The sequence below is a fragment of the Myotis daubentonii genome, chromosome 11, assembly GCF_963259705.1.
Source record: "Myotis daubentonii chromosome 11, mMyoDau2.1, whole genome shotgun sequence".
NCBI classification, from domain to species: domain Eukaryota; kingdom Metazoa; phylum Chordata; class Mammalia; order Chiroptera; family Vespertilionidae; genus Myotis; species Myotis daubentonii.
Genome location: NC_081850.1, coordinates 65,139,621 through 65,393,670, shown reverse-complemented (window position 1 = coordinate 65,393,670; position 254,050 = coordinate 65,139,621). Strand labels below are relative to the sequence as shown.

General features: G+C 45.7%; 8 protein-coding genes and 1 pseudogene across 30 annotated transcripts; 4 read left to right on the top strand and 5 right to left on the bottom strand.

The window, feature by feature from the left end:
* Positions 1–5,196: 5,196 nt before the first annotated feature.
* On the top strand, positions 5,197–23,509 carry WDR31 (WD repeat domain 31). 8 transcript variants are annotated; one of them, XM_059657679.1, is made up of 12 exons: positions 5,412–5,504; positions 5,730–5,837; positions 8,038–8,131; positions 11,377–11,520; positions 12,160–12,292; positions 14,030–14,104; positions 15,192–15,336; positions 15,434–15,534; positions 16,925–16,992; positions 18,166–18,307; positions 20,351–20,513; positions 22,162–22,497. In XM_059657679.1, the coding sequence occupies exons 4-12, from the start codon at positions 11,405–11,407 to the stop codon at positions 22,320–22,322; spliced, it is 1,104 nt and encodes a 367-aa protein (XP_059513662.1). In that variant the 5' UTR covers positions 5,412–5,504; positions 5,730–5,837; positions 8,038–8,131; positions 11,377–11,404; the 3' UTR covers positions 22,323–22,497. The 8 variants fall into 8 exon arrangements, with proteins under 8 accessions (XP_059513661.1, XP_059513664.1, XP_059513663.1 ...); XM_059657677.1 differs by having other exon boundaries at positions 5,730–5,847; XM_059657678.1 differs by lacking the exons at positions 5,412–5,504; positions 5,730–5,837 and adding an exon at positions 5,197–5,257.
* A 6,450-nt stretch (positions 23,510–29,959) lies between these two features.
* Positions 29,960–30,428, bottom strand: RNF183 (ring finger protein 183). Its single transcript, XM_059658690.1, is given in 2 exon segments — positions 29,960–30,243; positions 30,246–30,428. Coding segments are annotated over 2 exon segments (447 nt in total). The 5' UTR covers positions 30,409–30,428.
* Positions 30,429–38,794: 8,366 nt separating this feature from the next.
* On the bottom strand, positions 38,795–53,639 carry PRPF4 (pre-mRNA processing factor 4). 2 transcript variants are annotated; one of them, XM_059657709.1, is made up of 14 exons: positions 53,491–53,639; positions 52,390–52,567; positions 49,946–50,132; positions 47,597–47,684; positions 47,112–47,191; positions 46,852–46,945; positions 46,273–46,367; positions 45,219–45,277; positions 44,843–44,966; positions 43,205–43,294; positions 40,620–40,742; positions 40,401–40,508; positions 40,189–40,307; positions 38,795–39,682 (listed from the first exon to the last, which is right to left on the bottom strand). In XM_059657709.1, exons 1-14 carry the CDS (start codon positions 53,515–53,517, stop codon positions 39,489–39,491), a joined length of 1,566 nt encoding a protein of 521 aa, XP_059513692.1. In that variant the 5' UTR covers positions 53,518–53,639; the 3' UTR covers positions 38,795–39,488. The 2 variants fall into 2 exon arrangements, with proteins under 2 accessions (XP_059513692.1, XP_059513691.1); XM_059657708.1 differs by having other exon boundaries at positions 52,390–52,570; positions 53,491–53,590.
* Positions 53,640–53,666: 27 nt separating this feature from the next.
* Positions 53,667–63,278, top strand: CDC26 (cell division cycle 26). 4 transcript variants are annotated; one of them, XM_059657721.1, is made up of 5 exons: positions 53,667–54,013; positions 56,292–56,380; positions 57,236–57,329; positions 59,786–59,860; positions 62,865–63,278. In XM_059657721.1, the coding sequence occupies exons 3-5, from the start codon at positions 57,249–57,251 to the stop codon at positions 63,039–63,041; spliced, it is 333 nt and encodes a 110-aa protein (XP_059513704.1). In that variant the 5' UTR covers positions 53,667–54,013; positions 56,292–56,380; positions 57,236–57,248; the 3' UTR covers positions 63,042–63,278. The 4 variants fall into 4 exon arrangements, with proteins under 4 accessions (XP_059513704.1, XP_059513705.1, XP_059513703.1 ...); XM_059657720.1 differs by having other exon boundaries at positions 53,669–54,013; positions 57,208–57,329; XM_059657722.1 differs by lacking the exon at positions 56,292–56,380 and having other exon boundaries at positions 57,208–57,329.
* A 1,963-nt stretch (positions 63,279–65,241) lies between these two features.
* On the bottom strand, positions 65,242–99,369 carry SLC31A1 (solute carrier family 31 member 1). Of its 2 annotated transcripts, none has more exons than XM_059657713.1 (5): positions 99,219–99,369; positions 71,470–71,635; positions 70,899–70,971; positions 69,799–69,967; positions 65,242–68,704 (listed from the first exon to the last, which is right to left on the bottom strand). In XM_059657713.1, exons 2-5 carry the CDS (start codon positions 71,599–71,601, stop codon positions 68,503–68,505), a joined length of 576 nt encoding a protein of 191 aa, XP_059513696.1. In that variant the 5' UTR covers positions 71,602–71,635; positions 99,219–99,369; the 3' UTR covers positions 65,242–68,502. The 2 variants fall into 2 exon arrangements, with proteins under 2 accessions (XP_059513696.1, XP_059513697.1); XM_059657714.1 differs by lacking the exon at positions 99,219–99,369 and adding an exon at positions 98,621–98,839.
* Positions 99,370–99,495: 126 nt separating this feature from the next.
* On the top strand, positions 99,496–155,645 carry FKBP15 (FKBP prolyl isomerase family member 15). Of its 8 annotated transcripts, none has more exons than XM_059657704.1 (28): positions 99,496–99,699; positions 112,580–112,695; positions 119,527–119,611; positions 120,102–120,171; positions 124,350–124,424; positions 125,142–125,240; positions 126,482–126,631; positions 127,517–127,585; positions 128,169–128,315; positions 130,755–130,897; positions 131,373–131,430; positions 134,780–134,887; positions 136,804–136,906; positions 137,597–137,706; positions 139,460–139,574; positions 140,915–141,024; positions 141,314–141,421; positions 141,833–141,927; positions 142,747–142,849; positions 144,132–144,303; positions 145,899–146,035; positions 147,704–147,859; positions 148,549–148,701; positions 149,682–149,789; positions 150,364–150,471; positions 151,046–151,734; positions 152,548–152,644; positions 155,013–155,645. In XM_059657704.1, the coding sequence occupies exons 1-28, from the start codon at positions 99,647–99,649 to the stop codon at positions 155,088–155,090; spliced, it is 3,615 nt and encodes a 1,204-aa protein (XP_059513687.1). In that variant the 5' UTR covers positions 99,496–99,646; the 3' UTR covers positions 155,091–155,645. The 8 variants fall into 8 exon arrangements, with proteins under 8 accessions (XP_059513687.1, XP_059513689.1, XP_059513684.1 ...); XM_059657701.1 differs by lacking the exon at positions 99,496–99,699 and adding an exon at positions 99,743–99,933 and having other exon boundaries at positions 130,755–130,891; XM_059657702.1 differs by lacking the exon at positions 99,496–99,699 and adding an exon at positions 99,743–99,933 and having other exon boundaries at positions 142,747–142,819.
* SLC31A2 (solute carrier family 31 member 2) lies at positions 145,918–165,464 on the bottom strand. 4 transcript variants are annotated; one of them, XM_059657718.1, is made up of 5 exons: positions 165,144–165,464; positions 161,058–161,124; positions 159,348–159,537; positions 152,475–152,552; positions 145,918–146,026 (listed from the first exon to the last, which is right to left on the bottom strand). In XM_059657718.1, the coding sequence occupies exons 1-4, from the start codon at positions 165,183–165,185 to the stop codon at positions 152,498–152,500; spliced, it is 354 nt and encodes a 117-aa protein (XP_059513701.1). In that variant the 5' UTR covers positions 165,186–165,464; the 3' UTR covers positions 145,918–146,026; positions 152,475–152,497. The 4 variants fall into 4 exon arrangements, with proteins under 4 accessions (XP_059513701.1, XP_059513698.1, XP_059513699.1 ...); XM_059657715.1 differs by lacking the exons at positions 145,918–146,026; positions 152,475–152,552 and adding an exon at positions 157,180–158,507 and having other exon boundaries at positions 165,144–165,433; XM_059657716.1 differs by lacking the exons at positions 145,918–146,026; positions 152,475–152,552 and adding an exon at positions 157,180–158,507 and having other exon boundaries at positions 165,180–165,415.
* A 1,000-nt stretch (positions 165,465–166,464) lies between these two features.
* On the top strand, positions 166,465–167,623 carry LOC132211722 (selenide, water dikinase 2-like; annotated as a pseudogene).
* A 34,481-nt stretch (positions 167,624–202,104) lies between these two features.
* On the bottom strand, positions 202,105–205,080 carry LOC132211720 (lipocalin Can f 6.0101-like). The gene is made up of 6 exons (XM_059656220.1): positions 204,985–205,080; positions 204,491–204,627; positions 203,660–203,733; positions 202,836–202,946; positions 202,390–202,491; positions 202,105–202,211 (listed from the first exon to the last, which is right to left on the bottom strand). Exons 1-6 carry the CDS (start codon positions 205,078–205,080, stop codon positions 202,105–202,107), a joined length of 627 nt encoding a protein of 208 aa, XP_059512203.1.
* Positions 205,081–254,050: the final 48,970 nt, after the last annotated feature.

Below are 254,050 nucleotides of genomic sequence, written 5' to 3'. Positions count from 1 at the left end.
TCCAACGGTATCTGGAGCCCAGGCAGAGGCTGCAACTGCTAAGCACCTGCCATCGGTACCAGGAAAGTGTGAGGATCCCCATTTTTATGGAGGTTGCTTAACTCGCCAGGGGTCACAGTCACTAACTGGTAGCAGTGAGACTGGGACCCAGGCAGTTCGACTTATGGGTAACATGTTTAAGAATTTTAATTTCGTATTAAGATCCAATGAGGAACATCTTTGTTAAGCTGATTTTCCCAACGTATTTATATCTAAATTTTCTTAATTTGAAAACTAGTATTGAAAAAAATCAATGCATGTTTATTAAAGAAAATATACTATGCAAATAAGCACGTGGATGAAGACCCCATCCCATGGACCTGAGCTGTCTTGCGGCTTTTTTCTTAGGATCTGATAAAAATCATTCTAAGCCCAAATTAAACCCTCTGTGGGCACGCAAGAAGAGCACTGCTCCCCAGCCCCCAAACTTCATTTTAGGAGGTCTTGGCAGAGGGCTGAGGAGAGAACTCAGCCAACAGGCGGAGGGGCCAGGCCTTGGGTGCCAGAGGACATTCTCAGTTCATCAGAACTGGACACTGAGAGCAAAGTCGGAAAGAGAAACATCACTACATCCTGCAGCATGTTGGGATGCAGGCACCTACCTCTACTCGGAGGCACCTCTAACAGCTACTGCACAAATGGAAGAGAACCCTTCCTGCTCTCAGCCCCTGGGGGTAAGGCAGCTCCCAGCTCCAGAGCTATGCCTCTTACGGGACCTTGGTCAGATTATTTAATCCGGCTGTGCCTAGTTTCCTCGTTGCTAAAATGGGGGTGAGAATCGGCTCTATCTCTGAGGGCTGCTTTCAGAATTAAATGAGATCATGTCTGCACAGAACTGCTAACTGGGGTATATGGCATACACTTAGGGGCTAATAAATGTTTTATTGTAGGTGTGGGGATCAATAAATATACTTGTGCCCTGGCCAAGTAGCTCAGTTGGTTAGAGCATCGTCCCAATATGCCAAGGTTGTGGGTTTGATCCATGGTCAGGGCACATGTTTCTCTCTCTCTCTCTCTCTCTCTCTCTCTCTCTCTCTCTCTCTCTCTCTCATCAATAAGTGAAAAAAATACTTGTAGCAGGTTTTCATAATGTAAATTCTGTGACATTCTTTGGTGGGAGGGTGCAACGTTCTTGGCATCAAAAGAAGTTTCTAATGCAATCCCAATGGGTGGGTGAAGACATAACAGCGTTTACCCTCTTCCAAGAGTGGGGAAGGAAATGGGCCACCATCATTTGAGACTGTGGTTAGAATTTTTTTGTTCTAAGAGCTGAGGTGGGGAGGGCTGTTAACCCTTATAGTAAAGAGAAAAAAAAGCAGAAGGTGATTTTGTGTGACGGGGAAAAGAGACTGTGGAGAGCAAGGAGAGGAAGAAGGGGTTAAGGTTCTGGGGGAAAGTGGGGCCTCTTCATTGGGTGTGGCCCTGGGAGGGCTGGAGTTGGGAAAACAGCCAAATCACCAGAAATTCTTCCAGGCAGAGGGATTAGAGAGTGCAGGGGTTTCTGTGGGAATATATTTACTTTTATAACATGGGAATCATCCGTCCCCCCCTTCAGGGGCTGAGTTGGACCAGAACTGGAAAATCAGCCCCTTCCCTTAAAGTGCATCAGGCCCTGCCCAACACATGTCCCCACAAGAGACCGCGGGACACTCATAAACTCCTAAATGACCCTCACGCTTTATCAGGCTTCAGAATCAACTGGGGTGGTTGGGGAGAGGGGTTGTGAAGCACGTAGACTTTCCAGTAAGACTCTCATTCACTAAGTCTGGGGTGGACCAGGAATCTGCATTTGTAGCAGTTACACTGAAACTAGGGCACCAATGAGACCTCTGACTATTCCCACAGACACTGGCATTGGCCACCCATTAGCAGGTGGCAAACTCAATTCAAGGGTTAGAGACCAGTGTCATAAAAACTAGAAAAGAAATAAAAAAAAGAAAATGTTGTTTGTAGTAAGAGTTTTTTGTTTGTTGCAGTTAAATATAGTACATACAAGACTGGGGATTGAATGTATTTCTTCCTGAGGGTCATGGTCATAAAAAGGTTCGAAAACTGATGCTCTAAGGTGACCTCTGGAGCACTGGTGGGAGTGGGGAGAGCTGTCCTTGAACTTTAGGGTTTGCCTAGGCAAGGCACCCTGATCTGGGAACAGAGAAGAATGGACACCTTTGTTACATTTTAGTCATTCAGTTGATTTAATCAGCACCTGCCTATGTCCCAGGTCATATTTAAGAAATGAGAATACAACCATAAGGAAGAACAAAGTCTACTCTCCTGGATAAATAAAACAAATGGAAATGTAACAGAATGTTGGTAGTGGGAAGAGCTAGGAAAAAGGCAGGCAGGATAGGAAAAGAAGCTGGACGGGGGTGCTGATCAGCAGCAGCTGATCTAGGAGGTCTCTCGCAGGCGTGGGACTGGGACTGTGCCCTGGATAAACAGCAAGCATACCTGCAGAGTAGCTGGGGGAGGAGTTTTCCAGACCGAGGGACCAGCAAGGGCAAAAATCTCTTTTTATGCCCTGAACTCTGCTCCCTGTTCCCCCCTCACCAAAGAACAGGGCACAATTTACACAGTTCTTTCTGCAAAAGGTGCCACAGGTATATTTATACACTCTCACATAATAAAATATTCATTAGTCCCTTACCGTATGACACAGGTGGTAATATACTTATTTTTATAAAATTGGAATTATCTGTAAATTCTGCTCTGAAACCTGCCTTGTCACTTGCTCATTTATGACATTTGGTTTTGGACTTTTTAAAGTTGTTTTGATAGTGAGTATTTGGGAAAGTCTATTGGAAAGAACTGTTATTTCTGGCCTTTACTGTCTCTCAGGCCTGCTCTTCAACCCTGACCTAGCCCTTGTCTGCCTGCCTGGCCTGGGCCCAGGTCTATTGCTGGCCCCCCCTCGCCTTATCGGGTTCCCCATGCCTCCTTCCTCTTCAGACCCTGATCCAACCAACGTCTCTGAAGTCAGGGATGGAAGTCATCTGACTGGGGTTTGCACAGTTTCCAGGAGTGGCAAGAAGACTGTCAATGCGCTGGCTTCTTTTCTCCTGTGATGTTTTCACAGCACAACCAGTATCAACTGCCACCATTGAGAAAAACTTGGCAGCCTGCCCGTGCAGACAAACTTGTGGTATACCACATGGGTCCCTGTGCAGTCCAGGACCCCGAGGAGAGAGAGTCCTTCCTGTTCTTGCCAGACAAGACCAAACTGGATGAGACCAGATCTCATCTCCAGAGGACTCTTAGGACCCATACACTTCAGAGGATGGACTCTATCAAACTAGGCAAGTCCAGAGGAGAAAAATCAGTTCAGGCAGCAAAGAGCCATGAACTAGGATTATATTTCTATAAGACAGAATTGGAGGCATTGGTAGTGTTAGGTTGAGGGGATGAAAGGGAAAGGGAAAGAAGAGGGCACAAAAAGTATGTGGACTGCATCCATAGCATTCTACCTGGTGTCCTAATTGGCTGTTCATGACCGCCTTCCCCTTTCATTCTTTATTCAAAACTACTTATTGAGGATCAATTACAGTTTGTGCTAGACCTGTGCTGTCTAATGCCACAGCCATTAGCCACCTGTGGCTCCTTAAATTTAAAGTTAAATACAATTTAAAATTCAGTTCTTCAGTTGCAAACTAGCCACATTTCGGGTGTTCAATAGCCACAGGTGGCCTGGGGCTAGCATATTGGACAGAGGAAATATAGAACAGTTCCATCAGAGTAGAATGTTCTAGACACTATGTTGGACACCAGCAATAAATACAGGTGTAAATAAGACTCAGTCACTGTCCACATGGAGCTCACAGGCAAGCGAGAGAGCGACAAGTAAAAGAAAAATCACGCTGTGTTGCAGAAAGTATGAGGGGCTTTGGAAGCACACGGGAAGGATAACTAATTCAGTCCGGAGGAGGAAGAGAGGGTGAAGTCACAAATGACTCCTAGAGCCCTGCCATGGTTGATTGGTGAATGGCAATGCCCCTGCACTTAGAAAGAAAAGAGGAAGAACAGGTTTGGGGGGAAGATAATGTTTCCAGTGTGATTCATGTCAAGGACTGATGTTTTTTACATAGTCAAGTGTGGATGGGCAGGAAGCAGGTGGATACACAGGTCTAGGAGAAGTCTGGCTAGAGAGACCAGTTTTGAAGTTTCAGGTGCCTTGAACCAAAGGGGCGGGGGGAGAGGTTTATATCCCCAGAACTGATGCATCTGGAGGGCAGGGATCTGGTAAGTCAACTGTTGCTACACCAAGCCTAGCCCAGGGCCCCAGGCGCAAAGCCATCACTCTCTCCTTAGTCTCCTGGGAAGAGGGACTAAGTTTGTAGGGAGAGCCCTCAGCCCTGAACTACAATCAGTGTTGCAAGTGACATGGGGTAGATCCCAGCTCCTGACAGGAGGAAGTCTAACAACAAGCCACTGACTCAGAAAGTAATGAATGCGTCATCAAGGGAGTGTCAACAGGGCTAGAGGAACCCCATCAGGGATACTGGAGAGGGGACGCCCTCTCTGGGGAAGACAGACCCAATCACCAGCTTGATATTCTGTAAAGGAACATTTCCCTCACCATCCCCATCCCCATTTCCACAGGCACCCAACTTTCAGAAACCTCACAAATCTTCATTGAAGGCAGTTCTGCTGGGAGATCAACACTACAGGAGGCAGCTACTATGGCGTAAAAGAAATGTTGGCTAGGACCTCTGCATTCATTCATTCATTCATTCATTTATTTATTCATTCAACAAATGTTCAACAAGCCACTACTGTACACCAAGCCCTGTGCTATGTGCTAGGAGTACAGACAGGAATGGACTCTAGTCTGAAAGCAATGGATTGGAGCTGTGAAAACTTAGCCTAGAAGCTGCTGTTGTTTTCCGAACTGTCTTACCATTCATTGGCTCTCTAGATTTGAGTCTAGATTGAGGGGTCTCTTTGCTATGGTGGTGGGCCATAAATGTTTGATGAAAGGAATAGGGGAATGAGGAACCTGGGGAAGTGTCCAAAGGAGGGCTCTCTGCCTGGGTGGAATCAGGGAAAACTCCAAAGAAATAAAGCAACACCTCTATCTAGACGAGTAGCAATTTAAAAGGTGACATTTTTAAGGGTTTCCTCCGTTACTCTTATGGTAATACCAGCTTTCCTTGCATTATATAGATTCTCTGGTCTGGCACATCGGTCCTCCTCTCAGGAACCTCAGCAACGCATTGTTACGGTAAGAAAGCAGGGCGGGGTGCTGTCGGCTGGGCTCCTGGGCGACGTCAGGAGAACGGAACCACGGTTTAGTAGCCGGCGAGGCTGTCCGGAGGCTTTTCGGCCGAACTCCCACCCTAGCGACGCGCGCCTCGTTGCTAGGGGCGGCGGCATGGGCCTTGGAGCGCGGAGGTTGCAGACGCTCTCGGGCTCGGCTCGGCTCGGCACCCCAGCCAGCCTCACCTCCCTGCTGGGCAGCCGGCCGATGGGTATGGAGGCCGAGGGGGCGCGGACGGGATAGGAAGGGGCTCAGCGGGTGCGCGGGAAAGTGGGAGCCCTCGTGTTTTCCCGACTGCTGGCCCACCTGGCCGAAGCGAGGAGAGAATTCCGAGGGCCGGGCTTGGGTTGGGTGGCGCTGGATTCCCATCTTGGGCGTCCCCAGGCCCCTTCCCCCACAAGCACACATCAAAAATAAGCTTTGGCCGTCCGCATAGATTGGATGAGGGCCTTTGTGAACTGAAGAACCAGAAAGGAAAAACTGCACACAGTGTCCTTAAAGCTTGAGGCAACCTTGGGATTCTGGCCTAGTGCTGACTTCTTGTGTGAGTCTGGGTAAGACCCTCCTATTCTCTGGGCCTCGGTTTCCTCTGTTTGTACTATTAGAGGGTTGAATCAGACCACCTCCCACATGCTTCTACCGTGATTTTGTGTTTGAGCTTCGGTTTCCATGTCTTGGTCTCCCAAGGTTAGATGTGTACAGCGGGAGATATGAAATCACCATTTATGTAAACAGTGGACCAAGAGTCTAGAAAAAATGAGGTCCTGTTCCCCAGCTCTGCTCCTGCAAGACACAATCCTCTGTGTCCCAGTTTCTTCATGAAAAACAATAGTTGGATATATGCTGCATTATATCAAGGAATATGGCACTAGAAAGCTAAAAGAGGGTTCTCTGAGTTATGTTTAGGGTGACCGTTGGGTATCTCAGGGTCTTTGGAAGGCAAATTGGAGCAGAAATGGATGCTGGGATTCAGATTTAGTCCATCAGGAGCCAACAAGGACATCCAGAGCCATGTTGAGTGTATGGCTTTCCCAAGTTCTGCCATCTTTTCTGGGCCTGCAGTTGAATTAAGCAGAGTAACTGCTTCCTGAAGGATTTGCTGTTGGCAATTTTAAAGAACCCTTAGATTGTTGGATCTTTAAAAAGCTTTTTGCCAAACAGACTCTTCACCTTAGTATTTCATTCATTCATTCATTCATTCATCCATTTATTCAACAGATAGTTGCCTTGCATCCATTCTTCCATGCTATGCTTAAAGCACAGATACAAAAATGAACAAGGCACCGTCCCTTCTCTCAAGTATATTACATGTTCACAGTATAAACAGGAAGATAACTGAATAGTATTTTAATTTCTTAGGTTAGTCAACTCAGTAAATTACAACATGGACATTGTCTAAGTACATATACTTTGTTTTTGAGATTTTTAAGTTGCCTTGGTATATCATGCAATAAATTCTTAGCCTTAGTGTGATCAATCACTCTGGTCAGAGGACAAAGTTGGCTTCAGTTTAAAATCCTCCAGGCTCATATATCCATTTGTATCTGTTCTCTGAGTATATTTATGTATGTTTAATATATGTGTATTAAGGGCAGTAGTAACAAGGGTGAAATTGCTACTTTCAGCAATGCTATCAATCATGTTAGTAGCCATCCTTTACTCTCAACCATTTGCCTGGTTGAACTGAGGGCTTTATATGCACTACCTTTATAGAGATGCAGTAGAGTATGCTGGTCAAGAGCAAGGCCTCTGGAGCAAGACTGCCAGATTCAAATTGCAGCTCTGCTACTTATTTGAAATGTATTTGTAAACTTGGGCAAGTTATTTAACATCTTTGTGCTTTACTTTTCTCATCTGCAAAATGAGGAAGGTAACTATTCCAGAGGCTTGTGGAGTAGACTAAATGAGCTAGTAAGTATAAGCACTTAAAATAGTCCTTGGCACATCCTGAGTGCTAGTTTTAATCTTCACGAAAGCCCAATTGTAGAGTTATCCCATTTTACACATAGGAAACTGAGACTTCGGCTCAACAGGTTGCCCAGACCTAGTCCTAAAACTGATGCCAGTGCACTCAGTCAAATGTTGTTCTGACTATTCTGTGCTGCTCTTCATTATTAGACACTGTCAATTGATAATTTGAATTTGTTTATTTGAATCCTTACAATGGATTGTTAAAATGCAATGAAACTGGTTTCTTCTTGGTAGACTTTTATAATGGAAATTCTGGACTAGAGTAAATGATAGCTACTAACATGGCTACTGGACTAGAAGTCAATTATACCTAGTTATAATTTTGAGTAAATAATTCTCCAGATCTTTAAATAAATAAAGGGTTTTATGTGATTTTGAAAAGCTCTTTCATCTAAACGTCTATGACCGACCCATACTTATTAAAGTATTATTTTAAACAGGAGAAATTGCCTTTCTCACAAAAACACTAAGCTCTGAAGTAAGCAGTCACCTCTGAAGATTTTTTATGAACTATGAGTAAAATAAAAATGTTTAATGGTGCATTTAAGTAGATGCTATTTTGCATATTTAAACAGATATATTATTAATATTATGGTATGCTTTCCCCCAAAATATTGGAATTTTGTAATATCTTTTTCTTTGTGAGGGAAAACTACACTTAACAATCTCTTTAGTTAACAAAGTCCTTAATTTACCTTGTAAATATCCTTTCGGTACAAACATATGCTTAGACGGAGAAGGGATTAATTTAAGCATCTTTTCACTACTTACAGAGATTAGGAAGTGGCTGCCTGAAGTATTTTCCAAAGAATAAACATTACAAAGCATTGAATACCGAAGTTCACAAGAAGATCCTATTGATTTGGGGTAATGTAAAAGTTATTTTTTTCCTTAGAATGATCCATGAATATTCTTCAGGTGGGAAGTATAAGAAGATACCAGCTACGAATCTAATCAGTTTAAGCAGAGCCAGTCCATTTATAGCACCTGCAGTTTCCAGTGACCTAGATCTCTGAATGGCATCTGTCCTTAGTTTGATGACAATGTTGAAAAATGGGTTAGGCTGGCAGTTAGGATGCCTTGCAGCCTCTACCAATCTACAAGCGACACAACATCCCAAGCTTTTTGCAAGCTATCCTGGGATATTTCCTGTCAGCACATCTTGTGCTTATTAGAGAGAACTCTAGAAGGTCTGAACTGGAAGGGACCTTAGATTCGCTAATTCACCAATGTTTTATCACACGGAGCAAGCCACTTAAGGTACAAAGATGAATATGACAGAGTCCCTCCTCTTAGGGAGCAGATAGTCTAAAAAGCGTTTGATCTGAAGTCCCATTTTATAGATGGGGAGGCTGAGGCGTAGAGCGGGGAATGGAGGAACTTAGCCAAGGACACACCGTGAGATGAGGTAGGGCTGGGGCTGGAGCTCAGGGCTCTTGATGCCACAAACACTGTTCTCTGCACTGTTGTGCTTCTATACTGGTTACCAACTCTTTTCTGGAGGCCAATTCTGGCAGCTTCTCAAAATGTTGGCTTAAATTCTTCTGGAAAACTCTATTTGTTAATGGTAATGAGATGATTGAGAATACTTGGTGAGTTTTAGCTGCTATCTCCTTGTACACTCTTCTTCCTAGAACTAGGCTTACTGTGCCCATAAGAAACTCGTCTAGAACTTCTTTTAGCAGAAACCCAGAAGAGAAGAGGACACCTTCCCAATTACTTCCTTTACCCTTCAGTGTCTCAGGGAGCAGCTAGCTGCAGAGGACAACAGAGCAGCTGAGATTAGCCCCTAGTCACATACCTTTAGTCCCAGCCCATGTCCACAGTGGCCACATCTGCTTGCTTTCTCTTCGTTCTCCAGTATAGGATCTGCACAAATTAGGTGCTTAAGAGGTATTTCCTGAATGAGTGTATGGGTGAGCATCTGTCTCTCTCTTTAAATCTAGCCTTGTTAGTTACTGGGGACAATACAAGTACATCTGGAAAACATTTAGTAATTTTTTATTCTAACATAGTATATCATCTATTATTGGCATTAATTAAGTTCTAGGTCAGTGGCTCTCAAACTTTTTGGCCTCAGGACTCCCTTTCACTCTTAAAAATCATTGGGGACTTCAAAGAGCTTTTGTATTAGTTTTGTTTGGTTTTTATCTGCTAGTGTTTTATTTTATTTTTTTTAATTAAATCTTTATTGTTCAGATTATTACATTTGTTCCTCTTTTTCCCCCCCATAACTCCCCTCCTCCCAGTTCCCGCCCCACCCTCCGCCCTCACTCCCCACCCACTGTCCTCATCCATAGGTGCACGATTTTTGTCCAGTCTCTTCCCGCATCTCCCACACCCCTTTCCCCCCCCAAGAATAGTCAGTCCATTCCCTTTCTATGTCCCTGATTCTATTATGATCACCAGATTATTTGTTCAATTGATTCTTAGATTCACTTGTTGATAGATGCATGTTTGTTGTTCATAATTTGTATCTTTACCTTTTTCTTCCTCTTCCTCTTCTTAAAGGATACCTTTCAGCATTTCATATAATACTGGTTTGGTGGTGATGAACTCCTTTAGCTTTTCCTTATCTGTGAAGCTCTTTATCTGACCTTCTGTTCTGAATGATAGCTTTGCTGGATAAAGTAATCTTGGTTGTAGGTTCTTGGTATTCATCACTTTGAATATTTCTTGCCATTCCCTTCTGGCCTGCAAAGTTTGTGTTGAGAAATCAGCTGACAGTCGGATGGGTATTCCCTTGTAGGTAACTGAGTTTCTTTCTCTTGCTGCTTTTAAGATTCTCTCTTTGTCTTTTGCTCTTGGCATTTTAATTATGATGTGTCTTGGTGTGGTCCTCTTTGGATTCCTTTTGTTTGGGGTTCTCTGCACTTCCTGGACCTGTAAGTCTATTTCTTTCACCAGGTGGGGGAAGTTTTCTGTCATTATTTCTTCAAATAGGTTTTCAATATCTTGCTGTCTCTCATCTTCTGGCACCCCTATAATTCTGACGTTGGTATGCTTGAAGCTGTCCCAGAGGCTCCTTACACTATCTTCGTATTTTCGGATTCTTTTTTCATTTTGCTTTTCCAGTTGGGTGTTTTTTGCTTCTTCGCATTTCAAATCTTTGACTTGATTCTTGCGCTCCTCTGGTCTGCTGTTGGGAGTCTGTATAGTATTCTTTATTTCAGTCAGTGTATGCTTAATTTCTAGTTGGTTCTTTATCATAACATCGAGGGTCTCATTAGATTTCTTGTAGATCTCATTAAGTTTATCGGCAGCTTCTAGACAGTTCTTGAGAGACCTTAAAAGTGTGGTTCTGAACTCTATATCTTCCATTGACAATTTTGTCCTGTTTCTTTGTCTCCGCATTTTTTTTTTATGCTTTCTTGGTGCACCCCCTAGTGGTCTTTGTGCGCAGTCTTGTTGTAGTTAAGCCTTGATTGTTGTAGTTAATACTGGGGGTATTTTCTGCTAGTGTTTTATTGTAGGGTGTGTTCCCAGGGCCATAAGAGTGAGTCAGGGAAAGGAGGAAAAGCAGAAGCATACAATTAATTAGTCCTTTTCAAAAAAAAAAAAAAAAAAAAAGGATATGTCTTTACATGACCATTATGGGGGAGGAACAAATTTCCCTCTACTCTCAAGGTTCTTTGACTGGTCTCATAATCAAAAGACATCATGCATATTAGAAAGAGAAAATAGCCAAATTTAATACATATGTATGGGAACCCCACATACATGAGAGAGTCAGAGACTCCACATGCACCAGAGGTTCAGAGATAGAGGGGGGTCAGGGGTATAAGACATCCTGAGCTAGGGTGAGGTAGTACACCGTGGGGACTTCACAGGGTCATTGAAAGATGATAAGAAGAGCAGATGTTTAGTAAATAAGAGTTTGCCTGACATATAGGTGGGTCAAAAAGGTTATTGCTGATAATACCTTATCATGGCAAGGCCTCTAATTCAAGTTCTAGGTAGTTAAGGGGAGCCATATAGAAGTTTTCCCTTAGCTCAAAACAGTCCGCATACCACAGAAGCACACCTTGGGGTGCTCGCTCTGAATCCCTATACCATGCTACCATCACTGTGCCTAACAAAATTAACTGTGTATTGTTCTTTTTACTGAACAGGGAACACAACGTCCAGCAGCCACAAGGGATGCTGCCCCTCAGGTGCCATCTGAAACGAACTCCTCCTCAGAAGCTTTTGTGTAGGTTCTGTGCCATGATGGGGAAACTGCAAAGCAAACTCAAACACAGCACTTATAAATACAGGTATGGCAGCCCTAGCTGGGGTCCCAGGTTTTGTCATGCCCGTTACAGTTCTCCACTGAAGAAAGAGAAGGCCCAGAGCAAGTATTGATGACCTTCTCTGACCTGTCCGTTTGCTCGGTTTTCTTTTGGATAAGAAACAGTCTAGCTTGGTAGCTAGTGTCTTCGGCCACACAGAGGGGGCTCTACAGCTTTGGAATAATCTCTAGAGCAGCGGTTCTCAACCTGTGGGTCACGACCCCTTTGGCGGTCAAACGACCCTTTCACAGGGGTCGCCTAAGACCATCCTGCATGTCAGATATTACATTATGATTCATAACAGTAGCAACATTACAGTTATGAAGTAGCAACGAAAATAATTTTGTGGTTGGGTCACAACATGAGGAACTGTATTTAAAGGGCCAGAAGGTTGAGAACCACTGCTCTAGAGTGAGAAAGACCCCTGGCTTCTTGGCTTCAGGATTCCCCTTTGTCAGATTCAGTCATTCTGAGCATCTACGAACTGGCAATGTCAGTGGGTCTCCTTTCCCACCTTCCTCCTCCATCGGGCCTGAGTTGCTGCTTTCGCTCACACTCTTATTCCCCTTGCTCCTCTGTGCACTCGCATGCCATTGGGTCTCTCATTCTCCATCCTCTCTCTAGCAGGCCCGATGCAATTATAGAAGAGAGAATAAAAACTACAGCTTTTCATGAGTATAGCCCCGCTCACGTGGACACCGTCTCTGTTGTTGCTGCTCTGAACTCAGACCTCTGTGTCTCCGGAGGAAAAGATAAGGTGGGATTTGCAGTGCTTCCCAGGGAACCAACTTATCACAGAGAAGGGAAGGTGTTTGGGAAGCAAACACTGGTTTTTTCATTTCTGGGAGCAGTGTTGGGTAGTGTAAAATACGGTTTTAGAATTAGAAAGACTGGGTTTAAATCCCTTCTCTGCTACTTCCTCTTACTTTGAGCAAGTCTTTTAATTTTCTTGAGCTTTAGTCTATTATCTATTAAATGGGAATAATAATGCCAACCTCACAGCACCATTGTGAGGAGTAAATGGTAAGATCTTTAGCACTATGCCTTCCATGTGCTTTTTATAAATGACAAATATTATTATTCCAACCAATCCATTTTTACACCTACACACAGACACAGGAGTTATTTGTCAGCAAAAGGAGGCTTCTAGTCTCTTAACTGCTCTTTTGCCAAAATCTCTACATTGGTGTTGTGATTCCTCCCTTCTCTGGTTTTGTGCTTCCTCCCACTGTCACTTTGAATCTGGTTGCTTTCTCTCCCTCAGATGTGGCTCTCTCATAGCACTTACAGCCAGGATATTGGTAGCAAAAATGTTGATTCGTTTATGGTAAATGCCTCTCATTTTCAATAGCCTTTTAGAATCTTCAAATTCCATTTTCACACTGTATTTTACTGACTTTCAGATCCACATGCTTTCACATTTTAACATCTCTGAAATCAGTATGCATTTGAAAATTGATAGCATAATTTAATTGACAGCATTTGTCTTAATATCTGTATTATCTTAGACGTGAAATTTTTTTTTTAAATATATTTTATTGATTTTTTACAGAGAGGAAGGGAGAGAGATAGAGAGTTAGAAACATCGATGAGAGAGAAACATCGATCAGCTGCCTCCTGCACATCTCCTACTGGGGATATGCCTGCAACCCAGGTACATGCCCCTGACCGGAATCGAACCTGGGACCCTTCAGTCCGCAGGCCGACGCTCTATCCACTGAGCCAAACCGGTTTCGGCTAGACGTGAAATTTTTATTGATATGAGCCTCACCTGTGAGGAATAGATGGGCAAGGATTAACATCCCATTATGCAGATTACAAAACTGAGATTTAGGTCAAGTGCTAACATGCTCTTTACTCTCTAGCAATGAACTACAGAGACTGGGCCAGGGAATGCTTTTGAAAACCTATTTTTTTTTTTTGGGGGGGGGGGGGGAGGGATTGCTTACAAAAAAATATTTTATACCTGGGGAAAAAAAATGGAAAGAGATTGTTAACAATGATTCTCTCTGGCAGGCAGGATACGAATGAGGTTTTCTGAAATTTAAAAAAGTGCAGTCTGTTTTGCAATAAATGGGAATATACTTAACACTAGTGAACTGTACACCTACAAATCATTAAGAAGATGATAAATTTAAAAAACTAAAATAAAAATACAGTACAGTTAGGGGGGAAAATCTAGTCCTATGTAGAATTCTCCTTCAGTATCTACAACCAGAACCTCAATCCGAATCCGTTTCCCTTAGGGAGTGTTATCCCCAACCCATCAGTAAGGCTCAGAGGAGTGGCCCAGGAGCTGGGGAGAGACAGGACGATCAGGAGGAAAGATAGACACTCAAAGTAGGGGCCCTGAGGAGGGACACAATAGAACCCTAATGCTTGTCCAAGTCCCTGGACAGAGAGGAAGAAGTCAGGTAGAGGATGAAGTAAAGGCTTGTTGTTTCAGTTAAACACACATTCAGTTAAACTAAACTGTGCGAATGACTCTCTGCAGACAGTTGTGGCCTATAACTGGAAAACCGGAAATGTGGTGAAAAGGTTCAGAGGACATGAACATGACATCACCAAGGTAAGATTGTCAAGTGGTTATTATCATGGAGGGAATTTGGAACTGAATAAAGGAACACCTAATCGCTCTAGATCAGTGGTTCTCAACCTTCCTAATGCCGCGACCCTTTAATACAGTTCCTCATGTTGTGGTGACCCCCAACCATAAAATTATTTTCGTTGCTACTTCATAACTGTAATTTTGCTACTGTTATGAATCGTAATGTAAATATCTGATATGCAGGATGTATTTTCATTGTTACAAATTGAACATAACTAAAGCATAGTGATTAATCACAAAAACAATATGTAATTATATATGTGTTTTCCGATGGTCTTAGGCGACCCCTGTGAAAGGGTCGTTCTACCCCCAAAGGGGTCGCGACCCACAGGTTGAGAACCGCTGCTCTAGATGGTAAGAGTGATTGAATATTCTTAAAGGAACATGCAAGGGCTTTGTATCTGGTGCTGTGAAGTCCTACTCCGGGAAAAGCAGAGCAAACCATTCACTTAGCTATTGGTACAGGGATATTTGACATAATTTTTCTTTTGTTATTAAGCCCTTAATAGTTCAGGTGGTAAAAAGAGAGTAGCTCTCTCTGGCTGATCCTCACTCAACAGGGACATGCACTGAAGGCTTCCTGTGTGCTTGCTATAGTTAGAAAAATGACATAACCTCGACTTAGTTGGAGAAATTTTTAAAAAGCCAACAATAGTTAAATAAAAATTAATTTGTTTAATAGCTTTACAGAGTAGAGTGCGTTTCCAGCAAAAATGACAGAGAATGCCAACTTATATAACTCCCCTCTCTGAAGTTCACCTGAATGGGCCAAAATTGGGATGCTAACTGTCATAATGAACCTCAGCATCAGCCACAATCCCGTAGCATGGAACAGGGTATTTTCCTGTCAGATACAGAACCAGACTGAGAGAGAAGATCAGGCTGTAACCTTCTTATCCCCAGGTCTTTTCTACTTTAACACGTTAAGCGCCCTGTCAGTCACCAGTGACTGATACTATACTTTCCGTCCCGAAGACAAAACAGGCTGGGCGCTTAACGTATTAAAATCCAATCAAACAAGCACACCAAAGCTTGCTTTCTCGAGCAGATAGCCTGTCTTCACAAATCAAACCAGTTCTTCAGCGCCTCTCGGGACAGGATGGTCATGATGTGGGACTTGCACGGCTCCTCACAACCCAGGCAGCAGTTCTCGGGCCATGCCATGGTGGTCACTGGATTAGCTGTGAGTCCTGGTAAGTAAAGCAGAGCCCTTCCCAGAGCCTTTGTACTTTCTGAAAAGCCTGTTCCAAGTCTGTCTCATGGACCACCTTCTTGCCATTGTTTCCAAAGACTCAGCACAGCTGTGCACTGGCTCTCGGGACAACACCCTAGTCCTGTGGGATGTGGGGACCGGACAGTGTGTGGAGAGAGCTTCGGTCTCCAGGAACCTGGTACGAACTCTAACTTGCTGTGCAGCAGGGCAGCAGAAGGGAGGATGGGGGGAGGGAAAGGGCCTGGGCGAGGGATCAGGAGATTCACGACCGGGCGTGAGAGGCTTGGTCCTCATTGCTCCCCACCCCTACCTCTCTGTCAAACCCCAGCCTCTCAGGGTTATCGGATTAGATGATCTCTTAAGGTCTTTTGCTCCAGAAAACAATTCCACTAGTTTATATTGGAATCTTAAATGGTGTCCTCACTAACTCCTTCAAAACACAGTTATTTTATTTCTTCTGTGGGCCAGACACTGAGCTTAGAGCAGGGTTAGTGACTAAGGGCACAGTCTGTGTCCTCCAGGAGCTCACAGTCATGCTCTGTGTTCTGTATCTATAACATTATGCAGAGAAATAAGAATGACATTGCTTTCTGTATAATTTGCTCTGTCTATGAAGACCAGCGTTTCCTGGTAGCAGACTAGTATATAAACTCACAGCCTTGGGGGTCAGTCATACCTGAGTTCAAACCATCAATCCACCACTTTTTAGCTGTGTTACCCTAAGAAACTTACTTAGAGTCTCAGTGTCTTCATTTATAAAATGGGGAGAATTATATCACCCGACATGGTAGATGTTCCTTTAGTGGTCATCAAATGTCAATCATAGTTATCTTTTCCAATTTTGAAGACAACTGTCAATGGCAAGATGTGCTTGCCCTATGCCAGGCGTCCTCAAACTACGGCCCGCGGGCCACATGCGGCCCGCCGAAAACTTTGTCCTTTCCGCCGGGTGTTTTTGCCGCCGCTGCCTGTCCTGCTTAGCAGCCGACTCGTCCCGGGCCCGCAGTGCGCATGTGTGGAATGTCTGAGGGACAGTGAACTGGCCCCCTGTTTAAAAAGTTTGAGGACCTCTGCCCTATGCCTTGTGTATTTGTGGAGGTTTCTGGGGAAAAAGAAAATCCTGTTACCTTGGGTTGTTTTGAAAAGCCCTTCATGCCTACCCACCAGAGGGCTAAGAGATAAAGTGCAAGAAGGGCCCTTCGTCAACCCTCTGTGGCCTACACTGTGGTTTCAGTGGCCCCACTTTACAGCAGGGACTGCTCCCCTGGCTGCCACAGACCAGCAGCTCTTTGCCAGGTGTTTGGGTCCAGGCATTCTAAGAGCGCCTGCATGCATGTGGGTACTCACAACTGGCCCAGCTGCGACTGTTGATGCTGATAGCCAAGGAGATGCAAGGAGAACATGACTGATGGGTGTCTGCAAAACATGAAACCCCTTCCTCCAAGTCAAATTCCCTCATTCAGCGTCCTTGAGAAGTGGTACAGAGATGCTATTTAGCACTGTTTACAGGAATTCCAGCAGAGGAATGACTTGGTCTGGAGACATTTTGAAAATTGTGCTTCTTCCAGGTCACTCACCTGTGTTGGGTCCCCAGAGAACCATATGTACTACAGGCTTCTGAAGATAAAACCATCAGGTGGGCTCACTGAGCAGCAGTGACAGTGTTTCTGGTGCAGATTTGTGGCCCCCGCGCTTACACAACTCCATTCCCACTCTGCTTCTCTGCATTGTGTGCCCTTGCGAGGGCATTCTGCCCCTTTGCCCCTCCCTGGTCCTGGGGCCTCTCTGATCTGGCCCCGTGGAATCCTCTGTATAGAGGCTGAATGCTAGTCAGGCCAGGGAAAACCCAAAGCGGCTGATTCCACCGCCCTGGCTGTGTAGCTGGTGAACAGTCAGGTTAACCTCAGGATCAGTCACTTGCTCCTCCCCCCCCTTCGAACGGCCTGGCTTTGTTTGCTGGCCCTGCTCAGGCCCTCACCTTCCCAGTCACCAGCCCTCAGGCAAGGCCCTCGCTGAGAAAGCAGGGGAGTCGCCATCAGGGGAATCAAATGAAGTCAACTGTTCTCAGACTAGAGAGCGTGACTAGAAACTGGCTGTCAGAAGAGATTCTACTTAGAAAATGGTAGGAACGAGACAAGAGCTAAATAAAATACTCCCCAGTGAACCCCATAGCCAAGGTTGACCAACTCTAAATCTTTTGTTTATGAATCTGGAAAGATGATTGCTCCTCTGTACTATCATAAGTAACTTTTTAAAAAAATTATAGCCCAGCCGGTGTGGTTCAGTGATTCACTGTCGACCTATGAACCAGGAGGTCATGGTTCGATTCCGGGTCAGGGCACATACCCAGGTTGCAGGCTCAATCCCCAGTGTGGGGCGTGCAGGAGGCAGCCGGTCAATGATTCTCTCTCATCATTGATGTTTCTATCTCTTCCTCTCTCTCCCTTCCTCTCTGAAATCAATAAAAATATATGTTTAAGAATTATAAATCACAGGCACAGAAATATCTTCTTTCCATGAAGGCAGCACTCCAAAAGACCAAATTAGCTTATATAATTAAGTTACTTGGTCTAAATTTCTATTAACTAGATCTCAAAATAGAAAGAACTCAGATGTCATTTTGTTATTTCCTGCCAGCTTGGAGTCCCCGAGATTGATCTGGTTCAAGCTGCTATTTTTAGGTATATTATGACTCCCTTCTGACTGGCCGAAGCAGCAAAGAGCCAAGACTTTTATGATTGCAGGTGATTATGGTATATTTCAGACTCATTTACTTTAAACTCATTTTTTTTGCTGTAATTTCTTTCAGATTATGGGACAGTCGGGGGCTCCAGGTGGCTCATATATTTCCTGCAAAGCAACACATTCAGACCTACTGCGAGGTCAGTGAGGACGGACACAGGTGTCTCTCCTGCAGCAGTGGCTTTGGAGGAGAAGGCTGTGAAGCCACGGTGAGGGTCATGGCCAGGCCAGGTGTCTGGTTGTTGATGAGCAAATAACTTGTACTGGGCTGCACAGCAGGTCTGCTAATGGCTCAGGCCTATTCCGAGTGCAGGCTGTAAGTGAGCCTTTGCATTCCAAATACTTCTTTCAAGAAAGGCCCATCAGCCGAGGGCTTTCTGAGTTGGTTTGGGAAAGAGGGATGGGATGAGAGCCAAGAAGGCTGTGTCCTAGAACTCGCCTGCTGATGTCCGTCCTCCCAGCAGAGCTTAGAAAGGAGAAGGACTGTGTGCAGAACTAAGTGTTTTCATTGTACTTGTGGTCACAGTAAAGGAGGTTCAAGCTCTTTAGGAAGTCGGAGTTTCAGTGTTGATCAAGGGCCCACCCCATCCCTTAACCATTTAGCTTTCCTTTCAATTAATTTCAGGATAGGCTCCTCCAAAGTACGTTGGATTCCTAATAGTAGAATACGAGTTAAAGGGGTCATCTAGTATCTAAATAGAATAATTATAGCTCCCATTTTATCAAACATTTCTTTCTAAAAGAAATATATTTTATTGATTTTTTACAGAGAGGAAGGGAGAGGGATAGAGAGTAAGAAACATTGATGAGACAGAAACATCGATCAGCTGCCTCCTGCACACCTCCCGCTGGGGATGTGCCCGCAACCAAGGTACATGCCCTTGACCAGAATCGAAACCAGGACCCTTCAGTCCCCAGGCTGAGGCTCTATCCACTGAGCCAAACCGGTCAGGACTATCAAACATTTCTTACAGCCTAGGCCAGTGATGGCGAACCTATGACATGCGTGTCAGAGGTGACACGCGAACTCACCTTTTTGGTCGATTTTTCTTTGTTAAATAGCATTTAAATATATAAAATAAATATCAAAAATATAAGTCTTTGTTTTACTATGGTTGCAAATATCAAAAAATTTCTACATGTGACATGGCGCCAGAGTTAAGTTAGGGTTTTTCAAAATGCTGACATGCCGAGCTCAAAAGGTTCGCCATCACTGGACTAGGCATTGGGCTGAGCACATTACATGTATTATCTCATTTAATCCTTAAAACAACCACGCGAGCCCTAGCCGGTTTGGTTCAGTGGATAGAGCGCCGGCCTGTGGACTGAAGGATCCCATGTTTAATTCTAATCAAGAACACATGCCCGGGTTGCGGGCTCGATCCCCAGTTGGGGGCATGCAGGAGGCAGCCAATCAGTGATTCCCTCTCATCATTGATGTTTCTATCTTTCTCTCCCTCTCCCTTCCTCTCTGAAATCAATAGAAATATATTTTAAAAAAACAGCCACCACATGAGTCAAGTAGTATAATCCCATTTTACAGATGAGGAAATAGAGACACGGCAAGTTGTACAAGACACACCTCTGGAAAGTGTTGGGTCAAGATTTTCCATCCCAGGCTGCTGATGTGGCATCTTTTCTTCAAGCTACGCGTTTCCAGCCCCTACACTGTCCCTCAGAGAACATGGTGTCCAGTGATTTCATTGTTTTTTGGACACAATTCAGTTTGCTCTCTTACCTGAACATTATTCTCCAGGTGTGGTCTGATCTGTATCAGCAAAGAATGGGACGGCAGGACTGGCGCCTCATTGTAGTCAAGCTTTAGTGACTGCCTTAAATCAGCTCTGTGTCTGCATGTACTTATGAGAAGGTGCTCCTGACTGTGGGGCCCCCACAAGACCCGCAGATACCAAGAGGCTGGTATAAGGTAGCTCTTGAGTTGTCATAGAAAGTCAGTAACCTCATACTCTCTCATGCTGTAGGACTTGGAGCTTCGCTTTCCTAACCAGTATGTTAATGAGGAAGGCAACAGCCCTTCAGGCACATTCTTAACCAGGGTTGTTTGAGACATAGTTGGTGCTTAAAATAATCACTGGGTGGATGGAGCGGATGGGGTGGATGAAGGTAAGGGGAGCTAAGAAGTAGGTAAGTGGAGGGAACAGGTGGGCCATGAGATGGAGAGGTGATAGATATCAATGACTGAAGCTGGGGGAATGTATACATCTGAGGTAGCCTATGTCATTACTTTGCAGTTGTGGGACCTAAGACAGACGCGGAACAGAATCTGTGAGTATAAGGGCCATTTCCAGACTGTGGCATCCTGTGTCTTTCTACCAAGAGCGTTGGCCTTGATGCCTGTAATCGCTACCTCATCACATGACTGCAAGGTGAAGATTTGGAACCAAGATACTGGCGGTAAGGACCCTACTATTAGTGCTTCTTAAAGATATGTGAAGTCTCAAAGGCTTCCTTAAAGCTTCCTTTCCATTTCTCAGCACACCACGCATGTCCTGCCACTGTTCAGCCCCCTGGTGGTTAAGACCTGACACCAGATACCAGAATATCTGTTCAGCCTCTGTTAGAGGCTGCATAGCTGTTTCTATCATATTGTACAGACTCGTCCCTAAGAGCTCAAATATATTTGGCTTTTATATTCTTTCTATTTAAAATTCCTCGTCAGGTTTTAACTTGTGTTGCTCAAAATGTCTGGAAAAGAGAACAGAAATTGCCATTTTAAAATTTATTTTTCAAGGACTAAAATGAGCCTCAGCTCTTGGTGGGGTGAGGTGGAGTAAAGATAGTTTCAGAAAGACTGTGCCCCGTTTTGACTCTGCAGCTAAGGTTTTTGAAATTGTCGTGACACTTTAAAGCACCAGAGAAAATAGTGTCTTAGGGAACCCAGCTCCCGGGAGTTGTCGATGCAGGGGTGTGCCGATCCAGCTCCCCATGGCTGATGGCTAAGCATTCAGGGATATTTAATACGGTCATAGTGGGAGTATTTTTGCCACAAGATTTGGCAAATGCTATGAATAAAGCTTGTGTTTCCTTCCACCCTGCTGCCTCCATGCTATTCTGTCCTGGACACAGTTCTGCTAAACACAAGAATAGCATTACTTTAGAGAACCTCAAACCAAGTCCCTCCTACAGTAACCTTCCAGAAATCCGGGTCCCGTCAAAGGAGGGTAGGGTAGCTCCCTCAGAGAAAGAGGTGAGATCGCCTCAAGGGGCACACAAGCTAAACTTACGCAGTAAGGACAGCCCTCTGTGCCCGCCCCGGAGTTGCCTTCTCCGTCACCTCGGTCACCTCCATGTGGGAAGTGGGAGAAACATCTTTTTAGCTTCATTAGCATAAACCTGAGACCAGGGGGAAGGAGACCTGAAGTGCTGCCCTGCCCACCCGATGTGTGAGAAGGCTTTGAAGTGCAGGTGGAGGGAGACTGGCTCCCTGGAAGCCCCTGACTGCCCTTCCGGTTCCCCGTTATCTGTTGTCTTGAAGGGCGGAGAGCCTGGGAAGCCTAACTGAAAACCAGGGTCCCTGTCTGTTTCCCTTCGTCCTGACCCTGCTTTGTTCTCAGGGCAGGTAACTGAGGCCAACTTTTTTTTTTTTTTCCGGACAGAGAGAGAGGAAGGGAGAGAAAGAGAAGCATTGATTTGTGGTTGCACTTGTTTATATATTCATTGGTTGCTTCTCATATGTGCTCTGATTGGGGCTCGAACCCGCAACCTTGGCATATCGGGACAACACTCTAACCAGATGAGCTACCGGGCCAGGGCTGAGGGCAACTTTTTATCATGTCCTTGCCAGGGAGGCCCCACGTGCCTGAACACACTTCTCAGTGGCAGAGAGCCATCCCGTTTGGTTTGTGTGCCATTCTCGATAGTTGAAGTCTTGGGGTTGACCGACTTCCCTGCTAGTGCACGTTCCTCTAAAGCATGGGGTGCCTCTGTTGTGTGGGTTGGAGACATAGCACTTGCTTTCATTACGTGGAATTCTTACAGACACAGCATTTCGTGATATTGCACTCTTGGCCTAACTGGCTGGTTTCCCACTTCCTCCCCCCAGCCTGCCTGTTCACCTTGTCTTTGGATGGATCAGGACCTTTGACCTCCCTGGCCGTTGGCGACACCATCTCCTTATTATGTGCAAGTTTCCGCAGAGGAATTCACTTGCTCAGAGTGGACCACAGCTCAGGGCTGGAACTGCGGGAAGTGGCAGTATTCTGAGGCCAAGAGACGTTTGCTGGACAAAATCAAGCCGCGGCCTCTCCTTTCCCAGTGTGGCTTTGTTTCCCATGTTATCTTCAGGGGACGGCAGTGTGCGGTCGGTGTTCTTTGTTTAGCTTCACTTGTCTTAGAAGGTATATCAGTGTTAGAAGTCAGTGTGAAGCCAGTGGTTCAGAATCAGGTGCAGGGTTTAGAGACATGGGTTAACCATAAGGTTCTCAATCTACGTTAAATCCAAAGGCAAGTTTTAGCGAGCTCTTGGACTGCTCTTCAGAAAAAATATTTATGGCTCAAATGGTGACCTGTTAGGCCTCTGTCATAGGCCTCTGTGAGATTCAAGACTCACGTTCTGAGTCTGTTGAACTGACCTGTTCCATGTCTCCACAAAAGAAAGAAAAGCAAGGGGGAGAGACACTCTGCTTTGCTTGCCTCCAAATTATCCACACGGGAAAGAACAGTGCAGCTCCATAGAGGAAGGAGACTGCAGACATGAGACTCAGCTTCAGGCACTGCTCCTCGGCAATGTGAAGAAGCAAAGTGAGGGCAAGAAAGCAAAAACCTTGGCTTCTACTCAAAATAGTAGAAGAGAGGGTGGCAGACCCTGCCAGATCAGCGCGGAGGTTACATGAAAATCAGACCCGAGATGGCTTGAAGAGGCCGACAACCCCAAGGACCTTGTCAGAATTGTAGGAGTTATCAAACTGCGTCTGTGGATAAGAAAATGGAGAGGTTGCGAGATTAATGCTGAAAAATTTTTATTTGTACACTTTAATATCTTTATTGTTTTATGTAAACTCTTTCCAGGGAATGGCCAGAATGAGGCAAAGGGAATATCTGCAATGACAATAGGACATATAGGAAAAAGTAGAGACATGGACTCAATCGTGTGCTCCCACTGAGCCCCGCAGCGAGGAGGGGCAGGGTGCTCAGATCTGCCTGTGTGCCCCCAGGAGATCAGCCCCACCTGGTACTCACAAGCCCACTTTCCTCCAGGGAAAATAGAGTCCCTCCTGCCTTCAGGTAAGCCCACGCCTGAGGCACCTGCCACCGGGGGATTCCCTTTCTGACCAAAGAAAGATTGTGCATTTGTCTCTGTGGCCCCTGCCAGCCCCTGATTCCCATGGCTGACAGCCATCTTCCTGTCTCCCTCCTGCTCCTCTGTAAGTCCAGCTCCCTCAAGCTGTCTCCACTGCAAAGCGTCAAACCTGAGTTTGACTCTCCAGTTCTCCATTTAGCTGGATCTTGGGCAAGTTATGAAATCTTCACTTGTTGTATGGGGCCATGATCATGGGTTCCTCACGGGGCTGTTCTGAGGACTGAATAGAACTATATTAATGCCAAGCAAGGTACCAGGTGCTTGTAAATGGTAGCCATTGGTATTTATTGCCCTCTGTCCAGACCAAATGCTCTTTTCCACACATTTACCAGTCATCTATCCTCCATAGATCTTATTTCTAAGACTTTAGTCATTGTTCAGCTTCCCCTTTGATTCCTTAAGTTATGGCCCTTGGCACTCTGGAAACACAAAGGGATAGTGAACACCTAAAGATTTATTCTCACTCTGATTCTTATTGTTATCCCATTTCACAGATGAGGACGCTTAGGAAGGGGAAGAACTTAAATTTGAACCTGGGTCAGCCTGACTCAAAGCCAGATTACTTCCCTCTCCCTTTCCCTTTCCCTTTGCCTTTGCCTTTGCATGATGTCATAAAGTTCGCTTTAGAAATGCACAGACCATGACATTGTGTATTTTCTAGACCAGTTATTAACTTTTTGGCTCCAAAGAGATCTTCCTGGCCAGAAGCCTAGGAGCAATAGACAGATGTCTCAGGGAAAGTTCTAGAGCACCTGCCAGTGCTACAGTTGACCCTTTCTTCTAGAAGGAAGACAAGCAGTAAATCAGAAAACCCAAGGGAGTGGATTGGGAGGGGGTCCCAGGGCTGCTGTGAGAGGGAGCATACCTGTGAGGAAATAGGCCCCTGATGGACTAGCAGGGCTCTGTTACCGATAAAATCGTTTCCCTACTCTACACATGTGCTTGATGTATAAATTCCTTATCTGTGCATTTTAAGTAGGAAATAGATTAATAAATGTAAATGTTTTTATAAAAAAATTCAGTGTTATATGCGCTAAACAGGTTCTCTCAGCACCTGTTATACAGGCTGCTGAAATGTATTCATTCATTCACTGGACTCTTCATTTCAGAGGCTGCCCCTCTGAAATCATAGTAAGGAATTTTCCAAAGACAATTGACCTTTTTCCACCAGGAAAGTATATAGGCTCTTGGTATCTGACCAGTTCTATAGTCAGTATTTAAATACATCTGTGTCTTTGCTTAATATGTATCATTTAAGTGTATTTATATATCGAAGGAAAGGAGTGGTGATTATTATTGGCCTTCATTTTGACACAGGAAATACAAGAATAAAACTCAGGGCACTTGGTGTTTTTAACCTTTTAACACTGAGAAAAAGGAAGCTTAGCTATTTCTGAGTAACCTTTGAAACATAATTATTAAAGAACAGCTTCATCATAAAAAATAAACAGACTACTAGTTGTTTCCTTAAATTGGCACTTCTGGGTACAGGCTGTTAAGCTCAGACTACATTCCTAGCTAGGTGTGGCCATGAGAATAAGTTCTTGTCAGTGGGTGGTGAGTGGAAGTGATGTGTATAATTTCCACCTTATAGCTTGAAAGAAACACGTTTGTCCACTAGCTAGAAGCAGACTGCCAGTAACAGCTCCACTATTCGGGCGAGGACAAGATGATGAACCAGCAAAAAAGAAGGAACCTGGGTCCCCAAATCACCTCAAGGAGCTGAGCTGCTCCAACAACCTGACCAGCCGGACTGTGACTTGGAAGAGAAACGAACTTTATTCTTTTTAAGCCGTTACATATATATTTTTAACTTTTAATTCAAATATACAATCATAAACCATTTCAGACATCTTAAGTTTTTATAAACGTAACACACTAGTAACCAGTACCTAGATGAAGAAGCATAATATATCCAGGAACCTCGATGGCCTCCCTCATACCACCCTCCGGGCACATCTGATAAGGGATTTATAACAACAAACTGGTTCTACTTTATAGAAATGGCATCAGACTGTTTTGTAGTAGATGGCAAGTGTGGCCACAGATTTCTCCCCTCCCTGTGTGTCTGACCCTTTCAATGTGAGTTGCTCTCCTCAGTGGGTAGGACCTATTTGCCCACCCCTGGAACCTGCACTGGTCTCTTCACTTGGGCTGACTGACAGGAAAACGAACGCTGTGCAGCTTGTGCGGCTGTGGCTCCAGAGGCCTCGCAGCTTCACTTCCACCCTCTCGGAATGCTGCCCTGAGGCCTGTCAGGAAGGTGGCCGAGGCCCCGTGGAGAAGAACCAAGCACCACCAGATACGGGAATGAGGCCGCCTCGGACCTTCCAACCTCACCAAATCTGCAGCCACGTTCAGATGACATCAGAAAAACCACAGCTATTCCACACAATCATGAAAAATAGTAAAACATTGTTTTGAGACACTAAGTGTGTTACGCAGCAATAGATTCAAGTGAAACAGGCATATGACCTTACTTTGGTCAGGCTTCTTTTGCGCCACGTGTTTGTGAGATTGATGCATACCTTTGCGTGTAGGGGAATATTATTCCTTCCCATTGCTGTATAGCATTCTAATGTGGGGCAATATTGTAATTTATCCGTTTCACTACTGATGGGCTAGCTTCTGGTTTAGGGCTCTTACAAACAGTGCTGCTATGAACAGTCTAATAACATGTCATTTGGTGGACATGCATGCATTTGTGTTCATTATTTAATTAGCGGAGGCCTTTCTGGGCTATCGTGTAACTTGCTTTATTAGCGTTAGTAGATACCACCTCTTTTCCAAAAAGGTTGTTCTAGTTCATATTCCACCCACTGTGCAGGAGAGCTAGCAGAGTTTCAGTTGTTCCTTGCCAGCACTCTGGGCTCTTAAACTTTGCGACCCTCAGTTTTAAAGATGAGCGCATTGCCCAGCCCGGTGTGGCTCAGCGGTTGAGCGTTGACCCAGGAACCAGGTGACCAGTTAGATTCCCGGTCAGGCCATGTGCCTGGGTGCGGGCTTGATCCCTAGTGTGGGGTGTGCGGGAAGCAGCCAATCAATGATTCTCTCTCATCATTGATGCTTCTGTCTCTCTCTTCCTCTCCCTTCCTCTCTGAAATCAATAAAAATATATTTTTTAAAAAAAGATGAGCGCATAGAAGTTGAAGATGACGAGGGAAGAGTTAGCTTTAGGAGCCGAAGTTAGAAAGAAGCTGGACCCACTGGTTTTGGTGTCTACCTTTCCTTCTGACACTTCAGGTTAAATGGGCAGAATTTAACAATACAAACTCATATGTACACAGTGTACTATATTTTAATACTACTTTCACAACCATAATTTCATCTGAGTCAATAAAATAACACTGTGAAATAGGCAGCCTGGGGAATATCACTTCTACAGAGAGGGAAGTGACTTGCCAAGGATCACACAGCACGTGGCAGAGCCCAGATGGGAGCCCCGGTCTTTGGACATGCGGACTGGTTCTTCCCACCAAACCCTCTACTTCCAATGGCATTGTCTTGGTGGTGGTGAATGGAAAGCTGAGGAGAGGGGGCAGCTAGGAGGTATTGGTAGCTATGGAATAAGTGACATAGGTTAAACATCACGGACAGGAGGAAAGTTTAATCCATTCCCAGACGTGTTCTCCCCAGGGTCTGGAATGCAGCATCCTGCTTGGTCAAGGTCTTTATGCAATAAATTAAAAAGCCCTGATTTGCCCTGGTCGAGTGTCTCAGTTGGTTGGAGCATCGTCCCCATACACCAAAAAGTTGCCGGTTCAATTCCTGGTGAGGGCACATTCCTAGGTTGTGGGTTCGATCCCTAGTTGGGGCATGTACTGGAGGCAACCACTCAATGTTTCTTTCTCATAGTGATGTTTCTCTCTCATACTGATGTTTCTTTCTCTCCCTTCCTCTCTCTCTAAAATCAATAAAAACATATCCTCCCATGAGGATTAAAAAAAATAATAAAAGTTAAAAATTACATTCAATTAAAAGCCCAGATTTGGGGTGGTTGGAGATTGGTGTCAGCTAGCACTGCATGTCCCACATGCTGGACACTCTCAGTCCATCCAGAAATAGCCTTTGCAAACTGGCCAACTTCACAGACTGTAACCCTACAGCATGAGGCTGCACAGAATGTTGTCCTTAATTCACCCCAAGTGAAAAACACAGGTAACAAAACAGCACCATGCAGCATCGTTCCATTTTGGTAAAAATATGTCTGTGCATATATCTATGCATTCATAGGTAAAGATCTGGAAGAAATAGAGCAAAAATGTTAACAGTGTTATCTCTGATATTAACTTTAAAGATCAATTTCTCTATTCATTTCTGTATTTTTTTGCAATGAAGATTAATGTTTCATTTTTTAAAACTTACATATTTTTGAAATAGATAATGCATTCACATAGTCACAATCAAAAGTACAAAAGGTTATACCATCAAGTCTCCCTCTTATCCATGTCTGCCTTTCATCTGGCTCCCTCCAGCGGTAACTAGTGTTACCAGCACCTAGTGTATCCTTTCCAAGATGTTTTACAAGCAAATGCATACATTTGTTTCCTTTATCACTTTTACAATAAAAAGGCAAGACTTTCATTTAAAAAGCATTTTAGAAATGTCAGTTATAGTTGACATTCAATATTATATTCAGGTATACAGCATAGAAAACTTTCATTTTGAAGAAAAGGTTGTAGAAGACTATTTTATGATGTAGAAAGGTAAGTGGAAAAAGGCTACAAAACAGCACAGAGTATGACACCCCATATAATAAAAGTCTAATATGCATATCGACCAAACAGCAGAAACACCGGTGGAACAACTGGTTGCTATGATGCACACTGACCACCAAGGGGCAGACGCTCAATGCAGGTACTGCCCCCAGCCCACAGGCTGGCCAAGGCTGGTGTCAGCAGGGGCCCCTGATCCCCCGCCAGTCCCCCCACAGATTGGCCCTGATCAGTGGCCAGACCTAGGGACCCTACCCATGCATGAATCTTGTGCATTGGCCTCTAGTGTTTAATAATTTATGAAAAAAAATATACTTAAAATACTACACTTATAAGTAAAAGACTGAACAGCTGTTTCCCAAATGTGTCAATGGTTCTCTCTCAATGTAGGGTTTTCTCTGGCACCAGGCTGCCTGATTCAAATCCCAGGCTGCTACTTCCTAGCCCTGTGATCTTGGGCAAGTGACTTAATCTTTCTGTGTCTTAGTGTCCTTATCTGTAAAATGGAGATGAAGTCCTAGCCAGTTTGGCTCAATGGATAGAGCATCGGCCTGCAGGCCGAAGGGTCCTGAGTTTGATTCCGGTCCAGGGCACATAGCTCTGTGGCAGACTCCTCCCAGCTGGGCGCTGGTCAGGGCTTGTGCAGGAGGCAACCAATCTATGTGCTTCTCTCACATCGATACTTCTCTCTGTCTTTCCCTCTCTCTTCCACTCTCTCTAAAAATCAATGGAAAGATATCCTTGGGTGAGGATTAAAAAACAAAATAAAATGGAGATGATGATGATGATGGTGTCTACCCATACAGTGGAGTTGTCATCAGGGATAAGTTATGAAATTCAAGTAGAGCCCTTAGAAGGGTGTGTCAGCAGTTATTATATACATCTGAGTCTCCTAATTTTTCTATACTGGACATGTATTACAATAAAAGTTAAATAACAAACTCCCACAAGAGAAGGGCAACTATACAGATACAGAGAGGAGCACAGAAGGGAGAGAGTGGCCATAGAGAAGAGAAGAGTGAGAGACCCCGAGGCCCCAGGAGGAGCAGAAATGAGACCTTGCAGACCCAGAGAGGAGGGAGCTCTCTGGCTTCCTGGCTTTAACCCTCTAGGAGCCCCGGGAAAGGGCCCTTTGCCAGTGTTGCCCACTGAGCATTACAAGAGCACAGATGGACCCTGGCCCAGGAGCTTTCTCTCCTGGCATTTGGAGATGACCATTGGGATCTTCCAAGAAACGCCCTGGACCTCCCTTGTACAAACAGCCTTCAGGCAGCACTCTGCCACTCTTCCTGGCAGAGCTCATGTGGAGAAAGGCTTCAGAATAAGAGCGAGGACTCCCCTGGTTGTGCCTGAACCAACTCACACCAAGGACCTTCTGAGGGTCAATTCCTGCCACCTTGACGAGGTTGAAAGTCTAGCAGTGGTTGGCAAACTGCGGCCCCTTGAGTGTGGCTCTTCCACAAAATACCACATGCGGGTGCGCACGAACAGTGTGATTGAAACTTTGTGGCCACACTCAAGGGGCCAAAGAGCCGCATGTGGCTCTTTGGCCTCTTGAGTGTGGCTCTTCCTAAGCCTTAGGAATACCCTAATTAAGTTAATAACAATGTACCTACCTATATAGTTTAAGTTTAAAAAATTTGGCTCTCAAAAGAAATTTCAATCGTTGTGCTGTTGGTATTTGGCTCTGTTGACTGAGTTTGCTTACTACAGGTCTAGGGGGTTGAAAGATGAGACGCTTCATTCACAGCCCATCTGGAGAAGGAGATGTCCGATTGTAGGATCATGTTTCTAAACCACACGGCATGTGCAGGAAGCAGCCACACTCAAGCGGCCAAATCCATCCTCCCAATACTTGGCCTCCCCTTTAACATCTTTAACATCATTCTAAACTCTGTATCAGGTAAGTTACTTATCTCTTCCGGGCCTACGTCCAGCGTGTAGACCTGGAGCTGGCGCAGGAAGTAGCAGCTCTTGGGCTGGTCCTGGAGACAGAGCTGATGGCCTTCCAGGATGACGTGGTGGGGCTCCAGGCGGAGCAGGGTGAGCATGGCAGTATCTGTGGGCAAGTCAGTGACAGGCTGCCCGAAGGCCAGCACAGTGGACTGAGTGGGCACAGCAACTGGCGCTGGGCTGGAGTCACCAGGCTGAGGCGGGCCAGGCATTCCACGCAGAAGGAGTGGCCGCAGTCCAGCACTTTGGGGGTGTGGAACGTGTTGCTGAAGGGGTTACAGCAGACAGGGCACTCAGGCTCCCCGCCCTGCTGCTCAGCCATCCTCAGACCAGATGCCAGGAGGCCTGGCAAGAGACATCCGGGCAGAAAGAGAAAAGAAGCAAAGGAACACACATTAAGCTTTGCCCCTGTGCTCGGTCCTAGGGTAAAAGTGGTCTGTGGGTTGTTAAAAAGTATTATCACCCACATTTCACAGATGAAAACACTTCGGTTCAGAGAGAGGAAGCGATCTGTTCGAGATCACCCAGTCCTAACCCGTAGTTAAGTCTGGTGCTTCTGTAGTGTCCCCTCTATCGGGGTGAAGGCCTGAGCCACCCCATTATTAATGAGCTGCCACCAGAGGAGACTGCACCCCAGCTTTGGAAATGGATAAAAATGCCCCTATGCTCCATGTGATTGCCCTTGGCTTCTGGGACTCCAGGGAGAAGGAGGGGAGCCGCAGTCAGGGGTTGATGCTAGAGAGCAACTACATCCTTCCCTGCGGCCTCAACTCCCTGACTAGAGCAGCCTGGCCCTCCTCTGGGAACAAATCCCAGGCCTCTTTCCCTCCTCCCACCTTGGGGTACAGGGCCAACCCCCGCTCTTTTGTGCAGGGGTCTGGCAAGGCTTTTCCCCTGGACCAGGAGGCTTGGAGGCTCCCCCCGCACAGGCCCCTAGATCAGCCCTTGCAGAGCCTCCTCCCAATACTTGGCCTCCCCTGGCTCCTGCTCCCTCCCTTTGTCCTGGAGAAAACCCCAGGGCACCCACCCGGGCTTCAGTTGGCACTAGAGTGGTCAGCAGACGACCCTGAAGGGCCTGCGGCTCCAGTCTCTCTTCTCCTGAACCCACAAAGCTTTGGGAGCCCGGAAGCCAGACTGAGGACCCCCAGGCCATGGCCCCCTCCACCACGCCTCAGGCCAACCCCATCCCCACCTTCGACTCCCTGAGGGAGTGTTTACAGGACCCTGAGCTCCCGGAGGCCTACCTGAAGGCGGCCATCCTCAGTGTCACTCTGTTGTTCATCTTCTGCATCGTGTGGGTCATACAGTTCTGTGGAGCATGAGGTGAGCATCGGCTCCAGACAAGGTACAGGCCTATCTCAGCTGCTGCGGATGTGGGGACTGCAGAACCTCGCGTCTTCCTGGGTCATATTGTTCATTTTTACAGCCCACATGGATCAGGTGGGCCATGTGTTTGCTTCTGGAACAGAGTCCTACTATACTGAGAATCTCTGAAAGCTCAAGGACTGGGAAAAGATGCGAGGAGACCTCCTCTGGGTGTGAGCCACGGGGTCTTGAAAGGGCAGAGAGGCAGGTCTGTGATTACAGAGCGACAGCTGTCTCCAGGAGCCCGACTCGCCCAAAGAGTAAGCTGCATCTCTCACTGGAGCTGCTTTGAACTCATCCACTTTTTTTTTTAAATTGAATTGTTCTCTTTATTGTGTTGCTAAAAAATTAGGAAAGTGAGCTTCAGTTCTGTGAGCAAATGTGTGTCTCAGTTTTCTCTTTATCTTGCCACCAGTCCCAGTAAAAAATGGTCTGCGTTCATTCATTTATTCACTTATTTCGCTGATGCTATGTCCGAACTAGAGAAAGAGAAAGGCAGGGCTATGCAGGGTGGCAGAGAGCCCTCTCCAGCAGGGAGGATGTGCTCATTACCGGCCTCTGGCGCAATGCAACCTCCTGTGGGTATGTGGTTTATGGAATGTTAGGAGTCTGAAAGTTTAAAGGTGAAAGCAGGTTCAAAAGAAATCTGGGATTTGGAGGAGTTTTTATTCCTCTTGGTAGGTGCAGAGATCCTGACTGGGTGCAAGATGGAACTGACCCCCTCCACCACGCCCTGAAATTCTGGCCTCAAGAGGTAAGGCAGAAACCCTGGATAGAGCGAAAACCTTAGCGCCCATCCCAGGCTGTGAGGCCGAGCACCCTAGTTTTCATTTTACATGACAGAATCTAGGAACCAAAGAAAACAAGGTAGAATTCATTTGGAGAATAGCACCCTAGTAGGAAATTAGGCTCATAGCGTCCTCTTGAGGGCATTCTGAGAACATCACTCTAGTAAGAGGCTAGGGGTCATTAGCGCCCTCTTCTGGGCATTCTAGAGAAGAGCACCCTTTTAAGGTTTGGGGCCTAATAGCGCCCTCTTGAGCGCATTCTGACAGCAGCACTCTAGTAGGGGATTAGTCTCAGTGCACTCTTACGGGCATTCTAAGAACAGCAACCTGGTTAGCGATTAGACTCTGTAGCGCTATCTTGTGGGCATTCTTAGAACAGCACCCTAGTTAGGGATTAGGCTCCATAGCGCCCTGTTGTGGGCAATTAGAGGACAGCACCCTGGTAAGGAATTTTTGTACATTAAGGAGTCCTTTTTTTATTTTTTTATTTATTTTTTTTTCTTTTCTTTTTTCTTTATTTATTTAAAAAATATATTTTTTATTTTATTTTTTTTTTAATTTTTTTTAATTAAATCTTTATTGTTCAGATTATTACATTTGTTCCTTTTTTTTTTCCCCCCATAACTCCCCTCCTCCCAGTTCCCGCCCCACCCTCCGCCCTCACTCCCCACCCACTGTCCTCATCCATAGGTGCACAATTTTTGTCCAGTCTCTTCCCGCATCTCCCACACCCCTTTCCCCCCCAAGAATAGTCAGTCCATTCCCTTTCTATGTCCCTGATTCTATTATAATCAACAGTTCATTCTGTTCATCAGATTATTTATTCACTTGATTCTTAGATTCACTTGTTGATAGATGCATATTTGTTGTTCATAATTTGTATCTTTACCTTTTTCTTCCTCTTCCTCTTCTTAAAGGATACCTTTCAGCATTTCATATAATCCTGGTTTGGTGGTGATGAACTCCTTTAGCTTTTCCTTATCTGTGAAGCTCTTTATCTGACCTTCAATTCTGAATGATAGCTTTGCTGGATAAAGTAATCTTGGTTGTAATTTCTTGGTATTCATCACTTTGAATATTTCTTGCCACTCCCTTCTGGCCTGCAAAGTTTCTGTTGAGAAATCAGCTGACAGTCGTATGGGTATTCCCTTGTAGGTAACTGAGTTTCTTTCTCTTGCTGTTTTTAAGATTCTCTCTTTATCTTTTGCTCTTGGCATTTTAATTATGATGTGTCTTGGTGTGGTCCTCTTTGGATTCCTTTTGTTTGGGGTTCTCTGTGCTTCCTGGACCTGTAAGTCCATTTCTTTCACCAGGTGGGGGAAGTTTTCTGTCATTATTTCTTCAAATAGGTTTTCAATATCTTGGTCTCTCTCATCTTCTGGCACCCCTATAATTCTGATGTTGGTACGCTTGAAGCTGTCCCAGAGGCTCCTGACACTATCCTCGCAATTTTGGATTCTTTTTTCATTTTGCTTTTCCCGTTGGATGTTTTTTGCTTCCTCGCAATTCAAATCATTGACTTGATTCTTGCGCTCCTCTGGTCTGCTGTCGGGCGTCTGTTTAATATTCTTTATTTCAGACCGTGTGTGCTTAATTTCTAGTTGGTTCCCCAATATAAGATCGAGGGTCTTATTAGTTTTCGTGTAGATCTCATTAAGTCTATCGGCAGCTTCTAAACAGTTCTTGAGAGACCTTAAAAGTGTGGTTCTGAACTCTATTTCTTCCATTGACAATTTTGTCCTGTTTCTTTGTCTCCGCATTTTGTTATGCTTCTTTGGTGCACCCCCTAGTGGTCTTTGTTCGCAGTCTTATAGATAAATCTTGATTGTTGTAGCTAATTCCAGGGAGGGTTTGACCTCCAGGCCAAGTGGCTATGAGAATCAGCTGTGTCAGCAGTGAGAGAACTTCTGTCCTCTAGGGAGGTGCTAATCTAGCCTTTGCCTGAGGCTATCCGGTAAATGCCTCTGTGCAGGGCTTGGGCGGGGCGGGTCGAACAGGATCAACAGGGTGGGCCGGAGAGAGCAGTTATGGCGGCTCTCAGTCCTGTCCCCAGGGGCTCTGCCTCTCTGAGTCCCAGCACCCGCTGCAAGGCTCGGAGAGAAAGCTGCACTCGCTCTGACCGAAGCCAGACAGTCCGCTTCTCCCGTTTGAGCCTGGGTCCCTAAAGACTCGCCTGTATCTGGAGCTCAGAGTCTGCGACTCCCTCCCGATTGAAAACAACAAACGCGCCCTCCGCCGCCAGCCCGCTCTACGCACTCCGCACCTCAGAATTTGACTTAAGCACTGCGCCTCCTCTGAGTGTCAGTATGCGTTTCTCTTTCCTCCTAGTTGTAGGACTTCCACTCAGCCAGCGTTCCTGTGGTTCTGGGTGATGTCCCTTCCGTTTTTTGGTTTCACTTTTGAAGTAGTTGTTCAAAGCAGCAAACTCCGGCGTTAACCTATGCCGCCATCTTGGTTCTCCCCAGTCCTTTTTAAAAAAAAAAAAAAAAATTTTGGTTTTCTCATTGAGTGATTTTTTCCCACCCTTTCTTCTAATACACTGATCCAATCCTCAGCTTTTCTTAATCTGCTGGTGTATTCCTTCCAGTGTGTTCTTTATTAGTGCTACATCAGTCTATGTTTCCGACTGTATTCATAGTTACTATATTTTTTCTCATGCTGTTGAGCATCTTTAACATCATTCTAAACTCTGTATCAGGTAAGTTACTTATTCCCATTTCATTTATCTATTCTTCTGAAGAATTCTTTTGTTCTTTAATTGTGGGTTTGGTTTTTTTTTTTGCCCATTTTGGCTGCCTGTTTGGGTTTGTGGCTATGTGTTAGGTAGATCTGCTACACCTTTCAATCTCCACAGGACAGTGTCAAACGCTGTTTCTGACTAATGAGATCAGGCAGATACTCAAAGCCTCCAGAGACCAGCCTCTGCTTGTAGACCAGTGGTTCTCAACCTGTGGGTCACGACCCCTTTGGGAGTCGAACGACCCTTTCACAAGGGTCGCCTAAGACCATCGGAAAACTCATAATTACGTATTTTTGTGATTAATCACTATGCTTTAATTATGTTCAATTTGTAACAATGAAAATACATCCTGCATATCAGATATTTACATTATGATTCATAACAGTAGCAAAATTACAGTTATGAAGTAACAACGAAAATAATTTTATGGTTGGGGGGTCACCACAACATGAGGAACTGTATTAAAAGGTCACGGCATTAGGAAGGTTGAGAACCACTGCTGTAGACTGATTGAATTAGCTCTTAAGAAGCCCTCAGGCAATCATCCTCAGGTGTGGCGAGGTTTTCCAGTAGGGTAGGACAACTGTCTTCCCCGCGGACAAAAACTGCCTGCAGAGCAAAGGTCTGACTGAGAAAGATGCCTCCTCAGTGTGAGGAAACCGAGGTGTCTGCCTTCTGAGCACTAACTTTAGGATGATTTTTTTTGTAATTTAGTTGAAATTCCAGTTTGGTCCTGGCACCTTGCCTGTGTAGCATCCACTTACCCTGTGGCCATTTTTAATCTCCCTTCTTTTTGACATTCTGAGAACAGCACGCTGGTAAGGGATTATGCTCAATCGCACCAGGGCTGCTGCTTGACTGCACATTGCCGCTTCTGCAGTGTCTAGAACCTGATTTCTGCTTCCCCAGTTTTTATATTGCCTGGTGGCCCATGGCTCTAAAACAACTTCAAAATGGTTAAAACACCATCACAATTATGAAGAAAAAAAAAACATTTTGAAATCTTTTTAAAAATTTGTAAAATAAGCTTTCAGAAGCCTGAAATTGAGTTGGTTTAACATTTTTGAGTTTAATGGAATTAGCTTCTACAAATTCTTGGGGGCTTAATGTACAAGATATTACAAAATAGCCAAGACATATATTTCACATTTAATAAAACCAAACAGTCTTAAGATGTGAAGAAAAAGTGGGGTAAAAAATTTTCCATTACAAAATTGGAAAGTCACCAATGCATCCTGCCAGGGGACTAGTACCTACCTCTCCATTTGTGCCATCGAAGATAATTACACCGAAGCCGGGACGCAAGCTCTCCCCACTGACTTCATTTCTTTACACGTCCTTGCTCCTTAACCTTGTGGCAGGCAATGAGCTCAGCATGTCCTCAGAGCCAAGAGGAACAGGAGAGGAGCTGGGGGAAGTTCAGGAAGCATCACTTGCCTCTGCACTACAGCCTACTGCTCTAAAGTTAAGTAAACTTCATCCCCATTCATAGGTCAAACTAAGGCTCCACAAGTTTAGCTACCTTGTTCAAGGTCACCCAGCCAGTAAATTGTGGAGGACTTTCAGTCAAAGTAAGAATTATACTCTTGTAGTGCAATAAGACATTGGTTTACATTTTTGGGGAGACAGGGAAACATTACAATATCTCCTATTCCCACACTTAGTTCTAACCTTGAGGCAATGCCTTCCTCCTAGGGGGCCTCTGTTAATGTCTGGGACTATCTTTGATGTACCAATAAAGTGGCTGGGTTGTGCTTCTGGCTTTTAGTACTCTAGAGGTCAGACATGCTACAATGCTGCAGATAGTTCTGCACAACAAAATATCATCAATCTCAAAATGCAGTTTCCTGTTGGATAACACCATAGGCTCCTCATAGGTTCAGGAGGTAGAAGTGGTGAAAGTATTAACTCCCTCTGGCATGAAGTCAGAGGAGGAGACGCAGTGACTTGTCAAAGGGCAGTATAAAAGGAGTGACTAAAGCTATGCACAGGTCATGCTGGCTGGGCTGGTCTTTGGCCAGTGTTGCCAACATAGTCGATACAATCCTATGAAATCTCTTCATAAGGTCATACCGAGACCCAGCAGGATCCACCACTCACAAGTGGGTAACCTTGAGCAAGTCACTTAACTTCTTTGAGCTTCGTTTGTAAAAAGAGAACTCCTAAGATTTTGAGGATTAAATGAGATGTCCGAATGTGCCTGGCGCAATGTCTAGCCAGGGAGTATCTTGTTAAGTGGTGGCTATATTTATCTCACCATTATCATAAAATGCCACACTCGGTTTATGTTCCTCAGCTAACCCCTTTCTTACAATATTTCCAGTGAAGAAATGTGTATTCCACAAGACACTTGTTTTGCCAAAGACTTAGATAGAATGTTTTCACTCAGTTGCCACCTCGAAATCCCTTGGACTCCCCACTCCCAAAGACAAGGTTAATGGGATAGAATTTAAACTTGAAAAAACTCAAAATTTTAACACATTATACCCAAATTACACGCTAATACACTAATGTTCATTATTAGTTTACACGTACTACAAAGGTAGTATTGAAAATAATTTTTTTCATGACCAACTATGGAGGAAATAGTGTCCCTTTATACTTAAACAATAGTGCAGTACCCAACAGAGAGCAGGGTTGAGAACTCAGAAGCTTAACAAGTACACAGGATATGCAACAATTTGGTTATAACTGAAACCAGATTAAATAGAATATTTAGCTATATATCACACAATCATAGCTTGAAAAATAGAGCTAGACAAGCTACACTCAGCCCCTCTGGACTAGCAAGTGAAGTGTGTTCAACACTTCAAGGAGAAGCCATCATACAAGCCCTCCTTGAATGCTCTATATACAATCTTTTCTTCTAAATTTCTACATTTTTTTAAAAATATATTTTATTGATTTTTTACAGAGAGGAAGGGAGAGAGAGAGTTAGAAACAGCGATGAGAGAGAAACATCCATCAGCTGCCTCCTGCACATCTCCCACTGGGGATGTGCCCACAACCCAGGTACATGCCCTTGACCGGAATCGAACCTGGGACCTTTCAGTCCGCAGGCCAACGCTCTATCCACTGAGCCAAACCGGTTTCGGCCTAAATTTCTACATTTTTGTATGAATTTACTTTGTACTTTGAGTTCAGTGACTGTATATTTGGGGTGGAAAAAGGTGAAGGCAACAGCTGGATAGCCAATGAGTAAAAGTTAAGTCCAGATCCTGTATAGTTCACTGGTAGTGGGGCCCACAATGCAATAGCACTCTATTTTTTTAAATGATTAACAGAGTGCTTATTAAGGGAACAGAAATTGGAGTAATCATATTTGAGATCACATGTTGTATCTCAACCCAAAAAACAGGGACTTTGATGAACCAAAGGCTGAGATTCAGAAAAGACTTACCTATGCAAAATAATTATTTGAAGTATAGCTTTCAAAACAGGATTTTACTCTGTAGCAAATATGTAATAAAAAAAAAGTCACAGCCAAACCGGTTTGGCTCAGTGGATAGAGCGTCGGCCTGCGGACTGAAAGGTCCCAGGTTCGATTCTGGTCAGGGGCATGTACCTTGGTTGCGGGCACATCCCCGGTGGGGGATGTGCAGGAGGCAGCTGATCGATGTTCCTCTCTCATCGATGTTTCTGGCTCTCTATCCCTCTCTCTTCCTCTCTGTAAAAAACCAATAAAATATATTTTTAAAAAAGTCACAGTTGATGTTTAATAATACCCTTTAGGGATTTTTTCCAGTTACCTTGACATGAAGGGTATATCCTCTAAATAACCAATAAAAAGGAATTTGCACAATAGAGACATCATGTTAGCTTTCTAAAAATTTCATTGAATCTTGACACACTGGTCTAGCTTTGGGGTAACACGAAGGATGCCAAACACCAAAGAAAAATGGAAGACATTTTCCAACGAGGCAGATGTTCAGTTCTGAGCTTCCTGAAGCTCCCTGATGCAGGTACATTCCAAGTGAAGTCAACAGGAAGAGGTAAAATCTTTACTGCATGACTCTGAGCATCGCTGTGGGTCTATCTCTTCACCTCCCATTCTCAGGGCAGAGGAAAGGTTCTTGCTCTGTCAGGCGTTAACCAGTATGTGGTGAGATGTGCCTCTTGACTCGAGGGCTCTTAGACTGCAGTCCAGCTAGCTACCTTGCTCTCTGGGCCACATGTAGTCCTGAAGCATGTACCATGAAATAGAAAGCCAAGTTTCTAGAATTAAAAATGGAGCTAGCCACAATCCTGAGTGCTATGAGGAAGGCAACAGGGTATTCAAACAAAAGATTAATATAAACAATTGTCTACATAGTTACTTGGCAGGGCTTGAAGATGACATTAAAATTCAAGCATGAAAAGGGTTCACCAGCTCCCAGGAACTGGGCTGTCTGCTTGGAGTAGGGGCTGACATAGAATCCAATCTACTGAGGTAACTGGCAACAAACATGATACAACAAAATGGCTCTTAAGGGAGAGCTTGAGGTTGGAGTCCTTTTTCTAGGGTTGTGCCTATTCAGCCATCCAGAGCTTGAAGGTCCTGTCATATGAGCAAGTGGCGATAAGCTGCCCATCAGAAGAAATGTCTAGGCCCATCACTTTGCCTTCATGGCCAGCCAAAGTCTTCAGTGGGGACCAGCCTGGATGGGTCCAGATCTTGGCTGTGTTATCATAGGCACCAGTGAGCAAGAAATTCCCGTGGATAGCTGCAAGAGAAAAGTGGAGTTGCTTAAGGAATTTAAGTATTCAAAAGAGCTTAAGAAAAGCACAAAATTCTTCCAGAACATACTATTTCAAAAAAGAAGGTATTTCTACATTCAGAAAAACCCAACACTGATCTATATTCCTAACAGGTCTCCAGGAAAAAGGGACAACTGCAGGGAAAATTAGGGAAACAAATAATATTATTAAGGTTTTTTTTTGGCTTTTTCAAGAACCTGTTCAGAATAATATTAAGGATTTGGTGAGTATGATTTCCATGGAGAAAAAGATGCAGCAAAGCACTCACGAAGTCTTTTTTACTTCCTAGCGACAAGCACGCTGTGCCACAGTTCTGTCTGAAGGCAGGGCAGGGGGAAGGAAATGATAATCTGCTTCTCTGACAGAGTCCAAATTCTCTCCTGTCCCCTCCAAGTTAAGCTACAGCCTGACCTGAACTCCATGAAAGTGCAACCTGTCTTTCTCATTATTCGAAAACAGGAGGAAAGCTTACGCTCAAATTTGACACCAGTCACTAAGTTCTGATGGGCGGGGATGGTATAGATGCAGCGCCGCTGTCGAAGGTCCCATACTTTGCAGGTGTTGTCACCACTGCCGGTTGCAATGTGGTAGCTGTGGATCAGATGGTAGTATCCAAGTTAGAAACAAAGAGTACTTCCTGACCAAGAACCCTCTCCACCCCATCATTCAGTGAGCTTATTTTACCCATTGGGGGAGAAATTTATTCCATAGATTTCCTTCAGGTGCCCTTCTAGGAACATGATACAACGTCCTGTACGCAGGTCCCAAACTCGACCAAATGCATCCAGTCCCCTGATAAAATAATTTACAAATGAACATTTTTAATCCAGTTCTCTGTGGAAGCAGCTATACATAAGAGGTGAGACTACCGAGCTGCCCCTGGCTATGTGGAAAAAGCCTTACCCAGTGCCAGCCAAAGAGCCATCTTGATGGAAGGCAATGTCATACACGCCCATGCTGTGGCCTTCCTGATGCAGGATCTCCTCTTGAGCTTCCAAATCCCATAAGCGCCATGAGCGGTCATAGCTAAGAAACACACAAATAATCAGCCAGCATATATTTATTCAGTTTCTATAATGTGCAAGGTATTATTATTAGTTATAGCTTCAGTTATGCTTCTGCAACTACGTAGAAAACAAGTTATTTTCTGGCATAAGCAATCTATGATAATAAAAGCATAATATGCTAATTAGACCAGACATCCTTCCGGATGTCCTTCCAGACAAAGCCATGGGGGGCAGGGTCTGAGGCAGAGGTGGCAGAGATCCCTGGCCGTGGCAGCGGGTGGGTACCAAAGCAGAGGCAGCCGGTGCGACAGTAGGGCCAAGGTCCTTGCACGAATTTCGTGCATCGGGCCTCCAGTGTCTCAATAACTAAGCACATCTGTCTTGGGTGCTAACTGGAAAAACCATGACTTCCAATAAACCTATTTTAAGAACAGAATCCCCTAAGAATGGCCCAGCAAAGACTCTGTTGCCTTCTTTCTTCCTCAATTCCACTTTTATGTTCTTTCATTCATCAAGCGTTGATATATTTACTGGGCCCTAAATTCATGTTGGGGATACAAAAATCAAAAGAAAGAGAAGAAATAGACCCACTCATATATGCTCAAATGATTTTCAATGAGGGTGTCAAGCAATTTCAACAGGGAAAGGAAAGTGGTAGAACTGTCTATGTACGTGGAAATAAAGATAGGAAAGAAAAAGTCAAACATTTTAAAAAAGGAATAAAGCATCTGAAAACTACACAAAAGAGAATATACAAATGGTAGTAAGCATATAACGAAGTACTCAACACTAATAGTCATTAAAGTAACAAAAATGAAAACCATGAGGTTTCACTACACATTTGCTAGATTGGGCAGAATGACAGGACTGACAAAACTAACTGTTGGCAAGGAGGTGAAGCAATCAGAATTCTGGGAATGTAAAATGGTGCAACCATTTTAGAAAACCCCTTGGAAGTTTTTCAAAAGTTAAATACACATGCACCCTATGACCTACCATTTGCGTTTGTAGGTATTTATTTAAGAGAAAGGAAAGAAAAACATGTCTACAAAGAGTCTTGTCCAAGGATATTTATGGCGGTTTTATTCTGATGAGCCAAAACCTGGAAACAGCCCAACTGTCCATCAGTAGGAAAATGGATAAACTGTCGCACAGTAATACAACTGATTACTTCTCAGCAAGAAAAAGGAACTACTCACACATACAAACAACGTGAACGAGTCTTTCATTAAACTTATAGAACCAGAAAGGGAGACCAATTTGAAGCAGAGATTATAATGCAAAAAACCCCACAATGCGCCCCCCTCAAAACAACACCCCAAAACAACAAACACAAAGAAAACAAAACACACACACCTCTAGTGTTGGTCAAGAGTGAAAATTTCAGTTTTCTGGACAACTAGTGACTATGAAATTTACTGCCCAGCAACAAGGAGCAGGCTGCAATTTAAGAGCAAATACACGCAACAGCGGGGCCTTGACTTACGAGTTTAATTCGTTCCGTGACGGAGCTCGTAACTCAAATTACTCGTATGTCAAATCAAAAAGTGAACGAGTGAGACACGTGATGCCGGGCTGATGTTGTGGCGTTCACTGTGATGTTCGCTGCGCCAACTAGTGGTGGGGTACCTGAAGCTGGCTCGTAACCCGAATTTTAGCTTGCAACTCAAAGCAAAAAATCGGCCGAGAGACGGCTCGTATCTCGAAAAACTCGTTAGCTGGGACACTCGTAACGAGGAATCAAATACATGTGAGTAAACTGTTCTATATGCATGTAAATAAATATTCATTGAATTTATTAACTGCTGCATACAGATGCACCAATTTTGTATTATTTGAGAAGCCAAATTATAAACACACTTGTAATTTATTAAAACTTTAGGTCTAACAAGAATTTGTCACTTCTCAAGGTTTTAAAAGACTTGGGACTTCATGTGCTCACAGGGCAAAACTGCCTATAGCATTAAGAAACACTCCTTCTACCTGAATTCACTATGTTGTTAAACTCTCAAGGCCCCACTGTACCTCTAACTACATAATATACTCTCTTCTGATTCACTGACAATAAAATCCTTGAAGATCTCTGTTCTAAAAATTTACTTGGCAGTTAACCATAAAGGGTTAATAAGATGTCATAAGCCCATCTAAATATATAAAAGCCTAAGTGACCGTCTGGTATCTATGATGCACACTAACCACCAGGGGGCAGATACTCAATGCAGGAGCAAAAACCACAGGCATGGAAACATGGAACAGACTGATGAATCTCAGAGGGAAGGGGGGAGGGAGGGAAGAGATTAACCATAGATCTTATATGCATACTAGAGGTCCAGTGCATGGATTGGTGCACCGGTGGGGTCCCTCAGTCTGGCCTGTGGGGATCGGGCCAAAACTAGCTCTCTGATATGCCCTAGGGGGTCCCGGATTGCGAGAGGGCGCAGGCCAGGCCTTTAGTACAGATAGAACAATAGGAAGGCTTACCAGGTGGTACCCAAGAAACGTCCTGATGGATGCCACATTACACGGGCCACCCGTACTGTATGGCCTTCAATATCTGCCACTGGTTCATCACTGAAAAGGAATCAAATACATGTGAGTAAACTGTTCTATATGCATGTAAATAAATATTCATTGAATTTATTAACTGCTGCATACAGATGCACCAATTTTGTATTATTTGAGAAGCCAAATTATAAACACACTTGTAATTTATTAAAACTTTAGGTCTAACAAGAATTTGTCACTTCTCAAGGTTTTAAAAGACTTGGGACTTCATGTGCTCACAGGGCAAAACTGCCTATAGCATTAAGAAACACTCCTTCTACCTGAATTCACTATGTTGTTAAACTCTGAAGGCTATACCACTTAGAATTAAGAGAAAATAAAAGATAAGCAAAATAGTTTCTCTGCACCAAGGTAGTACTGAGATTCTAGAAAGAAAACATACTTTAACAGAGATGTGAGGCTACAAAAATCAAGCAGTTTTGGTGCAAGTTGGATTGCATATAAATCTCGAACTTTAGCTTGAGGATCCACACAGAAAAAGGAACTCCTAAATACACAGAGGCTTAGTTTCCTTTGGGTGACCCTTAAATTTTATTACCCAGTAACTACAGAAGGAAGATCTGAAACACCAGTGAAAGAAAATAAACAAGAACCCTAAAGAGGGCAATGAAAAAGAGAACTTTATCAATGTGCATACATAGAAGTAATCAAAGTCCTAGGGCCGTGGTCGGCAAACTGCGGCTCGCGAGCCACATGCAGCTCTTTGGCCCCTTGAGTGTGGCTCTTCCTAAGCCTTAGGAGTGCCCTAATTAAGTTAATAACAATGTACCTACCTATATAGTTTAAAAAATTTGGCTCTCAAACGAAATTTCAATCATCGTACTGTTGATATTTGGCTCTGTTGACTAACGAGTTTGCCAACCACTGGTCTAGGTAAAGGATGATGCTACTGGAAGGAAGACATCCCTTCCTTAGCAATACTGCCAGACAGAACCTCACTTTCCCCTCCCCTGTGGCTGTTTGCTAAGAACCAACATGCTGTCAGAATGTTATCTTTAGTCAATCTACCAAACACTGCCTTTCTTCAATGTCAATATATTGCACAGGAAGTAAAATGGATCTTTCCAGAGTAATGGAGCCAGGAAAAAGTGGCCACTATGTTAGAGGCAAAAAATCAAGTTCTAAAGTTGAGAAGAAAAAGCCTGACACAACTCTGATGAGAAAAGGTGTGAAAAACAACAACAACAAAAAAAACCTCTATTTTTTTTTTTAAGTATGTATTTTTTTATTTCAGAGAGGAAGGGAGAGGAAAAGATAGAAACATCAATGATGAGAGAGAATCACTGATAAGCTGTCTCCTGCACGCCCCACACTGGGGACCGAGCATGCAACCCAGGCATGTGCCCTATCTGGGAACTGAGCTGTGACCTCCTGGTTCATAGGTCGGTGCTCAACCAATGAGCCACACCAGCTGGGCTCTATTCTATTTCCACAACAAGTTTCCTTGACTCTTAGAGTACTCTGGGGTTAAACATCAGATTTTGGGGTCCTAAGAGCCAACCAATCAACTATTTATTTCAGTGATTTGAGTATAGAAAGAACAGTGATATTCACCTGTCAAGGCTCCAAAGTTTCACAGAACCATCAGCAGCACAAGAGGCCAAATTGACATCTTTTTGGTCCAAGGAAACAGTGGATTTCGGATGGAATACAATTGCTCCTACATTTGTGTTATGGCCTGAAGGAGGGTAAGAGATGAAAGTTAAAGGGTTCCTACCCTCTTATAACTTATGTGCAAATACAGACTATGATGAGTAACACAGGTATATATTAGGGAAATAAAGACATATAGAGTATTAAAATAACAATTAAAATATTTTAAAAATAAACTTAATTTAAACTAATATTTAAAGCACATTAATAAAAGCAAAACACAAGAAAGACTTAAGAATGTGAAAAGCACACAGATTTAAACAACATTCTAACTCACCTCGAAGAGTGTGAAGGAGGTTGCAATCAGGAACAGACCAGAGCTTGCAAAGCCCACTCCTATCAAATACAAAGGAAAGCACCTCAGCCAGGGTTGGTCTGGGAAGGAAAAGGTACCTTGGTAACATTACAATCTCTTTTCACCCCCATTAAACTTTACAGTGGCAGACAGAAAGAGAATAGAAGGCTTATTATTTGAAGTGTTATAGAAGAAAGCTAGATTTAGTTCTCATGCAACTAGAAGCCTCTACTGGACTATAATTAATACATACAAGTTGCTATTCTCCTTAACTTTTGGGTCAATTTGTGAGGGAAAGTAGGACAAATTAAATTATCTAATAATAATAGCATTAATAAAGATACTATCTCCTTAAACATGAATGGCATTTTGCTGCTTACAAAATACGTAACTTTCTTTAGACTTCTTTTTAAAAAATTTTTTGAAAAGACTTTTTTCAGGAAATTTCCCACCAATTTCTCAAATGATCCTTATTAACAGACCTGTGAGGTATGTAAAATAGGAATGATAACTTCTGCTTTATAATGAAGGTAACTGAGGCTTGGAGAGGTGGAGGTATCTGTGTAGGTCCTCGGCTTTCTCCTGAACCACGGTCTCAACTGCTGCCTAGTCAAGTAGTTCCTGTGCATACAATGTAAGGAAGTTTCCCCTCTTATATCTAGTGGGCCATGTCCCACAAAAATAACTAAATAGAACAAAATAAGTTATCACATCCTAAGAGTTTTATGCAAACATGGTGGTAAGTAGAAAATAAAATAAAGATAGCTCACTCCATGACATGCTCCAAAATACTAGTGTCAAGAACATACTGCTACATGTCATGATCTCTGGGGTCCCTTGTGAATGCTAAGGACTGTTCACAAAGACTTTTCTGTATAACACATTGGTAGAGCAGTAGCAGCTCTTGTCTGGTGTGATCAAGAGAAGCAGAGCAAGAGGGTAACATAGAAATAGACATCTAAGACATACTAACTTTTTTCCTGAACCTATTCCTTATTTAGGAAGAAAAAAAAAGTCACTGTAAAACGTAACTTACCAACAAGCTGTAGCCAGCATTTTGGAATTGGGACTAAAGTGACAGTAGGAGATAGGCCGATCATCCCCAATCTGACTGCAGAAATTATTCAAAGACTTAAAAAAACAGACAACATACAACAATCATTAATAGGCTAACCCAGGAGTTGGCTTTTCCACTATAACAAAGCAACTTCACAGTTTTAATACAACCCAAGATTCTTTTATACTTTTTTTTTTTTTTGGCTAGGAGATACTTATATGGATGAATGAATGGGTCAAGGAATATCTGAAACTGCAGCACACGGTCTTCTACAGTCTTAGTATCACTAGCCCTAATGTCAGCTAAATATAAAGAAGAAAACCACGGAGAGATCTACAGTACAGCTGTGACATCCTAAAGGGAAGATTCAAGAGCAGAACCACAGGCCTCTGCTGAGCACAAAGTACAGTAGGTTCCTGCCATCTAAACAGACGGCAACAGTGTAGGCAGGGAGGAATGAATCTAGCTGCCTTACCCTCCTAGAGGGGGCCAAAGGGGGAAATCTAATAAACATATAAGAACCTTTAGGATATTGAACAACTGCCGACAGCATCTTACCCGGAGAGATTTGTGCAGCTCTTGCATCTGGGAAGTCCTAGTTGTTTCAGGAATCTCTTTATGGAGACGGGCCTCTTCCAAGCGTTTCATTGCCCTATGATATGCAAACGTTACCATCATGAGAGTAAATGGGTTTTAGATGGGGGGTTTACACAGTATCTGACACTCAATTTCATTTAACAACCAGTCATTATAAAGCAGGTCCTCCGTCCCTGAGAGGAAACAAGAATATGCCTCTTTCTCCTGGAGGCTCTCCTCACCTGGGCAGCGAATAATTAGCAATCCATAGTCTAGCAACCTTCAGGGTGTTTGGTCCTTCATGGTACCAGGTTTGCTGATACTGGAAGTTAAATTAAGAAAAGAAATATTAAGCCTGAGCACTCCTGCCCCCATTTGTAGCTGTCAATTCCCTATTTTAACTGCCCAGAGGAAAGGTGAATTAGCTCAGTGACAGGAAGAAATCAGGCATGTGCTTCTACTGTTTCTTTCTGTGAGGTCTTGTTAGATGGCTTCTGGCTCCCTGTTAAGTTACATGAGGAATGCTACAGTTCTTTCCTGAATGGGAATCTCACTAATCTCCACTTATATCTACACAGAAACCACATATTATTGCCAACGATTCCTGCATGGTAGCGTCTTCAACCCTCCTACCCCCAATCCTAGCAAAGCAAACCACTGGAAACATGAGAAAACTATCCCCTCATCTCCTTCATATTTACATTACGAAGGTAAAGACATAGTCTACCTCTTCTTTGGACTTCTTAGATTTCTCATCATCTTTTTTAGTTTTTTTTAAGGCATCAGTACCGACCACTGAGAGGATATTTCTTAACCTGTAATCAAAAAGAATGAAATTTAAACAGAACTGAGATAAAAATTTAAAATGTACATCTAAGAAGGGAGCGAGCTCCCCCTATTCTCTCACCATTCAAACTCCAAGCAACTGCTTTGAGATCCAAGAGGTCATGCCTAAACTTCCAGTATGATTTCCTTCCCTCAATCTTCAAAATACTCTGATGAGCCATAAGTAATTACCCTAATCAATTCAGAGTTAACTAGCTCCAGCACAGCTACCATCTGGTCTGTGCAAACAGCCAACCCTCACTCAATGTCACATGTGCCAGATACTGACTGAAGTGCTAAGTATACAACAAAGACTAAGAAAAGTTTTTTATTTCAAGTAGCACAGTCTTGGAGGTGAAGTGGGGAGGGGAACAAAGTAACAGGAACTATAGAACATTGTATTACTTATTACTTTTTTAATGATCTCTTTCTTTTTAACTTGACTGCTGAGCTTTCATATTTTAGCCTAATAATATTTTTTTAAAATGTATTTTATTGATTTTTTACATAGAGGAAGGGAGAGGGACAGAGAGTTAGAAACATCGATGAGAAAGAAACATCGATCAGCTGCCTCCTGCACACTCCCCACCGGGGATGTGCCTGCAACCAAGGTACATGCCCTTGACTAGAATCGAACCTGGGACCCTTGAGTCCGCAGGCTGACGCTCTATCCACTGAGCCAAACCGGTCAGGGCTGTATTAGTTATTAATACAGTGGTAATTACAGGATGCTAAGGGGGAACATAAAAGGAGTGCTGCCCTAGTTGGTTTGGCTCGATGGATAGGGTGTTGGCCTGCAGACTGGAGGGTCCAGGGTTCAATTCCGGTCGGGGGTGCATGCCTGGGTTGTGGGCTCGATCCCCAGTGGGGGACGTGCAGGAGGCAGCTGATCAAGGATTCTCTCTCATCATTGATGTTTCTCTCTCTCTCCTTCTCTGAAACCAATAAAAATATGTGTGTGTTTTTTTTTAAGAAGGAGTACCTAACCTAGCCTTGGAGGAAGGATCAGGGAAGGCTTAATAGAGGAGATGTTTACCTAACTTGAGTCTTCATTTATTCAGGTCAATGGGTCTAGAATGCAAGAGGATTGCTGAGGCAGTGGGTTCAACAAATGTAAAGGTCTGGAGGTAAGGAAAGCATGCTGAGCTTGGAATCACAAACAGTTCAGTACGGCTATAAGAAAACTGGTTTTCTTCCCTTGTAGTTCAAACAGGCCCAGCATTGTTATATTTAATGAATCCGAGATAAAGTTAAAGGTTTTAAAATGATGAAAAACACGAACTATGCAAACCAAGAAAAAAATGATGATAGGGAGACACAGGACAGTGAACACAAAGACAAAAAGAGGACCTCATAACCACACAGCTGCCTGTCACTAAGAGACTTTGCAACTTGAAAATCATAAGAGATTATCTAAGGACAGTGCTCCTTTTCAATAATATCCAAAACCCACTTATTATGTTTTATATCAGCGGTTTTCAACCAGTGTGCCACAAGAATTTTTAACCCTTTGCGCTCCAATTTTATTTTTGGAATTCAAACAGTCTGGTCCGAATTGGAAGTCCTTCCTCTCTTGGTTGCAGTAGTTCCCTGGCGGAAATTGCCAATTAGCTCAATCACCAACTCAGCTCGATGTTGGACCTGCTACTAGCGCCTGGTCTGCCGAGTCAGCCTTGACGTTGGAGCGCAAAAGGTTAAAACATGCAATACCTGACTATTTAGTCAGGGGCACTGACCTCTTTTCCCTTAGATTGTCAAATAAAAAAATGACAATAGCCAACACAACAATAGCCATCTGATATGAATGAATCAAAATTATACCTATTTTTCCTTTGTCAGATTGGCAAAAAATACATTTTTTGGTGTGCCACAAAATTTTAGTAATTTGTTTATGTGCGCTGTGAGATGAATTGAAAATTGCTGTTTTATGTCACTGACAAGGAATGCATTTGTTGTCTAAATTTTCAAAGTTTTACTGCAAATGGTTATCCAACTCAAAATTCCACATTGGGGAGGGGAGAGGAGAGGAAAAGGGTGTATGCTAACACCCTCTTCACAGTTTATAAAGAAAAATTAGTAGTGGAGTAAAAATTGGCCTTAGACTCAGGTTATGGGTTAAACTATCTAAACACAACTTAAGATACTAACAATATCTGAGACATTCTATTAAAGTTTTTGCTATAAAGAACAACTGAAATTTGAAACTAGAAACCTGTGATTAAAAAGAGAAAAGAGTATTTAGAAAGGGCACCTTTCTCTTCTTTCAGCAGGACCCTCTCCAAAAAGTGTGATAGGCTCCCCCAAGGCTCGAAGGCAAGCCTTGACCTCTGAGTCGTCTGTGGAAACATTGATTTGCCGGGCTCGCTTCCTTCTCTCAAACTCGGCTAACACTTCGGCCTGTCGCTCACTTATGTGCTCTTCAATTTCAAACACTTCCCCTGTAAAAAGAACAGGCAACATCAGCATAACCATCATATTTTCTTCAATTAGGGAAAATGAAAACATTTCTTACATTTGGATTTTGTGTATGCCTTTAGTTTAAGTTAAGGGCATCTATTACACACTTTATTTAGTTTACTGTTTCTCAGTTTATTAACTTATGCCAAACAGAAAATGAAATGACACAACTTTAAAAGGCAGCAAAATGGTTCAAGCCATCTTATTACATTTGGCAACCTTATCCTATATAATAAAAGGCTAATATGCAAATCGACTGAACGACCAGTCGCTATGACGCGCACTTACCACCAGGGGGCAGATGCTCAACGCAGGAGCTGTCCCCGGTGATCAGTGCACTCCCATAGGGAGAGCGCCGCTCAGCTGGAAGCTGGGCTCATGGCTGGTGAGTGCAGTGGCGGTGGCGGGAACCTCTCCCGCCTCTGTGGCAGCACTAAGGATGTCCAACTGAGGGCTTAGGCAGGGAGTGGGCCTAAGCTGTCAGTCGGACACCCCCCAAGGGCTCCCGGACTATGAAAGGGCGCAGGCCAGGCTGAGGGATGCCCCCCTACCCCCGCCAAGTGCACAAATTTCGTGCACTGGGCCTCTAGCACCTATATAAACACATAGCTTAGATTAGATAAAAAAGTAGAGTATGGAGCATCTTTAGCAAATGAGTTAACTAGGACTCCTATCCAAAAGACATAATAAAAACATTATATTAACATTTGTCAAAGCTACTCTCTAAAACAGTCTCAGTACAGAGACACTTACAAATGAAAAGTAGTAAATTGGAAATAATTACCATGAAAATGCTATTCCTTGACTGCAAGGCTTTCTGAATAAACTAGCAGCTAGTTTAAAAACCCACACCAAATACAAGCATTTGGATAAAAAATGGTAAGCATAGTGGTGAAGCAGTTATGTTTAAATCAGCATAAAAGGGTAAAAAAGTCACTAAAGTACATGTGTATAGAAAAAACACGTGGGAGGATCAATGAGAAACTTGACAGAAGTTCTTTCTGCAGAGAAGTCTTCATTTTATACTGTTTGAATATATTACAAACACTGCAAGTTAATTTTTAAAATATAATGGGCTACTAGTTACTGACATAGAAAGGTATCCTCAAGAGTGAGAAATACAGGTTATAAAACAATCTGTATATCATGGCTTCATTTATGGAAAAAAAATTCTATATTTTTATAGGTTTGAATTCTTGGAAAGATACAGACCCAATTAATAAGGATTAAAGGTTGTTCTACCCCACACATTTCCACATTTTTTTTCAAAATGATATACATGTGTGTGTGTGTGTGTGTCCATACACACACTTGTTTTCATCCTCACTCGAGGATATTTTTTTCTATTGATTTGATGTGAGGAAGAAACATCCCGTATTTATCCAACCATGAAACGAACTCACAACCTTCTGGTGTATGGGATGGAACGTTCCAACCAACTGAGCAATTATTTTTGCTCAGTTTGCCAGAGCATTATTTTATAATTTAAAAAATATTTTGCCCGGGCTGGTGTGGCTCAGTTGGTTGAGCATCATCCTGTGCACCAGAAGGTCCCCAGTTCGATTCCTAGTCAGGGTGCATGCAGGAATCAGCCGATCCATGTTTCTCTCCCCACCTCTCCCTTCGTCTCTCTAAAATAAAAACATATTTTAAAATTTCATTTTGGGAGAAAAATAAATGGAAAACTATAAACAGGAGATTACTGTGAACCACAGTAATTCCAAACCAATGCCCGAACTGTGCTTGAACTCCAGAATAGCTTCCCCCAAAACTTAACTACTAATAGCCTATTGACTGAAAGCCTTACCCACAATATAAACAGTCAATTAGCGCATTCTTTGTATATGCATTATATACTGTATTTTTACAATAAAGGTTAGAGAAGGCAATATTAAGAAAACCATAAGAAAAATACATTAGTATTTATTTAAAAATCTACATATAAGTGGACCCACACAGTTAAAAATATGTTGTTTATGGGTCAGCTGTACACACTGAATAACTCCTGGTAAAATTCCTAACAATTCATGAGAGAAAAACTGTTCAACAGGTTTTAAGCAAGAGGCTCTCTGGATGATGCTAAGCAGAGTAGGCAAAGTATGACCATTTACAGATATTAGTTTAAAAACAGAAAAATGTTGACCCTGAAAAACTAGTGATAATCTAAGTTCTGGAAGGCATTCATCGCAGAAAATTTGAGCACCAAAGACAAAGAGGGACTCACAATCTGCATCTTACCAGAGGTTATGTTAATATTTCCCGCTTCAATTCCTGCTTTAAGTCCTTCTTTCCCCAAAATCCCAGATTCTCCTTTGGCCAGACGCTCCCTCTCCTTCTCTTCCAAACTTCCGTAGTAGATGTGTGGTTTCTTCACAACAGGCGCGACTAAGTCATCAGGTGCCTTGGTTTTGGTTGCCTGCTAAATCAAAGACCTGGATTAATTTACGGCTTAATCTCAGCCATTTACTATGCTTCCCTAAAGAACAAAGCTCATCTTGAGCTTCAGCTGCATTCCCTCCCTCAAGGAAAGAACACGGAGGGCACTTCCGTAGACGATCGCCTGCCAAAGGGTCTGGGGTTCGATCCCCGGTCCAGGGCCGTTCCTGGGTTGCAGGTTAGATTCTGGCCCTAGTCAGGCGCGTGAGGGAGGCAACCAGTAGATGTGTCTCTCTCACATCGATGGTTCTCTCTCTCTCTCTCTCCCGCCCTCCCGTACACTCTTTCTAAAAATGAATAGGAAAAAATGGTCCTGTGTGAGTTAAAAAAAAAAAAAAAGGTGTCTTCACGGATGGGGCGGGAGGAGTGGCTGTCCAGTATCTCAGGCAGGAAGAGGCTGATAAAACTACTTAATTTCTCTTGGCGCTTTTCCTATCAAAGGTTTGCTTTGGAGCATGTTTAATTCATCTGGCTGGAGTGCAATCCCTCCTCGGGTTTTATGGAGCTTCCAGGGTTCTTGCTCATTACAGGGGAAGTAGAAGGGGTGACTGAAATAACCACCCGATGCGAAGGGGGAATGTTCCTATGACGTTAGGAGGCCTCATTACAATGAACAAGTCTGACAATGACGTCAGCCTTGGCCAGGGCGCTGCTCCCCTCGGAGCTCCGTTTCTGGACCCGTCGGAAGACGCACTGACCGTTCGCGGCTGCACAAGGGGTGCACATGGGCTCCAGCACAGGAAAGCGCTCAGGCGTCAGGAAAACGGAGCCCGCTGAGCCCAGACCCGGGCTCGCAGCCGTCCTCCTCGGCCCTCCACGGACTGAGCCCGACCCCTCGAGGCCCCGTCCCGCAGGGACCCCCAAGCCCGCGGTGCCCCTGCCAGGGTGAGCGGAGATCTGTACCGTGGAGGAAGCTCGTGTGGAAGCCATGCCGGGCTCAGGAGCCGCGAAACCCCAGCCACAGCCGGGCTCTGCTTCCCAGACAATCCACCGCGCGCCCAGCCGAGCGGAACTGCGTCACCGACCGGAAGTGGATCGAGAGCGACGCAGCGTCCGTGCGGCGTGGAGCACGCTGGGAATCGTAGTGGGAAGGAAGGGAGGGCTTGTTGGGGCGTCGCAAGGGGTGACCCGTGGAGCCTCCGAGAAACGTGCGCGGAGGCCGAGGTTCTGCGAGGAGAGGCTCTGGCTGAGGGCGGGCTGGGGCGTGGAGCGCAGCCGGCTGAGCGGAAGCCTTGGTGGCGCCGAGGCTCCGGGAGGGGCCAGAGCAGGCTCGAGAGGAGGTAGGGGCGTCGAGGCGCACGGCTTCGGGCTGGACTCCGGAGCGGAACGAGGGCTTCCGGGGGCTGTTCCTCTCGGCTCTGCCAGCGGCTTTCCGTTGTCCTGGATCCGGGGACCCGGTTGCCATGGAAACCCTTGCGCCGGACCGGTGAGTGTTGCCCTGGACCTGCCGCCGGCGAGCCTTTCTTGGTGTCTGGAAGTTCTCTCCCCGGGGCTCCCTTTGAGCTGGTGAATTCGGGCAGCGGCGAGAGATTAAGCTCCGGAGCCCTCCAGCGCCAAAGTAACATACAGACCCGGTGGAGGAGCCGCGGCCTGCTTTCGTTGTCTTCAGCCCGGGCTTTGTCCTCAGGCTCAGAGGGAGATGATGGATGGGAGGCGTCCGGTACATGCACACAACTCCGCATGGCCCTGTGTCCGGCTGGGTGCTGGGGCATCAGAGTTGAAAAAGTCAAGCCTCTTGTCGAGGGTGCAGATGCCCAAAATGTTAGGTGTTTCCCGCCCCTCTCCACAAGGACAGTTACTGTAATAATGGCTGTAAACTGTAAAACACTCTTTAAAAAAATATATTTGTATTGATTTCAGGGAGGAAGGGAGAGGGAGAGATAGAAACATCAATGATGAGAGAGACTCATTGATTGGCTGCCGCCCGCATGCCCCCAACTGGGGATCGAGCCCGCAACCCGGGCATGAGCCCCCGACCGGAATCGAACCCGGGACCCTCCAGTCCACAGTCTGACGCTCTATCCACCGAGCCAAACCAGCCAGGGCTGTAAAACACTCTTATTGAGAGTTTACTGAATGACAAGTTATATTCCAGGAACGTAGTCTGCATTCCATCACTCAGTCCATACAATAACAGAGTGCTGATGTGGAAATTAAGATCTAGTGAAAGATGAAGCTAATTGTTCAAGATAAGCAGTGGATGGTATTAGAACACCCTGCCCTTTTCTCTTACTTTTATCCATTGCTCTATACTGCTCCCTAGTGGCAAGCTTTTCAATTTGCAGAAGAGTGCAAAGAAATGTTTTTCTTTATTTTTTAAAAAAAACATATTTTTATTGATTTCAGGGAGGAAGGGAGAAGGAGAGAGGGAGAGATAGGAACATCAATGATGAGAGGGAATCATTGATCAGCTGCCTCCTGCACGCCCCACACTGGGGATTGAGCCAGCAACCCTGGCATGTGCCCTGACTGGGAATCAAACCGAGACCTCAGCCACTGAGCCACACTGGTGGGGCCAATGTTTTCCTTTTAAGCATTTCTCCCCAGAGCTTTGGCTCCCTCTATCATTTATCTACATTGGAATCAAGATAATATCAGACTTAGTACAAAGCAATTTGAAATGCGACATGCTCGTATTTTATGTTGATACTACCGATGCACGAAATTGCTGCAAGGGTAGGCCTTCCTTCCCTCCGATGCTGGCACTGGCTTCCCTGCAGCTCCTGGCAGCCAGGGCCCGCCCCCCTGCCTGCACCTGCCTTGGCGTGGCGCAGTCTGCATCCGCCGCCGCCGCCACCCTCTGCGGGGCCATCATGGGGCGATGGCGGGCCTCCGACCAATCGCATCGCACTCGCCTTGACTGGCCTGGCACCAGTGCGTGTCATAGCTTGATCGTCTGGACAGTCATTCTGCTGTTCGGTCGTTTGGTCGATTTGCACATTATGCTTTTATTATTATAGATTATCATCTGTACCCCAGTTTTCATGAGGGAGAAGGAAACATTTTTTTCTTTGTATACTTCACAGCCATTAGTTACATCCTAGATACATGCAATAACAATTTATAAATAAAGGAGCTTTCATGTTCTCATTCTCATTTAATCCTCACCAGGTAATCTCTCTGTAATTTTTATGGGAGGCTTACCAAACTTAACAGCATTGACTTCATCTGTAAAATAGGGATAATTTTGCCAGCATCACAGGGGTTTTGTGTTAAATTATAAGGAATGAGAATGGAAAAGCAGAGCACAATGCTCAAGGAAAAGTCATTTCACTTTATTTGGATCTCTGGTTTATTCAACTAAACATTACTGCCTGATTATTATAGATACACCCTATTGGATGCCGTGGAAAATATAAAGGTGATGCCATCAATAGATTTGAAACTCAGTGGGGAGTTTTATTTTTTTCTCCATAAATGTTTTTAGTTAGCATAAGCACTACCTTGGGCTTTCAGACTGGAGTGTTCTCTTCAGCCCCTTTGGGTCCTTGTTCTCTCTGCCTGGAGTGCCCTTAATCCTCGTTCTTTGCCTGCCCTTCACTAGTTAACTAAGACGTCATCTCCTCCAAAAAGCCCTCCGTGTCACTGTCAACCCTACACTTAACCCAGAGTGGATTGGGCCTATGTGATGCCATTGCATTATCCTCGTCAACATTCTTAGTACACTATGCAGTTTTCTGTTTACGTGTTTGTTTTCTCCACAGACTGTGACTGTGCCTTTTAACTGTAGCTGGAAGTGTTTGTTTAATGAATGACCTATCTGTTTAGGCCCTGAGGATAACCCCGTGAATTGGTGAGTTAGAGGGAGATTTAGTAAACTGATTTTAGTATTCAGGAGTGATCACAGACCTCTCACAATTCTCATGTAGAGTTGATCAAATTTAATGACTTGTGTATTTTCCCACTAACACTGCTGAATTAAGATGTGATATTTGAATGTTATTCTGTTAGCTAGAAAATGCTTTGAATGTAACTGGAGCATGAGATTAAAATGACTGTTGCCTAGAATTCTTATATAAGCAGCTTGCTATTTTAAGTTCCTGAAGAGTGTTTTGGAGTTAGAGTTGTGGATCTCCATCTTATAATGAAAACGTGTGTTGAGACAGCATGGAGGGACCTGGAGAGTATTATACTAAGTGAAATAAGCCAGTCAGAGAAAGACAAGTATCACTGATCTCACTCCTATGTGGAATCTAATGAACAAAATAAACTGATGAATAAAATAGATCCAGAGACATAAAAGCATAGAACAGACTGTCAAATCTCAGAAGGCTGGGGTGGGTAGAAAGAGATCAACCAAAGAACTTCTATGCAAATATGCATAACCCATGGACACAGCCAATAGGGTGATGAAGGCCTGGGGTGGGAGGTGGGGGTGGGCTAGAAGGAATCAATGCAGGGAGAAAGGAGATGTGATACTTTCAACAATAAAGATTTAAAAAAATAAACAAACAGAAAAATGTATGCTCAGACACCTAGAGACTTAGACGTGTATGTGTGAGTCCAAATGAGTCTTTTGCATTGCCATTCAGTTTAGTGTGCATGCTTACAAATTGACCTTATATTCGCAGCTGAGATTTATCCCCTCCTGTTTTTCCTCCTTTCTGCCATTTTTAACAGCTAATAGTTAAGTGGGTCTGGCCCTTAGTGTTGACTTCAGTATGTTGCGCCGAAAACCAACTCGCCTAGAGCTGAAGCTTGACGACATTGAAGAGTTTGAAAGCATTCGGAAGGACTTGGAGGTAAGAGTACAACTTTCAAACCCTTAGGACTATTTGAAACAATAACTCTAACTCCAGACTCTCATATCAACAGCTTATTTGTGTGCTTTTACAGGCACCTCCAATTCCATGTAATAGTTTCCTGTGGCCGCTGAAACAAATTACCACAAACTTGGTGGTTTAAGACAAGAAATTTTCTTTGTCACAGTTCTATAGGCCAGAAATCTGAAATCCGTCTCCACCAAAATCAGTGTTTCAGCAGGACCGTGCTCCCTCCAGAGGCTCTAGGGGAGGATCTGTTCCTGGCTCTTCCAGCTTCTGGTGTCACTGGCATTGCTTGACTTGTGGCTGCATCATTCAAATCGCTGATTCTGTGATCACTCTGCCTTCTCCTCTTCTGTCTGTGAAATCTTCCTTTGCCCTCTTACAAGGATACTCGTGATAGCATTTAGGGCCTACTCAGATAATCCAGGATAATGCCCTCATCTCAGGATCCTTAATTTAATTATACCGACAGAGATCCTTTTTCCATGTAAGACAACATTTATAGATTCCTGGGGGTAGGACCTGATAGCTTTAGGGATCATTAGCCCATTTTACTTAACATGTTAAAACAAACAAAAAAAACTCTTGATGTCTTTCTCAAGCTAGTTTCACTTCAGTGTTCCGCATCTCAGTACCTATGCATTTGCTCAAGCCAGAACCCTAGGAGTCACTCTGGAGTTCTTCCTTTTCCCCATCCTTTATATACAGTTTGTCTGTAAACCCTTTGATTCTACCTCCAGAATATTTCTAGAACCTACCTGTACCTTTTTATCTCCACTGTTACAACCCTACTCCAAGTAACCATCTCTCTGTACAATTTCAGTAGCATCCTAAGTGGTTTTTCTACTTCTATTTTTTGTTTCTTTAATCCAGTCTCCATCAGGTAGCTAGAATGATTTTTAAAAATGTTAAGATCATGTCATTCCCCTGCTTAAAACTCTTCAGTAGTTTGCAACACTGAAAATAAAATCTCAATTCTTTATGGCCTATAAGATTTTATATGTTCTAGGCTCCCTCAGGTTTCACTTCCTGCCACTTGTTCCTTTGCCCTCTGGACCCCAGTCACACTGGCTTTCTTACATTTCCTTGAACATGCAAAGCTATTTATCAGTGTGGCCTTTGCACATGTTATTTCCCTCTGCCCCAGTGCATCCCTTCTTCATGTCTCTGTGTAATGTCACTTCCTCAGCCTGTGAGGCCTCTTCTGACCTTGTCCAACTTAGGTGTGTCGTTCCTAGCCATGCTGGCTCCATCTCATTAGGGTCTCTCAAAGCACTTTATTCTTTGATTTTGTAGCATTTATTATAATTCACAATGATTTGTTTTTTGTAAAACCATTTACATTAGGAACCTTGATTGTAGAAATCATGTCTATCTTTCACTATTGAGTTCCCAGGATCTAGTACATAGTTGGAGCCCAATATGTATTTTTAAAAAATGTTTTTATTTTTTAGAGAGGGAAGAAGGGAGTGGGATAGAGAGAGAGAAATATCGATGAGAGAAACATCAATGAGAGAGAAACTCATTGTATATAGCCTGTCTCCTGCATGTCCACTACTGGGGATCAAGCTGGCAACCTTGGGCATGTGCCCTGACTGGGAATTGAACCCATGCCAGCTGGGCTCAGTATGTATTTTTTTTTTATAATATATTTTATTGAGTTTTTACAGAGAGGAAGGGAGAGATATAGAGAGCCAGAAACATCGATGGGAGAGAAACATCGACCAGCTGCCTCCTGCACATCCCCCACCGGGGATGTGCCCACAACCCAGGTACATGCCCTTGACCAGAGTCGAACCCGGGACCCCTCAGTCTGCAGGCCAACACTCTATCCACTGAGCCAAACCGGTTTCGGCTCAGTACGTATTTTTAAGTGTACCCTTACCCCACAGTATTAAATGTGCATTAATAAGACTTAAATTCTTCAGTGTCCTTCAGAATAAAGTCCAGACTCCTTAGGATGGCATACAATGCCCTTGCTCATCTCTCCACTTTATCTTTCAGTGCTGAGTTATCTTTAACTTTACTCTTAGTGCCTATGCACACTCTGAAGTGCCCTTTGCCTTTCTTTGCAGAGCTAACTCCATGTATTTCAGAGAGGAAGAGAGAGGGAGAGAGATAGAAACTTCAATGATGAGAGAGAATCATCAATCGGCTGCCTCCTGGGCGCCCCCTACTGGGGATCAAGCCTGCAACCCAGGCATGTGTCCTGACCAGGAATTGAACAGTAACCTCCTGGTTCATAAGTCAACATGCAACCACTAAGCCATGCTGGCTGGGCTTTTACTCATCCTTTGACTCAGCTCCTTCCAGAAGTCTTTCTTGACTACCTACCCCAGCAGGGTTAGGTTCAACCTCTTCCTCCTGTGCTGACCTCTCTCTTAGGTACTATCACTGTCATAATTATCTGTTTTTCTGTTTCCCTCCACTAGGCCGTATGCGCCTTGAAGGCAGGAATGAGTATATTCTTCTTTGCATCTGTCCCCTGCAATACCAAGCCCAAAGAGGTGCTCAATATAAGTGTATTTTCATTTGTTATTCTAGTAGATATTTTGTACTATATGGCAGAGGACATATTTTATACATGTCCATGAACATGGTGGCTTTACTACCTATTGTATATGCTTCTTTTTTTAACACTTAAAATTTTATTTCCGGGTATTAGATTACATTAAGGAATTATTGGTAATGGTGTTAGGGGAGATAATCCTATATGATAAAAGGCTAATAGGCAAATCAACCGAACAGCTGAACGACCAGTTGCTATGATGTGCACTGACCACTAGGGGGCAGACGCTCAACGCAGGAGCTGCCCCCGGTGGTCAGTGTGCTCCCACAGGGGAAGCGCTGCTCAGCCAGAATCTGGGCTCATCCAGCACAGCGGCAGTGGCAGGAGCCTCTCAGGCTTCCACAGCAGCGCTAAGAATGTCCAACTGCCAGCTTAGGCCCGCTCCTCACAGGGAGCGAGCCTAAAGCCATCAGTTGGACATCCCCTGAGGGATCCTGGACTGCAAGAGGGCACAGGCCAGGCTGAGGAACCCCCCCACCCCCAGTGCACGAATTTTGTGCACTGGACCTCTAGTGGTATGATAGTTATGCTGATCGTTGGCCTGTTCTCAGATACGTCCTCTGACTTTGCCCTTTTTTGATCTGTATCACAGGGGACTCAGCTCCTAGCCTGTAACTTGGATTTCTTTTCCCTCTTCCTCATCCCAGAGACTTTAGTTTTTCTAAGCCATAAAGTGCTAGCATACTGGACTTTGACTCTGCAAAGTCAGCTCACTATTGATTTAGTCTTTTTATAAAGGCAGTATCCAGAGGGTTTTACCTGTTCTAGAGCAACTTAGGTGTGAAGGATAGTTTTGCCCTTAACTGAAATGAAGGCAGAAGGAAATTGGTATTTCATTTCTTGTTGAAATCAGTTTGATTACATTTGATAACTCTGGATTTGAAACAGTCAGCAGTTGTTCACAGTGGAAAGCCCTTTAAATTATTTCATTCCATTTGGATAGTCTCAGAGTTTCTCATGGCTTATAAAATGATAACATTCTTTGCCTTTTAGAACTGTGGTCAAAAAGTTATTTGGGGAGAACTTTCTAATGTTTCTTATTGGTAGGGCAGACTAGAGAGTAACTCAGAGAAATCATATTTATCTATATATACAGGGTGGGCAAACGTAGGTTTACAGTTGTTCATACGGAAAATAAAACAATAATTAATATAAGAATAAACTGTATTACATACAACTGTAAACCTACTTTTGCCCCACCTGTGTGTGTGTGTGTGTGTGTGTGTGTACATATATATAGTACCTTATTTGATTATTTAAATGTTCATCAGTAAGTGGTGAGGTATGGAAGTAATTCCAGTGATTAGAGTAGTTGGGCAATTCTAGTAAGGAAGCCTAGGTAAAACATGTTCATTCTCTCAAAGTCATCATCATCTGTTATCTTTAATTACATAGTGGTAGTAATGGGATCTCTTTTAAAATGGTCAAACTGAGACATAGATTTTGTGAATTCTGCAGTCACTTATGACTTAAGAGCTAAACCTTTTCTCTGAAAACAAAATGAAACCCCAAGCCTTTTGATAAGACAGCACAAAACCTATTCCTGTGTTACATTTAATCTCATGATGTCAGTCAAGCTCTTAATTTCTGGTGGTTATTGTTTTACCAGTCACTTTATTTTTCCGTCTATTATCTATTTGTCTACCTACCTACCTACCTATTTATCTATCTGTCTATCTAATCTAGCCTAATATGCAAAGTGTCCCCTTGGGAGTTCAGCCAACCAAGAGTTCCACTGACTGGGAGTTCGATCGCTTGCTATGACGTGCGCTGACCACCAGGGAGCGGCGTGGAACGAATGAAGGACCCTCCTGGTAGCTAGGGAAGGGAGGCCCCAACTGGCAGTCGGCAGCCGCTAGGGATCCTACCCATGCACAAATTTTGTGCACTGGGCCTCTAGTCTTTTTTCTTTTCTTTTTTTATTTTATTTTATTTTATTTTTTTGGGGGGGGATGGGGCTCTAGTCTTGAATAATACACTTACTGAAACATCTCTCTCTCCCCCTTTTCTGTCAACTCTTGCTCATCTTTCTAATTGCAGCTTCCTGCTCTGAACCTTCACTCCTCACACCTCACCTCTTCTTTGTGTCTTTGGCAGTGTGGCTTTCCTCTGTGATAGCTTAGATCACCCTATGTTGTAATTGTCTACCTGTTTCCTTAGAGTGTGACCTCCCGGGTATGGGTTATATCTTTTATCATCATGTGGTAGTCCTCACTTATTTGCAGGGGAATATGTTCCAAGACTTCCCCTCCCCGCTCCCCGATGCCTGAAACGGGTTAGTACTGAACCCTATGTATACTATGTTTTTTCCAATACATACATACTAATGATAAAGTTTAATTTATAAATTAGGTACATTTAGAGATTAACAACATACTCTAGTAAAAATTATGTGAATGTAGTCTCTCTCAAAATAGCTTATTGTTCTTAACAATGATAATGTGAGATGATACAATGACTATGTGATGAAATGAAGTGAGGTGAATGACAGGCAATGTGACATAGCATTAGACCACTATAATGGTGACTTGAACACATGCACAGAGATGCTGTAACAGTCATTCTGATAATTGAGGCTGCTTCTAAGTGACCAAGAGGTGGGTAGCGTATACAGGCTGGAAATGCTGGACAAAGGGAGAATTCATGTTCCAGATTAGCATGCAGTTTAAAACTTAAGAATTCCTAATTTCTGGAATTTCCCATTTAATATTTTTGGACCTTGGTCGATAATGGATAACTGAAACCTCTGAAAGCAAAACCACAGGTAAGGGGGGACTGCTATACGCCTTATATTCCTAACCATCCAAACCCAGGATTTCAGTTTTATGTTCTATAGACCCTAATTCTCTCCTTTACCCTATGCCAAGTACATGGTGGGTGCTAAATAAGTATTTGCTAATGGAAAGAATGTTGCCTTAATCCTAAAACTTTTATACTTTCAGACCCGTAAGAAACAAAAGGAAGATGTGGATGTTGTAGGAGGCAGTGATGGAGAAGGTGCCATAGGGCTCAGCAGTGACCCCAAGAACCGGGAACAGATGATTAATGATCGAATTGGTTATAAACCCCAAGCCAAGCCCAACAATCGCTCATCTCAATTTGGAAATTTTGAATTTTAGAGGTGGATTTTCTTGCTTGCCAGAGCCCTGGAATGGTGTAAAATGATGGCAGAAGTAACAAACGCAGTTCAGGGAATTGAGTGCTTGTAGTTAAGCAGAATATTTTACCTCCTGCAGAGGGAAATACTTCTGCATGAGATTACTGAAATCCAAACTCTGGTTTGTCCCTGGAGAATTTGACTCTATAAAACTTGTCTGATTTTCAATTTTAAAAATAAATATATTTTTGGAAAAGTATGAGACATCCTTAATGAAGTATAATAGTACTATTAACACCCAGACTTTAAAAGGTAATTGCTACAGAGGTGACGTCATTCTTCCCATCTTTATGAAAAGACCCTGTGCACAGAACACTTCCATTTCATCCTTATAACTGACTTTCATTTAACTCATTTATTCAGCAAGTATTTATTGAGTGCCCACTATGTGCCAGATACCATTCTAGGCACTTAGTAACATCAGTGAACAAAATCAACGAAGATCCCTACCCTTGTGGAGATTAGATTTTTGTGATTATGTGTAAATTTGATCTTCCATTCTGAACTTATTCCTCTGGACCCCCCAAACTCCTTGGAGGCTTAGTGGAAACTTTTCCTTTTCTGTAATTAAAGCACATACACTTAGTAAATTGATTCTTCTCATGCAGTTTTCCTTTGAATCAGGCCTCACACTTCCTGAGCATAGTAACAGAACAGGCATTGAGTATTCCATCCCCTGGGGTTTCACATGAAGCCTGGGTGGTCAGCTGGTGGGGAGGAGGGAAAGGAGAGTTTAAGCAAAGCAGATCTCATGAGGACTTTCCAAGCTACTCTTGTGTGTAGAGCTCTGCTTTTCTGCTCATAAGGAGTAAATTTTCTATTCCACTTATTTGATCATATAGCAAGGGACTCTGGGAGCCAAGTTGGCCGTGGATTTATCATTGTTGATTAAAGCTGAGTGGTGGGTGCAGAGGGATTCATAACATGATTTTTTTCTATTTTTGTATATGTTTGGGAAAATTCTCTAAAAGATTAAAAATCATGGATTGTTGAGTGAAAAGCGTCTTGAGCTGAAATTCTAGCACAGTCACTTTCTTGCTGTATTATCTGGTGCCAATGATTTAAATTCTGTGAGCCTTTGTCTTATCAATATGATGGAGAGAATATATATCTAAAAGGACTACTGTGGAAATGGAATGAAACAGTGAAATGAGCTTAGATCCATGACTGGTCCATAACAAGTGCTGGATAAATAACAACTATCATTGTTGCTATTATTACTCTTTTTTCTTTTTAGTTTTGTGAGTTCCTTACAGAAGATACTGTAAATTATTGAGCAGTGTATTCATTCTATCTAGTTCAATTCCAAGCTCATAGGACAAAAATACTGGCTGTGCTCCTCCAAGGTGCCAGGCATTTTCTAGAAGTTAGTGATAGAGCAGTGAATAAAGTAGACAAAAAAGAAAATCCCTGCTCTTATGGAGATTATATTTGGATGGGAGTTGACAGGAAATAAACTAATTATATATATATATGTATATATATACTTACTATGGCTTGGATGCCTATAAGGGGCTTTATACATATCGTTCCTAATTCAAACAAATACTATTACTGCCTTTTTATAACAGAAAACTAAGGCTTAGGGATTATTAAAATAACTTGCTGAAGGTCACATTTCTAGAAAGTGGTGGAACCAGGACCCAAACCCAGGTACACTTGACTCCACAAAGTCCATGCTCATCATATTGTACTATGGAAAAGACTGGAAGTGGTGCTGAATGGCAAAATGGCCATCTGGGGTCCAGTAGGAAGGGCAAATAACACCAGGATTCTCGCATTACCAAAGGGTTAGGCACGGCCAAGGCTTACTTCAAGGCTCAGCAGTGAAGTTCCTAGAGGCCCAACTCAGAGCCTCTTGCCTGACACCATAACTATAGGGAGGAGATTTCTGATAGGACAAGTTAGCTTTTAAATTTGGGAATTCTTGGTATACTGAGATATTTGCAGCTTCAGGAAGCTCATGTGTACAAAAGTTCATGTAGCTGCATCATGGACTAGCTTGTCATTTTGAGTAGAGTAGGAGGAGAATGATATGAAAACAGGGACCATGCCACCTAAAACTGACATCTTAAAAACTGATGGTAATGGCCAAGACACGGTGTGCACAATAAGAGACCACGTATTCTGATACCACTTTAGGTAAAAGAACATGCATAGGATCACAAAATCAAAATATTTATTTTCTTCTTTTGTACACGACACTGTTAAAACATTCCTACTGTAGCAATACTGCTCTCCAGGAGCTTACAATCTAAAACAGTCAACATTAACTGTGGACCCAGTAATTAAGGCATTACATCAAATGCAGACTTTGTATCTTTAGATATATCTTCTGAAAGAAGCAGCTGGGAAGGGCAGGATCAAAATTAAATGACATGAAAGTGTACCTCCTGCTCCCTCCCCTTCCAGCTCCTAACCCTTTATGGCTAGAACTCAAGACCAGTGCCCCACAGCCTGAACGGGAGTTCCAGACTATCCTACCATAGAAGTAGTGAGGAAACCTTAATCTCTACTTCCCCGATGGACACAGAGAAAGTTTGTGGGCATTGAGGAGCTGAGTGTTCCTCCAGCATAGACTGGAGAGTGCAACTAAGATTCTATAATTGCAGATGGCACCAGATAGCCCTTTACCCAACTTTATAGAAATCCCAGTGGACAACTGCTCCTCAAAACGTGCTTAAGGTCTCTACCAAGTTTTACAACTCCTGGTTGGTGTATCTATAGCATAGGCAATGTTCTACAGGAAGGCAAGGGAGATTTGATAAATTAGATATATGGGATAAAAGATGTTATCTTCTAGTTATAAAAGACAGAAAAAGGAAATGGAGAGCAAAATAGGTGCCAAAGAAATAGGGATACAGGCTTCTAAAAGATTTGAACAGGGAAGGAGGAAAAGAGTAATTTGGATACAAAGAAGTCAGGCACTAAAATTTCAAATGAACAGGGATATAGAAATGAAAGTCAAGATTATTATATTACCACAATCAAGAGCTCAAGAAAATGAATTTAAACTTTATTATTATTATTTTTCTCCTTCATTAGCTCCTTGCTTTGGCAACCTAGTCTAAGAATTGCTGGAATTCAGGTTTTTCAGGAGACTCTACCTTGACTATCTGAAGACCTAGCCCAGTTTCAATTTCATAGCACTTTGTCTTAACTGGCCTTGATTTTTTTTTTTTTTTACCTTAATTATAAGGTCCTTTCCCTAAAAGGTTATTTTATAGCAGCTCGTGCCAAGATTTCTAGAGAGCACCAGGGTCACTACGAAATATTTTATTTTTCAAAGTTTTGTAATTCCTTGGCTTCTGAGACAATAACAGGCTACATATACCTTAATGTTGGACTCTGTCAGTACCAGTCATTCACTCTGCTCATGCTAAGTATCAGCACTACAAGGGGTTGGAATGAGAGAAAAGCACAAAGCGTTGGTTCTTAGGTTTTAATCTCGATCCAGTAGGCTCATAACCCTCTCTTGGTTCAAACCCATGGAACTACGCATTCCTCACTCCACTATTTAACTGTACCCACAGAGAAAGTACAAACTTTACAACCACAACAAAGGCCAACTGGATAGCTGTGTCCTCTCTTCTGCCCTGAGGCACAAGTGGAGTCTAGCACCAAGGAGGGCAGGATTTAACAGACCAGCATTGAAGAGTCACTTTATGGAGGTAGTTTGGACTAGGAACAAAGCTGCAGCATGGACTAACAACTAAAACGCCAATGTGATTCTTGATGAGAAGAGATTTTGGCCTCCTGTAATCTAAGCCCCCAAAAGTAACAGATGGTCATGTAGAGGATGAGGCTCTGCCTGGTGTGGCATGGATGTTGGGGGCTAAGGAATATCTGGCCATCAGCAGATCACACCCTAAGCCTTCCGAAGACTAGATTTTTGGGCTAGACTTTTGTCCTTCTGGCCTATGACTGGCTAATTTGCATTGCAGATCAAAGGTCTTTCTCAACCTTCAAGCTATTTCCAAGATCTTTACAAATAAGGACTAGTGATTTCATAATGCTGATAAAGTTACTCTGGCTATAGCCCTTCCTGCATGTGTGCTTGGGCACACACACACACAGAGCTGAATAAATGTTTGTGGAATGATTAAGTATCGACCAGCAGCATTTAGTACAGGAGTGAAGCCCAGACATACCACCTGCCAGTCAGTAATTCAAATAACCACGCTCAGCCCACCAGGTTTAAAGCAGAGATTCTCAAAGTATGGTCCCCTGACCATCTGCAGGAGCATCACCTGGGAACTTGTTAGAAATGCCAAGTTTTGGCTCTAGGTCAGTGATGGCGAACCTTTTGAGCTCGGCGTGTCAGCATTTTGAAAAACCCTAACTTAACTCTGGTGCCATGTCACATATAGAAACTTTTTGGTATTTGCAACCATAGTAAAACAAAGATTTATATTTTTGATATTTATTTTATATATTTAAATGCCATTTAACAAAGAAAAATCAACCAAAAAAATGAGTTCGCGTGTCACCTCTGACACGCGTGTCATAGGTTCGCCATCACTGCTTTAGGTTGAGGCCCAGCAACTAGTGTTTTTAGCAAGCCCTTGAGGTGATTCTAATGCCTGCGAAAATTTGAAAACCACTGGTTTAGAGGCAGACATAAAAACAATGGTAGATAATGATTCAAACTTTTTTGCTTCATTCAGTTGTGACAAACCAAGGCACCAAGTTAAAGTAAAATGTCAATGGTTTTATTTTAAAATACTTATGTCTATTTTCTCAACTTGATTGTCCTATCTTTTTTTTTTTGATTGGCAAGTTCATTCTAATCAAAATGTTAAGTGGGAACACCATGGATGAGTCAGCCACCCCAAAATGCACACTTCTGTAAGCTCTAGACTTGTAGTCTCAAACCACCCTCTCTGTGCACTACTAAGGTTTTGGTGCAACACATCACACCTAGGGAAAGGCACAACGTATTTCCAAATCATTGAATCCAAAGACTAGAACTTACTTTTTAGTGTTAAGTTTGGATTTTGGGTTTTGTTGGGCAAGAATTTCCCTCAGCTGCCATGAATCCTAGCTGAAGTCAATCCTTTTCCACCACTGACCTAGGAAAACCCCACCAAATTCAGATTGTCTGTTAAAAATAAAAACAAAAAACTAAAAAAGAAAGGAGGTGATCAAGTCACTGAAGAGACAGCTACCTGGATTAGACAAAAACATAGATCTTGGATCTAAGTTGATGGTGGAGAAGACACCTCAAGAGAAATGGGAATCTCAGCGCAGGAAGAACAGTCAGAGTTACTACTTTAGCTCAGAGACTGTAAGCTAAACCTCTATTGAGAAGGTGTGTGTAAGGAGTTAAGGAGCAAGAAGGGAAGATTCGAGTAGGAATAATGTCTTCCAGTCTTGAACTGCTTCCCACTGCAATCGATAAGGCCGCACCATGGAGTTTGACGTTAATGGCAATGCTCTGTGATGTCCACTACCACGGCCTTCTTCCAGCTGAAGAGAAAGTATCCTGTGCCGGCCCCGGCTGCTACAGCAATGCAGAGGTACCCATTGTAGGTCATGAAGATGAGCATGAGGAAGTAGCTGATGACCACCTGGATGATATGCAGCACTGTCTGCAGGAGGTGAGGAAAGCTCAGCATCTGCTGCCTGGAGAGTAAAAAGGGAAACATCAATCAGAGACCCCGGGGAGTGTTGAGGCAGCTCTGCACATCAGGAGAAGAGGGGAGCATTTGTCATGAAAGCTTGAACTGGACTCCCTCAGATCCACCCTGGCGGCTCATGGATACTTTTGTGTATGTATGTTGTTTATTAATCCCCGGAAATGAAACATAATAGGGTGGTCAGGTTTATAAGCAATAGCTAGTTATGGTGATATGTCCGTAGGAGGAACTCTGTGAAAGTTGAGGAGGAAGGAGGCCTAATACCCCTGACTTACCTCAAGAGAAGCCTAAAGCCTCCCATGCTTATTTGCCTGAATATTTTCAGGCCTTCCACCTTTGCAAAGTTCACATTCTAAAAAAGTGGAAATGGAATTGAGGTGTGGGAGGTACAGTAGAAAGTATTAATTAGGGATCAAGAGACCTGTCTATCCCCTCTGTCATTTACTAGTTCTGTCACCTTATGTAAGTCACAACCTGTTTGGTCTCAATATCCACCAGTACAGTGGATATTCATAATACTGTGTTTACTTGAGAGCAGGATATTGGTCTGAGGGACTGCTTGAACTCCAATTGAGTTTTCAGACCTACATTTCTATTAAGACTGAATCTCAAAAATCATTTGTCCATCTGTGGGGAAACCAACAGTCATCACAAATACTTTCTTAGATGGAATGCAGACATTTGTATAGTCATATTATAAACAAACTGAGACTAAAGCTGGGTAGGTACAATTTTTTAGAGAAAGGAATCCGTTAGATTCTGCCATTCTTCTATACCCTGACCTGAATTTCTTGTTTATTATTATTTACGCAAATATTTTACAATATGGATTCCTTACCTTTTTTCAAAGTGACCAATACTTAAAATTTAGAACAAATGTTCATGTTTGCAGAAGGGTTCCTATTATTCCTCCTTTGGCCTGTTCATGACCCTCAGCCACAAGCCTCCAAAGACAGTTTTGATCAAGGTTGTACAGAATCGCTAACTCAAGAGGCGGCTGTTGTAAATAAAATAGTTGCTTTGCTACTTAGCTAACTCAGCTCTCTAGAACTTCTATATGGATCTGTTTAGTCTTCTTACCCAACAGTTTTGTGTGTCTCCATAAGAATGGTCCCATTTGGTCCTGGAACAGGCATGGAATTGTAGCGGATGCTGACTTGTGACTTGCGTAGCAGGCTCTCTCGGGCTATCTTGAGTCCTTCATAGAACATTGCTAGTAAAAACACTCCCACAAAAGCTCCAGCCATTTCTAGGCAGGGAAAGAAAAGATGGTGGTACTATCAAACATTGCAAAATCACTAGCTGGCATGCCATCCAAGCTAGAAAGACAACATAGAAAAGATGCTACTCTTAATTCTGAATACATTCTTTCACACTGGGAAGCATTGGTAATGTATTCAAACTTCTGATTTTACACACTACCTGAATTAAATAATCCCCTTCTTCCCAGGACAAATTGATTTTGTGGTTCCAAAGATATAACTGCACCTAATGCAGTTCAACTAACTATTCAGCTTGTGCAATTTGAACTTAAGGCACACCAACTCAACATTATAGACACAAAGAAGGTGGTGATTAGTTATCCCAAATCTAGGACTGACACTAAGATGGGCCATGCCAAGAATCAGAAATGATGTAGAGCACAGTTTGGTACACTAGAAAGAACACTGGACTAGGCAGGGCTAGAAGGTCTGGGTCCCTGTTCTAGCTCTGACATACTACTTCTGTGATTTAGGGCTAAGCATTTCACTATCTGAAGCTTGACTTATCTGTAAAATAGCAGCAATGTAGTAGGTCAATAGCTTTTAACCTAGAGTTATTATATGTATATGTATATGTATATGTATATGTATATGTATATGTATGTATATAAAATGCTTCTTACATCATTTTAACTTGACTATGGTCTTATGACCATGACCAATAACTTATCAAACAGGAAACACTGGAAAAGGATGAAAGGGAATGGAGTGCAAAAGACTCCTATCTGGTATCTAAATTATATTTTCAGAAACTCTAAAATAAGGAGTGTGTATCCTTATCTAGGAAGCAAGATGGTTAAGGATCATAACCGTTAATGATTCAGCAATACAACAGAAAGAGATGCTGGGTTTCCAGATTCCTTATCACTGTTTCTCAAGCATCTGTCTCCTTCAAACACCACCTGATGGCTTACTCACCTCCAGCTGTATTGATCACCAGGCCAGAAAACAGTAGTTCCACATTCTTAAAGCCAAAGTAGAAGGTCATGGGCTGTCAGAAAACCAAAACAAGTCAAATTAGAGATGACTGGAGATTCTAAATGAGAATTTCAAGTAAAGAACCTTAGAATACTTAAAAGCTGTAGATCTGGATAATATTCACCGCAGTGGGAAGTTTTCCCCCTCATTTTAGCGTTACTACACAAGCACGCTCCACAAGTGCTCCTTTGTCCTCATCACTGACTTTTGTCTTTTTCTCTTTTATACACTAAACATAAAGACCAGAACTCAATTTAGAAAAGAGTTAATTTTGAAAGAAGGAGAAATATAGAAGAAAGGACCCTGGAAATACTGTTTCTGGTGTGGCTCTGTGATTAACCTGCCACATGATCTTGGGCAAATCACCTGCCTCATCTGGATCAGCCTTAGTTTTTTCTGACTGGCCTTTAAATTGGCCTTTAAATAACAATCTTCCAGTCCTAAAATTAAATTATTTCTACTACCCAAGTGTGTGGGAAAGGGCCTAGGCTGCCTTTCCCATGGCACTCACCATCATCATCATCATGTTGCCGTCTCCCTCTCCGTGGTGGTGGGAGGCTGAAGTGGCCGGGTGATGGTGAGAAGGTGGCATGGTACTGGTGTGGTCCACAGAGTTCGACACCATATGGTGGGAATGGCTCATTTTTCCAGGAAAAGTTGAGAATCAGCAGAAGATTCTAAGAAAATGGATAATATATAATACCTTAAGGATATAAAAATCTTGATTCTTAATAAATACGTGGCATTTCATCCATTGAATTAATGCTCTTCTAGCGTCTTTACTCAGAATTATTTTTTTACATTCTAGAGATGGAGAGAAGTAACTGTGCTCATAAAGATCATCTTTGGAAATTGTGGCACCTTGAGTTTCAGAAACCTAACTCTTATTTTGCAGAATCATTCCTTGAATAGATATGTTCAATGTGTGTTCAAATTTAAATATGAGATAGGAAGAAATGTAGTCTCTTTGGGTTGTAGGAAACAGACAATTTTTGTAATAATGGACAAATTGATGCCATTAATGAAATTTCACTGCTCTTGGGCTTTCTAATCATGTTGGTAGATAAAAAGCAAGCACTTCAGATAATTCACTTAACTGGATGGCCTGTGTTCAGTCAGGATATTAAGAACACATTTTCACATGTAGGACAACCAGCCTTCAGCTAATTTAAATTTGAAGAAAAGGTCTACTGCTGCCCCAGGCAAGCAGTGTGCTCAGAATTTAGATACAATTGAAATCCTAGCCAGGCATTAGAATTAAGAACACTGAAAACAAGGTATAAATTGGCTTTCTATATTAAATTAAGTCTAGACGAAGGCATATTCAGCCTGGTATCTTACTATCACATCACTGCTTTACTGCAAAAGTCCATCTGGGACAAAAACCAAGACGCAAAAACTTCCGCAACCGAAGTGGGGGTGGGAATGGGAAGCTGGAACTTGAGGAGGGTGTTGATGGCTTCTCTTTTTGTGTTTGCAACTCCAGCTGGTGGAGGAAAGAGTGCATTATAAATTCCAAATAGGCAGTCAGTCTCATGAGCCTGAATATGCCTCTCATTATTTATTCAATGAATCAATATTTATAAAACTCCTACTATGTGCCAAATTTTGAGTTAAGTGCTAGTAATTTATCAGTGAATAAGACAGACAAGGTACCTGATAAACAAGTAAACAGAACAATTTCATGGTGTGATTAATGCTATGAAAGAAACAAACAGGATACTATGACAGCATTACTAAGAGGTAGAGAAAAGGGATACTTTAAAAAAAATCTCTGACGTTTTTATGGGCCTCCTGCCCTCCAAGGGGTGCCCCACTTCTGCTGCCTTAACACCTCAGGACTTTGGTGTTGTTGACCTCAGAGACCACTTTGCCATCCACAATCGTGGGGATGTTGGTCTTTTGGACGGATTGCATGGAATTGCTGTTACTCAGGGCATCACCAAGATCAAAGTCCTCCCCTTCTTCCGGCAGGCAGTGGTAGCAATCTCAGCCTCCAGCTGGACCTTGATGTTCAGCAGGATCTCAGACTCCTGGGCCTGGCGCTGCTCTCTGCCAGGGTCGGGGACAGCTCTGATCCCAGCTGCAGCACAATCCCATTGAGCTGTTCTGTCTGCATGGCATGGCAGGTCTCCCCCTCCCTCAGCCCACAGATTTCTCATGGAGTCCAGGGTATTTGGAAAACTCATCTCCTAAAGCAATCAAACATACCTAACCCATTCTCTTTAGAAGAAAAATTCTACTTATAGGAGGTAAATTGGCATTTGGTTAGTGTTAGTTGTTTTCCTTCCATAGCTCTAATCTAAGAAGATCCAAGCTCAGCTTTTTTTCAGAATAAGAACAGGTACTAAAGAATAAATCAAAGAACAGCAATACTGCAATACCATTCGTTGTCTCAATTTGTAACCTGAAAAAAAATTCATCTGAAGAAAATGGTTTAATCATGAGCTGTGCTGCTTTGTCTAGTTTCTCTAAACTCCACACCATCTTTAACTATTTGTTTCTCAAGAACTGTATATTCTCTAATTTAGCTCCACCCCACTGTTTCTAAGAACTGGGCTCAAGGTCCACAAAGTAGCTCTACTGTGCTGTCATGCAATCAAATGTTTTGATTTGAAAAGCAATTACAATGAATGGAACTTGTGGAAGAGTAATGATGAGTGGAACCTTAGCAAAGTTTATTTACTAATTCACTGGATTTCTGGTTTTAGGTCAATCTATGTGCATATCTTAATTCCTGGCTTACACTTTTGTTCTTTTTGTTTGTTTAATCTTCATTTGAGGATATGTTTTATTGATTTTAGAGAGAGAGAGGAAGGGGGGGGGAGAGGAAGGGGGAGAAAGAAAGAGAGAAACATTGATTGGTTGCCTCTCTGCCTCTCTTACATACCCTGACTAGGGATCAAACCTGCAACCTAGGTATGTGCCCTGACTAGGAATCAAGCTGGAACCTGTTGGTGTGCATGCAGGACAACACTACAACCAACTGAGCCACCTGGCTAGGGCAACACTCCTGTTCTTATTTAAAACCTCTACCATTCATTTTTCTTCTTATCCTTATTCTACTACTTCATCAAATTAAAAAAATAATAATTTTATAAAATACTAACAAAAAAATCCTGAATATATAACTCAAGGATAGAACTGAAAAACAAAAACAAAATCTTAGGATTCCTTACTTTCAATCCATGATAAAATCCACCTACAATATTTTATTTACCAAGTTTTTATAACTAGGTGGAAAGATTAGGAATACTGCATTTCTCTTTCCATTTTTGCTCATTCAGGCAACCTAGTTTTCTCTAACAGAATCCAAGGGGGACATTTATTTTATTTTCAGTTGGGTACTTGAAGTTGGCTACATGCCAGCTTGTTTCTATGGCCCTTAATACTATTGGATATGGGAAATGGAATGGCACATTTGACCCTGAATATCACACAGCTTTGCATTTCTTTCTGCTTTCCCCTTTCCCCCATTTAATAAGTATGGTAGTATTTATATAAATACTTTTCAATACTATTTATATAAATAGTTTTCAAAACTTCCTTGTATTCAAGGGTCTAATTCTTTCTCAGTCTACTTCTGAGGATCATCAAAAAAGAAGTTTCCTTATTCCTGCCTACTCCTCCCCCAACACAGACAGGTTGTAAAGCTTAACTAGAGGGCTAGATTCTTTGTAAAACCTAGCTACTCTAGCAAAATAAACATGAATTTATGGACAGAAGTTAGGAAATGAGCCAGAAGGCTAAATTCTAATGCTTATTCTGAATCTTATCACTGACCTTACTTCTTATAGGTTTAGTTTAAACTTCAAATTCTCTTTTATTTTCCTGGTATTTCACAATGATGGATAAGAAACAATAATCCATAGGGACTATGGAGATTAGACTGCACAGAAAGATTACACAGATGTGGTCATACATCTGCCACATGGTCCCTCTTCTCCAGCTCAGACAGATGTAATCTGGAGCTTCAGACAGTTCCTTTGGAGACTCCCTACAGTCTTTCCTGATGTCCACGATAAGGACGATAAAGAAGAAAGTTTTTATTCTTAAAACGATTAGGGTCATATTCCTTTTTAGATTTGTAGAAACATTATACAAAGAAATCTACCTAGTTGGGCTTCTGCTTTGTGCAGGCATTATTTATGATTGGTGACATAAACTTTTGGCTCAGATATGGGAAATTCAAGGTCAAAGATAGTTAACTACCATAAACAAGGATTCATGCTTATGGACTATGTTCACATGATCAAGCAACCACTTTAAATGGACTAATCCTGCCTTTTGATGACCTGTGTGGGACCAGTAGATTTCTGAGAAATGGCTCTGGCTTTGTTTCAAGTGCCCCTATCGGTACTTTACAATTCTCTTGATAGCTTTCTTCATTCCACACTTATGTTGTCCTTTTGGGGAGGGAGGAAGTAAAGGAAATGTAGGAATAAAGGGAAAAAATTTATATAATCTTACATAATAATATAATATGCAAATTGACCAAACGGCAGAATGACCGGTTGCTATGATGTGCACTAACCACCAGGGGGCAGATGCTCAATGCAGGAGCCCCCCCCTGGTGGTCAGTGAGCTCCCACAGGGGGAGCACTGCTCAGTCACAAGCTGGGCTGATGGCTGGCAAGTGCAGCAGCGGTGGCATGAGCCTCTACTGCCTCCTCTACTGTGCTAAGGATGTCTGACTGCGTCAGTCGGACATTCCCCGAGGGCTCCCAGACTGCTAAAGGGCGCAGGCAGGGCTGAGGGGATCCGCACACCCCAACCAGTGCATGAATGTCATGCACCGGCCCTCTAGTACAATAAAAAGGGCTTAGGTATCTCTCCATAACTTGGCATTGTAGGCTAATATACTGGAGTTGTTGAGAAAAAAACACAGTAGCTCCCAGTAAATGGGAGCAGGAAATACAATTTGATGAATTGTATCCCTTAGGCCCTGGTCTCACATTTCTATTCCAAATTGACTGGTAGAAATGTGATTGGTAGAAATCCTATGGATATAGTATTATGTAACCCTTTGGCTATTTTAGCTGCCTTTCCTTGGCCTGTGTCCTTCTTGAGGTGCAGTGATCATAAGGATACTAATTTTACCAATTCCATTCATAAAGGGTATTAGTAATCAAAGATTACACAGGCTCTCTGCCAGACGGGCAAAAACTTAGGATTCTGAAAGTTCTACCATATCAATGGGCTAAAACAGTAAGTAAGATGATGCAGTAGAAGTACAGAGAAAATAGGTCAGGTCAATAAGAAAAAAGGAAAAAAAAGACCTTCAAATTGTGTACACACACACACACACACACACACACACACACACACACTTCCTCCCAGATTAAGTCTGGCATGGCAGGAATGGGAGCTGTTAGGGCACTTGCTACAACTGTAGGTTTATAAAGACAGTCAGAACTCAGGAAAATAATTGCAAAAAAACGAATAACCCAAAAGCTTACATTTTATCCTTTTAAAAATTCTTCAGTTAACAAAGGCTACTGTTTTCCCTTCGAACTTTTTGCCTTTGTTGATAATAAAAATAACTCCAAGGGATCATCTACAATAAATTCTCACTGCAATTCTTCATGGCAATGGTTGGGCTAAGATAAGAAATACATTGATAGAACTGGTAAGGAATTAATTTAGTGATTATTTGCAGATTTCAATATTTTTTCTTTCTTCACCTTAACCAGAATGAGCTCTACTACTTCAGGTCATCTTCACAGGATTCCCTAAAAGCACTTTTCATGGATGAACCCAAACTATGCACAGTCTGCTTTCTCAGCAGAATGTAAGTGGATGAATTACTCATTCATCAGACTAATGGGCTGTATCAAAAGTAACCAAGTACCAGAGACATAAAGGGAGAAACTACTTCAAACAATTTGCACTTAAAATTTAGAGAACCTTCATTTATGAGTGGTCAGTGATCTAGGCAAACAAGAAATACTGCATGGACTGACACGTTTTTAGAAGAATAAAAGAGCAGCTATGAGTTAGTGGGAGTGGCTCTTTCACTCAGAAATTCTTGGTTAAGAATATCTTCTTTAGGATGATACTCAGGAGATGCCCTGAAAATATTATTCTAACTATGGAAGATAGAAAGCAAACCTGTGATTTAATTCTAATCAACACTGTGTTTCCAGATACTGGTTCAAGGTCGCTCGCTCCCTTCTATCATAAATTTCATCTCTACACATCTCCACTCTATCCTCCATCTTAAGCTGCTCAGGCTGAGCAAAGATTATGAGAAACCTGTTGGGGCAAGACAGATCCTGGAGGAATTGATTACTAGGAAAATTATACAGCCATGGAGGGCTATCATTTTCAAGAGGAAACATGCTAAAGACACACTTAATTTTTCAAATGTGCATTTTCCAATTTCTAGATCACTTATGCCTCCTGGCAAACATGGGGGCCATACTATTACCATACAAGCAACAAAACATAAAGGACAGAGAACTAGTTTAACTGTGAAAGAGATGCAGGTGATAAATGCCACAATGTTGGTCACTTTTCCTAATCCCAAGTAAATTAGAAGATTCACCCAGCTTGCCTTTGGTTTTCACCATCAGCAGCTCTATTACAAACATGGATTTGCCTAACAGTAACCTGTCCTGTTCATCCTATATGATACATCAATAACAAATTAATCCACTGAAAGCATGGCTCTACTTATCTGCTCAAACAAGTCCACTACCTACTAACCTTCCCATTGTCTTTTAACCTCTGTTCTGAGAGCACAAATCTCTCAAAGAAAGGCCCCAACCTACCTGTCTGCCTACATGTACTTTGTATTCCAGCCAAATAAGTCCAATTGCCAAAGTTTCTACTGTTCCTAGGACATATTTCACACTTCTCTGTCTGGTATCTTTGCTCACATTGTTTCCTCATTCTGGAATGCCCATCCTTACAATCTCAATCTCTAATACAATAAACCCTCCTCATCTTCCAAGGTCTAGTTCTAAGACCTCTGAATATTTGTACTGCCTTTTGCCTTTCCTAATAACTCCATCTGGGACCAGCCTCACAACATACCCTGAAATGTCTTTATGATCTTTTCAATCTGTGCCTATTTCTGTCATCATGCTGATACAACAGTATTGAGAAAAAGCTGGAAAAACAGTTGAATGGAGGTATTTCTCCAAAGTGCCTTCTCAATGTCATCAACTACAGACAGTTAATGAGCTCCTCTTGGATACTTCTTGGGTCCTTCTTGACCCAGCTAAGGAGAGAAAGTCTGGCTTCAACAATTAGGCCCGAAAGAGATGGATGAGCCATTTCTTCATCTACATGCAGGCCACTTGAAATGGAAACCTGAGTGCCCTGTCTCTTATTTGTGGGACATAGATCATTGTATGGAGTTCCTCAGTAATATACAAATTCTATAATAACTGTTCAAACACCCCTAGGGGTTTGTCAGGCTAGTGTGTTGCTCCCTTCCAGAAATATAAGGAAATAAACATTCTCTTTCCAGCCAAGCCAACTACAGGAATCTGAATCTTGCTATTTGATGGTGATGATGTTGACAATAGAACCAGTATTCCAAGCTATTCTAGTATTTGTACTCCAGATACCATTTGCATGTATTTCTCAAGCTGTAATTTTCATTTTAGGCTATACTCCCAGAAACTAATTTGTCTGCAAAGAGAAACCTAACCACCTTCACATCTAATTTCTGATACTGATATACTATCTGGCATTTATGTTTCTATCCATTACAGACTTACTTTTCCAACTTTATCTCAATTTAATTCTCCTCACATTCAAATATTTCACTGAAACAGATCTTCCTCAATAAATTTAGTACTTTGACACTTGTATACTTCTTTGGCTTGTGCCATTCCTGTAATTCCTTCCCTCTCCTCCCACACCACTTTGTGTATATGTGTAAATCCTGTCATTACTTAACATGGATCATGCACTTAAAAAGTGTCAGAATAAGATAAAGTTAAAACATGGCCCTTGCTCTTTGAGTTTACAGTCTGGGTCATTCCTTAAGGCTTGGTTAAAATGCTCCCTTTTCCATGAGTTTTCCTTGAATTCTTAAAAATAAATATATGTATTTCAGAGAGAAAGGGAGAGGGAGAGATAGAAACATCAATGATTAGAGAAAATCATTGATCGGCTGCTTCCTGCACACCCCAATTGGGGATCGAGCCTGAAACCTGGGCATGTGCCCTGACGAGTAATCAAACCATGACCTCTTCATTCATAGGTGGCCCTCAGCCACTGAGCCACACCAGCCAGGCCTTGAATTCTTGACAGAAGAAATTTCTCTTTTCTGAATTTCTGTGGCAATCTTCTCTTATGGAAATTTTGAGTTAGTTCTTAAAATACAAGATAAAGCATTATATATATACTAGGGGCCCGGTGCACGAAATTCGTGCACTGGGTGTGTGTGGGGGGGAGTGTCCCTCAGCCCAGCCTGCCCCCTCTCACATACTGGGAGCCCTAAGGCGTTGACCCCCATCACCCTCCAATCGCAGGATTGGCCCCTTGCCCAGGCCTGACGCCTCTGGCCTAGGCGTCCGGCTCGGGCAGCGGGGACCCACAGCTGCAGCGGCCCCGCGATCGTGGGCTTCGCTTTAGGCCCAGGCAAGGGACCCCTAGCTCCTGGGACTGCCAGCTTCGACCATGCCCAGCTCCCATCGCTGGCTCCATCCCTACTTCCTGCTATCACTGGCCAGGGCGGAAAAGGCGCCTGATTCTCCGATCATGGCTGGGGGGCAGGGCAAAGGCGGCCCCAGGGCCGCCTTTGCCCTGCCCCCCAGCTCTTAGCTCCCCCCTGGGTTTCCGATCACTGTCAGTGGCAGGGGGCTTCTTCCTGCTTTCCCTTTCGCCTCCCTGCATTGTGCCTACATATGCAAATTAACCGCCATCTTGTTGTCAGTTAACTGCCAATCTTAGTTGGCAGTTAATTTGCATATAGCCCTGATTAGCCAATGAAAAGGGTAGCTCGTAGGCCAATTACCATTTTTCTCTTTTATTAGTGTTGATATATATATAAAGTTCCTGGAGGGTAAGTAACTAATTTCTACCTCCTTACTACATCTGGAAGAACACTCAACAAATATTCATTCATTCAAAAAAGTATTTAATTCCTATAAAATCCACCAAGGTTTCAATATCTACTTAAAAGGAGCCAGGTGCAAAAAGGCAAGATTATTGCCTTTATGGAGCTTAATCTAGAGGAGGAAACTCTCATTAAATATGTAGAGAAGTAACTATGTGTAGGTATATATACACTGTAATTAAATTGTGGTAAGTGATATGAAGTAAACACAGTACAGTGGTAAAGAATAACAGTAAAACAACTAATTTGTATGGAGCGGGGCAGGTAAAGAGAGAAAGAGAGAAGCCCTAATGAGGTAACATTTAAACAGAAAGATAAATTACTGGAGTTGCGTAGAAGGGCAGGGAGCAGCATCCTCAGGCAAGAAAAGAATCAAGGGCATGTACCGTCAGTATGAACAGAACACATTCAGAGGAAGAGAGGCCAATGAGGTTGAAGAGAGAGGCAGAACAGGTATCAATTAAGAAGGCTTCAAAGATCATCTTCAGGAAACTAAATTTTATTCCAAGGGCAACTAGAAGCTATTTACGGGTAATAAGCAGGGAAGTGATACGATTAGCTTATATTTTAACAGAGTACTTTGGCTGCTGTGTAGCATAACTGGCTTTATCTGTTTGTCCCTAATAATATTTCCTGCTCAAATTTTTCTGTGAGGCATTCACAGAAGGGGAGGGAGGGGGGAGACTTACAGAACCATGGGCTATAATACTTTAATTTGCCAGAATCCAGAAAGGCATCTGTTAAAACATAGAAGGATTAGATTAGGAGAGCCTTCTAACTTCTGGGTTATAAAATGGTTTGAAGGGCAAAACGGAGGGATATTCTACAAGAATTATTCAATACTATAAGGGCTTCTAAAGTTATGCCACACTTTGTAGGTGAGAGTTAAGCTTACAGAATACTGTTAAGAACAAGAGTATGGAGTCAGATGGTATTAAGTCCTGGCTCTGCTAATTTCTAGCTGAGTGTCCTAGTGACATTTCCTATAAAGATCCATGGAACTTTAGATTGGCAGTACTATGTACAGAGGCTATTAAAGGGGCTGTGCCCAGATTTCAAAAGCACTTGGATAAATGACTCAAATTTGGTAGTTGCTCAATAAATAAAAAAGTATGATGAAAGTAAACTAAGCTCCTTGCAGAACATGGACAGCATATTAACATGGACAGAACATGGACAGTATATTATTGGAATATACAATCTGTACTATACAGGGAAACCTTCAATAGTGATAAAAACAAACCCTAATTTTCATTCATACCTTTCCATATATTAGCAATAAATCCAGAATTTATGTGACTCTTTTTTTAATGCCGTGTTTTAGAGACAGTGGAGAACACCAAACTGAATCCAAGATCTGGATTCTGGTCTATCCTACTCCATAATTTTGTATTCTTTTGGGTATAACAGCTATGTCAGGGTTTCTCAATTCTGGCATTATTGACATTTGGGGCTGAATAATTCTTTGTTGTATTGTAGGATGTCTAACAGTATCCCTGGCTATTACTCACTAAATACCAGTAGCACCGCATTAGTTGTAACCACAAAATGTCTGTAGACATTGCCAAAAGTCACCCCACCTCACTGAGAACCACTTTTGATCTCCGAGTTTCATCTGAAACACAGGGAAACATGAAGATAATATCTGTTTTCCTTCATGGCTGTTATATTATTCAAATAATATAATGAATGGGAAGAAATACTGAGAAAAAAAGACCATATGATATATGTAAAAGCATTACTAATACTCTGTGAGTAATTATTATTATTTTCTATGAGTACTCAATAATGAGACTGAAGAAAAATACATCATGTTTACAGAATGCATTTTAAGGTTTAAGGCTATGTGCAGTCTAATATGCCTTTTAGGTGGGTATTCAATAGATATTGTTGGTTGAGTGATTCTAAGTCTGGGTCCAGTAGTAACTTCATTTACTTTTGTGGCGTGTTCTCATGTTTTGATGCGGAGCTACAACAATGTAGTATGTTTCCACACCTGCCTTTACTTGACAGACAGGCCTGGATTAAACAAGAATGACTGTTCATTTCACGGATGGAAAAACTGAGGTACAGAAGGTTAACTGACTAGCTAAAATCATGCAGCAGTTAGTCTAGCGGCACTGTGCAATCAGAATCCAGATTCTAACCTCAAGTCCAATGCTCCATTGCTGTATCATGGTACTTTCATCCAAACATCTTGCATTCCTGTCTCTTAATACAAAGATAGCTATTTTGCTTTCTGGGGCAACAACAACAACAAAACTGAGATAAGGGAACAGAGTGGTAGTTTTGAGAGAAGCTTAGAAAGAAATATACTAAACCTATTTCTATTGGGAAGTACAAGTGGATATTCCCTACATTTGGGTTAAATCAATGTCAAGTTATCCAAGCACCCTGTCAAGTCTACCAGGTATGAAATCCTTGCCATTAAGTTGTCCAGGAAGAGCTAACTCTAGTTGTTACTTACCTCCAGAGTAGTTGTGTCTTGCAACTTAACTATGTTAAGGCATACAGTTTGTGCTAAAACTGTTCCCTGCAGTATTTTTGGCTGCTCCCCCTCAATGTGGGAGCTAGAGTGGCAGGCCACATTTCAGCATTTTATTAAAATTCACAAAAGCTTCAACTGCCATTCTGCTATATATTTCCAGTTGTCAGAAACAGAACTTTTAAAGAATAACTCATAAAAATGTAACCATTTATTTTACTCCTTTAAACTACCAGACCACCTCTGATTATTATGCCTTCACATGAACTTTCAAATGCTGAATGTTGTCACAAAGAGTCATCACGCCCAACCATTGATTCCAGTCTTCCAGTAGTTCTCAGGAAACATGAGTTGGAGCCCACCTTTACCTTTATTATTACTATAGTTTCAAAGAACATAAGACTAGCAATTAGGAAATTTTGATGCTAGCCTGTTTTTTCCCAAACATTAGGTAACTTCATCTTTATGGTCACAGTTTCCTCAGTAGAGAGATGAAATAATTCATCTTTGGGACCAATTTCAATTAGAAAAGTTGGGGTGTATATAATATTTCAATGAGAAGCAAATGCATACTTATCTTTTCTAAATGCATCTGAATATTATTGATATGCTTTAGACATTCTAACATTTCTTCTTTTTAAAAAAATATTTTTATTGACTTCGTGAAGAATTGAATGTCAGTAAAAAATTTTAACAAGGATGGTGTCAAGGATAGGTAACCAGGCATAACTCCAAGTTTCCCACTCCCAGACATCTGCGCGTCAAGGTCCTGATTAGACCCTTGTAACTGTAAATCAAGGACGTTTGTGGTTTCTGTGAATAAAAGCTCGCTGAGCACAAAGCTCGGGGCTGTTACAGGAGGGGCCTGTGGCAGATGCTGGCCAGCTCAATAAATCCTCGCTTGCTGTTTAAGACCTAATTGGAGTCGGTGGTCTTATTCTTGTGAATGTTGGTCCACAACAACTTCAGAGAGGGAGAGGGAGAAGAAGAGAGAGATAGAAACATCAATGATGAGAGAGAATCACACAGGGGATCAAGCCCGCAACCCGGGTATGTGCCCTTGGCCGGGATCGAACCTGGGACCCTTCAGTCCACAGGCCAATGCTCTATCCACTGAGTCAAACTGGCTAGGGCTAGGCAACTCTTAATTACTCGAAAATGTGAGAACCCCAGTTCTGAATTATAGAGATGTACAACATAGATATATAGTATAAGGAATTTAAGAATTGAATGTTTAATAAGTGAGAGCTTTTAAAAAAAAAAGGAAAGTAAAAAGTCAAGATTCCACCAGTATCTAAAATAAAACATGTATTTTGATATTCCGAAAGGACACAGAGCTAGCATAGTCTCACTTGAAAGTTTACACACACTACCACCTAATAACCAAAGAACCTTCTGGAGTAACACTGAATTGCCAATGGCTCATCTTTGGGATTTGAGAGAAGTTTTTACACCCACTGTGTGAATAAAATCTCTTGAGTTTCAGATGAAGAGGAAATTATATATATTTTCTGCAATTTTATTTTTCTAGATTAGTTGTAAAATACAGGAGCTGAACTACCAGAAAGATAAACCTCAAATAGGAAATGCAGTGCTTTGTATGAAGAAACTGTTGGATATTAGTTCTTAACATGGTTAATAAAATTAAGATTTATTCCCAGTTTAGCACATGGGGTCTGTCCTAACAACTCCTGTCTTTCTGAGATTGGGAGTTCACTTTGAGATCCTGAATAGGTCACCAAAAACAAAGAAAAACATGAGAAGGAAGCTGTGGGCAGAAAAGGTATTTACCACTTCTTTTTTATGGCAACTCTCCCAGTACACAGGGAGCTATACTCATTCTCTAACTGGTAAAACTGTACCTACTGGTTGTGGGCCCTTGGGCAAATTATTTAATACCTCTGTGCCTTAGTTATAAAATCAGGATAATAAAAGGATTGTTTTAAGGATTATTACCAGGAGTTCACTTAGGTGATAGCATAGTGGTTAAGTTAGCTTCCTTTAAAGTAGGGATGAGAATAGCAACTACCTCATGACGATGTGCATCTAAACACGTAGAACAGGGCCTAGGCACAGTAAGCCCTCGATAACATTCATTATTGCTACTTTTAATCTACTGCTCTTTCTACTAGAAAACTTGGCATAGCTATAAGTTCCCCAAGTTCTTTGATTTGTCCCAGCCATTACTCCATAGCTAACCTTTCTTTCTAACCTCTGCTGTTCTCAATTTGGGAGTCTTAGGAGTGTGCCAGTGAATCCTATCCACTTAACTTCACAGGCAGAACACCCTTCACCTATGTTGTACCAGGTGGTCAGCAATTTGCTTCCAATCTGCATCTATTTTCTTTTTTTTAAATATATTTCTTTTATTTTTATTTATTTCAGAGAGGAAGGGAGAGGGAGAGAGAGATAGGAACACCAGGGGAGAGAAACCAAGATGGCGGCATAGGTTAACCCGGAGATTGCTGCCTCGAACAACCACTTCAAAAAACAACTAAACGACGGAATGCACATCATCCAGAACCAAAGGAAGGCTGGCTGAGTGGAAATTCTACAACTAGGAGGAAAGAGAATATCATACCCAGACTCAGAGGAGGCGCAGTGCTGAAGTGAAATACTCAGGTGCAGAGTGCGCACGGAGCGGGCTGGCGGCGGAGGGCGCGGTTGTTGTTTTCAATCGGGAGGGAGTTTCAGACTCTGAGCTCCAGATCCGGGTGAGTCTCTAGGGACCCAGACTCAAACGGGAGAAGCAGGACTGTCTGGCTTCGGTCGGAACTCGAAGGCAGCTTTCTCTCTGTGGTTTGCAGCAGTTGCTGGGACTCTGTGAGGCAGAGCCCCTAGGGACAGAACTGAGAGCAGCCATAACTGCTCGCTCCGGCCCGCCCTGTAGATCCCCGGGGACCTGCCCTGCCCAAGCCCTGCGCAGAGCCATTTGCCGGAAAGCTTCAGGCAAACGCTAGATTAGCACCGCCCTAAAGATCCAGCACAGAAGCTCTCCCACTGCAGACACAGTGGACTCTCATAGCCAGTTAGCCTGGAGGTCAAATCACCCCCGGTATTGCCGACAACAATCAAGGCTTAACTACAACAAGACTGCGCACAAAGACCACTAGGGGGTGCACCAAGAAAGCATAAAAAATGCGGAGACAAAGAAACAGGACAAAACTGTCAATGGAGGATATTGAGTTCAGAACCACACTTTTAAGGTCTCTTAAGAACTGTCTAGAAGCCGCCGATAAAAGTAGTGAGATCCTCAACAAATCTAATGAGACCCTCGATGTTATGATAAAGAACCAACTAGAAATTAAGCATACACGGACTGAAATAACGAATACTATACAGACTCCCAACAGCAGACCAGAGGAGCGCAAGGATCAAGGCAAAGATTTGAAATGCGAAGAAGCAAAAACACCCAACCAGAAAAGCAAAATGAAAAAAGAATCCGAAAATACGAAGATAGTGTAAGGAGCCTCTGGGACAGCTTCAAGCGTACCAACATCAGAATTATAGGGGTGCCAGAAGATGAGAGACAGCAAGATATTGAAAACCTATTTGAAGAAATAATGACAGAAAACTTCCCCCACCTGGTGAAAGAAATAGACCTACAGGTCCAGGAAGCGCAGAGAACCCCAAACAAAAGGAACCCAAAGAGGACCACACCAAGACACATCATAATTAAAATGCCAAGAGCAAAAGACAAAGAGAGAATCTTAAAAGCAGCAAGAGAAAGAAACTCAGTTACCTACAAGGGAGTACCCATACGACCCTCAGCTGATTTCTCAACACAAACTTTGCAGGCCAGAAGGGAATGGCAAGAAATATTCAAAGTGATGAATACCAAGAACCTACAACCAAGATTACTTTATCCAGCAAAGCTATCATTCAGAACTGAAGGTCAGATAAAGAGATTCACAGATAAGGAAAAGCTAAAGGAGTTCATCACCACCAAACCAGTATTATATGAAATGCTGAAAGGTATCCTTTAAGAAGAGGAAGAAGAAGAAAAAGGTAAAGATACAAATTATGAACAACAAACATGCATCTATCAACAAGTGAATCTAAGAATCAAGTGAATAAATAATCTGGTGATCATAATAGAATCAGGGACATAGAAAGGGAATGGACTGACTATTCTTGGGGGGGAAAGGGGTGTGGGAGATGCGGGAAGAGACTGGACAAAGATCGTGCACCTATGGATGAGGACAGTGGGTGGGGAGTGAGGGTGGAGTGTGGGGCGGGAACTGGGAGGAGGGGAGTTATGGGGGGAAAAAAGAGGAACAAATGTAATAATCTGAACAATAAAGATTTAATTAAAAAAATAAAGAGAGAGATAGGAACACCAATGATGAGAAAGAATCATTGATTGGCTGCCTCTTGCATGCCCCCTACTGAGGATCAAGCCTGCAACCCAAGCATGTGTCCTTGACCAGAATCGAACCCGGGACCCTTCAGTCCGCAGGCCGATGCTCTATCAACTGAGCCAAATGGGATAGGGTGATCTGCATCTATTTTCTTTGCAGTGTCTCAAAGTTTCAGGCTTCTCTCTCCCTCTTTTCTAATGATAAAAGATGCTTTTTATGGGGGGAGGGTGTTTTCCCACCATGAAGCAATTCTCCAACACCAACTGAGTGTCCACAATTCAATACAATTCTGACATTATCCACCCGAAGATAGAATCAGATTCTAGAGGTTGAGGGCTCAGACCTACAAGATTGCCTGCCCTCCACTTCAGATGCCAATCATAACCCCAGGTTGTTACCCTTGCTTCTGACCAATTGACTATAAATCAGGAGTTCCCATACCCCCTCTCCTTGGGTTATACTAATTTGCTAGAGTGGCTCACAGAACTTAGAAAACCCATTTACTCACTAGATTACCAATTTATTAAAATGGATATTAAAGTATACAAATCAACAGCCAAATGAAAGAAGAGATATATAGGGTAAGGTCCCCCCAAAAAGACTAACAAAAGACACCTTTATTGCTCTCTTCACTTAGGAAATATCAAGGGTTTTTGGAGCCCTGTGCCAGAAAAGGGATAAACTCTCTATATAACACACTGCTCTTTATTTTTCTATTTCTGTAGTCATTTCATTAGGATTTGGGAAAGGAAAAGAGATGTGTTCAAAATGCCATCATGAAATTGAAATATGATACATTATATTGTTTTTGCCCATCTTGTATTGTCTATATTTTAGCTTCTTAAGAGTAGGTAAGAGGTGGAATTAGAATGTTATGGCTTAGAATTCTACCCCATAATTCTAAGCCATAACATGGCATCATGCACCTGGTGGTATTTCTGAATCATAATAAAGGAAATTCTTTCCATGGTTAGTTTCTAGAAAGTTTATGGGCCTTTTATAAGGTGCCTAAATAACAGGCAGAAAAAAGCCTAGTGAAGCATCTAGCTTAAGCTACTCAGCAGTAATTTTCCCTGGGAATCTTGCATGTAAGTAAGCTTATATTTGGAAAGGTGGGACCTACCTGGCTGAGCTGCATGTTAATCAAGTCCTATAATCCTGATATCTGTAACTATAGGAGTTATAGTCCACCAATGGGCCTGGTTGTCTCATATCCCACAGTTTATCAGAGCTATCCCAAAGAGAGTCTACGAGTACTTAAAGCATGGCCCATAGACAAGTTTCTTAATTCTAAAATAAAAAAGTCAACACTAATTAAATTTTCTCTTCTAAATGTACAGCTTCATTAATTTATATTAATGAAGTTTGTATTAATCTAACATACGTTGTGATCTTTATGACTTCATACACATAAAATGAGATGGGGGGGAGGTATATGTTTATTTTTAGTTGCATATTCCCAAGTCATTCCTACAAAGTATGTCTCGCTCTATAGCTACCACTAGTGTGTAGCTAAATAAATAAGGTTCCAAATTTTTAACTGCAGCACAAAGAATGGCAATGGAAGCCAGCAAGTTACGTGTTAACCATTACTTAAACATACATAGACACACATTCCTCTTCTAGATAATTTACTTGGCCTTTTGCCCCTTCCTAAATCAAATTAGGTGTGCATAGGGGTAGGTTGCAAGATGTGCCATGCATGCTGGCAGGGAAAAGAGTATGTCATCTGCGAGTAGCAAAGTAGAGGCTGGATTACTCTGACGTCAACCCAAACTCAATTCAGCAAGTATTTATTAAATACCCTGTATCCCAACGTGGGGAATTTGGAATTGAAGAGGATGGAAGTTCTGGCTGAAACCTGCTATTTGTAAAGCAAATTTCACAAATGGCATCAAGCACATAGAGAGAAGATGATGGAGGTGAGAGAGGGAAGGAAGGAAGGTTAGCAGGTATGCTCAAAAGGGAATAGGGGATAAATATTAATTCTGATCTGCTTATGGTCCCTAGCTCCTCAAAAAGATAAGTGATTGATATGACCCTTTTCAAACATCTACCCACCCACACACACACACAAAAATCCCCACAAAAAAACTAGGAAAGCCAGTAAGAAACTCATGTAAACAGATAGATATTACTTAGCTCTCTGGTTTACTTATCTATTTTCAGTCCTTACATGGACTCTCAACAACTAGCTAATCTTCTGAATCTTCTATGTGGTAAGTACTAGTAAAAGTAGTTGGGAGATAGTCCTTTTTTATTTTTATTTTTAAAAATATATTCTTATTGATTTCAGAGAGGAAGGAAGAGATAGAAACATCAATAATGAGAGAGAATCATTGATTGGCTGCTTCCTGCATGCCCGCAACCCGGCCATGTGCCCTGACAGAAATTCAAACCATGATCTCCTGGTTTATAGGTAGATGCTCAACCACTGAGCCACATTAGCCAGACAAGACAGTTCTTTTTTTGTCCTGAGTTAGAAAATTAGCTCCTGAGTAATATCACACTGAACAGCACTAGAAAAATCTATATAGGATCATGATAGAGATGATTTTTGTCAAGTTTGCAATTCAATATCATTTTGGTGACGTTGCCTTTATTTAAGATGTAGTCTCTGAAAACAAGAAATAAAAATTAAGATGTTTTCAAGAAAATTTTACCTTCTCAACTCTTTCACTATTCATTTACAATTAAAATTTCATAGAACATAAGAACTAGAAGTCATTAATTACCAGTCTGATGCACATACCCTTTGAACCAGCAATTCCACTTCTAAATATCTATTGACCCATGTGAAATCTTATGTGAACAAAATTATTTGTTGCAGGACTGTCTGTAAAAGCAAACTAATGAAAATGTAACTTAAATGTTCATTGATAAGGCACTGATTAGTGATCATTTATAATAATAAAAGTGTAATATGCTAATTAGACTAGATGACCTTCTGGACGAAGCCAGAGCTGCGAGGGAAGCCCGAGTCCCGGGTGCCTGCCATCGGCTGGAGGGAAGCCTGGGTCCCAGGTGCTAGAGGGAAGCCGGTGCCAGCAGCCAGGGGAAGGCAGGCCTACTCTTGTACGAATTTCGTGCATCAGGCCTCTAGTATGTCTATAAAATGGGACACCTTGCTGTCATAAACAAGAATGAGGAAGCTCTTTATATACTGATATAGAATGATCTTTAAGGTATATTATGAGATGAATACAGCAGGTACCCTGTATGCTATCGTTTGTGTAAAAAAAAAAAAAGTAAAGGAAAAAAAAATTACATGTATGTTATCTGTAAACACCTACACAACCTCTGGGCGTAGGGGCACAAGAAAGTGGCCACAGCTCAGCCAGTGTGGCTCAGTGGTTGAGAGTTGACTCATGAACATGGAAATCACGGTTTGATTCCCGGTCTGGGCACACGCCAGGGTTGCAGGCTCAATCCCCAGTAGGGGGCATGCAGGAGGCAGCCGATCAATGATTCTCTCTCATCGTTGATGCTTCTACCTCTTTCTCCCTCTCCTTTCCTCTTCTGAAATCAATATATACATTGTAATAAAAAGAAAATAAAAAAGAAAGTGGCAACATTGTGATCCCTAGGAGGGAAACTGGTCAGATGTGGGTTATTTCACTAAACATCCTTGTGTACTTTTTGAATTCTGAGCCAAGTAATGTAATTCCTATTTTTAAAAATTACATTTTAAGCCGAAACCGGTTTGGCTCCGTGGATGGGGCGTCGGCCTGCGGACTGAAGGGTCCCAGGTTCAATTCCGGTCAAGGGCATGTACCTTGGTTGCGGGCACATTCCCAGTGGGGGGTGTGCAGGAGGCAGCTGGTCGATGTTTCTCTCTCATCGATGTTTCTGACTCTCTATCTCTCTCCCTTCCTCTCTGTAAAAAATCAATAAAATATATTTTTTAAAAAATTACATTTTAAGTCTAACTCCTTTATTTCACAGATGGGGAAACTGAGGTGCATGTTACTGAATAATTATACCATTATATTCTTTAGTCAACTGAACTGTAACATTTGCTTCTCACATAAGGCTTCTGTAACACCCCAGTGGTCGGCAAACTGCGGTTCGCGAGCCACATGCAGCTCTTTGGCTCCTTGAGTGTGGCTCTTCCACAAAATACCGACTTCTGTGCATGGGCCACGAAGTTTCAATCGCACTGTATGTGCACACCCGCACATGGTATTTTGTGGAAGAGCCACACTCAAGGGGCCAAAGAGCCACATGTGGCTCGCGAGCCGCAGTTTGCCGACCACTGCACTAGGCTAACCACTTTCCCCAAACCTCCCATTTCTCCAGAGGTTTTGCCAGGAAGCAGCTAAGCAGGAGGGATTTCTGAGCTTTACATATCCTGTTTTAGCAGCAAATAACATAGAAGCTCCTGTTTCTCTTGCCTACTCTCACCTTTCTGTACAAAGAAGATCAAATGTACAACTACATTTTCACAAAAGCTTTTATTTGCCTTGTCCGAATAGGACAACTCAAATTTGATACGTCAAACAAACAAACTGAAAAGGTCTTTTAGTTATGCAATGATAGAAGGGCCTAAGTCCAATGGGGAGTATATCTTCCCGCTACTATACTCCATTTCTCTGATATCTTTTGTTGTTGACTAAGCCACATACTGGAATAAAGCAATCACAACATGTACCCTTTTACACTCCTCTTACTGGATCCTTTTGTAATCTTGATACATTTCCAATGTGTTAACCCCGAGTGCTTTAGTATGATTTAAGTAAAGTTTTCAGAGTTTTATAGTGTGATAAGTGGAGAAAACACTGGATTAGGTATCAGAGGCACTGAGCTATAGACACAAGTTTACCGTTATTAGCCATGTGACATTAAACCAATTACCTAAACCCAACAAGTACTAGTTGCAAAATGGATATAAAAATACCTACCCTGCCAACCTCGCAGGTTTGCAAGGATCAAATAAAATGTCAAAATACATCCTAATCTTGAAGTATAATAAGCATGAAATATTATAAATACTAGCTTATTTACTCAGTAGATGAGAAAATTAATTTCTGAAAGATGCTCAAGTCATAAGGAGGGATCACTTTCACGTCACTTAAAGTATACAGCCTCTTATAGTTTGATTTAAAAAGTACCAGCTGTCAGATACATATATACAGCTTGACTCTTGAACACGGGGGTTAGGAGCACCAATGCCTGTGCAGTCAAAATCCGTGTATAACTTTTGATTCCCCCCAAATTTTAGTTGTTCCTCAGTATCTGCAAGGGATTGATTTCAAGAACCCCTGGGGGTACCAAAATCCATGGACGTTCAAGTCCCTTATATAAAATAGAGGCCCGATTCACACAATTTGTGCAAGAGTAGGCCTTCGCAGCCCTGGTGGCTGCCTCAATCCTTCCCTCGCAGCCGCGGCAGCTGCCTCGATCCTAAGGCTGCAGCCCCAGCTTTGTCCGGAAGGTTGTCCACATGGCTGTTCAGTCGATTTGCATATTATGCTTTTATTATTATAGATGATGTAAAACAACACAGAGTCAGCCCTCCTCATCTGGGAAAATACTGTTTTTGACCAGTTGGTTGAATCCAGGGATGCTAAACCTGAGGATACAGAGGGCTGACCATATATTTAATGAAAAAAAAAAATCCATATGTAAGGGGACCCATGCAATTCAAAGCCATGTTGTTCAAGGGGCAACCATATTGGCAAAGCACTGCTTTAACTGCCGTCTTGTTATAATCAAAGGCAGGCAAAGGTACCCCTTAAACTTTTCTTTTCTTTTTTTTAAAGATTTTGAAACTGATTTCGAGAGAGAGAGGAAGGAAGAGGAAGAAACATTGATGTGAGAAAGATGTCAACTGGCTGCCTCTTGCATGCCCTGATTGAGCCCACAACCTGGGTATGTGCCATGACTGGGAATCAAATTGGCAACCCTTCCGTGCATGGGATGATGCCCAACCCACTGAACCACACAGCCAGGGCAAACTTTTCTTTAGTCATGTAGGATTTCAACTACTTAGATCACAGTGTTGTTGGTTTGCCTATGAAGAATACTGGAATTAACTTTGTGTGAGGCAGAAACTACAAACTATTTGTTTCTTTTTTACTTCTCTCTTCCTTTAATTAATAAAGGATGATTTCATGAAAATGCATAGAGAATGTAAATGAGAATGAGAAAAGTTGTTCAATACCTCAGATAGAAGCTTCATTGTGTGGTGGAAAAGTACTGGGCTAGGAATCAAAAGACCTGGGTTCTAGATCTGGTTCTTGGGGCTTATTATTTGCGTGACCCCAAGGAACTGAGTCTCTTCATTCATTCAAATTTATTGTGTACCTATTGAATAAAAGTATTATGATTAACCCCAATCCTTAGTAAACTCAGTCTTGCCTGGCCGGCATGACTCAGTAGTTGAGCGCTGACCTATGAACCAGGAGATCACGGTTCGATTCCTGGTCAGGGAATATGCCTGGGTTGCGAATTTGATCCCCAGTGTGGGGGCATGCAGGAGGCAGCCGATCGGTGATTCTCTCTCATCACTGATGTTTCTATCTCTCTCTCCCTCTTCCTTCCTCTCTGAAATCAATAAAAAGTATATTAAAAAAAAAAAAAAGAAACTCAGTCTGGTGGAGGAGAGATACATACAAATAAAAGACAATATAAGATTACTAAGGTACAGATTCTGCACAGGATTGCATGGGAGCTGTAAAAAGCCATCAGGAAAGGGAAGAGAAAGGAATGGGGGCCTGAAGGTACACAGTTAGCCTTTCATTTCATAAATTGAACCACTATGTTCTAGGTGAAGAATTCCATTATTTATTTAGGGAAAGACTCAACCTGGCTAAAAAAAGCTCCTCTAATATTTCACTGGCTACTAGAGTTTTGCTCTCTTTATGAGTTCCCTTCAAATCATCCCTCGTATTTCCTTTTGCAATGCATGCTTCCATCGCATTATGTTGTATTGCATAATGTCCTCAGCCTACAAAAGCAGGTTGTATACAAAAGCCTAAGGCCTTTGTGTAAAGGAAAAGAGGTAGGGTGGACCCTTCTCAACCTTTTCCTTCTCTGCAGGGCTTTGCATTCCTAAGGATGGGCCCCTCCTCTGCTGGGGGATGTTACCTAAATTATAAACTGTTACTCAAAGCAGTGGAACTTCAAAAGCATTTCCTTCCCAGTCTCTTCTATAAGATTTCTTTTGGCATAAACTGCTAATTTTAATGTATTAAGTATCAGACTCTTGATGAGTTCTCACACTTAGTCACAAAGTACAGAAAACTTTTGACGTTTAAAATGGGTTTATTATGGTAAAAGCTGCATGTGGGATGGAGGCATCAGCAACCTGCCCTCTTTCCGCCATTCCATTTCCCCAATTATGCCTGGCTTGCCAACTTTAATGGCAGTTATCTTGGTGCCACCTGGTCACTGACTTATTTGAAATCTTCCACTACATGAAGTCATCTTGTCACTGTAAACACTTGCTTTTCCAGTGATAATCATATCATCCTTTTCTCTTTTGTAGCAGTTCTGGTGAGGAAGGTACAAAGAGGAATCAACAGCAGAACCAAATTGGAACAAAGAGAGGAACACACTTAAGGATTAGAGACTCTTAAGAGTATGGTATAAATTGTTACCTTTAGAGCAGTCATTGAATTTTATTCACATTCAGTCTAGAGCCTTTATTTTTTCTCAATTAAAAATTGATATTATGATCTACCCCCCCCCCCAAACTGGATTGAGGTTTTTAACAGATCAATACCAGTGTCCCAAATAGTGTTTACCATGTCTTATCTCATTCAATTCCACATTCTAAGGATTGTTAGAAAAATGAAGTAGTTACTCACATGGAGTGGGGAAACTTTTATTTTTTACTTCATATACTCCTAAACCATTTGAATTTTTTTACATCACTATGTCATTTAGAATAAAAAAAATTCCATTTCCTACTGAACTAAGTACAAACTTGTCATCTTGGCCTTCAAGGTATCGACAAATATGGCCCTGGTCTCCTTTTCAATTTTAATCCCCTACTTCCCTAAGTGTACTGCTGTCTTACACTCTCAGCAAACTATCCCACAGAACTCTTTTAACCACTTAACTGATAACACACTAGCAAAGTTATTCTCCAATATCATCGGAGTAGCACTTCAGTTCTCCCTCTCAGTGAGGTTGTGTACTAATAAAGGGTATCTGTGTTTGTTCAAAAACAACTAATGCCAGTCTGCTAATTATTATAAATATATAATTTAATGAAGTATTGTATAAAGCAATGAAGTATAGATGAGAAGAGAAAAACAACAGCAGCAGCTAAAATTAATTGAGTAGTTACTACCTGCCAGGTACTGTTCTAAGTGCTTTACATGAATTAACTCATAATCTTCACAGGAACCCTAAGAACTAGATATTATTATTGTCCCTGTTTTAAAAGGAGGAAACTGAGCAACTTGCCTAAGGCCTACACAACTAATACATGGCAAAATAATTTGGCTCCAGAGCTTAAGAATCTAGGAGTAGTTGTTTCTATGAAAACCAAGTTGAAAGCTTTGGAAAGACTAGATGAAGATGATACACACAACCACTCAACTCTACCTTGTATGTGAAAGTAGCCATAGATAATATGTAAAGAAACGAGCCTGGCTGTGTTCTAATAAAACTTTATTTACAGAAACAGGCAGCAGGCTAGGGTAAGATTTGGCCCTCACACTGGAATTGGCAGATCCCTGAACCTACACTTCAAGAAAAGGCTTATGTTAAAAGAATGGCAAAAAAATGTTTATGTTTTAAATTAAGTAAAATATTTAAGGTCTGTAACTAATATCTGTATGATTCCATGTTTTAACTTACTTTTTCAGTTAACTAACTACCGACCCTAATTGCATCAGATAACAGGGCAATTCCTATAAGAAAATTTTGCCTACTTTCCTGCCTTTTTGCTTTTGCCAAAGCCACCCCTTCAATCTTGGAAGTATTATTTTCTCGCTTCCAGTTGGAATCCCACTCATCTTCAAGTCCATTATCTAACCCCACACCCTCCTCCAAACTAGACATGATCATTTCTTCCTTTGAAATTCTTCAATAATTAATTTCTACCTATGGGACTTACTTTGTTATGTCTTCTATTATGGCTATTTGTATACTTCCATTATCCCCACTACTCAACTATTAGTGACTAACTCATTTTCCTATCTTAGGCAATATCCAGCACATAGCAGGTTTTCAGATAATATTTCCTGAATTATGTTCTAACATTCTTCTGTTTTTAGTGACTGGACAGAAAGAACACGCACAATACCAAACCCCCAAACCTATATTCAATTCATATACCTATTACCACATCTATGATTTAACTTTAAACTATTAATTTTTTTAAATATATTTTATTGATTTTTTACAGAGAGGAAGGGAGAGAGATAGAGTTAGAAACATCGATGAGAGAGAAACATCGATCAGCTGCCTCCTGCACATCTCCTACTGGGGATGTGCCCACAACCCAGGTACATGACCCCGACCGGAATCGAATCCGGGACCCTTCAGTCCGCAGGCCGACGCTCTATCCACTGAGCCAAACCGGTTTCGGCTAAACTATTAATTTTAAAATGTATTCACCAGTATAGATTAGTATGGGTGTAGCTGTATATAAAAATTGTCATCTCTGTAGCAAAATTTCTGATTTTCAAAGTAATTGTTAAAACTGCTGCTTCCTGGCTAGTCTTTAAGGGGTCGATACATTTTACAAATACATCTAAAAGCTGTATGCAAACAAAATTCTTTTTTTTTTTTTAAATATATTTTATTGATTTTTTACAGAGAGGAAGGGAGAGAGATAGAGAGTCAGAAACATCGATGAGAGAGAAACATTGATCAGCTGCCTCCTGCACATCTCCCACTGGGGATGTGCCCGCAACCCAGGCACATGCCCTTGACCGGAACCGAACCTGGGACCTTTCAGTCCGCAGGCCGACGCTCTATCCACTGAGCCAAACCGGTTCCGGCTGCAAACAAAATTCTTAATTCAAACTTGAGATCAAGAGTGTGCCATCACTTACCTCTGCACCCCCAGCAGTACTTAACAGACGTCTGGATCTAAACCACTCCTTCTACAAAGTGCTTAGGGAGCCTGGCCCAAGCTCAGAGTGAGATAGAAACGCTTGGGATAGGAATGCAAGTTTCCCGATTCCTAGTTCAATATTCTAATTCAGGTAGAAAGTGGCTTTTTAGGTGCACCCAATCCTGCAGTTCAAAAACTAAGGAATAAGGAAGCCTCACCACTATCTTCCATTTCCTTATACTGCCAATCAGAACCAGCTGTTGTTTTCCCACAACAGTGATCTGGACAGGCATATTTGTGGCATTCCAATCACCAAAAGGGCTGATCCAGATTTTAGGATTCCTACCTATATAAAAAGATTACTTAAATACCCTAGATAAAACACCCCATTCAGAATGCACCATAAACAGTCAAATGATCCTTTAGTGCAGCGGTTCTCAACCTGTGGGTCGCAACCCCTTTGGGGGTCGCACGACCCTTTCACAGGGGTCGCCTAAGACCATCCTGCATATCAGATATTTACATTACGATTCATAACAGTAGCAACATTACAGTTATGAAGTAGCAACGAAAATAATTTGATGGTTGGGTCATAACATGAGGAACTGTATTTAAAGGGCCAGAAGGTTCAGAACCACTGCTGTAGTGTTTTTTAAAAGCACTACTCAGATGTTTTAGTGCTAAAATGAGGAGAGGGGTTAAAAAGAGCTATGTTACTTATGCAGTTCATTCTCTTATTTCCCGAGAAGTAACCAACTTCACATTCTAAACAGAGCTACTCTAAAGGGCTCCTGTTCTAGTGCTTAGATACCAGTTGATCACTGCTTTAACCATCTTAATCTGTAAAGTAAACACAGGAAGTAGACAACAGCCCTATCCCCAGTTCAACAGAGTAATACTTTCCCAACAAAAATTAGAGTTACATGTAACATTTCTAGCTGCCGTATTCCCCTCCCCCCAGCTTTAAACCATAGTCAAATCATCTTTAATTAACAAAAGACTAAGCAACCCCGACAGTTCACAGATAGGACAGCATTTTTATTTTTCTGGAAGCTACCCATGAAAGGCAAGAGCCATTGCTGGGCTCTCTGGGTCACATGGGGGAAAGAGACCCAAAGAGAGTAAATTAAGGAATAAGGGAACAAGGATGAATTCCATTACTTCAACCTAACGAAGCATTAATAAGAATTCTTTACGGGCAAGAAAGCATAGTGCTCTGGGGCACAAGGAGACATCAAGACGAATAAAACGATCCCTGTCCTTGGGAAGCTTACAAGTGAGAAGTACACAGATAATAACAAAAAGCAGAGCAAGGGAAGTGCCAAGAGGTTCGAAGTTCTCAGGGAGGGAGACACCAATGCTAACAGATCAAAACATTCGGGCAGGGGACACCTGTTGTACTAATCCGACGGAGAGAAGCTGGAGTGCAATTCCAGCCAGATCTGTGGAAATGGACGCTTCGGTGGGACATGAACTTGCTTGATCCACACCTTGGCTAAGGCAGGCCTATCTAGAACCTGTTCCAAGAACTACGCCAGATTAACCAAAGAAATACAAGAAACAGAGAGGCTGGAAACGGGAGGCAGAGAAGTCGGCCAGAACTGATGCTGATTTAAGTCTGCGGCAGGAGGACTGAGCAAAACCCCGGCGGTTGGGGCTGGAGATTTTCAGCTGCTCACGTTGCCTCCTTTGCGGAAGGTCCCACCCAGCTCCCCTGCACCTCACCTGCATCGGCGGGCTCCAGAGAGGGGCCCTTTCTCAAGAGGCTGCCACAGTCCAGCCATCAGCGCTCCGGGAGGGCGCACGGTGCTGACGGGCCGGCAAGGGACTTGCAGCAGCACCCCAGCTCCTGAATCCAGAGGCCAGGGATCCAGCCCCAGCCTGCCCTTGACTCTGCGTGACCTCAGACTACTCGTTCAAGTACTTCGTTCCTTTTTCTCCTACCTGTAAACCCTGGGATTATGGGGAGCATGAGACTGAATTCGACGACCTCTGGGGTCTAAAAGCTTCTCGCCAGCCGGCACACAGAAGCACTGCACAAATGGCCCGTCGGATAAATAGCGAGGTCGGCCACAGGGTACAAAAGGTAGGGGTGCCAGGCCCGATTTACAGGAGGGGAAACTGAGGCACCGAACATCTTGCCTCAAGGTCACTCCAGCTAAGTCACTGCTGGGGCCCGGCCGAAAGCGGAGACCTCCAGAATGCCCATCCCGGGCCCTTTTCCTTTCGCCGAGCGGGGTAAACTGGCGCGGAGAGTCCTGGTGCCGGAGGGGAAGGGGCTGTGCTCGTGCCAAGGTAGAGAGAGGGGCGAAGGAGGACTTACCTTCCCAGACCGAGTCCCGCCACCGGCGTCTCCTTTTCAGAACCGTATCCAGTCGCCCCCTCACGACTCTACATCAACACCCTCCACTAGTGACCGGCTAGACGTGTCCACGATTGCCACAGAGGCCGCCAATTCCCGCCCCTGCCCCGCCCCCTGCCTCCTTGGCCAATCCCTGCGCAGGACGTCGGAGCTCCCGCGGATTTCGCCGCCTCTGAGGGCTGGACAAGCCTGACGTCACGCCGCGCGCGTGCCTCCCAGGTCTTTGCCCCACCTCCCTCCAGAGCCAGGTTCTCCGGTCCCGTGGACGACTGTGCGAGAGTTCGTCCTGCCGTAAAGCAGCACGCCTCCGCGGCATTTCACGACGTCGGCGGCTAAAGGCCCAGGAAACGCTCCGACTTCCTCCCGGCTGCCGGGCGAAAGCCAGCGCGATGTTCGGTGCGGGCGACGAAGACGACACCGACTTCCTCTCGCCTAGCGGCGGGTGAGTGTGAGTGACTGTGAAGCGTGGGACAGAAGGCGTGGCTGAGGAAGTCGGGCAGATGGTTGGAGGGGTCGCTCTCTTTTCAGACGTCTCCCCAACTTCCGGGTCCAGACCCTTGCCACACTCGTGCGCTCTGCAGACAGGTCTTGGAATCCTGGCAGAGCTCGAAACTGCTGAGTCTGCCCACCTGCCTTCTGGGCCTGGCATCTCCCCTGACACGCATATCACTCTGAGGTTCGCCTTTAGCTTTCTGGGTCACAGTTTCTCCTGTGCAATGCTGGTGATGGCTGATGAGGATACCTGCCTCAAGAGTTTTTATAGGAGTCACTTGGGGCCAATAGAAGACTTTCTCTTCTGGGGGTGGTGGGGGGGGGGGGGACAAAGTGGTGATATTTAAGAATTGGCCTTGGTGAGTCAGCTTAGCATCCTTCAAGGATGTCACCTTTTGGGTACTTTCTCTTCTCCCACCACCCCAGGCAGAAAAAAATTGCTTTCTCTTCCTTATTCCCACAGCTAGGCGTGATTACCTCTGTTCTTGCACACCGAGCCGACTGGATTATGAGCCCTGACAGGACAGAGACCTCTTACGTTTGTTCATCTCTGCCTAGTGCTCAGTACAGTACATAGTGAGTGCTCAGGAAGTGCCTGTTGAATGAATAGTAGTCACGAAATTGCACTCGAAAGCTTAAAACCAATCTAAGAGACTGCGGTCGCTATTCCCTGCCTCCGGTCATTGTACATACTGGTCTGGGGTACAGTTTTTCAAGCGGCAGCTCTTTGTCTCCTCCAGTAATCAGTGTAGCCGTTTCCCTTGTGTTGTGTCAGTAGACAGCTTGACTCCCTTTAACCTTGTGAGCTAACAAGTTCTGATACTTGCAGAACTTTTGTTTGAACATTTGTTTAACACATTTAAGAATGTATTGAAGAATGGTGAGTACACCAACATATACCCCTTATTCTACTGAATGCTAAGAGGTTGCAAAGATGATCAAGCCTGTCCTCAAGTTGCTTCCAGTCTTGGTAGAGATTCAGTACATAAAATGACACTGCCTTTCTTTTGACTCACACGGTGACTAGCTATACTACCTATTTCAACTACCCCCACTTTAGATGGCCTTTGTCCACTTAGTTCCACTTTGGGTTCTTTCAGTTCTCAGTTATTTTTAGAATTAAGCTGTGCTCTGATTCATTTTTTCCCCTCTTCCACCCGGAGCATTCATGAAAATGTCCACACAATCCAGCCAGCTGCTGTTGACTATGCAGTAAGCCTTTTGAATTAATGTTTTTTCATACAAACCTGTTTTGTACATGGCTGTGCCATGTGAAAGTTTACAAGATATACTTAAAATTGACATTCTTCACTAGGTGAAAGTATTTGGGGATGTCTGTAAACGAGTGTTAGAGCTTTTGATTTTCATGCAACAAGCCGTCCATTGCTGACTGAAAATTACAGGGTGAAAAATGACAGTCATGTGCTATTTTCTAAATTCCTGCTCTGAGATCAGTTCTTGGTGGCTCCACTAGGCTACTTTCCTGAGCAGGCTCATAGGACCTGAGGTGCTTTAGTTCTAGGCATGTGACTATGCTCCTAAACATAGACAACAGCTAATTGAATGGTAAAAGGCTTAGTAAACAAAGTTATACAGATACGTTATTTTTGTTCCCAGTAATAACCAGAAAAACCAAATCAGATTTAAGATTGAGGATGTAGGAAGTTTCACCAATATTCTCAGATTCAGCTAGTCTGTCTTTGGTTTCTCTAAGGAAGTAGAACATATGACCGAAGCACTTCCTGTTTTATAACTGTAATTTACTGTAAATATACTTATTAATTTTTCAAGTATCTTGACTTAAGTGTATGACTTAGTTGATTCCGTTTAGAATACACAAGCCTGATAGAAAAGGGAGTATTAGTGTCTAGGATGGCTATCTAGATGATTGATAATGTGTTCCAAGTTTCCAGGCCTCTTAAAGTCCATGTTTAACTTAGAAGTAGTAATCAGGAAGTTTGCTTTTTTGGAGGGCTTAGCTCTTTCCCCACCATTGTGACTTTGAAATGAAGAAATATGTCAATATCTGCTAATTATATGGTAGTTGGCTTCTGCTAAAGCAGATAGGAATAAGGCAAAGTTCTTGCCCCTTAAGAAACTTCTAGTTTAGTAGTAGGGTAAAATCAATCCAGTAATAGTAATCACAAAGCATTCTAAGGGGCTACTTATGTATATACTTATGTTTTAGATTATATAAAAGACTAGTGGCCCGGTGCATGAAATTTGTGCATGGGGGGTGTCCCTTAGGCTGCCTGCACCCTCTGCAATCTGGGACCCCTTGGGGGATGTCCAACTGCCAATTTAAACTGGCAGTCGGACATCCCTCTCACAATCCGGGACCGCTGGCTCCTAATCGCTCACCTGCCTGATTGGCCCTAACCACTCTGCCTGCCGGCCTGATCAACCCCAACTGCCCCCCCTTCCGGCCTGATCACCCCTAATTGCCCGCCCCTGCCGGACTGAATGCCCCCAACTGCCCACCCCCCCGCCAGCCTGATCACCCCCAACTGCCCCCCCCCCCCACGCTGGCCTGCTCTCCCCTAACTGCCTTTTCCTGCTGGCCTGATTGCCCCTAACCGCCTCTGCCTCAGCCCTGCCACCATGGCTTTATCCAGAAGGATGTCCGGAAGGTCTTCCAGAAGGTCTTCCGGTCTACGAAGCATATTACCCTTTTATTAGTATAGATATGTGAAGGCAAATCTGATTAGCACTATAGGCCCGATGCACAAATATTCATTCAAGAATAGACCTTCCTTCCCCTGGCTGCCGGCACCGCCTTCACTCTGGCAGGAACTGCCTTTCCGCCTTCACTCCAGTCTGGAGCCGTCTTCTGCCTTTGTGTGCTCCTGGCCCCGCCGCTGCCATCTTTGTTGTGTCAATTTGCATATTCCCTCCTTATTGGCTGTGGGCGCCACCATCTCGGTTGTGAAGTGAAGGTCAATTTGCATATTCTTCCTTTATTAGATAGGACTAGAGGCCCGGTGCACAAAAATTTGTGCACTCAGGGGGGAGGGGGGTCCCTCAGCCCAGCCTGTGCCCTCTCGCAGTCTGGGACCCCTCAGAAGATAATGACCTGCTGGCTTAGGCCTGCTCCCGGGTGGCAGAGGGCAGGCCCAATCCCTAGATGCAGCCCCTGGTCGGGCTCAGAGCAGGGCCGATTGGGGAGTTGGGGCGCCGCCCCCTGTCATGCACAGAGCAGGGCGATCGGGAGGTTGCGATGCCACCCTCAGTCACGCTCAGGGTAGGGCCGATTGGGGGGTTGGGGCACCGTCCCCTGTCACACTCAAGGCAGGGTCGATGGGGAGGTTGCGGCACCACCCCCTGTCACTCACAGAGCAGGGCCCATCAGGGGGGTTGGGGCTCTGTACCCTGTGACGCACAGAGCAGGGCCCATCAGGGGGTTGGGGCGCCACCCTCTATCATCCACAGAGCAGGGCCGATCAGGGGGTTGGGGCGCCACCACTCTCACACTCAGGGCAGGGCCGATGGGGAGGTTATGCCTCTACCCTGTCACACACAGAGCAGGGCCCGTGGGGGGGGGGGGCGCCGCACCCTGTCACACACAGAGCAGGGCCGATCAGGGGGTTGGGGCGCCGCACCCTGTCACACACAGAGCCGCAGGGCAATCAGGGGGTTGGGGAGCTCCCCCCTATCAGGCACAGAGCAGGGCTGATCAGGGGGTTGGGGCGCCTTCCCCTGTCACGAACAGAGCAGGGTGGATAGGGAGGTTGTGGCCCCATGCCCTGTCACACACAGAGCCGCAGGGTGATCAGGGGGTTTGGGCGCTGCCCCCTGTCATGCTGATCCCGGTGCCGGGAGGCCTCACGGCTCCGCTGATCCCGGTGCTGGGAGGCATATTACCCTTTTACTATATAGGGTAGAGGCCTGGTGCACGGGTGGGTGCCGGCTGGTTTGCCCTGAAGGGTGTCCTGGATCAGGGTGGGGGTCCCCACTGGGGTGCCTGGCCAGCCTGGGTGAGGGGATGATGGCTGTTTGCAGCTGGTCACACACCCTTCAGGGTGGGGGTCCCCACTGGGGTGCCTGGCCAGTCTGGGTGAGGGGCTGAGGGCTGTTTTCTGGCTGGGGGTGACTGAAGCTCCCAACCACTCCTTTTTTTTTTTCTTCTTTTTATTCTGGGCCAGCTTTAGCTTTGAGGCTTGGCTCCAGCTCTTAGGCCTCCGCTGCTGAAAGTAGGTTTCTGGCCTTTGCTTACAATGTTGCGATCCTGCTGGCTGAAGCCCGGCGGACTAAAGCAGGTTTCTGGGGTTTTGTTTAGCTTCTATATTTGTTACATAGTTTCTTAGAGTTGCAGCTCAGAGGCCTGCAGCGGCAGGCAGGGAACGTTGGAGTCCTCCATCACTGAAGCAAGCAAGCCTCATGTTAGTTTCAAGCTGCCTGGCTGCCGGCCGCCATCTTGGCTGGCAGTTAATTTGCATATTGCCCTGATTAGCCAATGGGAAGGGTAGCAGTCGTATGCCAATTACCATGTTTCTCTTTTATTAGATAGGATAGTAATGATATCACCAGTATAAAGGTAGAAAAAGATAAGTCTGGAACTGATCCTCAAGAAGTATTTTTAAGTTACTTAGAAACACAGAAAAGCCTAGATCAGTGATGGCAAACCTATGACACGCGTGTCAGAGGTGACACGCGAACTCATTTTATTTGATTGATTTTTCTTTGTTAAATGGCATTTAAATATATAAAATAAATATCAAAAATATAAGTCGTTGCTTTACTATGGTTGCAAATATCAAAAAATTTCTATATGTGACACGGCACCAGAGTTAAATTAGGGTTTTTCAAAATGCTGACACGCCGAGCTCAAAAGGTTTGCCATCACTGGCCTAGATTCTAATGCTGATTCTGCCCTAGTTAGGAGTGTGATGTTAGACAAGTCACTTCTCATCCTTGGCTCTCCATACCCTAACCCAGCCGTGGGCAAACTACGGCCTGCGGGCCGGATCTGGCCCGTTTGAAATGAATAAAACTATTGAAAAAAAAGACCGTACCCTTTTATGTAATGATGTTTACTTTGAATTTATATTAGTTCACACAAACACTCCATCCATGCTTTTGTTCCGGCCCTCCGGTCCATTTTAAGAACCCATTGTGGCCCTCGAGTCAAAAAGTTTGCCCACCCCTGCCCTAACCTGTTAAATTATGGGATTTTCCACAGATGATCTTTGAGACCTTTCTCAACTCTAAAGTTTTGTATTCTTGTTAATATCAGTTTATAGTTGCAGGCCACTTTATGCATAGATTGAGCATGGTTTCTTCTCTATAGGAGTGTCTGAGTTGAATCAACATTTTAAGGTAATAGGATGTGTGCACATATACATAAAATAACATATGGTATACTTAATGCCAGGCACTGTACGTCTTTCTAAGTAATACATTTACATTATCATATTTACTTCTCTCTACTACTCTATGAGGTCGTTTCTACTATTATACCCATTTTACAAATGGGCATAAAAGGATCAGAGCAGTAAGTTGCCCAAGGCCATGCAGCTAAAAAGTAAAAGAGCAAAGAAGTACTTTGACAATAAAAAGAACACTATTTATTAAAATATATTGATGTAGCATGCATGTGTTACTTATTTTGATGAGAAAAGAAAAGGAGTATAAAGCTAAGGTTAGATAAAGACTTTGGCAGCTAAATGCATTGGCTAACATTTATTTATTTAGATTATTTTTTTTAATTATTAATAAATCTTTATTGTTCAGATTATTACAGTTGTTCCTTTTTTCTCCCCATAGCTCCCTTCTACCCAGTTTCCACCTCACCCCATGCCCTTACCCCCCCACTGTCCTCGTCCATAGGTGTACGATTTTTGTCCAGTCTCTTCCCTCATCCCCCACATCCCCTTCTCCCTGAGAATTGTCAGTCCACTCCCTTTCTATGTCCCTGATTCTATTATATTCACCAGTTTATTCTCACCCCCATAATTCGGATGTTGGTACGCTTGAAGTTGTCCCAGAGGCTCCTTACACTATCTTCATATTTTTGGTTTCTTTTTTCTTTTATATTTTCCAGTTGGGTGTGTTTTGCTTCTTCGTATTTCAAATCTTTGACTTGATTCTTGGGGTCCTCTAGTCTGCTATTGGATCTCTGTATATTATTCTTTATTTCAGTAAGTGTATGCTTAATTTCTAATTGGTCCTTTTTCATATCCTTGAGGGTCTCACTAAATTTCTCAGAGGTTTCTAGAAGATTCTTGAGTAACCTTTTAACCATGGTTTTGAACTCTATATCCAGTAGTTTACTTTCCTTCATTTTTTTCGTTTGTGACACGTTTCTTTGTCTCTGCATTTTGGCTGCTTCCCTGTGTTGATAGAGTGGCTTTGTGTGCTAGGTGTCCTATAGGGCCCAGTGGCTCAGCCTCCCCAATTACCTGAGGTGGACACTCTTGGTACACCCCTTTGTGGGCTGTGTGCACAGTCTTGTTTTAGTTAAGTCTTGATTGCTGTTGGTATCACTGGGAGGAATTGACCACCAGGCCAGTTGGCTGTGAGGACCAGCTGTGTCTACAATGGGAGAACTGCTGTGCTGGAGACACCCTTATAGAGCAGGACTTGCAGTGGGGCTTTGGTGCTCAGTGATGAGTCTGCCCCTTGAGTATGTTGCTTATGAATGTGAAGAGTTGTACTCTGGTATAGTCTCACTCTGACCACTGGGTACACTGGCTCTTAGATCTCCAAAGAGGTGCAAAGTCAGCCACTGCCTGAGTCCACTCAGCAGGAGCTACAGAGAGATCTGCAGATTCCTCCTCTTTGTTTGGGGTTTGGAAGTGCTCAGATGAGGCCCAGCTATGAAGGAATGCAGGCTGCTGTGTAGCCCTTCTTTTGGAAGCTTTGGCACTCTTTGACCCAGCTGCAGCTTGTTAGGTTTTAGATTGCAAAAGAACAGGCCATTCATATGCAAAAGCCTCTGCTCACAGCTTGGCTGGGGTTGTAAATTGGGTGGGGCAGGGTCTCAGGGGATCATCAGGGCAGAGCAAACCACAATGGCTGCCAATCTGCTCTGTCTTGGAAAGGTCCTGGGTCTCTGTGTCCCTGCGGCCCTGTGCAGGAACAATGATTGCTGCAAGCACCTCTGAGAGAACGCCGCCCTCGCATTCCGTCCCGATGCCAGACAGTCCAGTTTCTCCCCGTATGAGTCTGGGTCCCCAGAGTCTCACTCGGAACTAGAGTTCAGAGCAATTGGGAGCTTGTATCTCCCTCCGATTGAAAAAGACAATAGTGTACCCAGTTGCCAGCCCGTTTCCGTGCGCCTCTGCATTCCGCACCTCTGCAACTCCTACCAGTTTCAATGCGCTTTTCTCTTTCCTTCTAGTTGTAAAATTTCCACTCAGCCAGCCTTCCCGTGGTTCTGGATGATATCCGTTTTGTCTTTTAGTTGTAGTTTTGATGTGGTTGTGCGAGGCAGCAAGTACAAGTCTGTACCTGTGCCGCCATCTTGGTTCCTGCCCCTAACATTTATTTTTAAAATGTAGTTAATACTGTAATGACTTTTCCCATGAATTGTAAACAAAGAGACTCAAGTCCAAAGTTAGCAAGTCCCCTACTGGGGATTGAGCCCGAAACCCTGGCATGTGCCCTGACTGGGAATCAAACCCCTACCTCCTGGTTCATGGGTTGACATTTAATCACTGAGCCATACTGGCCAGGGCTCCATTGATTTTTTTTAGAGAGAGTGAGAGGGAGGGAGGGAGAGATAAACATTGATGTAAGAGAGACACATAGACTGGTTGCCTCCCACATACACCTGGATTGTGGCCAGGGGTTGAACTTGCAACCAAGGTACATGCCCTTGACCAGGAATGGAACCTACAACCCTTCTGTCCAGGGGCCAGTGCTCTAACCCCTGAGCAAAACTGCCCAGGGCAGCAAGGCCCTTCTTGCTAACATAGTTAGATATGTACATGTGAGAACACTGTAGAAGTAGAAAAATGTAATGATTTATAAGACACTTATGTATTGTTTATTTTAAAATATTAATAGAAAATAGAATTAATCTGGGAGGTAATTGGGTTGACTGGCTCTAGGATTGATTTTGCAATCATTAATTAGCTGGCCTTTAGAACCTCTGTGGAAATATTGTTTGCCTATGACACTTGTTTTTCCCTTGACAAAAACATTCCTGCAAAATAAAAATAGCAAATCCAATACACATAGTTTACTGAAGCTAACCAGGGCATTCTTTTCTTATCAACTACCTGTGTATAAGCTATTATATCTTAACTAAGATCTAAACTTCATAAATTGTTCACTATGTTAAAGGCATTGCCCAACTCTTTCAGAATCTTATTCTTTTAGGGAATTTGCCCAGATTGCCCTGGCTAAAAGGAGAAATCTTGGTCTCTCCTAAATTTTATTAGCATTTGTTGATGTCTTATTTAGGCTAGCACTTCTCTCCACACTTACAATCACATTTAAACCTCTCAGTCCTTTTAAGTAAGCGTTGTTGGCCCCATTTATAGAAAACTGAAAGGAAGCTAATAGTGCACTACCTTGAGAAAACAAGGTAATAGTTTCAAATCATATTACATTTATTTTGCGAATTGCTGGTATATGTTATACATTAAAATTGTTGGGAAGTTTTAATATTTACTTCACCTAAACTAAGGATGCTTTTGGAGGAAAGGAGCTCAGAGCTAGACTAGACTTTGAGTTCATTTATTGAGCCTATTACATACCAGACCTTAGACAAAATATACAGTCAAGTAATGATTAAAATAAATAATCAGTTACCCTGTTATATGATAAATGATTGAATAACTTTTATTAATCTCTGTGAAGTATAACTCCATACAACAGCTACCTGTTATATATCTTACTAGAGGCCCGATGCACGAAATTCATGCAAGAGTAGGCCTTCTTTCCCCCAGCTGCTGGCACCGGCTTCCCTCTGGCACCCGGGACCTGGGCTTCCCTCGCAGCCCTGGCTTCGTCTGGAAGGTCATCTGGTCTAATTAGCATTTTACGCTTTTATTATTATAGACTAGGGGCCCGGTGCACGAAATTCGTGCACTGTGTGTGTGTGTGTGTGTGTGTGTGTGTGTGTGGAGTGTCCCTCAGCCCAGCCTGCCCCCTCTCACATACTGGGAGCCCTCAGGCGTTGACCCACATCACCCTCCAATCGCAGGATAGGCCCCTTGCCCAGGCCTGACACTTCCGCCAGAGGTGTCAGGCTTGGACAGGGGACCCCCATCTCCCCCGGATCACTGGCTCTGGCCCCCGCCCAGGCCTGAGGCCTCTGGCCCAGGAATCATGCCTGGGCAGGGGACCCCCATCTCCCTCTGATCGCTTGCTCCACCCCCCGCCCAAGCCTGACGCCTCTGACCCAGGCTTCAGGCCTGGGCAAGGGGACCATCATATCCCCCCAATCCCCGGCTCAGCCCCCCGCCCAGGCCTGATGCCTCAGCCAGAGGAGTTGACCCTCATCACCATCGGATCACCAATCACCGGATCGGCCCCTTGACCAGGCCTGAGGCCTCCGGCAGAGGTGTCAGGCCAGGGCAGGGGACCCCCAGCTCCCCGCGGTTGCAGGCTCCGCCCCTGCCCAGGCCTAACACCTCTGGCCTAGGCGTCCGGCCCGGGCAGCGGGGACCCGCAGCTGCAGCGGCCCCGCGATCGTGGGCTCCGCTTTAGGCCCAGGCAAGGGACCCCTAGCTCCCGGGACTCCCAGCTTCGACCGTGTCCAGCTCCCATCGCTGGCTCCACCCCTACTTCCTGCTATCACTGGCCAGGGCGGCAAAGGCGCCTGATTCTCCGATCATGGCTGGGGGGCCGCCTTTGCCCTGCCCCCCAGCTCTTAGCTCCCCCCTGGGTTTCCGATCACTGTCAGTGGCAGGGGGGGCTTCTTCCTGCTTTCCCTTTCGCCTCCCTGCATTGTGCCTACATATGCAAATTAACCGCCATCTTGTTGGCAGTTAACTGCCAATCTTAGTTGGCAGTTAACTGCCAATCTTAGTTGGCAGTTAACTGCCAATCATAGTTGGCAGTTAATTTGCATATAGCCCTGATTAGCCAATGAAAAGGGTATCGTCGTACGCCAATTACCATTTTTCTCTTTTATTATATAGGATAGTTTGCAATCATATGTTATGTAATTCCCCTGTATAAATTTCCTATATAAGAGTGTATAAGCTCCTTGAAAATAGAACCCAGTTTTTTTCACCAGGGTATACTCAGCACTCAGCACAGTGTCTGGCACAGATTTCTTGAATGAATTCTATAGGAGCTCCTAGAAAGATCACCTAACCTAGACTTTGAGATTAGGGCAGCTTCCAGGGGGAAAGGAGCAACAGGAAGAATGTTTCAGGCAGCAGGAACAACATGTCCAAAGGCTGGACATTAGAAAGGTCTTGCCTTATTTAAGAAACTAAAAGTTCCTCAGTGTGGCTGTAGCACACAGTTGGATTGGAGGAATGGCCACATAGGAAGCTGGGGGGATAAGGAAAGGTGAGGTCTTGAAGGACCTTGTAAAGTTGCCTGTGGAGTTTGGATTTTTTGTATTATTGAGGTATCCTTGAGGGTTTTAAGGAGGAAAGAGACTTAGTCAAATTTGTTTATTTGAAAGCTTACTGTGGGTGCACTGGGGAGAATGGATAAGAAGCAGGCAGGCTCAAGGCTGGGAGATGAATCAGAAAGTTGTAATAATCCTAGCTGGGTAGATGTGATGGTAACCTGAAATAGGGAAGTGGCAGTGAGGATGGGTAGAAGTGACTGGGTTCAAGAAATGTTTAGCAAGTAAAATTAAATGGACTCTGGAATTGGTTATGAACACCAGGGGGAAAAGAGTCAAGGATGATCCCCAGATTTCAGTTTGGTTGTGGGCGTTTGCAGAAAGAAATAGTAAGTAAAGGCACCCTTTTCTGGAAACTGATGAAGGAAGGTCGCAGGTAAGCTCTTCTGTCCCATGTGGACTCCACTCTCCAAAACTCTGCCCGCACTCTAAGTAGGTACTGCCCAGTGTCTGGCAGGAAGGAAGAGCTGCTTTTCACTTCTTTCACCTTGCTGGGTTAGATGTTTGGTGACAGTGAATTTTCCCCAGCCAGACAAAATAGTAGAGCTGAAATTGTTATCCTTAGAAAGTCCTGCTTACAAGGTTGGCACTTGGCTGACATCTAGGAACTTTATTGGTAAACAGTTCCCCACCCTGGTTTAAAGCTTCCCATAAATGATAAGCATGGCTCACTTGTCCGAACTGTTTGTACCAACAGTATGATTCATGAACCTTGTCTTCCTTCTGGGATTCTAGAATTTTGGCACATGCTAGAGGGTTTCCGTTTATCAATCCCTAGAGACTCTAAGCCTGGGGAATTAAGTCTCTAAGTTTCCTGGTAGACCACACTTCACACATATTGTTACAGTTCATTGCTGGAGTAAATAAACGTATCCTGTGTTACTTCACTGGGAGAGGACTCTTGGAAGCTTGCTCCTGGTGTCCTCTGAACTTTGCCCCAGTGCTCTTTTCCCCTTTGCTGATGTTGCTTTGTATCCTTTTGTTGTAAAAGATCTTTGCCATGAGTACAACTATATGCTGAGTCTAGAACCTGGTGGTGGTCTTGGGGACCCTGACACAAATGTCAGTGACCAAGAGAGGAAGCACAAAAGTGAGAACAGGATTTGCTAGGGCAGTGCGGATTGGAAGATAAGAGTTCTGGTTTGGACATGTTATGTTGCATTTGTGTTGCCTGTGGAATACTGTGTCGTCTGATACTCAGCAGCAAATTTTGGGCTGAGGATATAGATTTGAACATCATCAGCATTTGGATAGCACTTGATACCAAGATAAATAAACTAGATTGTCAAGGGGGAGAGAGTATAAAATCTTGGGGCATGGACATTTAAAGGTTGAGCAGAGGAGGAAGAGACCAGGAAGTTAGGTGAGGATTCAGAGAGAGGGGAAGGCGAGAAAGGGATCCTTTAGTTTTATTGAGGTCTTATTTGGGCTAGTCCCTCTTCCCAACCCACAGGTTTCCCCACAGAAGTGAAGGGAAGATTTTGTTTGAAGAACATAATAGTTGACAGGGTAAAAAGGCAACATGAAGGCCAAATTAGACAAAGACTGGTAAATTATGTTTAGTAACAAAGATGTTGGTGACCTTAGCAAGAGTGGTTTTAGTGGAATGGTTAGGGCAGAAGACTAGATTGCAAGGAATGATGAAAGAATGGTTCTGCCTGTTAGATAAAATGGTAGACGGGGCCATGTTTGATGGAGTAACTTTGTAGTACAGTTCAATTTACTTTATTTCCATTTATTTTAAAACTAGTAAAAAGTAAGAAACTATGACTCGCTAAAGGCAAGAATTACAGTTTGAAGAGACCATAGAGAGCATCTAGATCAGGGGTGGGCAAACTTTTTGACTCGAGGGCCACAATGGGTTTTTAAACTGGACCGGAGGGCCGGAACAAAAGCATGGATGGAGTGTTTGTGTGAACTAATATAAATTCAAAGTAAACATCATTACATAAAAGGGTATGGTCTTTTTTTTTTTTAGTTTTATTCATTTCAAATGGGCCGGATCCGGCCCGTGGGCCGTAGTTTGCCCACGGCTGATCTAGATCAACCACCTCAATTTACAGATGCGGAAACTGAGGTCCAGAAAGAAGAAATGCCTTGACGGGTAGGGTCAGCCAATGCTGTTCAGATTAGAAATACAATCTTGATTTCAGAGACTTTTTACTTCTACTTCCAGTATTGAATGATGGAATATACAGTCAAAGGAGGTATTTACTCAAGGTTGAAGGTGAGCAGCATTTATAATGATGCCAGGTTTGAGATATGTCAGATGAAATGTCATTTTCATTTTCTACAGTGCCAGATTGGCCTCTCTTTTTGGACGGGATCAGGCGGCTGCTGACCATGGAAATGAATTCTTCCAGTACACAGCCCCAAAGCAGCCTAAGAAAGGCCAGGGAGCAGCAGCAACAGGTAAGTTAAGAGGTTAGGACTGGCCCCTATCACATCAGTTGAAAGTATAAACAGCCTTCCCCAAAGTGACATGCCAGATTATTCATCCGTGGTCAGTCTGGCCAACCTCACGACCAGTGGTGCGTGCCTTTCTAAGCTCTGAGATATGCATTCTGGCAGGTAGATAATGTGCCCTTTGTTTGAAACTGACAAAGGAAGGTCACAGGTAAGCTCTTCTGCTCCGTGTGGACACCACTCTCTGAAACTGTCCGCACTCCAGGTAGGTATTGTCCAGTGTTTTGGCGAGAAGAAAGAGCAGCTTTTCACTTCTTTTCCCTTTCTGGGTTAGATGTATGGTGACAGTGAATTTTCCCCAACTAGACAGTGATGCTTAGTGCTAAATCCTCTGTACCTTTGATCATGATGGACACGAAAGAAAATCGAGTGCCATTTGTTGAATGAAAGGAGAGAAGGGTGACTAGTATTTCTAAAATGCCTGTTATGTGTGTGGTCTCAGGTGATTTATGTAGATTTTTTTTTATTTTAATCCTCACTCGAGGATATGTTTTTATTGATTTCAGAGAGAGGGGAAGGGTGAGAGAGAGAAACATCGACTGCTTTCCATACGCACTCCAACTGGGCAGTTAACCTGCAACCTGGGTATGTGCCCTGACCTGGAATCGAACCCGTGACCTTTCAGTGTACTGAGCCACTCTAGCCAGGGTAGATTTTCTTATTTAATTCTCACAATTCTGTGAAATAGGTGAGACTACCACCATTTTAGATTCTCAGAGAGGTTTAGGGACTTGGTCATGGTTATACAGCAGTAAATGACAGAGTTAAAATTTGAACCTTGATCTGATTTCACTCCAAAGGTTTTCTCCCTCCTACACTTTGCTGTCTTTGTGTAAGAATCTGAAGAGGAATGAGGGACTGATAGAAACAGCCCTGAGCTACCAGCACTGGGCTGGTGAGAGAAATTAAATATTTGTTAAATGAAGATGAAAGTATTGCATGCCTTTTAATGCTAGGCACAATGCTGGCACTGAGGATGTTAGGATGTTTAGAACTGAATAGTTGCAGTGGTTACCATGTGGCCCCAAAGGTCTAAGATATTTACTGTTTGTCCCTTTACAGAAAATGCTTGCTGACCTGTGCTCTAAATCTTACCTGTCACTTTTGGCAGCTGTGCTGTGGCTTTCTGGTCCTGTTCTCTAAGCCCTAACCTGGCCAGATTTCTAGTAGGCTTTGCCTTTACATTTCGTCAGCTGTGTGCTTCTGACTCAATTTATAGTGGTCGAGTTAATGGATGTAGATAAAAAGAAATGACCTAAGGCTTCACCCAGTGAAGTAACTTGATTTTTAGAAATCAGGCAACAACTATAAGCTAATTATACTTTCAAAGAAGAATTATAGAGGCATTTGAACTTAAACATTACTTATACAATCTTATGTAGGCATTTACAAATAAAAAGCAAAGTAGCAATATAGGGGACCCTTCCATTCAAGGGATATTTATATGTAAGAAGTCTTTGTGGGGAAGATGGCTGAAGCATAGCTCTTGAATCTCTTCAGATTTCAATATAAAAACAGAGCAACTAGATATAAGTATAAACCTATGGATAATTACAACAAAACCAATTGAAGTGGTATCCTCATGAACCCCCAAATATAAGCAGGTATGGACAAACCACTGACAGCCACAAGGCTTGCATGGTATCAACATTTGCATGGGAGCAAATAGGGACGCAGTTGGAGAATATCTGAGTCTGAGAATGGGAGAACCCCAAAATAGCCAGTAGGTGTTCATGGAAAATATGGTAGGCCAAGCTGAAATTGAAAAGTGTTTTACCCACTCTACTTGTAGCTAAGTACAAAGGGTTGATGATTGGGACTATAAGAATGGGAGCACTCTTGCTCTTATGAACTTGTGAAACTCACCCACTGACCTTCCAGGATAGGTCCCCACACTGAGAAGAACCTGATTGGAGTGGAATTCAAATTGAGGAGGATAGAGATAGAGTGAAGGAGAGAAGATTCAGGTAAGAGTAAAGATAGAAGTAGAATAATAAAGTCTCGGGAGGAAGCCACCCTATTTTTTAACTTTATACAAAAAGAACAGAAGAGGGAGCTCTACTCCTAAGAGTTCAGAAAAGCAAATTTCACATAAAAATGAGCAATAGAAAAGTCTCAGAGTCAAACGCCATACAAAGTTATTATAAGAACAAAGAGAGCAAGGAACAGAATAATATCCCTACAGACAGTGAGAGATCTCTTCTGTGAGAATGTTTCTCCCTGAACAGATTAAAATTGCGACCACTTATTAACATTTACAACATAAGACATGAGATGAGAACATAAATGTGAATTAACAGATTATGCCTTAAGAGAAATAGAAGGTTAACAGGAGGAAATTGTTTAAGTAAAAAAATTGAGATTTCAACAGAAAGTGACAAATATTAAAGATAGCAAAGATCCAACAAATTGGGGGTGGGGAGAGAGAAACAAGAAAACTTTGTTCAAGAAAAAAGATAGAGAGAGAGAGAGAGAGAGAGAGAGAGAGAGAGAGAAAGAGAGAGAGAGAGAGAGACTTGAAAGTACATACTATTTAAAAAAAAAAAGTCCTCGTGAGTTAGGAATTCAAGAGTCTGTGCAATGCTGATTTCAGAGAGGGAAACATGCAAAGCCAGTGAAAAGATCATATGATTCTGAGTATCTGACTCATCCCTCCAGCAATTCACAAACAACCTTCCATTTCCAGGACATGAGATAGGGAAATAAGAGTGTACTGGGACAAATTACACCATCCTGAAGGACGAGGCTAGGTTGACCTCAGGGAGACAGTAATTTTTCTCAGTGTTTCAGACTTATCCTCATAACCTAACTCTGGCCTTAGTTACTTTTTTCCTGCCATACACTGCTTATCAGGAGAAAAGTTATGGCATTACATATAGCTGGAAAGTGCTGATTGAATTAAAAACTAGGTGTAGGATTTTGCTAAATAATAATGAAAATATGAACACCAGACTAGGAAAATAACCAACCAGCATAAATAGACAATTCATCAAAACAAAACAAAGCAAATGGTCAGTATATATCTATAGAAAATGTTAAATTTTGGCCTCCCTGTAATCAGTAATGCAAATGAAAGCAACAATGAGAAAGCATTTCCCTTTCCCTACTGCCTCCCTCTCATTGGTAAAGATTTTAAAAGATAATTTATTCTTATTGGCAGGCCGCAAAGCTGGTGAACTCAAACTGCTAGTGGGAGTGTAAACTGGTATGGCATTTCTCAAGGGCATTTGGGCAGGTTGTAACAAAATCTTAAAATTGTTTACACCCTTTCACTCCACATTTTCATTTTTATAAGTTTCTTCTAAAATGGAACTCCCAGTGATCCCACTTCTAGGAATATATCCCAGGAAACCAGAAACACCAATCAGAAAGGATATATGCACCCCTATGTTCATAGCAGCACAATTCACCTTAGCTAAGATCTGGAAACAGCCTAAGTGCCCATCTGTAGATGAATGGATTTGAAAACTGTGGTACATCTACACAATGGAATACTATGCTGCTATAAAAAAGAAGGAACTCTTACCATTTGCAACAGCATGGATGGAACTGGAGAGCATTATGCTAAGTGAAATAAGCCAGTCAATGAAGGAAAAATACCACATGATGTCACTCATTTCTGGATTATAAAGACCATTATAAACTTATGAACAAAAATAGATACAGAGGCAGAGCTGCCTCGAACAGACTGTCAAACTACAGCAGGAAGGCCGGGGAGGGTGGGAGGGCAGGAGGGGGGTGGGTAAGAGATCAACCAAAGGATTTGTATGCATGCCCAATGGACATAAGACACTGGGGGGTAGGGGAGGCCAGGGGATTGTCAAGGGCGGGGGGGGGAAAAGAAAAAGGCGACATATGTAATACTTTTTGTAATACTTTAAGCAATAAAAAAAATAAAATAAAATTTAAAAAAAGAAAGTAATTAGAGGTACATGCAAAAATGTGCATTTTAAGGATGTTCACCATAGCATCCTATCCTATCTAATAATAGACAAACATGGTAATTGACTGTACCTTCACTATGCCTCCCATTGGCTAATCAGTGTGATATGCAAATTAGCCACCAACAAAGATGGCAGCTAATTTGCATACTGCAGGCAGGGTGGGACAGCGCCATCCCGCCTGCCCCGCCGCCATCTGGGCCTGCTATTTACGACCCGGGGCGGTGGGGCAGGACAGTGCCATCCCGCCTGCCCTGCCGTAATCCGGGCCTGCTATCTGCGACCTGGAGCGGCGGGCGTCCGTGTGTGACCTCACCCAGGGCGGCCGGGCGGTGCAACAGCGATCGGCCAGACTGCCCTGCCTCCATCCAGGCATCCCATGTGCGACCCAATGTGGGGCAGCCAGGCGGGGCAGCAGCGATCTGCCGGCCTGCCTGGGCGTCCCATGTGCGACCCACCAGGCCGGGACAGCACCCCAACCCCCAGATTGGCCTTGCCGTGTGCACGACCCGGGGCGTCGGGGCAGGCACTGAGGGATAGGGCCTGCCATCTGCCACCCGGGGAGCAGGCCTAAGCCAGCAGATGGTTGTCTCCCGCGGGGTCCCAGACTGTGAAAGGGCACAAGTTGGGCTGAGGGACACCCCTCCCATCTCCCCTCCCCTGCCAGTGCACAAATTTTTGTGCACCGGGCCTCTAGTCTAATAATAGACAAACATGGTAATTGACTGTACCTTCGCTACGCCTCCCATTGGCTAATCAGCACGATATGCAAATTAACCTCCAACAAATATGGCGGCTAATTTGCATACCGTAGGCAGGGTGGGCCAGCGCGAGCCGCCATCTGGGCCTCTGTGTGCCACCTAAGCCCCGCCCCCAGCCGGGACCCCCGTGTGCGTCCCTGGGCGGCAGGGCTTGGCGGTGCAATTGGCCCGAGGGAGCCCTATTCTTGCACCCCAACCCTCTGATCGGCTCTGCCCTGTGTGCGACTGGGGGCGGTGACCCAACCCCCAGATCGGCCCTGCCCTGTGCGCAACCCAGGGAGGAGGGGCAGGCACCTAGGGATCGGGCCTGCCATCTGCCACCTGGGGAGTGGGCCTAAGCCAGCAGGTGGTTATCTCCCGAGCGATTCCAGACTGAGAGGGCACAAGTAGGACTGAGGGACATGCCCCCCTCCCGCCAGTGCACAAATTATTGTGCACCGGGCCCCTAGTTATTTATAATAGAGAAAAATTGGAGGCAGCCCAAAGAAATATCAAACAATAGGAAGTTGGATACATTTTGAAAGAGTATTTTATGTAGCAACTAAAAAACATTTTTAGGACTATTTTGTCTTTGTTTTGGACACAGTTTTTTTTTTTTTAATTTTTTACTTATTTTTTATTTTATTTATTTTTTACAGAGAGGAAGGGAGAGGGATAGAGAGTTAGAAACATCGATGAGAGAGAAACATCGATCAGCTGCCTCCTGCACACTCCCTACTGGGGATGTGCCCGCAACCAAGGTACATGCCCTTGACCGGAATCGAACCTGGTACCCTTGAGTCCACAGGCTGACGCTCTATCCACTGAGCCAAACCGGTTAGGGCTGGACACAGTTTTGAAGAATAAAAGGAAATGTTTACATTAAGTGAGAAAAGGAGGTTGTCAAATGATATCATTAATTTTGTTTGGAAAAGGTAAAGCTGCCGAGTTTGTATGTGTATAAAAAGGGCTAGGAATAAATACATCAAATTATTAACGTTTATTTTTGGGTGGTGAGATTACAGGTTCGTTTTTCGTTTTCTTTGTGTACTTCCATATTTACTAAGTTTTCTGCAGTATACGTGTACTCTACAGACAGAAAAATTGTGTCAATATGAAATTAAAAAACAAAATTTAACTGTAAATTTAAAAGATCTTACTGGCTTTATTCAGCAGTTCCTGAATCATGCAACATCCAATCAAGCAGATTGAAGAGAGCTCCAAGGAGCTGTATAAAATGAGAGAATTTTATAAGCAGAATAGAATGGGAACACAGAAGTTATATTAGGCAAAACGCAGATTGGATGTCTTGAGATTACTTTCCTTTGGGGGATGACAGTGGCTCTATCAGGCAGATTACCTAACTAGTGCTGATCAGGCAATTCCTGATTGACTGGTTGAAGCTTCCATTTCTGGGACAGCCAAAACTGTAATTAAGTCTCAGTTTGTTGACATGGAGCTTAGCGTAAGTGACTTTATTTTGGACCCGTTGTCTTATTTTTATCAATACAAAATAAAAATAATTCAAGCAAAGATGCTTTTGAAAATAAGTCCTTGGTTGTTACGTCCATTCTATTGTTCTCACTACTTTTCCATCAGCACATTCATGTTGTGAGTGTAAATATGTGATTTACTCTAAATATACTGTTTTAAAACACTAGAGTTACTCTCTGTCACTGTGAAAGGTAAGTAATGGCTGTAATCTGAGTATCGTAAATTTTCTACTTCTAAACTAAGGGAAGGGAAATAACTTTATTTTTATTTGTTATAGCTCTCAAAATATTGGAAGGGGAAAAGAAAGTAGATGGACTATGACCTTGTTTTCTTGTCCAGCCCAAAGACTTGTTTAAAATGGAAATGAAGCCCTGGGCCTAGGCTTGCTGCTATCATTGTGTAAGGCCCTTAGGTGCTTAAAGCCTCCATTTCCTCATCCCTAGCTGAGGTCATATTTTATGGATTAAATGAGGATAATGGCCATAAAAGCATTTTAACACTAACTAGAAGGCTTAAGGAAGAATTTTAAGCAGTTTTAATGGTTAACAAATCAGTTTCAAGCAAGAAATGAATGACAGCTTTGTTTTCTTCCTCATTTTTAGGAAATCAGGCGGCACCAAAAACAGCACCCACCTCAACAGGCACTTCCACAGTATTGGTTGCAACAGTAGTCCACGCATATAGATAGTAAGTAGCTGAGAAGGAATGCTTTCTGAAGTTGGGCTTGGGCTAAACTATCTTTTCTCAATAAGTCTCTGTTCATTGCAAAATGGCTACTCTGCCTTTCCATAGGAAAAGTATCAGAAATGCTTTTTAACTTCCCAGTTTTCCAACTTCTCATAAAACTTTGAGGAGCCATTATCTTGTTGTCTGTCTCTCTCTCTCTCTCTCTCTCTCTCTCTCTCTCTCTCTCTCTCTCTCTCTCTCTCTCTTCTGCATGTATCTCAACAACTGCCTTTCCAAGTGCTCAAAGAAAGACGCTTCACTGAGATATAAATAGTAGATATTTAAAGAGTAAAGAAATTGTGTTAGAGCTTTTAATTATAAACTGCTCACCTCTATTCCTTTCTAGAGGTTCAATGACTAGATTTCCCACTTTTACATAGCAGAAAAGAAAGCTGGTTCTGCTTAGTTTAAGGAAGTATTAATACCTGTTGTTTTTGTTTTGCTTCTATAGCACAAATGGTCAATATGTAAAGCAGGGCAAATTTGGTGCTGCAGTCCTGGGAAATCACACAGCCAGAGAGGTGAGATTGCCCCACATCTCATGTATATTTAGGTGTCCCAGACCCTACTCATGAGCTGATTTCCCTCTGGGCTTGCCCAGTGTCTCATGTATCAGAGGATTAAAATGATTGTTTGTGTTGAATGTACATTTTTAACATTAGGTATATAGTAACATTTGTAGTCACATTTTGCTTATAATCGTGCATTAAAACAAATCCAGTCACTCACAATTTTAAGTTTTATTTTTATGATATAGACCGGGCTTAGGAATTTGGAGTTTTAGAGCAAACATTTACCAAGGACATCCCTTTGTTAGACAATGAGCAACACTTAGTGTATAATATGTCCTTGTGCCTGCATTAATGACTAGTGTTTATCCTTTGAAACTTTGATGAGATGGACCACCAGTCACAGAGTAAAATATTGGTTTGGGTCAAAAGAAGATGTGGCCCAGTCGGTGTGGCTCAGTGGTTGAGTATTGACCTATGAACCAGGAAGTTACAGTTCAACTCCCAGTAAGAGCACATGCCCAGGTTGTGGGCTTGATTCCCAGTAGGGGGCGTGCAGGAGGCAGCTTATCGATTATTCTTTCTCATTATTGATGTTTCTATCTCTCTCTCCTTTTCCCTTCCTCTCTCTGAAATTAATTTTTGAAAAAGAAGAAGAGGATGTGGCTAGAAGCCCTGACACTGGTTTACTTTTGTGGGTTGTATCTAACTTGAAATTCTGCTCCAGAAGGTTTTGAACATTGTTGAAATAAGCATAAGAAATTACCGAATTTCAGAGGTCCAGAGAACATGGATTCTATACTCCTCAGAGACCCTGAGACACAGAGAGATAAGATGACCTGTCCAGGGTAACTAATATAATAGACAACACTCATTTGTTTTAAAAACAGACAAACAAAAAACTTAATTATGGAAATTTGGAAACATAATAGTGGAACTAGAATAATGAACCTCTAGAGCCCATTATTAGGCTCTAACAGTTATTAATCTTATTTTACCTTAAACCCAGCCAGTCTTCCTTCTTCCCCCCTCAAATTATTTTGAGTAAATTTCCAGCATACAATTTTAGCTGTAAATTTTTTAGTATGTATCTCTGAAAGAAAGGGATTTTTAAAAATGTAACCATTATGCTACTATCACACTTAAAAAAAACCCCACAATAATTTTTTGATGTTCATTCACTAGAAACTAGTATTCAAATTTCCCTGGTTGTTTCTTTTTTCTTTTTCCTTTTTTTTAATAGTTTGTTTTAATTAGGATCTAATAAGGTTTATATATTGCGCGTGGTTATTGTATCCCTGAAATCTGTTTCATTTTCCCATCTGGAGGTAAACAAACTCTGATTGTTCCTTATTTTGTTATGTTAGCAGCCACAATGGTTATTATTTAGATCTATTGATTTGTTAACGGTTGGCATTTGGATCATGAAAATCTGGTATTGGGATTTTACCACCCTTCCTTACTAGATAGGATATAGTACTGTGGCAGATAACATTCCGATTGAAAATTATAAAAAAGGAGATAAATTGCAAAAACTACATTTTAAAATTCATTAGAGAACTGTGGAAATGATGAGGACTAGATGGATTAAAATTTCAGAGAGGGAAGAGCCAATTAATTGAGCGTTTCCTTCTCTTGAGATTTTGGCTGATGCCTCAGAGTAGAATGAACAATAGGTATGGCTCAAGCACTGAGACTGCTGGGGGCAAAAGACATTGGAATAAACTAGAGGAGCTCCAAACGCAAGATTTATTTTTTTCCCCTTAGGACATGGCTGAGTTCTGGGATAGTGTGGAAGTCCAGAGGCTGTGCCAGAAAGGCCAAGGGAAACTTCTGCGATCTTCTGGTGCAGAGGAGATAAAGTCCTATTAAAGATGGGACCTGTAGCGAGCACCTGACAGCCTTCCTCTCAATACATTTGCTAGAGTTTTAATTTTGTGGGGAGGAGGCTAAAGAACTCCGCTCAGAATTGCTGATGGGCAGAATGTTCAGGACCGAGAAGTCAGAGGCCCTCCAGACTTTCAATCAAAAACCTAGGAAGATAGTGCTTGAGAATAGGTGTATCCCCATGGAGTGACTCTAAATAATCTCTGATCCTTCCCTGACCAGCTTAATCTGTAATTGGTTTGCATTGAGGGATCAGCTCTTCACTATCTGCCTAACACAGGAAAAGGAAAGCCCTTGCTTGCGCAAGATTGTATATGAACCTTCATAGCCTCACCCTCCCCTCTGGGGTTGAGTTTTAATCATTTGTTCAACTGTGGTTTTATGTGTGTGTGTGTGTTTGTTTGTTTGTTTGTTTGTTTTTTATAGCAAAGGTGGAAATTTATTGAGAAACAAGCACAGACTCCCATGTGGGGAGGGGGAAAGTGTCCCTGTGTGGTTTTCATGTGTGTGAATAGTAAATATATATATGGAATTTGCCATTTTACCATTTAAGCATATAATTCAATGGCATTAATTAGATTCACAATATTGAGCAGCCATCACCACTAACCATTCCTACTTTTTCATCACCCCAAACAGAAAATCTATAATCATTAAGCATTAACTCCCCATTCCTCCTTCCCTTGTCCCCTGGTGACCTTAATCTGTGTCTATGAATTTGCCTATTCTAGATATTTTACATAAGGGAATCATACAATATTTGTCCTTTTGTGTCTGGCTTATTTCACTTAGCATAATGTTTTCAAGCTTCATCCATGTTGTAGCATGTATCAGAACTTCATTCTTTTTTTGTGGCTGAATAATACTCCATTGTCTGTTTATAACATATTTTGTTTATCCATTCATCAGTTGATGGACATTTGGTTGTTTCCACCTTTTGGCTATTATAAATAATGGTGCAGTGAACATTGGTGTACAAATATATGTTTAAGTCCCCATTTCCAGTTTTTTTGGTATATACTAGGAGTGAAATTGCTGTGTCATAAGGTAATTCTATACAGTGGGGCCTTTACTTATGAGTGTCCCGACTAACGAGTTTTTCGAGATACGAGCCGTCTCTCGGCCGATTTTTTGCTTTGAGTTGCGAGCTAAAATTTGGGTTACGAGCCAGCTTCAGGTACCCCACCGCTAGTTGGCGCAGCGAACGTCACAGTGAACGCCACAACATCAGCCCAGCATCATGTGTCTCACTCGTTCACTTTTGATTTGTCATACGAGTAATTTGAGTTACAAGCTCTGTCACGGAACGAATTAAACTCGTAAGTCAAGGCCCCACTGTATTTAGCTTTTTGAGGAACTGCCAGACTGTTTCCACAGCAGCTGTACCATTTTATATTCCTAATGGAGGCCAGATGTACGAAATTCATGCAAGAGTAGGCCTTCCTTCGCCTGGATGCCGGCACCAGCTTCCCTCTAGCCCCTGAGACCCGGGCTTCCCTCCAGCCACTGGCAGGCACCCGGGACCCAGGCTTTCCTCCAGCTGCCAGTAGGCACCTGGGACCAGGGCTTCCCTCGCAGCCCCGGCTTCGTCTGGAAGGTCGTCCAGAAGGACGTCTGGTCTAATTAGCATATTACGCTTTTATTATTATAGATAAGCAATATATGGGTTCCAGTTTCTTCACTACCTTGCCAACACCTCATTATTTTTTCTGTTTTTTTTTTAAAATATATTTTATTGATTTTTTACAGAGAGGAAGGGAGAGAGACAGAGAGTTAGAAACATCGATGAGAGAGAAACATCGATCAGCTGCCTCCTGCACACGCCCTACTGGAGATGTGCCCGCAACCAAGGTACATGCCCTTGACCGGAATCGAACCCGGGACCTTTCAGTCCGCAGGCCGACGCTCTATCCACTGAGCCAAACCGGTTACGGCTCTGTTTTTTTTTTAATGTACATTTTAGTAGGTGTGAAGTGGTTTGATTTGCATTTACCTAATGACTGATGACTATTAATTATCCTTTCATGTACCTGTTGGCCATTTGTTTATCTCTTAGTCACCCATCTAGAAATGAAAACACCAACAAAATAAAGACATTGCAATGACAGTTAAAGAGTAAGGCCAAAATAAAAAGAGATTAAAATGGGTAGTGAGAAGATACAATTTAAAATCCAAGCATTAAGGGATTAACTGAGTTTTGTACCTGTATGAAACACAACCCCTGACATTTTACTGCTAATTTTTGTATTGTCTTTTAACTTCTGTTCTTTGTATTTTTTTCTGCTTATTTTGCTTGAATACAGTATAGGATTCTTCTTTATATCAGTCAACAACAGCCAGTTACTGTTGCCAAGATTCATCTGAGCTTTGAACTAATGGTAAGACTTCCCATATTAGAATCAGTAACTTCCTTGGGATCCTATATAATAAAACCCTAATATGCAAATCTACCGAACAGCAGAACGACTGGTTGCTAGATGCACAATGACCATCACGGGGCAGATGCTCAATGCAGGAGCACTGCAGAGGGAGCACTGCTCAGCCAGAAGCCAGGCTCACGGCTGATGTCTGGCGGGCACAGTGGCAGTGGTGGGAGCCTCTCCCGCCTCCACAGCAGTGCTAAGGACCTCTTGGGGGATGTCCGACTGCCGTGTTAGGCTTGCTCCCTGCAGAGAGGGCCTAAGCCGGCAGTTGGACATCCCCCAAGGGGCCCTGGATTGGGAGAGGGAGTAGGCTGGGCTGAGGGACCCCTCCCCTTCACCCCCCCCCCCCCATGCACGAATATCATGCACTGGGTTTCTAGTAGGTTTATAAGAGAAATTGGTCTGTGCATACCTGGTGGAAATTAGATCTGCTCCTTCAGCCCAGAGTGTCTGACTGGATATCTTAACAGAGCATCTTGGAAAGGACTCCTGGCTGCCTTCTGGGAATGTAGACTGAGGGATGATATGTGGAAGGTGGGAGGGAAGAAGAGAGTTCCCTGATATCTCTCTTTGGGTCCACTTTAGTCACAGCCCTTCTATCTGAGTTTAGGCAGTCAGATTTATCTTCTGTGCTGTCTGGTTGAGTTATGCCAACATTTCTCCTTTCCCCAGGTTCGGCCCAATAACTATAGCACCTTTTATGATGATCAGAGACAAAACTGGTCCATCATGTTTGAGTCGGAAAAGGCTGCTGTAGAGTTTAATAAACAGGTAATACCATCTTATTCTTTCTGTGAAAAGCCAAACACTAATATGAATTTCATTTGATTTGAGGAATATAAATGGAAAACCCATAACCTGCTAATACTTTGTTAATGGACCAGCATTAAAAAACCACTAAATTTGTCACTTGAGCTTATTGTATTTCAGGGAAATAATAGGAATACTTAATTCAAATTGCTTAAAAATGAGACTTTAAGAGAAAAAAGATTAAATGTTGTAAACTTAGTTCTTTATAAAACATTTCTATACCCTAGCCAGTTTGGCTCAGTGGGTAGAGTGTTGGCCTGTGGACTAAAAGGTCTCAGGTTTGGTTCTGATCGAGGGCATGTACCTCGGTTATAAGGGGACTAAGGGAGTTAGGGTTGTGGTCAGGGTTGTGGTCTCTACTGATTGGTGTTAGGGTAGGGAGTAGTTGATCAAGGCATCTGGTCTTGATGTCAGCCATGGCATTACTTCACCTGGCTTTGCTGCTTTTCTGGAGCTGAAACACAACTGAGCTTAGATGTTATCTTTAGTTTCATTAAAACTCTGGTCAATAGACCCGAGGCTTTGTTCCTAAGATTGTTTGCTGCTGACCAGAGCCTCATTGTGTAGAAGGCTTAATGATTAAGGAAGTGGATGTGTATGGGAAAATGAGGTGATTCAAGGTGCTGGATGAGGCCAGTGTGAATCAAAAGGAAAGAAAGGAGATGGGTCATATTAAAGAAATGACATTTCTGCATGGTTACTGTGTCTTTAAAAATGCTTTCAGTATATTTTTTTAGAAGCTCCCTTTCTTGCCTACATTCCCAAACACTGAAGCAATAAATCAGTATGGTAACGATAGCTAACATTTATGTGTACTCACTGTTACTTTCCAGGCCCTGTGCCTAGTCCTCTGCTTGTGTTAGTTCAGTCTTCATAACTACTCTAGGAGATATGCAAAGTTTTTGTCTCCATTTTACAAAAAACCCTATGAAATAAGGTTCACAGAGGTTAAGTTATTCGGCCAAGATCACAAGTTAATAAGTGGTTTATTAACTCAGATCTGTACTCAGACTGTCTGACTGCAAATCCATACTCTTAGACACTTGAATTCCTGGCAACATTATTGACTGTGGAATGGTTTACTTTTAAACATGTAATCTGATTTGTTAGTGGACACCACGATGTGGAAAAGAGCATTAGCAAAAATGGAGTACTTAACTGAGCTTAAACTAAGTTTATGCTGTTTCAACTTTGTCTCACAGGTGTGCATTGCCAAGTGCAACAGCACCTCTTCCTTGGATGCGGTGCTCTCACAGGACCTCATTGTGACAGAGGGCACTGCTGTGGAAGTTGGAGATTCTTTGGAAGTGGCCTATACCAGCTGGCTCTTTCAGAATCATGCTCTGGGCCAGGTGAGAAAATGTCCCCTGGAAGTCTTTTTGTAATTTAAACAACAGGAGGGCTGTTCAGATGTAAGGTAGTATTACTGTGAATGGCTGCTGTTGGCAAATAGAAATGGTTTAGGAGTCCTGCTTTAATTCCTACTGTTGCTTTTGGGGCATAGGCATGAAATGTTAATCTATAAAATCTGCTCAGTGCCACTCATTACATCTACTTAGAGAAAATGGAAACCAGTTTCCCAAGTATTATTTTTGGTAGTTATTCACATGTATGTCTTATCCTCCTATATCAGTGTTAAACTTTATATTCTTAGGGGATTAGGTCTTAAAACTTATTTTTAGACCTTCCAGTTGTTTCTGTCTTTCTTATAGTACATACTATAAATAGGTTGGACTTGTTGCCTTTTACTATTTTTAAGTCATCAAAAGCTTATGGTATGGTATGATAGAAAGAACTTTAGGCTGTGAGGAAAAAAGTAGATTCAAGTCTCAATTTTATCATAATGTAACCTTGTTAAGTCATTTAAACTCAAACTGTTTTTTCCCCCCATTGGTGGATGGAAGTTGGAGGTTAGTGACAGGATAGGTATCAGCATCAGATGAGATAATTTATTTTAAAATTCTTTATAGATGAAAAATGCTTTTAATAGATGAAGTTACCTTTTTTTCTAAACCTGGAAAATCAGTGCCCAGAGATATTCTGTGTGATAATATCCTTTAGCCATGATGTGGTCCCATCTTTTCAGCTCTCTTAGGAATTAATTTCCAGTATATTTGACATTCCCTATTCTAGAAATACTGTGCCTGGGTATGTTTAGTCAGTTGCATATCATAATGATTATTATTATTTTTTAAATTGTCTGACCTCGTTTATCATTTACTTTGATCAAATTGCAGGTTTTTGACTCCACTGCTAACAAAGATAAGCTGCTTCGCCTGAAATTAGGATCAGGGAAAGTCATCAAGGTAAAGGCTTATCTGTGTTCTTACATGGTTTTATCAGTTGCAGTAGGTTTAATTTAGGTTAAGTTATGGAAATTTATAACCTAGATATCTTCTGAGAGTTTGGAAAAGCTTGGGTAAAAAGAGGGGGACCCCGACTGGTGTGGCTCAGTGGTTGACCGTCGACCTATGAACCACAGGAGGTCATGGTTTGATTCTTGGCCAGGGCACAAGGTTATTTTGGAGGTTATGAGGTTATTTTGGAGATTAAACAACATAATGCAAGTGAGTCACTTGCCAGAGTGTATGGAAAAATATGTTTAATAAATAATTACTTTTATTTATCTTTTAATGCCATCCTATTCCAATTTCTCTCATCATTTGAGATAAGTATATTTCATCCATGTCTGGATATGCCAGCTTTTTAGAAGCAGTGTTCTAGATATTCTTATAACCAATGGGGAGGTGGGACATTAGTTGAACTTGAGCTCTCCCGAGGTCCAGACCTAAAAGTGTGGATGAGTGAAAATGGATGATCCTATACGTAATTTTTTCTTTCGAGGAGATTTGTGTCTGATGAGCTTTCCCCCTCTTCTGTTTCTTAAAGGGCTGGGAGGATGGAATGCTGGGCATGAAAAAAGGAGGGAGACGGTTGCTTATTATCCCTCCAACCTGTGCTGTTGGCTCTGAAGGGGTAATAGGATGGACTCCATCAACGGATTCAGTCCTGGTATTTGAGGTGGAGATCAGGCGGGTGAGTGAATTTGTGCTATGCTGTGCTGATGAGTCACCTTTGCTGGTTAAGAAAAATGAGTAAATATGTTTGGGAAAACCAGATTCTGAAGATTTGTATCCTTCCTGGCTTTCTATTCAGAGTCTAGGAGAGGTCGTGACTGAGCAAATTACTTCTCTATACTAACCTTTTTATTTTGTCCTTAAAATAGTGATTTCTACCTAAAGTGCATACTTTTTGACTTAGTAATTCCAAGGCTACAAATTTATCTTATCAATTTATTCTCATAAGTATGTAAAGATCTCTATAGTTGAGAGGTATATAAAAATAGATATATAGTTTCCTCCTTCTGCCATATTGTTTGTAATAGTGAAAAACTGGAAACAACAAAGTGTCCATTATTAAGAGACTGGTTATGTTTTTCTTTCATAGAGTGGACTTTTATGTAGCTCTTAAAGAATATCCAAAATCTATCGTTAAAGAAAGAAGTTACAAAACAGTATGGATAGTATGGTCGTGTGTGTGTGTGTGTGTGTGTGTGTGTGTGTGTGTGTGTGTGTGTGTATCCATCTACTTTATTAACAACTTAACTCTTAATGATTTTTCTCTCTGGAAAACAATTTTCTAGAACTACTAATAAACAGTAAGATAATTTTTTTAAAAAAGGAATGATCCTATGTAATTTTCTCTGGAGAATGGAAATGGAGTTCAGAAAGTTTTACTTTTTTACATTCTACCCTTTTGTACCATTTAACATTTTTGTCATGAATTTATAATTTTTGTTAGGGAATTTGTAACAAATTCTGGTTAATTAAATTAGCGCCACTCTCTTCCTCCCAAGGGGGAACGACCTTTGTTTGCTTTACACTGTGATTGTTAGGTCCAAATGTGATTATGTTTGTGACCATAAACTGTGAAATACAACAAATAAATATCATGATCATCTTTATTGTAGCCATGTTCCTGCTACCACTGAGAAAGAATGCTTTTCTTCTCAAGGACTCTTCCCCAACGGGACACTGTTTTCTCTGGGGGCCATTTCTGCCCTCTTCCACTGACAGGCTTCCAGCTGCCTTTTCCTCAGCTGCTAATAGTCTCTCAGTTTTCCTTTGAGTTTGAGGAAATCATGGCTGGTAATCGATAACAAGCCAATTTGTATCCATCAAGACTGGCATTTTGTAAACATAAAAATAATTATTTTTTTACCAGTAATCTAATAATTTCAAATTGACATGCTTATTAAATTGTCAAGACTGAATCAGAATGATTATGCCCTGTGTGACAAAAGTGTTGAAAAGGATTTATACACTCTGTGTAGAGTATAAAGTAGTTGTTCACCCTTGCTGGTGTGAAATTTAATGGTATATATCAGAAATCTTAAAAATTAGCACACTTGCCCTGGCCAGTGTGGTTCAATGGTGGGGCATCTACCCACTCACCGAAAGATGAGGGGTTCAATTTCTGGTCAAGGGCAAGTACCTGGGTTGTAGGTTTGATCCCGGCCCCAGTCATGGTGCATGGGGGAGGCAACCAATCGATGTCTCTCACATCGATGTTTCTCTCCCTCCTCTCCTCTTCTCTTCCCGTCCTCCTGCTCCTCTTCCCTCCCTCCCTTACACTCTCTAAAAATTAATGGAAAAAATATCTTCAGGTGAGGATTAACAATACAAACAAAAAAATTAGCATACCTTTTAACCAACAGTTTAACTTCTGGAAATTTATGCTTTGGAAGTACAGGTTGTCCCCAAAACATGTATACACACTTTAACAACAGACAGCTCACTTTTGAAAGTAAAATGTATTTTAATAAACTCAGCCTTTATAATTATTCAAAGTGTATGTATATTTTTTGAGGGTACACCCTATATTTAAGTTATATGCAAATATATAGATATAAAGCTATTCATAGAAGTATTGTTTGTGATAGAAAAATTGGAAATAACTTGAGTGTCCAATAGCTAGGAATTGGTGAAATATATTTTGTAATACCATAGATACTTATGATTTCCCAACATTCTTTGGAGATTTTTTTTTTTTGTACATAATAGTAGTTAAGGGCATGACCCTTGAAGTTAGACATACTCTTCAGTAGTTAAAACTAATGTTGTAGATCATTAGTTTAGTAACATGGAAATAGGTTAATATATCAGTAAGTGAGCAAAGCAGATTGCAAAACAGTATGGCCCCATTTTTGTAAAAACACACATACGCCCCCACACACACGCCCATAGATAAATGTGAAATACTACATCTAAAATTCTAACAATGTTATTGCTTAGTGGTTGGATTATAGATGATTCTTGTCCCCTCTCCCCCCTTTTTGGCTTATCTACATTTTCTGGTTTGTCTGCAATGAATAGATTATGACTTGTGTAATGAAGAATAAGTAAAGTGCAAGGAGGATGGAGGGGAAGGGGTGCCTTTTTGGTGACCTGTTTCACCTGTGGGTTCTTTCCTTAGGTGAAGTTTGCCAGAGATTCCGGCTCTGACGGGCAGAGTGTTAGTTCCCGGGATTCTGCCGCCCCTTCTCCCATACCTGGTGCTGACAGCCTACCTGCTGATCCTGTTGTGTCACCACCCACATCGGTGCCTTTCAAGTCAGGGTCACATACTGGATTTGTATCAAGCTCTATTTGTGCATAAAAATTATTCTTAGAGAGGTTTAGAGATAGGGGTATAGTTGAAAACTAAAAAAAAAAAATTTAAATAACTTAAAAATGTGATGAGGAAAATGGGAAGATACTTGCATCATGTTTTTCTGACAAAGGATTAATATTCATAGTCTGTAAAAGCACTAACTCAGATATTTAAGAATGCCTGCTAAACCCTGGAATAAAATTGGTTAAAAGGCATAATCACAAAGTACATTTTGAAGGGAAAAAAATGTAAATAAGCATTTGGATAGAAAATTATTCATCTTGACTAGCTTTCAGAGCTTAAGCAAACTAAAGAGTTAAATTTTTGTTTTACAGCTATAAATTGGTAAACATTTTCAAAACCAATTTGTTTATCAGTATAATTTGGACTTGTGATTATGGATTTTGTTTTCGTCTCAGGATATGTTCTGCTTGCTTTCAGGGAGCCGACTCTTCGTATCAAATCTAATTCCCTCAGTGAACAGCTTACAGTAAATACAGTGAGTATATGAATCTGTCTTCCCTCACCCCCAATTTGCTGAAAAGTTTTCATGTATGGGTAAGGATAAAAAAATGTTGAGAACTGTAGATGTAGCTGGAAATTAATGGTTAATTTATTCATTTCCCCTTACTTCTGCATAGACAGACTTGGGTTCAAATCTTTATTCTTATAATCATGTGGCCTCCAGAAAGTTATCTAGCTTCTCTGATCCTCAGCTTTTTTATTATTAAAATGCAAATAATTCTCACAGCCTCCTTATAGAGTTTTTGTAATGATTAGAGACATGTTTGTAAAACACTAAGCTCAGAGCCTATTTATTTATTTATTTTAAAAAATATATTTTATTGATTTTTTACAGAGAGGAAGGGAGAGGGATAGAGAGTCAGAAACATTGATGAGAGAAGCATCGATCAGCTGCCTCCTGCACACCCCCCACTGGGGATGTGCCTGCAACGAAGGTACATGCCCTTGACCGGAATCGAACCTGGGACCCGTCAGTCCCCAGGTGGACGCTCTATCCAGTGAGCCAAACCGGTCAGGGCATCAGAGCCTATTTATAGTATGTCTTCAATAATCTCCCAAGAGATTTTTCTGAGGTTTACATGAAATAATGCCTATGGAGTTTTAGTATTATATCTGGCATATTGTAAAAGTGCATAACATTAGCTTACTATTATTGTAATTACTACATATTGTAATTACACTACATGTCTACGTATTTTCATTCTCAGAGGAATTCTGTCCTAATTCACCAGCTAGTTGACTTTGAACAGGACATTGGCCTCTGTTTCCCCAAATGTAAGATAAGATCAATACACTGTTATAGTAAAATTTGGATTTGAATATCTTGAAGGAGGATGTACACTAGTTTGCTGCTACCCTGCCTGGTTTGTGATGGCATCTGAGTTTGCTACATGTGGATGAGATGATAACTAAAGTACTTCAAGTTCTAAAGTTCTGTGACCTTCACCTACCATATTTGGAAACAATGATTATGTGGAGTGAAATTGATAAGTGATTTCTCTCTAACCCTAGTTTACTTATTTATGTTCAGCCCAAAGCAGGAATTATTAAGCAAATAATTGATCTGATATGTGTAAAAAGTGATCTCCTAAACCCAGAAGGTAAAGCCAAAGAATCAGAAGAAAACTGAACAACAATTATAATTTTAGATTTTTAAACAATCACAAAAAATTGTCCAGTATTGGTTTTATTGTGCTTTCTAAACATGGCTACTTTTGTTAACTATTTCTAAGTTTCAGTAACCTTTAGTATACTAGTGATCTGCCTTTCTTTTTTTAATATTTTTTTAAATTGAGGCAAAATTCACGTAACATAAAATTAACCATCTTTCTCTATTTTACATTTAAATTTTTTTTAAATATGTATTTTATTGATTTTTTTACAGAGAGGAAGGGAGAGGGACAGAGAGTTAGAAACATCGATCAGCTGCCTCCTGCACATCCCCCACTGGGGATGTGCCCGCAACCAAGGTACATGCCCTTGACCGGAATTGAACCTGGTACCCTTCAGTCTGCAGGCCGATGCTCTATCCACTGAGCCAAACCGGCCAGGGCTACATTTAAATTCTTATGTTTTGTTTTGAATAGGTAATTACATTCAAATAGTATAGTTAGCAAAACAATGTAACAAGATATACATTGAGAAGACTCATTCCCACCCCTACCCCCATCTCACTACTCATTCCGTCTCACCCCTCTTAGGTAACTGCTTTTATTAGTTTCTTATATATTCTTTCACTTTTTCTTTATGCAGATGCAAACAAATTTGAATATGTGTTTATTTCTCTCCCTTTCTTTCACAAAAAATAGCATACTATATATTGTCTACCTTGCTTTTTACATATTATAATATAGGTAATGATATCTTCCTATATTAGGGTATACAAAGTTTTCTCATTCTTATTTTGTCCCTAGATCATAGTGTTCTATTGTATGGAGTCTTCTCTTTACAGATCCAACATTTTTTTATTATGCATATCCATCAGTTAAGGAAAAAATGAGCACATACTCTCAGTCCATGTCTATTTACAGATCTACACTAATAAAAGAGAAAAATGGTAATTGGCATACGACGATACCCTTTTCATTGGCTAATCAGGGCTATATGCAAATTAACTACCAACTAAGATTGGCAGTTAACTGCCAACAAGATGGCGGTTAATTTGCATATGTAGGCACAATGCAGGGAGGCGAAAGGGAAAGCAGGAAGAAGCCCCCTGCCACTGACAGTGACCGGAAACCCAGGGGGGAGCTAAGAGCTGGGGGGCAGGGCAAAGGCCATGATCAGAGAATCAGGCGCCTTTGCCGCCCTGGCCAGTGATAGCAGGAAGTAGGGGTGGAGCCAGCGATGGGAGCTGGGCACGGTCGAAGCTGGCAGTCCCAGGAGCTAGGGGGCCCTTGCCTGGGCCTAAAGCGAAGCCCACGATCGCGGGGCTGCTGCAGCTGTGGGTCCCCGCTGCCCGGGCCGGACACCTCAGCCAGAGGCGTCAGGCCTGGGCAAGGGGCCGATCCTGCGATTGGAGGGTGATGGGGGTCAACGCCTGAGGGCTCCCAGTATGTGAGAGGGGGCAGGCTGGGCTGAGGGACACTCCCCCACCACACACACACCCAGTGCACGAATTTTGTGCACCGGGCCCCTAGTTATATAATAAAGTTCTGTCAATCCTTGTAAACAGGTTTATTGTCTTGTTACTGTAGCTTTAAAATAATTTAAAAATAGAGGTTATGATAATTTTTCTGTGCTCAATAGATCACCTTATGTACTCTCCACTGAAGGCTGTACTTTGGACCAGTTAATCGATGCATATGCTTCTAGCACAGGGGCTAGTGTGTAGTCAGGGTTACTACGCTAGTATGTAATATGTAGTTAGTGCCAAGTCATAGTTAAATGAACCCAAATTTAGAACAGAGAGCTCCTGTTTCCTTCTCTCCCCACATCTCTTCTGAATATCTATCTACTGAATTTTCCCCAGACTTTTGAGAGGGTGCAATAATCTAATGTGCCTCCTTCCTTTTAATCTGTACTTTATTTTTCATCTGTAAAATGAGAATAATTATGCCTGGTGGGGAGACTTAATTGAAATGAAGTAATACATATGAAACCACTTTGTCTAATCCAAAACATATAGGGAATTATTTTTACTGTTATTATTATGTATGACCCTTGTATGTTTCTAGGCCAGAAAATGTTCTCATTTTCTAGAAGAGATGGTTTCAAATAGATATGTCAGGGGGACTTGTTGAGTATGATACAAGAGCCAAAGAGTTAACTGAAGGTAATGAACCTTGATAACAGTGATTTTTATGACTTTCCTGTCTTTATAGAATCCTGATACAGTCAAGGCCAAGTTGATCTCTCGGATGGCTAAAATGGGCCAGCCCATGCTGCCCATCTTTCCACCACAGCTGGATTCCAATGATTCAGAAATTGAAGTATGTTCCCCTGACTGTATTAGAATGACTAGTGCAGAAGTTGCTATCATCTGTTCCTTTGGTTGAAAGTAGCTGCTTTTTCTGCCTCTAGCCCAGAATCATTATTTAGAGAGTTTGTATTCAAAATGAAACAGGTTGTTATCGGTACATGTGTTTATATTATGATAGCAGTTCCTCTGAGAAATGGAAGCAATTTCATACATCTGCCACAAGAACTGAGCTTTTTAAGTAGGTAATTTAGCCTTCCATTGGAAACTCTATTGCCAGTAAAAATCACTCTGTAGGCGTCATGATGCCCAACTCATGAAAGATGCTCAACTTGTATTTGTTGATTGAATGTTCGGGCCCTCTTGGGAAATGGTGGTCTTCCCACTGATGTTATCTATACTAAAGATAACACTGTTGTGTCTTTTGGCATTGTATGTGGTGTGATTTTTTTGAAGTTCAAGAATTTTGTTGCAATCAAATCAGTTTGTTTCCTTTATGATCAGAAAGCTTTCCCAATCATATGTGTTTTTAAGAAATATTTATTATTTTACATTAGATCTAAAATTTTAATCCATCTTAAAATTGTATGATATGAAATAACTTAATTTTAATTTAATTCTTTTCTCATTGGTTGGTTCTTTATTGAGGGGACCATCCTTTTTTAATTGAAATGCTTAATAGAGATTGACTTTTTTATTTTTTGATGTAAAACATAGAAAAGATCATATTCCTAAGAAAAATTTTCCAAAATAGCTTTATTTTTTATAACTTTGTTTTATCTTTTCGGAAAAGTGATAAGTAGATTTAACACTTAAAGGAGAGATTTCTGTTGTTGTAGGATTGATTTTTATCTGGTCTCTGGAAATGAAATTTAGACTGGATCATATTCTTATTAAAAATTTCAAGTGTTACTTATTCATTATAGAATAATTTGAATTATAAAGAAAAAAGAAACATTTGATAAAAAGGGCATTCTTCTATATATATTGCTGTGTAACCTGATTTTTTAACTTAGTGTCATGTCATAAACACTTATGTTAATATCAATAATATAAATAAGGTAAATAAATAAAGCAAAGCATTATTATCTTTAAAGGCAACCCAGTGCTCTATTATATTCATTTATCATAATTCCGTTCGTTCTGTTGTTAGACATTTAGGTTAATTTAGAGCTATAGTGATGTAAAAGTGAGATGCTTTTCCAGAAATGCTTGATATATTTCTGAGTATGTCAGGAACAAGAGGAAGTATCAAAGTAAAAGAGTGAGGTTTCAGCCCTTGTGTAGCAAAGCAGATCACAGTCACTACACATTGTGCCTCAGGTTTTTCTTTTCCTTCTCTAAATAAGGAAGATGTTTGTAAGATACCTTTGTTTAGAGTTACAGTAGAGAACAACAGTGCTTTGACTTTTATGAAAAGAAAGAATGGGGGAAAACACTCTAAAAGTATATTCTCCCCAAAACATTATGGTAATGAGATGCAATGAACCCTGGTCTGTTTTCATTGGGTACCTGCAGGTCTAGGGAGAACATGTAGCAGGAAAGAAGAGGCTGGCTTATTCCCTGGGTTTCCTTGCAAGAGACCCCTCTTCTGTGGGAACAGATAGGTCAGGCTTAAGGTCACTGCTGTTTTGGTAAATGAAATGTTCTGGAGAGCAGTCAGTTTAGTTGCTTCAAATAATAAAACTTAAGCAACTTAGAATGTGTGAAGAACTTATATTCAATTATTTGATAAGATTTACAGGGAGAGGGATTTTACTCTATTACATAATACATCGCTTTCTCCCCACAACCCACACCCCGAACTCTTGCCTTCCTGCTTGCTTTTCCTTCCTCTTCTGTGTTGTAAGCAGGGTTAGGGTGGATAGCCAACCTTAGTCTTAGCTAAGGACTCATACATAATAACGAAAACGCTGGTGCCTGTTTCAGGAAGTGAATGCTCTGCGAGGAGCTGGGCAACCCGTGCCGCCTCCATCCATTCAGCCCTCTCTTCAGCCTGCGCAGCCAGTGCTACCACAGGTTACCACTCACGGTAAGGAAGCCCTCTGTGACTCTGGCCTTGAGTTGGGTCGGCACCAAAGTTATCATCACTGTTCTTTATATTGTTAGGCTGCATTGTTTCAGTACCGAGAACTGGACTAGAATGTCAAACTTGTCAGTTCATCCCCGAGTAGGGCATTTTCAGACCTGGTGGTGTATTGAGTCTGCTTCCTGTGTTGCATTGAGAGTTTTGGAATTATGCACTCAGCTACTGAGTTATCTCCCTCTGTGTAATTCTGCGCTTCCTGTCAGCTGACGGGATTGTCCGTTTGAGTCAAATGCCCCTGAGAACACCCACTTTCATTCCATAGCCCCGTGGTCGGCAAACTGCGGCTCGCGAGCCACATGCGGCTCTTTGGCCCCTTGAGTGTGGCTCTTCCACAAAATACCATGTGCGGGCGCACATACAGTGCGATTGAAACTTCATGGTCCATGCGCAGAAGTCGGTTTTTGGCCTGGGCAAGCCTATTTTGAAGAAGTACTGTTGATAATTTGGCTCTGTTGACTAATTAATGAGTTTGCCAACCACTGCACTAGCCCATAGCTGAGACTCCAGTAGAATTGGTTTTAAAGATTAGGTGAGGAAAGTGGTCAAGGCTGAAGCCCGAAGGTTTGTAAGGTGCTACTTTGGACTCACACAAGCAAGGGTGGGTAATGGTGAAAACTTCTTGCTTTATCTTAGCACCTCAGCCGTCTGTTTCTGGACTCCAAGCACCCTCTGCTGCCTTAATGCAGGTTGCACCTCTCGATTCCCACTCCTCAGCTGTATCTGGAAATTCCCAGTCCTTTCAGGTAATAACATTTAAAAACCATGCCATTTATAATCTGTAATTTATAATGGTCCAGTCAGTCTTTTTTCTTCTTCCTGCACAGTTCATACAATAGCAGCTCTCTATAATCAGATTATAGTTTTTCCCCTTCCTGAACCACCACTTTTTCATCCCTAAACCAGTCAAAGGATTACGTGCCTTTTGGGTTGTTTTAAAGATTAAGTGCAAGAACAGACAAAGCATCTGGTTCAAAGCCTGGCACACAGTCAAGGCCCAATCCATGATTGTTTCCTTTTCACACATGCTTAGCAGAGAGATACACGTCTCCTGTATTCTTTTCTTTCAGACAGCGGATAGGCTGAGATTCTGTACTGTACTCAGCACACCCACTTTTGTTCCACTAGCCCATAGCTGAGACTCTAGTAGAATTGGTTTTAAAAGATTAAGTGAGGAAAGTGAGGATATAGTGTTTATCCCTACTGGCCAAAGTCAGCACAGTAATTGTAGGTTGAGGGTGGAGGCTGCAGAGAAAGTTCAGCTGTACTCTGGTGTCCAGCTAAAAGTGACTCCTTAACGTAGGTTTTTTTCTGTTTTTACAAAAGGCAGTGGCAGCAGCCTGTCTGCCTCTGCTGACTGTTTGCCAGGATAGTGGACGCTTTCTTCTAGTCCTGAACCTTTGATGGATGAGACATACTCCCAATGATAACAGGGGCTCACTTCCTTGGTGATTCTTTTTTTTAAATATATTTTATTGATTTTTCACAGAGCGGAAGGGAGAGGGATAGAGAGTTAGAAACATCGATGAGAGAGAAACATCGATCAGCTGCCTCCTGCACACTCCCCACTGGGGATGTGCCTGCAACCAAGGTACATGCCCTTGACCAGAATCGAACCTGGGACCTTTCAGTCCAAAGGCCGATGCTCTACCCACCAAGCCAAAGCGGTCAGGGCTCCTTGGTGATTCTTAATGGAGGGGTGGAGTGATGGTGGACAAGGTGTATCAGAATTGAAAAAGTCCCACTTGCTTTCTCTCCACTCCCTGATGGAGAATTATCATCCCATAGACTAATATTTTTTAATATATAATTGATGGGTAGTTATATATCTGAAGTTATATAAGCTTAATTTCTTTAATTCAAAGAACAGTAACTATCATCATCAAAATGACAGCTGCTGTTTGTTGAGCATTTCCTATCTGCCGGGCACTTAACTTATTAGCTGTTAGGAACATTACCTATGCATCACTACATTTCGTCCACACAACGACCCTAAGAAGTGGTGTTACTATTTTAATTTTATATTTGAGGTGACTGAGGCTCAGAGGAAAATAGAGCTCTTGGTTACACAGATAAGCAGAAGGTAGCAGGAGAGAGGCATCATTTGGAACCTGGTGCGTTTAGTTTGGCATCTCAGTGAACAACTCTCCTTTTACCTCAATGGAAACTAAGCAGAGTTGTCGTCTTAGTTTTAACATTTCTTAAACCCAGGCCTGATGGCTGAGATATGAATTCCTACTTAATCAGATCGTACCACCAGAGGACTCAGGAGTGACCTGACACCTTTCCCTCCCTTTCTAGGTAGGACTTCAGTGACCGGGTTACAAAGCCAGTGCTCCTGCTGCAGTTCTTAATACCAGACCCCCATCTCATCCATCTCCAGCTTCAATAAGTTGGAATCTCCTTCTAGCTTGTCCACTTGATTCTATCAAAGATAAATTAAGCAAAAAAGAAAGGCACAAATGTTTGTAAACCAGCTGTAACTTGGCATTTTCTCAGCCCTATGCAGGTATGCCAGCCTATGGTTATCCCCAGGCACCAACTGTCAGCTCCCAGCTGCAGCCCGTTCGACCCTTGTACCCAGCACCGCTCTCTCAGCCTCCCCATTTTCAAGGTAGGTAGTTTCCCATCATATTTTGCTGTGCTCTTCTTCCTCCCATCTGGTTTTCATGTTTACTCCAATAGATCTCTGCCCTATTTTTCTTATCTTTTTAAAAATAGCTTTCTCGAGGTATCATTTAGAGACCATGCAATTCACTCATTTAAAGTGTATAATTCAATGATTTTTTTAAGTAAATTTACAGAGTTGTGCAACTATCACCACAATCCAATTTTAGAACATTTCCATCATTCCCCCCCACACCCCCCACACCCCAAAAAAAACCCCTCATCTCACTTTCTGGGTTTTGTTTCTTGCATTTTTTCCCCAGCCCTTTTTAAATTCCTCTGTCAGTGTGGCTCTGTAGAATTTATTAAAAATAGCAAAACATTGGAGGAAATTGGGAGAGAGCACGATGGCTGTTTGTGGATGTTCAGTATCTCAGGTGAAAGCTGATCTGTTAAAATTTTTAAATTATGAAAATAATATACTTTTATTAAAAGTCCAAATAACACAAATGTGAAAAGTACTGTCCTCCATCATTAAAACCCCCTGATCGTAGGAAACTGTTTTTAACAGTTACTTAGGTAACTTTTCAGGTATCTTGTATGCATGTACAAGTGTGGTTGTCTAGTGTATAAAACAAAACAAAATAAAATGTAAACAGCTGGGATGGTGTTCTACCTTCTTGCTCTGAAGCTTGTCTTTTGTGTAATGATCATCTTTGCTATTAGGATAGTGGTTGGAAGAACAAGTATATCCTACAACATAATTTATGGGTTTCCTGGATGCAACCTTTGTCTAGAAGCCCTGTCCCTTCTCCATCCAAGAAACCATGAAATCTGTCATCTCCTCTTTATAGTTACCATCCCTCCCTCCTCTCCTTCAAGAGACATGATTGTGTCTGTGTGTCACCAAATAGTTAATCTTGATTTTCTCTGTGGTCCTTTTGTACATCCTGTTGTAATGATCTGTTTACATGAGAGTCTCTGCCCACCAGACTGTGAGCTTGCCTGGGGTAGGACCATGTTTTATTAATTGTTGTATCCCTGGTACCTGGCACGCAATTGGATGAATGGAGAAACAATCTGAGCTGCTAGTGCTATTGCAGACGGAAGTGAGCCTACTTGTGCCCTTGGACCAAGCTGTATCCCCTGGTGCATTTTGCAGGAGCATAACCTGGTTATTGTTAGCAGCCTTTTGGGTCTGTCTGCTCTACATCTTCTCCTGAAGTGTCAGTACAGGATTTTCTGGTGTTTAGAAATGTTTCTTTCTTTCCTCTGCTGATGGCTTTTCCTCATAAAATGTCCTCTATTCCAGTTTCATAAGTTTCTTTTTTACTTCTTTCTGTTTAGGATCTGGTGACATGGCTTCATTTCTCATGACTGAAGCCCGACAGCATAACACTGAAATTCGAATGGCAGTCAGCAAAGTGGCTGATAAAATGGATTACCTCATGACCAAGGTGCCTGTCAGGTCGGGGACTATGTTGGAAATGGATACAAGCAGGGGTACCCATAGGGAGCAACCCGGGCTGTAGGTAAACTCTTTCTTGGTTTCCTGTGTTCATAGTAGCTATTTCCCTAGAGGATATTTATTATTTTGGGATCCAGTTAGCAGAAGAAAGCTCTAGTTTATATTAGAGATTGTCTCAGAAACTCATTAGCCCCCTCAAAAAAGGGATTCTATCTTGGGTATGTTATATTTCTCCACTTAAAATTTTCTCACAAAGTCGTTCTGCACCCCTTTTGAAGGTTGAAGAGCTACAGAAGCATAGTGCTGGCAATTCCTTGCTCATTCCTAGCGTGTCGGTTACAATGGAAACAAGAATGATCATGAGCAACATCCAGCGAATTATTCAGGTAAGGTGATCAGGAACAGAGCATAGCCTGGAGTCTTGCCCTGTTCTCTCCCAAGACTTACTACCCTTTAAAACCTCCACTCCGGAAATGGAGAGCATGTGATAAATGCCACACTGAGGTGGGAAATTCTGGAAAATCCATTACGGCTTAATTAGGTCCAAGTGACATCACTATATAGTTAAGAGGAAACATTTCTCTTTGAGCATATTTCAGAATTTTGCTTTATTTTATAGCCATTTATATGTTTAATCTATTGGGCATAGTGATTTGTATTCCTCAGGTGTAAGTTGTTTTAAGTATTATGTAAGTTTTTTACCTCAAAATATGTAACATTGCTGTCCAAGTTGATTCCTTTTATCTGGCACTTTTCTCTTAAAAACTTAAGATATACATCATACATTTTGAATCCAGGAAAATGAAAGATTGAAGCAAGAGATCCTTGAAAAGAGCAGCCGCATAGAAGAACAGAATGACAAGATTAGTGAACTAATTGAACGAAATCAGAGGTAATGACAGGTACGGGGCACTAGCTAGGATGGACAGAAGGGTTTAATTTGTAAATGCCCAAGTTAAATAAACACATCTGTTTAGGGCAATTTATCTGTATTTCTCCTACTACTGTTTCCTGCCTGTCATGTGAATTATTGCTTGTTTTCTGAGAGGTGTTTCAGTAGAAAGAGCTCAGTAGGCTGTGATGTGAGGCAGACCTGTGCTTGAATCCCAGCTCTGCTCTTCGTTATCTGCTTTAGGTATTGTGTTTATTCCTACTGGCCCTAGTTTCCATAAAAGTGATGCTAATACTTAGAAAACTGATATCAACTCTTCCTCCTCTGTGTAGGTTGAATCTATTTAATCAACCAGAACCTCACTGATTTCCAAGCATTTTATAATTTTTCTAGATCCTTTTGAAGATTTGAAGGTGGGTCAGGAATACATGTCATGGCATATAATGTTTCACTTAAAAAAATCATTCTCCCATATTTTTCTTCTTCATGTCTCTTGTCTCTCACATGGAAGGGGGGCAGGGAGGGGCTTTCTTTTCTTCCCTCTTGCAGCCTTCTTACTCCAGTCTCTTTTGCCTTCTCATCCCCTTCACCACAACACACCCCCTTCCAATTTCTCTTCTCTTCATTATGCAAATTCAAAGCAGTTCACCTCCAGCCCAGGTTCCTGACTCCAAACTTGATTGCAGCTCTCAGGGAAAGAAAAAGCTTTTATATTGTTCATGAAGGTAGAGAGCAATGTTGTGAGGACTGAATGTGTGTTACACCTGGAATACATTCGATGCTTGCTAAATGTTTTCTTTTTCCCTACTTATTTCATAGGTATGTTGAGCAGAGTAACCTGATGATGGAGAAGAGGAACAACTCACTTCAAACAGCCACAGAAAACACACAGGCAAGGGTATTGCATGCTGAACAAGAGAAGGTAAAGTCACTGGGGAGAGAAAAGCCCAGATCAGGATGTGTAGAGCTCAGGAGTGGTACTGTGTACGTAATTACCTGTGTGCTTTTCAACAGAATTTTTGCTCTCATTGGGAAGAGAACTAGAAATCTTCCAGTAGATTTTAATATGTCCATCATCCAGATATCTGTTAGGTAATATATTTTGCAATAAGTTGACTCAGAAGCAATCACTGATCTTAGTAATTTATGAATTATACAGCTTATTACAAACTAAATTTATTCTGTTGATAAGAAAGTAGACAACTGTAAAAATGCATGTAAAGTATAAGAACAGTATGATAGTGCAGGGGAGATGGTTCAACCCCATGACTACATTGCTGTCCAGAAAGCAAGACTAGTCATGAGAAGAGCAACCATTTACTGCCCTTCCTGTTAGCTCATTTCTAATTTTTATAGGAGCACACCAGTTCAGGTGAGATTAAGGTGGTATTTGTCACTTGTTTTTACCATTCCTATTTATTGACATTCTTTTCATCATAATTTTCTTTATCACTCTTAATACACAGAATATCATTAGAGGGTTTTCCAGATTAGATTTTGCAACCAATATTTTACTTCCGTTTGTCTAGTGCAGAGCACCATTTAACATACATCAAACAGTCAAAAGTTGAAGCATTCCCTTCTTTTATTAGCTCTGTTTTTCTAAGAACCCCCAAAGCAGTAACTCTCATGGGGCTGATCTTTACATTATAGTACAACTGGTAGTCCAGTACCACAGGGGAGAAATTATAGTTGATTGCCATTGAAGACATTCAGTTTAAATTTCTAAATTTCCTTTTTTATTTAAAAAAATACATGTAGAAAAGTTAGGAAATGGTAGGAATACCTTTTTTTCATGTATCAGATTGGTGATGTTTACCAATAGGTTGTGACTGTATCCAGTGCTATTAATATTCTTTGACAACACCATTCAGGATAATTGTCATACTTTGCTTAATTAAGCTCATTTTTGAGCATTTTATCTTTTCATTCTTTTCCAACTACATACAATGCTACATCAAACATCCTTGTAGCAACATTTTTGTAATCTTCCAAAGTATTTCCTAAGGACACATTTCTTCAAGGGAATTCCTGAGTCAGACACTTTGTACATTTGAAGGTCTGATTTTAGTTCAATGCAGATTGAAGGTGGGATTAGCTCCCTTTCTACCAGTGCAGTCAGCATAGAGTATGTGAGGTTGGGTCATCACTTAGAGACAAAGAACACCCATTTTAAAGTTACGTCATACTTTGTTACTCTTTAGGCCAAGGTGACGGAAGAGTTAGCAGCAGCCACTGCACAGGTCTCTCACCTGCAGCTGAAAATGACTGCTCACCAAAAGAAAGAAACAGAGCTACAGATGCAGCTGACAGAAAGCTTGAAGGAGACAGACCTCTTCCGGGGCCAACTCACCAAACTGCAGGCCGAGCTCTCAGGTGTGTCCTGTGTAGAGAGGGCTGGGACTCTGACCATTTAAACTTAAGGAATTAAACTATTTCCTTCCTCTCAATACCTTTGGCATAATGCTCATGAAGTTTGTGAAGACTGAGCCAAAAATTAAGGTGGGCCAGTATAAACCTACATAAAGGACAACAAAAGAACTGACTATGCGTGTAGAATTGACCAGTGGCCACAGTTCCGCTTTATTTGAGCTAAGTGTTGGTCTTCAGTATCTTTGGACTTACAATTGGCCTTGTAGGCCTGGACGTTAGAGTTGCTCTAACTCTTGACAGTGGAAGTTTTTGAAAGAGATGCTTCCTGTACTGGTTGCCTGTTTCCTGGAGAATAGATTGCAGCTCTTTAGCCAGCACTCAGGGCCCCTCCGTCTTGGCTTATTTCCCATTATGCTGCTCAGTTCATCCTGGCTCTACTCTTCAGCACATCTGTAGTTCTTGTCTTGCTTTGTATCCATGCTGTCCTCTGGACTTGGTGTGCCCACCTTCACCAATATTTGTTCCCATTTTTTCCCTTAAAATCTGCCTCTTTCAGGAGATTTCCTTGTTTTTTCCCTACAATATTTGATCTTTTTAAAAAAATTTTTTCCTCAGGCATCATTACAACCATTCTCACATGTTGCCTTTGATCAGCACTATTTACATGTATGTTTTCCCCTCTAGAATGCAAGCCCCTAGAGGGCAAGGATGGTGTCTCGCTCATATTTGTAAAGGCCTTTCCTTCAAATTAGTGTTAATTCAGTGCTCAAAGGTGGCACAAAGGTAGTGCTCAAGCCATGGTGACTTGGGTACAAGATTTGGGAAGACCAGCATATTGATGTATCCACCTCAGTGTATAGAAACAAATGTGGAAGACACAGATGGGACCAGTGGGTGAGCTGGAGCAGCCGCAGAGTGGGAAAGAAGCAAACTTCACTGCCTGGTAGCTAAAAAAACCAGTGCTGTCAGTTGGTACAGTGATATCTTAAAGATAAATCCCTTTTCTTTTAGATCATAACCTGGGTGCACATGAGAGATAGGCTTAGATTTAAATGTCATACAGATAACTTCTTTTCTGCTTTTGTGGTGCCCTATGACAATTACCTTAAGAGTTCCATAGGGTCTCAAAAGTTTTCTAAACAAAATAAATGATGCATTACATTTTTAAGAGATATTTCAAATAGCTTTATTTGAGAAGGCATATTTTGAAAGCAAACTTTTGGTAGAATATCCCAGCTACCAAGAAACTTGAAAATACTTTACCCAGCCAGTGAGAAAGGGCTGGACCAATACCAAACAGATCTGGCTAACGTGCTAAGACAATGGCTGTAATGGAATTGTGGGAGTGATACACTTTTAAGGTGGCCTCTAACTGCTTGGAACTTTCCCGTTTTGTACGGGTTAGTGGAGAAGTCACTGTATGGCTTGATGAATCTATGGCTGGTCAGTGAGGTGACAACTGAAAGGACTGAGGCAAAGATGCTTGTGTGGTAGGATTGGGAGATCACAGAATGCAGCTTCTCAGAAGCTTCTGGGATGCTGTATAGCATGCTGTAGCTCTGGTTCTGCAGCTAAGTGTCTCTGCTGTTACATCCCAGAGCTCCAAGAAACCTCTGAGCAAGCACAGTCCAGATTCAAAAGTGAAAAGCAAAGCCGGAAGCAACTGGAACTCAAGGTGACAGCGCTGGAGGAAGAGCTGGCTGACCTTCGAGCTGAGAAGGAGTCTCTGGAAAAGGTAAGTTTTAAAACTGAACTTTCTCTGTTGAACCCCAGTGGCCAGGATTAGCTGTTTAATACACCTTTTTACTTTCCTTTTAAAGATTACAATAGTATTCAAATGAGACAGAAGAGTATAAAATTAAAATAAATTTTATCTTAAAAAATAAAATTTTTCTTTTCCCCCTATCTAATCTCATATGTTAGAGGTAGCTATACACAGTGTGTCCTTCTGGGTTGTTTTCTGTGTGTATAAAACACACACACACACACACACACACACACACTCACTTATACCTGCATACACATAGCTACACTGATGATCATGTTTTAACAATAATGGGGTCGTATTTAATGCTTTTTCACAACATTGTGGACATTGTACTAATAACAATGAGAACTTTCTCATTCTTTTTAACTGCTGCATAGTCTGCTATGAGGTGGTACCATAATTTACTTCACTATTCACCTATTGATGGATATTTATGTTTCTCTTTCAAGCATTGCCACTTTGGACATCCTTGTACTATATAACTATTTTCGCAAATTTATTTGAGCGTTCCCCCCATAAAATAGATGGTTTGATTAGAATTGCTGGATCAGAGGAAATGCTACACATCTAAAGTTTTAAAATAAATATTGCTAAGTTATCAGAAAGTAGAGTGGGCTGGCTTACATTTCCAGCACTATGTGCGTAAACCATTTCTCCATCCCTTTTTCAAACCTGCATATATCAAGTTTTTCTAATCTTTATAGTCAGATAGGTGACATATGCTATCTTGTTTTAACATGTATTTTTGTTAGTAGTAAAGCTTTCATATATTTAATACCTATTTGTTTTTTTCTGTGCCCTCTTTCCTTTGCCCTCTTTTCTATTATAATATTTGATTTGTAAACACTATTAAGGGTATTAATCCTTTGCCAGTTATAGATGCCACAATTATTTTTCTAGTTTTCTGTTTTTAAACTTTATAGTATCTTTTGTTGTGTTAAAATTTTAATATCAGGGTAATTTCAACCCCGTTGAACAAAGTAGGCAAATTTCTGTCTTCTCTATTTTCTGGAATGGTTTAAATATAAAAAGAACAAACTATTACTGAAGTTTCAGTAAAACTCTCTAGTAAAGAAAGCCCTTTTGGCCTAGTGCCTTTTAGAGGATAAATCTTTAGGCTCCATTTTTTAGTTTCTTCTATGATTTTTATCAGTGTGTTTGTTTTTTTAACCAATTAATTCTGATTTTGTGGATGTTTTCAGTTTTTTATTATTATAGATCCTTGTAGCACACAGTCTTTATGAACATGATTTATCATTTCCTTAAGATAAATTATAGTTTGTGGAATTTCTGGGTGTGCATATTTTGAAATCTTTGCACAAGACTGCCAAATCACCACCTAAGAGAGTATACCCATTTATTTTCTTACCAATTGGGCGTGAAAGTCTCCACTTCACTGTTGGGATATTCCCCACCTCTTAATACAATTGTAGTTAAACCTCTTGTTTTTCTCCTTGTTCCAATTTTCCCAACCCCCCAGTAGCCAAGAATGGTAAATACATAGGGAAAAATAACTAAAAAATGCATTGTTTTTAGAAATGAAGTAAGGACTCATTGAGGTCAGTCACCATTGCCACATCTCCATTTATCCTCTGTTAAACAGCTAGAGCTGATGATAGTTCTCTTGTTCCTAAGAACCTCTCAGAAAGGAAAAAGAAGTCAGCTCAAGAGCGCTGTCAGGCTGAGGAGGAGATGGATGAAATTCGCAAGTCATACCAGGAGGAATTGGACAAACTTCGACAGCTCTTGAAAAAGGCTCGTGTGTCCACAGACCAAGCAGCTTCAGAGCAGGTAATAGGAAACAGCAGGTAATTTGGAAATAAAAGGAAGGCATGAAGGGCTCAGAAAAGTTTCTAGTTTCCTTATCCTTTATGATGACATTTCTCATAGTCAGTGCTCTCACTTTGGAGAAAGATGGGAGAACGCAATCCAGATACAGGGGTGGGCAAAAGTAGGTTAAGTTGCCAGCTATCATCTAAAAGATAAATCATAAGTAAGAATACAAAATAATAACAAAATAAAAAGACAAATAATACAAATAAATAGTACAATAACCTATACTAATTAAAGGTTAATATGCCAATTAGACCGGACGTCTTCCAGACGTCATCTGGAAAACTTCCGGACAACTTCCGGACAAAGCCACGGTGACAGGGGCTGAGGTAGAGGCAGTTAGGGGCTATCAGTCCAGCAGGGGAGAACAGTTAGGGGCAGTCAGGCAGGCAGGCAGAGGCAGTTAGGGGCGATCAGGCAGGCAGGGGAGCAGTTGGGGGTATCAGGCAGGTAGGCACAGTGGTTAGGGGCATCAGGCAGGCAGGCAGAGGGGTTAGGAGCGAACAGGCAGGCAGGCAGAGTTGTTAGGGGCAATCAGGCAGGCAGGCAGGTGAGCGGTTATTAGCTTATTCTTTTGCCTTACAAAAGATGGGCTTCTCTGGATGCAACTGGACCCCCAGGATACAGTGATTGCATTTTCTTGGCAGCTGTCTCTAGTACAGGCTGAGCTGCAGACCCAGTGGGAAGCAAAATGTGAACACCTGTTGGCCTCCGCCAAGGACGAACACCTGCAACAGTATCAGGAGGTGTGTGCACAGAGAGATGCCAGCCAGCAGAAGCTGCTCCAGCTGCAGGAAAAGGTAGGCGTTTTCCCCGGGGCCAAACAGCTTAGGCAGCCCAGGTATAGGAGACAAACAGGTTGTCTGAGTCTTGTTGTTTCTTTTGAGCCTAAAGATGCCAATAGCTTAAAAACGAAATCACACTTGTTCAACTCTCCACGGTAATATTTCGCATTTATTTGGGATGGCAGATGAGTGACCTACTAAAAGAAAAAGCAGCACTAGTATTCTAAGCATGTTTTTCATTAATATTTGATCTTTTTATTAAGCGAGTATTTATTGAGTACCAGTTGTGTTCCAGACACTGGTAGGGAAAAGGCTTACAAAGAACTTGGCCCTCTAGAATCTCAAAGAAAAGAAAGGGAGACAATAGAGCAACAAAGGTGAGCATTAAGTTCTATGAGGCCCAGAGAGGAGGTACCCAGGGGAGAAGAGCCAAGAAGGTCAAGTAGCTTTGGTAAAGTGAAGAGGCAACATAACATTCTGGAAAAAAGCACCGAGATACGATGGAGCTTGGATGTGGTGAAATCATCTTGGCATAAAAATGAGAGGGAGAGAGAGAGCTAGGAGATGGCTTAGAGTCACGGCATGCAGGTCCCCATATCTAGAGGTCAGTTTCTTTCTTTAAAGTATCCAATTGAAAATCTTAGACTCAGAGATGATGAATGCAGTCTTGTAGGTGAATAGGTTGCTTTTATTGTCCAGTGTTCACATGTCTATGTGACTAAACTTATAAGCTCCTTTTTTCATTATATTCCTGACCTGATTAGGAGCAAGGCAAGTGACCTTGTTGGGAAAGAGGAGGTGAAGTTGTGAGATGAGATTAAGTGATGAGGAAGTAGATGCTCTGAGTCAGCAGGCATGGTGTAGGGGTGGAGGGTGTGGACACCAGCAGACCTACCTGAGGTTGACACTTGATGCTTAGGACGATCCTCCCACTGGGTTTCCTGAATTTCCCATCTGGTAGTCCAGCCCACAAGCACAGTCTGTCTCTTTTGCAGTGTTTAGCCCTCCAGGCCCAAGTCACAACCCTGACAGAGCAAAAGGAAATAGAGAAAAATAAGTCGCAGATGTCTGGGGTTGAAGTTGCCACTGACTCATCAGAGAAGGTGAGCTGGTACTTTGAAGAAGCAAACTATGTCATACCAAGCATTCAGAAAGAATGTGGCCCATTTGTTGTGTTGATAACTTCTTTTTTAGCTTTAGTGATGCACCTTTTATCTGACTTAAGTATAAGTTAACCCTTTGGAACCTCTCACTTTTGTGGTAAAACCTGAGGGCCCTATCCTGAATTTTTGACAAATACAGGAAGTGCCCCTAAATCACAGGAGAAAAGTGGGGAGTATGCCCAGCACCCACTAGCCACTAATCCTGGAGCCCACAGAGCTCTCGTGGGGGTCACAGTGGGAGGGAGGCAATAATAGATGGTCTGTGAGCTGTCTTGGGCATAGCTTAGCCATCCTTGATAACTCTTTTGTCAAGGGCTGCTCATTGTTTGGTATTTCCCTCTGCATAGTGACTGCCTCAGTCTCTGAGTTCATGACCAGTTGTGTCCTGCTGTAGAGTTCTATGAAAGCTTCATTTTAGCCTTCCAAACCCTCTGGAATTTATATGCATTCCTCATCCCTTGATTTGTGCAGCATACATTTTGGTACTGTTTTCTCCCCTCACATCTTCATTCAGGTCAAGAAGATTATGAACCAGGTGTTCCAGTCCCTGCGGGGAGAGTTTGAGCTAGAAGAATCATATAATGGCAGGACCATCCTGGGGACCATCATGAATACCATCAAGGTACAGCCAACTGCAGATTGTTGCACTGAAATGGGGATCTCATTGCTTAAGTACCTTCTATGGCAGTGGTTCTCAACCTTGGCTGCACATTAGAATCACTTGCGAATCTTTTTAAAATCCTGATTTCTGGGCCTCATCCTCCGGAAATTCTGTTTCTTTGTTATGGGGTGGGGCCACAACATTAGTAACAAAGAAACAGAATTTCTGGAGGATGAGGCCCAGAAATCAGGATTTTAAAAAGATTCCCAGGTGATTCTAATGTGCAGTCAAGGTTGAGAACCACTGTTCTAAGGGGTCGTGAATAAAAAATGATTCAAAGGGTGGGGGAAAAAAGGAGACATATGTAATACCCTTTGTAATACTTTAAGCAATAATAAAAAAAAAATGATTCAAGACTGTTCGTCATCAATTTGGATGCCTGGAATGACTTTTGTCTGGACAGATAGGGGCTGCTTCCTGTGAGAGGAAGAAGCAAAGCCATTTGAACTAGATGACCAGTTGTGTTTATAAGGTCTGAAGAACTAGGAGTGCCTGCTCATTCCCCGCAGTGATAATCTCCTTGGCTTTTGAACAGATGGTGACTCTTCAGCTGCTAAACCAACACGAACCAGAGACGGGAGAGAGCAGCAATGAAGACGAGGAAGAACAAGAAGAAGAGCAACCTCAGAGCCCTTCCCAGGAGCAGTCGGTCTCAGCCAGTTCTGAGCCGTCTCAAGCACCCCTGAGTAGGGAGAGGCAGGAGTCCCCCTTGGTGCAGACGGAGCAGGTAGTCAAGGAAGCTGGCCCATTGCCTCCTCAGGCCCTCCTCACCCCCCAGGAGGATGCACAGAGAAGGGAAGGGAAGTCCACAGAAGCAGAGGTGCTCGCAGAGATAAAAGATGATTCGCTCCCACCCATACTGGCTTGCATCCCCCCTCACAGAGCTCTGGGGCCCCCGACTTCAGTTCCCCCTGAGCCTCCGGGCCCTATAACTGTGGACTCTGAGTTTGAGGAGACACTTGCTGCCAGCCCATTGGGAAATGCCTGTGTTGGGGAGCGAGAAAGCTCCACGAGACTGTCCCTGACTTTAGACCCTAAAAAGGGGGACGACCCACTGTCCTTGGAGCCTGAAAGTCCAGGAGGAGAGCCTCAGCCTCCAGAGTTCAAGAAAGAGGAAGATGTCACTAGTTCTGCTGGTCCCTCCAAGGAGCTGTCAAGCACAGAAGCAGGTTCTGTAGCTGCAGGGGCAGCGCTTGGACCCAACCACTCTTCTCAGCATTCCAGGTATGTCCCCTTGAGCAGTTTCAGGGACAAGGTGGCTGCAAGGTTGTCGCTGGTGTTTCCAGAGCTGGCCGTTCATCCCTCAGAGACTGACTGATGGACTAAATCACTTTTTCATTCATTCATGCATTCATATATGTATTCAGTGATGCCTACTATAAAAGGCCCTGTAAGCCCTGTGATAGTGTGGTAGGCAAAGCAGATTTGGTTCTTAAGATAAGGAGCTTACTGTCCAGTGGGGACTGTTATGAAAGTATAAGTACTGAAAAAAAGAAACTGGGTGTATAATAGAAAATAAAGGGCGAGTTATTCTACTTTAGGTGGGGTGGTTCGGGATGGATTTTGAGAAGGTAACATTTAAACTGAGATCTGAAGGATGGGAAGGGGACTTCCACGCCAAGAGTGTGAGGAAGAGATTGCAGAAGGCAAGAACAGCCCATGCAAAGGCTCTGCGGACGGAGGGGATGTGACACAGGAACTAAAAGAAGGCCCAGTCGTAGGAGAGGGCTGGTAAGCTGATGTTGGGAAACTAGGTCATAGGAGATTTTGTGTTACTGCTAGAAGTTTGGACTTTATAAGTACAGTGAAAAGTGGTTAAAGGGATTGAAGCAGAAGAGTGACTTGCTCTGATTTATTAGCTTTAAAAGTTCTCTCAGCCTGTAGGTTATGGAGAGAGTCACGAGTGCTAGGAGGCCAGTGTGGGAGGAATTCCTGGGTGGTTACCACAGCAGTCGGATTCTTACCCCAGAGCCTGTGGGCACTGTGTCTAGTGCAGGAACATTTTCTGTGACTTGATTTTCTTGATTTTTCTTTCAGTCTCTCTGGGGATGAAGAGGATGAACTATTTAAAGGGGCAACTCTGAAAGTTCCAAAGTCCAAAGCACAGTCTGAGGAGGAGGATGAAGATGAGGTGGTAAGGAGATCCCACACACTGCCAAGTCCTCACACCATTACCCGGGGGCTCTTCCCCACTGGCTCTGAGAAGAGAAATGGAGTCTGTTGGTGGCCCACTCCCTGGGCTCTGTGTGCAGGGCCCTGTGGGAGCGGGCGGGGGGCGGGGAGGGGGCAGCTCTGTAAGCATAATGGGGATGGTCAGGTACCACTTTACTCTTGAACAAAGGCCACAATCTCTCTCCAGGCAGGAATGGTTTTCACTGTAAGTGAGGAAAGTGGGGCTGATTAGAACTATATTAGGATGCTAATGCCTCAGGTTTTCTCAAATCCGCTAGGGTATTATTTATATTTAAGAATTGGAGAGGACTTTGAAGATTGTCATGTCTGGCACCCTTGTTCATAGACAAAGAGACTGCGGCTCAGACAGATGATTTATTTACCTGAAGCCACAGAATGACTTAATGGCAGAGCTAGGACTAAACCCTCAAGCTCCTCCTATGACCACCAGTTTCTGAGCATTCTCTGCTTCCTCGGCCCACACCCAGCCTGCTGCCTTGTGTCCTCACAAGATTCCTGGGCAGAAAATGGGTTAAGTACTGAGGCATAGCCTCGAGCTACAGAGCTCCCGAGTAGAGGCCAGGAGGGCGAGTGGCTGATGGGGCCTGGTCAGAGCCCGGTTCCTGCATCTGCTGTCCCCACTGCGCTGCTGAGGCAGCCGTGCCTGTCCCTGGGACATTCTGACTGCTGCCGTGGGAATTTACTAGAGTGAAACGTGGGGTGGAGCACAGGTCAGCTTTAGCCTCAGCCTATCCCAGGAACAGAAAATGAGGTGAATGGGGGCAAATTCTCTCCCCTCCTGTATCAGCCAGGGTGCGTTCTCCCTTTTGCCAGAACCTTGGGAAAATGGCAGTGACAGAGCTGGGGTCCAGCTCTCGTGTACCACAGCCCTTTCCTCCTGCCTGCGTTCCTTTGGGAAATGTGCCCCAGTTCCTCCCATTAACCCTTCTTTCCAAGAATTAAACTTTCATTTGAGAATTCTGAATACAAATTCTGTACTTTAAAAAAAAAGGAACCAAAATACCAATTGCATATTCCAAGTGACTGCCCTAAATATAGTTGGAATATTTTATTATCCCAACTATATTACTAGTATATTATAAGCAGTATATTATTGGTATTGATATTAACACTTTATTAGTAGCAACTTCTATTTCCTGGGTATTCTGAAAACTACTTCTCAGACATTCTCATTTAATCTTCTGCTAATCCAGGGAGGTCTGCACTTTTATCCCATTTTATAGAAAAGAGGACCGAGGCTCGGGAAGATTAAGTGGCATGTCCCAGGCTATAGAGCTGGCCCAGGGTGATAGAACTGGTAAACATAGAGCCAGAATTTTAGCCGGAACAAAACTGAAGCGGTGAGCCCCATGTTAAAACCCTGTACTGGCAGGGTTTGGAGATCACTTGATTGATGCCCAGAGAGAGGGACAAGGTCCATTAGTCTGTGGTGGGGATGGACCTCTGACCCTTTGGCTGGCCCTGTGAAGACAGATTCTGGGTCAGAGTAGCTCACTGGAGCAGAAAGTACCTTGGTAGAGAATACTCAGTTTGTGTCTGTCTCCAGTATCAATCCCTGCTACCCCCATAGGACCTGTTTCTTGGCAATGCAGAAGGAAAAGGCCGGGAGCTCAAGTCATGAAAAGTGGGGGGCGTTTCCTCTGTGGCCTGTGAATTCCCCTTACCCTCTTCCTGGTCAGAGAGAGTGGAAGAGGGGCCAGTGAGACCAGGGGAGTGGGAGGCTGTGGCCCTGCGTTCTAGGCTTGCTTCATCACTTGGGATTCCCCACCTAGTAATATGGCCATACCTCTAAATTCAACTCTCTCAAAGGATGGGGCCATGTTCAGAGCCAGACAGGCCACCTTAGGCCACAGCATCATTTTTTCAAGTGTGATTGCATTCCTGCCAACCTCCCTTCACCCTCCTGCAGCCTCTCCTCCCTTAAGGCCGCTCTGCTCTGTTTCTTCTCCTACTTCATCTCTCCCCTTCAACCCTTCTTTCTCCACACGAAATATGTTGTTACTGCATGAGCGAAAACCTGTCAAATCAATACATGTATTTCACAAATAAATGACAAAATTAGCCAAACAAAGTTGGTCTTCTCGTTTCTGTTGAAAGATTTTTCTCCCTTCTCTGCCTGCTTGTCTCAGCTTTATCTGGAAGCCTAGGTATGCTGGCCTCAGGGTTGGTCCTTTTAGTAAAACTCTAACCAACTTCCTTCTTTCCAACCTTTATTCCGACGGATGTTGACTCACTTCACCTCACACAGGCGGGAAGCCCCGCTGGTGCAGGAACAAGTGAGGACTGACTCCTTTTTCCTGTTTTGTCAGAGCATGAAGGGACGCCCGCCCCCAACACCCCTTTTTGGAGATGATGATGATGACGATGACATTGACTGGCTGGGGTGAAGACCCAGGAAACTGATACAGAGGTTTCTCTACTGAACCTTCCCTAAGCATGATTTTGCACAGCCAGCCCTGGGTCTCGGTGAGCCACAGGGTGAGGTGAAGGTGAGCATTCTAGGACAGTAACTCAGATCATCTGAGTTAGCTAACTTCTGAGCCCCCACCTGGCTGGGTGAAGAGGAGTGTGAGCCAGTCGTCAGAATGCTGGGGTTGTCAGCAGCCGACCTGGTCCTGCCTCAGAGTCCCATTTGAAGGAAGGGCTGGTAGGCTCCCCTCCAGTCAGTTACCTACAAGAGTCCTGTCCTCCCAAGCCTTTTATTCTCTTCACTAACTCAGACTGCTGTGGGCAGGCCTCCTCCATCTGCCTCCCAACACTCAACTGTGCCCCAGCAATAGGACCTGGCGCCTGGGGTGCAGTCTCCCTGGTAGAACCAAGGGTGCGTTACACCTTCTAAACCCCAGTTAACAGCCTTGCCTGCACTCCTGGCACATTACCTTTCTCTGCCTTAAATCTTTGAAATTAACCAAACAAAAATAAATATATATAATCAAACTTGACTCAAGCTCTTGGGGAGAAATTGAATTTGGTTCTAAGGGCTGTCTGTGCTCCTCTCTGAGACTCTGAGGGTAGAGGTTGTAACAGATCTGGGTCAGTTAATGTGCATAAAACCATGGTGACATACTCCCTTTGGTACCTAACCCTGGGACGTGAGGCTTTCAGAACAAAGTCACCCTCCGCTGTCCCTGCTCATCCCAGCTGCATTAAGGCTTAGGGCATGGTGGCTACTGAGCACCAGTCCTGTCATCCACTCGCGCCTGCGTGTTTGGTCCACCTAGGAAGTCATGCAGAGAAGGTGGCAGGTCCTACATTCCATCCCTCAAGGCCCCTGAGAGACTTCACTTTGAGAGCAGCTTCCATTCCCCCTGAACTCAGGGCCCAGACCAATGAAGAAAACAGGGGCGAGAAAGTATTTTTACTTCTTCGAAGATCTTTCCAGGACCATGCAACCAGTCTTCAAAAAGTAGAATAATTTTAATAAAGATGCCTGATTTTAAATGTTGATAAGACAGGAACCTGAAATCCACTTTACCTGGCCTGAGGTCATCCTCTGTGATGACAGCTGGGAACCTGCTCTCACACGCGGGGCTGGGCGGCAGTGAGATCTACCGTTGACCAGCCCTGGTTACAACAGACACTGTTGTTGAGCACTTTATACACTGTCCCATCTCTAGCAACCCTTGCAGAAGACACTGTTATCCCCACTTAGAGAGGCAGGCAGGCCGTCTGGCTCTGCCACTTATTGTAAAGATACTGTATCAAACTGGCAGGTTGCAAACTGAGGAGAGAGCCCAGCTGGTCAGGACATATAAATGGATGTGTGAAGCTCCATCAGCAAGACTACACTGGACTTTGGAAATCTTACACCTGCTGTGACAGCAGCAGCTTTCCAATTCCCTGCAAGTGTGGGGAGTGTACTGAAGGCATCACATACTGTACTATGTTAGAGTTACTTCTTATTGTAAATTTAATCTTGGTTTTGATATATTTTTTGCTTCTGCCCTCAGGGAAAGAAGGTGGTAATAATTGTGCCAACACAGGTATTTATAGTCCATGTTACAGTTACTGTTTTTCTCATGGCACCCGATCTCTGTTACATGAACAAAAGCATGACTGTTGCCCTGTCTAGGTGGCTCAGTTGGTTGGAGCATCATCCCGTACACCAAAAGGTTTTGAGTTTGGTTCCTGGTCAGGGCACATACCTAGGTTGCAGGTTCAATCCCCGGTCGAGGCACATCCTGGGGGCAACTGATCGAAATCTCTCCCCCCTTCCACTCTCTCTAAAATCAATAAACATATCCTCAGGTGAGGATTGAAAAAAAGAAGAATGACTGTTGACCAGGCTGGTATTGTGGAGGCCTGCCTGCGGGCCCAGTGTTTCGGGGCTGGGCTTCCCTGAGCACAGGGTTGTCTTCATAGCAGATGGACACTCAGTCCTTAGCCCTACTACCTGCTCCATTTGCTCCCTCCGCTCCTGCAGTTGTAAGGGTTACGGGTGCTGTTTGAGTAAGGAGAAACAAGATGAGTCACACACTAATTAAAAATATATATTTATTAAAATGCATTTCTTTTTTAATTCCCAAAGCTTAAGACCATCTTGCATCTAGCCCAGAGGCACCTGAGCGTAGCCGTTACAGTCACAGCAGTGCTTTTCTCTCCCTGGGTCTTGTTTCCTTCTCTGTAAAGTGACGAGGTTCCAATATCTGGAGATTCCCGTCTCACTCTACAAGTGTGATGCTTTGGTTTGACTGCTTATTGCATCTTCAGTCAATCCTCCCCGTCCCCCATGACTTACTCAGTATTTTAAGTGAATGAATCGTGTTTGTTATGGGTGAGCAGTACATAATAAATAAATAAAAATTAAGTATTGTTCAGTGCAGTTATCTGTTCTGCGTAAAAGGAGGATCGGATAAAAGGAGGCATTAAGGCCATGAAGAGCCCCCAGGCACCTAAAGCCATTGGACTGTCTTCCTCCCGCCAGCAGTGCAGACTGTGGGAGGAGCTCTGTCCACAGGAGCCTTGATCACAGTCCTGCTTTTATCTACTTTTACCTACTGCCACTCTCCCGCCAAGAAAGGGAAACAGGTCCCAGCAGATGCTGCCATCCATCATGAATAAAACGAAACCATTTCATTAAAAATTTTGTTTTGTATTAATGTGCAAAATTGCTAACCAAGAGTTCAGTGGGAAAAAGTGAAAAATCAATCGGCATGACCCATAGAAGAGAATCTTCACAGGTTCCCAAGGCAGAAGGGTGAGAAAAGGAGCCAGCTTGGTCTCTGTCCCCCAAAGACAGAGGGGGTCAGGAAGTCCAATGGAAGATGCTCCTGTGGGTAAGGCACAGAGCAGGAGAGCAAAGGGTACCTGGGTTCCACGTCCTTCACCCAGAACCCATCTCCCTGTCTTGAAGATCTTTGGAAATTCTTAAGTTTTGAGTCACAGATAAGCCCCTGGGTTCTGTTCTCTCCATTCTAAGGCACAAGACCAGGCCTGGGCTGTCTGGGAGAGGTGGCTGCAATGGCATCTGAACTCCAGGGAGCGAGTGCTGGCTTCAGCTGAAAGTTTCTAGGAGCGACGAGTGAGGCAAGGAACATCCCTCAAAGCAAAAGGAGGCTCAGGCCTGGAAGTACAATGTCTGGAAGAGGGAGCCTCAGCTTCCTCCAGCCCTCAGTGCCTGCACAGCCCTTGCCAGCTAATCTATGCGGAGCAACGGGTAGGCTAGGTAGTAGCCCACAGCCGAGCCCAGGACCACGCCAAGGAAAATCCAGGCGTTGTAGGACATGACCGCCAGCATTATGAAGTAGCCAATGACCACCTGAGCGATGTGGATTAGAGACTGGCCAAAGTGACACAAGAACCACCTAGATCAAAAGGAGAGACAAGTTAATGTCGGTAACGAGCTGACAGCCAGGGGTTGGTATCAGGAAGTAGGGAGAGATTACAGAACCAGCTTATTTGTAATTTGTATGTGGAACCCAGGAGAGGTTTCTTTTTAAAGAGACATATCAGAAATCACTGATAGAGAGGGACTTGTCCAAGGAGCCTGGGACAATCACTTCTCTACTTAGTTCTGAGCTTTCTGGAATCCTAGGCCAAAAGGGAAAATGAGATATGTAATCTATCATGTCTGGTAGAGATAATATAAGGTCATTTGTATCAGTGTGGCTTTTCCCCTCTGAATCTGTGGTGGGGAGCAGTGTTGCAATGGTAAGAGCAGTGTTACAATGGTAAGAATTGGGATCCCAAATGGTTGCCCTAGCAGGATGGGAAGGGACGAAAGGACAGGACAGAGAGGCTGCTTGCTCCCCCACCAATGTGGATACATTGCTGACAGCAGTTCTTAACCATTTGTGGGGACAGCTGCAGATCCCATCCTGGGTTTGTAAGCCTTAGTGACCTGAGGGAGCCTAATGAGATTTAGGGGAGGGCTGGGTGGACACCCCTGTTGCTAGACTGAGGCCTGTACCAGAGTGCCGAGCCTCCCGAGTGGCCGTTCATACAGCGAGTTCTGGCCTGGGCAGCTGGAGATCTGGGCTGTAGTTCACCTCGCTACTTAATAACTGAGCACTTTGACAAGTCCCCGTCCTTCCTGAGGCCTCCCTTTCCTTTCTGCGCCTTGGGGTTAATGTCCTCTGGGCCCACCCCACCGCTCCAGGTGAAGGTGGGTATTCTGCCCATTTCCCACACCCCGTGCCTGTTACCTGAGGCGGGGTCTGCTGACTGGGGGTAACTCTGAGCTTGAAGAAGAACCCTGGTCTGTCTCCTCGCGCTGCTGGCTGGTGGAGGTGGGCATGCTCACCAGGCTCTGGTGGAGTAGCTTGGCTTTGCCAAACTTGATGCTTTCATACAGCACAGCCAGGAGCAGGATCACCAACACAGAAAGGGCCATGCCTGTCAAAGGATGCAGAGTTACAGAGACCTGGCCAGGCAAGCACTGCTCCCCTCCCCGCAGCTTCCCAGGGACCTGTCAGGTGGCAGAAAGCACCTCCACCCATCCCCTCTGAGTCCACTCCATCTCCCTGTCTTGCAGCTTCTTCCCACCCCCTTTGGGCTCAGAGCTTCTGCACTGTGTCTTTCCCCTTCCACTCCTTTCTTGGTAGGGTTGGCCCACTGGACTGTGGCTCTGAGATCAAGAAGAGTATCTGCCTGAAAAAGCCAGGGCCGAGAGTGAAGCCATACACCACCGCCCCCAGCTGCTCCCCCAGTAGGCGGCACAAATCTATCAGGACTTCTTGTTAAGGGAAGAGCAGTACAGCAAGGTCCTGTCTAAGTGCAGTACACAGAGAAGTCTGGAGGAAGGAAAGATTTACAACAAAGCATAATGATCTCAGCAAATTCAGATATAGGAGGGTTTTAGTCTCAAGTAATTTTCCAAAGTTTCTACTGTGTGTATTACTTTCATAATAATGGGAAACCCCAATAAATTATTTTACCAAAACGTTAAGTGCTTATTAGAGCTGCTGTGTAAAATTAATTGCTAATTCCTACTTCTATTGTACAATAGGACTTTATTGGGCTCCCAGGAGGAAATCATCTCCGAAAGAGGCAGGTTTTTAAAATATAAAATTACAAGTAATTACACACATGGTAATAAATTCAAACAGTGCAAAAGGGTTTGCAGTGAAAAGTAAGTCTTTTTCCCAGCCCAGTCTCCCAAACTCCAATTCTTCTCCCCAGAGCAGCCTCTGTTAGCAATACCCTGAAGAGCCTTCTAGGGATACAAAATCTAGGGATACAAAATATAGGGTGGAGCAAAAGTAGGTTTCCAGTTCATATGGAAAATCCTATATAATGAAGAGCTAATATGCTAATTAGACTGAACAGCTGAATGACCTTCCGGACGAAGCCTGGGCTGCGAGGGCTGAGCCTTTGCATTGGGCCTTTAGTAATGCAATAATTAATAAATAATAAAAAAGAACAAATTCTGTGTTTTGTGTGCTCAAAACTTTAAATCTACCTTCAGTTCCTTCCCTGTAATAGAGGGGAAAACTGCATCCCTGGCCTCTCTCTGGGCCAGTGGTTCTCAACCTTCTGGCCCTTTAAATACAGTTCCTCATGTTGTGACCCAACTATAAAATTATTTTCATTGCTACTTCCTCACTGTAATGTTGCTACTTTTATGAATCATAATGTAAATATCTGATATGCAGGATGGTCTTAGGCACCCCCTGTGAAAGGGTCGTTCGACCACCAAAGGGGTCGCGACCCACAGGTTGAGAACCGCTGCTCTGGGCCTTTGTGAGGATCAGTGAGAAAATGGAGCCCTTTGCAATCTGAAAGGCAGTGGTTGCAAACAGAATCATAAATGCAAAGTTCCCACTCGATGTTTATGCGAGAGGAGTCAGACTTATACCAATAAAGAGAACCCAGGTTCTCCCTTGCCTGAAGCTGGAAGGCTTCCCAATGCTTACCTGCAGGGCTGTGGACATTCCAGAAATCAAACAGAAGCACCACCTTATCTGAGAAGAAGAAATGCATCTGAAAGAGAAGGGAGTCTGCATCACAGGGGGCCTAGGGCAATGGAAATTGTGGTCCCTAGTACTCTCCAGCATTCTCTTCTAAAGACCCAGAAAAATGGTGTCATGGCACTTAAGTGCTAGAGGGCCCATGATCATCCGGGCCAACTGTGGCCACACAGGGCAGGGACTTGCCCAAGGTCCTGCGGTGGGTCAGCAGCACAGCCATAACTGAGCTGGCCCTGCTCCAGGTAGAAGTGAGGTGTGGGGTGCCCATCCCCACTGGGCCATCCAGGGCACAGTGCTCTCGGATCAGGCTGAGATGTCCCTCCAGTGCCCTCCAAACCCAATGGGAGGCGCCAGTCTGAGGAACAACGGCTTCTTACTCCCAGGGCCACGCCATCTGCTCCAGTGGTGTGTATCGTGGAGGGGCCAATGGGCAGCTGTCTTCAATCTGTACTCCACATCTCTCCACTAGTTCCCTAAACATTTGCTGAGCCCAATTCTATGGTCAACGTTATGGACAAAGGTCAATGGGTCTGTCCTCCATGAGCTCACAGTCTTACGGAAACAATGAAGGTAGAAGCAATGAACATGCAGTAGTGCCTGTCTGAATGCTCTCCTCAAAGAGCACCTGGGCCTCCCTCTGTTCCAGGTGGCATCAGGGCTTTTCATACATTATCTCATTTCACAGCAGTGCTCTGTGTGACAGGGACAATTAGACCCATTAACTTGGCCGAGCTGGGATTCCAGCCCGATCTAGTTAGGTGCCAAGCTGGTGCATTCCAGTAACCATGCTGCCTGTGCTACGGGCTGGGAACTGGACGGTGATTCCAAGTGGCCACACCAGGCTTAATGGCTGTGTTTGGCAAGATGAAAGCCAGATGGATCAATTAGGTTCATCCTCTCAGAGAAGGGAAGTTCCCCTCTAGTCACAGCCAGAAGCAGTAGCTCTGCAAACATTCAGTGTTCATCCCGCTAAGGAGATCCTGGCTGAGCTGGGCCTTTCCCTTCTAAGACAATGGCCAAATATTAGAACCCTCAAATGTCAGAGCTAGAAGTATCCACAGAGAGTTTTTTTTTCATTGAGATATAATTGACATATATTATTATATTATTTTCAGGTATACATAATGATTCAATGTATGTATGAATTGCAAAATAATCACCACAATATAAGAGTTAACATTCATCACCATACATAGTTATAATTATTTTTTTTCTTGTGATGAGAACTTTTAAATCTATTTTATTTATTTTCTCAGAGAGTTTTTTTTTTTGGCCCGTGGTTTTCAATGCCCCCCCTCCCCCCAATTGGCAAATAAAAGGGAACATTGACAAATAAAATCTTCCTTATGGTGTGGCTCAGTGGTTGAGTATCGATCCATGAACCAAGAGGTCACAAGTTCCATTCCTGGTCAAAGCACATACCCAGGTTTTGGGCTCAATCCCCAGTAAGGGGCGTGCAGGAGACAGCTAATGAATATTTTTCTCATCCAGGTTTCTAGCAATCCCTCTCTAAAAATCAATAAAAACATATTTAAAAAACATATTTTAAAAAATCTTCCTTATAACTCCACTATATAAAACACAGGGTGTAGAGGAGAGAGGGGCCTGAGCTTTGCTGAAAAACACTGATCTGGTCCAACTCTAGCTCCTCGCTCCCACATCTCATTTCCAGATGGGGAAACTGAGTCCAGGAGGGGAAGGGACTTACTCAAGACCTCATCAAAAGGAAACGGAACCTAGGCAGGTTTTTAAAAATCAGGTTGAAGAACTGAAAAATAAAACTAGCTTTTTATCCCCCTAATTTGAAAGTGGTACTTGTTCAATGTAAAAAGCTGAAACAGTACCCAAAAGAAAGTAAAAATCATTTGAGCCCCATGCAGAGATATCCCTTATTAAGATTTCAAAAAGCATATTTGTTGACATGGCAAAATGTTCCCAAAAGATATGCAAACACGCACAGGTACAAACAATCCTGTGAAATTCCATTTATGCTGGAGTTGCATTCAATTTAGCAGACGCCCCAGGCACAGTCCCTGCTGAGGGGGTAGGGGAGGAGGTGGCCCTCCTTCTCTGAGTTCACTTGATCAAGGAGTTGGCACGACTGGAATGCTCCCAGTGGCTAGTCAGTGAACTTCCCTAACTGCGTTCCTTCTATCATCCTTGGGCCTGGGCCAGCTCTCTCAGCTGCCCCAGATGGCTAGACCTGAACACCCACAAACAGTGAAATTAATTCAACCAACAAACATTTACTTTGGTAGTGCTAGGGGTGCAGAGACTGGAGATACAGGGATGGGTGAGACAAGTCCTTGGCCCTCACGAAGCTATTGGTCTATTAGGGCAGAGGGACGTGAACAGGTCATTACGATGGTGTATGTCAGCGGTTCTCAGCCTGTGGGTCACGACCCCTTTGGGGGTCGAACGACCCTTTCACAGGGGTCGCCTAAGACCATCGGAAAACACATATATAATTACATATTGTTTTTGTGATTAATCACTATGCTTTCATTATGTTCAATTTGTAACAATGAAAATACATCCTACATATCAGATATTTACATTACGATTCATAACAGTAGCAACACTACAATAATGAAGTAGCAACAAAAATAATTCTATGGTTGGGGGTCACCACAACATGAGGAACTGTATTAAAGGGTTTCGGCAGTAGGAAGGTTGAGAACCACTGGTGTATGTAGTCAGCGAGAGGGAGGCCTTCTGGGGAGTGCTGGGGACAAAACCCCCTGGAGACACGGAACCCCGCTAGGGAGGCAGGTGGCTAGGACACCTGCTGAAGCAGGAAGAGCAGGAGGCAGTCAGGGGAAGACAGACCGTCCAGTATGTTCCAACCTGGAAGTGCCCACCCAAGGGTCTGGTTGTGCCTCACCTGGGAGTGAGGGGCTCAGGAGGGACAAAGCCTCACGCACCCTCGCCTTTTCACTGCAGGAAAAGTTTCAAATCTGCATGACGTGGGCCCCACAGCACACTGCGGTCGGCGTGCAGGGGGCAGGGCTCTAATCTCTTTCACTTTTAGGAGGAATCTCAACCTCCTGCAGCTGGGTTTGACTTTTATCTGTGTTGTAGTCAGCGCCCCACCCTGGGTAGGGAGCGGCTGTGGTGGAGAGAGCAATCCGGGGACTTGTTTTGGTCTGTGTTTTCTCGTCAGGAGTTAGCTACACTCTGAGAAAAGCTCCCTCATGTAGAAACCAGAGAGTGTAAGGGGGACGTCAAGGTCCCTGTCCTGCCTGCGGCTGGGGCTGGCGGGGGAACTTTCCACAAGCCCTTCCCATCTATTTCTCCTTTTAGAGAACCGGCAGGCGGTGGGGGAGGGCGTTTGACTAAATGATCTGTGTCGCCTTCTTCACGGAGGAAGAAAACGAGATGGTTTTTTCAAAGACCAAAGGGTCTCTCACAAGCTGTCATCCTCTCCAGCCCAGGCGAACTCTACCAAAAACAAACAAACAAACAAAAGAAACCACACACAAAAAAAACCCCAGTTTGTCTGAAACGCTATTTCTGCAAGTGTCGGGAGGTTGGAAAGGATCTGGGTCTGGTTGCTGTCTCTCCCCCCCAACTCCCAATACACACACACACACACACACACACACACACACACACACACACACACACACACACGAATCAGACCACGAACCTGTGCCCGAAAGTGTGCGCCCGGTCACAGGTTGTAATGCACCGGGCTCCCCTCCTCCTGCGAGCCTTCCCGGAGTCACCCCAAGGCAGTGCGCCCTAGGCAGGTGATCCCCGGACTCGCCTGTCTTCGCCCACTGCGCCCCCACCCTCAGCTGCTCCACAGCTGGAGCTCCACAACCCCTCGTTCAGTCGGACCGACCCCCAGCAGGAGGGACAAATAAAACCCAAAGCCACCTCCAGCCCTACCTCTCGCGTCTCCCCAACCGTGTTCTCGCTGTTGACAGTGCTTCCAACACACCCCCTTCACCAGCCCTTGGCCAGGGGCGGCGGGCGCCTCGGGGTGCCGGGCACTGCTGCTCGAGGGGCCCGGCCCCAGCCGCCTACCCCGCGTCCGCTCCTCTCGGCGGCGCCCAGACTCACCTCCATGGTGAGCGCGCTGGGGGTGCGCTGGGCACCGACCTGCCCGCTCCGGACTCCCGGGCCCGAGTCCGTCCAGCAGCTGCCGCGATTGTGACTTGGGCCTGGCGGTCACGTGGTTGTGGCGAGCCGGGCGCGCGGGCGCCTGGGAGTTGTGGTCCCCACGGCGCACCCCACTCTGCGCGGCCTGGGGCGCACCCCCTCGCCCACACCCATCGCCGAGCCCCAGGTCCCCGGCCCAGCGGCGCCGCGGGCCAGAGCAGCCAGCCCGGCGGGCCGCCTCCTGCGTCCGGTCGCTGACTGTGAAATGTTTATTGTTCCTGTAATAAGTCAGGCGAAGCTGAAAACTGGAAAAGTCAACCCTATGGAGATAATAACCACACAGCAGAAGTAAATTAAAGAAATTATTCCCCAGGCTTTGAATGTAGCCATTTTTTTAAAAAAAATCTGACTAGCAAAAAGCGGTACACAGTGGTAACTTTCATTCGTATTTCTTTGATTGCTAGGATAGGAAACTCTTTTTTATTGGTATTTGCATTTTTGTGTGTTGTCTGTCCGTTTCATCCTTCCAGTTGGGCGGGGCGGGGGAGGGTTTCTGGGAAACAGGAACCTGTAACACATATTTAAAATGTATGTGTTTAGAAACCCTTTGCCAGTCGTCCTCTGAGACAGGGAGCTCTTCGGAGAAATCTTATCAGAAAGGGTACCAACCAGCCGACCTGGAGCCTGGAGTGTGAGTGAGCTCGGTTCAAACCCTGAGCCAGCAGGTGTTGGCTATGGTACCTGAGCCTCAGTTTCCTGGTCAGTAAATTGAAAAGAACAGAATCTATGTCGCAGGGGTTGTAAGGCTCAAATGAAGACCCTGTGTTAAATCCTCAGCGCCCAGGAAGGCCAGGAGCGCATGGTGCGCTCTGAATCCAGCGGTGGGAGTCGTGCCTGGGGAGAGCCTCTGCAGCAAGAATCTGACAGTTATTCGGTATTAACAGGAGCAGAAAATAAGAAGGACCTTCATGCCAGACAGGCTTGATGGCAGGAGCCGCAGCAGCAGGCGCCCTCGGGGAGGAAGGCTCCGTGGCTGGTCTCTAGATCCGACCTTCTGGAGCCACCGACCCACCAAGGCCCAGGCGTTGTGTCCCAGCCGGAGCTGGTGGGCTTCTCCGACATGAAGTGCTAAAGCTGCAAGGTCCCCCAGACTCTTGGAGAAACTGACCTGCGGCCCTCCTTGGACTGGGCCTCGGCTGGCCTGCGGGTCAGGGTGGAATCCAGCCCAACCTTTCCAGTCCTGGGCTTTGGGATGGACTCTTGCATCATCCCAATGCCTAGGGCCCAGGGCTGGCGCTGGGATGACATAGGAGGCACACAGGCCTGTCACTGTGCAGACACGGACTTCTCCTCCCCCTTGTGTTAGATCCCTACATGATGGGGTGCATAGTGTGTGCCAATATGCCGAGTGACCTCTAAGCCATGGGCGTGACTGAACATGACATGTTGCCGTTACTCAGCATCTGCCAGAATATGACTGAGGAGCTAAGAGAAAAGATAACCCCGCTCATGATCAAAGGCTTTCAGGATGCTGCTGAGGAAGGCAGACAAGCCGTGGTAATGCCTGGGATTGTCGTGGGTGGGGTTGCCACGTTGGTATGTCAGCCCAGTGAATGCATAATGCCTGACAGTTGTTGGGGATGTGCTGCTGTTAAACCCTTAGGAACCCAGGTTGCTGGCAGTGCCCACCAACGGCTGGATAACCCTGAAAGATGGAGTAGAGAAAGATAGTGGTCTCCAGAGAAGAGGTGGAACTGGCTTCTCAGGAAACAACTGCTGTGTTAAATGGGTTAATGCACACATTGAATGCCCCGTCACAGGCCTTGGCATTCTAGGGCACTCGCAGAACCCTGCGAAGCAATGGCTCCAGCCCGTTTGGCTCGGTGGATAGAGTGTCGGCCCAAGGGGGAAGGGTCCTGGGTTCGATTCCGGGCAAGGGCACGTACCTCGGTTGCTGGCTTGATCCCAGGTCCTTGTCGGGCCATGCAGGAGGCAACCAATCGATGTGTCTCTCTCAGACACATCCATGTTTCTCTCTCTCTGTCTCTCCTCTTCCCTTCCACTCTCTCTAAAAATCAGTGGAAAACTATCCTTAGGTGAGGATTAACAACAACAACAACAACAACAAACAACAATCTGGCAAAACAATGGAATTCCTTTATTATACATAATCTGCCAATCATTGCCAAGACGGTTGCCATCAGCAAGGCCAGTGGGCACTTTGGATTCCTTCAAGGAACCTCAACAAACTTCTGGGCATTTACTGATCTGTCTTCCCAGGGGACAGGCTGCTCGCTTTTGTTCTGAAATAAAATCTTTCAAGTATGGAGAGGGTCACCAACCGTGGACCGTCGATCGGCGTGGTGGAAAAGGCCACCCAGACAGCCCGGATCACACAAGCCTGAGTTACTGGGTTTCGACCTCCTGGGCCACCGTTGCTGCTCTTGCTCCAGGCAATTCCAATGCCTCCTCTGAGTCTAGCTCATGAGATAGAAGAGCAGAAGCCGTTTGGACCTTGGAGCTTTTGTACACAATCCTGGACGACTCTCGGGAGTCGATTTTAAGAATAAATACCTGCCTGCATAGCAGCTCCACAGCTGCTCCTTCTAGATGATTTGAATCAGCCCATCAAAAGCTGCGCATTCCAGGGCCAGAAATAACATTTTGGACTTCAGGGGGAGGTTTGTTCAACTCTTGCATAGAAGAGGAGCAGAAAAGCCTGCTTCCTCTTGCCAAGGGCAAGATGAGGCCATTCCGGTTTGAGGGGTTTTTCTTGGCACTGAGTCAATTCATTTCTGCACAGGGAGTGGGATTATTTATTAAAATTACATACATACCAAAGCGCCGGCCGGTGGTGCTCAGTGGTTAGAGGGTCAGCCCATGCACCGAAGGGTTGCAGGTTTGACTCCAGGTCAAGGGGACATGTAACTTGGTTGCAGGTTTGATGCCCCGCACAAGTTGATAGGCTGTGGGTGTGCGAGAGGCAACCAAACGATGTCTCTCTCTCTCTCTCTCTCTCTCTCTCTCTCTCTCTCCCTTTCCTTCTCCACCCCTCCTAAAAAGCAATAGAAAAAATATTCTCAGGTGAGGATTAGCAAAACAAAACAAAAAATTACATACATACCAAAAAAGTAAATTGCAAAAAAAAAAAAAAAAATTAGATCAGAAGCAAATAAGTTTGGACCAACACTGCTGATAAAATGTAAATTGTTAAGAGACACGTTAAAATGCAATCTCAGGTTCTTTATTAGGTTTTTCTTAAATGCTGTCTCTTTCCTGCTTGAGCAGCTGCTCCATAATTGGGAAAGGGGGACCTGAAACCACCTGACTTGTTCTCTATTAACGATGTCTCCCTCTAAACCAGTGGTTCTCAACCTTGGCTGCACATTAGAATCACCTGGGAATCTTTTTAAAATCCTGACTTCTGGGCCTCATCCTCCGGAAATTCTGTTTCTTTGTTATGGGGTGGGGCCACAACATTAGTAACGAAGAAACAGAATTTCCGGAGGATGAGGCCCAGAAGTCAGGATTTTAAAGATTCCCAGGTGATTCTAATGTGCAGCCAAGGCTGAGAACCCCTGCTTTAAACCCTTTAAGGGAGAGGCGGACCGAGCTCCAGAGCCCAGGCATTGGCGGTCAACAAGATGTTAAATCTTGTGCTGAAAATCCCCGATGATTTAATCAATAAAGTAATTTCTAGTGAAATAAAAAAATAAAAGAACTTTGTTGAAAATTTAAAAAATTTTTCCCAGCACAGTACCAGGCAGTGGGAGCCATTGTCATCATTAGCCGCAAATGTTTTCATTCTGTGAGAGGAAAGAGACTGCAACACATCAAGCCTCTTGCTCAGGTCACACAGAGTCTAAGAGCCTCCGGCTGAAAGCTGTGTAGAGGTAGAGGGAAGTCACGGCCTGGGGAGGCCCCCGGGAAAGGCGACAGGGCCTGGGCACTGTGAGAAGGTCTGGGAGGGAGGCCTGCTGCTGTCGGGGACATGCTTACATGGCAGAGGCAACGGGAAGAAGGGTTATAGGATTCTTGAGGCATCCGGGCCCCAAGAGCTGGGGAGGGATTTGGTGATTTGGGTGTAAATTTTCACGCCTCGCCTGGGCAGTAGGAGTAAGAAGACTTGACCTTCACACCAGCAGGCTCCCATACACCCACCAAACCCCCATCTCTGGTTAAAGGATTGGCACCACAGCTTTATTCATGTCATTGCTTTTGTTGGCTTTGTCACAATCTGATGACCTTCACACTTAGTTCTAACTTCCTCATGCATGTTGTGGTTTGAACAATTAGCCCTGAAGTTGGATAGGGGCCCCTATTCTTCCTGAGCCACCAGGGACTCCCCTCTCTGGCTCCCTGCCACCAGCCATGCCTTGGTCCATGGCAAGAGTTTCTTTCTGGGTTTTGTATTTGGACAGCCTTCTCCCAGGAACAACGGAGAGTCAGCCCTTGTCCCTCCAGCACACACCTAGAACCCCCACCTCCAGCCCCCAAGTTTACAAGCAGGAAAGATGGTGCTACATTAGGTGTTGCAGAGATAGATGGGCAAGGGGCTCTTTAACTGGGCCACTCAGCTCACTCATGGTCAGTTGGTGGACAGGAAATCCAAACAGTCACTTCTCCTTCTGAGGCACCCGGTAGAGGAACTGGAAGTCTCGTGGAAAGACCACATGCATGAAATGTTACTCCTGCAGAATATCTGGCCTCGATATACAAATAAGGTTGTGTGACGCCAAGAACTCCACTATCTTTTTGTGGGCCGGAAGGGTTTCCGGAATTCAGAGAGGAAGGGAGAGGGAGAGGGAGACAGAGAAACAGCAATGATGAGAGAGAATCATTGATCGGCTGCCTCCTGCACGCCCCCTACTGGGGATCGAGCCCGCAACCAGGCATATGCCCTTGACCGGAATCGAACCTGGGACCCTTCAGTCTGCAGGCCAGCACTTTATCCAGTGAGCCAAACCAGCCAGGGCTGGAGGACTTCTAACTGCCCCTTTTCGTGCCGTAGATCTGCAGTTACACGTGAGCTTGAGGTTGGAGTCCAACACTAATGGCTAAGACTTCTGCGTGTTTCCCATGTAGCTGCATTCAGCTGACCTCCCAGGTTCTCCCGCAAACCCACTTAATGATAGCAGTGCTGTGAGGAGCATCAGGCACCTGCTGTGTGTGCCGCAGGGACGTGTGCACATTTGGGGTTGGTGAGGCTGGAGAGAGCAGGACCAGGCCGCGAACACCCCGCAGGCCATGGGCAGGTAACCCTCTACCACATTGGGGTTTGGACCCATGAGGATATAAAGCCATAGGATCTTCAGTTCAACTCCTTAACCACGCAGCCATTCTGGTACCTGGCTCAAAGGCAATGTTCAAAGTCAGGAATTTATATTGGGGACTCAGAGGAGCCACCAAAGGTGTTTTTTTTAAAGCATGTTTTTTCTCTCTGCGTTTTCCCTTTTCTTTCCCGAACGTCACTGTCTCGGTGAGGCCTCTCCTGACCACCCTGTTTAAAGCCGCAGTCCCCTGTATTGTTTTTCCATAGTACTGATCGCCTGGTGCCATACTATCCCGTCTGGCTATTCATTATTCCTTTCTTGCCGTTCAAATGGAAGCTCAAGGGAAACAGAGAATTCTGTGTTTTTGCCGCCGTCCCCGAAATAGTTCCTGTCCCAAAGCAGACTGTCAATAAACATTTGTTACGGGAATGAATGAATCCCCGGGGGCAGCTGCTCTGGGCATCATTGCTTCAGAAGAAGGCGTGTTAGGACCAGACGCAGCCTCTGACTCTGAGACGGAATGGTTTTGCTTTTCATTAGAGTTGGGGCGGGTGTGGGGCGGTTTGTGGAAGTGAGAAAATAATTTATGGAGAAGCACGAGGGAAAGCAGGGCTGCCCTTTCGCCCTCCCCCCAACCGAATACAGAACACCGCAGCCTGGAAGAGGGAGCCAGAACTGAGGGGCCCAGAGCAAGGGGCCCAGGGCCTGCTTTTGGCAGGGTCACCAGGAGAGCCCCCGCCCCCCGCCCCCCAGAGGAATGGTGGCAGGTGGGCCCTGTCAGCACGGGCAGGAGCAGCTGAGACACCAAGAGGCCTTGTAGCCTGGGACAGAGATAGCAAACCCAAGTGTGACCCTGCTTCCTGAACTCAGGAGAGACAGCCAGTCATCCAAATAAACATACAATCCACTTAGAGCAGTGGTTCTCAACCTTGGCTGCACGTTAGAATCACCTGGGAATCTTTTTAAAATCCTGATTTCTGGGCCTCATCCTCCGGAAATTCTGTTTCTTTGTTACTAATGTTGTGGCCCCACCCCATAACAAAGAAACAGAATTTCCGGAGGGTGAGGCTCAGAAATCAGGATTTTAAAAAGATTCCCAGGTGATTCTAATGTGCAGCCAAGGTTGAGAACCACTGAGTTAGAGGGAGTTAAGAGAAATGAGGGCCCCTTCAGGAAGCCCTGGTCTTGAGTTGTGAGGTTTTGGGGAAACTTAAACAGAGGACAGGCAGGTGTGACAAGATCCCAGGGGGCACCCTACCCTTCAGCCCTCTCCCTTTTCACTTTCTGGGCTGAGAATACCTTTCCTGATCACGCCGTGGTCGGCAAATAGACAGAAGCGAGCCACGTGCGGCTCTTTGGCCCCTTGAGTGTGGCTCTTCCACAAAATACCACGTGCGGGCGCCCACGTACAGTGTGATTGAAACTTCATGGCCCATGCGCAGAAGTCGGTATTTTGTGGAAGAGCCTGACCTAAGGAGTTTAGATCTTGTGTAAACATCAATTCTCCTGATATCGCTTCCCGTGTTTGCAAATGTTCTCGCTGTCTCCCTGGATTCTTGCAACAATCCAGTGAGCTCCCCAGTCATTTGTAACCATTTTTGAGGGTTAAATACATTTACATTGGTGTGCAACCAATTTCCAGAACTTTTTCATCTTGCAAAAAGGAAACCCTACCCATTAAACAATTCACATTTCCCTTCCCCCCAGTTCCTGGTAACCACCAGTCTACTTTCTGTTTCTCTGACTTCAGCTACTCTAGATACATCATATGAGTGGAATCATACAGTATTTGTCTTTTGGTGACTGGCTTATTTCATGGAGCATAATAATATGCCACATTTTACTTATCCATTCATCGTTTTGTTACTGAACTCAAGGGGTTCTCCATTTGGGGTGCTCGATTAAAAAAACGAGAGGTGGTTGTCGAAAGGTAATTTTATTTACTTAACTCCTGAAAGGAAGGCTTAGCCATTGCATATATATATATATGCATATATATATGGCTAAGCCTCCCTTTCAGGAGTTAAGTAAATAAAATACACACACACACACACACACACACACACACACACATTTTATTGATTTTAGAGAGGAAGGGAGAGGGAGAGAGATAGAAACATCAATGATGAGATGCACATCCCCTACTGGGGATCAAGTCCACAACCTGGGCATGTGCCCCGACCAGGAATCAAACCCTGGCCTCCTGGTTCATATGAGCCACACTGGTGGGGCCTTAGCCATTGCTTTTAAACACTACTTGGTCAATTACATGTTGATTTTTTCTCTTCCGCATTCATACCGGTTAGTTCCTGTCAGCTCAGCCTGTTCAGTGCTGCATCTGCAAAATACTGTGCTGTTTTAACATTTAGCGAGAAATCACATTTAGCACTGTCTAGACCTCGAGACCCTTGTCCTTTCTAATGCTGATGGATACTGGGGTCGTTTCCACCTTCTGTCTATTGTAACTAGCGCTGCTTTGTGAATAGTGTGCTGTTGTGAACAAGGCTGCTTTGAATATGGGTGTACACAAATGCCTTTTTTTTTAGTCCTCACTCGAGGATATTTTTCCATTGATTTTAGAGAGAGTGGAAGAGAGAGAGAAAGAGAGACAATTGCACACACCCTGACCAGGGCCCGGGCCACGAAGGAGCCTGCAACTGAGGTACATGCCCTTGACCGGAATCGAACCTGGGACCCTTCGGTCCGAAGGCCAATGCTCTATCCACTGAGCCAAGCTGGCTAGGGCAACACAAATGTCTTTTAAAGTGAGTGCTTATCAAGATTATTTTTTTAAAAAATATATTTTATTGATTTTTTTACAGAGAGGAAGGGAGAGGGATAGAGAGTCAGAAACATCGATGAGAGAGAAACACCGATCGGCTGCCTCCTGCACACTCCCCACTGGGGATGTGCCCGCAACCAAGGTACATGCCCTGGGACATGGAATCGAACCTGGGACCCTTGAGTCCGCAGGCCGACGCTCTATCCACTGAGCCAAACCGGTTAGGGCAAGATTCTTGCCTCTGCACTTCCAGTTCTTAGAAAAAGAAGTTGTGAACTGACCCCGCCTCACCCCTTCCCTTCGCGTCCAGCGTCCTGAGGGCGTCGCTAAAAATCTCAACCTGATCCCAAGTGTACATTATTTCCTAATCTTAGGGGAGGGTTAGGCAAAGCAGGTTTCAGCTTGTGCATGGAAATCGTTTCTCTACGGCAGTTTTTCTCCCCTTGGTAAGAAAGAAATAAACTGCTTTTCATCCCTAGTGACCTTAAAACAAGCCAAACAGGCACCTTGTTAATATCCACTTGTTTATCCACTTTGTCTATTTTGGCTCCTAATATGGCATAAATCAAATGATGGCTTGATACTGGAGGAAGAGCCCATCTGGGAAAAAACCGTCTTGTTTACCTCATCTCTTGAAGGTGATCAAGTATTCGTTGGAACTTGACCAGTTGCTGACATCGGAAGGTTTTTCACCTGCAGGCAGGGCAGTGTCACCCAGGGCAATGGCACACGTAGACCAAGGGCTGAGCCAGTTGTAAATAACCCTCCTCGCCTCTGGGCCTGAGGGGGCGGGAGGCAGCGAGAAGCAAACCACCTGACACCCTCGCCTGTCGCCTGGGAACGGGAGCTAGTTCTGCTCTGGGAGTAAAAGTTGTTTTTCTGGTTGGGGGGGGGGGGGGGCGGGGAGGAGTCCTGGGGCTCTGTGCAGAGTCTGAGCTCTGGTCACAGTCTGGGCAGCAGTGGGTAGTATTATACGCACCCATCAGGATAATAGCTTTGAGACGCAGCCCTATCCCTTTGCTCCGGACGGGGGAGGCTCAATGGCCCAGGAGGAACCATGTCTGTCTTGTCTGTCTGTGTTGAGCAGCCTCCATATTAGGGGCAGCACGCCCAGACCTCATCAGCCCTGGGTGTGTGTGTGTGTGTGTGTGTGTGTGTGTGTGTGTGTGTGTGTGTGGGTGCAGACTGGACATTTCTATATTTCATTTTCAGTTGATACCCCCCACATAAAAGCTCTTCTCTTTTAAATCATTAATATTAGGAATATGTAAGTGAGCCGAACGACAAAGGGTGTGTATAAAATTGGCAGGAAATAGTTGAAGTTAGCCCACGGATGTTACATCACAATGGTGACTTGGGAAAAATCCAAAGGATACGAAGCTAAGGCGCTTGAGACTTCATTTGTTCATTCAACAGACACTGCATTGCTTGGGTCCCGGATATTGCAGGACGAGGAACCATGTGGAGTTTAGATGCCAGGAAAAATTTTTGCTGAGAACCCGGAGGTCCAGGCATCACCCCCAAACATGCCCAATGGTCCCTGTCTGAGAATTGATTGGCAGGGAGAGGTCAGCATATGTGTACGAGGCTGAGGGTGTGTGTATGGCGAGTGTGTGTGTCTGTTAGAGTATGTGTGAATGAGTGCATGTGTAGCTGTGCACGTGTGCTTGGTGGATTTGAAACTCTGTACTTGTGAGTCAGAGTGAGTGGTGAGTCAGCTTGTGAGCCAGTGTGAGAGCTGAGAATGTGGACAAATGTCGGAAGGTGTGTGTGTGTGTGTGTGTGTGTGTGTGTGTGTGTGTGTGTGTGTGTACATGCAGTTCTCTGAGTGTGGCACCGTGAGGATAATAGCTCCCAAACACAGCCCTATCACATGAGGGGGAAGGGGGAATGGGTGAGTGCTCGCTGTTGGCCACGAGAAAGCCCCTGAGGTAAGTCTGGGACACGAATGCTGCAGGGTTAACGGCCATTTCACATCCCTGTCCCTCACTTGGCAGACGGCTTCCGCCACTGCTTCCCGCGGGACCCAGGGCTGTTTACAAGGTGCCTCTCCAGACGCAGGGCCAGCCTGTCTGGTTCCTGCTCCCAGACCCGCTCTTGAAATCTCCTTTCTATAGAGGAGGGGTCCTCTATGGACTGTCTCTGCAGGCCCCGACCTGGTTTGTGTCAGGACACATGGGCTTGTCACCTTCCAGAAAGCAACTCAGTCATTTCTGTATAAAACGAATTGAGCACAAAAACCAGGTAAAGAGGTCGCCTGGCCTGTTTCTGCGGTCACCGAGAGAAAGCTGTTCTCAGAAGCCTCTGTCAGGGCTCCGGGGAATTGAAGGAGCAAGGATCCACGCCTCTTTGTTTCAGAGCGATAAACAGCAGTGGACGTCCTCTCCCCCAGGCCCGGATCAGGGCTCAGTGATACCACACTGTGCTGTGGGCCAAATCCTGGCCCGTATGAAGGATGGCAGTAGCAATGATGACAGCTAACAGTTACTGCTCACTTACTTTGTGCCTGGCTCTGTGCCAACCGCTTCACACGGATTACCTTTTCTAATCAGCAGGATCACCGATCACTGGCAAAGAGCAGTCCCCAAGCGGTCTTATTCCGGAGGCCGCCTTCGAGGGGTAAGCAAAATGGCCTCCCTTAAGGGGCATGTCCAGGTGCTCAGCAAGTGAGGGTTATGTGTTGGTTGAGTGAAAGAAGCTGTTCCCTACAATTCAATGCCCTCCCTTCTCAGCCGCAGAGCGGAGTTTCCCTGACCCACCGGCAGGACGCTGCCCTGACTATGTACACTCTTTTGAATATACAGATTCAAAAGGATGGGCCTGTGCCGTATTTACTTCTGTATTTCCAGCTCACTGCTTTCGGACATTTCCAGACATAGGGTAGGTACTCAATCACAGATGAGCTGACTGAATAAAGCCCAGGATCATTACTGAAAATTCCCCCCTCCCCCAAAGTGACCTTATAATTAATACACACACACACACACACACACACACATATATGTATATATATATGTATATATATATGTATATATATATATATATATAACCACTTACTTATGGAACCCTGTATGCAGAACAAAATGTGTGGATGAGTGAAGTTATGGGGAAAATACATTCTTCCAAAGTGACTCTTATCCTTCCCTCAATTTTGACTTTTAAAAATGAGGTATAATCTAATAAGGCATTATTAGTTTAATCACTGAATGAAGTATAATGGGCACGTTGGTGATTTTGACAAATGTAAAAATCTGTAACCAGTAAACCCACCACGCCAAACAAGGTATACATTTTTACGTCGTCCCAGAAAGTTACTTTGTACCCTGTCTAGTTAAGGTTCCCACCACTTCTTGTCCTCTCCAGCAACAGTTCTGACTGTGTTTTAATCTCTGTAGTTTATTGAGCCTGTTCTGGAACATTACCTAAATAGAATCATACAGTATATATTCTTCTGCGCCTGGCTCCTCTTTCTAAATCTAATCTCTCTGAGATTTGGTCATGTCTACAGTTTCTTTTTATTGCTGAGTAGTGTTCCATGTGTGGTTTTATTGTTTCCTGTCAATATATATTGTTTCCTGTTCAGCTACAACGAACCCTCATGTACTAGTGATTCTGTGGACATGTGCTTTCATTTCTCTTGGGTGAATGAGGCGGGTGGGTTGCTCCTTCAGATGACCACTTGTTCCAGTCGATGCCACATGCACTTTCTGAGCAGCACTTCAAAACATACGAAGAAGTGGAAAATTGGGTCTCTGAATGGTTTGCCTCAAAACAAGAAAAGTTCTATTGGGATGGTATCCACCAATTACCTGGAAGATGGGGCAAATGTGTAGCTAGCGATGGACATTACTTTGAATAAAGCACTTTTGATGTTTCTCTTGAAATTATTGTGTTTTCTTTGATTACAAAATCCGCATTATTAGCCGGTATACCCGGTAGATACCTGGGAGTGGAATTGCTGTGTCAGGCTATTTTCTCTGATACTCAGAAGTTTTTTGTAATTGTTAAGAAAAAGGATTTCCCTCCAGAAATGTGACCACTTAAAACGGCACATAGTCATCAAAGGGCCTGGAATTTCCTGGAGCACAAATGCTTTGGATGCATTGAGGGGCTCCATCCCAGCACACTGAGCAATGGTTCAGGGCTCAGAGTGGGACCATGAAAGGGAGAACAGAGGAGAGTATGACCTCCACACAGAAATGTATGAAGTGTCTCTGAGTATTTGTGGTTTGAGCAAAGCAATACAAGACTCCAGCCTCCCTTGGCCAGTGCAGTCCCTTTGGAGTAAAGACTTGGACAGGACTAAACAGAGACTCAGAGATTGTAGTTGGGGTCTTGGCTAAGCCACGTCCTAGCTGTGGGACTTTATAGAGAGCGGCACAGCCGTCTCTACATCTCGGCTTCTGGCTTGCAAAGGGGAGATGCAGGCTTCGAGGCAAGAAGACAGACGTTCTCTGCCTCCTGCACGGGGATGCTGTGAGGAGGAACTGAGACAACAGCTGCCGGTTTCACCTGGACAAGCTGTAGGTGCTGTGCATTGTGAAATAGCACCCGAGGAGCGAGGCAGGAGCACAGAGCTTGCTTTGTGCTCTGATGACAGGCGCTGGTTGCCATGAGGACTGATTGGCCCTTCTTGCAGGGGACTTCGAGCAAGGTCAGACGCGAGTGACAGTAACTCGTTGTGATCCGCCAGCTGGGCCTGGGGGTCCTTCCTCATGTGTTCATCTCTGCAATGGGGGGCGGTCAGACTCTTTACCCACCTTCTTTTATTTATTTATTTACTTACTTACTTACTTATTTATTTACTAGAGGCCCAGTGCACAAAAATTTGTGCACTCGGGGGTGGGGGGAAGAGGGGTCCCTCAGCCTGGCCTATGCCCTCTCGCAGTCTGGGACCCCTCGGAAGATAACGACCTGCTGGCTTAGGCCTGCTCCCGGGTGGCAGAGGGCAGGCCCAATCCCTAGGTGCAGCCCCTGGTCGGGCTCAGAGCAGGGCCGATTGGGGAGTTGGGGCGCCGCCCCCTGTCATGCACAGAGCAGGGCGGATTGGGAGGTTGTGATGCCACCCTCAGTCATGCTCAGGGTAGGGCCAATTTGGGGGTTGGGGCACCGCCCCCTGTCACACTCAAGGCAGGGTCGATGGGGAGGTTGCAGCACCACCCCCTGTTACGCACAGAGCAGGGCCAATCATGGGGTTGGGGCGCTGCCCCGTCACGCACAGAGTAGGGCCCATCAGGGGGGTTGGGGCTCCGTACCCTGTCTCGCACAGAGCAGGGCCCATCAGGGGGTTGGGGAGCTCTCCCCTGTCACACACAGAGCCGCAGGGCAATCAGGGGGTTGGGGAGCTCTCCCCTATCAGGCACAGAGCAGGGCTGATCAGGGGGTTGGGGCACCTTCCCCTGTCACGAACAGAGCAGGGGGGATAGGGAGGTTGTGGCCCCACCCCTTGTCACACACAGAGCCGCAGGGCGATCAGGGGGTTTGGGCGCTGCCCCCTGTCACACTGATCCCAGTGCCGGGAGGCCTCTCAGCTACGCTGATCCCAGTGCTGGGAGGCATATTACCCTTTTACTATATAGGATAGAGGCCTGGTGCATGGGTGGGGGCTGGCTGGTTTGCCCTGAAGGGTGTCCTGGATCAGGGTGGGGGTCCCCACTGGGGTGCCTGGCCAGCCTGGGTGAGGGGATGATGGCTGTTTGCAGCTGGTCACACACCCTTCAGGGTGGGGGTCCCCACTGGGGTGCCTGGCCAGTCTGGGTGAGGGGCTGAGGGCTGTTTTCAGGCTGGTGGGTGACTGAAGCTCCCAACTGCTCCTTTCTTTCTTTTTTATTCTGGGCCAGCTTTAGCTCTGGCTCCAGCTCTGAGGCCTCTGCTGCTGAAAGCAGGTATCTGGTTTGTTTGGGTTCTATAATCGAAACACTGTATCAACTCCAGCTCTGAGATCCCGGCTCGCTGAAAGCAGGTTTCTGGGGTTTTGTTTAGCTTCTATATTTGTAACTATGTTTCAAACTGCAAGCTCAGAGGCCGGCAAGGCAGGCGGGGAACGTTGGAGTCCTCCATCACTGAAGCAAGCAAGCCTCATGTTAGCTTCAAGCTGCCTGGCTGCCGGCTGCCATCTTGGCTGGCAGCTAATTTGCATATCTCACTGATTAGCCAATGGGAAGGGTAGCAGATGTACCCTAATTACCATGTTTCTCTTTTATTAGATAGGAGGATTTGTCTAAAGTTTTACATATGTCTTCTTTTTCCCCACTTGACCCTCCCTCCCCCAGCCATTCCCACCCTGGGCAAGCCCCCACCACCATAGTGTCTGTGTCCATTGGTTATGCTAATATGCATGCATACAAGTCCTTTGGTTGCTCTCTAACTGCATCCCCCTTCCCCTGCCATTTGTCTCTGGATCTATTCTTGTTCATCAAATTATGTTGATCATTATATCCCACATATGAGTGAGATCATGTGATATTTATCTTTCTCTGACTGGCTTATTTCGCTTAGCATAATGCTCTCCAGTTCCATCCATGCTGTTGCTAATGGTAAAAGTTCCTTCTTTTTTACCGCAGCGTGGTATTCCATTGTGTAGATGTACCACAGTTTTCTAATCCACTCATCTGCTGATGGGCACTTAGGCTGTTTCCAGATCTTAGCTAGAGTAAATTGTGCTGCTAGGAACATAGGGGTGCATATATCCTTTCTAATTGGTGTTGGGATATATTCCTAGAAGTGGGATCACTGGATCAAATGGGAGTTCAATTTTTAACTTTTTGAGGAAATGCCATACTGTTTTCCACAGTGGCTGCATCAGTCTGCATTCCCACCAGCAGTGCACGAGGGTTCCTCTTTCTCCACAGGGTTCCTCTTTCTCCACATCCTCGCCAGTACTTGTCGTTTTTTTTGATGATAGCCTTTCTGCCAGGTGTGAGATGGTACCTCATTGTCGTTTTGATTTGCATCTCTCGGGTGATTAGTGACTTGCTCTTTATTTCTTTACACCTGCAGGAGCATCATTCCCAGAATCACAGCCACCTCCCCAGCCTCCATAGCAAGGTGTCCTCAACTCTCTTGACCCTCACTGATTTTTTTAAAATATATTTTTATTGATTTCAGAGAGGAAGGGAGAGAAAGAGATAGAAACATCAATGATGAGAATCATTGATTGGCTGCCTCCTGCATGCTCCACACTGGGGATCAAGCCCACAAACCAGGCATGTGCCCTGACAGGGAATCGAACCGTGACCTCTGGGTTCATAGTTGGACACTTAACCACTGAGCCAGCCAGCTGGGCCCTCACTGATCTTTATCATCCAACACATTCTCAGCCCACCAGTGCAGGTGAATGTTTTATGAGAAGTCTGTTTGGGATACTTCCAGCCAAAGTTGTCATGAGTCCATCTGACATGGAAATAAAAGGTGAGTGCAGGCAGCATTATAGAACAGCTACTAATTGAGAGTTTACCTCTCAGTGCTCACAACCACCTGATGAGTTGTGCACGATTAGATTCCTTAGTTTCTAGATGAGGAAACTGAGGCACAGTTTAAAGGGAAGAAACAGGACTAGGAGTCTTGGAACCTGAGGGTTCCCCTGTCGTCACTGCCATGACTCTTCCTGTTTGCATGGGCTGGGGCTTCAGTTTCCCTATCCGTAAAACGAGAGTGAGACGACTTCCCTTTAATCTTCGAATCTTTCGTGGCACTAACACCCCATGAGTCTGTGCCTGACTCCGGGTGATCACAGAGCCTCTCTGAAACGATTTGTTCATCTGTAGAATGGGGGGAACCTCCACCACCTGGCTAGTCTCCCCCCAGGGCTATTGCGGCAGCATTTCTGTGAGGAGGGGATTATGCTGAGATGCTGTGTGTGTCTCTGTCGTCTCCTCCAGGTCCCTGAGCCCCTAGGAAATGGTGGGGCCGTAGAATAAGCAGGAAGTCAGGTTCCCCCATTCACTTGGTCAGGGGTGGACAGAAGCAACAACAGAGACTATGGGGCCTTTCGACCTGATGGGACCTTGAGATCAGCGTGTTAACTGCTTTCCATCTGGTGGAAGAGAAAGCTGACACCAGCCAGGGTGGTGCTTTCTCTGAGGACACCTCAGGATCGGGGAAACGCGGAACTGCAGCCCTGGGCACCGACTCTGGGCCGGTTCCTCCATCAGCGTCAAGGTGCTCAGTCAGTAGAAGCGAGTGGCGAACCACTCCCTGGGCCCCCTTCTCTGCCTGGGTTCGATTCCTGTGCAGCCACATGTCTAGTAATTAATCGCCACGTGTGGCTAGTGGCCACCGTCCTGGACAATGGCAGCTCCGGAGGAGTGCTGCTGCTTTCACAGGGCTTGGCCACTGTGTGGAGCTGGTCTTCATGTCGATGGGCACTTGAGAAAAGTCCCAGACACAGGAGAAAGGCCAAAGCCAGGTAACGTATCACCCATGTCCTTGCCTCACCCCAACCCTCCCTCAGACGACCTATTACAAAGAACTGCAAGCCAGGCACAGACTTCCCAGAGCACAATAGGTGATCTCTCATACCCCCATGGGAATCGGGGCATTTCTGCTGAGCCGGATGCTGGTGGGTAGAGATGCCAGTTGGAGCTGAATGCCCTCCGGTCCTATCTGGCTTCCAGAACACGAGAAGTGCTGTCTTGGCGTGCTTTCCCTCCCCCCCGTTGCCCCCCACTGGAGGGCATCTCCTAAACTCTAAAGGACCCCACGAGACTGGCAACCAGGGACACAGTGGGCAGCAGCAGCTCATCCCGTCCCGGGCTAACCCCCTGCACCTGGCCCCAAGGCCCCATTTTCTCTGACTCCAGTGAGCTGACAGCAGCCCCGCCTTGGCTCACTTCTTTCCCACAACCTTCCTAGAGGGTCACGGCAGCCCCACCCATTGTCTCTCCTGTGGCTTCTATCCTAGGCCCTTCCTGGTTTCACTGTCCCCAAGTTTAATAGACCTGCTCTCAAACGGAAAAAAGTGCTGTCCTTCAGTTTACATGTCATCACTTAAAGTGGACATACTGATTAGATTATTTAGTGCCAAATCAATTAATTCGTTTTTTCTCTTAAATATATTTTTTATTGATTTCAGAGAGGGAGAGGGAGAGTAAATTTCTACCACCTGGGAGTGTAGTCCTGTCATTCTACCACAAGCCCAGCAGCATAAGCATCACTTGGGAACCTGTAAAAAATGCAAATGTTGGGCGCCCGCCCAGATACCTCTGGGTCAGAGCAGTGGGGCGGGGCCAGGCAGGTGGAGGTGCGGGGAAGGACTTCATTTACAACAGGCGATGCGCATCCTCAGCCAAAGCTGCGGAGAGGATCGTTTTATTGGTTTTAAAAATTTCAACATAAAATAATTATGTGAATATAGGTTTTAGAAAAAACAGCCGTTTTTCTTGTTTGTATACATTTTATCCTAAGAATAGCTTACTCAAGGTCTGAATTAAAAAATTAAACCCATAGAGGGGAACTGAAACATTCTCAATCATCCCTGTCACTGAAACATTATTGCCACAATTTTAAAAATGTTTTTATTGATTTCAGAGAGGAAGGAAGAGGGAGAGAGCGATAGAAACATTAATGATGAGTGAGAATCATTGATCGGCTGCCTGCCTCCTGCACGCCCCACACTGGGGATGGAGCCTGCAACCTGGGCATGTGCCCTGAGCGGGAATCAAACCGTGATCTCTTGGTTCATAAGTCGGCGCTCAACCACTGAGCCACGCCAGCTGAGCTATTTTCTTATTTTAATACTTTTTTTTTTTAAAGAACAGTTTTAGGTTCAGAGAAAAATGAAGGTACAGAGACTTCCATATACCTCTTTGCCCCCTTGACATGCATAGCCTTCCCCATTCTCAACATCCCCCACCAGAGTCGTACATTGATGAACCTAAATTGACGTCATAGTCACTCAAAGTCCATAGTTTACATCATGACCCACTCCTGGTTGTATATTCTGTGGGTTAGGAACTTATTTTTTAATCATAGTATTTTGTGAGGGTGAAGGATATACCCCTTCCATAATTTAAAAGAAATATAATTTTAAAGTGTCTCATTACAGATTTAAAAACTGTTATAAGCGTACTTTAATGATATGCACAATATTTTACGACAGTAGTGCATACGTATATAATAATGTAAGTAAAAATATATATATTAGAGGCATGTGTTCACATTTTTCTGAAATGGGTATAACGAAGGTGAAGGATTCTGAAGGTCTCAGTAGCAGCAACATATTCAGTACAGAGACAGGACCCTCTTAGGGCTTCATTCAAGTTCAACCCCAACCAGGCGCAGGTGCTGATCTGGGCCCACCAGAGGGTGGTGACTAGTACACATCTAACCCCACCTGGGCTCAGTTTCCTCCTGCCCTCCATGAAATGGAGAAGAAAATAATGGTTGTAATCTGCCTGCGGCTCAAATCTGACTCTGCCACTTGGCAGCTACGGCCCTGGAGCAAGCCCCTTCCCTACGCTGAGCCTCACACCTCCCCAGGCATCTGAGCTACAAGAGAAGAGAGAATGCAAAGGGTTTGTGTGAGACCCCCCCACCTCCCCCAAGTGCACGCAGAGGTCAGTGCCCGCTCTTGAACACCTCCGCTGGGGTTGAACCGGCCCGTTTCCCGGACTGCGTGACGTGTTTCACAGCACAGGTTAGCGGTTGAAGAAGCTGACACTGGGGTGGAGTCTCTGGCCGGACGCAGCCCCGCCTCTCACTGGCGCTGTGACCCTGGCGGGGAGCGTGGCTAGCCCGTGTTCTCCAGTTCCCTCTTCTAATATAGGAAAAGTGGCAGAGCCCTCTCAGAAGGTCATTGTGAGGATTAAATGCCAGGAAAGGCACCAAGCTGTGCCTGGCAGGCGTAACCGGTGCTGTTTGAGGTCACGGGAAGGTGACCCTCAGGGGCAGGACGGGAGAGGGGGTCCTAATAGTGGCTGCATCATACTGATGTTTTTCTTTGTCTCTCCCCCTCCCTCCCACTCTAAAAATCAATGGAAAAATGCCCTGAGGTGAGGATTAAAAATAAATAAATAAAATAAAATAAAAATACAAAAGAACTGGGCAACAACAAGCTAAGGGAACCGTGGGCCCAGGCCAAAAAAGCTCGTGACACTGGTCTTGCCTTTCCTTCCTGCCCTCTTTACACCAATGAGAACAGAGAGGAGCCAGTTGGGGATCCTCGGGAGAGATTGGATGGCGGCTCTGGGGAGAAGGTAGGACCGGCAGGTGCCAGTGGGGACACGGGCTATTACCCAAATGCCATGGACACGGAGCTACTGAGAGATCCTCTGCTCCAGCTGTCACCCCCGTACCTGGGTCGGGTCTCCCCACCCGGGAGAGCTCCCCTAGAAACCCCTACCACAGAACAGGACCAGCTCTCCCTTGGGAGAGGTGAGCACTCTCTTCTGCAACTTCAGGTGCCCTCTTCCGAGCAAGCCCACGGAACTCCCGTGTCGCCCGACCTTGGCATGGATGGGAGAACCATCTGGGCAAGGCTTGGATGAGGGATCGTGGGGCATCATGCAGGGAGGGAGATGGGGCTTGGGACCCCTGCCAGGCCCGCCTGTCCCCGGCACACTCCTGGATGTCCCTGTCTCCTGCACACACTGGCACAAGCCTTCTTTGGCAGGTCAGCTCCTGGAGAAGTTGGCGCAAGGTCTCTGCTCGGAGGGGCGTGCCAGCCACCTGGGAAGCCGACGTTCTGTGTGTGGGGAGCGAGGGAAGCACCAGCTCCGTCTTTGTCACTTTACAGCCATGAGATCTCATCCATGACACTGCCTCCACCCTCCACTGCACCCACGAACCCCTCGCTTTCCATTTCATCACCCCAACATAGGGGCCCCTCTGTCTCTCATGCATTTTTAGCACTGGATCCCACACTGATCAGGGACCACCTGTCACCTACACCCCCCCCGCCCCCAACTTGCATTTTCCCTTCTGCCCCCAAACCACAACCAGATTCTGGAACCCACCTTCATGCACACCCCCCACATTATCCTGGGGCCCCCTCTCTCACTACATGCCATCCTCTCTCATGATCCCACCTCTCACAAGTACCCATCTCAGGAGCTCATGGGCTAAGGACACCAGACGGCCAGGAGCCTCCCTCTGGCGGGGGAAGACAGCAAACGAGTCAAGAACCTCTCGGCAGTTCAAGGGAGACCCCAGGAGACCCTCAGCAGGAGAGAGAGACAGGATTGGGGACCTCCCAGCTCAGGGGGAGGAGCCCTCTACCCAGGGCAGGGGGTTAGCTGAGAACCCTGGGGAAAAGGGGCCCAGTGCCTGTCACAGGCCAAACACAAGGAGGCCTCCCCATCCCGAGAAGCCTGACAGGAAAAACTGGCCGAGGCCAGGAGAAAGCTGAGAGAAGGCGCTGTGTTTCTGCAGGAGCTAAGAAGCAGAAGTTAGACCGGACAGCAGCCCCGGGACAGCCACTTCTGACGGCTGTCACTCGCCTGAGGATGCGCCCAAAGACCACACCGCTCCGGCCCTGCCTCCTGCAGGCGCATGTGGCCTGGGGTGTCCTTTCCCCAGCGCTGCTTCACCCACGTGGAACTAGGTGCCCTAGCTGTCCTGTCTGGAAGCATATCCTCATCTGCCCAGAGCCCGTGTCTGCTTTCCCTGTAGCTCAGCAGTCTCGGGTGCGAGCCTGCCTCCTCCGTCAAGGTGGAGGGACTGAATCTTCTGCTAACACAGAGGCGCTGGAGGGACCATGCAGCATGAAATTCCACCAATCCCAACTAGAAAAAGAGAAGCAGGAATATAGGCAGAGGCAAGCGAAGGCACCAGGTGTTCTGAGACAGTGATCACAGATTCAGAGCCAGGCCGTAGGGATTCTAGTGTCTGAGATGACAGACTTGCAGACAGCTCTGGCCGGGCCTCAACAAGCAGCCGGGCAAAAAGCCAAGAGAGGAGGGGGGCCTTGCCGGTCTCCTGCTGACTCCCCAGCCTCAAGATCTGGGCGGGCGTGCACATGGCAGACGCAGGCGCTTCGACAAAGATCTCACCCAAACTCGCGAGGCCCGAAAGCCGGGGTTATACAAGAACAACAAAATGCGTGAAGCCTGAAGCAGGAGAACTGGGAACTGCGGGAGTGCCTTCGGGTCTCGGTGACCCGCAGGGAGGCCAGGCAGCTCAGGGTGGCAGGACTGCCAAAGACGAAGCTGGAGACGCCAGAGCTCCGGCCGCAACAACTCCCTAGTCATCCGGGAAGCCCTGGTAGCGAGGAGCAAGGGCAAGCGGCCCTGGGAGCTCGGGCTCAGCTGGAGACACGTGCGGAGCAGCTGAAGAATCTGCTGAAGTAGCAGCAGGCGGAGAAAGGTCAGTACGCAGGGACCCGAAAGGAGAGAAGGCCGTCTGACAACAGAAGATGCAGCAAATGTCAGAGCAGATGTGCAAGTTGAGGACAGGGAGCACAGCAGGAGTCAGGCACAGGAGCTGGAGACCAGCTCAGCTGAACGGAGGAACCAGATTGCTGCCCCCCCCCCCCCAGGAGCCCCCAGCAGGGCCCTCGGAAGAGGAACAGCGGCTACCAGCCGAAGCAGAACAGCTACAACAGGCCGTCCAGGTGGCCACGGACAAGCTGCAGAGCTGCCTTGCTTACAGAGGCCATGCAAGGGAAGATGGAGCTGAAGGAGCTGGAGCAGCACTCATTCAGCTGTCTGCAGAGACAGGTGCAATCAGAGCATAGCACATTACCGCCCTTGACCAGAATCAGAGGGCAGGGCAGAAGGAGCGCCACCTGGAGGAGGAGGAGGACATTAGTGGCTGGCGAAGGACAGGCTGGCGAAGGACAAGGAGGAAATGAAGGGGGAGTTCCTGGAGCTGCAGGAGCTGGTGGTACCCCTGAGCTGGAGGTGGGCCTAATGGATTGTGTGGCAAGTTCCTGCGGGCTGCCCAGAACCTACTGGGGAGCCCACTACAGCCCCCCACCCCGCCCTACGCAGTTGGCGCTGCTCATAGCCTGGTGACCCCTGAGAGGTGAGCCTTGCTGACAGCCTGGAGCCGGGCCCTGTCACACTTGGGAACTCCACCTCCCTGCAGACCAGGCAGCTGCCCTGTGAGATGCAGAGCCCCCAGGAGTAGCCGGGCTCGATCGTGGGAATCTAATAACCAGACACTCCCCTGGAGAAGTGGGGAGAGGTTCTGCCCCACCCAGTCCCTGCCACCCTGGCCCCGTCACCCTGTCCTATTATTATTGTAATATGAGGATAAACTTAGGTACTGATAGCATAGGACGGAGGAAGGAGGTGGGGACAGGGGTGATTAGACCCCTATTTGTTTTGTTTTATTTAGGACTAAATGGATAGAGACATAAAAAGAAAAATACAAGGAGGCATGTGCTCCAGGGGCATTGCCCCTGGAGAACAGGAGAGGATCCAGAAGATGTGAAGCACAGGGCCAAGGGCGCGCCCGCCTCTGTGCAGAGCCCACGCCCACCAGGAATCAGAGGCGTTTCTAGGCCAAGGAGGATGTTCGCTCTGAAGGACGAGTCAGTCATCGACCAGATCGTAAAGACAGAATGAGAGATCTGTGGAGCGAATGCAGTGAGAAAAGTCCACCCAAGGATGTCCCCGTGGCCCTGTGAGGACCAAATGGACACAGTTCCCCGTGACACAGGCTCCCTTCTTCCCTAAGTGGGGAAGGCGCCAGTTCCACATTCTGCTGACACAGGAGGGCTTGAGGTTGCACTGTCCCAACCAGTAACGAGAAGGTCAACGACAGAGTCACGGATGCCAGGACCCCTGAGGTTTCAGGGTCAGCACCTGTGTTTCAGGCAGCCATGTCCCACGCCCAGGGTCCCCTGCCTCGGGGAGAAGAAGTCTCGGAGCCCAGGACCCGGAATCAGCAGCGACGGTGGAGACAGGTTCTAGCCAAGGGGAAAATGAAAACGGAATGAGCCGTTTGTCTCAGGGTCTCCATCCACGGAGAACAGGGAAGGACAAAAAGAGCCATGGTCCAGACCAGGCCATGGCAGGCTGTGTGCAGGGCCCCGGGCCCCTAGAGATCAGAGCTGCCTCTGGGGACCATGGACCGAGCGGGTCCCCAGTCACCCGGGCTTCAGCTGATGGGATGGCAGGATGCTTTTCCTCGCCATCCTGGAATTGTCCTCCACCCCATCCACCCAATAGTCTCATCTCCAGAAGCAAATGTGTGCATGCCTGTAACAAGCTACTGCCGCTCATGCTGGCAGTCGCCTGCAGGGGGCGTCCCTGCTCACCCTCAGCAGGGATTCTGAGCCATATTGGTTTCTCCTAGCAGCCATGTGCTCAGTTTGGAGGTGTATTGCTCAGGGGATCCCAGGACGTGGGGCTCAGGGCCTGGAGGGGTCCCCTTCAGTCTTCCTGAGGCTGACAGGGGTCTCCCACACCTATTATTTCTAGGCTTTTTCGTTGTACCTGCTCAGAGGTCCCGTTCCTTAAACTGTTCATTTTTTTCTCAATACATTTACAGAAGAACACTAGGAAATACCATCAAACATCCAGAAGCTTCTCTTCTCGAGAAGTATAACTCCACCAGAGGCACAGATAAACCAGACCTTGCCATGCCCCCTCACCACCTTGAACCTTCGTACAGCTGTGTGAAGGGGGTGTGTAATGAGATGACACGGGAGGACACAACTGAACGTCCCCCATCCAGTTGGGCGGGTGAGGATCAAGTAGCTTCTTATTTCACAGGGTTTGGAGGAGGGAGTTGGGGGCGCTGGCCCTGCAGTCTCAGTGGCAGAAGAAACAGAACCCGCGGGTGAGGGGCAGCAGCCAGCTGCCCCCAAGGGCCCTCCCTCCTCCTGGAGGAGGAGTCCATCTACAGCAGGTCTCCTCCTCCGTCCTCCACAGAAGGAGCCAGAAACACCAGCTCTCTCTTCCGTTCGCTTCGAGGTGGTCGAGGTGGGGAGGACACAGGGAGGTGGCTGTGAAGTTTCTCCCCACCTGTTCCACGGACAGGTGCCTCTTACTTGGCAGCCTGTTTAAGGTTCCAAAATAGTCTTCCTTACCCAACCCCAGGGAAGGCTCAGACACCCAGTGTGAGGGGCTCTGAGTGTGACTCTGTGTGGAGTGGCCAGTGCCAGCTAGGTGAGACCCCCGCCCTGGAGTGGGGCTGGAGGAGGAGGAGGCAGGACCCGTTACTCCTCCTCCTCTCCCCGACCAGAGGGCGAAGACAGGGGGGAGCAGAAGAGGTGTTATTAGCAAAACTACAGGAGGGGTGCCTGGCACTTACAGCTTTAAACAAATTATCTCAAAGGAACCACAAGAAATTCAGGTTCCTTTCCAGCCCCCCCGAGTGGGGACTTACTTCAGAGCAAGGGACACAACATAAGACCTTTGCACAGGGCACATCTCCAGCCAACATCACCCCCAGGAGGGGGTGGGGAACATGAATAATGTCCATCGCCACATGGACACAGTGCTGGGTGAGCACTGAGTGGGATGTGGGTCTTGCTGTGGTGGGTCCTGGGCTGACCGGCACAGGTCCTAGAATCAGGCCAAGTGCTTTGCAAGAATCTGCCATGTTTGTGGTTTAACATTGAATTTGACAATGAGGTCTCCCCACTGAGTAGGTACCTTGAGGAAGGTACATGCAGACTCTTCCCACCGGCTGGCTCCATGGCATTCCTGCAGGTAGAAGTGTCAGCCAGCCATCACTGGTGACAGTGTTTCCCTTGCAGCCACGCAAGGAGAAATGAGGCAGAGAGTGAGGAAAAGGTTTTGCGTGGCCACGTTACCTGATGAGTGACAGGGACACTGGAGTGTAGGTTTGCCTCCTGGCGAAGTATGTGTGGATCCTCTCTGTGAGCATAAAGACAGTGCCTGCAGGGAAATTTCCAGGTGGGGTTACCCCTCTCTGGTAAGTGTCCTGAGCCCTCCTCACGCTGTTCCCTTGACGCGGTACAGGATCCTGTCCTTGGTGCATACAGTTGGCCTTCAGGGTGAGGAGTGCAGTGCTGTGCTCTTCCTGTACTGATCCGTGCGGGGCCTAGAAACAGGACAGGGCAGGAACATTTACCTGTGATGTCTCCAGTTTAACTCTGAACTTGACAATGAGGTCTCCCCGATGAGTGCATACCTTGAGAAGGGATGCTCGTCATGGAGACTCTCACAGGTCAAAAGGCCGCCAGACATTACTGGTCCATGTCGCGTCATGATTTTCTAAAACAGAAGAGTTTTTAAATGTCCAACCTGGCATTTTAATAAATGATGCTTTGCAGACATCGATAAAACCAGAGAAACAAAAACAGCAGATCAAGTGATGTTTTACTTCTTAGAAGATCACAAGAGCATGAAAATGAAGCCACACGGAATATACTTTTTGAATCTAGTTCTTCTATTTGGTGTGACACTTGGAGATCCATCTGGTTATGGCATGTGCCAATAATTTGTTTCTATATTTTCCTAAGTAGTTTTCTACTGAGTGAATATACCATTACATATATATGCATACCTGAGTTATAACCACTTTGGAGATATTATGAATAAATCTTCTGTGACTATTCATATACATATAAGTAGACACTGTGTTCATTTCTTTGGTAAATAACTAGTAGTAGAATTTCTGGATGAAATTCAGAAATTCCCAACAGAGCAGTTATTTTATTTACCAAGTTATCTCAAGTAATTAGATAAAATCCTGGCCCAAGTAGACCCGCAATAAATGTTTGTTGAATAAATAAATGAAGCCAATTTCTTTGCCAAGCAATTAACTGAATTTTTACTAGGTACCAAACACTGCCCTAACTATAATATCTCCTTTAATTTTTCTAACAATCCTAACAATTCTAAAAATTAGATATAATTATCCTTATTTTATTAATGAGGTTCTGAGAAATTAACAACTTGCTTAAGATTACATAGCATGTTAATGATAGAACTGGATTCTAGTCTTTTAATTACAAGCTTTTATCTCTATTGTACATGTTCTAAGTAATAGTGGGTGTATTGGGTAACCACTGAATAGAATTAACAGTGATAGGATTAAAAGCCAGATAGCATTGAGAACCATTTTAAGTAGCTCTTCACACCTAGTTTTATAATCTAATCTTTTGTCAAATTGCCATGGCCAGTACTCAGATGAGAATATTGAACTTTTGCAGGAAATGTTATTTTTCTGATATGTAGAACTGGGGAAATGTAGCCTTTTCTTTTTTCTTTTTAAAAAAATCCTCACCTGAGGATATTTTTCCCATTGATCTTTAGAGAGAGAGTGGAAGGGAGGGAAGAGGGGGAGAGAGAGACATTGATGTGAGAGAGATACATCGACTGGTTACCTCCTGCACGAGCCCCGAAGCAGGGGAGGTACCTTCCCTGAAGGAGAAATCTAACCTGGGATCCTTTGGTCTGCAGGCCGATGCTCTAACCACTGAGCAAGCAGCCAGGGTGAACTGTAGTCTTTTCATCAGAAAAACAGGCTGACAATCAGTCTGAACGCCTGGGATTTCCACATAGTTTTGTCACATCTATTGGAATAACATATTTGAAGAATGGCTTTAAAGCAAAATTATTGGTGCAAAAAATGTATATGTACACAGATAGTCACATAATTTGTCCCAATTGTGCATTTTAAAATCAAGAAGCAAATATGAACAGAGAAGCCCCAGATATGGTTTGTTCATTCTCTTTAGTTCTTAATTTGGCGGCTAGACTTTCAGAGTGAACAAAGGGAATATATTGCTCTAAGGCAAGGTATTTTCTTACAGTGTATTCATACAAATCTTAAATAATCTAGTCAACCCTAAAGGATATTTTTTTTTTTTGCCAAAGTTCACCTTCTGGTGACCTCAGTTTAGAGGTTGTTCAAGAAAAGGACTAGTGAGAGTAGGATAGAAAGCTAAGCAATGTTGTAGGAAATGGTCAGTTCTCCCTCATTTCAGGGCCCGGTATAGAAAACCAAGTTCATAATTATCCAGGCATTTGAATACTTTGAATACGTAACTTTAACCTAGGCCTTGGCAAATATGATTAATTTCATGTTCTTAAAAGAGATCATAAACCATGTTTCGTTTCTGTATTAGAAGCATTCCTGTTTCTGAAAGTGTTTTTGGTACATAAGGCCACAGTGTTTTTAAAAGCAGTTTCAGAAGAATCCATTGAAAGTAGAAAAAAGGACTACTAGACACCCCACAGAATTGCAGGCACCAAAACAGCATTCCTGCTACTCCTCTGTAGTGAGCACCTGCAAAGACCTGGGAAAAGCCACCCTATAAATGAAAAGAAGTGTGTGACATTTACTTAATTAGGAGTGGCTTAAACTGGGGAAGATTAAAGTTTAAAGAATATTTTGTTCAATCTCACTGTAATGAAATAAAGGAAACGTACAGATTATGGATAAGCTTTAAACTCTGATTATTAAGGATATAGTTGTGTTCATTTTATTGTGCTATATGATAAAAGTAAAATTTGAATTTGTAAAAAAAAAATCACAAGACATTTTTTTACCTCAATGCTGGAATGTTTTTGAAATTTGCTGTCCATCTAAGATACCATAAAACTATAGAGCTGATCACATAGTAAATGAGGCAAAGGGATCTGAGGGTTATTCATGTAATAAAATCCAAAATGAATATGCCATGCTACTAGGAAGCCAGGTGAGATCTGAAATACTAACGTGAGTTAAGAAGCAGAATACTTCTCTTTAGTTTTTTATCGTAACACAGATGAACCCATGAGTCAGACTTTTAGGCATGTCTGTAACAAAACGATGTGTTAAATGATTGAAGAATGTCTGATTGACATTACTGAAACAAAAACATTTGGATCTGATCTCGCTCATGAAATTATTATAAATTGGAAAAAGGTGGTACCGACATGAAAATGCTAGCGGCTAGCTACATGATAAGGAACAATGGTGGCAGGCGGACACAGGCTGCAAAGCCCATTATCCCCACCAAAAAAGCCATTATGTCACACGTTTTACCCAGGCACAGGCTGTGTCTCTAACACGTTCAATCAGAAGGTCCCAATATTTATGTTTTCCCCTTTCTCTGGATTTGTCGGTATTTCTCCCCAGAAACAGGGAGAATAAATAAAAAATTAGTACAAAATGTGATGGTTTTGAGTCTCCAATCGCCCCAATAAGTTGTAAAATAAGTCTCACTAAAATGTCCTATTAGAAAGTCAGGAATAAAACGATGGATAAAGCCCCCGTGCTGATTGCACCATTGCTTCCACATCATCAGAAAGTGAAACATTCTTCCATTTTACCCATTTACAGAGGCAGCTAGGTCAGCGTGGACTCATGGATTGCTGTTTCATTTAGTGTGTTTCCATCTGTTACCATCAGGTTTATTTTGAGGCTCCAACCTGCCCAGCGAGATCCCCTTCGAAGGGCACGAGCATCCTTTGGCCATGCCCCCTCCTGTGTGAGCACCTCCCTGCTACAGCAGAAGCTCCCCATTCATTCCCTGGCACAGCCCTACACGGTGTCCCTTCTCCGTGGAGATCCTGGTTCCCACAGGTGGAAACCGGTGCTTGAAACCACGCTCTGCACCCAAAGCAGGGAGATTTAACCGGGCTGGGCAGTCAGGGCCCAGAAAGGCGGCTTTTTACTTACCATTTCCTCAGCCACCAGGGGGTCGAGAAGCCTAGTTGGCTTCCCTAAGCGGGCACGACGGCAAACGAGGCTCTGCTTCTCACTGTGGAAGCGGCGCCACAAACCCCTAGCCCGGGATGCGGGCGTTTCCCCGCACCCGCTGGGGCGCCAGTTAGCGCCGGCGCGAGTCGGGCGCCCTCTGTTGGCCCTTGGTGGGCAGCGAACGAGGCTCTGCGCCTACAGTTTAGCGGTCACTGCTCGTCCCCTCGCGGTCCTCTCGCGGATCACAGAAATTCTCGAAGCTCGAAGCTCGATCACTTCCCTGTTGTGTGTGTGTGTGTGTGTGTGTGTGTGTGTGTGACTGTGTGTGTGTGTGTGTGTGTTTCTTTCTATGGCTAAATTCATTTATTCTGAAATAAAACAAAACAGAAGCCGAATCAACCCTGTCCCTGCTTCCTTCCTCTGTCCTATACTACTATCAAGCAATAAGTTTATCTTGTATTATAATAATAATAATAGGACAGGGTGCCAGGAGAGGGTCCCGGGACAGGGTGGCAGGGACGGGGTGGGGGACGGGGCGGGGGCAGCTGCCCTGCCATGATCTCCAGTTCCCCTCATAGCTGTTCTGCGTTGGCTTGGAGCCGCTGTTCTTTCAGTCGCTCTGGGGTCAATGGCATTTGGACAATTGCCTTCTACACACGCACCCTGCTTCAGAGGTGACCAATCCAGTCATCCCACCTACAGCTCCGCTGCCCTCCGTTAGAGACACAAGTACGTCCGTGACGTGCTTCAAGCCATCAGAGGCCCATGTGCTCAGAAAGGGCTCTGGTTAGCTGATGGCCGCAGCCATCCTGTTTCCCTCTTTTGTACCATAAGGACCAAGTTGAAAATTTGGGTATTAACCATACCCAATGCACAAGAAAACAGAGGAACAAGAGAACCACTTTAAAAAAAGTGAACTGAAAAGTAAAAAGGTATTTTTTTTTAAAAAAAATAGATTTGCATTGATTTCAGAGAGGAAGGGAGAGGGAGAGAGAGATAGAGACATCAATGATGACAGAGAATCATTGACTGGCTGCGTCCTGCACTCCCCTTGTTGGGGATCAAGCCCAAAACGCCAGGAGAATTGAACAGTGACCTCCTGGTTCATAGGTGGAGGCTCAACTACTAAGTAACACTGGCCGGCTGTTCCTGTGTTGGCCTGCACAGCAAAGAACAGTGGTTATTTGGGCGATTTTCCTTGAGATTAGGTTTCTTCAAGGTGAATGCTTCAAAACTGTTATGGGATGAATTGTGTCCACCGCAAAATCCGCGCATTCCAGCCCTTACCCCTGCAACATCGGAATGTGGTTGCATGGGAGACAGGATCTTTGAAAAGGTCTTAAGTTAAAATGAGATCATTGGGGTGGAACCTAATCCCAAATGATTGGTGTCCTTATAAGAAGGGGGAAGTTGAACACACACTGAAAAGGACAGAAGACCAGGTAAAGGCACAGGGAGAAGATGCCTTGCTATAAGCAAGGAGAGGCCTTAAAAGAAATCACTTACCAACAAACAGGTCCCGAACTTCTCGTCTCTAGTCTTGAGCTATGAGAAAAGAAGTGTCTGTTGTCTGAGATATCAGTGTGTGGCTCTCCCTTGCGGCAGTTCTCGCAGACTCAGACAGAAACCCACCTGCCTGAACCAAATGAGCAAACTTGACTACGTGTGGGGATGTAATAGCCTTTTAGTGTTGAAATTAAGATCACATTTTTGATTCATGGTGCATTAGCTTTTACAGCTGCCCCGATAAATTTCTTCAGTATTTCAAACTTTCACCACACGTAAGAAAATGTCCCGGCAACTGTTCAGGCACCTCCTGACTTTTCTATAATAAACTTTTGATTTTGCCAACGTGGGCTGAATGGATTTCAGATTTAATGGACAAAGTTTCCCGTCTGTGGCCCTTGGGCTGAATGTGTGCTGCAGCCTATTTTATGGAAAACATTACTTGGGAGCCTCACCTCAATCTTTCATTCCATAGACTCCATGGGGGCAGTCCCGCCATGATGGCAGAACTGAGTGGCCACAGAGAATGCATACTCAACATGCTCAAGAGTTGTCTCGTCTTTTTATTTTTTAAAGTATATGTTTATTGATTTTAAAGAGGAAGGGAGAGGGAGAGAGGTAGAAACATCAATGATGAGAGAAAAGTATCGATTGGCTGCCTCCTGCACACCCCTACTGAGGATCAAGCACACAACCCAGGCATGTGCACTTGACCGAAATTGGACCTGGGATCCTTTAGTCTGCAGGCTGACGCTCTATCCGCTGAGCCAAACTGGCTAGGGAGAGTTTTCTAATATTTTACAGCAAATGCTTTGCTGTCCCTGGGGGTACATAGTGTACCAAGCTGAAACGGATGTAAACACGCAGAGCTGTTGATACACATGGGGGTGGGGGAGGGTAGTGTCTAGAGACAAAGACAGCGGTGGCACTTTCTTTGAGATCCACACTCAGCACAGAACTCATGGCCTCTGCTTGCTGCCAGGCAGGGGAAAAGGCTCTGAAGTTAGCAGCTAAAGAGATTCAAGGACCAACTTCAGAGGACTGAAGACTCAATAGGTGTCTCATCCCATGAAGCCACTTCCTTATCTGGGGTGTGATTGCCCTCCGGCCCCACCCTACCCCCAAGGACCTCTGGGAAACCCATACAAAGCCAGCCCTGGGCCCACCTGGTTATTGCCTTGTGAGCTCCTCAGGCGTCCAGACCCCTTGCTGAGACGGGAGACGTGGACCAAAGGGAAGGGGTGAGGAGGGGCAGGAGGCCTGGCCAGGAGGACTCAGATGGCTCCCCGGAGAATATGAGAGCATTTCCTCCAAGAAAAACCTGTCCCGTGGAGAAAACGGAGACAATTGGCATCCTTATGAGAGGGGGACACAGAAGGTCACAGGGATGGAAAAGGCTCCCACAGCAGAGGAGGTAGGATCCTAAGTTCTCTCTCTCTCTCTCTCTCTCTCTCTCTCTCTCTCTCTCTCTCTCTCTCTCTCTCTCTCTCTCTCGATTATGGGAGTGGGCCAAACAGCAAGGCCCAGAAAGTTTCACCTTCCTACACGGAAAGTGAGGGAAAGCCAAGGTGAAGGCCGGGTTCCTTTTGCTTATGGGCTCTGCCATCTGAGGGCTATTCACCTGAGGGAGGGTTTCAGGGAGCAGCCATGCCAGGCACCGGAGGTGTGTGTGTGTGTGTGGGGGGGGGTGCTTTTAATAAACTCGGGTCCCACTGGGACCCTGCACCACCCACTCTCCCCCAGACTTCCAGAGAGAGTTCAGGGACCTCTCACTCATTCCTCTCCTCTCCACCCACAGCCATCAGCAGGCCTAGCCAGGGGCCCAGGAGCTCCAGGCCTCATGGGTGGGGTAGCCCCGATGGTCCCCTAAGCAGTTGCCACAAAGAAAATGGACCCCCAGAGGAGAAAGAGAGAGGACCGCCATCCCCCACCCCAGGGAGCAGAAAGGACGAGTCTGACTCCTCCGGAGCAGGACATCAGGACACACGAGGTAGGTTTCTGGGCTGTGCCTTCCCAGAGGTGGGGGGTGGGTACCCTCCCTCAATGGCAAACCGGCACCCAGGGGAGGGAGGGACACACATTGACCGGGGGAGATGCTCCCAGAGCCCCCAAGGACTGAGAGGTGGAGGCACAGGACTTGGCAGCGGTTCCCACCGGACCCTGGAGGGGCCACCAGACAGGCTTAGTGGGGGGTTGGGGGGTGGTACTGGGAAGGGGCCCCAGGGACCTTGGCCAGGTCGCTCACACGGGAGCACCTTCTGTTCTGTTTCCCACGCAGATTTGGCCCACCCTCCTCGCAAATTCAAGGGCAGCAGGACCCGGCCCCCGAAGCCCAGCGAGGAACACGGGGCAAGGATGCTGCCAGGAAGACCCAGAGGCCAGGCCCGCCTCCCCAAAGCGCCGCCGCCATCACCACCCATCTGCAGAAGCCCTCGCGCCTCTGGATGTGCTGGTGCCCAGACTGTGCAACCAAGTGGGGGCGCTGCAGGTGGCCCTGGACGAGCTGCGGACTCCGGGGGGCGCCTTCCTGCCCGTGCCCTCCCGTGGCCCGCAGCCCGAGGTCCGGGAGCCCAAGGCCTGGCAGCGCGCCTGGCTCAGCTGGCAGCTGGCGCACACGGGCGCCAACCTGGGATGTGCGCTCGCCGCGCTCGACGCCCTGCTGGCCGCGCAGCCTGGGCTCCCCACTCAGCTGCCCTGCACCCTCCGCGCCCCGCCGCCTTAGCGCCCCGTGCCCTGCCCGCGTCCTCGCCCCGCGCCCCGCTCCTGTCCTCACCCAGCGCCTCCACCCAGAGCCCATCGGACTCCCTGCTGCCAACTCCGGTGCCAGGGTCCCTGGGACCAGCTTCTGCCACAGCGCGACTGCCTTCCCCCGGGAAACACCCTTAGGCCTGGGCAGGCCCTCTGTCCCTCCGGGGGGCACAGCTCAGGGGCCCAGGGGCCCGGTTCCCCGAAGACGGCCTGGAGGGAGAGCTGCAGAGGAAAACATTTCTTCTGTGGCTCAGCTGACTGTGACTGCCTTTGAGTGGGACCTTTTCCCCATCCGACATTTTCCTGTTTTATATGAAAAATAAAACCCATTTAAAGAAACAGGCATGTGTGTGTGTGTGTGTGTGTGTGTGTGTGTGTGTGTGTGTGTGTGTGTGTGTTCATTTATTTATTTTCATCACAGCCTTTTCCCTGAAGACAACTGTATCTGTTTTGGTTTGACCCGAGAACGGGTTTCTTTAAGGTGAACGCATAAAAACGCACCCAGAATCAAGCCTTCACCTCCACTGAGCACGCTGGGTGATTTGGGGGATGTTCTCTTATGGAACACATCTTGGATTCTCAGTCCATTCGCTTCTTCCAAGTCACAATAAATTTCCTGAATATTCTAAACCTTTGCCACTGGGAGGCAGTGCACTTGCCAGTGACTTACTCGCCTCTTGACTAATTCACCTGGTGACTTTTCTATTTAACAACTCTTGTTTTTACTCTATGCTTCGGTATCATGTCGAGTTATTCAGTGGCATACCTACAAGGCACACGGTGTAAGCTCACATACACATCAACAGAAGGCTTTTGCATGAGTATACACCCCACCACTACCACTCCAATGCACACCTTGAATATTTCCACTGTGATCTTCAAAATAATCTCTCTGAGCCTGCACAGGCAGAGGGTGGGTGTGCCTTTCCGGGATATGAACAAGGAATAACCGCCCAGAGGACAGTGGACATAAGACCATGCTTCCACCACATTATCTGATCCCTTTCTTCCTTTGACTCAGCTTTGACCACACTCATGAAAACAATACCCAGGGTGAGAGGAGAAACCAGATATAAAGAACTGGGTTTCTCAATGACTGTGTGGAATAGAATTGCCAGCCAGCTTGGAATGATCACTTCAGATTGTGCTTACGAGAGTGACATTAATTATATCTTCATCAAACCATACCTGATTACAATTCTCTCTCTCTCTCTCTCTCTCTCTCTCTCTCTCTCTCTCTCTCATTACTTTTTTTTAGCAGCCTAGCTAGATAAACGAATGAATGCCCAAACAGATATTTATGATTCCCCACTAAGCTGGTTCCTCCCATTGACTGGAGTAAATGTTAATTGCATCCTCCCCCCTGCTCAGACCTAAATCCTTAGAGGCCCCCTGTGTCCTAGCTCCGCCGGATGCAAAGTGTTAAACCAGGCCCTGCATCAGTGATTTACTTTGGTGCTTCCCAGAATTTCTGGGGGCGCATGCATGGAGTGGACCCGGCGTCTAGTCCTAGAAAGGTTAATGCTCTTCCAAGAAGACCACCAGGGACGTACCTGTACTTGAAAGGTTGGGGCTTATGGCAGCCAGGGAGTATGCTCACTCTGGGGAACTGTGGGCGTCTCGTCAGAGCGTGTTAGGGAGAACCTACTACAGGATTTAGGGAAGATCTAAGGAAGCACTAAGTTGGGTGTTGTCAGAAATCAGGGGCAAGTCTATGATTGAATACATCCATAAACCTTATTAGAGGGAGTGAAGATAAGCATGAGTATAAAGCTATATTTGATAAAGAAGCAGCAGTCACTCACTTTAGCTGAGAGAGGGACATGATAATCTGGTTTTATCTGGTTTTATGAGATTGTTTATGTCCAACAGAACAACGGGGCCTACCTGTCATTAAGCTTATGTTCATAATGACTGAGACATACTTCGTGAATGACAACCCCATCCCCATGTTGCTCTTTTCCAGGACCAATGTCCAACTTTGACACTGTTTTTATCATCGGATGTAAGGAAAGGATTATTAGTGGAGGAAGAACCTTAACTTTCCTTTCTTCAAAGCCCAGACGCTCACCCGTTAGCCTCCTTGATGATTCCTGATGGTACCAGTACAGATGGCTAAAGATCTCTATTGTTCACATTTCCTGGCATCTCACTTAACACGCTCATGGTAGATAACAGCTCTGGTTGAAGGAGGTTTTCCAAGAGCATGAAAGGATGATGCTCTGTGCCACAGAATGCATGAGGTGGGGAAGCTGGGATGTGGAGGTTTGTCCTGAAACTTGGTGAGCCAGGATCAGCCTCAGCAGCAACTGTCTCTCAATACTCTCTTGAGAAAGATAATGCTGGGATCAGGCCAAATTGTAGGGCAAGTCTCACAGTTTGCTTTATCAGATTACTGAGAAATTGGCCAATCAAAGGATGAGCAAAAGCACAGGGACAGAGGCTGACTGCTGGGGAGGGAGAATCTTGAAATTCAGGAAGATTCTGAGAAGCTAGAGGACCACTATGGGTACAGGGCCATGAAGTCCCCTCATTCACTTGCCATAAGCCCCATGTCTCTCTCACACACAAAGACAATCATGTGACTGCAAGACTAATCATTTATTGATCAGGTATAGGAGGGTCTTATTCATGATAGAGCTCTGGGTATGGCAAAGAGAGTGGGGAATTTAGAGAAAACGATTGATTCTTGTTGAATTGATGAGTCTGTCTAGACAATTAGAGAAGATCCTTTAGATTCAGAGATAATGGATGCCTTCTTGGATGATAGTGATGGAGATCAGGTTGCAGAACTTGTCACAGGCTGACACAGGGACCATGGAATGAAGATCCTGGAGCCCAGGTCAGGAAGCATTCACTCAGCACTAAACAAGCAGATGAGAGAGAACACAGAACTCATTAAGCACTTCCTGGGTTGAATTAAAGACAAAGAGAATTTTTATTACAGAGCAAAATGGTGAAGAAGTAGATATCAATCTGTACTGTAATCTGTGTTTCTTTCCAGAATAGGGGGAAGGAGATCATTGAATCAATGGCTGCCAAAAGAAATTAGGTCCGGCCTATAGCAAAAGCATGTTTTTCTACTTCATAATTTTCCCCCAACTGAGTCTATGAGAAAGAAAGAGGAATAATCAATGAGGGACCCTAGGCTGATTTCTGCCATTGTCAGCATTAAATGTTTTAAGGAATTTTTGATAAATTGAAGAAGAATGGCAAAAACCATAGCTACCTGGTATTAAATGCTGACTTTATGCAGGCCATAGTTGCTAAGATATTCCCATATATTATCTGAATAAAGCCCCACTATAAAGCTAAGATAGGAAACAGATGAGGAAAGCTAGAGCCTGTTTTCCAGGTAAAAGACAACTAGAAGGCTAGAGAGCTCTATTTACAAATCAGACGTTAAGGATGTGCAGAGTTCAAGGAGAGACAGTATTACCAAGGATTGGAGAGTGAGACCACACATTTTGGCCTTGGAAGATGGACAAAAGACAGAAATGCATTTGAGTTCCATATTCACACCCTAGTATTCTTTTCCTATTTCAAATTTTAAGTCTTAATGATTTTTAGGACTTTATCAATTACTGAGGCCCTTTCACCAGCAGGATATCCACACAGTACCTCTGCAAGGTACATGTCATTGTTTTCCTTGTAATTGCTTAGGTCATTTGCTCTACAGCTCATGGAATGAGTGGGTCCTGAACCCAGGACCCCCAATTCCAAATTTCAAGCTCATTCCACAAACTTCTTTACCCAATTATTTGTAATCTTTTTTTAAAATTTAAATCCTCACCTGAGGATATTTTCCCAGGATTTTTAGAGAGAGTGGAAGGGAGAGAGACACAGAGACAGAAATATCAATGCGAGAGAGATACATCGATTGGTTGCCTTCTCACATGCCGGGGATCAAGCCTGCAACTGAAGTACATGCCCTTGATTGGGAACCCAGTACCGTTCAGTCCACAGGCTGATGCTCTATCCACTGAGCCTAATCGGCTAGGGCTTTATTGTAAGATTTGGACACAAACCCCTAATGGTGTTGGAAGGCAGTGGTCCCTGGGCTAACCCCCTCTCCATCAGACATCACCAACCTGGAGGCTTGGGCGTCATTGCTCCCTCGGGCCTGGAGACAGCGATCTGCAGAGACAGAGCAGAGCACAGTCAAACACCAACCCATTTATTTCTCAGCAGGAGATCAAATGATTTCCCAGGTCAGGACAGAGGGGACTGATTGGAGGTGTTACCTTCTCTTGCATTTCTCCACCCAGTAAACATGGGAATTTAGGAAGAGAAAACCAGAGATAGCTAAACTTACCGACTTCGGTCGCATCCAGTATGTTTTCCTCAGGAATTCCATATTCTTGACAAAGTTCCTCAAACCTTTCCTTGAGTTTTGGGCTCACATCTGGTTTTCGGGCTGTGGGAAAAGTGACAATAATTGCTGTGTCTTGTGTTCTTGGTCACTGAGGCTCTGGGTGTGATGGGGGCAGACGGATGGAAATGGATGGCACCAACTGGTGCTTAGGCAGAAGTTAGAGGTGGACTATAACCTGTCTTGAATTTGATATTTTTATGATATCCTTCTGGCATGATGAAAGGTTTCATCATCTTCCCATCACTGAGCCTGAGGGATCACCCAAGGTGAGCCCCTCTCTTCAGAGGAGGAGAGAGCTCCCAGGATAAGATTGGGTGGGCTACTTTGTTCAGGTTTCCTTTCTCCCCCTGTCTCCCCACCCCAAAATGAGAATAAATATACTCTACCTAAGAGTATCAGCATCTCAAACTTTTGCTTATTGTTGACATTAATGAGATGAAAAATAATATAGTCACTATAGACCACTTCAATTATGCGAAATGTATTGAATCCAGCATCTGTGGAAGAAACAGAACACAGCTCAGAACTTCTTTGGTCCATGGGAAACAAGTTAAACTCTACCTATTCTCTGACACAGAGCAAGTTTGAGTGCATATCCTGGAAGAGATAAAGAGTGATATTTAAGGCCTTTCATTGGTATCTCTCCGAGCTTCATATGGCAACTTCTAAGGGTAGAATCAACTACTAGTAGAAATTCCACTGCTCGTCATTGACCACTAGTGGTCGGAAAATTCAGCCACAGCAGCCACTTCCCCTTTATCATCCTCCTGAAGGCTATCCTATCTCCCTTGGCCATCTCTGCCAACTATGTGTCTCTGTTCTGTCTACAAGCCCACTGGATTATATACCCAATACTCTATGTGGGCAATGTGCTGTGGCAATGGACACCAGGACAATCAGAAAGTGGGCAGAGAATGAGTAGCTGTCCTGACAATTTATGTGTTTTGTCCATTTGTTTGTTTTTGCCCACTTTCGTTTGTTGCAGGTGGTACAAAGGACCAAATTGCCATCGTATTCTGATAGTATTCTATACCAGGCATTGACTTTTACACAGAAAGTTCTCCCAAATTGAGGATATTGACTATTAGATGGCCCCATTTATATAACATAAACATCAATCAAGAATTAATCAAGATCTTAAGAATGTGGGGATTTAGTCAATTTCTTATGGTTGGAAGTGGAATTTACAAAGACATTTTTGTATACTTACAGATAACATTATATACACCATTCTCACTTGCTTGATGACAAAGCAAAAACATTTCAGTGCACTCTCCATTGACCCTGTAAAACAGAATGGCCTGATGCCCAAGAGATATTGATGGATCTGGCTCCCTCACACTCCACCTGCTACTTGAGTGTCTGATTCCAATTAACTGTAGAACATTTCTGGTACAAATTTGAAACAGCTTTTATTTACCTTATTTCACTTTATTTGCTACTTTAAAAAGGAGTATACTACTGATGTCACTATTACTCTACCACCACTTCACACTATTATTATTATTACCATAGCTACTTGCCTAGATAATTAGCTGAGTTCTCAGATGTGCCAGCCTCTCAGATAAGTGCTCAATAAACATTGTTTCACAAAAAAAGAAATCCATGAGAGAGAATTATTATCATCCTCTTTTACTCAAGGAAAAATTGGGGTGGAAAGAGACAAAATTTTTAGGTCACGCAACTAGTAAGAGATCACTTCAAGAGATAACTAAGCTGTTGATCCCCAATCCTATGCACTTAACCTATGCTATATTGCCATACTACTTAACGATACTGATACTCCTCAATCTCTGAACTCCTCTACTCCTATTTAAATTTATTCCTGTCACCAATTATTATCTCTGAATCTAGAAAACAGGCAAATTCCTCAGTCCTACATTAGTGCCAGATGTGTGACTCTGATTTTGAATATAGGCCCACAATGTTGTATATACGTGCATGTGTGTGTGTGTGTGTGTGTGTGTGTGTGTATTTGGTGGTCCAAGACCATACTCAGGCTTCTGTTTTCCCTTTCCCAAGTAAAAAAGGCCATGCTTACTTTACATGAAATTTCAATGTCAGAGAAGAGTTGTCCCAGGCGTGGATAGATTCCATAAAACCCCTCATGATACTATCTTTTTCTATCATTTCTTTGACATCTGAGGCCAAGAAAACGGTATGCCACTCCCCTGAAATCTGCAATAAATCAGTTAAATATTGTGTTAGAAAAGAAGAGGAAGACACCACATAAACAACTGTATCCTTGAACTCTGGCTCATGGGCCTGGACTCACAGTGGTGATATGGAGGTGGAATTAGAACCCAGGTCAATTGACTCCACATGAAAGGCTCTTTCCACTGTCCTCCAATGAGAATGGAGGTCTCTAGGTGTTATCACCTTTCCACATGGTACAAATCCTCTTAATCCAAGGTCAGAAACCCTCCCCCTTTGCCTAACATGTCAAAAATCTCTTGGCCTCCTGTAGGGCCATCTTGCTTCAGAATTCCCCCAAACCACCCCCAAAGTCAGAAGACCCTATGCTCCCAACTCTACCTTTGATATATCGAAGTTGCTTGTCACAACATCATGGTTTCCTTCATGATGGGCACAGACCAGCGTCAGCCCCAGACACAGCAGCAGCAGCTTCATCTTGGGAGGGACAATTCTGACTCAGCTACAGGCACTTGGAGTGAGTCTTTCCCTGATGGTGCCTCCACTCCCCAGATCCTCTGTCTTTATATTCATTCTGGGTCCAGTTTGGGTTTTTTTGTTTGTTTGTTTTGGTTTGGTTTTTGTCCGTGAGGCAGCACCTTTTCTCCTCCCACTCCAGGCATGGTCTGTATTCATTGATGTGTCGCCAAGATTTTCCTATCAATCTCATCTCTATTAGATCTACTTATGCCCTGAAATTAATCAAAAGGAACACTTAAAAAATAAATAAAAATATTGGATGTCATAAAAGGTTGCCTGAGTTTTGGAACCTGAGTTAACTGTGAAATCAGAAAGCCAATTATGTGTGTCAGGAATGGAGTAGAACTGAGAAATACAGTGTGTGGAAAATCCATGCTCCACCAAGCACAAGTGAGTTACACCATTTTAACTGGTCTCAGAAGCAAAGAAATTGTCTCTACTAAAGATGATAGGACCTATCACAAAGCATTCAGAGAGAGTAGATTAGAATAGAGTTTAATAAAATAATGTCTTGAAGGTATGGTGTCTGGTATTGAGGACATTTTTAATCCCGTGTTCTTGTTGTCTGAGTTCAACCACAATGAATGAACAAATGTTTAATTACTTTATATACCTCGCTTCATACAATAGACCTCCTAAGAGAAGTGGAGAAGTAGAAGTTGTCATCCCTTTCTTCAAACAACCTTCAATGAAGGTGGGGAAATGCTTTATATACTTAATAAACACTTCATTCTACAAGCATATGAACTAACCCAACAAAGTCGGACCAAGTCCAGAACATCGTGGGTCAGAAAAAGGGGTGATGCTGGGGAGGTGACATCATGTCGAAAGGGCTTAAGAACACAGGCTTTGAAGTCATGTAGACTGGGGTTTCAGTCCTATCTCTGTCATCTTGAAGCCATGAGGACAAATTTAACCTCTCAGAGCCTTAGTGTCCTCTTAATGGGGATAATTGTACCTGTCGATAGATTGCTATGGGGATTTAGTGGGATAGTGTGTGTAGAACCCTCAGACTAATGTCTGGCACAACAGGGCTGGTGGAATCAGAATTATTCCTGGGGAGGTGGATCTTGGGGGAGGTCTTGAAGGTTAGGCATGTGTGGAGATGTGGAGAGCATGTAGGAAGGGGATTCCTGGGGAAGGAATGTTGTGATTTAGGATCCTTTGCCTGCTGCTGGGGCTTGTTAAGAGCTATGGCTCATACATGGCTTGTGCTAATGGTTCCCTTTTGCACCCCCCAACTCAGAAAGAGGCCAGTATCATGGGAGGACCGGGCACAAGGCAGTGAATGTAGGAACTGTGGCATTCTATCTGCGGCCTGCTTTCCAAAGTCACCCCAGCCCCTTGTGTAATCATTCCTAGTTCATGCTCAACCAATATCCAGTCACTGGTACTTTGAGGTCTATCTAACTTTAGGCCCGATGTGTGGGCTGTTGGCTGTCCTGCCCTTGAGATAGAGGAACTGAGCTTGACAAATGTTGGCAAAGGCTGTGCACTTCATTTTGTCTAGTTCATTCTCTCCAAGAGCAACCAGGTTTACAAGATGAACTGGGCTACAATGCTGAGGGGAGAGTCAGCTACTGTTGCTGCCCCACCATCTGTATCCCATCCCTCCAGCCTCCTAACTTGGCATCCACATCAAAGCGCCATATTGCCAGCGCCATATCTGCATCTGGTGGTGACATCTTTCTTTTCACCTTTGTACCTACCGTAGCACCTGGTACACAGTATTACCTTTGGAATGATTGTACAAGTACTCTTATAATAGAAGCTCCAGGTGTTTTTGTTATTAAAAGGAATATTATAGAAAATTCTTTTGTAAATGGGAATATTACTTTTGGGAAGTGACCTCTGAATTTATATTATTGGGTGACAGGAGTAAAGGGAGAATAGGACTGAAGTCTATCATCAGGAATCTATGTTATGGAGGATCTTATCTACTCAGATCTGAGTTGACTATTCCCCACCCTGATTATCACTTTCATTTCAACTCTCCCCAGTTTTTTTTTTGGGGGGGGGGGTGGGGTGGTGGCATTCAGTGTAAGCTTTGCCAGTGAAGCCTGTAAGCACCGAGAGAGTAAAGTCAGGGCTGCACAAAAGCTGTGAGCATCCAGCTAGGGGCTTGGTGAAAGAAAACCAGACAAAACCAAAGCTGAAGGAATATTAAATCATTCAAAAGTGATTCTTAGCTTTACAATAGGATTCTTAGAGTAGATATTAAACAATACTCATGCACTGCATTTAAATATTTGTGGTAGGAGTGTGGATTAACAGTCTAAAATTACTCTAACAACTTATAGATGACCAATAAATATCCTAGTTAAATGAATTATTGATTTTTATATTAGGGAGGATGGTAAAAGGTAGAGGTGGGGAAAGAAAAAAAAAAGAGTAACACTTAATGTTAGCATCTCCCAGATGATAGTGTAAGTACATGGGATAAGGATTCAATTTATAAAAGTTCACTTGGCCACACATCAACAGGGAACACATTTGTTGTCTAATGTAAGATACACAGATTCAGCCTTTGACTGTAGAGTAACTTTGTGTGTGGTGCAGCAAGCTGCTTTAAGAGATGATGCTATAACAGGACTTTTGAAAAATAATGATTCAACTTAATTCAACCACCATTACCAAATGCCTACTCTACACTTGGTCTGTACCGGACACTTTGAGGGTTAAAGAGATAAATAAGATAGAGGCTGTGCCCTCCAGAAACTCCTGGTCAGTGTGAGGATGGTTTGAAAACAATCTAATTTTGAGATAGAAAGTTTTAAAAATTAAAGCCTGACCACCTAATTCCAGGTGTGAAACCGGAAGAATTGTTCCCTCCAGATGAGCAGAGCCTTCCCTAAGGGACACACACCTTAGTGGGCTCTGGTCCTCTCCTGGTCCAGTGGAGAGGGTAAGGGGGCACGGAGGTCTCCTGGAAGTAAAGGTTTGTGGAAAAATGAGTGGGAGTTGGGTTGTTCTGCCAGCCTGTGGACCCCAAGGAAACCAGCTCCTTCCTGTCTGCCAGGGGACAAGCAGCACTTCTGAGGAGCCGGTCTCAACCAGCACCATCGTAGCAGGTGGACCAACTATCCATCCTGTCTTCCGAGACCACCCTGGGGAGGTAGCCTTTGGACCTTCCCTTTTATGGCACCGAATGAACGTGGTCCTCATCGCTGTTAACAATAGTCAACCACTCCATGGATGAGCTTCCTGGGCCCAAAATATCTACCAATATTTTAAGAACAGAGAGCTAACATTACGTCATATTCCCACATTTTTATCATGGTAAGTGAATTCAAACTCTTGTATTACAATCAATTTGCAACAGCTACTTTTATAATTAAGGCCCTTAGACTTGAATGAACTTAGAAACAATCTGGTAATCAAAGAAAACAGGTTGTATTCAAAGTCATCTTTGTTCAAGCATGAGCTCCTACCATAATCCACTCACCAAGGCAAATAGTTATTATGGGGATTTATTTGCAGCAGTACAAATGTCATCTGTCCGGGGGCCGGATATTTAAAAATAATATTTTTACTTCAGAAACAGAGTACGAACTCAGTGAATATTAGCTAACGTGCTTTGTAAATATTATTTCATATAATCCTCACAGTAGCTCTATATGATAGATGCTAGTAACCTGTTTTACAGAGGTATGAACTAAGACCCATAGAGGTTAAGTAAACATACCAAGATCACACAACTAGTACGTGGAAAACCCACATTTGAACCCAACACTGTCTATTCCAAGAGTCCCTACTCTTATTGACTCGAGGCTTTGATTTTTTGTTTTTAATTCTCACTTGAGAATATTTTTTCCATTGATTTTTTCAGAGTGAAGGGAAGGAGGGAGGTGGAAAGAGAGAGAGAGAGAAACATCGATGTGAGAGAGATACATTGATATGCTATCTCCGGCACCCACCCCAACCAGGGCTGGCGATCAAACCTGCAACCCAGGTATGTGTCCTTGACCAGGAATCAACCCGATGCACCAACCACTGAGAAACACCAGCCAGGGCGAGGCTTGATGTGTCTGACACGAAGGACAGATGGAATAGGAATAAGTAATGAACCTCAGAGGTGTCTGCCTGGTAGTTGATACTAAAAAGTTGCATGTGGATTTTTCAAAAGCATGGCACCATGGGTGTAGCTGCAAGAGTCTGATCAAGAGAAGGGCAAGTAACAACTATCTCTTGGTAAATACATATTTGGTGGGTGAATGGATGGATGACTGAGTAGGCGGGTATTGCTCTTCTAATAAGAAATTAGGAAATGCTTCCAAGATCAAAAAGCAAATGCTATTCCCTTCCATTGATGGATTTGAGTTAAGCACCTGGTCACCGGCTGACCACATTTAGATTTCTTCACCCAACACCAAGTATAAGGCGTTTTATAAGTGGCCTGCAGGAAAGGTGGCAGTCTGCCAGGTGGCTGAGAGCTGGCTGTCCTAAGTCATGACTCAGTGTGTGGGTAAGGGGCTTATGGAGTCCATGTATGACCAGATATATGACCCATTTATAACCAGGCGACCTGATTGAAACTAACTGCCTGGCTGGAAATGGATTTTGTGACCTTGTTTTCAATCACACTCTGGTTTCAATCAAGGTATCACTAATTGAAACTAACTGCCTGGCTGGAAATGGATTTCGTGACCTTGTTTTCAATCACACTCTGGTTTCAATCAAGGTATCACTAATTGAGAAAGCCAGTGGCAGCACTGAAGCCATGTTATATAACACCAAGGCACAGTCAGTGCCATGGAGAATAGCAAGAAGCAAAAGCTTGTTTGGTTCACGTGCCAGAGTGGAAGTAGGGCTTGGTCCCCAGCACCCAGGATGCTTCTGCATCCTGCTGGTACTGGCTCAAAGCCAGTTCTAAAATATCCCCTTCCTTCACCCACGAAAGGTTGCTTAAAACTAACAACAAGCACGTCTCATCTGTGTCAGCTGGGTCGTGGGGAAAGCAGGCGCTGAGACACATTTAGGAGTGTAAAGGGTTTATTGAGGTGTAACCCTTATGAAAGGGAAAATAGGAAGCAGGATTAGAGAAGGGGAGTGGCCAAGGTGTAGATCTGACAAAGTGTCTGTCAGCCCCGCGGGAGCTCTGGAGCACCTTAGCAGAGGCCTGCGTCGGGCAGAAATGATTAGGACCTTCTCACACAGTCCTGCTCAGCCATGGGCTTGGCCTACCCCAAGAAGACTAGTACCTGAGCTCAGGAGTTCAGAGAAATCTGAAAGAGTTAACAGTGGAGGCTGTCAGCTAGACACACCCCTCACAGCTGGCCCATGAGTGTCTTCTTGGAGAGGGAATGTGAGCAATGCAACTCTACAGCTGGCATTCCATTCTAATATCCAGAAACAGGGAGTCTCCTCAAAAGGGCATGAAGAGGAAGACCAAACCGGGTGCCTCTCCTGTGATCATAGTCTCTACAAAAGCCTAATTTCTTTCTTCTCTTGCTCCTGCTGCCGGCTCTCCTAGAGATAGAGAGCCTGCTTTCTCTGCCTGTGGAAGTTAACCTTCCTCTAGGCCCAGCTCAGGAATTCCCATCCTCTGATTCGCCGGGCACTCACCCTTCTCACCCTTTGCAGGTCCCCAGAGCACTTAGAGCTCTGCTCCCCCAGCAGCCACCACCTATCGGTTCACAGTAATGTCAAGGTGTAATTCCCAAGAGTGAAAAAATGTAACTCACGTGCAACTCTATAGGGGGCATGTGCCAAAGATTTAAATGTTATGATTTAAAAATCTACATGTTTCTTCAAATAACTTATTTACAAATCTAGTATCATATACTAGTACTTTGTGTTATAATTATTTTTCTTTTTTAATGAATTTATTGGGGTTAATAAAATCATATACGTTTCCAGTTTACAATTCTATAGTACATCATCTGCATATTGTATTGTGTGTTTGCCACCTCAAATATTTTGTGCTATAAAACAGCTATATAAACTATCTACACTAATAAAAGAGAAAAATGGTAATTGGCGTACGACGATACCCTTTTCATTGGCTAATCAGGGCTATATGCAAATTAACTGCCAACTATGATTGGCAGTTAACTGCCAACTAAGATTGGCAGTTAACTGCCAACTAAGATTGGCAGTTAACTGCCAACAAGATGGCGGTTAATTTGCATATGTAGGCACAATGCATGGAGGCGAAAGGGAAAGCAGGAAGAAGCCCCCTGCCACTGACAGTGATCGGAAACCCAGGGGGGAGCTAAGAGCTCCACCCCCCAGCCATGATCAGAGAATCAGGCACCTTTGCCGCCCTGGCCAGTGATAGCAGGAAGTAGGGGTGGAGCCAGCGATGGGAGCTGGGCACGGTCGAAGCTGGCAGTCCCGGGAGCTGGGGGCCCCTTGCCTGGGCCTAAAGCAGAGCCCACGATCGCAGGGCCGCTGCAGCTGCGGGTCCCCGCTGCCCGGGCCGGACGCCTCAGCCAGAGGCGTTAGGCCTGGGCAGGGGCGGAGCCTGCAACCGCGGGGAGCTGGGGGTCCCCTGCCCAGGCCTGACACCTCTGCCGGAGGCCTCAGGCCTGGTCAAGGAGCCAATCTGGTGATTGGTGATCGGAGGGTGATGAGGGTCAACTCCTCTGGCCGAGGCATCAGGCCTGGGCGGGGGGCTGAGCTGGGGATTGGGGGGATATGATGGTCCCCTTGCCCAGGCCTGAAGCCTGGGTCAGAGGCGTCAGGCTTGGGCGGGGGGTGGAGCAAGCGATCAGAGGGAGATGGGGGTCCCCTGCCCAGGCATGATTCCTGGGCCAGAGGCCTCAGGCCTGGGCGGGGGCCAGAGCCAGTGATTGGGGGGAGATGGGGGTCCCCTATCCAAGCCTGACACCTCTGGCGGAGGCATCAGGCCTGGGCAAGGGGCCGATCAGGTGATCAGAGGGTGATGGGGGTCTACACCTCTGGCTGAGGCATCAGGCCTGGGCAAGGGGCAGAGCCAGCAATCTGAGGGGTCTGGGGGTCCCCTGCCCAGGCCTGATGCCTGGGCCAGAGGCATCAGGCCTGGGCTAGGGGCAGAACCAGTGATGGGGGGAAATGAGGGTCCCCTGCCCAGGGCTGACGCCTCTGTCAGAGGCGTCAGGCCTGGGCAAGGGGCCGATCCTGCGATTGGAGGGTGATGGGGGTCAACGACTGAGGGCTCCCAGTATGTGAGAGGGGGCAGGCTGGGCTGAGGGACACTCCCCCCCCCACACACACCCAGTGCACGAATTTCGTGCACCGGGCCCCTAGTTTTGTATAATGAGAAATAACAACTCGTGTGATATTTCACATTAAATGACTCATGTCCAGCTTAAGTGCATGTAGTGTAGTCTAATCATGTTTTAGAGAGTGTTCTTTATTCAGTCAAGTTTTAATTTCGTATGTAGAAAAATGAAGGAGAGAGGGCATTAGTCAAATGCTGGTGAAAAGTTAAGTAAACTGATAACAACAACAAAATATGCATTTGCTTTAGTATCCAGAAGATACCCTGTGGCCTTAGAGAGAGCAATTCCCATGAGGGAACAGGGCAGCAGCCTCCCCCAGGTGTCTGTGAGTGTCCTTGCTTGCATCTGTCCCAGCTCATCCACAGGAGAAGGAAGAATTCACAGCTTCCTTTGCCATCAGCAGTTCCGGAGCAGTTGAAGCTGGTTCCTGAAGCTGACAAAGAGGAAGACAGATGTGTCCTGGCAGTGAGAACCAGAAGACAGAAGCGCAGCAAGGCTCCGTTTCGCCCCCTGGTGGTCAGCCAGAGGCCGCGCTGCATCTCACAGCCACAGTGTCACAGCTGGCCAGGCCTCCGGAGCAGCATCTTTCTGCTTTTCTCTGTGCATTGAGGTTTCTGGGGTCAGGAGTACCCCATGGCTGCTCATTTTTGTCACATATATACACAGAAATGTAATTTCAACTATTAGCTGAAGAGTCGCAGCAGGGTACAGAACTGGTACGCATTCTGGTCCCGTTTAAAAACTGGAAAACCTGTTGTTTTGCAGATTTGGGAAAAGTAGGCAGGGCTATTGGCTCTAATCTTCATCTTGTTGATTTCCATTCACAAGTGCAACCTGTTTTCTACACAGCTTCCCGTGCAAACTTATAAAAATGGAAATGAGATCAGGCCACTGCTCCAAATCTCCACTGGCTTGCCATCCCTCCTAGAAAATCATCCCACCTGCTTGTGATGGTGGCTCTCCAGGCCCAGCCTCAGGCCCTGGCCTGCTCCCTTGAGCCTTTGTGATGTTCCCTGAACATGTCGAGCTGAACACAGCTTTCATCTCCTGATGTTTGCAATTGCTAGTTCGTCTCCCAAAGTCATGTTTCTCCTCCGTCTTTGCGAGGCTTGTTCTCCCTAAAGTCAGCTTCAGCCTATTTGTTTATTTGCTTGTTTGTTGTCTGCTTCCTAAATAGACTATAAACTCCCCCAAGACTAGAGCGATGGTGCCTGCTTGTTCCCTGCTGAGTCCTGACTGTACATAACAGGAGCCAATGAGCACGTGGCAAAACAATGGACAGAGGAATGTTGTAAGACACTGGCTGGTTCGATGTTTCCAACGGTGGATGTGGGTACCCCGTGCGGCACCAACAGTGGGATATTGTGCTTGATAACTGTGCCATCTGCAGGAACCACACTATGGGTCTTTGCTTAGAATATCAGGCGACCCAGGCGTCTGCCACTTCTGCAGAGTGCACCGTTGCGAGGGGAGTCTGTCATCAGGCTTTTCACTTCCACTGCACCTCTCGCTGGCTCCAAACACGGCAGGTGTGTCCGCAGGACAACACAGAGTGGGAATTCCAAAAGTATGGGCACTGGAAAAAGGTTACTCTTCCATCAAGCTCAGCTGTTTTGGTTACTCACTTAATGACTTGCCCTCCTGATACTGGATTGTAAGTTAGATAGCACCGGGTCTTTTCTGCTTTGTCTTTTCAGTTTGCTGTCCCTGCAGTCCTACTGTGTTCCGTGTCCAATAAAATCCAGTAGATTCTAGATTAGATGCCGCCTCTTGTGTGTGTGAAACAAGTGAACACTAATAAAGGCCCCCCTTCCTCGGTCGGACGCCAGCTTGTGAAAGTGAGACATCCCTTAGAGCCAGAGCTGAGGTGTCCTGCGCGCTCAGCACTCGGCCCCCAGGCTTCTGCCCACATCCTGGTCACTGACGGCAATCTGGGGCCCGTCGCCTCTCTCCCAGCTTTCCTCCTCTATACAGTGGCCTCTAAGGACTCACTGGCATCAGGTGGGCACAGAAAGAGGCTTGTGAGCTGTAAAGCACCACACACATGTTAACTTTGTGTGTGACGTTGCTTTCTCTTCTTAGTTTAGAAAGTAAACTTGAAAAAATCGAATATGTAGCCTTGGCTGGCAAAAGAATAATGTATGAGCCCAAGTTAAAAGTTGATGTCACTTAAAATTGAATGAACAAGATCATTCACGTTTCCTTCACCACCACCACCTTCGGAATGTGTTTGAAATGTGTTGGCCCTGGTGGGCTTGCCAGTTGTAATACTCAATGTCTGTGTAGAGTCTTCACCTGAGAAGTAGTCAGTTACTGCAGTAGTTCTCCAAGGAGGACTTCTGGGGGCACCTGAAACCCTTTGAGAAGGTTCATGAAGTTTCCCTTCTGACTGCCTGTCTGTATGAGGGCAGCTTTTCTTCATATACTTCAATCAAAGCAGTGTATTGAATGAAGAAGCTGACATGAGAGGGCAGCTGTCTTCTATTAAGTCAGGTATAGGAGAGATTTGCAAAAATGTAAAACAATGCCCCTCCTTTAATTTTTTGTTTTGTTTTGGGTTATAGAGAACAACATAGATAGACCGATGAACGGGGACAGATCCAAAGACAGAGAAACAGCGATCAGGCTATCAATCCCCAGAAGGAAAGTAGGGGAGGGAGGGGGTAAGGGGAAGAGATCAACCGAAGGACTTGTATGCAGGCATATAAGCCAAACCAATGGACATGGACAACAGGGGGATGAAAGCATGAGTGTGCGGGGGTGGGGGAGGTTGGGAGTTGATGGGTGGGTGGGGGGGGATGAGGACACATTTGTAATACCTTAACTAAGAAAGAATTAAAAAAAAAATAAAAATAATTACTTGTAATAAAAATATTTATGTAGAAAAAGACACTGACTGTTTCATGACAAAGTGTTTAACCTTTTGTAATTTATCCCCCCCCCCCCCCCAGCCACGCCGAGAACAAGCCAAGAACAGTGAGGGAATAACACAAAACTCACTCCCATTGTGATTCTGGAAACACACAAGTAGCCTAGATTGCACTGGTGACAAAATAAATCACTTCTGGTGCCCGACAGTAATTGGTTATATTGTTACTAATCTTTCAGCATTGGTCATTTTAACAACTTTTCTCAAAAGAGGAAAATAGTCGATCAAAGACCTCAGAAAACTGCATATGGAAAATAATCATCATGAATACACTCTCCCCAGGAGGCTCAGCCTGGAGAATCTCTGGGCACCCAGTTTTTTCTCTCATATGGGGCTCACCACAGCCACCTGGCCCGGTGTGTGATGGGGGAAAAGCATAACAGACAGGAGGCCCTCAGTATTCCCCTCATTTGCCTGTTTTGCCGGCTTCAGGAACTGGCTTTCTTGAGCGTCAGCCTCCTGGTGCCCTCTGGGTGGGCTCTTTCCTTATGTCTTTTGCCCTTGATGCCCGTCAGCCAGCTCTGCCTCTGCTCCGACCCCACCCACTAACCAGAATGGCAAAACAAAACAAAGTAACCAGCAGAGAGTCAGTTACCCAATGACCCAGGTGCACTGTGGGGCTGAGGGCCACATGCCACCAGTGGACACTCAGAGGTGGAAGGCCCCAGAGCCTACAGCCCGTCCAGGGCTCCCTCCATGCACCCACTTCCTGAAGAACAAAGAACATCAGGCTGGCAGCTGACTCCCTCTGCTCACCATGCAGGCTCAGGGCACCCAGGCCTGAGCAGCCTGATTGCCAAGCAGCAGGGATCAGCCTGTGAACTGACAGGCAATTTTTTTTTTCTAATGCACATTTCTATTACACACGTTCTTTTGCTTTAAATGTAAACATCATAAAAAGATAAAATATTGTGCATATTCCAAAACTCTAACAATACTCTTGAGAAAGGCAAATGAAAACATAAAACGTCCATGAGACCAAAATAATATAACAAAATAACTACATATTAGATTTTTAAGTTAATATCTATCATTGTGTAGAGTTATATTTTACGTAGTACTTAAAATATCAATCACTTCTCAGATCTGGAGAGAATGTTTATGGGGAAAAGTCCATCACAGAAATCCACTTATTTAAAGCCGAGGACTCGATTTTGTTTTTCAATTAACCATCCTGTGGCCCAAGCTCATCAAAGGATCAGTCATAACTGGATCCAGAAACTACCTGGAGAGGCCATTCCCATGGCATCCAACTTGCCTTTTTATTGATAACTGTTCAGTTAAATTTCATTTCAGATTAAAGTAAAACCAAGTGTTGTTATGGGGCAACCCGTAAGAGATGACCACCAGAGTCAAAGGGTAGAATTTAGGAGCCTTTATTAGCTGGCCAGCGACTGCAGTTACAGCACCCCGCCGTAGCAAGGACTGAACTGCAGCCCCGACCAGATGTAGAAGTAAGCTTTTATTCACAAAAACCACAAAACGGTTGGCTAAACACACACAGAGTTCATCGTTCCATTTCTCAACACAGATCACAGACTCATACCTTTGAAAGGTGACAGATTCATACCTTTGAAAGCTGACAGGCAAATTAATACGTAGGGCGGTGCATGTGAGTCTGAGCAAGGCTAGTTTCATGGGAGTGTAGCCCGGCAGTCACACAGCCCAGTGCTCAAATGGGCCGTGCTTGGTTGCTGTTGCTTGAAATCCTTTTAACACATTTGTATTACATTTTTATTGATTTCAGAGAGGAGGGGAGAGGGAGAGAGATAGAAACATCAATGATCAGAATCATTGATCAGCTGCCTCCTGCATGCCCACCACTGGGGATGAAGCCCACAACCCAGGCTTGTGCCCTTGACTGGAATTGAACCTGGGACCATTTAGTCTCCACACCTACTCTATCCACTGAGCGAAACCAGCTAGGGCTGTGACTTGAAATTCTTGATTTTATTTTTAGACTTACGTTTTGTAATATGATAAGTGTCCAACCGTACGGGTAATGATCTCAGGTAGCAACACCTGGCCTCCTCTCTCTAGTAACTAGCCTTTTTGCAGTTTCTTCAGCGCAGTAACACGACTTGCTTTATAGCCAGGTTGGAGTTCATCACCACCAAACCAGTACTATATGAAATGCTGAAAGGTATCCTTTAAGAAGAGGAAGAAGAAGAAAAAGGTAAAGATACAAATTATGAACAACAAACATGCATCAATCAACAAGTGAATCTAAGAATCAAGTGAATAAATAATCTGGTGATCATAATAGAATCAGGGAAATAGAAAGGGAATGGACTGACTATTCATGGGGCGGGGGGGGGAAGGGGTGTGGGAGATGCGGGAAGAGACTGGACAAAAATCGTGCACCTATGGATGAGGACAGTGGGTGGGGAGTGAGGGCAGAGGGTGGGGCGGGAATTGGGAGGAGGGGAGTTATGGGGGGAAAAAAGAGGAACAAATGTAATAATCTGAACAATAAAGATTTAATTAAAAAAAGAAAGAAAGAAACGTGCTTCCAATTCAGAAAGAAGGCAATGGCATTGTAAGAAACACAGATGATCCAGGAACCATGTCATGTATTTTTTCTTTCTTTTTAATTTATCAGAGTCACCCCCTGCATTACCTAGGCTGAAAATTAGGACAACGAAGGAGAGGAAAAGTTAGAGAACACATAGTTCCTTTGCCTCCACTCCTTACTTCCTCATCAGGAAGCTGAAGGGAGAAAGTGTTGGTAGAAGGCGATAATACTGTGAAGTGAAATACAAAGTGAGTTTGTTTTGTGCTGCATGTCTGCTGCTCTGCTAGAACAAAATCCACGTGCACCTAGGAATTATGAAACACAACGTGTTTGCTTTCGGTGATTTTACATCTAGGTGAACGCTGTTGGGTTGTGCTTCAAGCTGGCATTGCCTTTCAAAGGTGAAAAGGAATATCTATGCTACGAATTTAAAATTCCCTTTGATTAGAATGGCATGAGAGAGAAAGAAAAACCAGCAAGGAGACCACAGAAGAAGAGGGGGGAAACTTTGTAATTTTATTCCTTTCAGGGCACTTATTTTCCCTGATTTTTGAACAAGGATTCCTACATTTCCATTTCTCCTGTGCCACATAAATTATGTAGCCAACCCTGCTTCTGAGGCCCAGTCTCTTTATCATTTCACATGAGTGTATTTTGTCTACCTGCTCTCCCTTCTGCTTCCTGGGTTATGTTTGGTAGTGGCTATGTAATTGTTTCTAGGTTTTCCCGGCAGGGAAATGCTCTGAAAGTAGCCGCTGGAGTTGCAGGGAATACTGAGGGGCTGAAGACACAACAGGTGTCTAATCCCATGGATTCGCTTCCACTTCTAGGGTGTGGTTTCCCGCCAGCCCAACCCCCACCCTCCCGCAGGGGGCGCTGGGTAACATAAAAGGCAGCTCCTCAGCTCACCTGCTCATTGCCTGGCGAACTCTTGAGGCGTCCAGACCCCTTGCTGAGACGGGAAACCCGGACCCAATGGAAGGGGTTGGAAGTGGCAGGAGGCCTGGCAAGGAGGTGTCAGATGGCTCCCCCAGAGACTCTGAGAGCATTTCCTCCAAGAAAAACCTGCCCCGCGGAGAAAAAGGAGACAACTGTCGTCTTTCTGAGAGGGGGACACAGAAGGTCACAGGGATGGAAAAAGGCTCCCACAGCAAAGGAGGTAGGATCCTGCCTTCCGGGTCCAACTGGGACCCTGCACCACCCACTCTCCCCCAGACTTCCAGAGAGAGTTCAGGGACCTCTCACTCATTCCTCTCCTCTCCACCCACAGCCATCAGCAGGCCCAGCCGGGGGCCCAGGAGCTCCAGGCCTCATGGGTGGGGTAGCCCCCATGGTCCCCTAAGCAGTTGCCACAAAGAAAACGGACCCCCAGAGGAGAAGGTGAGGGGACCGCCATCCCCCACCCCAGGGAGCAGAAAGGACGAGTCTGACTCCTCCGGAGCAGGACATCAGGACACACGAGGTAGGTTTCTGGGCTGTGCCTTCCCAGAGGTGGGGGGTGGGTACCTTCCCTCAATGGCAAACCGGCACCCAGGGCAGGGAGGGACACACACTGTCCTGGAGAGATGCTCCCTTAGCCCCCAAGTGCTGAGAGGTAGAGGCCCAGTTCCCACCAGACCCTGGAAGGGCCCCCGCTCAGGCTTGATGGGGGGCGAGGGGAGGGGGCGGGGGAGAGGGAGGAACCTGAAGGGGCCCCAGGGACCTTGGCCAGGTCGCTCACACGGGAGCACCTTCTGTTCTGTTTCCCACGCAGATTTGGCCCACCCTCCTCGCAAATTCAAGGGCAGCAGGACCCGGCCCCGAAGCCCAGCGAGGCACACCGGGCAAGGATGCTGCCAGGAAGACCCAGAGGCCAGGCCCGCCTCCCCAAAGCGCCACCGCCATCACCACCCATCTGCAGAAGCCCGCGCGCCTCTGGATGTGCTGGTGCCCAGACTGTGCAACCAAGTGGGGGCGCTGCAGGTGGCCCTGGACGAGCTGCGGGCTCCGGGGGGCGCCTTCCTGCCCGTGCCCTCCCGTGGCCCGCAGCCCGAGGTCCGGGAGCCCGAGGCCTGGCAGCGCGCCTGGCTCAGCTGGCAGCTGGCGCACACGGGCGCCAACCTGGGATGTGCGCTCGCCGCGCTCGACGCCCTGCTGGCCGCGCAGCCTGGGCTCCCCACTCAGCTGCCCTGCACCCTCCGCGCCCCGCCGCCTTAGCGTCCCGCGCCCCGCCCGCGTCCTCGCTCCGCGCCCCGCTCCTCCTGTCCTCACCCAGCGCCTCCACCCAGAGCCCATCGGACTCCCTGCTGCCAACTCCGGTGCCAGGGTCCCTGGGACCAGCTTCTGCCACAGCGCGACTGCCATCCCCCGGGAAACACCCTTAGGCCTGGGCAGGCCCTCTGTCCCTCGGAGGGGGGGCCCAGCTCAGGGGCCCAGGGGCCCGGTTCCCCGAAGTCGGCCTGGAGGGAGAGCTGCAGAGGAAAACATTTCTTCTGTGGCTCAGCTGACTGTGACTGCCTTTGAGTGGGACCTTTTCCCCATCCGACATTTTCCTGTTTTATATGAAAAATAAAACCCGTTAAATGAAACATAGGCCTGTGTATGTGTGTGTGTGTGTGTGTGTTCATTTGTTTATTTGCATCACAGCCTGTTCCTCAAAGACAACTCTATCTGTTTTAGTTTGACCTGAGAACGGGTTTCTTTAAGGTGAACACATAGAAACGCACCCAGAATCAAGCCTTTGCCGCCACTGAGCACGCTGGGTGATTTGGGGGATGTTCTCTTATGGAACACATCTTGGATTCTCAGTCCCTTAGCTTCTGCCAAGTCACAATAAATTTCCTGAATATTCTAAACCTTTGCCACTGGGAGGAAGTGCACTTGCCGGTGACTTGTTAGGCTCTTGACTAATTGACCTGGTGACGTTTCTACCTTAACAATTCCAGTCCTAAGAGGCCTTGCCTTCTCTTTGAAACAGAAACGTGCTTCCTCACCGCCAAAGAGATCCAGCACTGAAGCTCGCCCACTGAAGACACAGCGGACTCTCATAGCCAGTTAGCCTGGAGGTCAAATCACCACCGGTATTGCCGACAACAATCAAGGCTTAACTACAACAAGACTGTGCACAAAGAACACTAGGGGATGCACCAAGAAAGCATAAAAAATGCGGAGACAAAGAAACAGGACAAAACTGTCAATGGAGGATATTGAGTTCAGAACACACTTTTAAGGTCTCTTAAGAACTGTCTAGAAGCCGCCGATAAATGTAGTGAGATACTCAAGAAATCTAATGAGACCCTCGATGTTATGATAAAGAACCAACTAGAGATTAAGCATACATGAACTGAAATAACGAATACTATACAGACTCCCAACAGTAGAGCAGAGGAGCGCAGGAATCAAGGCAAAGATTTGAAATGCGAAGAAGCAGAATACACCCAACCAGAATCAAGCCTTGGCCGCCACTGAGCACGCTGGGTGATTTGGGGGATGTTCTCTTATGGAACACATCTTGGATTCTCAGTCCCTTAGCTTCTGCCAAGTCACAATAAATTTCCTGAATATTCTAAACCTTTGCCACTGGGAGGAAGTGCACTTGCCGGTGACTTGTTAGGCTCCTGACTAATTGACCTGGTGACGTTTCTACCTTAACAATTCCAGTCCTAAGAGGCCTTGCCTTCTGTTTGAACCAGAAACGTGCTTCCAATTCAGAAAGAAGGCAATGGCATTGTAAGAAACACAGATGATCCAGGAACCATGTCATGTATTATTTCTTTCTCATTTTTTTTTTTAATTTACCAGAGTCACCCCCTGCATTACCTAGGCTGAAAATTAGGACAACGAAGGAGAGGAAAAGTTAGAGAACACATAGTTCCTTTGCCTCCACTCCTTACTTCCTCATCAGGAAGCTGAAGGGAGAAAGTGTTGGTAGAAGGCGAGAATATTGTGAAGAGAAATACAAAGTGAGTTTGTTTTGTGCTGCATGTCTGCTGCTCTGCTAGAACAAAATCCACGTGCACCTAGGAATTATGAAACACAACGTGTTTGCTTTCGGTGATTTTACATCTAGGTGAACGCTGTTGGGTTGTGCTTCAAGCTGGCATTGCCTTTCAAAGGTGAAAAGGAATATCTATGCTACGAATTTAAAATTCCCTTTGATTAGAATGGCATGAGAGAGAAAGAAAAACCAGCAAGGAGACCACAGAAGAAGAGGGGGGATACTTTGTAATTTTATTCCTTTCAGGGCACTTATTTTCCCTGATTTTTGAACAAGGATTCCTACATTTCCATTTCTCCTGTGCCACATAAATTATGTAGCCAACCCTGCTTCTGAGGCCCAGTCTCTTTATCATTTCACATGAGTGTATTTTGTCTACCTGCTCTCCCTTCTGCTTGCTGGGTTATGTTTGGTAGTGGCTATGTAATTGTTTCTAGGTTTTCCCGGCAGGGAAATGCTCTGAAAGTAGCCGCTGGAGTTGCAGGGAACACTGAGGGGCTGAAGACACAACAGGTGTCTAATCCCATGGATTCGCTTCCACTTCTAGGGTGTGGTTTCCCGCCGGCCCCACCCCCACCCTCCCTCAGGGGGCGCTGGGTAACATAAAAGGCAGCTCCTCAGCTCACCTGCTCATTGCCTGGCGAACTCTTGAGGCATCCAGACCCCTTGCTGAGACGGGAAACCCGGACCCAATGGAAGGGGTTGGAAGTGGCAGGAGGCCTGGCAAGGAGGAGTCAGATGGCTCCCCCAGAGACTCTGAGAGCATTTCCTCCAAGAAAAACCTGCCCCGCGGAGAAAAAGGAGACAACTGTCATCTTTCTGAGAGGGGGACACAGAAGGTCACAGGGATGGAAAAAGGCTCCCACAGCAAAGGAGGTAGGATCCTGCCTTCCGGGTCCAACTGGGACCCTGCACCACCCACTCTCCCCCAGACTTCCAGAGAGAGTTCAGGGACCTCTCACTCATTCCTCTCCTCTCCACCCACAGCCATCAGCAGGCCCAGCCGGGGGCCCAGGAGCTCCAGGCCTCATGGGTGGGGTAGCCCCGATGGTCCCCTAAGCAGTTGCCACAAAGAAAACGGACCCCCAGAGGAGAAGGTGAGGGGACCGCCATCCCCCACCCCAGGGAGCAGAAAGGACGAGTCTGACTCCTCCGGAGCAGGACATCAGGACACACGAGGTAGGTTTCTGGGCTGTGCCTTCCCAGAGGTGGGGGGTGGGTACCTTCCCTCAATGGCAAACCGGCACCCAGGGCAGGGAGGGACACACACTGTCCTGGAGAGATGCTCCCTTAGCCCCCAAGTGCTGAGAGGTAGAGGCCCAGTTCCCACCAGACCCTGGAAGGGCCCCCGCTCAGGCTTGATGGGGGGCGAGGGGAGGGGGCGGGGGAGAGGGAGGAACCTGAAGGGGCCCCAGGGACCTTGGCCAGGTCGCTCACACGGGAGCACCTTCTGTTCTGTTTCCCACGCAGATTTGGCCCACCCTCCTCGCAAATTCAAGGGCAGCAGGACCCGGCCCCGAAGCCCAGCGAGGCACACCGGGCAAGGATGCTGCCAGGAAGACCCAGAGGCCAGGCCCGCCTCCCCAAAGCGCCACCGCCATCACCACCCATCTGCAGAAGCCCGCGCGCCTCTGGATGTGCTGGTGCCCAGACTGTGCAACCAAGTGGGGGCGCTGCAGGTGGCCCTGGACGAGCTGCGGGCTCCGGGGGGCGCCTTCCTGCCCGTGCCCTCCCGTGGCCCGCAGCCCGAGGTCCGGGAGCCCGAGGCCTGGCAGCGCGCCTGGCTCAGCTGGCAGCTGGCGCACACGGGCGCCAACCTGGGATGTGCGCTCGCCGCGCTCGACGCCCTGCTGGCCGCGCAGCCTGGGCTCCCCACTCAGCTGCCCTGCACCCTCCGCGCCCCGCCGCCTTAGCGTCCCGCGCCCCGCCCGCGTCCTCGCTCCGCGCCCCGCTCCTCCTGTCCTCACCCAGCGCCTCCACCCAGAGCCCATCGGACTCCCTGCTGCCAACTCCGGTGCCAGGGTCCCTGGGACCAGCTTCTGCCACAGCGCGACTGCCATCCCCCGGGAAACACCCTTAGGCCTGGGCAGGCCCTCTGTCCCTCGGAGGGGGGGCCCAGCTCAGGGGCCCAGGGGCCCGGTTCCCCGAAGTCGGCCTGGAGGGAGAGCTGCAGAGGAAAACATTTCTTCTGTGGCTCAGCTGACTGTGACTGCCTTTGAGTGGGACCTTTTCCCCATCCGACATTTTCCTGTTTTATATGAAAAATAAAACCCGTTAAATGAAACATAGGCCTGTGTATGTGTGTGTGTGTGTGTGTGTTCATTTGTTTATTTGCATCACAGCCTGTTCCTCAAAGACAACTCTATCTGTTTTAGTTTGACCTGAGAACGGGTTTCTTTAAGGTGAACACATAGAAACGCACCCAGAATCAAGCCTTTGCCGCCACTGAGCACGCTGGGTGATTTGGGGGATGTTCTCTTATGGAACACATCTTGGATTCTCAGTCCCTTAGCTTCTGCCAAGTCACAATAAATTTCCTGAATATTCTAAACCTTTGCCACTGGGAGGAAGTGCACTTGCCGGTGACTTGTTAGGCTCTTGACTAATTGACCTGGTGACGTTTCTACCTTAACAATTCCAGTCCTAAGAGGCCTTGCCTTCTCTTTGAAACAGAAACGTGCTTCCTCACCGCCAAAGAGATCCAGCACTGAAGCTCGCCCACTGAAGACACAGCGGACTCTCATAGCCAGTTAGCCTGGAGGTCAAATCACCACCGGTATTGCCGACAACAATCAAGGCTTAACTACAACAAGACTGTGCACAAAGAACACTAGGGGATGCACCAAGAAAGCATAAAAAATGCGGAGACAAAGAAACAGGACAAAACTGTCAATGGAGGATATTGAGTTCAGAACACACTTTTAAGGTCTCTTAAGAACTGTCTAGAAGCCGCCGATAAATGTAGTGAGATACTCAAGAAATCTAATGAGACCCTCGATGTTATGATAAAGAACCAACTAGAGATTAAGCATACATGAACTGAAATAACGAATACTATACAGACTCCCAACAGTAGAGCAGAGGAGCGCAGGAATCAAGGCAAAGATTTGAAATGCGAAGAAGCAGAATACACCCAACCAGAATCAAGCCTTGGCCGCCACTGAGCACGCTGGGTGATTTGGGGGATGTTCTCTTATGGAACACATCTTGGATTCTCAGTCCCTTAGCTTCTGCCAAGTCACAATAAATTTCCTGAATATTCTAAACCTTTGCCACTGGGAGGAAGTGCACTTGCCGGTGACTTGTTAGGCTCCTGACTAATTGACCTGGTGACGTTTCTACCTTAACAATTCCAGTCCTAAGAGGCCTTGCCTTCTGTTTGAACCAGAAACGTGCTTCCAATTCAGAAAGAAGGCAATGGCATTGTAAGAAACACAGATGATCCAGGAACCATGTCATGTATTATTTCTTTCTCATTTTTTTTTTTAATTTACCAGAGTCACCCCCTGCATTACCTAGGCTGAAAATTAGGACAACGAAGGAGAGGAAAAGTTAGAGAACACATAGTTCCTTTGCCTCCACTCCTTACTTCCTCATCAGGAAGCTGAAGGGAGAAAGTGTTGGTAGAAGGCGAGAATATTGTGAAGAGAAATACAAAGTGAGTTTGTTTTGTGCTGCATGTCTGCTGCTCTGCTAGAACAAAATCCACGTGCACCTAGGAATTATGAAACACAACGTGTTTGCTTTCGGTGATTTTACATCTAGGTGAACGCTGTTGGGTTGTGCTTCAAGCTGGCATTGCCTTTCAAAGGTGAAAAGGAATATCTATGCTACGAATTTAAAATTCCCTTTGATTAGAATGGCATGAGAGAGAAAGAAAAACCAGCAAGGAGACCACAGAAGAAGAGGGGGGATACTTTGTAATTTTATTCCTTTCAGGGCACTTATTTTCCCTGATTTTTGAACAAGGATTCCTACATTTCCATTTCTCCTGTGCCACATAAATTATGTAGCCAACCCTGCTTCTGAGGCCCAGTCTCTTTATCATTTCACATGAGTGTATTTTGTCTACCTGCTCTCCCTTCTGCTTGCTGGGTTATGTTTGGTAGTGGCTATGTAATTGTTTCTAGGTTTTCCCGGCAGGGAAATGCTCTGAAAGTAGCCGCTGGAGTTGCAGGGAACACTGAGGGGCTGAAGACACAACAGGTGTCTAATCCCATGGATTCGCTTCCACTTCTAGGGTGTGGTTTCCCGCCGGCCCCACCCCCACCCTCCCTCAGGGGGCGCTGGGTAACATAAAAGGCAGCTCCTCAGCTCACCTGCTCATTGCCTGGCGAACTCTTGAGGCATCCAGACCCCTTGCTGAGACGGGAAACCCGGACCCAATGGAAGGGGTTGGAAGTGGCAGGAGGCCTGGCAAGGAGGAGTCAGATGGCTCCCCCAGAGACTCTGAGAGCATTTCCTCCAAGAAAAACCTGCCCCGCGGAGAAAAAGGAGACAACTGTCATCTTTCTGAGAGGGGGACACAGAAGGTCACAGGGATGGAAAAAGGCTCCCACAGCAAAGGAGGTAGGATCCTGCCTTCCGGGTCCAACTGGGACCCTGCACCACCCACTCTCCCCCAGACTTCCAGAGAGAGTTCAGGGACCTCTCACTCATTCCTCTCCTCTCCACCCACAGCCATCAGCAGGCCCAGCCGGGGGCCCAGGAGCTCCAGGCCTCATGGGTGGGGTAGCCCCCATGGTCCCCTAAGCAGTTGCCACAAAGAAAACGGACCCCCAGAGGAGAAGGTGAGGGGACCGCCATCCCCCACCCCAGGGAGCAGAAAGGACGAGTCTGACTCCTCCGGAGCAGGACATCAGGACACACGAGGTAGGTTTCTGGGCTGTGCCTTCCCAGAGGTGGGGGGTGGGTACCTTCCCTCAATGGCAAACCGGCACCCAGGGCAGGGAGGGACACACACTGTCCTGGAGAGATGCTCCCTTAGCCCCCAAGTGCTGAGAGGTAGAGGCCCAGTTCCCACCAGACCCTGGAAGGGCCCCCGCTCAGGCTTGATGGGGGGCGAGGGGAGGGGGCGGGGGAGAGGGAGGAACCTGAAGGGGCCCCAGGGACCTTGGCCAGGTCGCTCACACGGGAGCACCTTCTGTTCTGTTTCCCACGCAGATTTGGCCCACCCTCCTCGCAAATTCAAGGGCAGCAGGACCCGGCCCCGAAGCCCAGCGAGGCACACCGGGCAAGGATGCTGCCAGGAAGACCCAGAGGCCAGGCCCGCCTCCCCAAAGCGCCACCGCCATCACCACCCATCTGCAGAAGCCCGCGCGCCTCTGGATGTGCTGGTGCCCAGACTGTGCAACCAAGTGGGGGCGCTGCAGGTGGCCCTGGACGAGCTGCGGGCTCCGGGGGGCGCCTTCCTGCCCGTGCCCTCCCGTGGCCCGCAGCCCGAGGTCCGGGAGCCCGAGGCCTGGCAGCGCGCCTGGCTCAGCTGGCAGCTGGCGCACACGGGCGCCAACCTGGGATGTGCGCTCGCCGCGCTCGACGCCCTGCTGGCCGCGCAGCCTGGGCTCCCCACTCAGCTGCCCTGCACCCTCCGCGCCCCGCCGCCTTAGCGTCCCGCGCCCCGCCCGCGTCCTCGCTCCGCGCCCCGCTCCTCCTGTCCTCACCCAGCGCCTCCACCCAGAGCCCATCGGACTCCCTGCTGCCAACTCCGGTGCCAGGGTCCCTGGGACCAGCTTCTGCCACAGCGCGACTGCCATCCCCCGGGAAACACCCTTAGGCCTGGGCAGGCCCTCTGTCCCTCGGAGGGGGGGCCCAGCTCAGGGGCCCAGGGGCCCGGTTCCCCGAAGTCGGCCTGGAGGGAGAGCTGCAGAGGAAAACATTTCTTCTGTGGCTCAGCTGACTGTGACTGCCTTTGAGTGGGACCTTTTCCCCATCCGACATTTTCCTGTTTTATATGAAAAATAAAACCCGTTAAATGAAACATAGGCCTGTGTATGTGTGTGTGTGTGTGTGTGTTCATTTGTTTATTTGCATCACAGCCTGTTCCTCAAAGACAACTCTATCTGTTTTAGTTTGACCTGAGAACGGGTTTCTTTAAGGTGAACACATAGAAACGCACCCAGAATCAAGCCTTTGCCGCCACTGAGCACGCTGGGTGATTTGGGGGATGTTCTCTTATGGAACACATCTTGGATTCTCAGTCCCTTAGCTTCTGCCAAGTCACAATAAATTTCCTGAATATTCTAAACCTTTGCCACTGGGAGGAAGTGCACTTGCCGGTGACTTGTTAGGCTCTTGACTAATTGACCTGGTGACGTTTCTACCTTAACAATTCCAGTCCTAAGAGGCCTTGCCTTCTCTTTGAAACAGAAACGTGCTTCCTCACCGCCAAAGAGATCCAGCACTGAAGCTCGCCCACTGAAGACACAGCGGACTCTCATAGCCAGTTAGCCTGGAGGTCAAATCACCACCGGTATTGCCGACAACAATCAAGGCTTAACTACAACAAGACTGTGCACAAAGAACACTAGGGGATGCACCAAGAAAGCATAAAAAATGCGGAGACAAAGAAACAGGACAAAACTGTCAATGGAGGATATTGAGTTCAGAACACACTTTTAAGGTCTCTTAAGAACTGTCTAGAAGCCGCCGATAAATGTAGTGAGATACTCAAGAAATCTAATGAGACCCTCGATGTTATGATAAAGAACCAACTAGAGATTAAGCATACATGAACTGAAATAACGAATACTATACAGACTCCCAACAGTAGAGCAGAGGAGCGCAGGAATCAAGGCAAAGATTTGAAATGCGAAGAAGCAGAATACACCCAACCAGAATCAAGCCTTGGCCGCCACTGAGCACGCTGGGTGATTTGGGGGATGTTCTCTTATGGAACACATCTTGGATTCTCAGTCCCTTAGCTTCTGCCAAGTCACAATAAATTTCCTGAATATTCTAAACCTTTGCCACTGGGAGGAAGTGCACTTGCCGGTGACTTGTTAGGCTCCTGACTAATTGACCTGGTGACGTTTCTACCTTAACAATTCCAGTCCTAAGAGGCCTTGCCTTCTGTTTGAACCAGAAACGTGCTTCCAATTCAGAAAGAAGGCAATGGCATTGTAAGAAACACAGATGATCCAGGAACCATGTCATGTATTATTTCTTTCTCATTTTTTTTTTTAATTTACCAGAGTCACCCCCTGCATTACCTAGGCTGAAAATTAGGACAACGAAGGAGAGGAAAAGTTAGAGAACACATAGTTCCTTTGCCTCCACTCCTTACTTCCTCATCAGGAAGCTGAAGGGAGAAAGTGTTGGTAGAAGGCGAGAATATTGTGAAGAGAAATACAAAGTGAGTTTGTTTTGTGCTGCATGTCTGCTGCTCTGCTAGAACAAAATCCACGTGCACCTAGGAATTATGAAACACAACGTGTTTGCTTTCGGTGATTTTACATCTAGGTGAACGCTGTTGGGTTGTGCTTCAAGCTGGCATTGCCTTTCAAAGGTGAAAAGGAATATCTATGCTACGAATTTAAAATTCCCTTTGATTAGAATGGCATGAGAGAGAAAGAAAAACCAGCAAGGAGACCACAGAAGAAGAGGGGGGATACTTTGTAATTTTATTCCTTTCAGGGCACTTATTTTCCCTGATTTTTGAACAAGGATTCCTACATTTCCATTTCTCCTGTGCCACATAAATTATGTAGCCAACCCTGCTTCTGAGGCCCAGTCTCTTTATCATTTCACATGAGTGTATTTTGTCTACCTGCTCTCCCTTCTGCTTGCTGGGTTATGTTTGGTAGTGGCTATGTAATTGTTTCTAGGTTTTCCCGGCAGGGAAATGCTCTGAAAGTAGCCGCTGGAGTTGCAGGGAACACTGAGGGGCTGAAGACACAACAGGTGTCTAATCCCATGGATTCGCTTCCACTTCTAGGGTGTGGTTTCCCGCCGGCCCCACCCCCACCCTCCCTCAGGGGGCGCTGGGTAACATAAAAGGCAGCTCCTCAGCTCACCTGCTCATTGCCTGGCGAACTCTTGAGGCATCCAGACCCCTTGCTGAGACGGGAAACCCGGACCCAATGGAAGGGGTTGGAAGTGGCAGGAGGCCTGGCAAGGAGGAGTCAGATGGCTCCCCCAGAGACTCTGAGAGCATTTCCTCCAAGAAAAACCTGCCCCGCGGAGAAAAAGGAGACAACTGTCATCTTTCTGAGAGGGGGACACAGAAGGTCACAGGGATGGAAAAAGGCTCCCACAGCAAAGGAGGTAGGATCCTGCCTTCCGGGTCCAACTGGGACCCTGCACCACCCACTCTCCCCCAGACTTCCAGAGAGAGTTCAGGGACCTCTCACTCATTCCTCTCCTCTCCACCCACAGCCATCAGCAGGCCCAGCCGGGGGCCCAGGAGCTCCAGGCCTCATGGGTGGGGTAGCCCCCATGGTCCCCTAAGCAGTTGCCACAAAGAAAACGGACCCCCAGAGGAGAAGGTGAGGGGACCGCAATCCCCCACCCCAGGGAGCAGAAAGGACGAGTCTGACTCCTCCGGAGCAGGACATCAGGACACACGAGGTAGGTTTCTGGGCTGTGCCTTCCCAGAGGTGGGGGGTGGGTACCTTCCCTCAATGGCAAACCGGCACCCAGGGCAGGGAGGGACACACACTGTCCTGGAGAGATGCTCCCTTAGCCCCCAAGTGCTGAGAGGTAGAGGCCCAGTTCCCACCAGACCCTGGAAGGGCCCCCGCTCAGGCTTGATGGGGGGCGAGGGGAGGGGGCGGGGGAGAGGGAGGAACCTGAAGGGGCCCCAGGGACCTTGGCCAGGTCGCTCACACGGGAGCACCTTCTGTTCTGTTTCCCACGCAGATTTGGCCCACCCTCCTCGCAAATTCAAGGGCAGCAGGACCCGGCCCCGAAGCCCAGCGAGGCACACCGGGCAAGGATGCTGCCAGGAAGACCCAGAGGCCAGGCCCGCCTCCCCAAAGCGCCACCGCCATCACCACCCATCTGCAGAAGCCCGCGCGCCTCTGGATGTGCTGGTGCCCAGACTGTGCAACCAAGTGGGGGCGCTGCAGGTGGCCCTGGACGAGCTGCGGGCTCCGGGGGGCGCCTTCCTGCCCGTGCCCTCCCGTGGCCCGCAGCCCGAGGTCCGGGAGCCCGAGGCCTGGCAGCGCGCCTGGCTCAGCTGGCAGCTGGCGCACACGGGCGCCAACCTGGGATGTGCGCTCGCCGCGCTCGACGCCCTGCTGGCCGCGCAGCCTGGGCTCCCCACTCAGCTGCCCTGCACCCTCCGCGCCCCGCCGCCTTAGCGTCCCGCGCCCCGCCCGCGTCCTCGCTCCGCGCCCCGCTCCTCCTGTCCTCACCCAGCGCCTCCACCCAGAGCCCATCGGACTCCCTGCTGCCAACTCCGGTGCCAGGGTCCCTGGGACCAGCTTCTGCCACAGCGCGACTGCCATCCCCCGGGAAACACCCTTAGGCCTGGGCAGGCCCTCTGTCCCTCGGAGGGGGGGCCCAGCTCAGGGGCCCAGGGGCCCGGTTCCCCGAAGTCGGCCTGGAGGGAGAGCTGCAGAGGAAAACATTTCTTCTGTGGCTCAGCTGACTGTGACTGCCTTTGAGTGGGACCTTTTCCCCATCCGACATTTTCCTGTTTTATATGAAAAATAAAACCCGTTAAATGAAACATAGGCCTGTGTATGTGTGTGTGTGTGTGTGTGTTCATTTGTTTATTTGCATCACAGCCTGTTCCTCAAAGACAACTCTATCTGTTTTAGTTTGACCTGAGAACGGGTTTCTTTAAGGTGAACACATAGAAACGCACCCAGAATCAAGCCTTTGCCGCCACTGAGCACGCTGGGTGATTTGGGGGATGTTCTCTTATGGAACACATCTTGGATTCTCAGTCCCTTAGCTTCTGCCAAGTCACAATAAATTTCCTGAATATTCTAAACCTTTGCCACTGGGAGGAAGTGCACTTGCCGGTGACTTGTTAGGCTCTTGACTAATTGACCTGGTGACGTTTCTACCTTAACAATTCCAGTCCTAAGAGGCCTTGCCTTCTCTTTGAAACAGAAACGTGCTTCCTCACCGCCAAAGAGATCCAGCACTGAAGCTCGCCCACTGAAGACACAGCGGACTCTCATAGCCAGTTAGCCTGGAGGTCAAATCACCACCGGTATTGCCGACAACAATCAAGGCTTAACTACAACAAGACTGTGCACAAAGAACACTAGGGGATGCACCAAGAAAGCATAAAAAATGCGGAGACAAAGAAACAGGACAAAACTGTCAATGGAGGATATTGAGTTCAGAACACACTTTTAAGGTCTCTTAAGAACTGTCTAGAAGCCGCCGATAAATGTAGTGAGATACTCAAGAAATCTAATGAGACCCTCGATGTTATGATAAAGAACCAACTAGAGATTAAGCATACATGAACTGAAATAACGAATACTATACAGACTCCCAACAGTAGAGCAGAGGAGCGCAGGAATCAAGGCAAAGATTTGAAATGCGAAGAAGCAGAATACACCCAACCAGAATCAAGCCTTGGCCGCCACTGAGCACGCTGGGTGATTTGGGGGATGTTCTCTTATGGAACACATCTTGGATTCTCAGTCCCTTAGCTTCTGCCAAGTCACAATAAATTTCCTGAATATTCTAAACCTTTGCCACTGGGAGGAAGTGCACTTGCCGGTGACTTGTTAGGCTCCTGACTAATTGACCTGGTGACGTTTCTACCTTAACAATTCCAGTCCTAAGAGGCCTTGCCTTCTGTTTGAACCAGAAACGTGCTTCCAATTCAGAAAGAAGGCAATGGCATTGTAAGAAACACAGATGATCCAGGAACCATGTCATGTATTATTTCTTTCTCATTTTTTTTTTTAATTTACCAGAGTCACCCCCTGCATTACCTAGGCTGAAAATTAGGACAACGAAGGAGAGGAAAAGTTAGAGAACACATAGTTCCTTTGCCTCCACTCCTTACTTCCTCATCAGGAAGCTGAAGGGAGAAAGTGTTGGTAGAAGGCGAGAATATTGTGAAGAGAAATACAAAGTGAGTTTGTTTTGTGCTGCATGTCTGCTGCTCTGCTAGAACAAAATCCACGTGCACCTAGGAATTATGAAACACAACGTGTTTGCTTTCGGTGATTTTACATCTAGGTGAACGCTGTTGGGTTGTGCTTCAAGCTGGCATTGCCTTTCAAAGGTGAAAAGGAATATCTATGCTACGAATTTAAAATTCCCTTTGATTAGAATGGCATGAGAGAGAAAGAAAAACCAGCAAGGAGACCACAGAAGAAGAGGGGGGATACTTTGTAATTTTATTCCTTTCAGGGCACTTATTTTCCCTGATTTTTGAACAAGGATTCCTACATTTCCATTTCTCCTGTGCCACATAAATTATGTAGCCAACCCTGCTTCTGAGGCCCAGTCTCTTTATCATTTCACATGAGTGTATTTTGTCTACCTGCTCTCCCTTCTGCTTGCTGGGTTATGTTTGGTAGTGGCTATGTAATTGTTTCTAGGTTTTCCCGGCAGGGAAATGCTCTGAAAGTAGCCGCTGGAGTTGCAGGGAACACTGAGGGGCTGAAGACACAACAGGTGTCTAATCCCATGGATTCGCTTCCACTTCTAGGGTGTGGTTTCCCGCCGGCCCCACCCCCACCCTCCCTCAGGGGGCGCTGGGTAACATAAAAGGCAGCTCCTCAGCTCACCTGCTCATTGCCTGGCGAACTCTTGAGGCATCCAGACCCCTTGCTGAGACGGGAAACCCGGACCCAATGGAAGGGGTTGGAAGTGGCAGGAGGCCTGGCAAGGAGGAGTCAGATGGCTCCCCCAGAGACTCTGAGAGCATTTCCTCCAAGAAAAACCTGCCCCGCGGAGAAAAAGGAGACAACTGTCATCTTTCTGAGAGGGGGACACAGAAGGTCACAGGGATGGAAAAAGGCTCCCACAGCAAAGGAGGTAGGATCCTGCCTTCCGGGTCCAACTGGGACCCTGCACCACCCACTCTCCCCCAGACTTCCAGAGAGAGTTCAGGGACCTCTCACTCATTCCTCTCCTCTCCACCCACAGCCATCAGCAGGCCCAGCCGGGGGCCCAGGAGCTCCAGGCCTCATGGGTGGGGTAGCCCCCATGGTCCCCTAAGCAGTTGCCACAAAGAAAACGGACCCCCAGAGGAGAAGGTGAGGGGACCGCCATCCCCCACCCCAGGGAGCAGAAAGGACGAGTCTGACTCCTCCGGAGCAGGACATCAGGACACACGAGGTAGGTTTCTGGGCTGTGCCTTCCCAGAGGTGGGGGGTGGGTACCTTCCCTCAATGGCAAACCGGCACCCAGGGCAGGGAGGGACACACACTGTCCTGGAGAGATGCTCCCTTAGCCCCCAAGTGCTGAGAGGTAGAGGCCCAGTTCCCACCAGACCCTGGAAGGGCCCCCGCTCAGGCTTGATGGGGGGCGAGGGGAGGGGGCGGGGGAGAGGGAGGAACCTGAAGGGGCCCCAGGGACCTTGGCCAGGTCGCTCACACGGGAGCACCTTCTGTTCTGTTTCCCACGCAGATTTGGCCCACCCTCCTCGCAAATTCAAGGGCAGCAGGACCCGGCCCCGAAGCCCAGCGAGGCACACCGGGCAAGGATGCTGCCAGGAAGACCCAGAGGCCAGGCCCGCCTCCCCAAAGCGCCGCCGCCATCACCACCCATCTGCAGAAGCCCGCGCGCCTCTGGATGTGCTGGTGCCCAGACTGTGCAACCAAGTGGGGGCGCTGCAGGTGGCCCTGGACGAGCTGCGGGCTCCGGGGGGCGCCTTCCTGCCCGTGCCCTCCCGTGGCCCGCAGCCCGAGGTCCGGGAGCCCGAGGCCTGGCAGCGCGCCTGGCTCAGCTGGCAGCTGGCGCACACGGGCGCCAACCTGGGATGTGCGCTCGCCGCGCTCGACGCCCTGCTGGCCGCGCAGCCTGGGCTCCCCACTCAGCTGCCCTGCACCCTCCGCGCCCCGCCGCCTTAGCGTCCCGCGCCCCGCCCGCGTCCTCGCTCCGCGCCCCGCTCCTCCTGTCCTCACCCAGCGCCTCCACCCAGAGCCCATCGGACTCCCTGCTGCCAACTCCGGTGCCAGGGTCCCTGGGACCAGCTTCTGCCACAGCGCGACTGCCATCCCCCGGGAAACACCCTTAGGCCTGGGCAGGCCCTCTGTCCCTCGGAGGGGGGGCCCAGCTCAGGGGCCCAGGGGCCCGGTTCCCCGAAGTCGGCCTGGAGGGAGAGCTGCAGAGGAAAACATTTCTTCTGTGGCTCAGCTGACTGTGACTGCCTTTGAGTGGGACCTTTTCCCCATCCGACATTTTCCTGTTTTATATGAAAAATAAAACCCGTTAAATGAAACATAGGCCTGTGTATGTGTGTGTGTGTGTGTGTGTTCATTTGTTTATTTGCATCACAGCCTGTTCCTCAAAGACAACTCTATCTGTTTTAGTTTGACCTGAGAACGGGTTTCTTTAAGGTGAACACATAGAAACGCACCCAGAATCAAGCCTTTGCCGCCACTGAGCACGCTGGGTGATTTGGGGGATGTTCTCTTATGGAACACATCTTGGATTCTCAGTCCCTTAGCTTCTGCCAAGTCACAATAAATTTCCTGAATATTCTAAACCTTTGCCACTGGGAGGAAGTGCACTTGCCGGTGACTTGTTAGGCTCCTGACTAATTGACCTGGTGACGTTTCTACCTTAACAATTCCAGTCCTAAGAGGCCTTGCCTTCTGTTTGAACCAGAAACGTGCTTCCAATTCAGAAAGAAGGCAATGGCATTGTAAGAAACACAGATGATCCAGGAACCATGTCATGTATTATTTCTTTCTCATTTTTTTTTTTAATTTACCAGAGTCACCCCCTGCATTACCTAGGCTGAAAATTAGGACAACGAAGGAGAGGAAAAGTTAGAGAACACATAGTTCCTTTGCCTCCACTCCTTACTTCCTCATCAGGAAGCTGAAGGGAGAAAGTGTTGGTAGAAGGCGAGAATATTGTGAAGTGAAATACAAAGTGAGTTTGTTTTGTGCTGCATGTCTGCTGCTCTGCTAGAACAAAATCCACGTGCACCTAGGAATTATGAAACACAACGTGTTTGCTTTCGGTGATTTTACATCTAGGTGAACGCTGTTGGGTTGTGCTTCAAGCTGGCATTGCCTTTCAAAGGTGAAAAGGAATATCTATGCTACGAATTTAAAATTCCCTTTGATTAGAATGGCATGAGAGAGAAAGAAAAACCAGCAAGGAGACCACAGAAGAAGAGGGGGGATACTTTGTAATTTTATTCCTTTCAGGGCACTTATTTTCCCTGATTTTTGAACAAGGATTCCTACATTTCCATTTCTCCTGTGCCACATAAATTATGTAGCCAACCCTGCTTCTGAGGCCCAGTCTCTTTATCATTTCACATGAGTGTATTTTGTCTACCTGCTCTCCCTTCTGCTTGCTGGGTTATGTTTGGTAGTGGCTATGTAATTGTTTCTAGGTTTTCCCGGCAGGGAAATGCTCTGAAAGTAGCCGCTGGAGTTGCAGGGAACACTGAGGGGCTGAAGACACAACAGGTGTCTAATCCCATGGATTTGCTTCCACTTCTAGGGTGTGGTTTCCCGCCGGCCCCACCCCCACCCTCCCGCAGGGGGCGCTGGGTAACATAAAAGGCAGCTCCTCAGCTCACCTGCTCATTGCCTGGCGAACTCTTGAGGCATCCAGACCCCTTGCTGAGACGGGAAACCCGGACCCAATGGAAGGGGTTGGAAGTGGCAGGAGGCCTGGCAAGGAGGAGTCAGATGGCTCCCCCAGAGACTCTGAGAGCATTTCCTCCAAGAAAAACCTGCCCCGCGGAGAAAAAGGAGACAACTGTCATCTTTCTGAGAGGGGGACACAGAAGGTCACAGGGATGGAAAAAGGCTCCCACAGCAAAGGAGGTAGGATCCTGCCTTCCGGGTCCAACTGGGACCCTGCACCACCCACTCTCCCCCAGACTTCCAGAGAGAGTTCAGGGACCTCTCACTCATTCCTCTCCTCTCCACCCACAGCCATCAGCAGGCCCAGCCGGGGGCCCAGGAGCTCCAGGCCTCATGGGTGGGGTAGCCCCCATGGTCCCCTAAGCAGTTGCCACAAAGAAAACGGACCCCCAGAGGAGAAGGTGAGGGGACCGCCATCCCCCACCCCAGGGAGCAGAAAGGACGAGTCTGACTCCTCCGGAGCAGGACATCAGGACACACGAGGTAGGTTTCTGGGCTGTGCCTTCCCAGAGGTGGGGGGTGGGTACCTTCCCTCAATGGCAAACCGGCACCCAGGGCAGGGAGGGACACACACTGTCCTGGAGAGATGCTCCCTTAGCCCCCAAGTGCTGAGAGGTAGAGGCCCAGTTCCCACCAGACCCTGGAAGGGCCCCCGCTCAGGCTTGATGGGGGGCGAGGGGAGGGGGCGGGGGAGAGGGAGGAACCTGAAGGGGCCCCAGGGACCTTGGCCAGGTCGCTCACACGGGAGCACCTTCTGTTCTGTTTCCCACGCAGATTTGGCCCACCCTCCTCGCAAATTCAAGGGCAGCAGGACCCGGCCCCGAAGCCCAGCGAGGCACACCGGGCAAGGATGCTGCCAGGAAGACCCAGAGGCCAGGCCCGCCTCCCCAAAGCGCCGCCGCCATCACCACCCATCTGCAGAAGCCCGCGCGCCTCTGGATGTGCTGGTGCCCAGACTGTGCAACCAAGTGGGGGCGCTGCAGGTGGCCCTGGACGAGCTGCGGGCTCCGGGGGGCGCCTTCCTGCCCGTGCCCTCCCGTGGCCCGCAGCCCGAGGTCCGGGAGCCCGAGGCCTGGCAGCGCGCCTGGCTCAGCTGGCAGCTGGCGCACACGGGCGCCAACCTGGGATGTGCGCTCGCCGCGCTCGACGCCCTGCTGGCCGCGCAGCCTGGGCTCCCCACTCAGCTGCCCTGCACCCTCCGCGCCCCGCCGCCTTAGCGTCCCGCGCCCCGCCCGCGTCCTCGCTCCGCGCCCCGCTCCTCCTGTCCTCACCCAGCGCCTCCACCCAGAGCCCATCGGACTCCCTGCTGCCAACTCCGGTGCCAGGGTCCCTGGGACCAGCTTCTGCCACAGCGCGACTGCCATCCCCCGGGAAACACCCTTAGGCCTGGGCAGGCCCTCTGTCCCTCGGAGGGGGGGCCCAGCTCAGGGGCCCAGGGGCCCGGTTCCCCGAAGTCGGCCTGGAGGGAGAGCTGCAGAGGAAAACATTTCTTCTGTGGCTCAGCTGACTGTGACTGCCTTTGAGTGGGACCTTTTCCCCATCCGACATTTTCCTGTTTTATATGAAAAATAAAACCCGTTAAATGAAACATAGGCCTGTGTATGTGTGTGTGTGTGTGTGTGTTCATTTGTTTATTTGCATCACAGCCTGTTCCTCAAAGACAACTCTATCTGTTTTAGTTTGACCTGAGAACGGGTTTCTTTAAGGTGAACACATAGAAACGCACCCAGAATCAAGCCTTTGCCGCCACTGAGCACGCTGGGTGATTTGGGGGATGTTCTCTTATGGAACACATCTTGGATTCTCAGTCCCTTAGCTTCTGCCAAGTCACAATAAATTTCCTGAATATTCTAAACCTTTGCCACTGGGAGGAAGTGCACTTGCCGGTGACTTGTTAGGCTCTTGACTAATTGACCTGGTGACGTTTCTACCTTAACAATTCCAGTCCTAAGAGGCCTTGCCTTCTCTTTGAAACAGAAACGTGCTTCCTCACCGCCAAAGAGATCCAGCACTGAAGCTCGCCCACTGAAGACACAGCGGACTCTCATAGCCAGTTAGCCTGGAGGTCAAATCACCACCGGTATTGCCGACAACAATCAAGGCTTAACTACAACAAGACTGTGCACAAAGAACACTAGGGGATGCACCAAGAAAGCATAAAAAATGCGGAGACAAAGAAACAGGACAAAACTGTCAATGGAGGATATTGAGTTCAGAACACACTTTTAAGGTCTCTTAAGAACTGTCTAGAAGCCGCCGATAAATGTAGTGAGATACTCAAGAAATCTAATGAGACCCTCGATGTTATGATAAAGAACCAACTAGAGATTAAGCATACATGAACTGAAATAACGAATACTATACAGACTCCCAACAGTAGAGCAGAGGAGCGCAGGAATCAAGGCAAAGATTTGAAATGCGAAGAAGCAGAATACACCCAACCAGAATCAAGCCTTGGCCGCCACTGAGCACGCTGGGTGATTTGGGGGATGTTCTCTTATGGAACACATCTTGGATTCTCAGTCCCTTAGCTTCTGCCAAGTCACAATAAATTTCCTGAATATTCTAAACCTTTGCCACTGGGAGGAAGTGCACTTGCCGGTGACTTGTTAGGCTCCTGACTAATTGACCTGGTGACGTTTCTACCTTAACAATTCCAGTCCTAAGAGGCCTTGCCTTCTGTTTGAACCAGAAACGTGCTTCCAATTCAGAAAGAAGGCAATGGCATTGTAAGAAACACAGATGATCCAGGAACCATGTCATGTATTATTTCTTTCTCATTTTTTTTTTTAATTTACCAGAGTCACCCCCTGCATTACCTAGGCTGAAAATTAGGACAACGAAGGAGAGGAAAAGTTAGAGAACACATAGTTCCTTTGCCTCCACTCCTTACTTCCTCATCAGGAAGCTGAAGGGAGAAAGTGTTGGTAGAAGGCGAGAATATTGTGAAGTGAAATACAAAGTGAGTTTGTTTTGTGCTGCATGTCTGCTGCTCTGCTAGAACAAAATCCACGTGCACCTAGGAATTATGAAACACAACGTGTTTGCTTTCGGTGATTTTACATCTAGGTGAACGCTGTTGGGTTGTGCTTCAAGCTGGCATTGCCTTTCAAAGGTGAAAAGGAATATCTATGCTACGAATTTAAAATTCCCTTTGATTAGAATGGCATGAGAGAGAAAGAAAAACCAGCAAGGAGACCACAGAAGAAGAGGGGGGATACTTTGTAATTTTATTCCTTTCAGGGCACTTATTTTCCCTGATTTTTGAACAAGGATTCCTACATTTCCATTTCTCCTGTGCCACATAAATTATGTAGCCAACCCTGCTTCTGAGGCCCAGTCTCTTTATCATTTCACATGAGTGTATTTTGTCTACCTGCTCTCCCTTCTGCTTGCTGGGTTATGTTTGGTAGTGGCTATGTAATTGTTTCTAGGTTTTCCCGGCAGGGAAATGCTCTGAAAGTAGCCGCTGGAGTTGCAGGGAACACTGAGGGGCTGAAGACACAACAGGTGTCTAATCCCATGGATTTGCTTCCACTTCTAGGGTGTGGTTTCCCGCCGGCCCCACCCCCACCCTCCCGCAGGGGGCGCTGGGTAACATAAAAGGCAGCTCCTCAGCTCACCTGCTCATTGCCTGGCGAACTCTTGAGGCATCCAGACCCCTTGCTGAGACGGGAAACCCGGACCCAATGGAAGGGGTTGGAAGTGGCAGGAGGCCTGGCAAGGAGGAGTCAGATGGCTCCCCCAGAGACTCTGAGAGCATTTCCTCCAAGAAAAACCTGCCCCGCGGAGAAAAAGGAGACAACTGTCATCTTTCTGAGAGGGGCACACAGAAGGTCACAGGGATGGAAAAAGGCTCCCACAGCAAAGGAGGTAGGATCCTGCCTTCCGGGTCCAACTGGGACCCTGCACCACCCACTCTCCCCCAGACTTCCAGAGAGAGTTCAGGGACCTCTCACTCATTCCTCTCCTCTCCACCCACAGCCATCAGCAGGCCCAGCCGGGGGCCCAGGAGCTCCAGGCCTCATGGGTGGGGTAGCCCCCATGGTCCCCTAAGCAGTTGCCACAAAGAAAACGGACCCCCAGAGGAGAAGGTGAGGGGACCGCCATCCCCCACCCCAGGGAGCAGAAAGGACGAGTCTGACTCCTCCGGAGCAGGACATCAGGACACACGAGGTAGGTTTCTGGGCTGTGCCTTCCCAGAGGTGGGGGGTGGGTACCTTCCCTCAATGGCAAACCGGCACCCAGGGCAGGGAGGGACACACACTGTCCTGGAGAGATGCTCCCTTAGCCCCCAAGTGCTGAGAGGTAGAGGCCCAGTTCCCACCAGACCCTGGAAGGGCCCCCGCTCAGGCTTGATGGGGGGCGAGGGGAGGGGGCGGGGGAGAGGGAGGAACCTGAAGGGGCCCCAGGGACCTTGGCCAGGTCGCTCACACGGGAGCACCTTCTGTTCTGTTTCCCACGCAGATTTGGCCCACCCTCCTCGCAAATTCAAGGGCAGCAGGACCCGGCCCCGAAGCCCAGCGAGGCACACCGGGCAAGGATGCTGCCAGGAAGACCCAGAGGCCAGGCCCGCCTCCCCAAAGCGCCGCCGCCATCACCACCCATCTGCAGAAGCCCGCGCGCCTCTGGATGTGCTGGTGCCCAGACTGTGCAACCAAGTGGGGGCGCTGCAGGTGGCCCTGGACGAGCTGCGGGCTCCGGGGGGCGCCTTCCTGCCCGTGCCCTCCCGTGGCCCGCAGCCCGAGGTCCGGGAGCCCGAGGCCTGGCAGCGCGCCTGGCTCAGCTGGCAGCTGGCGCACACGGGCGCCAACCTGGGATGTGCGCTCGCCGCGCTCGACGCCCTGCTGGCCGCGCAGCCTGGGCTCCCCACTCAGCTGCCCTGCACCCTCCGCGCCCCGCCGCCTTAGCGTCCCGCGCCCCGCCCGCGTCCTCGCTCCGCGCCCCGCTCCTCCTGTCCTCACCCAGCGCCTCCACCCAGAGCCCATCGGACTCCCTGCTGCCAACTCCGGTGCCAGGGTCCCTGGGACCAGCTTCTGCCACAGCGCGACTGCCATCCCCCGGGAAACACCCTTAGGCCTGGGCAGGCCCTCTGTCCCTCGGAGGGGGGGCCCAGCTCAGGGGCCCAGGGGCCCGGTTCCCCGAAGTCGGCCTGGAGGGAGAGCTGCAGAGGAAAACATTTCTTCTGTGGCTCAGCTGACTGTGACTGCCTTTGAGTGGGACCTTTTCCCCATCCGACATTTTCCTGTTTTATATGAAAAATAAAACCCGTTAAATGAAACATAGGCCTGTGTATGTGTGTGTGTGTGTGTGTGTTCATTTGTTTATTTGCATCACAGCCTGTTCCTCAAAGACAACTCTATCTGTTTTAGTTTGACCTGAGAACGGGTTTCTTTAAGGTGAACACATAGAAACGCACCCAGAATCAAGCCTTTGCCGCCACTGAGCACGCTGGGTGATTTGGGGGATGTTCTCTTATGGAACACATCTTGGATTCTCAGTCCCTTAGCTTCTGCCAAGTCACAATAAATTTCCTGAATATTCTAAACCTTTGCCACTGGGAGGAAGTGCACTTGCCGGTGACTTGTTAGGCTCTTGACTAATTGACCTGGTGACGTTTCTACCTTAACAATTCCAGTCCTAAGAGGCCTTGCCTTCTCTTTGAAACAGAAACGTGCTTCCTCACCGCCAAAGAGATCCAGCACTGAAGCTCGCCCACTGAAGACACAGCGGACTCTCATAGCCAGTTAGCCTGGAGGTCAAATCACCACCGGTATTGCCGACAACAATCAAGGCTTAACTACAACAAGACTGTGCACAAAGAACACTAGGGGATGCACCAAGAAAGCATAAAAAATGCGGAGACAAAGAAACAGGACAAAACTGTCAATGGAGGATATTGAGTTCAGAACACACTTTTAAGGTCTCTTAAGAACTGTCTAGAAGCCGCCGATAAATGTAGTGAGATACTCAAGAAATCTAATGAGACCCTCGATGTTATGATAAAGAACCAACTAGAGATTAAGCATACATGAACTGAAATAACGAATACTATACAGACTCCCAACAGTAGAGCAGAGGAGCGCAGGAATCAAGGCAAAGATTTGAAATGCGAAGAAGCAGAATACACCCAACCAGAATCAAGCCTTGGCCGCCACTGAGCACGCTGGGTGATTTGGGGGATGTTCTCTTATGGAACACATCTTGGATTCTCAGTCCCTTAGCTTCTGCCAAGTCACAATAAATTTCCTGAATATTCTAAACCTTTGCCACTGGGAGGAAGTGCACTTGCCGGTGACTTGTTAGGCTCCTGACTAATTGACCTGGTGACGTTTCTACCTTAACAATTCCAGTCCTAAGAGGCCTTGCCTTCTGTTTGAACCAGAAACGTGCTTCCAATTCAGAAAGAAGGCAATGGCATTGTAAGAAACACAGATGATCCAGGAACCATGTCATGTATTATTTCTTTCTCATTTTTTTTTTTAATTTACCAGAGTCACCCCCTGCATTACCTAGGCTGAAAATTAGGACAACGAAGGAGAGGAAAAGTTAGAGAACACATAGTTCCTTTGCCTCCACTCCTTACTTCCTCATCAGGAAGCTGAAGGGAGAAAGTGTTGGTAGAAGGCGAGAATATTGTGAAGTGAAATACAAAGTGAGTTTGTTTTGTGCTGCATGTCTGCTGCTCTGCTAGAACAAAATCCACGTGCACCTAGGAATTATGAAACACAACGTGTTTGCTTTCGGTGATTTTACATCTAGGTGAACGCTGTTGGGTTGTGCTTCAAGCTGGCATTGCCTTTCAAAGGTGAAAAGGAATATCTATGCTACGAATTTAAAATTCCCTTTGATTAGAATGGCATGAGAGAGAAAGAAAAACCAGCAAGGAGACCACAGAAGAAGAGGGGGGATACTTTGTAATTTTATTCCTTTCAGGGCACTTATTTTCCCTGATTTTTGAACAAGGATTCCTACATTTCCATTTCTCCTGTGCCACATAAATTATGTAGCCAACCCTGCTTCTGAGGCCCAGTCTCTTTATCATTTCACATGAGTGTATTTTGTCTACCTGCTCTCCCTTCTGCTTGCTGGGTTATGTTTGGTAGTGGCTATGTAATTGTTTCTAGGTTTTCCCGGCAGGGAAATGCTCTGAAAGTAGCCGCTGGAGTTGCAGGGAACACTGAGGGGCTGAAGACACAACAGGTGTCTAATCCCATGGATTTGCTTCCACTTCTAGGGTGTGGTTTCCCGCCGGCCCCACCCCCACCCTCCCGCAGGGGGCGCTGGGTAACATAAAAGGCAGCTCCTCAGCTCACCTGCTCATTGCCTGGCGAACTCTTGAGGCATCCAGACCCCTTGCTGAGACGGGAAACCCGGACCCAATGGAAGGGGTTGGAAGTGGCAGGAGGCCTGGCAAGGAGGAGTCAGATGGCTCCCCCAGAGACTCTGAGAGCATTTCCTCCAAGAAAAACCTGCCCCGCGGAGAAAAAGGAGACAACTGTCATCTTTCTGAGAGGGGCACACAGAAGGTCACAGGGATGGAAAAAGGCTCCCACAGCAAAGGAGGTAGGATCCTGCCTTCCGGGTCCAACTGGGACCCTGCACCACCCACTCTCCCCCAGACTTCCAGAGAGAGTTCAGGGACCTCTCACTCATTCCTCTCCTCTCCACCCACAGCCATCAGCAGGCCCAGCCGGGGGCCCAGGAGCTCCAGGCCTCATGGGTGGGGTAGCCCCCATGGTCCCCTAAGCAGTTGCCACAAAGAAAACGGACCCCCAGAGGAGAAGGTGAGGGGACCGCCATCCCCCACCCCAGGGAGCAGAAAGGACGAGTCTGACTCCTCCGGAGCAGGACATCAGGACACACGAGGTAGGTTTCTGGGCTGTGCCTTCCCAGAGGTGGGGGGTGGGTACCTTCCCTCAATGGCAAACCGGCACCCAGGGCAGGGAGGGACACACACTGTCCTGGAGAGATGCTCCCTTAGCCCCCAAGTGCTGAGAGGTAGAGGCCCAGTTCCCACCAGACCCTGGAAGGGCCCCCGCTCAGGCTTGATGGGGGGCGAGGGGAGGGGGCGGGGGAGAGGGAGGAACCTGAAGGGGCCCCAGGGACCTTGGCCAGGTCGCTCACACGGGAGCACCTTCTGTTCTGTTTCCCACGCAGATTTGGCCCACCCTCCTCGCAAATTCAAGGGCAGCAGGACCCGGCCCCGAAGCCCAGCGAGGCACACCGGGCAAGGATGCTGCCAGGAAGACCCAGAGGCCAGGCCCGCCTCCCCAAAGCGCCGCCGCCATCACCACCCATCTGCAGAAGCCCGCGCGCCTCTGGATGTGCTGGTGCCCAGACTGTGCAACCAAGTGGGGGCGCTGCAGGTGGCCCTGGACGAGCTGCGGGCTCCGGGGGGCGCCTTCCTGCCCGTGCCCTTCCCGTGGCCCGCAGCCCGAGGTCCGGGAGCCCGAGGCCTGGCAGCGCGCCTGGCTCAGCTGGCAGCTGGCGCACACGGGCGCCAACCTGGGATGTGCGCTCGCCGCGCTCGACGCCCTGCTGGCCGCGCAGCCTGGGCTCCCCACTCAGCTGCCCTGCACCCTCCGCGCCCCGCGCCTTAGCGTCCCGCGCCCCGCCCGCGTCCTCGCTCCGCGCCCCGCTCCTCCTGTCCTCACCCAGCGCCTCCACCCAGAGCCCATCGGACTCCCTGCTGCCAACTCCGGTGCCAGGGTCCCTGGGACCAGCTTCTGCCACAGCGCGACTGCCATCCCCCGGGAAACACCCTTAGGCCTGGGCAGGCCCTCTGTCCCTCGGAGGGGGGGCCCAGCTCAGGGGCCCAGGGGCCCGGTTCCCCGAAGTCGGCCTGGAGGGAGAGCTGCAGAGGAAAACATTTCTTCTGTGGCTCAGCTGACTGTGACTGCCTTTGAGTGGGACCTTTTCCCCATCCGACATTTTCCTGTTTTATATGAAAAATAAAACCCGTTAAATGAAACATAGGCCTGTGTATGTGTGTGTGTGTGTGTGTGTGTTCATTTGTTTATTTGCATCACAGCCTGTTCCTCAAAGACAACTCTATCTGTTTTAGTTTGACCTGAGAACGGGTTTCTTTAAGGTGAACACATAGAAACGCACCCAGAATCAAGCCTTTGCCGCCACTGAGCACGCTGGGTGATTTGGGGGATGTTCTCTTATGGAACACATCTTGGATTCTCAGTCCCTTAGCTTCTGCCAAGTCACAATAAATTTCCTGAATATTCTAAACCTTTGCCACTGGGAGGAAGTGCACTTGCCGGTGACTTGTTAGGCTCTTGACTAATTGACCTGGTGACGTTTCTACCTTAACAATTCCAGTCCTAAGAGGCCTTGCCTTCTCTTTGAAACAGAAACGTGCTTCCTCACCGCCAAAGAGATCCAGCACTGAAGCTCGCCCACTGAAGACACAGCGGACTCTCATAGCCAGTTAGCCTGGAGGTCAAATCACCACCGGTATTGCCGACAACAATCAAGGCTTAACTACAACAAGACTGTGCACAAAGAACACTAGGGGATGCACCAAGAAAGCATAAAAAATGCGGAGACAAAGAAACAGGACAAAACTGTCAATGGAGGATATTGAGTTCAGAACACACTTTTAAGGTCTCTTAAGAACTGTCTAGAAGCCGCCGATAAATGTAGTGAGATACTCAAGAAATCTAATGAGACCCTCGATGTTATGATAAAGAACCAACTAGAGATTAAGCATACATGAACTGAAATAACGAATACTATACAGACTCCCAACAGTAGAGCAGAGGAGCGCAGGAATCAAGGCAAAGATTTGAAATGCGAAGAAGCAGAATACACCCAACCAGAATCAAGCCTTGGCCGCCACTGAGCACGCTGGGTGATTTGGGGGATGTTCTCTTATGGAACACATCTTGGATTCTCAGTCCCTTAGCTTCTGCCAAGTCACAATAAATTTCCTGAATATTCTAAACCTTTGCCACTGGGAGGAAGTGCACTTGCCGGTGACTTGTTAGGCTCCTGACTAATTGACCTGGTGACGTTTCTACCTTAACAATTCCAGTCCTAAGAGGCCTTGCCTTCTGTTTGAACCAGAAACGTGCTTCCAATTCAGAAAGAAGGCAATGGCATTGTAAGAAACACAGATGATCCAGGAACCATGTCATGTATTATTTCTTTCTCATTTTTTTTTTTAATTTACCAGAGTCACCCCCTGCATTACCTAGGCTGAAAATTAGGACAACGAAGGAGAGGAAAAGTTAGAGAACACATAGTTCCTTTGCCTCCACTCCTTACTTCCTCATCAGGAAGCTGAAGGGAGAAAGTGTTGGTAGAAGGCGAGAATATTGTGAAGTGAAATACAAAGTGAGTTTGTTTTGTGCTGCATGTCTGCTGCTCTGCTAGAACAAAATCCACGTGCACCTAGGAATTATGAAACACAACGTGTTTGCTTTCGGTGATTTTACATCTAGGTGAACGCTGTTGGGTTGTGCTTCAAGCTGGCATTGCCTTTCAAAGGTGAAAAGGAATATCTATGCTACGAATTTAAAATTCCCTTTGATTAGAATGGCATGAGAGAGAAAGAAAAACCAGCAAGGAGACCACAGAAGAAGAGGGGGGATACTTTGTAATTTTATTCCTTTCAGGGCACTTATTTTCCCTGATTTTTGAACAAGGATTCCTACATTTCCATTTCTCCTGTGCCACATAAATTATGTAGCCAACCCTGCTTCTGAGGCCCAGTCTCTTTATCATTTCACATGAGTGTATTTTGTCTACCTGCTCTCCCTTCTGCTTGCTGGGTTATGTTTGGTAGTGGCTATGTAATTGTTTCTAGGTTTTCCCGGCAGGGAAATGCTCTGAAAGTAGCCGCTGGAGTTGCAGGGAACACTGAGGGGCTGAAGACACAACAGGTGTCTAATCCCATGGATTTGCTTCCACTTCTAGGGTGTGGTTTCCCGCCGGCCCCACCCCCACCCTCCCGCAGGGGGCGCTGGGTAACATAAAAGGCAGCTCCTCAGCTCACCTGCTCATTGCCTGGCGAACTCTTGAGGCATCCAGACCCCTTGCTGAGACGGGAAACCCGGACCCAATGGAAGGGGTTGGAAGTGGCAGGAGGCCTGGCAAGGAGGAGTCAGATGGCTCCCCCAGAGACTCTGAGAGCATTTCCTCCAAGAAAAACCTGCCCCGCGGAGAAAAAGGAGACAACTGTCATCTTTCTGAGAGGGGCACACAGAAGGTCACAGGGATGGAAAAAGGCTCCCACAGCAAAGGAGGTAGGATCCTGCCTTCCGGGTCCAACTGGGACCCTGCACCACCCACTCTCCCCCAGACTTCCAGAGAGAGTTCAGGGACCTCTCACTCATTCCTCTCCTCTCCACCCACAGCCATCAGCAGGCCCAGCCGGGGGCCCAGGAGCTCCAGGCCTCATGGGTGGGGTAGCCCCCATGGTCCCCTAAGCAGTTGCCACAAAGAAAACGGACCCCCAGAGGAGAAGGTGAGGGGACCGCCATCCCCCACCCCAGGGAGCAGAAAGGACGAGTCTGACTCCTCCGGAGCAGGACATCAGGACACACGAGGTAGGTTTCTGGGCTGTGCCTTCCCAGAGGTGGGGGGTGGGTACCTTCCCTCAATGGCAAACCGGCACCCAGGGCAGGGAGGGACACACACTGTCCTGGAGAGATGCTCCCTTAGCCCCCAAGTGCTGAGAGGTAGAGGCCCAGTTCCCACCAGACCCTGGAAGGGCCCCCGCTCAGGCTTGATGGGGGGCGAGGGGAGGGGGCGGGGGAGAGGGAGGAACCTGAAGGGGCCCCAGGGACCTTGGCCAGGTCGCTCACACGGGAGCACCTTCTGTTCTGTTTCCCACGCAGATTTGGCCCACCCTCCTCGCAAATTCAAGGGCAGCAGGACCCGGCCCCGAAGCCCAGCGAGGCACACCGGGCAAGGATGCTGCCAGGAAGACCCAGAGGCCAGGCCCGCCTCCCCAAAGCGCCGCCGCCATCACCACCCATCTGCAGAAGCCCGCGCGCCTCTGGATGTGCTGGTGCCCAGACTGTGCAACCAAGTGGGGGCGCTGCAGGTGGCCCTGGACGAGCTGCGGGCTCCGGGGGGCGCCTTCCTGCCCGTGCCCTCCCGTGGCCCGCAGCCCGAGGTCCGGGAGCCCGAGGCCTGGCAGCGCGCCTGGCTCAGCTGGCAGCTGGCGCACACGGGCGCCAACCTGGGATGTGCGCTCGCCGCGCTCGACGCCCTGCTGGCCGCGCAGCCTGGGCTCCCCACTCAGCTGCCCTGCACCCTCCGCGCCCCGCCGCCTTAGCGTCCCGCGCCCCGCCCGCGTCCTCGCTCCGCGCCCCGCTCCTCCTGTCCTCACCCAGCGCCTCCACCCAGAGCCCATCGGACTCCCTGCTGCCAACTCCGGTGCCAGGGTCCCTGGGACCAGCTTCTGCCACAGCGCGACTGCCATCCCCCGGGAAACACCCTTAGGCCTGGGCAGGCCCTCTGTCCCTCGGAGGGGGGGCCCAGCTCAGGGGCCCAGGGGCCCGGTTCCCCGAAGTCGGCCTGGAGGGAGAGCTGCAGAGGAAAACATTTCTTCTGTGGCTCAGCTGACTGTGACTGCCTTTGAGTGGGACCTTTTCCCCATCCGACATTTTCCTGTTTTATATGAAAAATAAAACCCGTTAAATGAAACATAGGCCTGTGTATGTGTGTGTGTGTGTGTGTGTGTTCATTTGTTTATTTGCATCACAGCCTGTTCCTCAAAGACAACTCTATCTGTTTTAGTTTGACCTGAGAACGGGTTTCTTTAAGGTGAACACATAGAAACGCACCCAGAATCAAGCCTTTGCCGCCACTGAGCACGCTGGGTGATTTGGGGGATGTTCTCTTATGGAACACATCTTGGATTCTCAGTCCCTTAGCTTCTGCCAAGTCACAATAAATTTCCTGAATATTCTAAACCTTTGCCACTGGGAGGAAGTGCACTTGCCGGTGACTTGTTAGGCTCTTGACTAATTGACCTGGTGACGTTTCTACCTTAACAATTCCAGTCCTAAGAGGCCTTGCCTTCTCTTTGAAACAGAAACGTGCTTCCTCACCGCCAAAGAGATCCAGCACTGAAGCTCGCCCACTGAAGACACAGCGGACTCTCATAGCCAGTTAGCCTGGAGGTCAAATCACCACCGGTATTGCCGACAACAATCAAGGCTTAACTACAACAAGACTGTGCACAAAGAACACTAGGGGATGCACCAAGAAAGCATAAAAAATGCGGAGACAAAGAAACAGGACAAAACTGTCAATGGAGGATATTGAGTTCAGAACACACTTTTAAGGTCTCTTAAGAACTGTCTAGAAGCCGCCGATAAATGTAGTGAGATACTCAAGAAATCTAATGAGACCCTCGATGTTATGATAAAGAACCAACTAGAGATTAAGCATACATGAACTGAAATAACGAATACTATACAGACTCCCAACAGTAGAGCAGAGGAGCGCAGGAATCAAGGCAAAGATTTGAAATGCGAAGAAGCAGAATACACCCAACCAGAATCAAGCCTTGGCCGCCACTGAGCACGCTGGGTGATTTGGGGGATGTTCTCTTATGGAACACATCTTGGATTCTCAGTCCCTTAGCTTCTGCCAAGTCACAATAAATTTCCTGAATATTCTAAACCTTTGCCACTGGGAGGAAGTGCACTTGCCGGTGACTTGTTAGGCTCCTGACTAATTGACCTGGTGACGTTTCTACCTTAACAATTCCAGTCCTAAGAGGCCTTGCCTTCTGTTTGAACCAGAAACGTGCTTCCAATTCAGAAAGAAGGCAATGGCATTGTAAGAAACACAGATGATCCAGGAACCATGTCATGTATTATTTCTTTCTCATTTTTTTTTTTAATTTACCAGAGTCACCCCCTGCATTACCTAGGCTGAAAATTAGGACAACGAAGGAGAGGAAAAGTTAGAGAACACATAGTTCCTTTGCCTCCACTCCTTACTTCCTCATCAGGAAGCTGAAGGGAGAAAGTGTTGGTAGAAGGCGAGAATATTGTGAAGAGAAATACAAAGTGAGTTTGTTTTGTGCTGCATGTCTGCTGCTCTGCTAGAACAAAATCCACGTGCACCTAGGAATTATGAAACACAACGTGTTTGCTTTCGGTGATTTTACATCTAGGTGAACGCTGTTGGGTTGTGCTTCAAGCTGGCATTGCCTTTCAAAGGTGAAAAGGAATATCTATGCTACGAATTTAAAATTCCCTTTGATTAGAATGGCATGAGAGAGAAAGAAAAACCAGCAAGGAGACCACAGAAGAAGAGGGGGGATACTTTGTAATTTTATTCCTTTCAGGGCACTTATTTTCCCTGATTTTTGAACAAGGATTCCTACATTTCCATTTCTCCTGTGCCACATAAATTATGTAGCCAACCCTGCTTCTGAGGCCCAGTCTCTTTATCATTTCACATGAGTGTATTTTGTCTACCTGCTCTCCCTTCTGCTTGCTGGGTTATGTTTGGTAGTGGCTATGTAATTGTTTCTAGGTTTTCCCGGCAGGGAAATGCTCTGAAAGTAGCCGCTGGAGTTGCAGGGAACACTGAGGGGCTGAAGACACAACAGGTGTCTAATCCCATGGATTCGCTTCCACTTCTAGGGTGTGGTTTCCCGCCGGCCCCACCCCCACCCTCCCTCAGGGGGCGCTGGGTAACATAAAAGGCAGCTCCTCAGCTCACCTGCTCATTGCCTGGCGAACTCTTGAGGCATCCAGACCCCTTGCTGAGACGGGAAACCCGGACCCAATGGAAGGGGTTGGAAGTGGCAGGAGGCCTGGCAAGGAGGAGTCAGATGGCTCCCCCAGAGACTCTGAGAGCATTTCCTCCAAGAAAAACCTGCCCCGCGGAGAAAAAGGAGACAACTGTCATCTTTCTGAGAGGGGGACACAGAAGGTCACAGGGATGGAAAAAGGCTCCCACAGCAAAGGAGGTAGGATCCTGCCTTCCGGGTCCAACTGGGACCCTGCACCACCCACTCTCCCCCAGACTTCCAGAGAGAGTTCAGGGACCTCTCACTCATTCCTCTCCTCTCCACCCACAGCCATCAGCAGGCCCAGCCGGGGGCCCAGGAGCTCCAGGCCTCATGGGTGGGGTAGCCCCCATGGTCCCCTAAGCAGTTGCCACAAAGAAAACGGACCCCCAGAGGAGAAGGTGAGGGGACCGCCATCCCCCACCCCAGGGAGCAGAAAGGACGAGTCTGACTCCTCCGGAGCAGGACATCAGGACACACGAGGTAGGTTTCTGGGCTGTGCCTTCCCAGAGGTGGGGGGTGGGTACCTTCCCTCAATGGCAAACCGGCACCCAGGGCAGGGAGGGACACACACTGTCCTGGAGAGATGCTCCCTTAGCCCCCAAGTGCTGAGAGGTAGAGGCCCAGTTCCCACCAGACCCTGGAAGGGCCCCCGCTCAGGCTTGATGGGGGGCGAGGGGAGGGGGCGGGGGAGAGGGAGGAACCTGAAGGGGCCCCAGGGACCTTGGCCAGGTCGCTCACACGGGAGCACCTTCTGTTCTGTTTCCCACGCAGATTTGGCCCACCCTCCTCGCAAATTCAAGGGCAGCAGGACCCGGCCCCGAAGCCCAGCGAGGCACACCGGGCAAGGATGCTGCCAGGAAGACCCAGAGGCCAGGCCCGCCTCCCCAAAGCGCCGCCGCCATCACCACCCATCTGCAGAAGCCCGCGCGCCTCTGGATGTGCTGGTGCCCAGACTGTGCAACCAAGTGGGGGCGCTGCAGGTGGCCCTGGACGAGCTGCGGGCTCCGGGGGGCGCCTTCCTGCCCGTGCCCTCCCGTGGCCCGCAGCCCGAGGTCCGGGAGCCCGAGGCCTGGCAGCGCGCCTGGCTCAGCTGGCAGCTGGCGCACACGGGCGCCAACCTGGGATGTGCGCTCGCCGCGCTCGACGCCCTGCTGGCCGCGCAGCCTGGGCTCCCCACTCAGCTGCCCTGCACCCTCCGCGCCCCGCCGCCTTAGCGTCCCGCGCCCCGCCCGCGTCCTCGCTCCGCGCCCCGCTCCTCCTGTCCTCACCCAGCGCCTCCACCCAGAGCCCATCGGACTCCCTGCTGCCAACTCCGGTGCCAGGGTCCCTGGGACCAGCTTCTGCCACAGCGCGACTGCCATCCCCCGGGAAACACCCTTAGGCCTGGGCAGGCCCTCTGTCCCTCGGAGGGGGGGCCCAGCTCAGGGGCCCAGGGGCCCGGTTCCCCGAAGTCGGCCTGGAGGGAGAGCTGCAGAGGAAAACATTTCTTCTGTGGCTCAGCTGACTGTGACTGCCTTTGAGTGGGACCTTTTCCCCATCCGACATTTTCCTGTTTTATATGAAAAATAAAACCCGTTAAATGAAACATAGGCCTGTGTATGTGTGTGTGTGTGTGTGTGTGTTCATTTGTTTATTTGCATCACAGCCTGTTCCTCAAAGACAACTCTATCTGTTTTAGTTTGACCTGAGAACGGGTTTCTTTAAGGTGAACACATAGAAACGCACCCAGAATCAAGCCTTTGCCGCCACTGAGCACGCTGGGTGATTTGGGGGATGTTCTCTTATGGAACACATCTTGGATTCTCAGTCCCTTAGCTTCTGCCAAGTCACAATAAATTTCCTGAATATTCTAAACCTTTGCCACTGGGAGGAAGTGCACTTGCCGGTGACTTGTTAGGCTCTTGACTAATTGACCTGGTGACGTTTCTACCTTAACAATTCCAGTCCTAAGAGGCCTTGCCTTCTCTTTGAAACAGAAACGTGCTTCCTCACCGCCAAAGAGATCCAGCACTGAAGCTCGCCCACTGAAGACACAGCGGACTCTCATAGCCAGTTAGCCTGGAGGTCAAATCACCACCGGTATTGCCGACAACAATCAAGGCTTAACTACAACAAGACTGTGCACAAAGAACACTAGGGGATGCACCAAGAAAGCATAAAAAATGCGGAGACAAAGAAACAGGACAAAACTGTCAATGGAGGATATTGAGTTCAGAACACACTTTTAAGGTCTCTTAAGAACTGTCTAGAAGCCGCCGATAAATGTAGTGAGATACTCAAGAAATCTAATGAGACCCTCGATGTTATGATAAAGAACCAACTAGAGATTAAGCATACATGAACTGAAATAACGAATACTATACAGACTCCCAACAGTAGAGCAGAGGAGCGCAGGAATCAAGGCAAAGATTTGAAATGCGAAGAAGCAGAATACACCCAACCAGAATCAAGCCTTGGCCGCCACTGAGCACGCTGGGTGATTTGGGGGATGTTCTCTTATGGAACACATCTTGGATTCTCAGTCCCTTAGCTTCTGCCAAGTCACAATAAATTTCCTGAATATTCTAAACCTTTGCCACTGGGAGGAAGTGCACTTGCCGGTGACTTGTTAGGCTCCTGACTAATTGACCTGGTGACGTTTCTACCTTAACAATTCCAGTCCTAAGAGGCCTTGCCTTCTGTTTGAACCAGAAACGTGCTTCCAATTCAGAAAGAAGGCAATGGCATTGTAAGAAACACAGATGATCCAGGAACCATGTCATGTATTATTT

Excerpts from the sequence above, each read along its gene's own strand:
- WDR31 (XM_059657678.1), top strand. The coding sequence starts at position 11,405 with ATGCTGCCCCTCAGGTGCCATCTGAAACGAACTCCTCCTCAGAAGCTT. Across the intron at positions 16,993-18,165 it reads TCTGAAGATAAAACCATCAG|ATTATGGGACAGTCGGGGGC; the intron begins GTGGGCTCACTG and ends AATTTCTTTCAG. Across the intron at positions 18,308-20,350 it reads GAGAAGGCTGTGAAGCCACG|TTGTGGGACCTAAGACAGAC; the intron begins GTGAGGGTCATG and ends ATTACTTTGCAG.
- PRPF4 (XM_059657708.1), bottom strand. The coding sequence starts at position 53,517 with ATGGCTTCCACACGAGCTTCCTCCACG. Across the intron at positions 46,946-47,111 it reads GCTAATTATTCGCTGCCCAG|GGCAATGAAACGCTTGGAAG; the intron begins GTGAGGAGAGCC and ends TGCATATCATAG. Across the intron at positions 45,278-46,272 it reads ATGCTGGCTACAGCTTGTTG|GAGTGGGCTTTGCAAGCTCT; the intron begins GTAAGTTACGTT and ends TGTATTTGATAG.
- CDC26 (XM_059657722.1), top strand. The coding sequence starts at position 57,249 with ATGTTGCGCCGAAAACCAACTCGCCTAGAGCTGAAGCTTGACGACATT. Across the intron at positions 57,330-59,785 it reads GCATTCGGAAGGACTTGGAG|GCCGTATGCGCCTTGAAGGC; the intron begins GTAAGAGTACAA and ends TCCCTCCACTAG. Across the intron at positions 59,861-62,864 it reads GCAATACCAAGCCCAAAGAG|ACCCGTAAGAAACAAAAGGA; the intron begins GTGCTCAATATA and ends TTATACTTTCAG.
- SLC31A1 (XM_059657713.1), bottom strand. The coding sequence starts at position 71,601 with ATGAGCCATTCCCACCATATGGTGTCGAACTCTGTGGACCACACCAGT. Across the intron at positions 70,972-71,469 it reads GCAACATGATGATGATGATG|CCCATGACCTTCTACTTTGG; the intron begins GTGAGTGCCATG and ends GTTTTCTGACAG. Across the intron at positions 69,968-70,898 it reads GGTGATCAATACAGCTGGAG|AAATGGCTGGAGCTTTTGTG; the intron begins GTGAGTAAGCCA and ends TTCCCTGCCTAG.
- FKBP15 (XM_059657699.1), top strand. The coding sequence starts at position 99,758 with ATGGTTGGAGGGGTCGCTCTCTTTTCAGACGTCTCCCCAACTTCCGGG. Across the intron at positions 124,425-125,141 it reads ATCTGAGCTTTGAACTAATG|GTTCGGCCCAATAACTATAG; the intron begins GTAAGACTTCCC and ends TCCTTTCCCCAG. Across the intron at positions 149,790-150,363 it reads CCACTGACTCATCAGAGAAG|GTCAAGAAGATTATGAACCA; the intron begins GTGAGCTGGTAC and ends ATCTTCATTCAG.
- SLC31A2 (XM_059657715.1), bottom strand. The coding sequence starts at position 165,185 with ATGGAGGTGAGTCTGGGCGCCGCCGAGAGGAGCGGACGCGGG. Across the intron at positions 161,125-165,143 it reads CCGAGAGGAGCGGACGCGGG|ATGCATTTCTTCTTCTCAGA; the intron begins GTAGGCGGCTGG and ends CTTCTCTTTCAG. Across the intron at positions 159,538-161,057 it reads GAATGTCCACAGCCCTGCAG|GCATGGCCCTTTCTGTGTTG; the intron begins GTAAGCATTGGG and ends ATCCTTTGACAG.
- LOC132211720 (XM_059656220.1), bottom strand. The coding sequence starts at position 205,080 with ATGAAGCTGCTGCTGCTGTGTCTGGGGCTGACGCTGGTCTGTGCCCAT. Across the intron at positions 204,628-204,984 it reads GCAACTTCGATATATCAAAG|ATTTCAGGGGAGTGGCATAC; the intron begins GTAGAGTTGGGA and ends GATTTATTGCAG. Across the intron at positions 202,212-202,389 it reads ACTGGATGCGACCGAAGTCG|ATCGCTGTCTCCAGGCCCGA; the intron begins GTAAGTTTAGCT and ends CTGTCTCTGCAG.